Source organism: Xenopus laevis, chromosome 5S (genome assembly GCF_017654675.1).
Source record: "Xenopus laevis strain J_2021 chromosome 5S, Xenopus_laevis_v10.1, whole genome shotgun sequence".
Classification (NCBI taxonomy): domain Eukaryota; kingdom Metazoa; phylum Chordata; class Amphibia; order Anura; family Pipidae; genus Xenopus; species Xenopus laevis.
In genome coordinates, this window is record NC_054380.1 from 103,852,198 (window position 1) to 104,140,555 (window position 288,358).

Consider the following 288,358-nt stretch of genomic DNA (forward strand, 5'->3'; position numbering starts at 1 on the left):
GGCAAGCCTTGTATCATCTCAGAATCTTGTTTGTGCACCATTTGTGCACAATTAAATGGTGAATAGAACGGGGGAATGTAGGGAGAGCAGTGATTTCTAGGAAGTGCTGAATGGAAAAGTGAAAGTAATTGTCTGCTCCACCTCTATGCCCAGGGCATAGAGGAGGGGCAGACAATATTTGATTGACAGCTGAGATGTTTAAATGAGTTCACAACAGCTATGAATGCTTTAATAAAAAATAGAAATTGGATTTCAATTTAATTTGAAAATGACTTTTATTATACAGATTTTTGTGTCTGGGTGACAGGTGCACTTTAAGCATTTTAAATATATGACACTTTGTAACATTGACACTTTTGACTATATCACAATGAGAACATGGGTTCACTAAAGATGAAAATTAACCAGACACTCAACAGCAAGTGAAGCGGGGCGGACCCCTGCGTGTTTATTCCAGTCTTGTGATGTATCGTTTCGGGGGCGTGCCCCAATCCAATTACAATATGCATTTACAATTACAATATGCATTACAAACCCAACTAGGTTGAGACAGAATAGACGCCACTCTAAAGACTAAAAGAACTGATTTTGGAGAACAGTTTACTCAAACCCAGGTTTTCCCAATTCTACTCACTACTGAATAAACCTGGGGTACTATCTATCCTGACAAATGGAAAAGAGATGTTCCCCAATTAACACCCCATAAATGTGGAATGATATCCTAGAATCTCAAAACACAGCATTGATATGCTCAAAAGATAAAATGATCCAGTTTAGATTTCTCCACAGAACCTCTTAACCCACAGATTACACCTCAAAAGCCCTTCCATTCCTGATATATGTCCTAAATGCTTGTATATAGGCTGATGTTGCAGCCGAAACGTAAGTTTCTTTAAATAAATGAACATTTTTTTCAGGATGGTATGCAGCTTTGTGAAGGCGACGTGAGTGCATTTATCGTGAGTGCTGGGAGTTTGGGGAAAATATATATATATATATATATATATATATATATACACATCATGGGCGTAACTACAGAGGAAGCAGACCCTGCGGCTGCAGGAGGGACCAGGATGTATAGGGGCCCCACAATGCTGTGATTCATATACAATTTTGATAAATATTGATAAAACAAGTCAACCTCTAGACATTTTGGGAGCCTGAACAATAATTTGCTGTGGGGCCCAGTAACATCTAGTTACATCACTGATACACATGATGTGGAACTGTCCACTTATATGACAATTCTGGAAAAAAGAAGAAAACAGAGGAAATCAGCCACCTTTTAGCACTAATAATACCCTTAGATATAACCCTCCTTTTACTGAACCAAGTAGAGGAAATGGCAGAATGGCTAATAGCGCTCAAGTGGAAATCCACCAAGAAAAAGACAGTGGATTGAACTGGTTAATAATTCAGTCCCCTTATACCAATTAACGTACATGTGTTGAGACTTCCCCCAAAAGTTTTGGAAAGGTATGGACCTCATGGATAATCAAACACTGCCCTTATTTTTTCTGATATCTATTGAAGCAGAGTCTCTCAAGGCACAGTGTGACATAAAGGCCAGGGGCACAGGCAGGGGTGCTTCGCCAATGAGGCAAGTTGAGGCTGTCGCCCTACTAGGTACCAGGGGCACCAAAAATGCTGCTCCTAGTACTTTAAGGGCGTATTTCCGGGGGAGGGGGGGGCAGCAGCAACTGCTGCTGCCTCAGGCGGCGGAGGGGCCAGGATCGCCCCTAGGCACAGGAAACGCCACCTGCTTTTTGTATCAATGTGAAAATACTTTCACAGTTTCATCTTCTCCGCTTTCCTCTACCTATATATATTGTACCCTAGTTTATGCTTCTTCAAAATACAGAAAAAATACCAATGAATTCAATAAATATAACATGCTTCAAAACATTTTTGTGGCAGAAAATACAAAACATAGATATAAAGTACTCAGATTATATTATGCAATATATTGATAAATGCTATGGATGGCCTGGGCATGAGGAAGCGGTAGAACATCCCCAAATCTTATGCTTATAAACAGTATTTGCTTAATAGTTCTGTACTGTTCCTCTTGAAATATGTAGCCAAACTGACCACATACCTATTCATTAAAACATGTCATACTAAAAGATCTAGTGCGGGTTACATGGAAACATTTATTTGTGATGCTAAGGTAAAATGTTGCTGCCGTGTACAAATCTGAAAAGCACCTCAAAGTAACAGATAAGTAATGATTGTCAGCATTTAGTTCAGGTACATGATGATCCCATTCAATTATCTACATACTGCAAAAATCTGCTTGCCATTCTCTTCCCATGCTCCACAAAGAGTTCTGATTATGCTGCAGGCTGCGATGTACAGACTGTGCCTGATATTGTCGTTTCTGGAAACTCTCCAGAGAAGCAATTGTTATATTTTTTTCATTGTGTATACTTTATAGTGCAGTTAACTTGGTTGATCTTACAATTTTTGTTCTATTGATACCTCAGTGAGACTCCTTAAAATAATAATATAAAATATTTATCATTAGGATTTATGTGCCCTTAAGATGACCAAAAGTAAAGTACGAGGAAAGGGTCAGTTGTCATATTTTCTATTACTGTATTCCTTGCATTGACTTGTCCATCAGCATAGACTGCTACAGCAATAGCATCAGCTGACTAAAAGGGGAGTTTTTTGTATTTTTTGTAAGGAAAATATCCTTGCTTCAGCCAAGGCAATCACTTTGAAACACCAACATACACATAAGTGCAAATATGCAGGAAAGACATGTCCTGTTTACACAATACTCCCTTTATTTTTCTATCCTAATACAAGTATTTTCCTTTCTGTTTATTGAGGGCCAAAAAAGAGCAAATCAGAAAAATAAAGTTGTACAACAATAAAGTGGGAAAAGTAGGGAAAGGAACAGGCAAAAAAGTCCCACTGAGATACATCATTCCCTTCCAACTTGACAATTTAATTTTCAGGTCATTGAAATGTTATCAGAGTACTGGCATTTCAATCATATTTTGCTATTTTGATACATTTGTCTTCTCAATATTATTCGTTTTAATAACTTTAAAACATGTAATTCGTTACACCAAAATATCAGCATGTATTAAATAATGGTTCACTTTCCTAGAATCTGAAACAATTTTAACCATGTGTTTCACTAGACACATTCTGGAATGCAAAGTTGCATACCCAACATACCATCACTTATGTAAGACTGGGGAGTTACAGTGAAGAAAAGTATTGTAAGTACTCTGGAACCTTCAGAGTATTTTGTTCTATGGCATGTAGAATGGGTAGGGGACATAGAAATCTTAGGAGGGTTTAATTTGGATGCTAAAATCTGCAGTTGGAGAATTCTATGGACTTTTATGGACTTTTTGATTTTTCTATTGACTTTTTGATCTAATGACCTTAGTTTAATTTTCATTCAGCCCTGAACTTGCATTATTTTTATTTGTGTAACCATCAACTGAATCACAATAATAAACGCCTGCATGTCTATCCTCTACTGTAGATGCTTCAGATATGGTCCACATCAGTTAGCAGCATAGCCAGCTGTTATCATTGTGGTCTAAATATTTTTGGAACATCATTATGTTCTTTAACCGAATATTATGCTTTGGTTTTAGAAAACAATGATCATTCAATTTGATATGCTTCTAACTGATCATAAGTTTGAGTGGGCATCTGAAGCATTTAGGATATAGCGAAGCAAATGTTAATTATCTATCAGGATTTTTGGAGGAAGAAGATATAATGCTCTTCTTTTTCAATTTCTGAAAATAAATATATGCTCACATTGCATTGACTTTTGATTTTTCTACCTACTCCTACAAAAATATTATTAGTGACAACCATCCATAGCTTCTGTGGTTTCCACCTTAGCGTATAAGTTCTAAACTGTCCCATTCTCTTGTGAGCCTCAAAGCTCTGCCTTTTCTTCTCCTCCTTGGTTAATCATGCACTTTGGAACTTCAGCCTTAGAATGGGGTAGACTTTATCTACTAGTCTGTTTCTCAGAGCATTAGCAAAATCCCTTCTAGCACCTGGCCACTGCTCTTTTAAAAGCTAACTAAGCTGTTTTACCTAATCATTCAAATACATAAAGGAAAAGGTCAGCATACATGTTAACTACCATCAAAAACTATTTTTCATTACACAGAACAGTAATTTACCAACACTTTTACTGTATATCCAGAGTACATTGACTTTGTCTTTTCTTTGCCATTTACTCTACTTTCTAAACTCCATCATAGCTTGCCACAGGCATGGATTTGGGGTGAAATTCTGCATTTCACAATCTGCAATTTTTTTTTGCAAAACTGTGGCAAAAATCTGGTGTGAAGAATTTTGCCTATACAAAAAAGTAGGCAAGACCAAACTGTCACCGAAACAAAAAAGTTGCCATAAGAAAATAACGGGCATTGACTTTAAAGCATTTGGACAAAAAAAGTTGCTGAGACAAAAAAGTTACCAAGACAAAAAAGTCGACGAGACAAAAAAATTTGCAACAAGAAAAAACGCCCATTGACTTTAAAGGGGACCCGTCACCCAAAAAAATTATTCAAAATCCTATTTTATCAGATTAGTCAAGGAATATGAACTTTAACTACACTATATAAATTATTTAAATCTTGATTCCTTCAGTCTGGGATTTCAAAATTATAGCAAGCAGGCAGCAGCCATTTTGTGGACACTGTTATTAAGAAAAGCCTTGTATCATCTCAGAATCTTGTTTGTGCACCAGAATGGGGGACCCGATGTCCATCCCCATGCCCTGACCACACAATTATATGGTAAAGAGAACTGGGGGAATGTGTGGGGAGCAGTGACATCTAAGAAGTGCTGAATTGAAAGTGAAAGTAATTGTCTGCCCCGCCTCTATGCCACGGGCATAGAGGAGGGGCAGACAATATTTGATTGACAGCTGAAATTTTTAAATGAGCTTACAACAGCTATGAATGCTTAAATAAAAAATAGAAATTGGATTTCATGTTTAATTTGAAAAGGACTTTTATTATACAGATTTTTGTGTCTGGGTGACAGGTCCACTTTAATGCATTTGCAGTGAGAAAAAATTGACGTGTACAATGTGTTTCACAAATCTTTGCAGTTTCTTCGGCAAAGTGAAACAGGGCAGATTTGCTCATCACCACTTGCCACAACAACCGACCATAAACCCTCATACTCGCACTACTTCTGTCTATCACATGCCACAGTTTCAGCAGGCTGTATAGTTTAGATTTTGCATATTACCCAGCACATAGGCTTTTCCATTTTTGATACTCAATTTGATTACTTAACTTATGGCTGGTTCTGTCATAAAAACTTATAACTTATAACCAAGCAAATAAACATTACTGAACACATGCATTGTGGAAATATAATCTCTGTCTGTTCTGCTGAAGTTCATGCATCAGCCTACAAAGCCAGTCCTGAGAGAACCAAAGCTCAGGAGCTGCAGACTCTGAAGCATACAGCAAAAGTCATAGGGGCAAATTCACTAGTGCGAAGCGGCTAACGCTAGGGCACTAACTTGCGCATTTTACTGAATGTTACCTTGCGCAAGACTTGCCTTCGCCAGCTCAGACCAGGCAAAGTGCAATAGAGTAGATAGGGATATAAAAAGTCCCAAATAACGCTGGCGTCTTTTCCTTTTTTAAGGGTGATAGGCTGAAAAAGATTGTACATTTTTTTGGGGGTACCCTCCTTCCCCCCCTACATTTCCTAACATGGCATCTAAACTATACAGTGGGCACATGTATAGGGCAAAATAACAACTCTATTTTATTTTATGAAGCTCTCCCAGGTTTGTGTAGTTACAGGTTTGCTGCTACATATACGTCCATTGTACTTGGCGCTGTATGCAAATTAGGCATCACAAGCGTAACTTCGCTTTGCTTGATGAATTAATGCTAGCACAACTTCGCTACCTTTCGCCACCCTGGGAGCAACTTCGGTTTTTAGTGAATTAGTGGCGCCCTGGCGTAACTCTGCAGGTTAGTGAATTTGCCCCATACAGAGTTGCAAATGTTAGTGGGCCTCAATGGCTTAAAGGAAAAGTAAAGTCTGTTTGCACTTGGAGGTGCCAAATGTTAAGCACGCCCAAGTGATTGTATTGACTTACCTGAAACCCCAGGCCAATGCTCCTATCTGCAGAAAACTGCACTGGCCCAGGGTTATACCAGTGAGCACCACGGAGAGATCTTCTTCCTGCTTCCTCTTTCTTCGCGCAGTAGAACAAAAAGCCGAACTTTAACTAAAAAGTTGGCTATTTCATTCTACTGCGCAATCGTTTGCCCCGGGAAATTTGAAAAAATAAAAAGCAGGAAGAAGATCTCTCCGTAGTTTTCTGCCGATAGGAGCACCGGCCCGGGGTTTCAGGTAAGTCAATACAATCACTTTGGGGTGCCTAACATTTGGCACACCCAAGTGCAAACAGACTTTCCTTCTCCTTTAATGAATATAGATAAGGGGAATTTAAGGGCAAGAGAGGATGGATGCTCCTAATGCTTTTAGAAATGAGATACAGAAAAAGAGGAACAGAAAAGACCGTAACATGAACAAACTTGCAACCTGCAAACATTGAACAAGACCCAGTTGTTTATGACACACCGACTGTTCTCTATTTACACCCTCTGTTGCTTCCCCTCTCTACTCCTGCTGCTGTGCATGACCAACCCTGCAGGCACATTTTTATGGTACTGCCACATTTGCATTGTCTGTATAGATTTCAGCACATACCACCTTAGAAACATACCTCACTGAAACTGAAAACATTTTGACTCTATGTTTAGAACATGTAAAGTAGGTGTTTGCTTGGTTCAAAACAGATGATTATAAGGCAATCATTACTTTCTGAAAGAGCAAAATGCCAACTAAAAAAGAAAATAACCAGGAGAAAGAAGTGCAGCCTGGGGCAGCCAAGCTCCAATCATCAGGATATATCAAGTCACCAAGCAATTTCATGACTTAATTAAGCAATGCGCAGTAACTGTATGATATCATCTATAATATCCTCCTTCATTTTTCAATTTCAGTAGCTCTTACCTTATCTCTTATTAAACATAAATAGTAGCTAAGCTAGCAATACAGGGGCTGTGATTGGGCTGCTACTCCAAACAAAGTTGGCAGCTTATTGGTCCCTGTGTAGAACTAAAATGAATGCCTGCCCCACTGATATCAGGCTAGGAATAAGCCAAACATTGATTTGGAAGGTTTGGAGATCCAAATCTGGTCCTCTTCCTAGGGTTCTGCATAGGCCTCATGCAGTGTTGATATTTATTATCAACCTGCCCTGCCTGAAACATCTTATGCCCTGTGAAAACAACCCTATGGTCATACAGTAGTGCAAACACAATCTCATAGACCGACATGCAAAAATTCCCACAGGAAGCTACGTTGCTACTCAATGCCCCCTGATAAGAACATGCCAACATTCCAAAAAACTTCCATAAAATCTTGAGTCCAGAATCATTCATGCTGGAACATCCCTTCTGTAGACATCTAAATAAATATTACAGTAATGGGCAATAAACCTGTGATTAAAATAAAACCAGATGGATTTGTCTGATTAAAATAAATGTGGCACTTTTTATTTTTTCTAATATTACATAATTCTCTTCTCTCTACTGTTAGCTATGACCAAGATATTATTATTATTATTATTGCAATTACTAGTGTAAACATATTCCAGTGCTTTAGAAAATCAAGAAATTGACATAGCAATAAACCAGACAATATGGACTGAAATACATCAGCAGCAATGAGCCTCACTGACAGACTCATTCCTTTGCCAGATTAGGAACAGTGAACACGTGCAACACACAGTCAGGGTTACAGTGAATATTGCCTTAGGTCAGCTCTGTGCTTGCATATTGACCCAAGTAAACTAATCTCTCAGATTTAAGCTTTTGAACCTCAACAAACAACTTAAGTAGGTCGGCAGGCTAAATATATAACTTCATGCAGCCCTGCAAGAGAGAGGTTGGTTTAAAAATATTAGGGAAATATCAGATGTTATGAATACACCATTTTATTGCACCAAAACATGTTTCAACAGCTCAGTTCAACAGATCAAGCCAAAATATGTCCCATAGCTCAATTCCACCAACCATTCAGGTCAGTCACTTGCATGGATCTTGCATGAATCTTAATGCAATGAGTTTGAGTGAAAATGAAGCTAAATCCAGAAAATTATCCTTTCTGTATATTAACAAGACTCTATTCTGTTGTTTTCAGACTCTGCAGTGCTTTAGGATTGACAATTAGGCACATAAAGTCTGATTTACAAAGTGCAAATCATTAAGAAGTGCAAGGCAGGTATAACCAGAGGATGTAAGCAGGTGATAAGGACTGGGTTGTGATTTTACTCCCCTTAGTGCTCTAGCATTTGTACCTAGGGTTACTGTAAATTAACCATAAAGGGTCAGCTGACCTCAGTCACACAAAGACCCCCTTAAGTCCCATAATAAACTGAGATGCCATTTAATTGCTAACAACTGCTTCACATTATATGTCTTTTGTAATTTTTTATTGTCTTCTTCTGCCATGGGTCCTTGTGATCCTTGGGGCTCAGGGCTATTGACCTCTCCACCCTGCCTTAAAATGATCTTTGATGATGCTACATTTTGCCATAAGACAGGCAGTATTATGTTCATATCTTGTACAAATGGCCTGAAATCTATTCATATCCTATTGTCCTCCTCTCATAAAATATCTACCAACTGGCTGATATCAGATAATGAAACTGGAGCATTGCATTTACTTGCATAGATGTATTTCAAAATTCCATTGTGCTGCAGAGCTACAGGTCTGATATTCACTGAGTATGTATGTATTTTGAAATATGTAACACACTTGTCAAATACCTCATATAAATCTGTCAGATCACATATTGAATACACTAAATAATGAGTTTGCCACAGGAAAGTGGTTGTCAGTCTGCCATATGGAAATGAACAGATGCTGTGCACCCAGGTCACAACATGCTTGGCGGTGTATCATGTAAAAATGTTCCAAGTGCCCAAACAGCTGCATCTGAGCTTATATATATAGTATAGCTATATATATATATACTATACTGTATATATATATATATATATATATATATACCCACTGAAAATATGAACAACACAGTCATTCAGGTATGCGGAGGGAAGATCCCCGACATTTCACCCACAAATCAACAATAGCATCCAGGAGCTTCGGGCAAATTCCTTTGCGATTACAGCCTCAATGAAATGCTGTTCACCTGGGAGAACTCACACCGTACGTTTTGAGGCCTCTAGCAATAACATGCTGGATATTTCTTTCCTAGTAATTAATGTAACCTAAACTTGAACTCTGGAAACAGAAGAATGTCAGCAGGAACTTGCCTTGGATGAAACATATGGAGTATATTGCCATTTATAAGCTCAGTACATGCTGGGTAGTTTTCAAAAACATTTAAAACGGTTTTGGTTATGCCTTTCTTAATAAACGATGACTAAACAACTTTATCCCTGGTCTTTACCTTTCTGTCTTTGTCTGACCTAAAACTAAAAACACGATCACAATACCTAGTCAATCAGAAAGCCAAACATTTGGAACAGTTATAACCCTGATTAGATTTGATTTTCTACTTCTCAATATATGTGTGTCACAACCTTCTAACTGCAAGCTGCACTACATTTGGCTCATTGAGTTTTAAGATGTCAACCTGGTGCATTGCATACAAGCAGAATATACCTGTGTATTGGCATATAACCCACACGATGCTCCCTCAAATAGCTCATAGCTGAGTTTGCTTTATGCAATTTCTATTCTCAAATACATGTACTGTAAATAATGATGATAAAGACAGTATTTGCCAGGGTGTGTCTGACAACTATGTGGATTGAATTGATTAACAAAGATCATAATAATATTATGACAATATGTATGTAATTGAATATTGCACCAATCCATATAATAAATAGGCACAATCAATGTTCCGTTTAAAAATGTCCCCTGATATAAAATGACTCCCTGTGAGCAGTATGGTATACAGATTTAGCCACAAGTACAAAAAGTTAGGGTCTTTCCACTTTACTTATTTATGGCAAAGGTTTCAATAAGGCCTGCATTACAAGTTGGTTCCAAAGAGTTTATGAAAGTTCTCACAAATGGGCATATGGAACATGGTATAACATAATAATAACAAATACCCCAAATTTTGCACTATAGTTCAAGTATAGTTTGTTAGAGTTCCTTACTTCACAAAAGAGTACAAAAAACAAAATATAGTTTTATTAAATATTTCAACCTCCTTTGACACCTTTGTCAAGGTGACAAACATCAGTCAGATGTCTGGTGTGTAATGCTTAGGCTGCATACAGTTGAACGCAAAGGTTGCAGATTTTGTTCATTCTGTAAATGAAAAGTAGTAATTGCCCACTGCAGGAATCTCAATTACTTACATTTTATTTCGCAAAAAGGAAGCTACAGGTATGGAATAAGTTATCCAGAAACCTGTTATCCGGAAAGCTCCAAATTACAGAAAGGCCATCTCCCATAGACTCCATTTTATCCAAATAATCCAAATTTTTAAAAAGGATTTCCTTTTTTTGCTGTAGTAATAAAACAGTACCTTGTGCTTGATCCAAACTAATATACAATTAATTTGTATTGAAAGTAAAACAAGCCTATTGTGTTTATTTAATGTATACATGATTTTCTAGCAGATTTAAGGTATGAAGATCCAAATTACAGAAAGATCAATTATCAGGAAACCCCCAGGACCCCAGCATTCTGGATAACAGACTCCGTACCTGTAATAGTAATTGTGCAAAAGTTTGCACTTGTCCACTGATAAACACTGTTTTCACAAGGCCCCTGATGCTAATTGCTCCATTAGGCCTTAATAGCCACGAGCTTAATAAATCTCCAACAACCCAAACTTGGGGCTTTCATCCTCTCAACGACCATGGGCTCCTGTGATCAACTGAGTGAGGATCGGAAAATAGTGCAAATTGATGCCTACAAAGCAGAAGGCTATAAAAAGAATGCACAACACCTGTAATGTCAAAAAGGCAAGGAGAAATGCAGAGGTTAATGCAGGAAGGTTAAGACTGGAAGACCAGTGTCGGACTGGGACACCAGAGGCCCACCCAAAAGCCTTAGACCAGGGGCCACTCTCAGTACTATTTTTTTTCCTCTCCTCACTCAACCTCTATTCTCCCACTCCCTTTTCTTACATACTTTAAACTATTATACCATCTAATTAGCCTCTTTGTTCTCATACAAATAGGGAATGACCATGAGGCCCATTGACACCTAAGCCCACTGGGAGTTTTCCTGGTATCCCGGTAGGCCAGTCCGACACTGTTGAAGACCAAGAAAACTGCTCGTATTCTGGTCAGAAAGGAAAAGCCGCATATTACTGCCAAAGAGCTGTAGGATGGTTTGGCTGAGTTCACTTGCAGAAGCATGATCTGCATGGAAGAGCTTTCGATGCTGGACAGCAAAACAGCAGGAGCATCCTGGGTATAAATACAGAGAGAAAATAAATAAGCTCTGAGCATTGACAGAAGAGCCAAGATTGCACTGTGTCTGTGATGACCCCCAGATAAAACTGTCATGATGTTGCAGTTTTCATTTCCTCATAACTGACCATCAGGAAGCAATATACTTGTCTCTGAAGCAAGAAATGTTGAAATTTCCATTTTCCAATCCTGCCTGTAATCAAAAATCAGTTAAAGTAAGAATAGAGAATGGAAGTGAAGACGGACGTTAGTGGGATTGGATTTAGTGCAGAAGGACATAAGTGGGATGGGACTGGAGCCTGTACTCTGAGCGTGGAGATAATTACAAATCGCTAGCAATGTGTATCAATATTGCCTGATTCCCCTCCATCCCAAATGCTCCAGGATGAGAAATTGAGTATTTACGTTGCCAGTAGGAACTGACCAGGCTTGCCATTTCTCTGCATGACTTAGTATTCTGTGTGAGAACTTCTCCAGCCAAAGCCTCTGCTTTAATTCTGTTTGTCTCAGCTGATGTTCTGTGCCGTGTGCAAGGTCACTGATTAGCACTTTGTCACAGGCTGACACATGCACAAAAAGGTCAGCTTGCTCCCATTTACATGAATCCTGGCAACCACAGAATCTCCAGGAGAGATCATTCTCCAACCCCAAGTACAATTAGGCAAACAATAAACTTTTCTCTAATATTTAGTTCACACTGCCAATGTAAACAGTGCTGTTTAGACATAAGAAGCTTGAGATATGGACATTTGCAGTGCAGAGTGCAATTTTCAGATGCAAATTCCAATGTTTTTACCTACAATGTAGATTTTTTTTCCCTGCAATCCAATATAATTATAGGAGCATGCTAAGTTGCAAGCTTTGCAACTTTCACTCAGGGATGCAAATTTTTCACAGGTTTACAGTATTAGTAATGGTGTAAATGCCTGATTTTATTAGTGCAAGTCAATTGCAGTTAATGATGCAACTCTCTATGGGCACCCTGGAATTACCATCATCTCCAGGTTGGTGATAATTCCAGGATTTCCTTACATTAATCTGTGCACTCACACTGAATTCATCAGAAGAGGTTGGGCAGGTCAGGTCATTGGTGTGGCCCAAGCTGTTAAGACAACACATGGGTGAAAGTACCTTTTTAAATGGTGTTAATGCATGCCCCGTTTTGCACTTTGCACTATATGTATGAAATTTTAAATGTGTTTGTGCATTTCGGCACTCACCAAACATTAGCCATAAGATTCAGTGCACATCATATTGTGGCCACATCCACTGGGATACATTTGTTCATGGACAGCAGGACAACCTTGTGTTACTGTCCATAAATGAATCTATGGAGCAAATTCCCTAACCGGTGAAAATTTGCCAGCGATGGCTTTGCAGTCACTTCGACAGGCTTAAATTTGCTAGGACTACGCTAATTCACTAAAGTGCGAAGTTGTGTCCAGGGCGCCAAACGCTGGTTAATTTTCGCTAGCGTTACTTTGCAATCAAAGTGAAGATGCACTAGTGTTGCATAATTTGCATACGCCGGGAAATGATAAACTTACATGGACGTATATGTTGCAGCGAATACATTACATTACACAAGTCCAGGGAACCTTAATAATAGAGTTGTTATAATGCCCTACACATGAGCCCAGTGTATAGTTTATGTTCCATATGTTAGAAAATGGAAGGGGGAACCCGGTTACCCAAAAAAAATTTACGGACCTTTGCAGGCGAAAAGGGAAAGACGCCAGCGTTTTTTGAGACTTAGGAGCACATTTACTTAGCTCGAGTGAAGGAATAGAAGAAAAAATACTTCGAATTTCGAATGATTTTTTTGGCTACTTCGACCATCGAATTGGCTACTTCGACCTTCAACTACGACTTCGAATCGAACGATTCAAACTAAAAATCATTCGACCATTCGATAGCCGAAGTACTGTCTCTTTAAAAAAAACTTCGATGTTAGCCTATGGGGAAGGTCCCCATAGGCTTTCTAACAATTTTCTGATCGATGGAAAATCGTTCGATCGATGGATTAAAATCCTTCGAATCGTTCGATTCAAAGGATTTAAGCGTTCGATCGAGCGATTTTTCCTTCGATCGTTTGATCAAACGAATTGCGGTAAATTCTTCGACTTCGATATTCGAAGTCGAAGGATTTTACTTCGACGGTCCAATATCGAGGGTTAATTAACCCTCGATATTCGACCCTAAGTAAATGTGCCCCTTAGTAAAATTTTGCACTAAAGATTGAGGAAGTCCTATGCACTCCATTGCACTTCGCCTGGTCTGAGCTGGCGAAGGCAAGTCTGGCGAATGAGGTAACGTTCAGTAAAATCTGCATCTTAGTGAATTTGCGGAGTTAAGTCCGCTCGCTAGAGCATACATTTGCCTGGCGTTAGAGTGCGATGCAACGCTATCGTCTATCTCCTTTGCTAGCGAAGTGACGCCTGTGCCCGTTAGGAAATCGGCGAAGTCCCTGCGGGTGGTAACACTAGTAAATTGACGCTAGCGTCAGCCACCTCGCCCTTTAGGGAATATGACCCAATGTCCATGAGTGTAACCTAACATACAATAGGAATTGTATACCTGCCAGCTAGCAAAGTGCCATAGATGTTATTGTTTGTTCTATGGCAGGGCCAGCAAGTAGAATGGTTGATATGAGAGTATTGTTATGTTTTAGCAGTCATGTCAATAAGGACTAACCATTGTTTCACTCACAGATAACAGTTTTGTACTATAAGGACAGTTTAGGGAGTTTGTTTTGTGCTATCTCTACACGACTGGCCTTATATTCAAGGATAATGAATACGTTATTTATGTTATATAATGTACAATACAATTATTTATGTCCTTGATGCCAACCTAATACGTAGTTCCCAATTTATCAGGCATATAAACCATAACATTGTCTACAATATGCACGTTCTTTTTTTATTTAATTTGTTTTGCTATTGATTTTGCTCTACTCCTCAGGTCTGGACATGATTCTGTAACACTGGATGGATTAAATGTTGTTGCACAAACAGCAGAGGTGCCTTTGGGAACTGTGGGTGTATGCCTGTTGGTGTTAGGTCAAATCGACTCTTCTTTGTGTTCCAGACTGACATTTTATACCCGTGGCTTATAAAATGCTTCATGAATTTAATAGGTCACTGTCAAAACAGCTCTGAGAGCTCAAATTATGAAAGGTAAGAAGGAGTGGATGGGTATAAACCTCAATGTGCCGGAAGACAAGAAGTTCTGTTACCATTAGTTTGTAGTTTAAAGCAGTTTCTGTTCAGAAATCAAAATCAGACCAATGTGGAAATGTAGGTAACGCATCCAGTGTTACAAACAATAAGTCAAATGGCAGCCCTGTAAATGTTATTAGGCACACAATAAACAACAAATGACACAAATATGAATTCCAGTCACTTTGGGGCCCAAACAACTTTTGGGGTGACCAAGCACTCAGAATGGCTTCCTTCTGATTTGTACCTGTGTGTCTCACAACTAATGGTCAAAAACTCTTACAGAAGTGTTCTATCTGCTCTAATAAGATTATATTGTGGATGTCAGCTTTTTTAGATGCTTTTAATCGGCTAGCAATGCATATGTGAATAGAGCCATAAAAATATATAAATAATATCCCCAAGAAGAAGTGTATTGCCTGAACCTCTTCATCTGTATTTGTGTGCTGATCAATGAAAAAAGTGGTTTAGAATTTTATCTCCTTACATTCTGCTTAATTGGAGCTTTGAATGATGATTCTACGGGTCCTATTTATGAAGCCTCAAATTTCTATGGTCCTCTTTAAAGGGGGAAAAAAATCTGAATTTTTTAGAGGACAAAAACCTAAAATTTTTCAAGATTTATTATGCTCCAAAACTGCTAAAAAATCTGAAAATAATCCAGCTAAAACCAAAATCATGTAGAAGTCAATGACAGACGGTCCCTTTGACTATTGGAACATGTTTTTTACCTTCAGGTTTATCGATAGTTTTGGGCTGTTTGGGCTACAACTCGAAAAAGTTCAGTTTTCAGAGCATGAGTTAGAAAAAGTTGCACAATTCAAATTGACGCTCGATTTTGTTGCAGCATTTTTTTTTTACACCGATTTTTTAGGTCTGAGAAAGTCGAGTTTTAGTGAATAACCCCCTGCATATACACATATGGAAGGCTGAATAGGCCTACAATATTCTATCCACGGTGTAACCATTAGGGCAATTAGGACTGGAAGATTTTTTTCCCACAATAAAAATGCATGACTGTGGGCAACAAATCTCCAGAAAATGTATCTCCAACGGCAATAACTTAATTGCTGGTGGTAAAACCTCCACATCACTTCGTTCTTCCTTGCGAGGCAACATTGGGCAACTTTGCGATGTGTAGGTCATTAGTCCATTTTACTTCAATGGGCTATTCCAGGTCTGAGGTGGGATAAACTAATGGTATAATAATCGGCATTAGACTTTTCCATTTGTAATGGATCATTTCCACAATTGAAATGAATGGCATTTATTCTCATGTAAGGAGTTTTATAAACACACCATTTATTTTAGAGCAATTTCTACACCTTTATTTAAGAAGGGTTGGGGTGAATATATTTGTTATTAGTAACACATAAATGCAATTATAACATATTTTCTTTCTTACTAATTAAAAGATTGCATTTCTACTGACAGGCTATGCTAGAATTAAGGCTTCAGACTGTTTGTTGGTTTGAAAAGCTAAATGAAAAGAGAGAGAGCGAACAGAAAGGGCTTATCAGTAAGAGTGTTTGTATCTCTAGGGAAAGCTGTCCCCCCACTGAGACATTGCTCCTGGCAGTAACAACTGGCATGGGACACTGAAATATGACAGCTTATGAGAGAGAAACAACGAATGCACATGTCTAGCAGCTCAATGGCTTCAATGGAATGTTGTGTTTCTTTAACCAACAGATTCCAAAGCACAATTACTTCTCTCAGATCAGGAGTGGGTGTGTAAACCTTAAAAATCAATTGCACAAGGTCACTCCGAATGTGTTGTCTATATTCAGACAGCAACAGCATGTGATGTGAGGAGTATGTTTTAGGGCTCTTACACACGGCCGTTCCGACCTGCGCTCCCCTGCGTTCCGTTTGTTGGCGTTCAGCCGCAGGGGAGCGCAGGAATAGACGCAAGTAATAATTTGAAATGGGGCTGTACTCACTCAGGCGCGTGTAGGCGCCGAACGCAGGTTCAGACGCAACATGCTGCATTTTTCCTGCGTTCGGCGCCTACAGAAAATCCCCTTACTCCCTTAGTGTCAGTCACTATGAGGAAGACACTCTTGTGATTGGCACAGGGGAAACCAGTGCATATGGAGAACAAATGTTGATTTTGTGATGAGAGCATAATGTGTCAGATTCTGTAACAGATGGGTGACAGTATCACGAGAGACTGCGTGTTACTGTTTTTTATTAGATTTGCATGACAACACCAGTTTCATCATCTAACGATTAGCTATTTTTCTGCAGCAGGCTATTTCGTGCCAACAGTGCATTTCCTTGGCAATTCATTGCGGATAATGAGCACTTTGTGTAGAAGAAAAATGATCTGACAGTGTTTTCTAAATAAAGCGGTGAATATTAAGCCTAAGGGGCATCAAAGGATAAGCACGCAGTGTGTGAGAAGCTGTTAGAAGTTATAATTACCAATTGTACTGTATTCTGCCCAGATTGTATCTATTTGCTCATTTGCTTGGCTGAACGTATTATGAGGCGCTCATAAATTCTAGACGTTCCCTATAAACCAACTGAAACTATTGCACTACATTATCCTATAGAGCAGAACATTTGCAAGCAGAAGTGGAATTATTCAATTAAAAAATGAGGAATTGCATCATTATGCTCTAGAAGAGCCCTTGTAGTAGAAGAAGGTAAAATTAAAGACATTTCAATTACCTTTTTTATCATAAGTAAATAAAAACAAAACACAATATATCACCTTTAATGCACGTTTAATTAGTGCTCTTCGATTTTTCTCGCATGTTGTTTGTATTATGGTAGGAACAAACGGAAATTTTATTGGCCAAGCTAAATTGCCTGGCACCACTTCATAAAATCCAGCCCTGGGAACCGTTACCATGAAATCATTGACCATGCCATGAAAACTATTGCAATGGTAACCACTATTATAGTTATCATTCCAAATTGAGATCAATGTTATGACCAATGATGTCACTGTTCATTAAAGTGGTAGTTCAACTTTTATTTATTTTTATAAAAAATAAATTAACTTCTAGTATGATTCAGACATGATATTTGGAGACAGCTTGCAAATAGTCCTTATAGTCCTTGCAAATAGTGGTTTTTGTATTACTCAGTTTTATGATCAGCAGATCTACAGTTTGAAATTTCAGCACCTGGTCTGGTTACTAGGGTGAAATTTACCCTAGCAACCAGGCAGTGGTGTGAATGAGAGACTGGAAGATTAATAGGAATGAGAATGGGCTAGAACAGAAACATAAATAATAAACAGTTAGCAATAACATTTTAGCCTTACTGAGCAATAGTTATTTGGATACCGGGGTCAGTGACCCTCCCCCCCTCTTTTGAAAGCTAGAAAAAGGCAGATAATTCAAAAGCTATAATAAATGCAGATGAATTGAAAGTTGTAAAAATATATATGGATACCAATGTCGGACATTTGAGGGCCACATACCCAATTTGTAATTGGGACCTTTATTCCACCATTGCATTGCCTCATCCAGTATACCGACATACAGTATATTCTATTGGACAGTATTCCATTATATATATATTTATATATGTATTTTGCACTAGTGCATAGATCATACTTGTATTAAGGGATCCCTTTTCCATACGCAGCGCTTCTTAACATTTTAATTGGTTTTAGCTGAAGTATTTTGGCTTAGTGTTTAATAAATATTGCCTTTTATTGTACCATATGTCTCATTCTAATTGAGTGTATTTTGAACTATATGGGCAGGGAGTTAAGTCCCATTGGGTTGCGCATACAAAAATAAAACTTTCTTTAACATACTACCCTTTAAGGTGGTACCTAATATGTATTTGAAGACTTGCAAAGTGGTGTTGGTGACAGTTGCAATTGAAACCTGAAGTGGACCAAAGCAGTGGAGACCAAAACAATGGCAGCTATTGCTTTGCATACAGTTACTATGGACCATTGCCATGTACAGCATATTAACTATTAACATGTTTAGGTTAAAAATGTTTCCTTAGTTTGCTACACAACTCATTTAACAGGTTATAAATAAGTGTACAATAATGTCTGCAGCACAACAATCTAAAACTAGTTTAAAAAAAGAAATTTGAAGGGAAACATGCAATAAATCATTTTAAGGCAGAGTGTTGGAGTGTATGTTAGCAGCAGTTCAGTATTTCTAAACAGTAAGTTGTCTGTCTGATTTTATATTATTGCTACCATGTTATTAGGAAATATAGGGAACTAAAATTAGACATGTATATCTGTGGTAGGCCAGCTTATGGAAATGAATAGTGTACTGTAACACTAACATACAAATGCAGAAACACAACATATTCACTATAAGCAGCTGTTTCACTTCATTCTCTCTTCATGCAGCAGTTGGGTGTCAGATATTCATTGGCAGTTAGATCCAATACATCTTCCTTTTGCCTAGAAGATGTATTAGAGCTCACTCTATTAAAATCACCAGACATTGTGTCTCTCTATATGCAGAATTTGTGCAAAAGGCAATTATTTTGATATATTTTGTTTGTACCGGAATCAGTTATTTGAATGAGCTATAATACATCTGCTAGGAAAGGAAGCTATATATTTGTCAATGAATATCTGACACTCAACTGCTGCATGAAGAGAATATGAAGAGAAACAGATGCTGAGAGAGGGATAGTGAAGATAAATTTGATTCTTTCAGAAATAATGCAAAATATTTCACTGATTGTATTTACAAAGATTCTTATTTCAATGTGATTAATCCTCTATGAAATTTTTTATTTCCGCAATAGTTCCCATTTAAAAAGTAACAGCCAAGAGTTTAGGTGCTACTTTCAACAGAAATTGTATTTTTAATAAACACATATTGGGAAAGTTGATTAGAATTGCATTTTCTTTTATTAGGCACATTTTTATTTTAGGGGTTGACATGTCTGTTAAAGGCCTTACATATCTATTTTACTTGCATGTGTAACGACTCTCAAAGGGTATAAATGTATACATAAGTCTTTTCTGCGCATGCCAAGCACAAGGCACCATATGACATTACAATGCAGATCTATTATTTTTATGTAGCAGCGGTAAAATGTAGTGATTTGACCAAGTCAGTCCACTATTATTATTTTATTTATAAAGCTCCAACATATTCCACAGCACTATATTACAGAAAAGCACAGATTAATGAAAAGCTCTGTTTCTGAGATTATCAATTTGTTAGAGGGTTGTAACTGAAAGCAGTTGAACCAATTCTGACAAATTGGTTCATTTGCAACAGCCAAAAGTCAATAAGCGGGATAAAATTGGAAACTTTAGGGCTCTTACAGATAAGTGTTTTTACCTGCACTCCCCTGCGTTCCGCATGTAAGCGCCGAATGCAGGTTGGGACGCAGCATGTTGCATTTTACCTGCGTTCTGCAATTATATGCGTCTGTGTGAGTACAGCCACATTGAAAAGAATTCAGTGCATCTACTCCTTTGCTCCCCTGCGGCTGAACGCATGGAACCGGAACGCAGGGGATCACTCGTCTGTAAGAGCTGGAAGGAATCCCCAGTTCAGATTTCATTAAAATCTGCCTCTACTTCTCAAAGATCTAAGAATGAAGAATAAAATAAATGATGAAATAATTTTTTTATAGTGTTTTTGGCCCGTCTTGCAAATGCACGTTGACCAATTAGTTGGGCATCTGAATCAGTCTTTTACAGCATTACACAATAAACCAGAATGGAGATAGTTGCTAATAGGCCTGAGCATGAGCCCTGATTCATTTAATAATCAATGTCACTTAGATATCTACGTGCTCATTAAAATTATACTAGAAGCATACTGTTCTGATTTCTTTTTGAAACTGCCTGTAGAGCTGGGGTGAATTTCCAGACTCCCATATTCAATCCGGCTAGTTTTATTGATCTTGTATTTTAACAAACACACTGTTAAACAATTTCCAGTCTAATAAGGTTATTGCTTTCTAGATGTTTCCGAAACAAATGATACTGAAAATCCCTAAATACATATAGTAGCAGGTGCAACAAGCCAAACCACTGCACGACTAAATGGGAATCAGTGGGGGAAAAGTCCATTGAGGGTAATGTAATATGATGCACCGCATGGCGGAAAATTGCCATGTATGTAGTAACGGACGTAACTATGACTAAAATACCATCATAGAAAGTAAGGGGCAGAGCTCCTAAAAAAAGTTGGTGCTCGGTGTCTCTTTGGCTATATTGGTTCTATATCACATTTAGAAGAAAAAAGCTAGTTAATTGTACATTTCATGTTTGTAGGCATCAGACTCCTCATCCCGTAACCATGAAGTGATAGTTGTCCTTCATTCATTGGCGTTGAGGCTGTTTATGTTTATTATGGAGACCAAAGTCTATGATTTATCACTGATACCATGGTGGGGAAAGACTAAACAAATGGTTGGTAAAATATTTTCAGGGCTTAAAGACTTTTCTGTTACCAGCAGATCAGTTGGAGCTATGTAACTTTCATCATGCTTGTAAATACTAATGTTTCATAGCTCACTTAGAACTTATTTATCCATCATGTGCCAGAGGATAATGTTGCAAATGACACAGTTCTGTTGGTTACAGACTGGAAACTATGTCCAGGGAGTCAGTTACTTTCACACTATCTTGTTAACAACACAGCTGAAATAGCAATTAAAGCAGGCTTTAATGTTTATGAGGATAGGCAATCCCATGTGCTATGTGGTATGAGGTTATATAAGACTTATTCCTGCGCTTTATGCAGCACTAAAAAGCCACTGTGGTTTTACTTGCAATAAGAGTCCAATCATATTTATGCAGCTGAACTACCTCTCCCATCCTAATCTGTAGCTCACAATGATCATGTGCAGAGACATAAACTAACACTAACCCCCATATCATTAAGATGGCAATAATCCAGTCCTGCATATTTTTAACCTAATTCCTCTATACTCGGGGAGGGACATTTATCAAGGGTTGAATTTCGAATTCATGTGAGTTTTTTAAACCCTAATAAATTTGATTTTAGTCTAAATTCAATTGGGGGTCATTTATCAAAAAACATCTAATATCTTAAATTCGGACTAGTGTTACCGAGAATCAAATTCGACAAAACTTGAATCGAAAAAACTTGAATGTCAGGAAGGCTGATAGATAGTGGTATAAACAAGACCTCTTAAAAGTAGTTGGGGAAATCTATTAAACCAACCTGGGACAAACACACAAGGATAAAAAAACTTTGGTTGATTCCCATTACAGTTCTGTCCTGTTCAGGTAACAATGTTCTTTGTGAAGTCCTGCATTTACAGTGTTTATATCAGCTCTGACACACTAGTCTGTTGTATGTAAGGCTGCCTTTAAGGGACAGAATTTAACTCTTAATTAGGAAGTATGCCCACTGTATAATGTACATCTCTTTATCTCAAAGTCTTACACTGGCAGAAAGGAGGAGTTTGATTTGATATATGGAGCCCATTATCACAAATTAAACCAAAAATTATGTTTACAATAATTTAACCCAGGCAGATGTATTTTATTAGAGGCCTAGGTGTGTTTGTGAACTATGCAGCAATACGACCCCTACTGCCCTGTGTGTGCAGTACCTGACATGAATGGCATCTTCCTGTCACTCAGGGCTGGAACTAGGGGTAGGCAGAAGAGGCACGTGCCTAGGGCACAATAAAGTGTGGGTACCAAGCACGTACATATACTATCACATAGCCTTGGTCTGGACCCTTGTTACTCCACTTACACTTCTCTCCGGCACGCTTGTGCGCGCTCCTAAAATCAGTCCCATGTTCAGTGACAAGCAGGTGCCATTCATACCAGTAATTGTACACATGGGCACAGTAATAAATATGTTGATATGCATTGAAGGCATGTTTATTTGTTGTTACTGGGCAAAACAGGGTTGCCAACTGAAGACCCGCAAGTTAGATGTTGGCCTTTTAACATAAGGTATATCAGGCCACCAACATGGAAAAGGTTAGACAGACTGAAACTATTAGATGCATGGCAAATAAGGATGCTGACAGAGAAAACAAACTCTGTTTAATGCTTTTAAGTCTCACTGATTTGTTATTTCCCTTTCATGGCAGATTCCTGTGTGGAAATCGGAGACTCAGGGAGACCTGTTAGCACGGGTCTAAAATAGACTTGTCAAGATATGATGTGCAGGAATCAGAGTTATAGCTGCACTGAGAGAAACAAATGGAATATGGAAACTTAGCAGTTATTAGTGCAGAGACTTCAGTCATTTCCTCTTCTCTATGCATGCTTGGGGCAGCAATACTGCTTTTGTGCCAAAATAAAAGCACCCAACTTAGAAAAAAGGCATTGGGATTGGTAAATTAGCACTTCAATTTATACTTCAGGCTGAGTTAGGGCACCAGTGTGATGGGGATCATGTACTGTATGGGAAATAGGTTCAACACACACACATATAAATGCTACTAGTCTGATGCAAAATAACAGAAAGAGTAATGTATATCTAGGGTTTTATTGCACATCATAATTTATTCATAATTACTATAACATTTTTTCTATTCCCTTTCATGTTTTTCCCCTTTCCATTCTTTCTGACATTTTATATGATCTACACTAAAGGGCAAATCTATTAAGGGTTGAATTTCGAATTTTAAAAAGTTTGAAATTCGAATTCAAAAAGACAAACCGAAATTAAATCAAAGGTTTTTTTTGGCCGAATAGGTCAGTTTTCAATTGAATAGGTCCATCAAATTCGAATTGTACGAATCGAAGGAATATCGCTTTCGGAAACGTACAATTAGAAGTTTTTCCCCAAAAAAACCTTTGAGTCCACCAATTGACTCCAAATAGGTTCTAGGAGGTCCCCCATAGGCTAAAACAGGTTTTAGATGGCAAATGGTGAAAGACAGTACATGATAAATTTCAAAATTCGAATTTTCTGATTTTTTTCAAATTCAAATCGAATTTGGACTATTCCTTAGTTGAAGTACACAAAAATTAGCTCCAAATTAAATTTACATTTTTTTTAATTCGAACTTTCACTTTGACCTTTTATAAATCTGCCCCTAAAACTCATTCACTTTCTTTTCATTTCTATGGGATTTTTAGAATCGTATTTATCAATGGCGTTCACCATTTGATAAATATGCTTTTAAAAATCCCATAGGAATGAATAGAAAGTGAATGAGTTTTAGTGAGTTTAAGGGTAGGACTACACAGACGTTTTCGCCACGATCCGACGCGCTGCGACAAATCGCATGCGACGGAAATAAGGTAAGAGATAGAAATGTCGGATGAAGTCGCATCGTTGATCCGACGCGACATGACTGATAACGAATCCCATACCTGAATGTGTATGTGTGTACATGTTACTTACTGTACCGTGTAGATTAAGTGGGTTCTAGGGATAATATAGATACGTTAGCACAGTCCAATCATATTTCTATGTACAAAGTTAAAAAAATAGATACTCTTTCCCCTGATTAAAGACTTAGGGCAGGACTCGATGATGCGTTTTGAGAAATCGCATGTTACAACTAAATGTAGTTGTAACATGCGGTTTCGCCTTCACTTCCGTTTTCAGTAAACCATCCGACACGTCGCATGCGTTTAGTCGCATTGCGACCTCTCGGGTCAAAACGCATCATCGAGTCCTGCCCTATGAGAGTAGCATGAAACTGCAGTCCATCGATACCTTGCAATTAGCAGTTAATTGTTTGCATTTATTATTCTCCTTTATTTAGAGTATCAGTATATTCTGCAGTGTTTTACAGAGATTATACATCATTGATAGCAGTCCCTGCTCCAAGTGGATCTTACAATCTAAGGCCCCTATCATATTGGCAGAAGACACTAAAGTCAGTTTCAACAGGAGCTGGTTAAAGGGATCCTGTCATCGGAAAACATGTTTTTTTCAAAACGCATCAGTTAATAGTGCTACTCCAGCAGAATTCTGCAATGAAATCCATTTCTAAAAAGAGCAAACAGATTTTTTTATATTCAATTTTGAAATCTGACATGGGGCTAGACATTTTGTCAATTTCCCAGCTGCCCCTGGTCATGTGACTTGTGCCTGCACTTTAGGAGAGAAATGCTTTCTGGCAGGCTGCTGTTTTTCCTTCTCAATGTAACTGAAGGAGTCTCAGTGGGACATGGATTTTTACTATTAAGTGTTGTTCTTAGATCTACCAGGCAGCTGTTGTGTTAGGGAGCTGCTATCTGGTTACCTTCCCATTGTTCTGTTGTTAGGCTGCTGGGGGGGAAGGGAGGGGGTGATATCACTCCAACTTGCAGTACAGCAGTAAAGAGTGATTGAAGTTTATCAGAGCACAAGTCACATGACTTGGGGCAGCTGGGAAATTGACAATATGTCTAGCCCCATGTCAGATTTCAAAATTGAATATAAAAAAAATTGTTTGCTCTTTTGAGAAATGGATTTCAGTGCAGAATTCTGCTGGAGCAGCACTATTAACAGCACTATTAACTGATTCATTTTGAAAAAATGTTTTTTTCCCATGACAGTATCCCTTTAACCTGCTTCACGACTATGAGAGTGAAACACAGTACCATAGGAAGCTCATATAAACACAGGGAGGGCATACAAACTCTTTGAATATAGTGCGCTGGGTTGTACCTAGTACAGGTATGGGATCCATTTTCCAGAAACCCATTATCCAGAAAGTTCCGAATTATGAAAAGGCCGTTTCATAGACTCCATTTTATTAAAATAATCCAATTTTTTAAAATGTGTTTTTACTCTGTAATAATAAAACAATAAAAAAGAGGGTTGTGGGTGAACTCCTAAAGCTAAATTATAATATGCACTACAATGGAAGAGCTACTGACCCGGCCAGTCAATCCATGCACATTCCTTGATGCCCAGTCTAAGTAATTCACTAAATATGCAAGTGCATGTATTTAAAAACAGGGTTTTTTTGTTACAAAGTTATGATCATAAAATGGATAAGCCACCATACCACGTCAAGGTAAACCCCACACAGTGGTCCCTAACTTGTTTACCTCTGGTCATAGTATAAAAGGCCTTTTACCTCTCTGCTTAATAGCATTACTTGGCGTAAACGTCTCCTGTGCCTTGGTTTCGACCTGTGGGCTAAATCCTCCCCCACCACCTGCTTTTGCTGCTTTTAATAGGGAGAGACTGCCCAAACCAACGCCCATTTTTGAAAAAAATTTGATAATGTTAAGAAAATGAAGACAAAGTAAAGTTATATGTATAGGTGCAGTCTTGTGTATTTATGTGTGTGAATGTAGATGTGAGTGTAGGTGTTAGTATAGAGGTCCCAGCCAATGGCAGCAGTATGATGGAGGTTGTCCCTTGCCTGCCGACAGATACCATTTAAAATAAGCACATGCAAAGGCATGACAACTATGTATAAATGTTACCAAACACTTTTTCACATTGGATCTACATGTATTATGGTGTATTCTCCTTTCAGAAAAACAAACCCTCCAGTAAGTTTGTATACAGTAACAGAAGAAGTGCCTAGAAAAATTGTCTTCAGGACATCTCCCATTTACTTCTACATGAACTTGGCAGGTCTGAATTAGTACTTTTTTATTCTGACTTTTAACACCGTCGAGGTTTAATAAATAAAATCCCGAAAAATTTGAGGTTTTTTTCCATGAAAAAATTCTGTATTTCCGCTTTAAAAGGCCAAAGAAAAAATTGGACTCTAATAATTAACCCCCTACGTGTAGTTACTTAAACACTGTAGCACAGACTGTTTGCTTTTCCTTGCCTGCCATCTTGTGTTATGTTCTGGTATTGTGTCCATTTGTCACATTTGTCATGACTCTTTGCTTCCGCATGTACTATAGGAAGAAGTAGGCTTAGTGGGGTGTTAAATCAACAAGAAATGGCTTGTTTGCCTGCTTCAAAAAATAAGAGTAAATATAAAAGTACAAAAAAATAGTAGTAGTGTGTGGTCTTGCTACATAGCCCTCAATTCAAGGGTTGGGCCTATGAGTAAGGGGCAAATTTACTTATGGTCGAATATCGAGGGTTAATTAACCCTCGATATTCGACTGCCGAATTGAAATCCTTTGACTTCGAATATCGAAGTCGAAGGATTTACCGCAAATCGTTTGATCGAACGATCGAAAAATTGTTTGATCAAACGATTAAATCCTTCGAATCGTTCCATTCAAAGGATTTTAATCCATCGATCGAACGATTTTTCTTCGACCTAAAAATTGTTCCAAAGCCCATGGGGACCTTCCCCATAGGCTAACATTGACTTCGGTAGGTTTTAGGTGGCGAACTAGGGGGTCGAAGTTTTTATTAAAGAGACAGTACTTCGACTATGGAATGGTCGAATAGTCAAACAATTTTTAGTTCGAATCGTTCGATTCGAAGTCGTAGTCGAAGGTCGAAGTAGCCAATTCGATGGTCGAAGTAGCCAAAAAAAACCATTCGAAATTCAAAGTTTTTTTTCTTCTATTCCTTCACTCAAGCTAATTAAATGTGCCCTTAAATGTCCAGCAGACACAAAACATTGTAGGCTATACGTGTCCTAATGCACAATTTTTAATTTATATAATTACCTTTGCTACTGCATTTATTGTAAGCAGGCCTCCTTACTTTAGTGATTTTTTCCAGTTTGTGTGGTGTTTCATTGAGTTGTTCATTGATAATTCATTTTACCATATTACATTTACACTGAGCTTTTTTGTGTACTTTAGCAACTTATAACCCTGAGATTACTTTTTCTGTATTACTTGCTCTTTAATAAAGGAAATGGAGGATTTCAGTTATAACTTATAGGTTGACCATATGCATTTACTTTTTAAGCTGCAGCACATGACTTTTATCTGGAAAACGACACTATTCAGGGACAAACAAGCACCCAAGACAGACAGAATTTGAGATATAAAAATATCATGTGGTCCCGAAAAGTTTGTAAAGTTGTATGAAGCACCATGCAATAAATTAGGGATCACCCCATTTGCAGCATTCAAGGTATATGATTTTCATTTGTTTCTGTAATGTCTCCCCATGTCTGGGTGGCTTTTCTCTCAAACTCCCAAATCATACAAGCAAATTGAGTGGCTCCCCCATAAAATTGATCATACTGTGTGAAAGTGATCTAGTGACCTTAGATTGTAAGCTTCACTGGGGCAGGGACTAATATGAACAATACAATTTGTTAGTCCGACTTATAAATAAAAGATAAATAAAGTAAATAAGTGTAAGTGTAACAGTATTCCTAAACCTTCCCTTGGGTTACTACCCACTGGTTTCAGTATCCGGGCAAGGGGTCCAACTCCCAGCAACTCCCAGTAGGCACAATATAATTAGACTCTTTATCTTCAGATAGGGCACCCGCTTATGGTATGGAGGAAGGGATTACCACACTGGTATAAGCACACAGCAATCACTAAAATAAACTTTGGCGCCAGTGGTTCTTTAAAACAGCAGAACAATTTATTGAACTGATGGTACACTTCTCAATAGTCGGTCACGTATTCAAGTTGTGTGCTCAGATGGTAGACTCCATGAAGCAAGTAGTGGTAGCAGGTCATTTACACACAATTGTATTACTCACGGATACTGCCTGATCCTGTTAGTCAGCTTTGTGAATTGAGCCGTCTTTCCTGCCTCTGGTGCACAATCCCCATTAAAGGTACCTCACAGCTGGCTTTACACTCCAAGGATCTCTCTATCCCTGAGCTTAACTACTTGAGTCCCAAACCTGGCAGCCTTGTCACCGCAGTGTGCTTACCCTTCACTAACCCCTCGTTGGAGCCTTGGATGCTCACTAACTTTCCTGAATTTATCTGTCACTCCTATGGTGACCTATTACAGTTTCTGACCTGACACTCACTTTCTTCTATACTGAGGCCTACCTCCACCTCAGGCCCTAGCAGCAACACCCCACTTCCAATGGGTACACTGGACAGAGGCAGAACACATGGCAACATCCCTTTTTATAACCTCTGGGGAACTACTCTCCTATGGGAAAAAGGACCCAGCCTTGCTGGCTAACACATTCACTGGGGCATAGGAAAACCTTTACCCTTTTATATAGTGACATCTACTGGCCAGTCACTGAACTGCCAGCAGAATATGTTCACATAAGAAAAAGGAAACCAAAGAACCTAAAGGTTAGCAAAACCTTTACCCTCCTACATAAGAATAAAATAAGAAATGATAACAGGTACAAGAGTGGCAACATATAATACCAACTACTTTACCCAAAGTTCTCAGACTGAATAGGTTCAAAGGTTGAACTTGATGGACGTGTGTCTTTTTTTTCAACCTAACTAAGTTACTATGAATACTAACAAATGTTTTATACCTTCTTAAATTAATCCTATACTATGTCATGCAAAATATTCCACTAAGCAGGATTTACACTTCTGCAGTGGGCCACAGGGTGGGTGGCCCAAGGGTGGGTAGGTGGGTGGCCCAACCCCTCTGACCTTTCTCTCCTGTCCTAAACCCATTTTGTAATGGCCCACCCAACCACTTCAGTACAGAGTGGAGTGCTGCTACCAATATTTACCTGTTTGGTATCAGGTGCCTCTAGGTGTATGGCCAAAAAACTGCCAAGGGCCCAAAAAAAGTATCCAGAAGCAAAACACCAATGGCACTACTGATGCTGCTGAACCAGTGTGGGTTGTTTATTAGCTCATGGAAAAGTGGCAATGTTTCAGGCCTATGCAAGGTCCTTTGTCAAGCCTAATGGTGTATTACACACAGCACATTTAAATAGTGAAAAGGAGGCTTAGTCCCTCCTACTACCCATCCACCCAGAACCAAGTCCATAGTGTCCATTGGACTTGGTTCTGAGTGGACCAGCAGCAGGAGGGACTAAGCTTTGTAATTGTGCTGTGTGTAATACACCATTAGGCTTGACAAAGGACCTTGCATAGGCCTGAAACATTGCCACTTTTTCATGAGCAAATAAACAACCCACACTGGTTCAACAGCATCAGTAGCGCATTTGGTATTTTGCCTCAGCACCCAACCACTTCAGTGACATTGGAGAGGGCCATGGTGGGTAGGGGTATCAGTCATCACGGTGCAACTGGTCTGTCTCCAGTTGGGTAAGGTTGGCAGGGCGCTGTAACCCCCAGTCTGACGCTGAAGGGTGGTCTTTAGGTTGGCACAAGGAAACATGTATTTGCTGTTTTTCCTACAGCTCCCAGCCATCTTGGGTGCCACATGCTGGTCTGACCTATGGAACTGTGACACTCCTTTCACTGCCTCCCAAGTGAGACACAGAAACTTTTTGGACTGACTTTTTTGGGGGTTTTGATTTTCATGCACTTACCGCACAATCTCTGACAATAACACACACACAATGGACTCTTCCATTTTTTTGGGCGGGGGGGGGGGGTTGTTTAGGGTTTTTGTCCAGCATGACTAGTATGAGAGCTATTCACACCGTGCAATTACTTCTATATCTTGCATTTTTTTTGGGTGGACAATCCGATAACCCCTTTAAAAAAACTGCAGGCATTGAAAGGATTAGTGTTATTATTTTGCCTGAAACACTAGGCACAACCCTTTATAACTAGAAGTTTAGCAGCTCTATAAATGATGTGTATTTACACAATGTAGCTGAAGTGTTTTTAGCAGCAGCAGAAGAGATCATTCCGCTGCTTGTCTGAAGAACTGAACGTACGTTTCAGCGATTTTCTCAAATACGTCATAAATCGCCTGACCACGTGACAGCAAGAGAAACATGTTGACGCTCTGGAAAATGAATTTTTCACATTGTATTAATCCCTGCCATAAACGCCTTCTGTTTCCAGGGAAAACATAAAAGCAGATTTTTTTTTTCGTTTTTCCTGTAACACTTTTCAAACACATAAATGATTGTAGGCGCATATTTCTGTGCGCACGAAACATACAATAGCCCTCACAGCACCCAACTCCCAATCCCCTTCGGACACGCCCACAGCTGCGTATGCGGAAGTAAAGGCGCCCGGCTGGCAAATTTAATCCTAACCCCGCCCATTTCCCAAGCGCTTCCGCTCCCTGAGCGCTGACGAATCAGTTCGAAGATTGCTGGGACGGTGGCTGAGGAGAGTCATTCAGCGTGAGACGTGTCTCTACTGCTCATTCTTTCTCATACCGACCATGGCTCCGAAAGCTGGCAACAAGCAGCAGTCCGAGGAAGATCTGCTTATGCAAGACTTCAGCCGCAACCTGTCGGCTAAATCTTCAGCACTTTTCTATGGCAATGCTTTCATCGTGTCTGCAATCCCCATTTGTAAGTATTCAGCAGTGCAGAGGCCCGGCCTGGGGATTCTTTTCTCTCTATCCCTCGCATTGATATCTCTTCTGTCATACTGTAACTTGTTTACCAGCTCTAGGTAATAAAGCTCCTTCTGTACTGCACAGCTGATCGTTTCTCTCTTTTTCTTTTAGGGCTGTATTGGAGAATATGGCACATGGATCTTGTCCAGTCAGCTGTGTTGTACATTGTAATGACACTGCTCAGCACCTACCTTGTGGCTTTTGCATACAAGAATGTTAAATTTGTCCTCAAACACAAGTAAGTATGTTTTGTCTGGTGGTGGGGTGGTACTTTGCCTCTTTATTGAATTGGGAACCCCTGTACCTGTTTATTAAAGGGGAACTCCACACAAACTTAAGCTTTTTGAAAAGTAAACCTAATCTCAAGAAACTTTGCAATATACATCAATTAAAAAATATACAGAATTTTCATGATTTTTAATGGTTGTTTGGAACAATTCCCTAAGCTAGCTCCTGCTGATCTTTCTGACTACTTTGCTGAGCTGTCTGACTACTGTTAATTTGTATCAGCAGCAATCTGTCCTCAGCCTGTATCCTCCAAACCCCACAATTCTCTGCACACTTGATTTAAATAATGAAAGTAACATGCATTGTGGGTTATGTAGTTCCTGCATGCTGTCTGTAAGCTGTGGAGAAGTTGTTACAATTTGTAACATCAGTGTGTAGTCCCTCCTTCCCTGCCAGGAATTAAAATGATGCAGAATGAGAAGAACTGTTAAACAGCTGGATTTCAGCATAGAAAATGGCATTTATTCATATAGTTATTTTTTTTCAAATCTCTTTATTTATGATTTTTTTTCAATAAAAAAAAGCAAATAAAGCAAAAAACAAAAATAGATCAAAAGAAAAAAACAAAAAGTACAGAAATGTATAACCGTTACCTGGATAGTGGTTAGCAAATATACCTTTTTCTCATATAAGATAATAAATCACAGACATTGCAAAGTACCTCATAATATTTGACTGACTAATGCAATAATAAAGGCTCACAATAGAAATTCAGTCTATTGGGGCTTCCGTGCCAGACTTATAGGAGACCCAAGGGGCCCATATTTCTGAGTGAGTATCCAGAGTATCCTCCAAAAAAGCCGTAAGATAGTGTTATTCATACTTTTTGAAGAAACATGTAACTGTGATTAGGGGTTTCTGTGTTATGTGAGCCTCTTTATCAAATGTTGGTTTGGAACCCGGAGTTCCCCTTTAAAGGATAACGAAACTCAATCCCCCTCTAACAAAAACCCCTATCCAGACCCCTACATATTCCCCCCCACACACACACATAGGTGATAATTTAAGTGCCCCTAATCCTTTACTCGCCTATAGGTGCAGAGTAAGCACAGCGGAGCTCATTGGCGCCATCTTCTGGCTCTTCGGTATTCTTCAGATCCTCTTCCTTTCCTTCACTAATTTCCGGTACTTTTGGAGCATGCCCAGTTGCTATGAATCGGGAGACTGCTCCAACTGCGCATTCACCAATACGGCGCTCACTTTTCCAAAGAAATCCGAAGAGCTGGAAGATTGCGCCCATGAGCTCTGCTGCACTTAATCTGCACCTATAGGCGAGTAAAAGATTAGGGGCACTTATAGGTGTTACAACTATGCGGGGGGGGGGAATGTAGCGTACTGAGGAAGGGGTTTTTATTAGTGGGAAGTTGGCACCTTCTGCTTCATCACATCTACTTCTCTGTGGTTGCTGACCCAGAGCATGTGTGATTGAAGAAAAGTCCAGATCAGCTTCAGAAAGATCAAAGGGAATAGGAGCTGAACCGGCACTAAAAACCCAGCTATATTAATTTGCTCTTTAGAATCAGATACAACAAGTGGGGAAATGTTCAGCCTAGAATTTAACAAACTCCCCTTTCATTTTCCTTTAAAGGGGTTCACTATGAAGTCATTCTATATTTCTGTTCCACAAATGAGAATATATGCCCCTATGAACCCTTCATTTTATTTTAAAGGGATTCCCTATGTCATCATTCTGCATTTCTGTTCTGTGATTGAGAATATATATCCCATGTTTGATCATTGGTGGTTTCCTTTGTGTGTGTGTGTGTACATGTACAGGGTGGCACAGAAACGTGAAGATGCTGTTTCTAGAGAAGTGACCCGAAAACTTTCGGAAGCAGACAACAGGAAGATGTCGCGAAAAGAGAAAGATGAGAGGTAACAGCTGCCTGTGTATTGAGTTTGATGCAAGTTAAATATGCGCCGCAGGAGTAATGCTATCCTTAGTGAATTGTGTGTCACTTTATTCAGAGGGATCAGAGTTGCCTGTTTTATTTCTATGTGGCATTTTAAAGATATCTGAACAATGACCTTATGGTTAAAAACATGCAAACAGCTCAACCAGTGGACACTTATTGGTCTGTTTATCAGGCTTTGTAAAAAGTGGAGAGAAACCATAAACAGTGATGCAACTCATATCAACCAATCAGATCTTTGCTTTTATTTTTTAATTGTTGAAATATAATTGCTGATTGGTGGATATGGGCAACATCACAATAACTGCTTTTGTAAGTTAATTAAGAACAGGCTAGTAGAGACTGTGCAATAGCATATGGCTTCTTACCTGAAATCTTCAATTATTCAGATCAGTTCCTTCCCTGCTGAACTTAATTGGGATGTTAATGTTTAGTTACCTGCCGTAATATATACAGCCTAAGCCATTACACATTTTATTTTTAAATGTAAAGTGTTTTCAATGTAATTTTCATTTAACCTTTTTTAGGCAGGAGGTTGTCAGTGGACTCTGGCCACTAAGACATTCGAGCATAAGGCACTATCTACTTCACTTGCACTTTCCTTTCCAGTTTCATTTTGCACGTAATTTAGCCAACGGGATCAATCATGCCAGCCAATCATATGAATGCCATGCAAATGAAGCAGAATGGAGGGCCATGCACAGTATTGCTTCATGTCTAGATGCTTCCTTCATCACTATGCAGTAGGCAGGCTAGGCTCACACTGCAGTTAGAGAATCATGGCAAATCTCAGGATCAAAGAAGTGCATCTTAAATGATAGAGATCAGTTGTACAAAGCTTGACATGGCAAGGGATGTTTGTATTTGGGCAGTTGTCCAAAGGTGGAATGCCTTTTAAAGTTTAAACTTAAAAATACATACATTAGGTTTAGTTTAATCAAATCCTGTTAACCTTAAAAGTATGTATTTCTAATGTGGGATTAAACTGAAGTGACCCCATGCAAAAAGCAAACTTAAAACTGGATGATTTCTTGGACAGACATAATATCAAAGGCTATTGTGATACTAAATTCTATAGTTAGTATAGATATGGGTATATAGAATTTATGTGAAAGTAGGAAGGGGTGTGTGTATGGGTGCTGGGTTTTCATTTGGAGGGGTTGAACTTGATGGACTTCCAAAGTAACTATGTTGGGCAGAATCAGACCAAAAATCCCAGGTCAGAGTATATCAATTGTCTCATTGATTCACTATCCTGGTTCTGTGATGACCAGTAACTTAGTGATTCACAGCAATTAATATATATGGTTTGTCCTTGAAGCAATTTCTGTAGTATGAAGCAATTTTCTTTTGCAGGATCCTTTGGAAGAAGAATGAAGTTGCTGATTATGAGGCAACAACATTCTCCATTTTCTACAATAATACCTTATTCCTGGTTTTGGTGATCATTGCTTCTTTCTTTATTCTGAAGAGCTTCAACCCTACCGTGTATCCTTTCCATAAAATGCTTAAAAGGTGATATACAGGTATTCTCTTTAAATGAAATCTTAACGAAAAAAAGAAGTAGGCTAGAAATGTTGTACATAATGTTTTGGGCTTCTGTACCAGCCCAAGGCAACCACAATCCTTTAGCAGATATGTGTCTCCAAAGATGCCCCAGTAGCTCCCCATCTTCTTTTCTGCTGATTCACTGCACGTGCTCTGTGCTGCTGTCACTTACTGAGCTTAGGGACCCACTTACAATATACAGTACCTATAGAATAGAAATGTCACAATATAAGGCTGATTAGTAATTAATACAGATAATTACTACATGGCAGCATAGAAACCAGTGCAACTAGCATCTGAATTTAATAATCAGCCCTGTAGCATCCGCTTATATTAAAGGCCAACCTCATTTTCTGCTTGTAAATGTGCAACAATCCCTAAGCTTAGCTTCTCAACAGCTGCTCAGAGCCCACTGATCATGTGATTGTCAGACACTTTCCAAGATGGTGACCCCCTGTGACAAGTTTGAAGTCCTGAACCATTGCTGCTATTGACAAGCTGAAACTTTAGGCTGGTGCAATAAGTTCAGTATATAAAACATGACATTTTTAGCCAGATTTATTTTTAAGATGTAGTTCTCCTTTAAAGCGTTTAAGGTTAAACTATGCTTATGCAAAATAGTTGATTACCAGATACCCACTCTGGTGCTCCTGTTAGCAGAAAACTGCATTTCCCAGGGTGCTTCTGTAGAAGCTCATTTGGTGCAATCTTCGTTCATTATCTGACTTCCCTTCTTAGGGTGGCCATAGACTCACCAATAATAAAGTTCAAAAAAAATTTCATATGAGATTCCGTGTGTGTAATATGGAAGACAAGCCGACCGATATCAGCAGAAGACCTGGATATCGATCTGCTCGTCGACGGCACCTTTGAAGGCACCCGAATATCGCCCAATGTTAGTGCTGAATCGTCAGATACAGGTAGAAGTCTATTGTTTCTACTTGTATATCTGACAATTCAGTTCTACACGTGTGTATTGAAACAAATGATCTTTCCTGGATAGATTGTAATTGTAACGTCTATGGCCACCTTTAGAGCACAGGCAGGCCCGTGTGAAGTAAAGTGAAAAGTCTGGCTTTTCATGTCTAACTTTGTATTTCACTCTCTGGGCATGTGCCTGCCCAGACTGGAATGAAAAGTAGATGGAATAAGTCAAATGAGATGGTGACGAAGATTATGATTAATATTTTGTCTGCCTCCAGTTGTTTTACTTTACATTCTCCTTTGAGTCATCTCAGAGGCAGTATTGTAGTAGCAGGACTTTTGGTCCTTAATCGGATAATAGGTGGCACAGTGAATATTTAACTTTACTATTATTACTTTAGGAAATAGCAAGCTTGGCTTCAACTTTTAACTTATCTATGCTAAACCCCTCATGAGATGAAAGCAATTTGCACAGGTAACACAAATCTGTATTTTGCAATGTAATATTCTTAGACTCGTTTTGAAATGTAATTGCGCATTGCACTCTTTTAAGAAGTGTTTGAACTCGTCATAATCTTTTGGAGCAAATATAACTTTTTCAGTAAGAAGTCTTATTACATTTACTGCGCACTGGTGCCATCTATAAAATTTGCAATCTTTCTTCTACTGTGGGAAGTGGTCACTAAACAATTTCTCTCTAAAACTGTATTATATGTTTAGCCCGTGTGAGGTAGATTGTTAGATTACGAATGAACAATTGGCAAAGAGTATGTTAGGAAAGGGGTAGAGAAATAATCCTGCACTTGTTCTTTGCCATACTTCTCTATGGCTTAAAACTATGTATTCCTTAAAGTTTCCATTGTTAAATGGGAAAACATTTTTTACTTGATCTTGGTAACCATCCTTAACCCAGTCTTTTAGAAATTACATTTTATCTTTAAGTGCTTCCTCTGGACTCATTGCTCTGCTTTCTACAGGATCAAAGTAATCGGACACCGATTTCCAAAGCATGAATAAAAAAAAAAAAGGATTGTTTTCTGTATTTTTTTTTTTCCTTAAGCAAACAGTGTGTAAAATAAACATCTTTTGTGGTTTCTATTAGGAGTTGTATTTTCTGGGCTTGAAACAAATGTAAGAATGCAAACTCAATACAGTTTTACAATTTAAAGGGTGGGGAAAAAAATCACAAATCCTCCCCCCAACCCAGAGATACTGGAGTTACACTGGGAGTAGTGTTATGAGGAGCAGCACTTCTTGCTTCCTGTATACAGGGACGGGGGCTGTGTGATACTTTCATTGGCTAGAGTACAAGTAAATACAGTATTCCATCCTACTGAAGGATTGCATTGCACCCCAGGCCAACATGACTTATACAACTGACTCTGAGCCAAGGGACCTTATTAATTCTTGGACTGTCGGGTGCATTAAACATGTCTGGGCAGGGGTAACTTTACTGCAAAATGAACATAGTGCCTGGTCTATTCTAGTAGTAGCAACATGTTCCTATTGATTTCCATGGGAACGTGTCGGTATAAGATGCAGTCAGGTAGTTTTGTTGGCCATATATGCCCAGATGTGGCAAGTCTGAACCATACTGTTTAATCATCTGGACATATTGCAACTGATCTGTCCAAACTGAAAGCTGAATCTCCCCCATGGTGCATTGGTAGATAAAAACATAACACAAACCTCATCTCCTCTTCACTTCCTTTCAGTTCCATTTTTTTTTTTGGGTTGTTGACCCAGATGAACAGAATAATATGTTGTGGCCGTCCCTGTTTATAATATGGCCACATCAAACAATATTTGTCTAGTTGTCCCATTGAATGTTAGGTCTCTTATCTATAAAGTTAGTCAGTGTAGGGCTATCTAAAGGCCCCACCAGAAAAACAACTGATATTTTTTATATACAGCTACTTGGTGTTTATAGCCATGAGGTTTATATTTATGAATATTTTTTTGTACCAAAGGACATGTGATCAATAAGATGCTGTAAAGTGCAAGTTTTGGGAAATGCAGTATACACTAAGATGGTTATAAATGTTCAAATTACATTTTTTGTCATGATTTGATTTATATACTGTATTCCAAAACTCTAATGTTAAACTTCGGCATCTAAAATCTGGCGAGTTCATGTAGGAGTCAATGAGAGTAGTTCTAGGCGAAATTTAAGCCATTTTTAAAGTTTGAGATTTTTGAGTGTTTAAAGCTTGTAAACTCACACATTCAAGGTATTGAGTTTTTCCCATGATTGTATTCAATAGAATTTTTTATTCAGATTTTTAATAAATAAGCAAACATTTGAGTTTTTTTTTAATTTGAGTTTATTTAAAGAAATTTTAAAAAATTCTGTGAATCCTCACAAATTAGATTTTAGATAAATAAGCCCAAAACCGTTTTTATAGTTCATTTTGGAGTAGAAAGGCTTTTATCTTTTTCTGAATCAGTCTATCAAGTTATTGTTAGTGGATTTAAACATACAAGGAGTGCCCAGGGCTTTCCAAATCCATTGTCTTTCCTGCAGAAAAAATATATTCCTAATAAGTTTCTCTATAAATAGGTATTTTTGTTTAGGTATTTAGAGTTGTATTTCTTGCTACAGAAGAAGAATTATGTTTTATAAATCTGCTTGAATTTTTAAAATGACATCGTTAAATACAGGTATTGGACCAGTTATCCAGAATGCTCGGGATCTGGGGTTTTCCAGGTTTTCCGGGTTTTCTGTAAGATTAATCTTCATACCTTAATCTACTAGAAAACCGTGTAAATATTAAATAAACCCAATAGGCGGGTTCTGCTTTCAATAAGGTTTAATTATATCTTAGTTTGGATCAAGTACAAGGTACTGTTTTATTATTACAGAGAAAAAGGAAATCATTTTTTTAAAATGTGGATTATTTGGATAAAATAGAGCTACAGGACACACCACCGTTCTGCAATTCTGAGCTTTCTGGATAGCTGGTTTCCAGATAACGGATCCCATACCTGTACTGATAACTTACAGCTGATGCAACTAGGAAAATTAACTGTTTTTTTCTTTCTTGGGGCAAAAATCTGATATTGTAAAGAGCAAAACTGTAATAAATTGAATGTTTGTACAAACACACAGCCACAACAATTAGTGAGATATTTGCTTTCAAGAAGTAACCAGTAAATGCTACTTGCTGTTTGGTTACTATGGGTTATACTTTGCAACTATTAATATAAATATCCTTAAAGGGGAATTTAATCAGGCTCTAATCAGCCCTATATATCTTTATCAAGTCTCTCAGCATGTTCTTCTTGTAAAACTAGCAGTCCTAGAATGCGCTTTCCCTGAAGAGGCAGTCTGTTATATTAGATATAGTTATAGTAATGTAGTGCCACCCAGCAAAAATGTATATTGCACATTTAGCCTTTCCGAGACTAACTTATGTCACCATTAAATATTTCTGATATGGTTTAACAGTTTACTGTAATAGTGGCTGATTTATTGGGGAGCAGCATGTTGAACATACCGGCCAATTTAACTGGTGGGAAATGAAGCCTGGCCGACTGCCTAAGCAAGTGTGTGATGCAGCTGCACATTGATATTCACATACTTATTATACGGTGGCTCATGTGGCCATTTCTATCCGCCATGCAGATTTTGTTTAAGACTTCCAGCATAATACCAAGTAACTTGGTTATGATTCTTCTAGTGTCATCTTCTGGTAAATTGATGGAAGAAATGCAAAGCAGTTCCTGTGTTGACTCATTTTTTCTGCAGTCTATAAAGGCAGGTCCAGACTGAGATGAATATATGCCCTGGCATTTTGGGTACACAGACAATCAGTAAATAGTGGTTGCCTATGGGATCTTACAGCAGCCCCTCTGGAATTAGCCAGAACCTACAGATTACCATTCCGGGCCTGCTCAAAGAATTATAAATCAGTCCCCCCATGTCCGCTAAGTAGCATCCCCTGCAACTTTACACTGGATGTACCAACGCTTTGCAAATTAGAGCCAGTTTGGAAAATTCTGCATATTTCATCATTTCAGATCCTCTGATCCAATAGCGGCATTTGCTCACTCAGCACAACTCAGTTGCAGCTATGGGGGGCAGGCCCCTAAGAGATCTCGGTTATTACTGACAGTTCCAGACTGGTGTTAACTGCAAAATCCCTTTGCATCCATGTGTGCAACTTCATGTCGTTTATCAGGCTGAACAGACACATTATAAGGTCATTACCAAACAGTGATATAAATAAAGCCCACACAGACCCTGCAGCATCTGAAGGGACTTACATTGTCCACCCCACATTATGTCCAATGTTGCTTTCAGCTCCCAGAACTGGAATAGATCAAAGATGGCCATGCAACCCACTGTGGAATACACAGCCATCTTTGATTCTTTTTACTGATGTTTCAGGAAGGCGAAGGAGAGACAAGGAGTGTTGGGGATAAAGAAAAATATGTGGTATTCAGCTTGGCTGAGGTAAAGCTTTCAATCTATCCATTTATACAGTGTTCTTACTGGCATGTCTTAGGCAAATTGAATTTCTACAGTGATCAAAAAGTCCACCCACACCTCACTAATGCATATAAACAACATGTAAATCATTAAACACTTTTAAATAAAGGTTATTTTATTTCTTTATTATGTTTTAAATATAAAAATACTTAGTTGAATCATACACTTTAGCCATGGCATTTTCGGTTTTTCTAACACATTTCAGTCTATAATACAAGGTAATATTATTCTTCTTTCCAGTCACATGGTCTCCTCTACAATTTTAATTTATACTGAAGCCCGAAACAATGGCTTGTAATATGAACCTTCTTATTGTATCAGTGCCATAATACATAAGGAAATGCAAATTAGCTAAATGATTAATAAGATGGGTTCCAATTGGGTGCTTGTCTAAAGGTGGCCATACACAGGCTGATATAAGCTGCCGGCAAATCAAGTCATCAGCTTATTAGGCAGTGTATGGGGCCCTTCTATGGAAAAGATGTTGATTGACCAGGTTTAAAAAACTGATGCAGTCCTCGATCCAACCACCTGTATTTTTAGCGTTGTGGTCCGATCATTTGGCCCTAGGGCCCATAATGGGATCAGCCTGATATCTCCCACTTCAAGATGGACATATCAGGGAGAGATCTCTGTGTGTATGGCCACCTTAAAGGAGAAACAAACCCTTGATAAAAAAAATCCACTACCTTACATAGAACCCCCTCCTTCCTCCCCCCCCCATGCCTAGCTGCCCCCTGGAGTTCACGGGTGCCACCTTCTTCTCTTCAGTAATCTTTAGAATGAGACTGGCGAAGCGGCGCTGAAACTCACGAAAATTGCCGAAGCACCAGTCTCATTCCGAAGATTACCGAATCGGCTGAAGATGGTCTTGTAACTAACAGTAAGCCATTCGATTTTTATTTTTCTAATTGTACTACATCTAATATTAGAAGTACAGGAGCAGAGCACAGGGCACTAATAGGCTGCCTTTCAGAACTTCAAATTGAAACAGAACTGAAGCTGAAGAACATCACTGAGGAATAACAGATTTGAGGCTAGACTTTGAGGCATACAGTTTTCTTATGGTATAAAAGCATTCTGGGATCAATAGATAATAGAATAGATTTAGAATTGCACTTGGAGACTAATCATTATCTGTACATTTTATAGTTTCATAATTATAATTCCACTCACATGTCCCACTTCTATGCAGTGAATTATGTTCAACCGGAAAAATTCTAAAAGCTAAAGGCCATTAATGAATATTATCATATTGTAAATTATCGGCATGCGATACCAGTAGGAAATAGCGTTATGCTTCAAGCAATGTACTATAGTCTATATTGCAGCATGTATAATCCAGTATGTTCTGCACCACAATGGCTGCAGTTAATGCCTCTTTCAGTATATCCGAATATATGTTATCTGAAAACCTGTAATTCCAAAAGTTTGAATTACCGGAAGGCCATCTTCCATACACACTATTGTAATCAAATTATTCATTTTTTTTTAAAAAAAGGATTTCTTTTTTCTCTGTAATAATAAAACAGTAGCTTGTACTTGATGGTAACTAAGCTGAATGCATATATACTGGTGGCAAAACAATCCTATTGGTTTATTTAACATTTAAAAGTTTTTTTTTAGCAGAATTACGGTATAGATATCCACATTACAGAAATACAGCTTATCTGGAAAACCCCAGGGGGCAAATTTACTAAAAGGCGAAGTGGCTAACGCTAGTGAAAATTTGCCAGCGGGACATCATTTTGCCACTTCGCTGATTTACTAACGGGTGCTGGCGTAAATTCGCTAGCAAAGTGGACCTACTCTAGCGCTATACTTCACACCCTTATGCCAGGCGAAGTTGCGGTATGGCGAAGGGGCATAACTACACCAGTTCACTAACTTGCGGATTTTTGTGAACGTTACCTCTTGCGCCAGACTTTACTTCGCCACCTCAGACCAGAAGTGCAATAGAGTAGATAGGGATGGTTCAAAGAAAGTTGAAATTTTTTTAAGTCCCAAAAAAAACGCTGGCGTCTTTTACTTTTTATAGGGTGATAGACTGAAAAAGAGAGGAATTTTTTTTAGGGTACCCTCCTTCCCCCCCTACATTTGATAACATATGGCACTTACACTATACTGTGGGCACATGTGTAGGGCATTAGAACACATTTAATAAGATTCCCTGGCCTTGTGTAGTGTATTGTGTTTGCTGCTGCATATATGGCCATTGTACTTTAACTGCACGCCGTATGCAAATTTCTGATCGCTATCGTAACTTCGAACAGCTGATCGTAACATCGCTAGCACAACTTCACAATCGATCGGTAACTTGTGTGCAACTTTGGATCTTCGTGAATTTGTGCAACCCAGGAGAATCTACGCCTGGCGAAGTGCAGCGAAGGCAACACTGGTGCAACTTAGGTAAGTAAATTTGCCCCCAGGTCTTAATAACAGGTCACATACCTGTATTATAAATAATTATAATGAACTGCCACAGTAACGGAACTAGGTGGGGGCGGGCCGTGCAGCCGCCCCCCCCCCCGTTCGTGCTGGTTTTCTTTGCGGCTGCAACAGACTCCAGCCGGCTGAAGTGCACGCGATCTGCCGGGGGGGGGGCCCTGCGGGGGTGCGGGCCATGGCCCATTTGCACCCCCTGCTGCCCGGTAGTTACGCCACTGAACTGCTAGCATACCTTATATTCAATCCAATCCAATGTGACTACAGATATTATTTAAATTTAGGGATGTCCAATTAAGTTGTCTTCAATAAACCTTCTGGCAATTCTTCAAGGGAATGTATGCTCTTTTTATGGTTAAGGTTTACTGTGAACAACCAGACTTATTGTTAAACACCCCACTTCTAAGACATAGAACTCACAACCAAGAAACGCTATGCTTAATGCCTAACACTGCATGTTATAAGGCATTCTGCCACTTTCGTTTTTAAATGGTCATTTTTTCTAAACGTCATGGATTATTTTAGAACAGTCATACTCTTAAAGTAGGCATTTCAAGTGCTGCCTGAATTGCAATCATAGAGACGTTTCAGATGTTCATATAGTTCTCTGGATGAGACAAAAAGCCTTTAATACAAGATTAACCTGTTGTTGAGATTTTGTGGGGCTTATATTTATTTAAGTGGCATTTCAGTGCTAAGCACCATCATTTTTCCCCTTGGGATTCCATATATTTCCTGGTAAGCAGACAAACGTCTACAAGGGCACATGTGAATTTTGTGTAGCAAAATATTGTTACGCATGTAACAAGGGTAAGTGGTGGGGGTGTGAGGTCCTTTGAGGACAAAATTGTGGAGCAGATGGCAATAATGCCATGGGTTGTTGACAGCTATTTAGGTGTACAGTAGGCTCACAGGTCCTGGATTTTGGAAGCTGTAATATGGTAACATGGCATTTAAATTGATTCTCTTCTCCTTTATCATACCACAACATCTTCTTTTTTATTACTTGCTGGTACAGTTAAGGGATCTGTTATCCAAAAACCAGTTATCCAGAAAGATCCAAATTAAAGACTCTATTTTATCCAAATAATCCACATTTTAAAAAAGTATTTTCCTTTTCTCTGTAGTAATAAAACAGTACCTTGTACTTGATTTAAAAGGTTATAATGAATCCTTATTGGAAGCAGAACCATTTTGGTTTATTTATGATTTTCTAGCAGACTTAAGGTATGAAGATCCAAATTACGGTAAGATCCATTATCCAGAAAACCACAGGTCCCGAGCATTCTGGATAACAGGTCCCATACTTGTAGTGCCATCTTATTAAATTAGCCCCGCTGCTCCTTGAAAATGAACTCAATGAAACGGGGTGCACGGTTAAAATATGTATTTATCCACGAATATCAGAAAACCGGCAACACCCATGGAAAAAAATGTTCACCTCTTTATTTCTATCATATCATAGTCCAACGTTTCAGTCCTCGTTAGAACCTTTTTCAAGGATGAAAAAGGTCCTAATGGGGACCTTAACGTTGGCTATGATGTGTTTTGCAGCCAAACAATTTTACCCACATCAAATAAGATTTTTTAGGTTTATATTGAGTGCTATTGGTATTAGACTTTGATTCCAGAGATTTGTAATGTCCAGCAGTCACACATAGTGATGGGCGAATTTGTCCCATTTCGTTTCGAAAAATTTGTGAATTTCCTGCGAAACTGAGAAAAATTAGCGAAACTCAAATTTTAATGCATGCGTCAATTCTGAAACTCGCGTCAATTTAATATATATACAGAAAGTATAGGCAACTCAGGCTTCTTTCTATGCATTTATGTACACATACTGAGTGTGAAAAAAATGCACAGAAAAACACCTGTGCAAAAAATCCCTTAGTCTACATTTAAACATTAAATAAATCCATAGCAGCAAACCTGGTTCTGCACAAGGATCTGGTTATACGGGTATGGGATCCATTATCTGGAAACCTGTTATCGAGAAAGCTCCAAATTACTGGAAGGCCATCTCCCTTAGAGTTCATTTTAATCAAATAACTCAAAATGTAAAACATACATCCCTTTTTTATATATTACCAAAATTGTATCTTAATCCAAATTAAGATATAATTAATTCATGTTGGAGGCAAAAAAATCTATTGGGTTTATTTAATGTTTTAATGAGTTTTAGTAGATCTAAAGTATAGAGATCTAAATTATGGAAAGTCAATGGGCTCCCGAATAATGTTTGCGCACTGGTTTTGATGCAAATTTTTGGGAAGTTTTGCAGCAGTTGTGCGAATTTATTCGTCGGCGGCGACATGCAGAAATTCGCCGCAAATTTGCATCTGGTGAATTTATTCACCCATCTCTAGTCACACAGCATGGCTGACTTGTTTGCAGCAGGGAATAGGAAGCACAATAAATATCCAAGAAAAACCTTTTTGTAAAAAAAGATTTATTATACAGCCACTAGCATTTGGACACATGTTTATCGGTATGACATGCCTATGAAAACCATTTGGCAATTTCACAAAGTAAAAATGGGTGTTGCTCCACTATATTAGATGCTTTAAGATTCTTATTTTACACAAATGTGGCCTGTGCATGTGTGTAGGTGCGTATATGTGTGTGTGTGTGTATATGTGTGTGTGTATAAAACAGAATGTAGTAAAAGACAATGAAACTCTCTCTACAAGTTCCTTCTAATCTGAAAACTGCTTAATATTTTGGAACCTGCACTTCTCCCTATAATACAGACATTTAAAAAATACCATACACGGTTCTTTACATACCAAGTACTTTACATAGTTTTAACACATTCCAGTGTTAGATATTTTACAGTTAAATACATTTACAAAAGCTATATAAAATCGTATCGGTTATACTGATATATATTTGTGTTTGGGTTTGAACTAAAAAAATAATAATACCCCTTTTAACTATTTTTGGTCTTCCTAAATTTCAACTTTCAACTCCGCTAACTAAACAATTCATTGGCTATAAATTTTAATTTATGTGTTGGTGGCAATTATCTAGGATTATATTAGAGATTTACAGGTTATTATCTTGCATCAAACAGCAGGGGCAGATTAATTTTCAGACCCCCCTAGGCTATAGTCTAGGGGTCTAGTATTATTAGGGGCCCATCTAGTTTTTTTCAATTATGTCTATTTTCTTTTAATATATGTTTTTTTTAATATTTCTTTTAAAATGTATTACTACTGCTAGTTCCTTCAGGCGCATTAACTGGGAGAAGGTAGGCAGCGTGCGTGCACCCCCAGTCACGTGACTGGCATGCACCACACCTGACCCGGCATAGAGAGCTCAGGAGCTGGATCTCCACACATACAGCTCCAGCAGTTGCCTAGAAGGGGGACCTGTGGATGTAGCCTAGGGGCCTCACCTCCCATTAATCCTCTACTGTGCAGCTGTAGCTAAGAATACAATTGTCAAAGAGATATAGTGACGTGGTTACTAACAAACAGACCCAATTGTTGGTGCACTAAGGAGTATGAAATTGCTCCCCTTAGCACTTGCACCTAAGCACTGCACATTGCAAAGTGCTCTCTCTACCATATGGCAGTTGCAACATAATTGTCTCATATGGAGCAAGGCACAATGCACCGCGCAAAGTCCTATAACTGAGTAGATAAGAGGGTTTTTGATGAAGGTCCTTGTCGATGGCATGGAGGAATGGGGACTGCAAGGGGACACCCCGAAATGATGCCCTTTATACAGTTAGTTACAAAGTTGTACCTGACAGCAGTGGGAACAGAAAAAATTGTGCCATGTTCATAAATGAACCCTAACCCTAACTGCATTGAGGTACAGACATTCTGCAAGAATGAACATCAGCAGTTCCCTGTACAAATAAATACTAGAACAAAAGTCTAACATAACATTTGTCATAGGGTGTTGATTGCTACAGTAGAAATATAGTACAGGTATGGGACCTGTTATCCACAAAGCTCAGGACCTGGGGTTTTCTGGATAACGGATCTTAACTTAATTTTGATCTTCATTCCTTAAGTCTACTAGAAAAACATGTACTGTAAATATTAAATAAACCCTATAGGCTGATTTTGCTTCCAAAATGGATTAATTATATCTTAGTTTGCATCAAGTACAAGCTACTGTTTTATTATTACAGAGAAAAAGGAAATCATCCAAATGTGGTTTATTTGGATAAAATGGAGTCTATGGGGCAAATTTACTAACCGCCAAAATATCACCGGCGACGGCTTCACTCACAGACGAAAATTCGCCAGGACAACACTAATTCACTAAAATGTGAAGTTGCTTCCAGGGCACCAAATGATGGCGAAATTTTGCTAGCGTTAATTCGGCAAGCAAAGCTAAGTTGTGCTAGCGTTGGCTAATTTGCATACGGCAGGAAGTTAAATTTAAATGTACATATATGTTGCAGCAAATACATTACACTACACAAGGGAAACCTTAATAAAATATAATAAAGTTGTTATATTGCCCTACACATGAGCCCAGTGTATAGTTTATGTGCCATATGTTAGGAAATGTAGGGGGGAAGCCAGGTTCCCTTAAAAAAAAATGTACGCTCTTTTGCAGCCTATCACCCAGAAAAAACGGAAACGTCGCCAGCGTTTTTTGGACTTAGAAAAATGTTCAATTTTTTTTGAGGAAGTCCTATCTACTCTATTGTACTTCGGCTGGTCTGAGGTGGGGAAGGCAAGTCTGGCGCAAGAGGTAACGTTCCATTAAAAGCCGCATCTTAGCGAATTTGCGTAGTTAAGTCCATTCGCCAGAGTGCGAAGTAGCGCTAGAGTCTATCTCCTTCATCTGCGGATAACGGATCCCATACCTGTCCTTGCATCTGAGCTTCAGGTTTTGGTTCTGTGCTGTCAGTGCAGCAACCTCTGTCCCATTCAATTGGCAGAACCCCCTGTTAATAGCAATTCGTGTGTATTTCAGCTAGAAATGTGGTTTCAAATGCCCATGTGAATATATAGCCTGACATTAATATAAATATATATTTTATTTAAATAAATAAAATGGTAGTTCTGCTTTGTACTGGTGTAGATTTTCCCCCAACCAATCCTTATTCTATATCTTTTGCTTTCTCATGTATCATTTTTATTTGCAAATGAACTATTTTGAAGCATTTTATAATTTTACTGTACTACCAGCAGGAACAAATAATTGACATTGTTGGTGTCTCACAGATCACAGGGTAGAAAATATACTCCTCTTTTAAAACAAAACCTTTTAATCTTGTTACAGGGTGTAACAAAATATAAATGTGGTCTAATTCTAGGGCAATGGAAACATATTTACAAACTTTATTTTTTACAAATGGCGCTTTTTCTTTGCCCCAGAATTACTCCACTTGCCTCAAAATGTATGCACTACTGCATTTAAAGTTTTAAACAAAAACATCTGAATACAGCATAAGAAGCTGGTGTCAATTTAAAGGGCCAGTAATACCAAAATACAGTTGCAGGCAGATAGATAGGTAAGTAGATTTATAGCTGTGATCCCCAACCAGTTGCTCTTGGGTAAAACTTGCTCACCCTCCCCTTGGATGTTGCTCCCAGTGGCCTCAAAGCAGGTGCTTATTTTTTAAAAACAGGTCTACTGCCAAACAGAACCCCCTGTAGACTGCTGTCCACATAGGGTCTACCAAAAAAACAACCAAAGCCCTCATTTTGCACCCCCAGGAACTATTTCTGCTTGTGTTGCTCCCCAACTCTTTTAAGATTTGAATGTGGCTCAGGAGTAAATAAAAAATGAGGAACCCTGTTTTACAGTATGTTAGGGTCAAGGCTATGCTGATCTGACATAATAAATATTTTACTTATCTAATTGCCTGGTGGAAGACTGCCTTTTTAAATGCCTGCTCTACACATTTCTGGTTTGGACTGCTCCCCTTGCAGAAGACTCGGTGCGGTGCACCTGGGCCTCTTCCATAATCTGGTGGGTTACTTTAACTTGGACTGCTATCTTTGGTTATTAGGGTAACATTTCTGTTGTGTTTATTTTACAACCTTCTGGCCCTGAAGTTAAGAGCTCCAAGGAACTCCCAGTGGGAGTCTGAGATCAATTTTGATGACCATAGGTATGTGCAGTGGGTATTATGTAGTTCACTTTGAGTATATGGTGACCACAGAGGCAGTTCGCCAGCTTGGTTTGATACAACACTTTGCACTAATTTAGAAAATTAGCTTTTTCAAATCCTCCAGGCTTTTAACCTCAAATTACATCACTTCTGTGTATAGGATGTCATGCCTTTCATAGAGGAAGGTTGGTTAGTAGGTTGGGAGTAAACTTTTGCGGGTTGGGTAGCTGGTCTAATTAGGCAAAAAATATATGATGTGGTTTGGTGAATGCATGCCATGTGAGGTCCACCCAATTAGACCTAAGAAAGTGCCAATTCCCAGGCGTTGAAGGCTTTACAAATATATTATATTACAGTTTATAGTGATATGAGGCAACCTGTATAAATATTTGTCAAGGCTGCACTTTTTTTTAAAAAGAGAGCAACTTGTATTGCAGTATTACTGTCCCTATATACAGAAAGAACTTAAACTACAAAGGACAAAATAATTAGTCATTGATTGTATGTGCTTTCTATGGTAGAATCCTCTGACATGACAGATATACAGCAGATAACTGGAAAAGCCACTTGCTAGTGTTCCAGTTCTATATACAGGGCACTAATTTAATCATGCAGTCCTTTTGTTCGTGCAGTGTCTTATGATCGGTAGTCCTTTTTACTGTATGGCTTATTTCCCAAAATGTTGTCAACCTCACTGACAATATGAGAGGTCATCTTTGGAAGAACCTAGAAATTGAAATGGAATCGGTAAGTGAAATAAAACAATATCAACGGTCAGTGCCACTGACTCTATGCAGAAACAAAGTACAGGGAAATTTTTTTGTTTAGAGTGCATGCAATTTATTATAAAATGTAACATTTTGAATGATAGTAACAACCCCCAAACACAAGGCTATTGATACAGCTGTATTTTGGCATGGCGGAGTAAAACAGGCATACCTAATGTAAGTCTTGGTATTAACTCTCCTTCCTCCCTCTCTCATCTGATCAACTGGTTGGAAATCAATGTATGTACACAAAGAGCTACCTTGCTACTGTGTATGTTCTTTTTGGGCTAAGTGCATTCTTGCTGGTAAATGTATCCGTATCCTCCAGTCAGTTGCATCCAACATGGCATCTGAGCACAAGGCTCCACGGGTCAGCTTTCAATAACATACAGTACTACAGAAAAATCCTACTAGTCTATTTTAAAAATATGGTGGTTCAGCTTGGCTATTTTTTTCATGCAAGGTGTAAAATACAGGCACACAGGCTTTCCTTCTCCTTAAAGTACTGAAAATATATTTTTATCAATAGTATTCAGATTTATAATCTGCCCATATATTCTATTTTTTTTTTGTCAAAGGCTGCTTTGAGATTCAAAATCTATTTGTTTATCCTTCTTTCCTGAAGCCCTAAGCTTCAGCTTAAATGGGTTGTTCACCTTTGAGTAAATGTTTAGAATGATGCTTAGCAATTGGTTTTAATTTTTTATTGTTTTTGAGTTATTTAGCTTTTTATTCAGCAACTCTCCAGTTTCAGCAATCTGGTTGCTATGATCTAAATTACCCTAGCAACCATGCATTGATTTGAATAAGAGACTGAAATATGAATAGGAGAGGGGCTGAATAGAGAGATGAGCAATAAAATTAAGCAATAGCCTTATGGAGCATTTGTTTTAGAAAGGGTCAGTGACCCCTTCCCCATTTGAAAGCTGGAAAGAGTCAAAAGAAGAATGCACATAGTTCAAAAACAATAAAAAAAGACAAAATATTAAGACCAATTGAAAAAGTGTCTAACTTAAAGGTGAACCACTCCTTTAATAAGAGCAAGAAAAAGATGTCAGCACCTACGTCCCTCCAACCATAAGGTGAAATCCTTGATTTTGCCAGGCATATATACAGTTCTTATTACAATAAAACTACTGTAAATTTGAGGAATCCCAAATTAGGATGCAAATAAGGTCCCCAAATCTTCCCTAGGAAACTGGACATTTTAAAACATTCACATACTGAATAATAAATTAGCTCAGCACAGCTGGTTACCTAGGTATCAATGCAGTCTGCATTACCTGAACAAACTGTTATTTAGCCATGAAGAATGTCTATTTTTATAGGTTTTATAGGGATGAAATGAACAGAACTGAGCATCATTAGCCAGCATGCATTAGGCTGTTGGGTGTTTTGCAGGGTGCTCACATTGCTGCGTATTAGAGTACAGCTACACTTACTATGAAAAAAGTGTTCCAATTATGCTTTATTACCAACATTCTAATTTCTAGTTCAGCTTAGAGTTGAATCTGAGTTTTTTATAAATCGACAAATTGGGATAAAACTCTGCTGCATTTTATTTGCAATTGTATTATTGCAATCATAACAAAAAACACATCAAAGTTGTGGAAAAAACTTGATCACGATGGAAATGACTTTATGGCAAGTGGATATACAGTAGGATGGATCCCTTAGCAATTTTAAGTCTGAAGGGGAGGGGGTTAATAATAAATTGCTTTTATCAAACTCCCTTACTAGTCTCACAGTGACAAAGCAATGTAAAAATGAAAAAAAAAACATATAAAGAACAGAAAATAATGAGAGAAAGGCGGATAACAAACTCTTACTATTAAAATCCTGCTTCCCATGAATAAACTGCCATATTTTGTTGTATACTGAAACCTTAATAATTAAGGTTTTAAAAACAAAAGGTGCTATACTGTATAGAAACGTTGTTTAACAAAACACATCAGTTAATAGTGCTACTCCAGCAGAATTCTGCACTGAAAACCATTTCTCAAAAGAGCAAACAGATTTTTTTATATTCAATTTTGAAATCTGACATGGGGCTAGACATTTTGTCAATTTCCCAGCTGCCCCAAGTCATGTGACTTGTGCCTGCACTTTAGGAGAGAAATGCTTTCTGGCAGGCTGCTGTTTTTCCTTCTCAATGTAACTGAATGTGTCTCAGTGAGACATGGGTTTTTACTATTGAGTGTTGTTCTTAGATCTACCAGGTAGCTGTTATCTTGTGTTAGGGAGCTATTATCTGGTTAGTTTCCCATTGTTCTTTTGTTTGGCTGCTGGGGGGGAGGGGGTGATATCACTCCAACTTGCAGTACAGCAGTAAAGAGTAATTGAAGTTTATCAGAGCACAAGTCACGTGACTTGGGGCAGCTGGGAAATTGTCAATATGTCTAGCCCCATGTCAGATTTCAAAATTGAATATAAAAAAATCTCTTTGCTCTTTTGAGAAATGGATTCAGTGCAGAATTCTACTGGAAGAGCACTATTAACTGATTCATTTTGAAAAATTTTTTTTTCCCATGACAGTATCCCTTTTAAAATAATAGCTGTATACGACACACAGAAGTCTATAGAGACCTTCAGCAGATTGGGGCGCCCAGTCCTATTGTTTCTGGATTGTTTAAGACAACGGCATAGCACTGTTTTGTATATGCCAAATAGAAAGCAATCTTGCCATAATAGCATTACAAGTCCTCTAACTGAATGTCAGCATATATACTGAATAATTCAACTTTCAATATATCTCCAGTGAACCCACAGAGATGTTACTGGATAATATCAAAGAGGCTGACAAGCTATAAAGCATCTGAACTAGAAGAGCTATTCAAAACAACAACAATAGGCGTAAAGGTTAAATGCTCAGCAATTTACTGTAGGTCTATGTTTTGTTAAAAAGAGGCAAGCACAAGCAGTTACAATAACTGAAAACAAATAAGTGTGCCAGAGCTCACCCATTGAGGAGGTCAGAGGACAAGATTTTTAATTGCATAAAACAAACCATGAATATGTCCTATACCCTGAGACAAGTTTAGATTAAATGATATTGTCTGCTTAGTGGCACACTGGACATTCATCTTTTTACTGAGAAATAAAGTAGCCAAGTGTAGTAAAAGTGGTACTTGCCTGTATGGCTCCTAGGTTTTCTACTAGTTGTTCTGGATTAGAGGCACCTAATAGAACAGAGCTCACACCCTCATTCCGCAGACACCAGGCTTGGGAATAAGCACAAGAGAAAGTCAAATCTCAGTAGTAAATTATATATACTAGAACCTTTCCACTGCTAAGTGACTGCTTGTTGTATGCCTGCTGGAAGTATTCCAAAGGGGCATGCTTCCTCAAGAAATATTAATGCCATTGCAGCTTATTTTGTTTGCTTTTGTGGAAGCAAACTGTGTTTCTTACCTACAGCAAGCTGGGGAAGAGTACAGCCAAGCCGCTCTGCAATGGGCATCAGATCTCGGAGTTTTGTTCGCTGTTTACGGCCCTCCTCACTTAGTATTTTGTCCTTTAGCCACTGGTAGCACTGAAATGACAGCAGATGATACTCTTGAGACTGGGTATAATTCACTACCAGTGTTTGATTGTGTGAAATGTTTCACTGTGGGACAGACATACTTTTAAACCTGCCCTCCTGCTTTCATTCTGGCAGGGTAGGAAAACACACAAGTTACAGGCCCCTGGGAGACGGCAGGATTATTGCTGAAATGGGGACCTTTTAACGGCAACACTTGCCTCTCTTCACCACTCCTCCTATGAGAAGTAAAACTATTTGTTGGAACAGTGATCTGCCATAATATAACTGGGTATTTTAAATAACAGAAGTCCCATGTAAAAGTATTGACAAACTGTCATGGCAAAGCCCATTGTAAAATTAATGACAATTAATTATCAATTAAATTAAATTATTTATTTTTTGTCAGGAGTGGATCCCTTTAAGCAGATTTTAATTACCTTAAGTGATGCCCTTGTACTCTCAGGAATACCATTTTCATATTTGCCAGAGATAATTCCACAAGCAAGAGGAGACCAAGTCATTGCTCCTACCCCTAGGGAAAAAGCATTGTAGGCCAAATTAAAGGGAAAGTGTTCAGCCAATATAAAACAATCGTTTTCTTTTTATATACTGTATATTTGTATAACTGATGCATTTTAAACAGTAATGCAAGTAATGCAAAAAAAAGGAACCCGTTCTAGTAACCTATGCCTATTTTTCATAGTAAAAATGGGATTCACTGGGCGTAAAGCAAAGGGTACCCTAGCAGAAAAACCTCCCTGACACCGGTATTAATTGTAGGCCTATGACCTACACTTGTGCTCCTTATTGAACCCTTTCATTTTATTGTCTACCTTTGCAAGAAAGATTATAGCATATAAACGACATCAATATGTGACTGTATCCTCCCTCTCTAGATGAAGTGTTGTTCTCTGATAGTTGGGTGATATCAGTATACAAAGCTTCACTGAGTGATCCCTATAACTCATTCCTTTCTAGTAAATGAATCGATCAGCAAACTAGGCATACAACATAGACCCTACAATATTGTATTGATCTACCAATTAAAGGGAGTAATATTGTTGCTTTTGATCATTAAGGCTATACACAAATAGCTCAAATGAGAATTTAGTTGCATCAGTAAGCAATAATAGCATGTAATCCTATGATATCAATTCTTGCTTTTCATGGCTAAGCATCTGATATTGTGACAGCAATACATGAATGTCTAAGCTGTAGTTAGAGTGTACTGAACTGGTGGTTGGGAGCATTTACTACAGCGGAAAAAAAAATTAAGAAAATGGTTGTGTGTCAGGTAGAAGCAACGGATGTAAGGTATAGCTCACACAATCAATACTGAATGGCTTTGATTCTAATAATTTCCTGCATCCACCCAACAGCTTTAGACTTGGGAAAAGGTTTGGGGTTGTAACAACAGAGTACTGCAGGTTGGTTGTTATAAATAATGGGTCTATTTTGCCCAGGTCCTGATTCCACTAATGACAGCTCTGTAATGAGGCTTTTCTTTAAAAAGAAAGAAGTTAAATTAACAAATGTATCTCTGCAGCCCATCCCTACCTGCTTCTCTAAGTTAAAAACCAAAAGCAGCTAGACTTTACTGGTCTCCTTAACTTAATACCCCATAGTTATTGATAGGAACCATCCATAATTGGCATTCATTAGGGGGCACATTTACTAAGCTCGAGTGAAGGATTCAAATGAAAAAAACTTCGAATTTCGAAGTATTTTTTTGGGTACTTCGACAATCGAATAGGCTACTACGACCTTCGACTTCGATTCGAACGATTCAAACTAAAAATCATTCGACTATTCGATAGTCAAAGTACTGTCTCTTTAAAAAATACTTTGACTACATACTTCGGTAGTTTATACCTTCCCCAGCACTTTTCTAAGTTTTTTTTGATCAAATAAAAATAGTTTGATCGATCGATTAAAATCCTTTGAATCGTTCGATTCAAAGGATTTTATCGTACGATCGAACGATTTTATTCGATCGAACGATTTTAGTCGATCGAACGATTTTTATTCGATCGATCAAACGATTTTTATTCGATCGATCAAACGATTTTTATTCGATCGATCACAGTATTTGCGCTAAAATCCTTACTTCGATTTTACTTTGAGGGTCGAATTTGAGGGTTAATTAACCCTCGAAATTTGACCCTTGATAAATCGGCCCCTAGGTGTCCCATAACATTTACAAATACTTAGAGCAGGCCTTACCTATTTTATGGTAGAGCTCTGGCAGCTGCACCTCCACTTTCTCTCTTTGGAAAAGATGATATTCTGCCTGTTCACATACTGGGGGTATCATGTTGAACTGCCTGGCTACCGAATAGGCTTCCTGCAAATAAATGCAGTCATTCCATTTAATATGTATTCACCAGAAATATACACATCAAATTCATTTAAAAGCTGTATAAGGTCTCAAAAAAAATAAAGAACATTACAAAAAAAGGAAAACTAATTTCTTAATTTCGGATCTACTGCACATTCGACGAAAGTTTCCAAAAAAGAAATTGGAAACTTTCGGGCGCATGCACAGTAGCTCCGTACCGGCAAATGCCTCCAACTGCGCATGTGCCCGAAAGTCACAAAGTTTCTGATTTCTTTTTCGGAAACTTCGTGACTTTCGGTGCATGCGCAGTAGATCCGAACTGGCAAATGCCTCCTACTGCGCATGCGCCACCAAATGCTGATGACTACAGGAAGAGCGCTCGGGAGAAGATGGCTGCCGTGATCTCTGCTGGAGAGGACCTTGAAGGAGGGGTAAGTAACAAGTTAGGGGCATTTGCCCGGTGGGAGGAGGGAGGGGGGCCTACGCAGGGGAGGGATTTTTGCACCAAGGGGTTGAATTCTCCTTTAAGGCAGCACCATTTTTGGGGACAATGTCAAGCAGTTCTACTGTTTGTGCTGATTTTGTTATGATGTGTATGAAGCGTATACTGTACCATAATCTCCATTGCACTCCAACGGGATGTTCCCCAGTACATCGCCATGCCCTGATTGATTACATAGGACATTGCTCGGACTATTTCTAGAAAACAAAAATGTTTCAGATTTTAATGACAATAAAAATGAGTTTCCATTTCCATGATACTTTCTGATGAGCAGAGAGACCGGCACTGTATTTCTTATATTCACGCAGCTTCTGCAGAGATTCGCTCATGTATAACTGGATCATGAATTTTGATTCATAAACATTTTAGCATTGCAGTTAGGCTTTCTAATGTAACCACGGTTAGCTGGGAGGCCTCTATGTCTTGAAGCTCCTGGATACACATTTTTTGAAGGCTATTTATCATTGTTACAGAGCTTTTAACAATATATTATCAAGGTCACATAATCTGTATTGGTAGGGGAAAACCTTGTGCACAGCTTTTCATTAAATAAATAAATATATATATATATATATATATATATATATATATATATATATATATATATATATATATATATATATATATATATATATATATATATATATATATATATATAGAAAAAATACAATGGGTGCCCCAGCACTCTTAGAAATATACTTGCTGTGTTAGTCGGTGCTCGCTTCAATAGGAGACGCTGTCACATCCCCACATGAAATAGAGTATGTAAAGAAGAAGCAGCACTCGTCAATTGCAAAAAGATGTATTAAAAGATCAGAACATCACTCAAGGCAACGTTTCGGACAACACATGTGCCCTTTGTCAAGCCAGAAAAATGTATATATGGTACAACCCTGAAACACAGTAGCGATATATTTCAATGGCAAAAGTAATACAAAATCTGAATACTATACCACATTAAAGAAACTGGAACACTGAAAACTCAGAAAAGAGTTTAATTTTGTTAATATGGTTACACAGACCTGCTGTTGTACCAATGCCCATGACCAGCAGCTCCCCACTTACCTTCCAGGTACCTCTAGTTCCTCCCCCCTAAGACCATCAATAGCACAAGCATGGGGAGCAAAATAAGACAGAACTTGGTTGTGCTTTGTGCATGGATTGACGCTCGGAGAGTGGAAATGGTGTAGGTTTGCAGTGGGGTGGTAGGGTTATCTATACATACTTCACAATATTTATATCGAATAAGAAAAATCTGCTTGCTTTTGAGCTAAGAAGAAACATTTTTTGTGGCATGCGACATGGACAGAAACTGCTTGTCAAATACATGACGTCTTGGTTTTATATCGCAGGGCATAGTGTAAATTTATCTAAATGTTTAGGGATTCCAGTAACAACTGTGAAAGGAAACTGCGGCAAGATTTTATTTTAACATTTTCTGTCCACTTTCTCTGCCAATAGAGAGAATTTTTACATATGTAAAAGCAAATGTCACAACTTGCCATTTAACTAGAGCAAGGTGCTATAGACTTTATCCTTCCATTATGTTTCTCTATATTACTATAAGAAGGAGAGTGTGATAAGTAACCATGTAACTAGAGTAATCTATCATCCTGTATTATATGTCTCCTTTTATTCATTAGTTCCTTTTGAAAAATCAATTGTTCCTCTGGCCCCCTTTGTGCTGACTGGCAACCTATGCACTGTGCAATTAATTCACTTCCTGGAAAATCATTAATAGGTGATTAACAGGTCTGCCATTAGAGGGCAGCATTGCAGCAAGCATGTGTATGGCAATAACACGAAAATTATTTCTTCCTTGACTGTGTTTTATTTTCCTAGCTGTCATGTACCACAGCATATAAACAAATGGTTGTATCTTTCTCCTGGACACCTGACAGATGAAAACTAAGCCAACTAGATAAAAACACCCCTTCCTGTTTATCTGCAGTCCTATTCCAAGAGCACCAAGAAAACACTTATGCATAGTAACACATGGTAAAAAGATTATAGTATTCGATGGCCAGCGAAAAATTATTGCAGTAAGTATAAAAAATGTTTTAATTTCCTTATTATCTCTAGACAGCATTAATATATATCGGTCTACATCAAAGCAATCAGAGAGACTTGTGGGACCTACACATACAGTGCACTAGGCATTTATTATGTCAGTGCTGCCAGAAATGAATGGCCAAATTGAGATTCTAATGAGGCTTTAACATCAAGATGATATTGTATAAAAACATATTAAATAAAGCCCACACTGCTGCTCTGCAATTAACATCTTTCACTAAACTAGCATCTGATACGCATGAGGTGGCAGTTCCTCTTGTTAAATGAGCTTTCACCCTAGAAGATTGTGGTTCAATGTTTTCTGTAATCCAAAGAATGACCTTGGCAATAAGTGGACTACCCAGCTGTAATAATAAGAAACTGTTAGTTTGATAAGTTTTCCTATGTTGATATGAAGGGTCATTAAAAAAAAAAAGAAGTGCAAGAGTAGTAAGGGAAACAAGTATATACCAATATATAGATAGGTATGCACACTCAAAAGAAGGCAAGTATGGTATATTTAAAATAAAGTTTTACTTGTTTATGCAAATAATACACACAAAGCCACAATAGTAGGCCTGTATAATACAATACATAAGCTTACATGGTATATACCTAACGTTTAAACATAGCCACAATTACATAACAGTAAACAGTAAGTATTACAATTATACAGCAAGGAGCAGATACACCTACCACCAGTATGAGAATGGCCCCAACGTTTCGGCGTAAGCCTTTGTCAAGGGGATTCTGACGTTTGCCCTATCGTGTGGAGCTATAAATACCCTGTTCAATTACCACATGGTGTGTGACGTCACTTCCGCCTATGTCACTTCCGCGGATGAGTCATCCGCTTAGCAACACGGCTCTCTATATTCATTGTACTTGCCTGCACTACAGGGAAAGCATGCGCTCATGTTTACTCTGTCGCTAGGTAACCAAAACATGGGGTAACTCACGATAGTTCACATAGCAACCAAATGTCATCCAGCAACACAGGATATAAACCATACTACTAATTAATCACAGATCAAAACAAAAAACCAATTTATCATATAGATAAAACATATAAATATATGTTCTAAAGTGCTTGTGTGCAGAATTAATTGATTTATACCATTGCATATAATAAAATCGATAAAGTTGGTCATATGACCTCAAAAGTGAGTATGTGCTTATAATCATGTGTCTCAATGTATCCAATCGATGATCTGGGTCATATGACCTCTAAAGTGGGTGTGTGCTTATAATCATGTGTCTCGATGTGTCCAATGTGTATAATCGATGACCTGGGTCATATGACCTCTAAAGTTAGTATGTGCTTATAATCATGTGTCTCAATGTGTCCAATCATATGTAGGGAATTCATGTAAAAAGATTTGTTCATAAAAATACATATAGTAACCAATCATCTTTCATTAGTTCATTATAGTGACAATCAATATTATAAAACAGTCCATATTGTGCAATCTAATATTAAACAATATAAAAACAGACCCGTGGTCAGTGCAATATATTTAAAGTGACAGTGCTCATTAACATATTTCCTTGTTTTTTCGTTTTTTTTAATTTTTTCGTTTTTTAAAAAAAAACCTTTGGTGAGGTTAATAGGAGGACACAAAAATTCAATGGATAATCCATCACTCATTTCTTATATGATCTGTGAAGATAGTAGAAATAGTAACATATAAATAAGGTTAAAAACAATTATTAAAAACATCAGAAAAACATTACTATATAGTAAACTCATATAGGTACACAGGCTGAGGTCCTACGACTCACATCAAAATTCTTAATAAGAGGAAAGCCTCATTGTTTAACACAATGTCCATCAGAGGTCAATTACCAATATTGAAGGTAACATTAAAAAAACAGTGATAATTCCCTATCCTCATTTAGACCATTCGGAGATAGGGTTTGTAACCTATATATCCACTTCAATTCACGCTGTTTCAATAGAATTTCCCTATTACCACCACGGGTAGGGGTTCTTACTCGTTCTATCCCCATAAACTTCAGTTGACTGACCTGATGGTTTGCTTCCATGAAGTGCCTTGCCAGAGGGGATGTATGTTTCTTAAGTCTAACATCACTTCTGTGTTCCCCAATCCTAATACTGAGGGACCTGGTAGTTTCCCCTACATATACTTTACCACAAGGACATTTTACCATATATATGACATAGTCAGTCTGACAATTTATGTAGTCTGTCATTTCATACTCCCTACCCGTCATCGGGTGATAGAATTTATCTGTGCGCATCACAAAATTGCAATTAACGCACCTTCCACACTTAAACATTCCCTTAGCCCCACTCAGCCAAGTACCTTGCTTCTTTTGTGGTTCAATTAACGCATGGACCAGATGGTCCCTCAGGTTGCTTGATCTTTTATAGGCCATCATTGGAGGTTCCGCCACCCATGGTTTTAACCTCTGGTCCATCTGTAATAAATGCCAGTGTCGATATATTATCTTTTTTACCCTACCTGATTGTCTTGAGTATGTAGTGACAAAGGGTAATCTGTCTGATTTTTTCTTTGCTTTTTTGGATAATAGGGTCGTTCTCGATGTACCTTTTACTTTCTCCCTGGCTGTTTCCAACATATCTGTCCCATAGCCTCTACTCTCAAAGTGGGTCATCATTTCTTCTGCTCTCTCTTCAAATTTGTCATCTTCACTTACAATGCGTCTTGTTCGTAACATTTGGCTATATGGTAGCCCTTTGATTGTAGAGGGTGGGTGAAAACTGTGTGGATTTAGATAAGTGATTCTGTCAGTCGGTTTCCTATATATATCAGTGGAGAACTTCCCATCTTGTAGCCTGACTGTCACGTCTAGAAAGTGTATCTGATTTCTATCATACTCCAAAGTGAATTTTATGGTTGGAATCCTGGAATTGAGGTGATCTACAAATAGTTTTAGTGATTCCTCTGTCCCTTGCCAGACAAAGAATAGATTGTCTATATAGCGAAGCCACATCAATATTAAGGGCCAAAACTCCTGATTATTATAGACAAAATTGTCTTCAAAGTGTGCCATGTATAAATTTGCATATGCAGGAGCAACATTAGAACCCATTGATGTGCCTTGGCTTTGTTCATAGAATTTACCTTCAAAGAGGAAATAATTCCTTTTCAGGATCCATCCCAGAAGTTGTAGAAGTAAATCCACCACTCCCCCTGGTAATCCAAGATCTGCCATTGCTGCTGTGATAACCTCGATTCCCTGATCATGGGGGATAGAGGTATAGAGGGAGGAGACGTCCATTGTGCAAAGAAATACATCTTTTGTGTTCAATTCAATCTCATTTAGCTTATTAATGAAATCAGTAGTGTCCTTAACATAGGACTTAGTACATACCACTATAGGATTGAGGACAGTGTCCAACATGACTGCTATAGGTTGAAATACAGACGACATTCCTGCCACAATGGGTCTCCCTGGTGGTCTCTGCAGATTTTTGTGTATCTTTGGTAAAAGATAAGTACGCTAGTAGTCAATATCAGCGCAAGGATTTTAACGGATGCCGAGATGAGTGTTCTCTCCAAAGGTTTGGGGTATGTACCTACTAACAATGGTGACCAATTATGTCTTGATGTTGAATTGGAGAAATTTTTTCGTCTTTTAAGACTTAAGGCTCATTTTGCACAGGAAACGTCGGACAATAATATGCCACCATTGGGGAAAAATAATGATGATGATGATGACACACAGGAAACAGAGGATATGCAAACAGAATCTTGGTATGACACGACCAAATGTAGACCAAAAAGTAAGTTTTTTCCCCCAATGACTAATCACTGCGTTGAGACATTTGTAAAGGCAGTAGAAAGGGACATTGGAAAACTAGAATGGTCAAAAAGACATAGTAAAACCCTAAATCTATCTAGGGAGGAACGCGTGGCTTTGCAGACTTTGAAAGATGATACTTCCATCATCATTAAGCCAGCCGACAAAGGTGGCGCTATAGTGGTCATGGACATGGAAACATACAGGGGGGAGGCACTCTCTCAGTTACAAGACACAACGCATTACAGGATATTAGGTGGGGATCCGACAAATGATTTGAAACAGATGATAGATAATCTATTAAAGATCAGTGAAGAAGCTGGTATCATTACAAACCGTTTAAAAAATTTTTTGCAGGTTGATAACCCCATAATACCTGTCTTTTATCTTTTACCAAAGATACACAAAAATCTGCAGAGACCACCAGGGAGACCCATTGTGGCAGGAATGTCGTCTGTATTTCAACCTATAGCAGTCATGTTGGACACTGTCCTCAATCCTATAGTGGTATGTACTAAGTCCTATGTTAAGGACACTACTGATTTAATTAATAAGCTAAATGAGATTGAATTGAACACAAAAGATGTATTTCTTTGCACAATGGACGTCTCCTCCCTCTATACCTCTATCCCCCATGATCAGGGAATCGAGGTTATCACAGCAGCAATGACAGATCTTGGATTACCAGGGGGAGTGGTGGATTTACTTCTACAACTTCTGGGATGGATCCTGAAAAGGAATTATTTCCTCTTTGAAGGTAAATTCTATGAACAAAGCCAAGGCACATCAATGGGTTCTAATGTTGCTCCTGCATATGCAAATTTATACATGGCACACTTTGAAGACAATTTTGTCTATAATAATCAGGAGTTTTGGCCCTTAATATTGATGTGGCTTCGCTATATAGACAATCTATTCTTTGTCTGGCAAGGGACAGAGGAATCACTAAAACTATTTGTAGATCACCTCAATTCCAGGATTCCAACCATAAAATTCACTTTGGAGTATGATAGAAATCAGATACACTTTCTAGACGTGACAGTCAGGCTACAAGATGGGAAGTTCTCCACTGATATATATAGGAAACCGACTGACAGAATCACTTATCTAAATCCACACAGTTTTCACCCACCCTCTACAATCAAAGGGCTACCATATAGCCAAATGTTACGAACAAGACGCATTGTAAGTGAAGATGACAAATTTGAAGAGAGAGCAGAAGAAATGATGACCCACTTTGAGAGTAGAGGCTATGGGACAGATATGTTGGAAACAGCCAGGGAGAAAGTAAAAGGTACATCGAGAACGACCCTATTATCCAAAAAAGCAAAGAAAAAATCAGACAGATTACCCTTTGTCACTACATACTCAAGACAATCAGGTAGGGTAAAAAAGATAATATATCGACACTGGCATTTATTACAGATGGACCAGAGGTTAAAACCATGGGTGGCGGAACCTCCAATGATGGCCTATAAAAGATCAAGCAACCTGAGGGACCATCTGGTCCATGCGTTAATTGAACCACAAAAGAAGCAAGGTACTTGGCTGAGTGGGGCTAAGGGAATGTTTAAGTGTGGAAGGTGCGTTAATTGCAATTTTGTGATGCGCACAGATAAATTCTATCACCCGATGACGGGTAGGGAGTATGAAATGACAGACTACATAAATTGTCAGACTGACTATGTCATATATATGGTAAAATGTCCTTGTGGTAAAGTATATGTAGGGGAAACTACCAGGTCCCTCAGTATTAGGATTGGGGAACACAGAAGTGATGTTAGACTTAAGAAACATACATCCCCTCTGGCAAGGCACTTCATGGAAGCAAACCATCAGGTCAGTCAACTGAAGTTTATGGGGATAGAACGAGTAAGAACCCCTACCCGTGGTGGTAATAGGGAAATTCTATTGAAACAGCGTGAATTGAAGTGGATATATAGGTTACAAACCCTATCTCCGAATGGTCTAAATGAGGATAGGGAATTATCACTGTTTTTTTAATGTTACCTTCAATATTGGTAATTGACCTCTGATGGACATTGTGTTAAACAATGAGGCTTTCCTCTTATTAAGAATTTTGATGTGAGTCGTAGGACCTCAGCCTGTGTACCTATATGAGTTTACTATATAGTAATGTTTTTCTGATGTTTTTAATAATTGTTTTTAACCTTATTTATATGTTACTATTTCTACTATCTTCACAGATCATATAAGAAATGAGTGATGGATTATCCATTGAATTTTTGTGTCCTCCTATTAACCTCACCAAAGGTTTTTTTTTAAAAAACGAAAAAAATTAAAAAAAACGAAAAAACAAGGAAATATGTTAATGAGCACTGTCACTTTAAATATATTGCACTGACCACGGGTCTGTTTTTATATTGTTTAATATTAGATTGCACAATATGGACTGTTTTATAATATTGATTGTCACTATAATGAACTAATGAAAGATGATTGGTTACTATATGTATTTTTATGAACAAATCTTTTTACATGAATTCCCTACATATGATTGGACACATTGAGACACATGATTATAAGCACATACTAACTTTAGAGGTCATATGACCCAGGTCATCGATTATACACATTGGACACATCGAGACACATGATTATAAGCACACACCCACTTTAGAGGTCATATGACCCAGATCATCGATTGGATACATTGAGACACATGATTATAAGCACATACTCACTTTTGAGGTCATATGACCAACTTTATCGATTTTATTATATGCAATGGTATAAATCAATTAATTCTGCACACAAGCACTTTAGAACATATATTTATATGTTTTATCTATATGATAAATTGGTTTTTTGTTTTGATCTGTGATTAATTAGTAGTATGGTTTATATCCTGTGTTGCTGGATGACATTTGGTTGCTATGTGAACTATCGTGAGTTACCCCATGAGTTACCTAGCGACAGAGTAAACATGAGCGCATGCTTTCCCTGTAGTGCAGGCAAGTACAATGAATATAGAGAGCCGTGTTGCTAAGCGGATGACTCATCCGCGGAAGTGACATAGGCGGAAGTGACGTCACACACCATGTGGTAATTGAACAGGGTATTTATAGCTCCACACGATAGGGCAAACGTCAGAATCCCCTTGACAAAGGCTTACGCCGAAACGTTGGGGCCATTCTCATACTGGTGGTAGGTGTATCTGCTCCTTGCTGTATAATTGTAATACTTACTGTTTACTGTTATGTAATTGTGGCTATGTTTAAACGTTAGGTATATACCATGTAAGCTTATGTATTGTATTATACAGGCCTACTATTGTGGCTTTGTGTGTATTATTTGCATAAACAAGTAAAACTTTATTTTAAATATACCATACTTGCCTTCTTTTGAGTGTGCATACCTATCTATATATTGTTACGTTGTGGGGTACCCATTGTAGGGGTACCCTTTTGATGTTTGCACCTCTTGCACTGTTTACCTACAGCATTTGCTGAATTGGTGTGCCCTCCACCCATTACTAAACAAGTATATACCCCCTAGTGCTTCTTCCCCTGCTGTGCTCTGCACTTTGCACCATTGTGAGATGAAGACTGCAACATAAGGGCGCATGCTTACCTATATTCCCCCCCTCTCTCCCCTCGTGAATACAGTAATGCCAAATGCAGGCAGTGCTGTATTCATCAGGGCAGCATCAAGTATTTGGAAACGGAGCACAGAGATTTGCAACACTTCAAAACCAGAGGAAGGCAGTAAAAGTCCAGCTGCAGCCATTTTTTGTACTTTGCACACTGCCTTCATGTAAGTAATGACCCCTAAAGAGCTGCAGAGCTGTCAACTTACAAATGCAGGTTATTGCAACCTTTCCCGAAGCCACAGATTTGTCTCCCAGAGTAACTAGAGACTGAGAGACAGAGCTCAAAATCTGGTAACTCCCAAAAAAATAGGAGGCGTTTATAGCTCAGGAGTTGTAAGGTTTGCAATCCAACTGCATTGTAGATCAGACTGAATCAAATAGAAGTGAGGCACTGCGTTCCAAAAAAAGAAGATACTGGAGACAACATGTGGCTCCTCTGAAGCAGCCCTATTCTGCAAGCAGAAGTTAAGTCAATATATAGAACTGTTTTAAAAGGAAAACTATACCCCTCAAACAATGTAGGTCTCTATAAAAACATATTGCATAAAACAGCTAATGTGTAAAACCCTGTTTGAGTAAACAAACCATTTTCATAATAATATACTTTTCTAGTAGTATGTGCCATTGGGTAATCATAAATAGAAAATAGCCATTTTAAAAAACAAGGGCCGCCCCCTGGGATTGTACGATTCACTGTGCACACAAACAAACCAAACAAACGATATTTCTCAGGTCACGTGAGTCAATTAACAGACAGAGTTTTGTCTTTTGCTTCCTTACAGTTAGAGCTGCAGTATTTCTGGTCACGTGATCTCTGAGGCAGCACACAGACCATCACGAAATGGTGGTTCCAGGCAAGAGATGTAAAAGGGCAATATTTACTTAAATATATATACCAGTTTGGTAAGATTCTTTAATATGTCACTTAATATGATATAAACTGTTGCTAAGTATTCATTTTGAGGGTATAGTTTTCCTTTAATTTTAGAGACACTGGCTCTGACGGAACTAGAACCAAGGATAAACAAAAAACTAAGGGGTGATTGGGCTTTTCACGACAATGCTTTGGCTATTGTCCAGGCGCAGATGGTATCTCAAAATTATGGTAAACTGTCAACCCATTTGGTTTTTGTTCAATGTTCCAAAATGTCAACCATTGTCTGAGAATAGTGAAATCTGTTTAGGATTTTCTTCTCAACCTCCAGGCCAGGGCTGTCCAACTGGCGACCCGCGGCCCCCCCTCATGTGGCCCTTCACATCAAAGTCTGCCTGCTGTGTCTGTTTCACCATATGTAAATTTTAAAAGGTATCACTACAGACATTAACTGGCCCCTGCATTGTCTAAACCACAAATTCAGACTAATCCCCTGTATTGTTCACACCTGTAATCCCCCTGTATTGTTCACACTTCTGACACCTCTATTGTTCACACCCCTAAAGCCCTGTACTGTTCACACCTGAGACCCAGACTGAAACTGCCACATTGTTCACCTGTTCACACCTTATTCAAAATGCTAATGGACAGCAGCAGCCAAAAATAAATCTGATCACATCATATTGCCCCCAAGTATTTATTTATCTGTGCCAGCGCCCAGCCCAGCAGCAACAGCAAACATATGGGCCCCAAATCTGTACCTGGCTGTGCCAGCAGAAAGCTTCACACTTAACAGTAATAGAAAGAATGTGTTCAGTGCAACTGTGCAAGGCTGAGAGCAGCGAGAGCGAGCCACACCAAGCAGCCCCCCAGCTCTCTGCACATCGCGGTGCACCGCACAGAAGGAGCTATTACTTGCCGGGAAAAGGGAGAAGGTGAAGGAGATGGATTCCACCAACTGGGTGACCATGATTACTGAAACAAATTGTTAAATAAACACTTGAAAAAAGTGGGCCCCTCAATGATGGCGTCCTAGACAGCCACCTACTCTGCCTACCCTTAGTTCCGGCCCTGATTCCTGCAGTGAGCACCAACCATTTTGTTTTTTGGTGTGCTATTAATGTGGACATGGTCTTGCGGTAACATGGGTGTGGTTTAAAGTGGGTGTGGTCTAAAAACAGGGAGTGGCTAACACTGTCTTCCGTTATCGGCCCTCCACCATGTAGATTGGAAAAATTCCGGCCCTCGGTACCATAGAAGTTGGACAGCACTGTTCCAGGCCATCAAGCTAAATAACAAAGGCAGCAGTGAAGGTTATTCCCCTCAATAAGGGGCTCACTGCTGGAAAGTAATTAAAGAGGACTGGAAATTGCTAACCTCTTAAATATTGGATACCAATGTCTCCCAGGTCATCTTGGAATTATGACAATAAGTTTCTATTAGATATTTTTGGTACTGGGAAAACACATCAGCCCACTGACCATGTCAGTTTAGCACCAAGGCTTAAATAAAATGCTTTTCCTCCCCATGGAGTCTATAGGCAATATTGTAAAGCCTTTCGAGAACCCACAACCATGTCCTAAGTTTAAAACTTTTTAGCAGCTATCCCGAATGCCAAAGATCTAAGAAAATATAAGAGTATACTACCAACCAATGGCGACAAACAAATCTCTGCCTTCATGATTTCCTTCTACGACATCTGGTCCCTTATACCTGTTATGGGTGTTAATGTCTTTGCAAAGAGGGGTCAGTTTTTAAAAAAAGTAGAATTTTAAATTTGCTAGACAGTGGTTTTAATATGGTTGGACTATGTGGTGGGGGTGCAAATAGCCAACCTTGATTTCCAGAAAGAATTACTGTAAGCCCCAACAGCAAGCCGTTGTGGAGAAGGGGAAAAAACAGAAAAAGAGAAAAATATATAGTGTAATACATCAATTAATTTTGACACCCGTGACACTCGATATACTGAATCGGTACACACCAACTAATACATGAGTATAAGCATGAATAGTGAAAAATATTACATCACACGTGTTTTGTATGGTGGATGAAGAAGGGTTCAGGAAAGTTTGATACTCACACTAAAAACCAGGATCGATCCGGTAATTGATTATACTCACAAGAGCCCAAAGCATAAATGGCATAAATTAAAATGCCCCATCGGCATTTCTTATCTTCCTTTCTCCTTATGTGGGCAATACAAAGTGAAATGTGCACAAACTTGAGAAACCTTTAATAAATAGTTAAAAACACACTCACAAACGTTTGTAAAAGAAGCGCATACAATCCAATAAGCGATCTCTGTGGTGCTGCTGAAAGTTGCTCCTTAGCGTCTCTTAAGACAAACTGCACATGCCTCCATTTCCGTGTTCCAGGCTTCTGCAACTGGCGAAACGCAAGGAGGTGCAGAAGCGGGGAACATAGAAGTGGAGGCATGTGCAGTTTGTCCTAAGAGACGATAAGGAGAATTTTTTGGCTGCTGGGGTTATTTTTATAAAAAAATAATGAAAACCATCTGCAAAGTTGCTAGGAATAGGACATTCCAAACCCCTCTGCTATACTGTTGGCTGAAGTGAGTTTTTAGATATTTCAAATTAAAAAAAAAAGAAAAACTTTAGCTGTATACTTTTATTCCATTTTTTGGGTTAAAAGTTTTATTTATAACTCTTTCATCAGAACAGCCAACGTCTCGCCACTTTGAGTCACTCAGAGCCTGAACGGAAACTACTGTCATTCAATCCAGCTGCGAATCGGTAACTGTGCACATCAAAGGGTCTGCAGCAAATGCGATTACAAATTTTCAGCCTTATCTCTTTATTCAAAGAGCTTTCAAATCTAGAACAAATTCTATCTCCTAACAAAAATAGATTGTTCACTTTTCAACTAGAAAACACCATTCATTTTTCATAGTTGCTATCATAAATTCTATTTTATTTCAGCCTGGTGAGTAGAATGCTTCCGACGGCCTGAAGGTTATATAAGAACAGGTTCATACCATGTTCTTAGCTTTTTTAGGGTACATAAGAAATTAATAAGAAATGGAGTTGGCTTGGAACAAGTGAACAATTAACTATGTATTCTGTTTACAGTACAAGGAAGCACTCAGATGAGCTTGACAAGCAGCCAGGGTAAAACTTTATCTACAAAGTATGTAAAGCATTAGATTTCATTTCAAAAGGCATTATCATATATAGGTACTCCATTAATAACTGGAAAACAACCACCAATCAGGAATTTAGTTGGCTATGGATATTCACATCCAGGAACCACTGCATGGTATGATGTACTCTGATGCTTTTGCAAAATAAATAATTGAATACAACCATTCTTATAGTTGCTCCAAATCATCAAACCTATATAAAAAACAAAGGTTAGGCCTTGAAATCATGTGGGCAGAAATCAGCTCTCCTTAAAACAGACTCCAGTGCCCACAATGCCTTGTCTGCTTCTTTGTAGTTCTGGCTTCTACTACATTTTTTCAAGACTCCATAAGGGCAGAGGACAGATATTGCTTTCAGTACAAATTACATTTACATTGCTCTGTGTAGCTCCCTAACTTTCTATGCTGATTCACAGAACATGTGTTAAGCTTCAGTAAGCCGAGTTTATTGACAAACACACAATATACATACAAACTATACAAAGACAACTAGAAATGAATTAGGAATTAGTAATCAATTGGTATTCATATTCAACCAGCAGCACAGAATCCAGTGCATTCTGCATCAGAAATGATTTATAATGATGAGTCCTGTTGTACGATTTTCTAATCTTCTGATAGATGTGGCCTCACTTTTCTACTTGTTTTGATAATTTCTGATTGTTCCTAAGGGTAAGGTCCCACCTGGAGATTCAGGCAGATTTAGTCGCCCGGTGACTAAACTTTGGGCGACTTCGGAAACTGAATCTATTTGCCAGGACGGCTTCACACATGACATTAAGGAAATGCTGTGTGCAAACTTTCCATGTTTAACTACATTGTCCCATATGAACATTATATAAAAAAGGTGCAAACTTTGCTTTTGGTCTAATAACCCATAGCAACCCAAAATCAGGTGGCACTTAATTGTCAGTTCTTTGAAAACAAACAAAACAAACAAAATGCATCACTTCCTGCTTGGTAACATATAATTATCAAAAACAAAATGCTGATGATCGGATATTCTGCAATTCATTCATGTATCCTTAATATGGATTATAGAGCAGTAAAATCCAGAGGACAAAGATTTATTTAAAACTGCAAGTTGTACTCTCAGATTATTCACTGGTCTGCATGCTGCTGCTCTATATCACTGTCACTCCTGGGACTCAATATGGAGTGCGTAAAACAATAAATCAGTAATCACATAGATTTTTTAGCACTCAGTAAAGATCATACCATGAATAATCAATAGGGCCGTGTTATAGATTTCTTTGTTAGTGTCCCTTGACTACAAAGACTCATATCATAAAGAGTCAGCACCCCTGTGGGTTGTACTAAAACTGGTAAAATGCTTACTCTGCCACATTATAATAAAGCCTACTCCTCCCCTTCTGTTCTACTGCATCCCCTGTAAATATATATGTCAGCTCCCATTATTTATATGTGCCTATAATATAGGGAGAAGTATTACTCTCTGTACCCTGGACATAAATATAGAAAGACGGAGAATTCCTGCTGGAAGCCTTTGCTTCTGTTTCTTATATGGTGGTATTCAATGTAATGGAAAATGTGTATGCTAATGTTAACATGTAAAAGTCCCCCAGAGATAAAGATAATCATATTTTAGATGATAATGTTGCTGGTCCTTTTTCATATATGTCTTTATTGTGACATCAATACAAGGGAAAAATACCTCCTTTTTGACATAAGCTCATTCAGTTGTGTAGTGAAGCTTACCACCCACACCTGCTGAAACCCGCATTCCCACCCACCGGCACTAGATGTAAATGGGGGCAAGCAGGCTGGAGATGGGGTTGGGGCAGAGGTTCACATGTGCTTAACTGCTTTCTTCTGCTCTATAGCCATTGAGTTTTTCCCCTATCGTTAAACCACTAGTAATTAAGGTGCATAAACACTCTCTGAACTGCCAAGAATAAGTATATATTTAAAGAGATGGTTCACCTTTAAGTTAACTTTTAGTATGTAGCTAATTCTAAGCAACTTTTCAATTGTTCTTCATTATTTAATTTTTTTTTTATAGTTTTTTTTAAATATTTGCCTCTTTCTCCTGAATCTTTCCAACTTTCAAATGGGGGGCACTAAACAAAACAAATACCCTGTAAGGCAACAAATCTATTGTTACTGCTACTTTTTCGTATTTCAATCAATGCATGGTTAATAGGGTAATTTGGACCCCAGCAACCAGATTGCTGAAATTGCACACTGGAGAGCTGCTGAATAATAATTAGCTTTTTACAGATGTGCATAATTCCATACATCATATTGAAAAAAAAAAAAACACGGTAATCTGCCCCTGACTCGATAGGACTACTCCATTCTTCCCTATAAGGTCAATGTCTCCCTCCAAGTTAAAGTGACTCATATTAGGAGTTTTTAAGCTAATAGAGCCTCCCACCAGCGTTAGGACATTCGCTCAGGGAAGGAGCTCCAGGAGCGAGTGGCCATGTCAGTCAAAGCGCATGTGTATAATGAGCAAGTTGTGGCATTTGCTCATTATGCACATGCGTGCGTCCCAACATGGCTGCTTGAACCGGGAGCTCCCTACTGGTATGGGTGGCATTTAAAAAAAAACTGCTATCACCCCCAACTGGAGTGCAGGCTCTATTAGACCGCACCTTTGGTTGGGGATAATATATTTTGTCAACCCTTTAAGCTCCTTTGCTTTCCATGAAAGGCTGTGCACACATTCTCTGGAAAACGGAGGGAATTCAAGTGCCATGCTTCTGGCCACTCAAGTCCTTGATCCAAGCTTGCATGAAGGGCTTGCATGGTTTGAAAATGTCAGCTAAATAAAGCAATGGCCTGCAGTGCTGGGTTCTAGGTTAGATTTCAGCCAGGGAACTGTATGTATGGAGTTTATCCCTGTGCTTGTGTGAGTTTTTTTCAGGTATTGCAATTTCCTCAACACTTTCCTCAAAAGGCAGGATAATTAGCTCTAGATAAAGCTGACCATAATGTGTGCGTTATTGTTATCTTAGACTGTACGCACCACTGGGGCATGGACTGATGTGAATTGTGTATAATTTCTGTAATGTCTTGCAGAATATGTTGTTACTATAATGGGGTGTGGGACCTGTTATGCAGAATGCTCTGGGTTTTTCCAGATAAGGGGTTTTTCTGTAATTTGGATCTCCATATCATAAGTCAAAATGTTAAAGAAATTTGTGTGCAGTGCCAATAATTGTACATTTATTTATCAAATGAAAGAATCCAAAACAATTAATAAAGGGAGAAAAATACTCACAGTTCACCCCAGTCCATGGGCGCAAAAATGTCTCCATATCTTAAGTCTACTAAAATCATTTAAACATTTATTAAACCCTATAGGATTGTTCTGTCTCCAGTAATGATTAATTATAACTTAGTTTGGACCATGTGTAATATACTGTTTTATCACTATATAGAAAAAGGAAATAGTTTAAAACTAAATTTGAATTATGGGAGATTGCCTGCCATAATTCAGAGCTTTCTGGATAATGGGTTTCACTGGACAACCCCAAACTCTACTGTTTTTAAACACTCAGCTTTTCCAACAAGACTACAGGCTGTTCAAGCTCTTAGATGCCTCTTGAGTTGTAAAAGTGAAATAATACTATTTAATAATGGCACAGTTCTGATTTAGCTGGCTTCATCACACATTAGAAGGTTTATTTTCTTTGCCAGGGGACGGGATTATATTGTGGACATATTTTTGAAGACACAAAGGTGCACTAAAGGAACTGTAAAATGTTATGACAATGTAAACCAAAATAATGATGTTTAATTTTTAAATTCGCTCATGATACTTTTTATGGAAGCAATCTTATTTCTACAGATGCATGCTTAACAATGTTCAATAAACAAACAACATGTAGCCTAGCAGGGAAAATGGCATCATTCGTTGACAGCTCAAATATGTAACAATGTGGTTACAAGCGAAACAGCGCCCGTGTCATGTGCTTGGATACTCTCTGAAGCACGGACACAATAGGCATAATGTTTTGATTCCTTTCATGAGGATTTCAGTGCCTAGAGTGGGTGCCAGATATGATACAGCAGATGGCATAACAGATGCTCTAGACCTGAAATCTAAAGTAGGCAAGAAAATATCTGTATATACAGTAATCAAACACTTGAAAGAAGAAGTTACAGTAAATGGTAAATTGATATAAGGACAGAAAACATCCCTTTGCCAAACTCCCCATCAGGAATTCACCCTTTTTGAAATTGCCAAGTGTCTGTACTGGTACCAACCATGAATACAATAGCTCACCATAGGGTTAATAAACATGTAAGGGCATAAGAGCACAGATACAGTGATTTAATACAGGTCACAGAACACTGAAGTAACTTTTAATTGTATTTTATTTATGAAGTAGAGGGTGCATTATTTTTTATTATAATACAGGTACGGGACCTGCTCAGATCCTGGGTGTTCCGGATCATGGGTCTTTCTATAATTTGGATCTCTTATGTCTACTAAAAAATAATTAAAACATTAAGCCCAATAGAATTCTTTTGCCTCCAATAAGGATTAATTAAATCTTACTTGGGATCAAGTACAAAATACTGTTTTTTTATTACAGAGAAAAAGGAAACAGAAAAAATATTTGATTAAATGGGGTCTTTTTTAGATGGCCTTCCCGTAATTTCCAGAGTTTTCTGGATAACAGGTTTCCAGATAACACACGTCATGTGCAACTGGTGACATGACTGAGCACTGTATTTATTTTACAGGTTATTGCTGACTTTTGCATATAGGAGTAGGAACTTTTATGCATAATGCCTGGGACCTTGGGTTTTCCAGATAATAGATGTTTATATAATTTGGATCACCAGACCTTAAGCCTGCTAAAATCATTTCAACAAAAAATAGCCCAATATGATTGTTTTGTTTTGTTGTGGGGATCAAGTACAAGGTGCTGTTTAATTTTACAAAGAAAACGAAAATCACTTTTAAAAACTAGAATTGTTTGCCTTAATTGGTCTAAATGGGAGATGACCATCCAGTAATTTGGAACTATTTTAAAAGATATAACCAGTATCAGAATTAGCATTAAAACAGCAAAGGTGTTTGTAAATACAACAACCCTTTTGAAGTTTACCTTCTGATCAAGTTATGTCATATCAGTCTTTCTGCTGCACGGCAAATGCCTGGTATTATATACAAGATATTTTAATATAAAACAAAATAAGTACAGTACATTGTGTGTGGCATAGGACAAGCCACAAGATCAAACAGAAATTATTGTTCGATTTTCGCAAGGCAAACACGTACAAACAAATATGATATATCCTGGATTTAAGCTTCCTTTTCTGAGAAGTGATATCCGGCCTGTTTTATTAAATGTAATAAATTCAAATATATAAAAAAGCTTAGAGATAACATTCAATCAGTTTTGTATTTATGACTTTCTCCACGGTATACTTCAGATAGGAAATTAAATTTTAGTCTACAGGTGTTACAAGTCCCCAACCAGAAGCAATCATTTTTAAAGCTACTACTAACCTTCCATTGGGGTATTATTATCTGGCCGATTTGCAAATACAACATCTACATATTCCAGCTGCATCCTCTGCAGAGAGGCCTTTAATCCTACAAGCAACAGAGAAAAAATAAAGCATATGGTAAGGACAAAAGTCTACATTAAAATGTAGCTGACCTTTCAGCTATGGAGATGTTTTTCCTAAAATAACCTTAAAAGTCAACATGAAAGGGTTCTTAGTAAAAACCATTCATTATACACATTCCAGACCTGAACTGCAAAAGAATATTCAGTATGAATACCTGCACACAGTGTATTAAATGATTGCATACCTTTGTATAGGGTAGTTGAATACTTATGCAGGATATGCACTGGCGTTTGGAAATCTGTCATAAACCTATATAATAATTTACTTGACATGATATTAGAATCACATGACCCCAGGAGATGCCATGATGGTCCATTAAGTTAACTGTTAATATGTTATAGTATGGTCCATTCTAAGCAACTTTGCAATTGGTCTGCTTAAATCTTTCATAGTTTTTATTTATTATGCCTTCTTCTTCTTCTGACTTCTATCAGCTTTCAAATGGGAGTCACTGACCCAATCTAAAAAAATGCCCTGTAAGGCTACCAATTTATTGTTATTAATACTTTTTGATACTCATCTTTCTAGGCAGGCTCTCTACTATCATATTCCAGTCTTTATTCAAATCAGTGCATAGTTGCTTGGGTAATTTGGATCCTAGCAACCAGATGGAATTGCAAACTGTAGAGCTGCTGAATAAAAAGTAAAGTATCTCAAAAACACAAAAAATAAAAAATGAAAACCAGCTGCACATTGTCTAAGAATAGCACTCTTTACATCATACTAATAGTTAACTCGAAAGTGAACAACCCCTTCCATATACAATGGGGTTCTAGGTTCAATTCAAGACAGGGCACGATCTTATTTTAATAATAATGTTGTATTATCCTTGGGAAAAGCAACAGCAGAGGGTGTGATTGTTCAACCCAGCATGGTTGTGATTCATTGTAGATTTTCTCTTGGATCTATCTAATCTACGTTCGACAATCAATGATCGATCTACTGCAGAACCACTTCATCTAAAGCATTTATACTTGAAGATACGTTAGAACCTACCTTCGATAATATGTTTTCTTGACAGACCTCTTTCTGTTTCAGCTCTATAAAATATAAAAGGCCATAGGAAATGTGAATCACTTTGCAACGGCAAGGCAATAAGAAGATGGACAAAGAGCAAAGTCTCAAGCAGTGCACGGCAATCAGAATTATCAGTGGCAAACTGAGCATTGGGTTTATCTCTTAATATAGGACACAAAAGTATTTTATTATTTTTTAAGCCGAACTACTTTCTAAGTATAATTACATCTGAATTTTCTAGCATTAAGCCAGTAACGGCAGAACCTTTGTTGATCATCCACTTAAACAGGACTATAATGACTTTGGAGCTGAAGGGTGTTAGGTGATTTTAATAACCAATAATGATGGTAATTTTCATCAGGAAAATAATAATAATACATCTTCATTTTCCTCATTCATTAGCATTGGATTTATACCTGCCGACCATTTCTGTGCTCAGTATAGAAACAAACACTCTATGTTTGTTCTTGACTTGCTCTGTTGCTATTAACAACATATCTACTTTACTGTATATACACACTATATATATATATATTTCAAACTTGTGTCATGTTATTATGTGTTCCCTTATGCACTTCATCGTTATGCGGTTTGGTGGCTATATTTAGAGCCAATGAATACAGCAGAAACAGCAACATGAAGTTTGGAAAAAGGAAATGTAGGGGACAGGAAGAATCCTTCCCCTGTTTGTCTTCCAGTGACATCATCCAGCCCAGTTGCATGCTGGATAGTGACCCGATTGGCTGGGAACCCCAGTGCATCCTGGGGAGAAAGGGTGTGCCTGACTTTGGAGCCAAAAGCCCAGGGTCTCCCAGGAAGAGAGCTGAGAGAGCCAGCGTGAGTAGCTGTAAGACTGTGAGGTGCAGAGAAGAAGCTGCTGAATCTGGGGAGATTGAGCCCAGCCTGTCCCCTGCCAAGTTGCTGCAAACTCAGAAGGAGAAAGGTGCCACTAGTGAGACTGATTCTGCTGCAGAGCTGTGTGTGATCTCCTGTGTGAATTCCTCTGAGAGCACCCCGGTGAGTGAGCCACCCAAGGGAGGATACTGGCACGGATACAAGCGTGGGGCCCCATACTGAAGACAGCTGTTAACCCTTTACCTGCTACGAGAGAGCTGCTGCCAACATTCAAAAGGGAGAGGTACTTTTGGGGAATAAGGTAGCGCTACCTGGGGAGTAAGAGCTCTGGGGAAGGGACAATCATTTGAACTGTGTGATTATTAACCCCTTCAGGAGGATTGGGACTGTGATATCTACCAAGGACTGTGATATCTACCAAGGACTGTGTGAAGCAACAGTTAAGCACCTAATAGTGGTTTAGGGAGTGTCCCACGTGTCCCCAGTGTAGGAGTGCAGAGTGTATTAGTTGCCCAAGTGTTTACTTTTTGTTTATATAAAGTTTATATTGGTTCAAATTGCAAATTGTGTGTTTTATTATTCCTAGTGTAACCCCCTGAGGTGTCTTCCTCAGTGTTCACTAGGTGGAGGCACTGCGCTGTAATTCCCAGTTCCCAGTACTTTTCAATGCAAAAGGGACTCAGGGCCCCTGGATTGCCAAGGGTAAGTGGTGATTTAAAGAGAAAGTAACCAAATTAGTGTTACAGAAATAAGTGTCCTTCAAGCTGGTATATGCTGTAATATCTGCAAAATGAAATCTTTTATCCACAAAAATGAGATAGCATTGTCGGTTTAATTTCCTGCTGCAGACACATATTAGGGCCTCTTGGCTTTTCTAACGATTTGGAAAATGTACATTATGTACAAGACTGCCTGCAAATATTAGATTCTTTAGTGAAAATATATAATATAAATATAATCTTATATTTTAGATTCAGTATTTTAGCTGCTTCTGAAAGCAGCGTACACAGGCTTGCCGAGCTGCATTAGCACAAGCCATTGGGATAGATATCAGTGTAAAAAGTTGGATTAAATAAGTACATAGCTGGATCTGAATGCTTAAACTCAGAAAGGGCAATAGTAGATCCAAAATGTTGTCTGTTTTTTATCTAATAAAATACACCTTTTCACATTACAACAAGAAAGTGCTACAACGCCTCATATGATTGTTTTAGTAATAAGGATATTATTTGGAAACATAACTCTACAATTTAATGTTAATAAGACATTCAGATGCAGGGCTAGAAAGCTAATTCAATACATTAGAATCCCTTGCATTTTAAAATGTACGTGTATGTACTGCATTGTATGAACTGCCAAGGCCATGATAAAAGACCCATGGACCTGGGACCAAGAGGTCCCAACCCACCATGCTCAGTAACTGCAGCTATCAAATTGGGTTTTTGTGAGCTCAAGCTGGACATACACAGTTTGCTAATTTATGTGGGTTTCCATAAAACTGTGCCCCTACATTTCTTGCCCTGTCCATGGCCCCATCTAGAACTCTATAACTCCAACCCTATTTAAGCTTAGCAACAAAATCCAATATCCACCCTCCTTTTCCTAAAGGCATCCTACAGCTTCTGTACTATAGTTTAACTGAACTGTCTACACTGGCTAAATAGAAAATGACATGCCATACAGCTTTAAGATATTGTATCAAAGCAAAACACTTCAACTTACTTTCCTCCCCAGTATAATTTGGTAGTAATGACGAGACTTGACCTCCTATAAATATAAAACCAAGAACAGCATATTATAATGATTACAATATTTTCTTAAGCACTAGCAACCTCCCATACCATCCTTCACTCTCTGGATAGGAATCATGGTATACAGTAGTTTGTTTAGAGTTTTGTAAGGGATGGCGGATTTACATTTCTTTGGATATAAATTGCTGTATCGCTGATTTCAGTGTAAGGAAAAGGCGATCTTCAGCACTGCACTATTGAACACATGCATAGGCATTAAAAACAGAAAGCTACTTTTTTGCCCTGAAAATGTCTACTGACAGCTGTATAAGGAACATGCAAGGAGCGACAACAGTTGTGAAAAGCTGTAGCCTTCAACATATTCAAGTGTCTATAGGCACTCATGTTGCAGCAGCAGGCATTGAATACATGATAGCAGCAATGGCTTATACACTGCACACAGATATGACTGCGCACCTAAGGTTTTACATCCCCATATTTTAAATATATATATTGACGCTGTTTTATGTCAGCACCATTCAGGCAAGCTTAGTTTTTTTTCTTTCCTGGATTTAACGTTTTCCCATCATTTTTGCACTTTTGACACAGTCCCCTGGGAAATGTAAAATCAGGGTTCTACTTTATTGCTTAACAACCTTCAGTGCACATTATCATTAGCTTTAGAGTTGTTTTTAAATGTATTTGCTATTGAAAGCAGTATTTTTTTGGCACTTAAAACAGTGTAGCAGAATCCAGTTGATGAACAGGCTTTTGCAGAAGCTTGCAAGACATTGCGGAAACTGGACTGGAAGAGGGCTGGCTTCTGCAACATCGTTTCAAGATTAAGAACCAAAAAAATTAAAAATATTCAATTTGATTTCCCCTTAAGAATATTTTTTTTCCATTTTAAAAGTTTTAAAATGATCACTTCATTCTATGGTATCCACAAAGCAGAACCTTTTGTTTACAGTCTGAATTGCTGCTAAAATATGAAATGAATGCCTTCAATTAATTATTGCAATCACTTGTTTTGGATCAGTGCAATCTGCCTGTCATGCTGACTCCCCGTGCTCTCTAGGGAATAATGTGGACTACTGCTTTCAATACGGAGGTAAACACATTGCAGACTTGACTGAGAGGCTCTGTAATTAAAAACACATCATCTGTCATCCAAAATGCACTATCACTACAAAAGACACAAAATGTGCAGCAGAGGGAAAAAGTGGAAAAAAAAAGTTCAGATTACTGCAGAGTTGGATAAACAATTGTTCCAAAATCCAACTTCTTCATTGGGATTTATTTCAGTTATGGATAGGTCAGCGTGCTTAAGACTGCCATAGCAAGTAATTAACTCTGATGATTCACAGAATCATGTTCATTTTACATTAGATCTGGTTACCAATACCTTATCAACTTCTGTGCCAGATGTAGCTTCCCTTTAAGACTTTAAGGGGGGGAATGTGATAAAAGTTGCACAGAGCAAAACAATAAGAATAAATATCCGCAATATAAAATTGTTCTTTAAACTGTTATTACATTTCGAATTTTAATTGTGCATTGCGAATTTTAATTTAGGTTTGCCAAGTATTCCTATAAATAATGGGTCTAGAAGAGAAAGAGAGGGATGGAGGTATGAGTCTGTGCATCTCTGTACAAAAAGGGGAAAGAGGAGGTCAGTGCTGGCTAGATATGCCACAGCTGCCATAAGTTGGGTGCCGAGTAATGCATTCTGTTTGTCCAAAATGATAACATATTTTAAGGGACATCTAAAGTCACTTCATGGCTTGGCTAAAAGTACCCTGCCTGGGGAAATACATATACTGTATCTACATATGAGTTTTCACTGGGATTTTCATTTCTTGTGGATACTTCCATTGACTTGTCCCCTCTGCATCTCAGAGCAAAAGTGAGCAATCCTATTTCTGTACTGCTCTCATACTCTGACAGTCCTTTGGTTACAATATCCTCAATATTATTCAAACACTTGATTCTCTCTTGATATACCTCACCTCCAGTTCTTTTTTCTGATGATATGTCCCAAGATGATTTCGGCCCTGGAAAAAGAAAACAGAAACAGGAGCTTGGTCACATTGTGCAGTTGTTTGTAGCATCTGCCCATGCTGAACATTTCATTCAGTGTTATTATGTGTTTTTGCTCTTGAAAATGAAAGCCTTTTGCCTTGGTGAATCCCCAAGAACCATTAATCACGCAAACAGAGAAGAGAAGAATTTCATGGTGCGATGTGACACTGTGGTTTTGCAAAACACATTTGAATTTCGGGGTTTATCATTGGAGCATCCTGATAACAGTAGCAGGTGCACTCGAATTTAATTGCTTTTAAGCACCTGGCTGGTGTTAACAATATAAATATGTTATAGTGTCTGGTTATTCTACTAAGTATCATACATAAGTGTGACTAGAGTTTCTCTTCTCAGCGTGCTTACAGAAAGAAGGACAGAGCTGCTACAGTATATGTATGGTGCTACACTGTCCTTAAATGCACTTTATTTGTACTTCTTTGGGAACTGGATGAATTACATACAAGTCTTTATTTTTGTAATCTAATAATTGTCACTTAAGAATCAGGGGGCAATACCGGTGCTTGCTCTGCCCACAAGCAAAAGCTGCAACTTGACATAGAACTGTTATAATCCATCCACATCAACTGCAGCTCAGATTGTAAAGGACATGATGGGTGACGGAGATCCATGGGAGTGTAACTCTACAGCCCGGGGCCCTGGAATGAATTGCAGTTGTCATGCAATTTGACTTGGTTTGCTAAGTGATTGGCCCTGCCATTACACCTAGTTGCTTATGAAAAATATAAACGTATGCTAGTGTTTGCTTAATCCTAAAGTGCTACATTACAATGGTCATTAATATTAAACAGCATATGTTTAATTTGCCCAGGCTCAAACTAAGCTTTTGTCTAAATCCAGCCCTGGAAATATTATGCAACAAACAATTTGTTTTTCTCTCAGTCCTCATTAAAGGAAGCACTGCATGCAAACACTGTCCTTGTCAGATTTAATTAGAAGGTGGATGCCTTCCTCAGCATCTGCTACAGTATTGTACATACAAAATATCTGCGGTTTCCAGAAACTGCTTCTGATGTAGGAGCCGTGTTATCTCTTGGAGAGGACAGGGGCGTATTTATATTAAGGCACCCGAGGGCCTGTGCCTAAGGCAGCATGTTTTGGGGGCGGCCCTCGGGTGCCTGTAAATTTATTTTTTAAATTAAAAAAGAAAAAAAAAAAAAAGATTACCCAGCCTCTGCCACAGATTTTCATTGGAAATCCGGTGATAGAGCTGTGTGTGTGTGTGCAGGGTCGGACTGGGGGGCCCGGGGCCCACCGGGACTACTGTACTGTCCAGTTCTGTCCAGGGCCCCTTCCGCCCCCCCTACTGTGACGCACCAAGTGCGCGCACACAAAGGCGCCGCTCGGCACACCAGCGTGAAGGCGCCTGCGCAGAAGGCGCTGCGCTGATGGCGCTGCGGGAAGAAATTTTTTTTACAGAGATCTGGAGAGGTGTCTGGCCTCGTTAAGGGTCGGGGCCCACCGGGTATTTTTTCCGGTGTCCCGCCGGGCCACTGTGTGTGTGTGTGTGTGTGTGTGGGGGGGGGGGTGAGGGGTTAGGGTGCACGATTGGTGCTGGCTGTTATGTGTGGCAGGGAAGGGGTGTTACCGATGATCGGGCCCCATTGATGCGTTCCCTGTCACGGTTATGCTGGCCAATAGGACGGAGCTGTGCGGGGGCGTGTGTCTGACGTACAGGGCCGTGCCTCTTGACGTCTAAGCGCTCTGATGATTCTCTTGACGTCTCAACGGGAACTACCAATTAGAAGACTCCCTAATTCACGCGATAATTACAGAGCGACGCATTTGGATGACGTATACGGAACCTATTTTACAGCGTACCAGAAACGGATCAATCATTTCGCCTTGAGAAAGCTTGTTAGCGAAACGCGCGTTGGCGAGTCGCCTAATCCTTGTGATTTTATTATATATTTATATATTTTTTTCTTGGTACTTTTTTGGGGTTGGATCTGATTCCTTATTGCTGCGGTTCTCTTTTATCCTAACCATCTTCCTTCCTTTCTAAGGGGCCGGTGATTTGTGGTTTATTAGGGTTAACCCAGTCTCTACAAGATCAGGGAAAGTTAATATACAAAGGCCACAGTCTCGGTTACCCTGTCCTGACTTTTACTTTGTGGTGTCCCAGTCTTAGAAAACAATAGGTAGTTAGTTTTGGGACAGCTCCACCATCTTATGTTTCATTATATCTTCTTTCTTTTCTATTTGACCGCAGTATTTGGTTTTAGTTTCTAATCCTAATTTGGTCATTTTTTAATTTAACGAGATCTCGTAATTAATTTAATCTCCAGCAATTATTATATACAAATTAGTGATTAATTCAATATAATTTTTTTGGTTCTAATAATTTTACTTAATTTAATTCTTTACACAATTAATTGCACCCTAAAGGAATTTTATCATTTCTATTTTAGCCCTGTTGGTTTTAGGCTAACCTTGAATTTTTTTTTTTTTTGGGAATGATAATTGATTAAATTACTTCGAATATCATGCACTAATTGGCACTTTATAGAATTTTACTAATTAATCTAAAATTAAATAGCTGTACAATTGATTAATTTATTTGGAGGCACTAATTGCACTTTAATTTATTTATTGAATTTATTGAATTGACTTATTTAATCCTAAGAGCTTCCTGTATGCTGGTTATTGATTAAGTTGTTACCCACGGGGTATTCTTTTCTTTATATTTTTAAGTACATTTGATTTTCGGACAGTTGTCGGTCCTCGTGTGGAACATTTGAGGTCTCTTTTATTTAGGGAGTGAAGAGTTGTTTCTCTTTTATTTTCAGGGTTAGGGTGCACGGCAAAGGGGGGGGGGAATGTTTAGGCCCTTGCTGGGTCTGCTGCACCCTACTAAAGCATATTTGTTCGGTGCAGCTCTAGTCTCAATCTCTATAGACAAGTGACAATAGGCTGTGGCAATAGGCTGCAAGCTTCAAGGGATACTATGCCTTTCTAGGTCTATTTAAGCCTCTGCCTGGTTGCTAGGGAGGTAGAACATTTGAAACAAGAAAACTATTCCAATTCAAACATAAAGAGCTGCAAAACAGTAAAGTGAAAAAAACATATTCCCAACAGAATACTACTGTCTGCCTCAGTGATCCCATAACTGTATCTCTCTAGCCACTGCTAAACTACAATTCCCAGCATTCAAAGACAGAACCAGTAGCAGAGTTGTAGCTGATGGGCTAAGAGAGGAGATCTCAGCAGGACCTTCATTCATTCATTGGGCATGGGAGAGTCCAGTCAGGGACCAGTGAGTTCTGATGGTGGCCCTGGTTCTATGACTGCTTATGTTTGATGTCTATTTGTTGTAATTTCATAAATGCACGTGTGTGACTGGCTGCCAATTACTGGTATATCATGCCTTACTTGACGATGACATCACTCCCAGCTCAGCACTGATTGGCTGAAAGCTGCCATAGAAATGAAAATGAATGAGGGCGATTCCAAGTGTTCATTTAACTATTAGTTTGTGCATTGTTTGCCAGGACCCAACCTTGGTTAGCAGGGGTGTCTAGGGCCCTTGATTGCACCAATCGATTCTGTCTCTCCCAATCAGCTCCTTCATTCTATTAAAGTTGCTGCTGATTGGTGTTACTGGTTATTTCTAAGGCACAAACATATTCAGTAGCGCAGTATTGAGCTATTAAGGGAAATCAAGTATATACAGATTTATGTGGCAGAGATGGTTCAGTTCACAATCCCTTCTCTATCTTTTCTCTCCCCATAAAGTGAAATACGAGCGATTCCTAGTGATTCTCATCGATTACCATTGATTCTCAGCGATTCCCAGGAGCAGAAGAAGATAAAGAAGAAACACAAAAGTCTTTTTAAAGACTATCAACTTCCATAAGGAGCAGAAGAACAACTTTCCCAACCCATTGTGGGTTATTTGGAGGACGGTAAGGGTCCTGCAATTTTCCAATCCAGGGCCGCCATCAGGGGGGACCGGGGGCCTAAGCGGTATAAAGACCCAAAGTCACAAAAACATCCGAAATTGAAGTCCTGAAGCGGAGAAAAGACCCAAAGTCATGAAAGGAGGCAAAGTTGAAGTCCTGAAGCCATGAGTTCAATTCTACTGAACACCAATTTGTGTTAGTTTTTTTTTTTAATCCCCTGGCCACCAATGTATTATTCTAATATTCTATAGGCCCCTGCCAACAATGTTTATTTTTTAAATATTTTTTGGGCCCCAAATTTTTTTTTACTTGTAAGGGGGGGCCCTTGCACCAATGCTTTTTAAAAAAAACTTTTATGGGGGGCCCTGGCACCACTGTTTTTTTTTTTTTAAAACTTATAAGGGGGCCCTGACCATCAATAGCTTTTTTTAACTTGTGTGTGGGGGGGTTACTTTTTTAGAGCTGATGTCTCTGTGGTCTTTTAACTGTGATGTGGAGTGGGCAGGATCTGGGGTGGCGCGCCAGTGTGGGTGGGGCACCGAAAATTTTGTTGTATGAGGCCCCGTGATTTCTAATGGCGGCCCTGTTCCCATCTGTAATATGTATTACACAGTAGATGAGGCTGAAAAAGACACACGTCCATCAAGGTCTACCTTTTTGTGTAACTGCTGATCCAGAGGAAAGTAGGGCCCTGACAGGAATATTGGGCTGATTTGTGGACCAAATAAAATAGGATGGTATTGTCTTAAGATAGGGACATGGGGAGCTGGTGGGAAGGGGCATTCTATATACATAAGTAAGCATTTGTTTCTAATTGGAACCATATTAAAACCATAGTTTCTGAATGAAAAGGGTTCTTATTAAATAAGGTGTAAATATGCCGCTGTTAATACCTCTTTATTGTGTTTATTTCGGGGTCTTACATCTTTACATCTAAGATGGGCATGAGTGCAAGTAGCAGGCTTTAATACCAGTGGCGCTATGAAAAGGTAAAGGTGTTCACAGCTTATTTCCTCATTTTATTTTCTGACTCCTGAGAAAGGTTTCCAAGGGGTTAAAGGAGTGGCTAACCCAATGCTAAACATGGCATATCTTCTGTGTAAATACAATGAAACAGAAATTTGACGGGGTTTAGCATAGTGTGTGCCCTGACCTCAATGTTTTCTTGCTTCTTACATTTTTCTAGCACTCACGGTGGATCTCGTCTGATCTGGACATCTTTGAGATCAGGGATTTTGAGGATCCACTCTCGGGCCCTTATCTCGAGTGCATCAGGGACAAGATCACCTATGACATCAGGACTGCACTCTACGATCTGTGGATGGCCAAGGACTGTGTGAAGATTACAAAATGGTGGAAATTACACCTAAAGAACGAGTTCTGGCAGGACTACAGATACATCAAGGCCCACCTGAAACACCTCTACAAAGACCTAGAGAAGATCAACAAGGCCATACTGATTAAGAACAATGAGAGATATTCAGGTGCAGTATATAATCCATCCTTTTCTTTCCCACACTTGGCCAATCATTTAATTGTGCTTAATCACCTGATTTGTGCTTAATGTGCTCCTAAATATTACAGTGTGGGATCCGTTATCCGGAAACCCATAATCCAAATTACCATTTTATTCAACTAATCCAATTTTTTAAAAATGATTTCCTTTTTCTCTGTAATTATAAAACAGTTTCATGTACTTGATTCAAACTATGATATAATTATTGGAAGCAAAACCACCCTGTTGGGTTTATTAAATGTTTTACATGATTTTCTAGTAGACTTGAGGTATGAAGATCCAAATTACAGAAAGATCTGTTATCCAGAAAACCACAGGTTCCAAGTATTCTGGATAACACGTCCCAAGGATTTTACAGGGATATCACTTGCTAAGGTAATAAAATACGTAGTCTGAGTTATCTTGTTTGGTTTTACAGATGGTCCTCGGAACAACTCACAAACGGCACATGATACCAGCACCACCACCAGTTTCCTTGGTACCAAATACCGATGCACCTCAGTCTAGGCACCACATTCTCAGGAAACAGCAGTAAGTATGGGACATCTCAATTCCACCAGTGATACCTCCCTTTCATCCACTGCACTTTCACGAGTGGTGCTTTCAGCCACCGTACTTCCACCAGTGGTTCCTCCCCTTTATCGAAAATATGGTTTTATACACAGGAACTCCTTTAAGCCACTTGGTAGACTCTGCATTCCTTTTCATTCCATCCCTCAGACTGCAAATGCTGGGGTTTGCAGGCTGCCTGGGGTCCATTGGAATGGAAAGGAATGCAGCATTCATCGTGCGTCTTAAATGGGCCCATGTTTATGCTGCCATATTCCCTCCTCTTTCTCATCCTTTCACCACAGTCCCTTACCTTACCATATCCCCCCCCTCCGCTTGATTAAATGTGGTGCATTGATCGTGGGAGCAAATCCGATCGCCTTTAAGGGGTCAGGAAGGAATTTTTCCCTCTAGTTAAGGAAATTGGCCTTTTCAGAGGTTTTTTGCCTTCCTTGCGATCAAAAAGTGCAGTTTATCTAATTATTAATGAAGCTGTAGATTACACAGATTAACCACAAAGTCATTGTGTGTATCTTTATTGTGGGTATTGGGCTAGGGATTTGGCAGGGATAACATATAGAGGGGGAGGGAGAGAAGTTAGAATAAGGCTCTTATAGAGCGGGAAATAGTTGCATTGGTTATGTTTCTCCTTGTTTCCTAATAATGAAACAACATATAACTGCTGTGTCAGTCCTACTATCCTCCATAGGACTTACAGGAACCTATGTAATACTGAGAGCCAATAAACATCCTTCCCAAATCTCACCCTAACTGGCCTTTGGACAACTCCACCCTTTGGGCCTTTGGAAAAGGGCCGGCCCCACAGTTTAGAAGGGCCCTGATGGTCTGTGTTGGTTTAATGAAGCCATGGAAATTGAATATTTAGAGAGAAAACCAGTTACATGCAGATCTGCAACCAAATTCTGTTTTAGAATCATCTCATGCTCTTTTACCTTAGTTATCTAAAATTCCCTGGAATTAGGGAGGAATCTACTAATTTAGCCTCTTCAGTAGAGCTGGATTAGGTGGGATATTTATATAGACTTGACACTGCCCAGCCTTTATCACACCCATTTATTAGTGTAAGAAGATATAATTTATAGAGGTTCTATGAAACAGATGTTGAGAATCAGACTCCTGGAATGAACACAGGGTTGAACATAGCTAGTTGTACTATATGGAGGAAGGTTATACAAGCTAAAAGTGCATTACACAATTCCCTCTGGAAAAAGCTGATAAAGCAACAGGTTAATACTGAGACTGTGGGTGGTTAAATGACAGCAAGACCAGCAGTTTAGACATACAGTATGAATGAGGGTATTATATATAAAGGGATCATGCAGGCAATTGGTTGACGGAAGTGATGTCATGTGCTCAGTGTAGGGGGCGTGTTTGGGTCAGGTGCCTAGGGTGACATCGGACTTAAATACAGCCATAGGAAAGAAACAAAATATCTGAAATTAAATGTTAGTACCTTAAAATATTCAATATCATGAAATCTTTATGAGTAGTAAAGGGAACCAACAGCACTGCTTGTGGTATTTATTTCAGAACATGGAATAGTACATTAGCTCTGATCTCTGTTTGCAAGTGATATCTATTGTTAATGTGGCTACACTTTCGAACAAGTTAAGCCTATTGTGTGTATGTCAGAGCACTGGAATGAGATACCTGTACTTGGATTCTTTCTGGCACATCTAGATAAGTACACCAAAAGGGATTCTATACACTTACATATTACAGCAGAGTTCTGGTAAGCCCAGAGGAATGCCCAAGATGACCGTTTTATGGTATTTCTCTTCACCAAAATGCACCATTTCAGGGGCCCCTAACTACTCAAAAGTGCTGCACATTATACTTCATGTTTGTAACTCAACACAATACCTTTTAAAAAGAAATATACTCATTTTTGAGATACTATCTAGGCAGTTTTTATTGTGCAGCATAGTTGGATGTCTAAGCAGTTACTGAATGAAGCAACATTGCAGTGAATTGGGACAAAGTGTATCATTTACGTTATATAAATACTTGAAGTCATATTTTCACAGGCAACACAAAGACAAAGGAGATATGATCATAAAAATGTTTTTACTAGGTGTAATTACCTAGAGTCAGTGTCGACTGGCCCACTGGGATACCAAGAGAACTCCCAGTGGGCCCAGGTGTCAGTGGGCCCTCATGCTGCTAAACATTTGGCATATTTCATGGTCATTCTTTATTTATATGAGAACAAAAAGACTAAATAGATGGAATAATAGACGATAGTATTATATTATATAAAGAAAAGAGACTAGGAAGATAGCGGTTGAGCGAGGAGAGGAAGAATAATAGTACTGAGAGTGGGCCCCTGGTCTAAGGTTTTTGGGTGGGCCCCTGGTGTCCCAGTCTGACACTGCCTAGAGTAGCTGAAAATGAACGTTACCTGCTGATTGGTTGTTATGGGTAACTAGACTTGGACTATGGTTGACTAAACTTTGTGTCTGTAATTACATTACCCCAAAAAGGCTCCCAAGTGGGTCACCTAGCATAAGCACTACAGCTTAGTATTGGTGATGGGCGAATCTGACCCGTTTCGCGTCACCAAAAATTTGTGTAATGAAGTCAATGGACTTTTCTTGGGAGACAATTTTTCAACAAACCATGAAATTTTTTTTTAATCGTCAACATTTTTTTTTACTATGGCTGTTTTTTTTCTGGATGAAAAGTGGAAAAATATTTTGCTCATCTCTACTGAGTATACAGGGTCACCTGTTGGACATCAATGCTCTACACAAGCTATTATAAAATGTAGCTGATGTGTGATGTGGATTATAGTATATATACCAGTGTTCTGCTGACCGTACCCCCAGTCATGTCACGACACACCTCTTGACTTTTAATCCATATCCACCAGCAGTTTCAGTGGCATAAGCATATGCTATCCCTCCTCACAGCATCTTCTGCAGCTTAAACTTTGCTGCCTTGCTTGCTGAAAATGAGTGGGCAGCCATGTGGGTGCTAAGGAAGGACTGCCTGAGGGTGCATGGTGCCCCCCCCCTAAAGATATTTGGGGCCAAGCATTCTGGAACAAGGGCAGCTCTGCAAGACAAATACTACAGGCTCAGCAGCTAGTACCACTTTATTCATAAAACAAACAAACTGAAAAACAATAAGGGATTTGTGTTGTTATGGAGGTGTATTTTTTCCGATATCCAGGATACAGTGTAGTCCCCCTGCTAGAAACATTAAGCTATTGATTCTAGATCTTACATTGACACATTTAGTGGCATAACTAGATGTTACAGGGTCCCAGAGTAAATTCAAAAAACATTGCTTAATGGGTATACATTCAGTGATGGACTGGGATGCCAGGGGCCCACCAGAAAACCTTAGGCTGAGGGCCCACTTTCCAAACTACTATACCTCCTCTCCTCACTCAACCTCTTTATTCTCCTAGTTTCTTTTCTCTAAATACTATAATCTATTCTTCCATTATTAAGCCTCTTTGTTCTCATAAAGAAATGGGGAATGGCCATGAAATAGGCCAAATGGTTAGAAGCAAGAAGCCCTGGGCCCACCGGGAGTTTTCCTGGTATCCCGGTGGGCCAGTCCGACATGGGATACATTCTACCACAATATATTACTAGGGTCTTACTGGGCCCCCCAACTTTCTGGGCAGCCACAGGGTTGTCTTCCTCTATGGAAACATCCTGCACAAAATCACTTACTTTCCTGCTGCATAAACTTCTGCTGTATCAAACAGGTTTACTCCATGTTCATATGCAATGGTCATGAGTTGCTCGGCCACCTGTTGAAAAGGTGAACACATTAATTTTGTTACTTGAGATGTCACATTTGTCTCCTCTAGCATCCTTATTCTTTTAAATTATAATATTTTGGTTTTCTACATATGACCTTAATAAGCAACACAAGTCTACATGGAAAAATGCAGTTAAATCCAGTAATGCAGACCAGCTTGCAACATGTGATAGTACAACATCTGTGAATAACGCTTTTTAGACTGAATTCTGGCTATTTAAGCTGGCACAACACTCAGCCTAGCAACTGGATGCCATCAGTCTTATAATCCTGTGACTGTGTGTTTTCCCTTGCCTGTTCAGTCCTGTTACTAATAGTAGCCCATTCCCTGCATTTCCCTGTGATATACTGTTCAGCTGCCAGCTCTTACCTTGCCTCTTAAAGGCTTATCAAAAGTCAAATTTGTGTCATTTTAGAGGTTTTTCCTACTTTGAATAAACTCAAATTTTCACCAAACTCGAACGTTATATTTAAAAAAAAAAATCAGAATTTAAAAAAATTCATTGAATAGGATCATGAAAAAACGTAATTACCTAAAAATTCTACTTCATTCTCAGTAAACCTGCAATGAAAAAAATGCTTTTCATTTGCTGTAGACAGCTCCCAGTGACTTCTACATGAACTTGGCAGCTTTTAGATGCTGAAGTTTTACATTCAAGTAATATGTAATTCTTGTGCTTCATAAATATTGTACATAAGAGTTTTTTTTAAAGCATAACTAAATTCAGAGTTTTAGAGCATGAAAATTGTAATCAAAGCAAAAATTCTAATTCAAATGCTTATAATTCACTCCCTTTGTATTGATTATACCCCACTTTTACCAGAGATTGCATAATACCCCAGCAAGCTTCACCTTTCTATTAATACCTTTAGAAGAAACTTGATTAACTATTGTTATTCTTCACCCCACATCTAACTATGTGAATTTAAAAAAAAGAAGTGGATATTTAGCTTGAAGTGACTCATGCTCCAGTTTCATGGCATCCGGTGGTTACTGTGAATAATAGTAATGTTCCGCATATGCTGTTTGGGAGCAAACAATAATTGTTTATGAGGTTATGAGTGATAGAGGTTATGAGTGATAGATGCTGTACAACTGATTATATCCCAGGGTTTGCATTGCACTTGTCATTTGTTGCCTGTTATCCACTAGAGAAGCCATTACCTCTCTTCCCTCTACTGATTCTAAAGACATAAACAACATCTGGAATTCTGTTTCAGAACAATCATTTGAGAAGGTCGCCGCAAGCTTACACTTTCAACATACAAACACATCATCTCTGTTTCTATTAATTTTAAACAAAGTTCTTCATACAGTTGTCATTATGTGAATTGCAGGCTGCATAATACTGTATATAGTGAATAAAGTACCCCCTATTGTAAAATATATTATATTTTAGGATATTATAAAAGCACGAGACTGAAGGCCGAGTGCTTTTATACAGGACATGGTACTCCGAAGTGACTTCTATTATCCTCATACAGGGGGTACTTTATTTATTATAATACACAAGTTTAAGTGAGTCACGTGACAAAAATGACACCACTACTCACCGTTTATAAGGATACAATTTACAAGATATTCATGGTTTTTGTGTATTATAAATGTATATATGTGTAGTCTCAGAGGAATTATATAATAGAATGTAAATAAAAGTGCTGTATTCATAGGGCAAGCACAAGCCTCTGCACTCCAAAATGATATTATATTTTATTTGAAAACCACAATGGAGGTATTAATTATGATTAAACATTCTTCTATATAAATGTCTTACCTCATCAGAAATCTGCCCTCCAAATGTTACCCATGTCCCTGAAAACATAAAAATGCATATGTTTAGAAAACAAAAAGATATCGGTCTTGTAACACTGCTTTGCTAGTAATTAAATGCAGAATTATATTATTGCAACATATGTGTGGGACCTGAGGTTTTTCGAATAAGGATATTTCTGTAATGTTGATGTCCATACATACAGCCAGTGCAGTATTTAGGTCCCCTGCCATCCTAGGTAGGCAGGGACTATATAAGGAACTCAGGCTTCTTTCTATGAATTTATGTACGCATACTGAGTGTGAGAAAAATGCACAGAAAAACACCTGTGCAAAAAATCCCTTAGTCTACTGTACATTTAAAAATTAAATAAATCCATAGCAGCAAACCTGGTTCTGCACAAGGATCTGGTTATACAGGTATGGGATCCATTATCTGGAAACCTGTTATCCAGAAAGCTCCAAATTACTGGAAGGCCATCTCCCTTAGAGTTCATTTTAATCCAATAACTCAAAATGTAAAACATACATCCCTTTTTTATGTATTACTAAAATTGTATCTTGTACTTGATCCAAACTAAGATATAATTAATACACATTGGAGGCAAACAAATCTATTGGGGTTATTTAATGTTTTAATGAGTTTTAGTAGACCTAAAGTATAGAGATCTAAATTATAGACATGTAACGCTAATCTGGACAGATAGTTAATGTCCAGCTAAGGTAGGGGCATGGGTTACATTGGACTCTCTCTTCAGGATCTGGGCCTTCGCTAAATGGAAGCATTTTCCCCACAGATGTTGTGCAAATATAACTCCCAGGCTACTGTGCATAAAAAAGGATTGGGAGCGCCAGGAGGTTCTTATGGTGCAAACAAAGAAACTCTTTATTAGTCAGAGACAATGATCTCAGGTTTACTCACATCACAATGGGTTAGAGGAAAAAGGCACATCACATGCAGATTTACACGTGCTGACACTCCCTTAGGACAGACTTGGCAGGTATCCCACTTCACCTCTGCAACATATTCTGGTAGTGGTCTCTGGATCAACCTCAGGGCAATCATCTCTCCTGATTCCCTCTCCACTGGGATCCCTATACTACAGGCAATATGGCCTGGGAGAGATACCTCCAATCTATCACTCCTATGTTGGAGCTCAGAACTGCTCTTTTTAGCTCAAACCTGACTATCTTACACTCCTAGAGCGTACTAGTACTGGGAGCTCACCTGACACTTTCTATTCCTCATTCACGGGGTTTCCTGGTCCCTGACTTAGACACTAGAGGACCCGGTCCCTCTAGGCACATGGCTTCTCTGGGCCTTGCTGTACCCAGGCCCCCCTGGACAAACCCAGCTGGATCAGCATCCAGCAGCCAAAGAGGAAGCGGCCACACTTTACACACACTATAGTGCAATGTGGCAGGAAGTGGTCATTACACCTCTTGGCCAATAACACTGAGCTACACGATTTTGCCTAGTAACTGAGAAAAGGGTAGGGCCTTAAAGCCATAGGGGCATATTAACCCCTATGGACCCCTACAGAAAGATCCCCTATACAAAAAATTCCCAGATCCCAAACATTCTGGATAACAGGTCCCATACCTGTACTAATTAAATGTGTTCAACCTTCACTTATACTTGTGGGATCATTTATTTATGCCCCTGTTGCAAGTGCAGGCGCTCCAATGTGCACAAAATACAACCCCTTAGAGCTGATTCACATTGGATTGGCAGGGGCTTCGTGCAAAGTACAAGGTAAGATGCAAAGTGCTAAAGACATGGCTGTTTTGCACCTGGTCCTTCACTTTGTAAACAAGAACGTTGGTCTCTGTGTCCTTCCTTAGGATATATTTATTTAGGGGGGGGGGTATGATTTTGCATCGCCAAACTTCAGTTCCACATTTCTGCTTGATTGTTTTGCAGAAAAATATTCAGTATGATGTCTATATTTAACTTCAAAATAATTTAAGACCCCACCAGGTGTATATGTTAAATGCAGACATTATCGATTTGCACTTTAATAGAGTGTTTACACAAATCAACGAGAGACAAATTGAAGTACAGTCGATACCAACTATGTGACTCACTCCCTGCTTAAATCTGGATTTGTAGTTTTCATGTAAATGAAATTCATGTCTGCTGCAAACTCAGCAATAAGTCTGCTTTATTTATTCCCGAAATTCAATTTAGAGGGACAGAACATTGAGCGCCAAATGGATTTTCTACCCATAGTTTTTTTGCGGCAGCAAAATAAAATGCAGCATGCTTCTAAGCTCTTTCCAGGACAGTTCTTGCCCACTTTTCATTTTTATGAGCCTTCAGTTAGACAGCGACTGCTGCTATGCAAATCCTTTGTCTTCCTCTCATTATTAAGTACCATAAGTGTAATTTAGCACATGCATCTTTAATAGTACTGTGTAAGCAGCAGCTGAACAGCTTCCAATTTGTCTCTTACCTGTTGCAACATTTACCTGCTGCACTATTAATTTATGGGGGGGGAGGAATATATATATGTATACATATATATATATATGTATATATATATATATATATATATATATATATATATATATATATTCGCACACACGTATAGAAAGAGCTTATGAACCCACTGCAATGAAATATAGGGGATGTCAGTGGTACAAGTCAGAATGCTCAACTATTTTATACAGTTAACAGTGACTTCTAACACCTTTAATTTCACGGATAAATTATTTAATCTAATTCACATTTCACATTTTTTTATTTTGGAAATAAGTTTTAGAACCTTTGTTATACCTCATTAGTTACTTTTAATTATGAACGTACTTTTTATGTATATATGTATGTACATTAATCACTAGTGTAAAAGCAAGGGCAATACATGTTCACGTTTGGTTGTGGACAGTTTGTTCTAGAAAAAGCTATTTCTGGAAGAGGAAGATAAAGTGCTCTTTCCATTCTTAGATCGTTGTGATCAGGGTTAGAAGAACATCATATCAGGGAGTTAGGCCCTGACGTTTCTAATTTACACTGTTTACAAATAATTCACTCTACCATATAATACTAGAAATACTATTCCTGAACCATCAAATGTAATTTTAAGCTGTAATATTGGTATGTAGGCAGCCATCTCAGGTCATTTTGATTGGTCATGTGCTTTCAGAAAGAGCCAGCACTTCACAATGCAACTACTTTCAGATAAGCTATTGTTTCTCCTACTCAATGTAACTGGAGGAGTCACAGTCTTCTTGAGTTCTTTAAAGGGATACTGTCATAGGAAAACATGTTTTTTGCAAAACGCATCAGTTAATAGTGCTACTCCAGCAGAATTCTGCACTGAAATCCATTTCTCAAAAGAGCAAACAGATTTTTTTATATTCAATTTTGAAATCTGACATGGGGCTAGACATTTTGTCAATTTCCCAGCTGCCCCTGGTCATGTGACTTGTGCCTGCACTTTAGGAGAGAAATGCTTTCTGACAGGCTGCTGTTTTTCCTTCTCAATGTAATTGAAGGAGTCTCAGTGGGACATGGGTTTTTACTTTTGAGTGTTGTTCTTAGATCTACCAGGCAGCCGTTAGCTTGTGTTAGGGAGCTGTTATCTGGTTACCTTCCCATTGTTCTTTTATTTGGCTGCTGGGGAGGAAAAGGGAGGGGGTGATATCACTCCAACTTGCAGTACAGCAGTAAAGAGTGATTGAAGTTTTCAGAGCACAAGTCACATGACTTGGGGCAGCTGGGAAATTGACAATATGTCTAGCCCCATGTCAAATTTCAAAATTGAATATAAAAAAGTCTGTTTGCACTTTTGATTTCAGTGCAGAATTCTGCTGGAGCAGCACTATTAACTGATTCATTTTGAAAAAAACAATTTTTCCCATGACAGTATCCCTTTAATGTTAAGTGTTGTGTTCATATCTTACAACTAAGCAGGCATGGACGAATTTTACCAACGCAGAGTTGTGCACAGAGCCCAGACCTTGGACTAGTGTGAGATGAATGGGAATGGTGAATGTGAGCCAGGTCTTCTTATGTAACATCAGTGTCCAACTCAGTAGTGGTCTTGTGAATAAATTGAGCAAATTCTACCAATAATGTTTCAAAATCTAGAGCTTGGAGTATAAATAAAGTGTATTGTAAAGTATAAATATATTGCCATTAATTCAGTAAATAAGCACAGGAGCTGAACAGAATATTTTATGTGAATTTCTTCAAACTTTTTCAGCTTCAGGTAGCAGGAACCTGCAGAGCTCATGCCAAACACAAATGTGCCATAATCAGTATGAGCAAACTCGCAGTGACAGGTTTATTGTTCAGTTCTAGTCCTCTATTAACTCTTTCACCCCTTATTTGCTCACCTTAGAGGGAATAGTGACTGCAATGATCTTGTTACCAGGGAGACGGGCTCACATTGAAAGCTTCTTATGCAACCTCTGATTAATTCTTATATAACAGTACTAATTTTAAGTTTGGTATTTTAGCCACAGGGAGATTATCGGAGGTGTCCAAGGCTGCAAGGATTTGATTCAGGAGTTGATACAGGGATAAAAACTCAAGCTTTCTTAATTTAGTATACAGTGATCACAAAGCCTGTCCTGTGCTGTGGATATAAGGATTTGCCTTATGGGGCAGAAAACCATTTTGGAGATAAAAAATAAGCCTGACAATTATGCAGCAAACTTTGTGATTTCCACCTGTACTGTGTTATCAGATATATCAGTCTATTCAAGCCACTATTTTCATTCTTGCCATTTTCAATGCTGTCTTATAAAAATGTAAAAGAATCCTGTATATAAATGATTACTCATAATATAGCTCAGGGCAGTGTACTGTGAAAGTCTCATTCCAAAAATACACATGTCCAAACAGAGCTGTTTTTTAAGGTGTTGTTTACCTTTAAAGGGGAAGTAAAGTCTAAAATAGAATAATAATTCTCCAAATAGAATCCCAGTTTATCTGTTTAAATCTGGCTCCATGATCTTTGTCCCTGAGCTGGAGTTGGAAACAGTAAAGGGGATGTAAAGGCAAAAATAAAATCCAATACAAATCTCTACACAGTCGCCGACTGCTCTACAGTACAAACAAAGCTGCTTGAGTTCTGCATGGCTGGGAAGTAAGTTGGGGGCTCCCCCTGCTGTTCATAAGTATGATTGTTTCCCTGCTCAGCAGTTAGGGACTGTCTGACAATTCCTATCCACAGCAGTAAATGAAAGGAAAATTTCACTGCATACAGACAGGTTTCTTATAAAAATGGTACACATTTTTTAATTAAAGTATATTGGAGATAGGTTTCTTTTGCATTAAAGAAAGCAAAAATGGGATTTCATTTTTTCACCTTTACATGCCCCTTAAGTAAAATTTTTGTATCATGTGGAGAGTGATAGTCTGACACATGTGCAATTGGTTTTAATTTTTTATTTTTTGCGGTTTTTGAAGTATTTAGCTTTTTATTCAGCAGTTTGCAATTTCCGCAATCTAGTTGCTAGGGTCCAAGTTACCCTAGCAACTATGCATTCATTTGATTGAGACTGGAATATGAATAGAAGAGGGCCTGAATAGAAAGATGAGTAATAGAAAGTAGTAAAAAAAAAGAATGGGTTAAGTGCCCCCAGGAAAAAGTCAAAAGAAGAAGGCAAATCATTTAAAAAAAATGAAGACCAGTTGAAAATGTTAGAACTGGCCATTCTATAACATTATAATAGTTAACTTAAAGGTAAACCACCCCTTTAATGGACCATCATAGCATATTCGTTCCTTTTTTAATACACAGATTAAGGTAGAGATGTATGTAAGAAGAATTTATACAAAATACTTAAAGAGGTTGTTCACCTTCCAACATTCTGTTAAGTTCAGTTGTTTTCAGTTCACAAAAAATAAAGACTTTTTTCAGTTACTTTCTATTGTCTATTTGTGATTGTAATTTATCATCTTCTTAGGTCTAAAGTAGCGTTGTGAGGGGGGTCACAGACTCTTAACTGTTCTAAATGGATACATTTATTGATAGATTTCTTATCTTTGGCCCAGCTGAGCAGAATCCCGGAGTATCATTAAAGGCAGCAGTTAGAATTGATACAATAATTGCCAATAATTGCCAATATTCCACAGATACTACTGAGAAATATATATATATACATGTTCTATTGAACCATAGAGGAGTGGTAGGGCTTAAAGGTCCCCATAAACGCAAAGATTTCTCTCTTGCCGAATGATTTTAGCGAAGTCCGACCAATCCTTCAAAATAATCATGCAGTTAGTGGGATTCGAACGATCGAACATCTGTCAGGAAATTGATCGGCCAGGTTAAAATATCTTTGTCGGTCCCACCGTCCCAGTGCAATCTATCTATGTTTGCAGGGCCAAGCAGGCAGCTCCCCTTTGTTTTCCAGGCAAATTGGTCTTTTTAGTTGATGGACAATTCGTACGATCATACGAAAGTTCCGAGATAATCGTGGTCTCATGATGATGATCGGATCTTTTAAAAATCTCAACATCTATGGCCAGCTTTAGGCAATGGATAGCAGATGCCAGAGCTGACAGCAAACAGACTGTAATAAACATCAAGACTTTGTTTCAACGGGTTCAGGATAGAAATAAATTTCATGTCGATGCAGTTAGTGAGTTTGGTAATTTTGTGTTGCTGGTCATTTAAAGTTTGTCCTTCACGCCTCTGCGCTGTCAGCATTGTTATTCAAAAAGAACCTCCATTCTTCTGGCTAGTCAAGACTATTTATCAGTTCTGAATACACTGTGTAGGTGTTCCAGGTGCTTCTAAAATAGTCAGTATCCGTTTCAGCCTGCAGCCGCACAGAACCAGTAGTTGTGCAAAAGCAGACTCATAGGCTTGACCATTCCATAATGTATGTAGAGAATTGTTTATTATCACCTTTTGAACCTGACCATGAGTGTCTCCATACTTAAATAAGCCACCCACAGATTCAGTAACCATAGCTACTACTCTGTAAAATCATGAAGACTGTTTAAAAACAGATTTTCTTTATCCTTTCCTAGAGGCTTCCTTTGATGTATTTACAGTAACATTAAAAGCTGCTTCTGGCTTCAGCATTTGAATCTCATACGTTGCCGAAATGAAATACTGTCCCAAATGCATCCATTAAGAGTAACAACCCCTTCTTGTTTTTTTGTCCACAAAATAATTTACAGAAATGTTAAATATTACAAAGTAAGAATCAATTCAAATGATCTGGAAATGAGAGAACTTTTTTCATTTAACTCAAGCATTTTCTTCCATGAGCAGTAGCTTTATGTTGTTGTGATTAAGCAGTGACATAGTAGGATATTGTGCTTCTATATAAGACATTGAAACCAGGCAGCTGCTAATCTCTTATCACAAAATGCCTACATCCATACCCAGAACATTTGCCATCACTGTATCCAAATGCCGTGACTGCAATTTAGTTGACTTTAAACCAGTTCAAATGCAAGTCCCAAACTGCCAGGAATTCTATATATACAGTATATTTGGTTCCTGGTTATTAAACACCATGCATATCTCTAGTTCGATTAGTACAGAGTACCAGGGCAGGCAATCATTTGAAATAGTCAGAAACAGGGCAAGAATCAGTAGAAATTCAAAGGATGGAGATCTACAGTAAAGACTGGTATGAAGGTCCGGTGGCACAGCTGGCTTATACTTCAAATTTGCCACTGTGACATGACATAGTGCCAAACACCTGCCATATGTAACCTCTATTTTCCAACCCAGAACTTTATTTCTCACGCAGATAGTGTAAAACACAGGTTACGTTTAGAGTTTAGACTCTCTGCCTCAGCTGAGCCCTCACTATGGTGTGTGGAGGAATGCATTTGAGTACTAGAACTATATTGTACATTTCTGATGCACAGGTGAAACAGATTGGACACTAGAGGTTCTTGAACAGGAACAGAAGGTTTATTTTCAAAATGCCACAGAGTTAATACTCAAAGCATCAGTAGATAAACTGCAACAATTGGTACATATTCAGACATACTCAGAGCAGAACACTTGCATTACTGGAAAGACAGGTTTCAAGATACACAGGTGGCCCAATCCCCTATAGTAAATATGCTCAGGGAGTAAATGCTAGCCTGGATATTCACCCTGTAATTCCTTCACTGTAAGGCCAATATTGCCTAGGGGCTTACTAGCTATTCTGCCTACTCACACTCAGGCCCGGACTGGCAATCTGTGGGTTCTGGCAAGTGCCAGAGGGGCTGCTATTAGATGCAATAGAAAGTCAGTATTTAGTGGGCTGGTGGCGGCTAATTGGGCCTCTATGTGGGCTGATTGGGAATCTTTGTAGCTGAAATGCCAGAGCCTATTTTAATTCTCAGTCAAGACCTGCTCACACTCCTAGAGTGCCTATGACAGAGCTAATCCTCTTGGTTGATCACAGGGTCCCTGTGAACATTATTCCATAGTCAGTGTCGGATTGAGCCGGCGGGACACCGGGAAAAAACCCGGTGGGCCCCGGCCTTCATGGGCCCTCACTGGCCCAGACCTGTTCCCCTGATAGGATGCTTATAAAAAAAAAACACTTGTGCCAATGCGCCTCAACACAGACACGCAGCGCGACAGCATTCATGCAGGTGGGCAGCGCACTGGCCCTCATGCAGGCACATAGCTCATCAGCGTTCACACAGGCACACAGCACAATGGTGTGCACAGAGGTAAGCCAGGAAGGGGCCCCCAGTAAATGCCTGGAGGGCCCTTCATGTGGCAGTCCTGGTGGGCCCCCATTGCTCCAGGCCGACCCTGTCCATAGTTTATAGCAATGCAATAAGATTAGGGATGCACCGAATCCACTATTTTGGATTCAGCTGAACCCCCAAATCCTTCGCAAAAGATTTGGCCAAATACCAAACCAAATCCTAATTTGCATATGCAAATTAGAGGTGGGAAGGGGAGAAAAAATTTTAAGTCCTTGTTTTGTGACAAAAAGTCATGAGCTTTCCCTAACACCCCTAATTTGCATATGCAAATTAGGATTCGGTTCGGCCAGGCAGAAGGATCTGGCCGAATTCGAATCCAGCTGAAAGAGGCAGAATCCTGCCCGAATCCCGAACCGAATCCTGGATGATGAGTGTCTCAAACATATATTGGTTCTACGAGTTCTTTGGCAGGTGCATAAAAATGAAACCTTTAAAACCCCATAATAACACTTTTATGGTTCTCCACGTAAACCCTAGAAGAAGATGTGACACCTGTGCCCAGGCATCAAGCTTCCTAAAACAAGTACTGATAAGTATAGGCTAGGGCCAGATGGGGCCAAAATCAGCCTACTGAAATCTGCAGGCCAATTTCAACACCCAACTGAATCCTCTTCTCTGTTGGAAGTTGAGATGAGAAAGCCAGGTGGAAAGAAAATAATGAGAGTGAGGTGAGAACTGCTCTACTAGCCCAGTGGTTAAGACAAAGTGGCCATAAACAGTTCCAGTCCAAAGCCTGCCAAAGTGTAAGGCTAGGGGCAGACAGGGCTGAAATCAGCCTGCTGAAATCAGCCGGCCTATTTCAGTCCCTGACCATTAGCTAAATCCTCTTCTCTGTTCATGTCCTGAAGCCTTTTGTTGGCTCCAGTGCAAACATACTTAGCAGATTTCGGAGAAGAAGTGCGAGACTTTGCATTTCGGCAGACTGAAGAAAGAAACTAAGTTTCTAGTACATTACAGGCTAAACGTGTATAATTTGGCAAAGTGAAAAAAAAAAAAACTTCAACCATGTTGTATAAGACTAACCCTCTGCTATCTTCTTCATAACGATGGTCCTTGGACCTCACTGGAGATATTTTATGCTGAAATAGCTTCTGATTGCAAGCTTTTACCCTTGAGAGCTTTTATGCTTCAGATATGTTGAGCCCTGGGGAGCTGTTATGCCTCTATGCTTGAGAGGCTTTACGTCTGAGAGCTTTCATGCCTGAGAGGTTTTATGCTTGTAAGGTTTTACTTATCATAATTTTTTTTACATTTGATACTATATATGATTGAGCTTTTAATCAAGATATTTTACAAAAATATGTAATTCTTATTCCTAGGGGGTCCTGGTGTTTCTTCTTCAGAACAGCAAAATGTAATCTCTCTCTCTCCCTCTCTCAGAAATGCAATTATTATTAGCTTTATTATTTCAGTTACATAAATCCAGTGTCTTGGCATTGTCTTGGTGAAAACTAAGATGTGCCTGTATAGCTTTCCCGGGGAGATGGCCATAGGAAGGAGCTGAAATGCAGGTAAGTTGGTAAGGACAAAAGTTGTCTGAACTTGGGATGTTGCTTTGTGTTATATAGTGGTGGCCCTTTTTTCACCACCAAGACACCTGCTGATGCGAATATGGCCTGGCCCAGGTCCAACATGTTAACGGGAATTAGCAACATCCTTTCAAATAATAAATGGGGAAATGATAATAAAATAAAAAACTTTAGGAATCAGAAGAGAACAACCCTAACAGGCAGAAGACACACTGTATCATACAGTTCCATTAGCCAACATTTACTGCAATTTTGGAGCAGTGAACATGTAACAAGGCGTTTTCAATGTGATCGAGTAATATTACAGTTCAACCAGCAGGTGGGAATTACCCTACATGAGTTTTTATAAGGAAGTGCAAGAGCTGTGTTCCTCTTTGGCCTCAAAACACTATGGGGCAAATACACTAAAGGCGAATTTTTGCCAGTGGCTACCCACACTCCGTGCCACTTCGCCAGGCGAAATTCGTTACCACTACGCCAATTCACTAAAATGCGAAGTTGCGTCACAGCAGCCGGAGCGCTGGCAAATTTTTGCTAGCATTACATGGGCAGTGCAAGCATTTCACAGATAATTTTCGGCAGCATTAATTTCTGTCTAGCTAAACTTCACTAATACACTTACACTTAGTTTCATTTGAATAGGGCGGTTATTTATTAGTCGTATGGACATGGCCAGTTTTTTAAACACATGTCCAATGAGTGATAAGAAAGATAGAAGAGATCTGCTAATGCCCTAGACCTGAGCTCACCCTTAAACAAATGTGGCATGCCCATCAAATTAGTTTAAAAAAAACATAAATCTTTATTTTTTTACAACTTTAATGAATTTCCGGCATACAGGATATGATGTCACAGACATAAGATTGAGGAAGATGTAGCTTGGTTTTATCAGTTTGCCTGGTCTGAGGTGGCAAAGTAAACTCTGGTGAAAGAGGTAATGTTCAGTAAAATTCTCATCTTAGTGAATTGACGGAGTAACGATCGTTTGCCAGAGCAAAAAAGTCGCCTAGCAATAGGGTGTGAATGAACGCTAGCGACGGTCTCGTTCACTAGTGAGATTGTTCTCTATGCCTGTTAGCGAATTGCCAATGAATTTTCACTAGCGTCAGCCACTTCGCCCTTCAGTGAATTTGCCCCGTTGATCGTGAATAAGACTGGTGTGGCCAGACCATTTGGGAGACTAACTCCTTCAGGGCTAGCTAGTGGACAGTAGTGGAGTGTGAGTTCAAGCTAGGATTGAAAGGTAGGTAGGCCAGTGAGAAAGGTCTGTTGTCACAGGAGTGAGTAGTTTGGGAATGAGCCCCTGAGGCAACTGCGCACCTAGTAGAGAATTTGAGCGTTCAGGTGTAGGTTAGAGAAAAACATATGGGTAAAGCTTGGGGACTGTATGTGAGGTCACCACAGAGAAAATGGGGGAGGGGTGAGGGTTTTAATGAGAGGAGGCCCCTGAGCAGCTAACAAGTGGCCAAAATTAGAACTTAAAGTAAAAGTCTTTCCATTTTTCTGGTTCTGTTAAACCAGTTAAACCAAAAATAATTTTTCTGCAGCGTTTGTAATAAGAAGCAGCTAATCTTATAGAGGGCTTATTTTTAGGCTGATAACTTGAATATTAGTTTTGTTGTTTTGTTGTGAAACCCTTTTTTTCCCCCAGCAGACCTGGTATTATCTCTCTGCATCCCTGTTCCTTCCCAAGGTGCTAATGGCAAAAAGCTGTGTAAAATAAATGACGATCGTGTGTGTAATTTTAAGCCATGCAAACTCCAGATTTGACGCAGTTATTTTATATTGCTTCCAGCGGAAGTCACATGAGAAGAAACACATAAAAATGTTACATTGTTTTTTTATGCCATTTTTAACACATTGAAGCCTGGCGATGTGTGGTGTATTATCCCACCATTTTTTACACTGCATAATAAATATGCCCCATAATGTCCAGTACATGTATTAAACCTTGATAAGTTCATAAGAACATTAAGAAACGCTTTCTAATATAATTTCTGACCTAACATTATTCCCAAATATCAAAGATTGGTAACTCTGCCTTTTATTCGAGATTTAAACAATCGCTAAACATTCCTTATATAACAGGTCTGCTTATGAGACATGATTAAAACGGGAGTTCCTTGGTACAAAGCAGAAGACTTTAAGTTGAGGCAAACGTTTGTAGAAGGCAGCAGAACTGTGCTTTGTATTTGTGCAACATTACATGCATGTTTCCAAAGATATAATTTCCTGTTACCATGACAACATACTCCTTTTATCTTTCTTTCATTACATCACCCATGGAAATGATTCTATTTTCTCCTCTTGTATAACAATTTTCATTTAAAATTACTGTTATAGATATGCTTCTCTCTCATTAAAAATGATGCACTTTTTTTGCAAAGCACAATGTCGTTCGGATACTGTTGTATTTTGTGCAAACGGAATTTCCATTAGTTGGAAATGACACAAAATAAAATAATTAGTTTGGTAGAATCCATTGTAGATTATTCCCTATAATATTCCCCATCTACTCAACTATGCCCCTTGTGTATAATTACTTTTTGCTTCTGTGTTGTGTTGTTTCTGTTCATAGAATTCTATTAGTTGCATGTAAGGACGGAAGATGTGATGTCATTTTAGATTAGAAATGCCATTGTTATCTCACAAAGCAAATGACATCATCCAAAGGTCAGCCAGATGGCAACCTTACATCTCATTTAGTTTTATAGTGGTCAGTGGGTTGTTGGTCAAGTTGTGAATTAATCAGGTAGGAGCAAAAATGCTGGTTGTTGCTTTAGATGTGGGTCATAAGTCTCCATGGAGCAGATTCACTAATGGGGAATTTTCCCCAGCATCAGCTTTGCACCCCTTGCACCACTTTGCCAGGCGCGAATGCAATACGAATACACTAATTCACTAAAATCGGAAGTCGTCTAGCGACTTTTCGCTAGAGTTACTTCGGCTGTGCAAGCAATTCATAGCGAAGATGCGTTATCGTTCATTTGTGCCCACCGAAAATTTGCTTGCGTTTAGGTCAATTTGCATACGGCGGGAAATTTAAAGTTGTATGGAGGTCTTTATTATAAATGTTGGTGCAAATGCTTGAAGTTACCACTTTTTATTACACATGTCCTGGGAACCTTAAAGGGATACTCTCATGGGGAAAACATTTTTTTTCAAAATGAATAACTTAATAGTGTTGCTCCAGCAGAATTCTGCACTGAAATCCATTTCTCAAAAGAGCAAACAGATTTTTTTATATTCAATTTTGAAATCTGACATGGGGCTAGACATATTGTCAATTTCCCAGCTGCACCAAGTCATGTGACTTGTGCTCTGATAAAACTTCAATCATTTTTTACTGCTGTACTGCAAATTAGAGTTATATCACCCCCTCCCTTCCCCCCCCCCCAGCAGCCAAACAAAAGAACAATGGGAAGGTAACCAGATAACAGCTCCCTAACACAAGATAACAGCTGCCTGGTAGATCTAAGAACAACACTCAATAGTAAAAACCCATGTCCCACTGAGACACATTCAGTTACATTGAGAAGGAAAAACAGCAGCCTGCCAGAAAGCATTTCTCTCCTAAAGTGCAGGCACAAGTCACATGACCTGGGGCAGCTGGGAAATCGACAAAATGTCTAGCCCCATGTCAGATTTCAAAATTGAATATAAAAAAATCTGTTTGCTCTTTTGAGAAATGGATTTCAGTGCAGAATTCTGCTGGAGTAGCACTATTAACTGATGCGTTTTGAAAAAAACATGGTTTTCCGATGACAGGATCCCTTTAATAAAGAAAAGAGAGTTAATATAATGCCCTACACATGAGCCCTCTGTAAAATTAATGTTCCATATGTTATGAAATGTCTGGAGAAAACCGGTTACCCAAAAAAAGTCTAAGTTAGGGCCTTGGCAGCCAATCCTGCTTAAAAAAAGGAAAAGTTGCCAACGTTTTTAGAACTTTAATGCAGTTTCGGCAGCAAGTTATGTTGTAAGTGACAGAAGATTGAGGAAGATCTAGCTTCTTTTTAGCACTTTGCCTGGTCTGAGGAAGTCAACTCCGGCGAAAGAGGTAACGTTCAGTAAAATCCGCACTTCAGTGAATTTGTGGAGTAACGATCGTTTGCCAGAGCGAAAAGTCGCCTGGCGATAAAGTGCGATTGAATTGGCGTCTTTGCCTGTTAGTGAATTTCCAATGTCCCTGCAGGTGGCAACGCTGGCGAAAAGTCGTTAGCCACTTTGCCCTTTAGAGAATCTGCCCCCATGTCGGGTGCTGGTCTACCTAATTAGACTCAAACGGGTCTCTAGACCCAGGGTCAGTTTGTAAGTCACTGGATCAGCTTGTAAAATTGCTAAATATTTTTGTGAAAAAGGAGTAAAAAAACTTTTATTTTGACCAAACCCCACACCCATTAAAACACCTGCAAATCATACCTACAATATAGCCATATTTTTGCAGGTAACTTGGCCTGCTGCAGGGATCTAGTGGGGATTGATTTATTTACCCTTTGGAGTCAAGATATGATTGTTTCCTACTGTGGGGCAAACTGGGGATGTTAACCTGCAGTTAGGCAGGTTTCATCTTACTATGACTAAGTAACTATAAATATGCATTGATTTACAATAAGAATTGGGTTTGTACGAATCAATAATGGCTTCTACCATATTGAAGACAAGTATTTAATATGGAATATAAATACATGGAACACTTTGATTATAATGTACTTTTCTGATATTAAATGCCAAACTATGAAGGTCATTACCACTTGAGTAGAGAAACATAGTTTTGAGGTCAGGGCGATAAGGAAGTATTCTCTTGTTGCTGGGGAAACGGTTAAGTTCCATGTATAAACTGATGGGTAGGAGCATTACACATGTACCTACACAAGTAACAGAAGGACTCAATTTGTTGTGCATCTAACAGCTGTGAGCTGTGGAGCAACAGTATCTACAGTGTAACCCTAGGAGCCAATGAGGACCTAGAAATCAGTCATTTTATTATTGCCTCTCTTATCCGTACTCCAGAAGGGCAGGAATGTTGGTCAAATTGCCTGTTTAAGTGATTCTTGGATTAGAGGTTTGGAACTCACCAATATTTTTTGCAGGGAGTGTCTGGCAAGGACAATTTATGCTGCTTCACCTGTGTATAGGGTAATGTTGTGTGAATTAAAGGAGAAATAAACCCTAAAAATGAATGCCTCTAAAAATGAACTGATTGCACCAGCCTAAAGTCTCAGCTTGTCAATAGCAGCAATGATCCAGGACTTCAAACTTGTCACAGGGGGTCACCATCTTGAAAAGTGTCTGTGACACTCACATGCTCCTTGGGCTCTGAGCAGCTACCGAGAAGCTACGTTTAGGGGTAGTCGCAAACTTACAAACAGAAAATGAGGTTTGTCTGTAATAAAAAACTGATGCTACAGGGCTGATTATTACATCCTGATGCTAATTGCACTGATTTCTGTGCTGCCATATAGTAATTATCTGCATTAATTACTAATCAGTCTTATATTGTGACATTTATATTCTATGTGTACTGTATATTGTGAATTGGTCCCTAAGCTCAGTAAGTGACAGCAGCACAGAGCATATGCAGTGAATCAGCAGAAAAGAAGATGGGGAGCTACTGGGTGGGTCTGGACTGAGAATTAAAATAGGCCCTGGTATTTCAGGTACACAGAGGCCCATCAGCCCACACAGAGGCCCAAACAGCCCCCACCAGCCCACTAAATATTGACTTTCTATGGGACCTTATAGCAGCCCCTCTGGCATTTGCAAGAACCCACAGATTACAAGTCCGGGCCTGCTCCTGGGGCACCTTTGGAGGCACAGATCTTCCCTGTTAAAGGCCTGTGGTTGCCTTGGGCTAGTACAGAAGCCTTGGGCTAGTACAGAAGCCCAAAACATAATGTACAACATTTCTAGCTACTTCTGTATATAAGCTTTAGTTCTCATTTAATCTAAGCAAAGAAAGGTTACATTAGGCAATGGCACAATCAGGGAGGAGAATGTACTGAAGACTAAGGAAGGAGGACATTAAAAGGAAAGAAATTATTAGGCATGATTTCAATAATTAAGTGTATAAAGAATAAAAAACAATGCTGCTTTATGTTTGCATGTACATAGGTATCTGATAGTGGGTAGGTGTCTCAGCTTTATATTCCATTTAATTAGCATAAACCCTTGCTGTTAGGCTTTAATACAAATGCAGAAACAATCCCCAAGGCTTTGCTTTGAGCTGCAATAGGACTCCCATTAATGTAGAACAATTTTTCTTTCATAATAATGCTTTCTAACAACGCCATAGGTCAGTGACTCATTGATCTGCAAATTGATTTCCTTAGTATGAACAATGTCTCAACGCAGAATTGGGAACTCTGAGTAAAGAAATGAGGGCAATGCACACAGTGCACCTATGTATTAAGAATAAAGATTTCATTTGCAGCCAAAAAAAAAATCCTGCCACCTCTTACAAAACAGTGTCCATAAACAGCATATAAGATCTATCAGACAGAATGGGTTTATATAATGATATGTGTGGGCTGACATTTCTCCTAGTCTAAAACACCCTGGTGTATCATTTACCAACATATTGTTGGTGCTAAATTGCACCAGTGGGGTATCCCATGGCAACCAGTCAGCAATTAGCTTGGAGCAATCTACTGAAAGATAGGAAAATAAGGCAAATGTCTTAATAGTTGCCATGGGTTACTCTGATCGTGTAGGTCAGTGATTACTATAGTAGATGACAACAAAAATCGAATTTGTACTTTATAACAGCAAAATTTCACAAAGCCACAATCCACAATGAAAAGAATTCCCTCTGTGCAAAGTACCTACAGTTAAAAGTGAGATACAAGTTATATTATGTGATTGTTCACACTGAGCTGCGGAGATCTACATGTTTGGTACATCAAAGTAAATAATAAATGTCTTTTTTTAGCAAAGTTTTATACAATGCAGCTTTTGGAGAAATATTAAATGAACTGTTAAGCAATTAAAGAGTAACTAATGCATAGAATTAGCGTATGTAAAGTATCAGCTTGCAAAGCAGTTCTGTGAAATTAAAGCATCATCTCTGCAATGCGTTTATTGTAAGGCAGGTAACATAACCCCATGTTCTTTTTAATTCAGCATTCAGAAACTGGCAAACTATGGAGCTAATACATAATCATAAATTGAGAAACATGAAAACTATATGAACCTGTCAAAAATAAATTCTGAATATAAAGTTGCATTAAATGTAAAATGGTATCGAATATTTAAACCTTACAGTGCTTTCTGTACAAGTTAAGTATATACTTACCAAGTCCCAAGCACGATACTCTGAGGCCTGATTTTCCAAGATTCCTAGCAAATAAAAAGAGAAAAAGTATTACTTTTTTTAAGACTATGCTTCATTTAGAATCCAATTTATAGAAAGAAAAGGCTGCAATTATAGACATGATATAATAGTTACATATATTCCCTGTTGACAAAGAAATGCCCTTCTTCGTGTGGAAGGGTTAACCATAGTTTGAAGGTAAAGGTTGTAGAACTATAAAACACAAGCAACAAATAAAATGGAACCTGGGGGGTACCCAATGTGTTCTTCAATACAGTATATGAACATAACGTTTTGAATTCAACTGTACATTGCTGTGTGCACAAATAGAACTATAGGAATATACATTCAGGTTAACGTAATGATAGAAACATGGAACAAACAGGTAAGCCAAGTGTCTTTTGGTATCAACTGACTGGTGTATATTTAATCTCTATGAACATGCAGACAGCCAAAAGAAAATACCCAAAGTCAAACACATTCACAGTGAGCCTCTATTATAATAACCCTCACCTGGCAGTAAGACCATCCATTAAAGACCAAACCTACCAACAAATAAAAGTGATTTGTAAAATGTTATTAAGGCAACCAGAACTTTGTATACTGGGCACTGATGGCTGCAATATACTTAACCCTTGTGCTCAGCATTCATAAATGGGCCCTATAATCTTTACATTTATATAATTATTTTCATGTTTAGGTGATACTAGCCCTTTAAAGTCTTATGCAAACATAGCACACTACAAAGACAGTAAATAACCACAGTAGGGCATATTTATATCTTGACATTACGGGGCCGATTCACTAAGGGTCCAATATCGAGGGTTAATTAACCCTCGATATTCGACTAGGAATTAAAATCCTTCGACTTCGAATATGGAAGTCGAAGGATTTAGCGCAGATAGTTCGATCGAACGATCGAAGGATAATTCCCTCGAACGATTCGAAGGATTTAAATCCAACGATCGAAGGAATATCCTTCGATCAAAAAAAGTTAGCCAAGCCTATGGGGACCTTCCCCATAGGCTAACATTGACTTCGGTAGCTTTTAGATGGCGAACTAGGGGGTCGAAGTTTTTTTTAAAGAGACAGTACTTCGACTATCGAATGGTCGAATAGTCGAACGATTTTTAGTTTGAATCCTTCGATTCGAAGTCGTAGTCGAAGTAGCCCATTCGATGGTCGAAGTAGCCCAAAAAAAACTTCGAAATTCAAAGTTTTTTACCTTCGAATCCTTCACTCGAAGTTAGTGAATCGGCCCCTACATGTAATAGTCTTATACTTTTAGGGGGAAAGCCACTCCCACTAAATGTCTGTCCTCCTGGTTTAAGATATTCCTTCTATTTTAAGTAAAATAGCAGAGAAGGGAAAATACTGGAAGCACGCAAGTGGTCCATTCATTGTTCTTCTTCTATTAAAGCTCAATTCATTCTCACTCGTCCTGACAGAATTGCGCAAGAGATGTTGTAAGGCAATGTCATCTTCAAACGTCTCCTGGAATGATTTCTAAGCATTTTCATTCAGTTTATATGATGGCAGCATGTTGAGCTTAAATAAAGTATACAGTGCCCCGTGGGGTCTGCAAGCTTTTCATTTTTAGGGTTTAGAAATTTTTGAAGGTGATCAGCTTGGTTAATTTAGGTCACTTGCCTTACGTGACATCATGGAGTAACCACTACAAGAGCAGTTTACATTTTGACACTTAATGACTTAATGAGATTTTAGATCAAATAAAAAAAAGTATAAAATAATTGCAAGCCATGTACTGTATGATTCATACTGAACAGATAATAACATGTATTTGTCTCTGAACTGTTTACTCTTTAATAACATTTAGAGGGATAATAGGGCTCTCCGGCACAAGACCCAGAGCAGAGGATTGCCATTCTCCAGGGAGCCCTGTAGCTAACAATTAGCAGGCACAACAAGTACAATTTTCCTCATTGCATTGAACACTCCCAGCTATGCCAAATAGCACTTTATGAATGTAGAAATATGCATCTACTCTAAAGTTCATGTAATCTTATGGTTAAAGTTACCAATGACCAAGGTCACAGAATAAAGTATCTCCATTTTTTCAAATGCAGTTACAGACTATATGCAAGCAAAGTAAATAGACAGTCACGTATATCACTGACACATGTAACAGTGTAATATTTACACTGCAAATATGTAACAAACAGCTATTCTGATTTTTTGGCCATTTAAGTCAAAATATTTGTTTAAAGGAAAACCATAACCCCAAACAATGTAGGTCTCTATAAAAAATGTATTGCATAAAACAGCTCATATGTAAAACCCTGCTTCATGTAGATAAACAATTTTCATAACAATATACTTTTTAGTAGTATGTGAAATTAAAATAGAAAATTGCCATTTTAAAAAAGAAGGGCCACCCCCTGGGATCCTAGGATTTGTGGTGCACACAAACATACCATACATGTTAGGTCACATGAGCCAATTAAAAGACAGAATTCTGTCTTTTGATTCCCCAATTCTGGTCAGGTGATCTCTGAGGCAACACACAGACCATACACTCCTGTGTATACTGTGTATTATGAATCCATAGAAACTGCAGCACTCCCAAATGAGTTTGTCAGCTTGCTAAAGGACCAGCAAGGTACAAAAAATTGCTATGCCATATGTGAAATAAAGGTAATATTAATATGACCATTTTGGAATGCTGCAATTTCTATGGATTCAGGATGGAAAGAATGTGAAGGTAAACACATTATGCTGCATGCACCCTGTTTAAAAAAAGGTATTGCCTATTACTAAGGCATACCCCCCCAACTGTCCCGTTTTTCGCGGGACAGTCCCGCCTTCAGCTGCCTGTCCCGCTGTCCCAGGTTGTGGGCTCAATATCCCGCTTCCCAGTTGCTCTTTAGCTCTTCCTGTTAGGGGCCCATTCTCCATACGCCTTGGGTGCTGGATAATTATTTGTTTATGCAGTGTATTTTCTATTTTACCCTGGGGGAATTATACTGACCATTACTGCTATATGCCCTGAGTGTATGCCTATTCACTGATGTTCCATGTTCCTGCTTATCTTCAATTGAACTCCTATATGGGGAAAAACCCATACCCCAAGCATTCATTATAATAGATCCCTTACTGAAACATTCAGTGATCTCAGCATCACAGCACTCACACATCCATTTGCCTCACCTCTCGAGAGAGTGGAGAGTGTAGGAGGTAAGGAGAAGAAAGGACAGAGAAGTTTGGTACAGTAGAGTTGGTCAATTCCATCACTGAGATCAGAAGGGCCCTTGATAAGCCTCTGTTGCAGAATGTTTTCTCTGGTAGCTCTCCTTGACATATCCCAATAGAGCTAATTAATATTTATACAGTAAATAATATAGAGATTTATTAATAATATAAAAAATATACTGTACTCTGTTTAGATGAATGTCAACCAAGCCATTTGTTAAATATTTAATGAAAATAACCACAAAAAATAGTTTATCATCATTATGTAAATGGAATGCAGAAGATGAACACAGCTATATTGATAACATTTATAGCAACATATCATCATCATCAATTTATTTATATGGCGCGGACAAGATACGCAGTGCTTTACCTTGGTTATAACAAACAGGGAATAAATGGTGGATAACAAACAAGGGTTTACAGAGTATAATAGGATTAGAGGGCCCTACAAATTAGATTTTTTTATACTAAAGGTTATGGTACAATTGAGACATTAGGATTTTAGAAACAATTTTGTGATTTACAATACAGCAATGATTGATTGATTAATTAAGGTACATTGAATAAGCTTCTTTAAACAGGTGGGTCTTTAAGGAGCATTTGAATGTTTGGAAAGAAGGAGAAAGTCTGACAGCTCGAGGCAGAAAGTTCCAGAGAAAAGCATAAGCCTGAGAGAAGTCTTGTAGACGATAATGGACAGAAGTGATGAGAAGAGAAGTGAGGCGAAGGTCAGAAGCAGAGTGAAAGTTGCGTGAAGCAGTGTATTTGGAGATCAGAGATCAAATATAGGGAGGGGCTTCACTGTGTAGGGTCTTAAATAGGGATGTAGCGAACTGCCGATTTGGTGTTCGCGAACGCCGTTCGCGAACACCGGCAAAAAATGCGAACGTTCGCGAACAGTTCGCGAACTTCGAACACCCGCTAAAATCGTTCGATTCGAACGTTCGAAGGATTTTTCATTCGAATCGAACGTTCGAAGGATTTTAATCGTTCGATCGAAGGATTTTCATTCGAATCGAACGTTCGAAGGATTTTAATCGTTCGAACGAATGGAAATCGTTTGAACGAATGGAAATCGTTCGAACGAATGGAAATCGATTTTAGCGGTCGAATGGTCGAACGATTTGTATTCGTATCGAATGCGAACTCAAAATGCGAACGTTCCCAAACGTTCGCGAACATTAGGCGGACGCGAACGGTCGAAGTTCGCGCGAACAAGTTCGCCGGCGAACAGTTCGCTACATCCCTAGTCTTAAATATAAGTGTGAGTAATTGAATTTGATTTTAGAGGAGATTGGGAGCTAGTGAAGGTACATGCATAGGGAGCAGCTGATGTTGAACGGTGAGATATATGAATGAGTCTAGCAGCAGCATTTAGAATTGGAGTTGTGAAAGGCGACTTGTTGGAATACCTGCGATGAGTAGGTTGCAGTAATCAAGGTGGTAGATGATATGAGACCGAATAAGTATTTTGGCTGATTCTGAGATATGATTGTATTTGGGCAATGTTGCGCAGTTGAGTACAGCAAGATTTTGCAAGTGTTTGGATGTGTGGTGAAAAAGACAGATGTGAGTCTAGGATAAAGGTGGCCATACACGGGCCGATAAAAGCTGCCGACAGACAGAGTCGGCAGCTTATTGGCCCGTGTATTGGGCCCCCCGACTGGCTTCCCCGATCGAGATCTGGCAGAAAGTCGGCCAGATCACGATCGGATGGGACTAAAAATCCCGTTGGATCGCGGCCGCATCTGTTCGTTGATGCGGTCCCGCGATCCGACCGCCCGTATAGCCACCATTAGGATCCGATCGTTGGCCCTAGGGCATATCGGGGAGAGATACGCTTGTTTGGTGACATCGCCAAACGAGCGGATCTCTCCATGTATGGCCACCTTAACTCCTAGGCAGCGTGCCTGTGTGGTGTACTGAAAGGTGGTGTTGTTTACGGTGAGTGATATCTGAGGAACAGGGGAAGATCTTGGAGGAAATATAATGAGTTCTGTTTTTGAAAGGTTCAGTTTCAGGTGGTGCTGTGACATCCAGGAGGAGACAGCAGAGAGACCGTCTGTAACTTGGGAAATGACAGAATTAGAAAGATTAGGAGTAGACAAGTAGAGTTGGGTGTCAGCATAAAGTTGATAACTGAAGTCCAAACGACTTATTAAGTTTTCCTAATGAAGTAGTATAGAGCAAGCAGAGAACAGCAGGGGGCCTACAACAGAGCCTTGAGGAACTCAGACAGAGAGAGGGAACATAGTAGAAGAGTTAGAGAAGGCAACTTTAAAGGAACAGTGAGCCATGCTCACCCCTGCCATGCTTCCCTCAAGTGAATATATGAGCATTACATTTTTAACCAATAATTAAAAGGTGCTTTCTACCCTTTGAAGGCCCATTACACCTTTGTTTTATTCCCTGTAGACACTGAACTAGCAGAAATTAATATGGATGTGTTAGTGTCATGTTTCCCTAGCTTCTGTAAAGTAAAGGGAGCAGCCTTGTGAGCAAGCCTTGTGAACATCCTATCACTATGGTTTGCTCAACCAATTACTGTAGAAAGTGCCCCTGCCTGTTAACAGAAGGAGTACCTACTAAAGTTTGTTTTTATCATAAAAAGAGTTGAACTATACAGCTACGTTAATGAAGATATGAGATCTATTACTTGTCTTTCAGAAGCTCCAACTATACAACATTGCTTTTTCCCATATAAAGAAATATTTTCCCAAATTTCTTGGTAATAACAAGGGCGATACCTTGTACCTTAACTAAGCTAGCAAATAGTAAATCATGGTATTGCACAAAAGGGGAAGGCCCCTAATTTAAGAAACTCCAAAATGCTGGATAATTGACCTAGTACCCATTAATCATTCTCTATTTCTCTCTGAAGTTCTGCAAGCAAGCCTCATATAAAGGAGGACCTTTCATGACATTAACAAATGTTTACTAAATGCAGATTACAACCATTGCCGCTATCTAAAAATGTCTGTCTACAATGTAAATCTAATACATCATTCTCCTTCAAATCTATTTAAATTTTGTATGTACAGTATATATTATACAAAACCTTCTAATACATTTTTGAAAGAAGAGTAACTAGTTATTATGTGATCATTTTCATTCAGTTGTCATAAAAGCTCATAGCTTGACTTGAAGGGCCTTGTTTATCAATTTTCAATTAAAAAACTAGAATCCATCATAGGAACGGGGACAAATTCAATAAAATAGAGTTTAAACAAAAAACTTTTTTTCTGAGTTTTTCCAGGCTTTTTCCCGAAAACCCAAAATGTTTCAGATTTTTTCCTGAAAAGTCCGAAATAGTCTTTTGGCCTAATTTCAGCGCAAACCACATGTAGCACACCCTTGAGTGTACTTTTGCTGTGGATTAGGGCTATGTGTGACCAGGCTAACACTGCTATTAGTGTGCCCCCCGACCCCCAGTGTACCCGGGCAACTCCCTGCAACTCCCGGTACCTGGTGTGGATTAATGCAGCAGTAGATTCAGCCAGACAAGTCCTTTGCAGTAAATTATAACTGGTTTATTAACAGAGCACCGGCAAGATCATAAGTTACAGCACTTTGATGTTCACGGCAGTTATAGCGTAGCCTCCAACAACAATATTCCCTCCAGGAGGTAGAAGATGCAACAGACGGAGTAGAATACAATATCAATCAGCAACAATAGACTTGGGGAATAGTTACCACTCTCACTGGGCACTATCCCTCTGGTGAAGCACTAAGGCATGGGTTTCTCAGCCTGAGGTCTTGTATCTTGGCACCGGACTTGATCCTCACCTCACCCACTGTATTCAGCCTGGGATCTTGGGTCTTGGTATCCTATCTGGTCCTCAACTCACCCACTGTAGTCCCTGCACTAGTGGTTCAAATACCACGGGGTCCTAACCCCACTATTTCTCCTCGTTGGAGCCACATCTGCTCACTAGCTACCCTGTGCTGACTTTCACTCCTAGAGCGACTATTACTGTATTACTATCACTATCTTACACTTAACTAACTTTCCCGGCAGGCCTGGACCTGTAGTACCTCTCAGTGAGGCAAAGTCCCAGGACAGACCCAGACCGCATGGTGCTAAACACTTTTATATTGACAAACAGTGCCATCTAGTGGACAATCTCCATGAACTAATTTGGACCCAGCAAGGGACATAGCTGCCTGAGTTAACTAAAGGACCCTTAGGTGTCCAAATACTAAAGAGGAATGCCTGAGATAAATACACCCAAATCTCAGGGTTTCTACACACAGAAACTTCCAAATAGGATAGGGACCTCTCCCATTGACTTATATACAACCTCAGCAAGTCTGAAATGCCGGATTTTTGGATTTTGACTTTTTCCATTCTTGGGGAATAATAAATCTCGAAAATTCAAGTTTTTTTCCATTAAATATTCAGATTTTATAGTAAAGAAAAAAAAACCCCCAAATATTTCAAGTTTTTAGGATTTGGAAACAAAACCCCCGAAGTGTTTTGACAAGCAAAACCCGAAAACGATTCATTTGTTTTTTCAGAAGTTTTAACAGAGCATTGCACATTAACTTAAAGAACAATGGAATAGAGGGAAAGTTTTCCTGAATATCGATATGTGTGGGCTCAGCAAGAAATATAATGATGTTTTATGGACCCTTCAAGAATATTTTCATGCATGTAGCACTTGAACAGAGGCTTTATATTAGCCAACAGGGAAGAAAAGAAAAGGCTCTACTCAAAGTAAAGCACTTCTCATTTTTATATAATTAGTATCAGAAAGCTTTACACGATTCCAAAGTCCAACTAGTATAGCATAGTTACTGCCATTGTTATGATCACAGCAAGGTAGATTACAACGTGCTAAAATACATTTTTAAAAAGTGTTACTTTATGTATCATGGTGTGAAATCTTCTGTTATATATAAAAATAACACATGATAATACTAATTTTAAGTAGCTTTATTGTAGTACAATTCCAATGGTATTTGGCTGATTTTTTTTTTAGTGCACTTTAGGCAAGAGCTTTTATATACCAAAATATACATGCGTGGGAAACTTTGGCTCTGTTCAGTGATGGTGGTACACACTTTTTCAACTGCTTTTTTTCAACTCAGTTGACCAAGAGTATTCGCTCAAATGGCAGCACTTAGTGAATCAGACCACCCACTTTTTTATATGGTAATATGCACCAAGTTTGCCCAGGTATGGTAACTCTTTGCGACCAATAAGATGTTTACTTTAAAACAGGTAACCAGCTAATGATATCCCCTGATTGGTTGCCATGGGTTACTGACCAGTGTTTAAAATGGTGGTTTACCTTTAAGTTAAATTTCAGTAGTCTTGCAGAATGGTCAATTCTCTAAGCAACCATCATTTGGCCTTCATTTTATCTTTTTTTATAGATTTTGAATGCCTTCTTCTTACTCTTTCCAGCTTTCAAATGGGGTCACTGGCACCACCGAAAAATCCAATTCTCAGCAAGGCTACAAATTTATTGTTATTGCTACTTTTTATTACTCAATATACTGTATGGTTGCTAGGTTAATTTGGATAGTAGCCAAGATGCTGCCAAAATTCTTATTCACTCTCTCATCATATCGCGTCTAGACTACTGTAACTCTCTTTTAATTGGCCTTCCCCTCCAGAGACTGTCACCTCTCCAGTCCATAATGAACACTGCTGCGAGGCTCATACACCTCAGCAACCGCTCCTCCTCTGCCTCGCCATTCTGTCAATCCCTGCACTGGCTTCCGTTACCTTTCAGAATCAAATTCAAATCAATGGCACTGACTTTCAAAGCACTTCATAACTCTGCCCCACCCTACATCTCTGAAGTCATCTTTATATACTCACCCAACCGCTTACTACGCTCCTCCTGACCTGCTACTTAACTCTTCTTTCATTATATCCTCACATGCTCACATTCAAGACTTTGCAAGGGCTGCACCCCTCCTCTAGAACTCTCTCCCACGGTCTGTCCGACTTTCTCCCAACCTTTCTGCTTTCAAGAAATCTCTTAAAATGCACTTTTTCGAGAAGCCTACCCTCACTCTGCTTAACTTCCAAACACAACACCACCTACAGTACCACATTTCTCACCCACTTAATTTGATCTTACCCACTCCCACTCCTTGTGTATTACTCCCTTCCCTTTAGAGTGTATGCCTATGCATAGGGCCTCCCTCACCTTTTGTACCGGTATTGATTGTGATGTATGTAACTCCATATGTTCTATGTATAGAATTCATGTGATTTAGTTGTATAATCACATTTACTTACAGTGCTACGCAATATGTTGGTGCTATATAAATACATGTTAATAATAATAGCAACCAATTGCTGAAACGGCAAACCGGAGAGCTGCTGAGTAAAATGCTAAAAAAAAAAAAACTCAAAAACCACAAATAAAAAAAATTGCAAATTTTCTTAGAATATCACTTTCTGTATCATACTAAGGGGTACATACTAAATAGTGAATTGTGTTTTCTTGACAAATTTTCGCTAAATTCGCAGAGACATCGCCTATTTACTAAAAGGGGAATAAGAGAAGAAAAGTTCTCTACTAGAGAACTTTTGCACCATTTTGCCAGGCAAATTTTCACTCAAACACTTATTGATCCACTTATTAAAATGTAAAAAATGTAAAAATGTAAAAGTTTCTCTTTGTTACCCTTTTTAGCCAAAGTATATTTCGCCAGGTTACGACTGGCAAATAAATAAGCCGAAGCTTCATCTTCAACATTATTATGTCAGTGACGCCATATCCGGTACTCAAAAAAAGTAATAAAAAAAGACAAAGAAGCAGATTCGCGTAGTCATCACGGAATAACATCTGACGTAGTTTTGTAAACTATTGGATTATTTCATTATACTGTAATAGAGTATATGGGAGACTAAGGGGCTGATTCACTAAGCTCGAGTGAAGGATTCGAATGAAAAAAATTCGAATTTCTAAGTTTTTTTTGGTACTTCGACCATCGAATTGGTTAAATTCGTTCGAATACGAACGAAATCGAATGAATCGAACGAAAAATCGTTCGACTATTCGACCATTCGATAGTCGAAGTACTTTCCCTTTAAAAAAAACTTCGACCCCCTACTTCGGCAGGTAAAACCTACCGAAGTCAATGTTAGCCTATGGGGAAGGTCCCCATAGGTTTGCTAACCTTTTTTTGATCGAAGGATTTTCCTTCGATCGTTGGATTAAAATCCTTCGATTCGAAGGATTTAATCGTTCGATCGAACGAAAAATCGTTCGATCGATCGAACGAACGTTTAGCGCTAAATCCTTCGACTTCGATATTCGAAGTCGAAGGATTTCAATTCGAGGGTCGAATTTCGAAGTATTTTTTACTTCGAAATTCGACCCTTAGTGAATCTGCCCCTTTAACATTCCATAATGGATTTTTGCGGATAACGGATCCCATACATGTACATCATTCCCATCAGTGAAGCGTACAGTCTAAGTTCTGAATGTATGTTTTTGGATTGAGGGAAAAAAGGAAACCTTTATCTTGGGCACAAACACAATTAGTACATGTGACTACTGATTCTTTCTTTTGCTACATCTAGTCATAACCAGCAGCCATTGGGGACAGAGATGGTGAAGAAACACATAACATGCTATTAGTAGCCTGCAGCTACTAGAAGAGCCATGGGGATTAATGACAGACTTGATGTACTTTGTAAGCTTTGCATCTCTCCGCAGTCAGCTAGTAAAACAATAATGAATGTGCTGTGTATAGCAATCCTTCTGCAATGCAACAATGATGCTCAAAACCCGCCCTTGACATCTCTACACTGGGGAGCTAGATATGAACACACCCATAAGGAAACACAGCTGGGAAATTAACCAGGACCAAAAAAAAGGGGAATCTATGCCTTTATTCTGTGTGAGCCAAATAAATAGGTATTTTCTAAGAAAAAAATATTCACTTACAGTATATATTGGTATTTTTATCATAAACTATTAATGTATCACTAGTGTTTTTTTACTCTTAATACCTACCCTCTGACCTCCTTAGAATAAGAGAGATAGTTTAATAGTTTAGGTTTATATGTATTACTCAGTGGGGTTATCTGGGAAGGATAATTCTATTAACTACCTTCTCTTCCCGAAAATGATCTGAATAACGAAGGAAACAAGATCAAACAATTTAACTGCTTAACAATTTCATCTATACTGTATACAGTCAGGTACTATAATTGTATTTATGCCTCTCTTATGATATATCCAACTTCCATATACTCTAGGTCAGTGATCCCAAACCAGTAGCTCGTGAGCAACATGTTGCTCCCCAACCCCTTGGATGTTGCTCCCAGTGGCCTCCGAGCAGGTGATTATTTTTGAAATCCAGGCTTGGAGGCAAGTTTTGGTTACATAAAAACCAGGATTATGGCCAAACAAAGCCTCCTATAGGCTGCCAGTCCAAGTAGGGGCTACCAATAGTCAACTACAACCCTTATTTGGCACCACCCAGGAACATTTTTGATGCTTGTGTTGCTCCTTGACTATTTTTACTTCTGAATGTTGCTCACGGGTGAAAAAGGTTGGGGACCCCTGCTCTAGGTCAACACAGATTTCTACAGGTCAAGATGGGTGCTAGGCTAAAGGTACAAGTGCTTTTATAGTGATTATATAGTCTCATATTTTAAAGAATGTTACATTATTTTCTATAATACACAAGTTTCAATTGGTCATGGTCACTGTGTATACCTGATGAATAGCCTGCAAGGTGCTCAGTAATGTCAAGGTCTTCTGTATTATACTCGACCATATAGTATATAGTTCTAGTAAGCATAGAAGGATCCAGAAAAAGGTTGTAAAAATATCTGTGCGTTATTTTTTTAAAACTTGTTTTTATTAAAGGATCTTCACATAATAGTTACAAAGTCAAAATCAAGGGAAAAAAAATTCACGTTAAGTTTGTAACATTATGTATATGCATTAGACATAATATATCAAGAACAGTAATAACAAATTAAACTAATAGCTCAGACAAAGGACTAAGAAAGACAAGAAAAATCCCTATATAGGGTTCGATGAGTAGGAACTTAATAACCTGTTGGTGAGATGAGCTCCTGGGGGCGATTGACTTGAGTGTCGATGATCTAGTCGCTGGTCTCTGAGATACTGGGACGATTCCAGAACCATCGGATGTTCCATAAGTATCGCTGTATCGTAACATGTTGTATAACGGAATGTGTGTATCGTAAGGTGTCTAAGTAATAGTGGTAAAGATTCAATATATGTCGACCATCTCGCAAAAAAATTATCAGTATTCTGTTCTTTTTTTTATCGTGGTTTCCAACCAATCCATGTGAAAGATGAAGTGTAATTTTTGTTTTACTACTGCCATGGTGGGTGAATCAGTATTGAGCCATTGTTGCAGAATTGTTTTCCGGGCCGCAGCTGCTAGTTTCCCCATAAAATTTTTGTCAGACTTAGATAGACGTGTCAAAACAGTCACATCACTAAACATTGCCCATTCCAATTGTGCTTGAATGGGTTTACCAGTCATCTGAGCACCGTAATTAGCAACCTCCATCCAGAAGGTCTCTAGGAAGGGGCAAGACCACAGACTATGTAATAAATCTGCCTTGGGGGACTGGCACCTAAGGCAATTGTCAGAGGGCAGACATCCCATTTTGTATCTTCTGATTGGTGTTAAATAAACATTATGCAATATTTGTAAAAACATTTCCTGATACCTACTGACTGGAAGTAGCTTCATTATTTTCGTATGTTGTTGGAAAATTGCGGAAGTCGTAGAATTCGGGATGTCCAAGGTCCAAGCAAAACCCGGCCTTTGAGTGTTATCTAAGTCTATCAGCGTCTGTGCGTTATTTTTACTTAACATAGTCTTCAGTTTCACATCCATTACTTTTATTTAACAAGTTTTGCAATGATTGTAGTTGCATTGAAGCATGCTATAATATTGGGGTTCCTTTTACTCATTACTCCATTAGAAACGTATCTCAGTGCTCATCAATGCTACATAGCAACCGGTTCTCGGCATACCCACCATGCTGCATGGGTTATGAGTGGTGTTCTGTGCTCATTCATAAATCTGTGCAGGATGGGACTTGCCAGATGGGCACGGAGCTTTCAGGCAGGGGGAGAGGACTGGACTAACAGAGGAAAAACAGGTGCATGAGCTGGTTGGCTGTTAGTGATGTCACAGATGTGACACAAACTGGCAACATTTAGGTTTCCACCATGGCAAAGTACCTCCCACCCACCCCTTTAAGATTGTGGTATGTTCGTTACTCCAGTTGAAAGAATTCTGTTGTAATGTCACAGCTAGATGGGAATACTTAGTCCTGGGTATATTTAAGGCAATGCTTTTGGTGGGCAAATCCCACAATAAGAGGACGACTGGTATCCTCTTTATATCGCTTGTCCACCTAACCCTAGCAGCAAGCAAAAAGGGGAACTAAAGTCTAAAATACAATAATGTTTGAAATGCTGTATTTTGTATACTAAACATAAACATGAACTTACTGCACCAGAAGCCTAATAAAACAAATGGTATATGCTTTCAAAGTTGGCTGCAGGGGGTCACCTTGTAATTATGTTAAACATCTTTGCAAGACCAAGACTACGCACATGCTCAGTGTGGTTTGGGCTTCAGTTGGGAGGTTAAGCTTAGGGATCATCATAAAATTATCAAAAGAGCAAGTCAAATAATATCTGCCATAGAAGCCGATACAGCAAGAACGATTAATAATCAGAATATGTAGACTGCATTGGGTCTGCAGATATGAATCTCTACACAGTCGCTGGGCTGCTCTACAGGAAACAAAGAAAGCTGCTTGAGTTCTGGGAAGTAAGGTGGATGGGGGTTCCCCCCTATCACTGGAAAGTATGATTGTTTAACTGCCGGAACCGTCTGAAGTTTGTTATCAGCAGCAGTCAGATCAAGTAAAATGAAGGGGGTATTTCACTGCATACAGTCAGGTTTCTTATAAAAACTATATACATTTTTTAATTAAAGTATATTGGAGATAAATTTCTTTTTCATTAAAGAAAGTAAAAATGGGATTTTATTTTTTTGCCTTTGCATCCCCTTTAAATGGTGGGGTTAGCTAAGTTGCAATGTATATACTTTGAGTGTTACAACTTGTTAAAGTGTTAATTGTACAATAATTTTATTAAAGCTGTGGCCTTCCAATTCTAAAAAAAAAACCTGGTTTGGTGTCTCGTTTTGTAAAAGGTTAAAGAGGAACTCCACAAAAACATAACTTAAGCTTTTTGAAAAGTAAACACAATTTCAAGCAACTTTGCAATATACATCAATTAAAAAATATGCAGACTTTTCATGATTAGGGATGGGTGAATTTTTTCGCCTTGTTTCTCGGCAAAAATGACACTAATAAACTTGTATGGCATTGAGTGTCAAAAAAAAATTTTTTTTTGACGCCCATAGACTTTAATGGGCGTCGGAGACATTTCACCAGCGGCAAATTTTTGGCGAAATGAAACGGGTAAAATTTGCCCATCCCTATTCATGATATTTAATGGTTTGGAACAGTTCCATTAGCCTAACCCCCTGCTTTCCTTCTGATCTCTCGGACTACTTTGCTGTGCTGGCTGACTACTTTGTATCAGCAGCCATCTGTGCTCAGCCTGTATCCTCCAAACCCCACGATTTTAATAAGGAATGGAGCATCAAGAACTGTTAAAAAGCTGGATTTCAGCATATAAAATGGCATTTATTCATACTTGTAACTTGTGACATGTAATATTACTTTTTAAAAAGATTTTTCGCTTTTAGGTTTAAAAATTATCAGAATTATGATGAGCATTATCTTTTGGCTATCTTTTCTTCTACTAACCACAATGAAGAGATTATGATCAGTGGCGAGATCATGGCCAACCCTTAAAGAGATACTGACACCTGAAATTAAACTTTTTTTTACATCTATTATAATATTGGCTTTGCAAGCTACTTCTAACTTTACCATAAAGTATTTACATGATGCTTTTACATTACCTGTCTGATCCCCCATGTTCCTCTATGAGGGGGCTGCCATATTTGTGCAGCAGGAGTCCGTTAGCATTAGAAACTGTAACTAACAGGCTGAGATGGGACAGTCAGGTTGGCAAAGTCAGAGTGTCAGGCTTAGGAACTTCAACTAAAAATTATATACAAAAACAAACCTCTCAGCAAAAAATGATCAACATGACCTATAGGTAACATTTAATGTACATTCATATGCTAAAATTTGTTTTTTAGTGTCAGTATCACTTTAAGATGGCCATACACAGAAAGATCCACTCGTTTGGCGATGTTGCCAAATGAGCGGATCTTTCCTCTATATGTCCACCTTCAGATGGGCCATATCGGAATGATCGAATCAGTCCTAGGGCCCAATGATCGAATCATAATGCAGGAACGGTAGGTCGGATCGTGGGACTGCATTAATGAACAGATGCGGCCTGCGATCCGACGGGATTTTTTTGCCCTGCCCGATCGACATCTGGTCGACTTTCGGCCTGATATCAATCGGGAAAGTCCATTGGAGGGCTCCATACACGGGCCAATTAGCTGCTGACACGTTCTGTTGGCAGCTTTTATCGGCCCATGTATGACCACCTTAACCTGTAGAGGGCAAAGTAACCTTCTGCGTCTACAGAATTTGATCCCAGCCAGCACTGAACCAAGATTCCATCTTACACAACCTGTGAATCAGATATCTTTACTCTATAAAGTAACAACGCTATTCAGGAAACAAGATTATACGATTAAATGGACATAATGCTATTTACGGTTCAACACTAATCCTTTGGGTTAAGCTCTGTTCATTTGTTGAATACAATTGTGAGTAAATTTCACCTTCCAAAAGTGTAAGTCTCATATCTGGGACTCAATAACAATGTGTCCAGAATGTTTTAAGGGATATTTACACTGAAAAAATAACCCTTTATGCATTTTCTCCCACCCTCTCCATAAACACTGGAGAGAAAAGTCTGATAATATCACATATTCTTGCATGTTGTCCTATTATTCCCAATAGACTGCACATCATATGGTTTCATTATATTCCTTTTTTGGCTGCTGTTTTAAGAAAGCATACAGTTTTATGGACAACAACAGGGATACCCGAAGTATTGCCCTCAGGCTGCTGCTGACGTCCAGCTGTTCACTCTTCGTCAAGTTGAGCTTGGCACCAGCTTGAGGGCTGCAAGTTGAATTTAGAATGTGCATATGTCTGTCTTTTAACCACTTCATCTTACACTATTCTGATTATATTGAAAGGAAAATGTACTTACAAATATGACAGATGTCAAAGATTTTGAAGACTTCTGAACATTTCTGCTGTTCAGTTTCTTAAAGAAAAAAACTGTTATAGCCAAGAATTGAGGTTGTATGTTTGCATGACAAAATAAGTAGGAACATAGATCAAGGCAATGCAGCCATGCAGAAATCAGAGCGTTTGCAAACTCAGCTCTTCTGCTAAAGTCACTGCTGTATAGAGCTTCAACACTTTGTACATGTACCCCTTTTTTCAGTGATCTGAGTTTTCTCTATTTTTATTTTACTAAAGTAAAGTATCTATTTTTGCAATTGATACACTAGCATTCAAGAGTTTGGAATAATCCAGAAATCTTTATGTTATTGAAAAGTTGTATTCACTAAGGCAGCATTAAATTCACAAATTATGATCAACACACTTTCAATATCATAACATTCTTTTTATTCAATATACTGCTCTAATCATCAAACTTTACATCCATCAACGAATTTTCAATTTGAAGCAATTTTAGCTTTGCAGATCTTTGGCATTCTAGCTGTCAGTTTTGGCAGATATTCAGGTGACATCTCAACCCAAGCCTTCTGTAGCTCATCCCCTCTAACTTGTATGGCATTTTACTTTGACCTTACTGAAAAGCTCTTCCCGCAAGATATCAATAGGGTTGACGGCTGTTGTGTGTGACCATCAAAGACACTATTGAAGGTTCCTGTTTCTTCCCTAGGTTTTGCATAGCTTAGAAGCATGCTTCAGATCATTGGCCTGCTGCATGATGATACTTACAGGGATGGCATAACGTTGTAGAAAACAAATAAATTCTAAGTAATTCCACACTTTTGTACTCTAGAATACAAACATACATAAATTGCATTTTAGCATGTAGGGAACAGGGCCCAATTCATAATGAGATTGGTGTTTGAATTTGTATTGTTTGTGTGTGCTTATTTAATTTCTTACAGTTCAATTCTATAAAAAATTCTAAATGACAGAATTCAAGACTCAGAAGGTAGTTGGCAGATATTGATTTCTGCTGGGAGGTGTGGGGTAGGGTAGGAGCTTGTGCACGTTTGGTGTTTGAAACCAAAGTTAGTGTTAAAATTTAGGGAGCAGCCCCCTGGTTCTATGTTTTAGTATAATTTAGAGCAGGAGTTCCCAAATTGTGGGCTCCCCCATGTGGGTCAAGCAATGGGGAAATGCCATTCATAATGCAATTTAGGACAACATTTGGAATGAATGGCTATTTGATGCCATAGATATGCTTGAATCTAAAGCAGGTTAATTGCTACAAGCATGTTTCTGTATATCCGTAACTTATTATTAAGATTTAAATTAAGATTTGGTGTTACCAAACCTTCAAAGCCCACTCACTGGATATTAATGCAAGAGATTAAAATGAACTGCATACAGAAAAAAAAACAATTAATTACGGTCTTCAAAAAACCTTGACAAATTCTAATAAGAAAATGTGCTCCATCAAGCAGATGTGATACTAGACAGATGTGGACAACTGTGTGATATAAACCAGCAGATTTCACCAAGGACATATAATATAGTTAATACCAAGGCCAAACTATGACTGGCAAAATGAAAATTAGGGTGACAGGTGATTGCATTTCAGTTATATAGTAATTTCAGTTATATAGTAGCACCTCAACATATCTGAACCGTCTCATGGGTGAGTCTGACCTGACAGGTGTAATAATGCCGCATTAGGCTATTCCTTGCTGCATGAGAAAAGGATTTTTAAGTACACATTGGCAATAGATTATACAGCTGTAAAATGATTTGCCTACAATGAATATAATATATATATATTTTTTAAATGTAGATACTGGAGGCTTGAAATACGGTGAAACCTGATTACTTTGCAGTCATTAGAAATAAATTATTTTACCCTGTATTGTCTATGCGCCAATCTTTTATTGACTTTCTCAAAATCAATACTAATAAGATCTAATAAATGCCTGTCTTCTTTAATCTCATTACTATGTGTAGAGCCTTATAGCATTTGTTTGGGATGCAAGCTTCAGTGAACTTGACATATTTAGGAATCTTTGTTGCTGGTGAGACCTGAGTACTTGGAGCTTCTCAGCTATTGGTTTCATTAAGAGCTGTACTGTAGCATGTTATTGTGGAATGCTACTATCTACTTGGCAAATACCTATTGATTTTCTGTTGAGTAATAATGCCCGAAAGTATGATCATGGCATACAGTCATGACATAAAAATTCAGTTTACTTTTTTAACACAATTTAATAGTAATGGGTTATCCCAGGCAGAAGTGGAATAAAAGTCTTTCAGATATAAGTTAATTGCTACTGCTATGTCACTGAGTAAAGTGGTTTGATCTGGGGCACGTTTATCACAACAAAAATGGTGATTGCGATTATTTTTAAATTTGAGTTTTTAAAATTCAAATTTTCATCATTTATCGAACGAAAAAAAGCTGGCGGGCTTCTGCAGAATACAGTGAGAGAAGTATTTTTTATAAAATTCAAGTAATTTTAAAACTTGAGTTTTCAAGAAAATTAGAGTTTTCAGAATGTGATTATGGTAATTTGGAGATTCAAGTCTTTTTAAAGTTTGTATTAAAGTTTTCTTTAGCCCTTTCAAATTTGGGGAAAAATACTATAATTTACTCAAGTTTTAAGGGTTCATACTCAATGTTCAAACTCAATTCGGATGAATAATGAGGATTCAACCAAATCCAAATCTTGCTAAAAAGTGCAAGGGTTTGAATTAATAGACTTGCTGTTATTTTGTTAAACATTCAAAATGATTGCATCTTGTATAGGATACACTGTTAAGCTGGCCATATACGCACAGATCCTACAGTACGAAACGAGGATTCGTACGATTTTCGGATTGTATGTGGAGAGTGCCAACATATTTCGTCCGATGGAGATCGGTCGTTTGATCCCGCCGGACCCATTGCGCATCATAATCGGATCGTTCGGCCATACAGCCGAATGTTCAGATTACCCCCGATATAGCCATGCTCGTTAATGGCATATCGGGGAAAGATCCTCTCGTTTGGAGATGTCGCCAAACGAGCGGATCTTTACGTCTATGGCCACCTTTAGAATCCTCCATCTACTTAAAATGCAACACAAATAGAACTCCAAAACCAAAATGAGGTCTCTCCTACACTATAGAATTACTGGCGCCCAGGTACACCAAGTGAAAAGAAAAAAAACATGTACTGTATCTATGGCACCTATTTGTTGACAAAAATCATTGCTTTTGTAGAAGAAGATAGGTTGGAAAGAGTCCAGGACAGTTGAAACATTAGCTTTTATTTAAATGTTTTAAGCGACAGCAAACACAAATTCACAATTAATCATCAGCCTTAGTGTGCTACAACTCTTTAATTTAACTTTTGTATCCATGTATCACACTATCCATATAAACCAAAGTGTTCAATTTTTTTTTTTGCATAAGCACTCCTTCAGTACCCCTTATTTAATTAGGACCCTCTAGTCCAATGATCCCCAACCAGTGGCTAGTAAGCAACATGTTACTCACCAACCCCTTGGATGTTGCTCTCAGTAGCCTCAAAGCAGGTGCTTATTTTTGAATTTCTGGCTTTGAGGCAATTTTTTGGTTTCATAAAAATAAGATGTACTGCCAAATAGAGCCTCCTGTAGGCTGCCAGTCCACATAGAGGCTATAAAATAGCCAATCACGGTGCTTATTTGGCACCCCAGGAACAGTTTCCATGTTTGTGTTGCTCCCCAACTTTTTTTTATATATTTTCATGGGTAAAAAAGATTGGGGCCCCTGCTCTATTACTATGGTCCATCCACCATGTGTTAATCAGTTGAGGTAGAGTAGCATCACCATTTGAAATCATCTGTAGCTAAGCTTCATATTGATCCCCTCTACAATCACAATGTGCTCACCGCGATGCAAACGAATATTAGGCTCAGCTGTTGTCTTTATAAGGAGAAATTAACAGTAAACTGAAGGCAGGTGAAGGATGATTGCTTTACCTGTGCCAAAAGCTGTCAACCAGTGTTTGTAATATTATTCTTCATATGGCGCAGGTACAGCAATTAATCTGAGTTTGGCATCATCTCATGTCCTTGTCTTATTAAGAGGGTTCCTACGAAGAATAATTTCCACTTACAGTGAAGTGATTGCTTTTTAAACACACTGATAACCAAACTGGCTTCAAAACACCTGTAACTACTTGGCTTTAGGTGTGATAAATCCAGCATTGAACTTTACATATAAACTTTGTTTCTGCATAGAGAGGCTGGGAATAGTTGAAAAACAGACGATAGGACACTGTCCGTGTTACAAACATAATAAAGCACCCTGTATGTATTTTTAAACACAAAACATTTCTTTATTTTTATGTGCAAGCTTTTGCCCAGATCAAAAATAGGCTGCTTCTCTGTGTGAAAAACATAAGGCTGCAATAAGATCAGCAAATAGCACTATGTCTCAGGCTTCAGTATATAGAAAGTTTAACTGGGGTGGGTAATTTCATTAACTAACTTAAACCTAACAATGTTCTGAAGAACAATGGAGGTTGGATCAATTGTAAACAAAAGAGTTTTTGGTTTCACAGTTTTGCATAATAAATGCAATGAATTATAAGAATGTTAGGAGTGTAAAAGACTCTACGTGTAGAAAGGAATAGGTATTGGCAATCATTATTTTGAAAAGTCTCCTAAAGGGTTTATCTAGTACAGGGATGGGCCTGTTCAGAGGTAAAGGGGAGAGCTGTTTCCCTTTCCATCTTAAAATCTCCTTATAGCTCATGGCTGTTAGGTGTTATTGGTGTTTTAAAGGGGAGTAACTATGTGGTTCTGCTCCTTTGGACCCCACATGTTGGAGGGGATGGATGGGATGTCGGGTCGAGCTCTATTGCCTGCTCTCCTATAGTTGTGCGCCTGCACACCCCATCCCTTTTGTGATGTCATAGGCATTGATCATGGGTGTTAGGTGTTCTTGGTCTTTTAAAGGGGCGTAACTGTGTGGTTCTGCTCCTTTGGACCTCATGTGGGAGGGGATGGTGCTAGAATGTAGTGAAGTGTGGACCGGCCTGATAACCGTGTGTTCGGGCCGACCATGCTGCCCCATAAACAGGTCGTGGGCGGGTTCAGGTCGAGCTCTTCTGCCTGCTCTCCCCGGCAGCGACCTTGCACTGCTGGCTTCTGACTATAGGCTTACAGTTTTATATGTGTGCTCCTGCCTGCCCAACCCCCTTTTGTTGACATCATAGGCAGGTAGTGGCGGGTCTATAAAAGGAAGCCGGAAATCGGTGCGGACAGGCGCAGATTTAGGGTGAGCGGAGCTGGGCCGGGCACAGGTCGAGTACATCACTACTAGAAAGCTAGAGGCCTCAGTTGGAGTAGCTAGTGCAAGGCTAGATCCTGTTATACAGTAGCTCACTGTAGGAGTGAGAATCAGGCACACTGTAGTGTGCACAATGGTTTTAATGAGTAGAAAAGGAGCGTAAATGGCCTGGTTGTGACCCATCAGCATAGGGACAGCACTCCTAAGTGAGTGAGAAATCCTGGAAGATTCCTAGAGAAGCATAACTGTGAGTAAAATTACGGTTTCGTTTTCCTGTGGTTTTCCTTCAGGTCTGTGGTACAACAAGATAAACTGAAACTTTGTAATACTTTCACAGATTTATATCGAGAATTTTCCATAAAATACATGTGCGGTGTTTCTTCCTAAAACCTAGTTTATTTAAAGTAATGCCTTTACATACTTATTCTGAAGCTTGAAATGATAATCACTCCTTCTGTCAATTTACTCATAATAGGTGACAGACAGGAACTGCACAGCATAGACAGCAGGGAACAGATGCACATTAACATTGCACGTGTGTCTTACTAGGGGAGATAATGCTAGAAATGATTTATCATTCCAGTGATCTATAGGCTCATATAGTTTCGCAATGATAATTTCAATTTGGTACCTAAAGATACAACTCGCTGTACTCCCAGAAAGTATAGCAGAGCACAAAGCAGCCCTACCTGTATGTACCTCTGCCTGTATTTGGCAGGGCAGCTTGTAGGAGGGGCATGAAGACAGTGGCACATGGGCATCTTTTGCACTGTTAAAGGAGAAGGAAAGGTTAAAACTAAGTAAGTCTTATCAGAAAGGTCCATCTAAATATACCAGTAAACCTTCAAAGTAGTGTTGCTCTGAGTCCTTTGTGAAAAGAAACACTGCATTTATTTCCTTCTTTTGTGTATACATGGGCTTCTGTATCAGACTTCCTGCCTTCAGCTTAAACCTCCTTGCTCCAGGCAGGAGCATGCTCAGTTTGCTCCTCTTCCCCCTCCCTTCTCTGCTGTAATCTGAGCCTAGAGCATGGAGAGACTCAGGCAGGAAGTGATGTCACACCAAGATAATATGGCAGCTACTATCCTAAACAAACAGAGAGCTTCTAGAACTTTTTACTTAGGTATGGTAAAACATTCTACAGAATAAATATAGCATTCTAGCTTACACTATTGCAGCTAATCTATTAGCAATAAAATGCCTCAGTAGCTTTCCTTCTCCTTTAAATGATCCACCTCCTAAAAATGTTTAGGTACAGTTAGGCAACAGGTTCCACAGCTGCATGTACTAAAATTCATTAAATTCATTGGCTAAATTCATCACTATATAAAATGCCAAAAAACGCCTATCCATATCCAAAACAATAATAAAAGACGTTTGTCATTGAACAAATAGAAATATGTTTGCATAAAACAGCTAAAGATAATATTAGGCATCAAATTAAATATAAAACTGCAATGATTCCATTAAAAACAGCAACTCTCGTTCCCTTGATATAATTTATTAAAGTGTACTGGCTAGCTTCGTATAGAGTAAATAGTATGACCAAGTAATCATTTGTGCCTTTAACATATCACATAGCTTATGCTACAAAAGGGACACCAAGTGAATGGACACTTGGTGATGTTAGTCTTTGCTTTGGTGCTTTCATATATCATGCAATAAGTGGACACACTCATGGGTTTTTTTTAAACAAAAATGCAGAAAGGGTTAATGTTATGATCTCACTTAGGGGGCTCTAGACCTACAAACAGACTACCCATTTTACATGTAGTTAAATACCCTAGTGAAGACAATAAAAGATCAGTGATGTCATAGGTAACACAATTTAGCATAATCAGAGGTGCATCGTTATGGAATTGCACAATACCTACCCCAGTGTCAAATACAAAATATATATAATTCACAGCAACCAACGAGATGTTTGCTTTGATAAATGTATCTGCACTAGACTAGAAAGTAACTGTTCATTGGTTGTTATTGGTTATATTATTTGGACAAAATGTAGCCATGTTTTTGCACAACACAGTATTTTATTTTTGCAGCTCTATTCCGATCACCTTAAAATTGTTGAATTGCTATAGATGCTCCCTAATTGTTTGTAGGCAATTCCTTGTAAGGAATCTTGTTTTTTGTATTCCCCAGCCAACCAAATACAGATGGCACACTGCCCTATCCACCAAGAGTGATGTGAAATGAATGTGCACTGGCCGATCGCTAACAATGTTATGCAGATGATCTGACAGCTGGGTGCTGAAAACGAGCCATGCAGCTTTTTAATAGTGTACTTCAGATTTACCAATTTAGAAAAAAGTTGTTGGTAAAATAAAGTGTATAATGTTAGTGGCACAACATATGTCTAGAATGTGTATTCCCCTGTATGAGAAAATAGTAAAATATCTGAGGTTTGATTTCATTTAAATAAAGCAAACAAGAACACTCAAAAATCACCCAGGTTGTCTCAGTTAAGTCAAAATATAAAAGTGCTCAAAGTGAAGAAATTGGTCTTATTTAACTCCCCTGATGTGAATTATCTTGGCAATATCCTAGCTAGCAAGTCAAGACATTTTTGCAGCTCATCAAAATGAATTAGCAAAGCACAGCATGGACTATCCATGGGCGATCCCCTGAAAGCTTTTTACTAACAGGCTTGATAAATGCCACAGTATGAAAGCTTATAATTACATATCAATAAATGTATTTTCCATACATTTCCTCCCTAGCTGTTGAAGTGGAACTACTTACACAAGTACCTTGGGTAAAGAAAAATACAGTTTACAATGCACAAGTTGTTTCCATGGGAATTTGACAGACTGATAAAGAATGAGAGAGAATATGTTAAGTGTATTTGAAGCAGCTCAACTTAAACAAAAGCAAACTGCAGAGGACCAAATCTTAGTGACCAAGGTGGTGGTGGAAGAATTTTGCCGATATTCAGTGCTCAGATCAAATTGGATCATATCAGTTCTAATAGACCCTAGTATAGCGAAAGGGCTTTTAAATATTTGGGGCAGTACTTCTCCTGCCATGAGGCAAGGTGAGAACTCAAGCAGCAGTGCCCAGGCGGTTACCATGGGCAAAAAGCAGGTTTTGATAACCGGAAATTCAGCTCTCAATGGATACTGTCTGCGTCAGTTAAAAGTTCTGCTCCAGCAGAATTCTGCACTGAAATCCGTTTCTTAAAAGAGCAAACAGATTTTTTTATATTTAATTTTGAATTCTGACATGGGGCTAGACATACTGTCAGTTTCCCAGCTGCCAGGTCATGTGACTTTGGCTCTGATAAACTTCTTTACTGCTGAACTGCAAGTTGGAGTAATATCACCCCCCCTCCCCCAGCAGCCTAACAACAGAACAATGGGAAGGTAACCAGATAGCAGCTCTCTAACATAAGATAACAGATGCCTGGTAGATCTAAGAACAGCAATCAATAGTAAAATCCAGGTCCCACTGCAACACAGTTACATTGAGTAGGAGAAACAACACCCTGCCAGAAAGAAGTTCCATCCTAAAGTGCTGACTCTTTCTGAAAGACCAGGCAAAATGACCTGATATGGCTGCCTACACACCAATGTTGCAACTATAAAAAAAAAATACACTTGCTGGTTCAGGAATTACATTTTATATTGTACAGTGAATTATTTGCAGTGTGAACACTGTAATTTAGAAATAAAAACTACATCATAAAAATCATGACAGAATCCCTTTAAAGTTACCTGGAGCAGCTTTTTACCGCCCCTAGTAACTGGTGGGATGCGGCCGCCTGTGGGAAATTCCTCAACTCACCTCATTGGCGCAGTACCCCTCCACAGGGTCAGAATCGCCCGTGGGCAAGGCAAGAAGTTTGACTCAGGTGGCATCAGTACCAGTAGTGCAGGTCTGCCACCTCAGCCAGAACTAGGGTTGCCACCTTTTAATAAAATTTCCACCGGACGGTGGGGGGGGGGCAGGAACAAACATGACGTCAAAGGGGGCAGGTCGTGATGCTAAAGGGTGTGGGGCCACTGTGTGCAATTGGCCAGAAGCTGGCAAAAAGGTGAGTTTTGACCAGACTGGGGGCAGGCCATGGGCTTTTGTTAGGTGTATTACAAATTTACCGGCAGCTACATTGCCGGTAAATTTGTAATATCGGCCCCCGTCTTGGCAGGTGTTTAACCGGCTAGGCCGGTAAAATACCGGCCGGGTGGCAACCCTAGCCAGAACTGGATCCAGAAATGCCCCTGAACATTATAACAGATAAGACAAAGGACTATGTATATACAAATATAGAAAAGTTTTTGAGGCCAATCACACATACATTTGAGGACTACAATTTATTGTCTTCCTACATTCAACAAAATTTGGTTCTGAAAAAATTGAAGTTTTTATGCAAATGAAAGGGGGCCTATCGGCTCCCAGAAGGAGTAGTCAGGACCAAGGAGGAGCTTGGGGGTTAAGGACCAGGTTTGTGGTATCAGATGGTATTAGAAGTAATCGTCGTCAAATTCCAGGCAAGGTTCAGCAGGCAGGCAGAATACAGCAAAATCCAAGTTCAGGCAGGGTCAAGAAGTTCAGGAATCAGTCAGCACGAATTCTAGATGCACCCAGGAACCAAACAGAAAATCCTACAATCGGGCATCGAAACCGTGACCTAGAAGTCCGAAGAGGAGCGGAGCACCATTGGGCGCTCGGACACAAAACAACTACAAAATCTATTTTACATTGTTGTTTTGTGGCCCCACCTATATATTATGCAAAATACATTTGGTAATTTTACATTTTCCAGGATTTTACACCATTTTTTTCTGGTCCCCTGAAAAAGGAAAAATGGGGGTTATATATTAAGGAATGAATTCAAGAGTTTATTTAACAAGCTTTAAGTTTGTCCATTATCTTTATTATTGTCCTTTACAACTGGTTCAATCAGTCTAGAAAAAAAGCAATGCCTTAGCCTTCTAAAAGTACCTAGAGAGAAATCAGAATGCACAAAATTTGGCTGCATACTGACCCCTACACATACAATTTTCCTGATTACTGAACTGAATCTGAACTCTAATTTGCATGTTCAGAGTTGAGCTAATTAAAAAAATGCATCATCTGTGAACAACAATGTATCCTTTTATTCTTTAGAGCTTTTCATTTAATAAACTTAGGGGGCATATTTTATTTGGCTAAACATTAAAGATTTGGCTGAATTTGAATACTGGCCTATCATTACAATATAGAACCTCTGTTTAAAGTGATATACTATAGTATTCGAAACACTATAGACCACATTATTATCCTGTGCTTCCCACAATCCTGCAATAAATGTAATTTTTGTTTTCACATCCCAAGACCTTAAATGGTACGCTATTAGAGACTGCACTTTAGCTGGGTGAAACAATATTATTTTTGGTAACAAATGCCCCCACCAGTGCTTTGCCACCTGCACGAGGAAGGAGTTCATGATGCTCTATTATCCTGCACCTCCAGCTACTAATACAGTAGCCAGAACACTATTTCCTGCTTTTCAGCTCTCTGTAAGTGACTTTAAGGGGGCCACATGGTACATTTTTGTTCAGTGAGTTTGCAATTGATCCTCAGCATTCAGCTCAGATTCAAAAGCAACAGATATGACCAATGTGCCCCCCCCCTCAAGTCACTGATTGGTTCCTGCTTGGTAACCAGGGTAACCAGTCAGTGGAAGCCAAGACAGATGAAAAGCAGGAAGTAGTGTTGTAGCTGTTATATTACACATCCATTCACTCGAGCCTTTATAAAAAAAACGGAATTTGCCGGCGGCAAACGAGGAAATACGTCCACAATTTATTTGCCCATCACTAATCTTACAGTCTAAGTCCCTATCACATCAATTTTATCAAAATTCAGTTAAAGGAGTGATCACCTTTAAGTTAACTTTTAGTATGTTATAGACTGACCAATGCTAAGCAACTTTTCATTTGGTCTATTTTATTAATTATAGTTTTTTTTTAATTATTTGCCTTCTTCTTCTGACGCTTTCCAGCTTTGAAATAGGGGTCACTGACACCATCTACAAAAACAAATGCTCTGTAAGGCTACACATTTGTTATTGCTGCTTTTTACTCATCTTTCTATTCAGGCCCTCTCCTATTCCAGTCTCTTATTCAAATCAGTGCATGGTTGCTAGGGTAACTTGGACCCAAGCTACCAGGTTGCTGAAACTGCAAACTGGAGAGCTGCTGAATAAAAAGTTAAATGAGTGAAAAACCCCAAATAATTAAAACCAATTGCAAATTGTCTCAGAATATCACTCTCTACGTCATACTAAAAAAGTTTACTTAAAAGTGAACAATTTAAGCAGTCTGTATGTTGTTGGAGTATGGCAGGAAGCCAGAGTACCCGGAAGAAACCAATACAATCACAGCAATATACAAATGCCTTCCAGATAGTGCCCTGGCTGGAACTGAACCTACAACTACAGTGCAGCAACACTAACCATTGCACCACAATGCTATGCTCTAGCTCTGAGTACAGCATGAACCTGCTGTATTTAATTGCTGGAAATAGAATTGATTTGAAACTAGTTGTTAGTGTCTGACTTTGAGTGTATGTAAATGTAAAACTGCCAGAGTAATGGGGACTATTGCATTTGTGGTGCCAAAAACAGGAGATTATCTGCTAATGCTTGGGAGTAAGCCAGAAAACGTTGGTTGCTGCCCTGTGCGGCAGTATGGAGTAAAACATTAATTCACCTTCTGGAAAGAAGATCGATTTGGCACTGCTCAGTGAGAAGTCCATCACATTTGGCAAGCAAATGTGTCCTGGGACAATGTCCTGCTCTATGGCTATTGTCCCATTAGGCCTGTAAAAACAAGACCCCAGTGTAGCTATTGTGCAATCAGTGTAATGTTGTAAAAGACTCACAACACACTTGTGCCATCTTGCCTATTACCAGCTTTCATTCCCACGGAGTTATATCTGTTCCAGGTGCAGTATAGTCTGTCATATAAACTCTTCCATTGAACCAAGCCATGTTACAAAGCGCTGTGGGATAATTATGCTCATCGTAAGCCAAAGAAGTGTCACAAACTGCTACACGTGACTACTGTACTATACAGGTATGGGATCTGTTATCCAGAATGCTCAGGACCTGGGGTTTTTCAGATTTTTAAAAATTTGGATTATTTGGTTAAAATGGAGTCTATGGGGCAAATTCACTCACCTCCGAAAATTCGCCAGTGACGGCTTTGCTCACATCGCAACACGCCAGGCATAGATTCGCTAATTCACTAAAATCCAAAGTTGCGTCCAGGCCGCCAAACGCTGGCGAAGTTGCGCTAACGTTACTGCGGCAAGCAAAGTGAAGTTGCGCTAGTGTTGGCTAATTTGCATATGGCGGGAAGTTAAACTTGAATGGCCGTATATGTTGCAGCCAATACATTACAGTCCAGGTAACCTTAATAAAATAAAATAGAGTTGTTATATTGCCCTACACATGATCCCAGTGTATAGTTTATGTGCCATATGTTAGGAAATGTAGGGGGGAAGCCAGGTACCCTAAAAAAATCTACAATCTTTTGCAGCCCATCACAATGAAAAATGAAACGTCCCCAATGTTTTTTGGGACTTAGAAAAATTTTCAACTATTTTTTGAGGAAGTCCTATTTACTCTATCTATTGCACTTCGCCTGGTCTGAGGTGGCGAAGGCAAGTCTGGAGCAAGAGGTAACGTTCAGTAAAATCCGTATGTTAGTGAATTTGCAAAGTGACGCTCTTTCGCCAGAGCAAAACTTCGTCTGGCGTAAGAATGCGAAGTATCGTTAGAAGTTACGCCAGCAAACGTTAGTAAATCGGTGAAGTACCAAAATGACGTCACGCTGGCGAATTTTCGCCAGCGTTAGTCACTTCGCCTTTTAGTAAATTTGCCCCTATAAGAGACAGCCTTTACGAAATTCGGAGCTTTCTGGACAACATGTTTCCAGATAACGGATCCCATGCCTGTACTCATCTTTTAAGTATATTTAGCTGAACTAATATGATTGGGACTGTTTTACCACTAAATGTACTATGACAGCGCTCTGCATAACAGAATACTTACATCAATGATATTTTGGCAGCATGCATTTCTGGAGAAGAAAAACAATCCTTATCCAATCAAGATGTAATGATGGTGTTATGAAACCTGTGAATTGTTACCATGTTAAAGCTTTTTATGCTTTTGTAATACAAAGGGATACCCTGCTGGACCCCTGTGGGCTGGATGATGCTGTTCTATTGACTTTTTCTTGTATTATCATTATCATTTTAATAGGTTCCCGTCAATGGACATGTGTAGATGAAAAAGAGGCCTATTAAACGGCAGAAGCTGAGCAGCTCTAAATACTGTACATTAAAGAAATTGATTAAACTCTGTGCTCGAGTGTTGATTCTTAGTATTATTCCCATGGTTCATTATTTTATCTATATAAAAAAATTATGGCTACTATTTACATCACTTGTCCATGTTGTCCGCTGATTAATAGGGGTTATTCCCCAGATCTGAAGACTACTTTACCAGAAACAGCAAATATGAACATACGAAGATAACCTCAATGGGTGCCAGTATACTATTTGTATTTCTTGATTGTAGGCGTACAGATAACTGAAACGCTAATGTAATCTAAATGAAACGTTAGAATGTACATGTAGCACTATAGTAAATTGAGGATCATACAGAACAGTGGATAGGCATATACTCACAGCACCTTTGGTCAGTATTAGTCCCCACAGGGAAGAGAACATACACAGCAGCAATGAAGGTACACCCAGCTTTCAGCCTTTTCCCTAAGTGGAACCCAGGGGAATTATTACATCCCTAAGTCTATGCACTTAGTCCCTACTTCTGGGCAATAAGTTCCCGGGATCTTAATCACTCTGACTTTCATCGTCTGAGCTTTAAATTGCTCAGCTAAATATCCTGTATCTTTCACTCCTAGAGTGACCTCTTAAGGTGAGTAGCCTATCCTTACTAGACCTGACCTGTCTAGGTTCCACTCGAGCTCTGCCTGCCTGCTCAGGCTAGAGCCAGCCTGCCCTGAGCGCATGGCTACAAAGGGTTTTATACTTTAGCACAGTGCCATCTACTGGTCACTAATGTGAACACCAAAAGGCATAGCTTAAAGCAGAATAATGAACTAGGTCCCCTGTTAGGACCCATTTAGTTGTGTATACCACTGAGGATCTGCCTGCAAATATTATTTGGGGTGGCCAATTATCCAGACCCCTACAAACATATATAGTATTATACACCTATTTACGTTTCTTGCTACGTGTACAAAAAGCTAAACAAGTTGCATCAAAAAAGAGATTGTTAGAGTAGATGAAATAAAAGTGCAACTGATTCCTATTACTGAAAATTCACAATTGTGAATTAACTGAATTGTAAAACCATAGGCAGGGATGAGATGGACATCAATAATAGTTAAACAAACAAACAAACAAACAAAAAAATATGTAAATATTATAGCCATCACTAATGATGTGGTAATCCTCTGCATCAAACATCTTAATAGTACCTGTGCCACGCTCAGCGCAGCAACATTTTTTGGGCTGAGCTGAGTTGTCAGAAAACGGGATAGTTGGGAGGAATGAACAAACAAATGCAGAAAGTATCCTCACTTTTCTAAATAATGTACTTATAGAATATGAATAGATACAAAAGTACTAATGAAATGCCCATACAAAGCATTAATTGTCAAAGTAACTACACTACTGCAAAAACCAGGACCAAATTGGCTCCCAATGCATATGCTCACCGAATATTACAACACCAGGCATTGTAGCTGCCAATTCCACTACCCTACTTTGCTATGATAGAGCAGCACTGGGTGGGTTTCCTTTAGGGATGCACCAACTAAATTATTTTGGGATATGTCTTATACCCCCCAAAAGAGGGTAGAGCAAGTGGTGTTTGTAACAGGGCATGTTTTTTTCCCTAGGAAGAATCATTTATCATTCTATAAACTTGCATGCATGCTTTATTTTTGTAAGGGATTCTTATGAAATAATTAGGGATGCACCGAATCCAGGATTCGGTTCGTGATCCGGCCTTTGTCAGCAGGATTCTGATTCGGCCGAATCCTTCTGCCCAGCTGAATTTAAATATGCAAATTAGGGGGGGGAAGGAAATCGCATGACTTTTTGTAACAAAACAAGGAAGTAAAAAATGTTGCATATGCAAATTCAGGATTCAGATTCAGTTCGGTATTCGGTCGAATCTTTCGCGAAGGATTCGGGGGTTCGGCCGATTTCCAAAAAAGTGGATTCGGTGCATCCCTAGAATTAATAGACTCAAACCTCTACCCGCTACAAGTATATTTAAAGTGGTCATATTACTCAGAAATATTTGCCATTGCCAGGTAACTATTCTGTTGGATGCACCCAATGGATCATTTACTGTAGTTTTTTTTGCAATGCAATTCTTTTTCCTTAATATAATCTATAAATAATGTCTGGCCAATAAAAATTTTGGTTGATCATAATGTTATTAATAGGGTAAAAAGGTAAATCTAAAGGAAAGCCGGTATTTTTTTCCAGAAAAGGTGGCAACCCTAACTGCGCAACATTGCCCAAATACGACCATATCTCAGTTCAGAATCAACCAAAATACTTATTCAGTCTCTTATGATCTCCCGCCTTGATTACTGCAACCTACTCCTCACAGGTATTCCAACAAGTCACCGTTCACAACTCCAATCTGTTCTAAATGTGGCTGCTAGACTCATTCATCTATCTCAACAGATCAGCTGCTACCAAAAGCATGTCCCTTCACTGGCTCCAAATCTCCTCTAGAATCAAATCCAAATTACTAACACTCACATTCAAGGCCCTTAACAATGAAGCTCCTCCCTATATTTCATCTCTGATCTCTAAATATTCTCCTTCACGCAACCTTCGCTTTGCTTCTGACCTTCGCCTCGCTTCTCCTCTCATCACTTCTGCCTATTCTGGTCTACAAGACTTCTCTCGGGCTTCTGCTTTTCTCTGGAACTCTCTGCCCCGAGCTGTCAGACTTTCTCCTTCTTTCCAAACGCTCCTTAAAGACCCACCTGTTTAAAGAAGCTCATTCATTTGTACCTTAATTAATCAATCATTGCTGTATCAAAACTCACAAAATTGTTTCTTTAATATCCTAATGTCTCAATTGTACCCTAAACTTTAGTTTGTAAACTCTAATTTCTAGGGTCCTCTAATCCTATTGTACTCTGTAAACCCTTGTTTGTTATCCACCATTTATTCCCTGTTTGTTATAACTAAGGTAAAGCACTGCGTATCTTCTCAGCGCTATATAAATAAATGGTGATAATGATGATGCACGGCTATAATGGGATACATGCATGTTGTACACTGCAGAACCACAAGAGAAAGGGCTATGGATTTAAATACTGCAGCAGATTTTTATGAAACGTACCATCTGTATTTACAAGAAAGAGACTGCATCCTTATTCAGATTCTCTTCATACCAGATGGAAGTGTTTTCAATGAATTTGAGGCTTTTTCTTTAACACACATTTCTTGGTGCAGTTATGTTCCATGATGGATTTGCCTTTGTCTTAATTGAAAAGCTTAAAGTCACCCAGTGGGCTGCAGGAGAAACCTCCACTCTTTAGCTTAGCAGATCAATACTGATTATATACTTGCAGTGATTTTTATGCGATTCAAATACATTACATTAGAAGGAAAGTGCAACCTGCAGTCCATCAAGCGCTGAACAGCTCAGCAAGAAATATCCGCACTTGGAGTGTCAAGCCGCTGATGGATTTCAATGTTTCATTGCATTATTGTCTTTTCATGAGCCCTGAAAAGGTTAAATAAGCCGTGTCTGGAGCAAGAGTTGTGATGTAAAGAGCATGTCATAGAGTTAGACCATATGAAGTGCAGATATATTCTATAACTAGAAGAGAATCAATGTTGTAATATTTCACATTTCAACAATGCATATACTGTATAAAGGCCAAATAGCATAGAAATATGCATAGAAAAACCCAGCGGTAATAAAAACCACAACAATATAGTGTGTGCACATAGCCATTTGTCATAGGTATTTTACTGGTTAGTGTCTTAAAAGATATCTAATAGATATTCCGTATAGTTTATTATTGAATAATAATAACTATCTATGTGCATGAGCCCCTGTTTTGACCATTTTTCTGGCATAGCAACCTCCCTCTACATGCTGGTAACTCCTACATGACTTTAGCTTGTAAGATCTTGTGATCAGGGCCCTGGGGTCCCATTTTTACTTTGTAGTCTTTGTTTGTTAAATTATTGTATGTTTGTATGCAGTGATGGGTGAATTTGTCCCGTTTTGCGAAACACAAATTTTGACGCCTGCATCAATTTTGCCACCTGCGTCAATTTACATAAATTTTGACGCCGGCGTTAATGGGCATCTGAATAATGTTGACGTGCGATGGTTTTGACGTGAGCTACTATTCCAACGCGGGTCCACATGCCACCGGTGGTGAAACGCAGAAATTCACAGCGAATTCACGCCTGACGAATTTATTTGTCCATCACTATTTGTATGCATAAAATTCTGGCAATAAATGTTGATTATGGCTGTACAACAATCTATATAGTCTTTAACGTGCATTTAAATTAAAGAATCACTAGTTCTAGCAAAAAAATTTTTAAATACAAAGTGTGGACCATTCGGAGGACACTTGATATTTTAGGATTTCGGAATGGTTGAGGGTGCAGGTGAATAGGCACTAGGTATGCACCGAATCTCAGATTCAGTTCAGGATTTGACTGAATCTGAACAATTTTTGGCAGGATTTGTATTCAGACAAATTTTGGGAATTTTTACAAGTGCATGATTTTCATTGGGCGCAAGGGTTCAGATTCAGTATTCAGCCAAATCTGTACCCTCGGATTCATGGTTTCACCCTGAGAAGCAGCGTTTGGTGTATCCCTCTTTGGCACCTTTCTATGTAACTTGTTGGAGCAATATAAATAAATGATGCTGATGCAACATGCCTATGTATAATCAAACAATATTTCAGCTGCCACTGACAGGTAGTGTGCAGCCACGGGACCTTCTATTAACATCATATATTTTCACTTTAACCAGTGGTGTGAATCACTGAGCTTCATTCAGCAAATGTATGTAATTGTACTCTTGACCCTTGTGACATTCTGACTACCAAATTATTGTTTATTGAGTCAGAGAATGCGGTACTGTAACTTTTGCTCTTCAATAACCTCTCCAGTCTCAAACTGAGCATATACCTTAGAACAGGTTCCCCAATTATTCTTCTCATACACCTATGGATGGATTCTTGGCACACTGAACTACACCTATCTCAGTACATGTTCCCCTGCCTTTCCAACTCTATAAATAACTCTTTCAGAGCCCAGGAATGCTCTTGTCTGGTGAATTCAGCACAATGACAGCATTATTGACGGCGCAGTTAATCCTTTTGCTACTCTCCATCAAAGTGAGTATTTCTCTGTGCTCAGAGTCTCGGTTGGAGATAATTGTTACACTTGCCAGAGAACAAATGGCACAGCTTAAAGGGTAAAATGCAAGAAATCAGGGCATGTATTTAAAGAAAGACAACTGTTACATGTCCCAATTTATTAATTCAAATCTGGTTTCATTAAAATCGACACTTTCATTGAATGTCAACGGCATGCTCCGTACACAGAGACCGACTGGATGATAATCATAGTGGCTGACGCACATATTGGAAGTATAGAGCTGATTTATAACCTACACCTAGCAGTTTCCAGCCTCTGCTTCATAACAAATTGGCTTCTTACTTCTACCTGCTGCTTCACTTACTCTCAGTCATTCAGGCTGCACATTGTATATACAATATATTCACAAAAAATCGGCACTCACCACTCACAATAGTAATGGCCGGGTGCTAAACAAATATAATGTAGTCCAATGGTAGAAAGCACTCACGGCACATGATTTTCATAAAAACGTGAACGTTTATTCAATCTCCATATCGATGCATTTTGGTCCACACTGTGGACGGAAATGTGCGATATGGAGATTGAATAAATATATATATATATATATATATATATATACACCATTTCCTAGAAACACTCACGAATGAGATCTTGGCTTCAACCTGAGGCCCATCATGGGAAAAAGCTCCTGTGGGGGAGGGGGTCCAGGACTAAGGGGGCACAACCAGCCTCTGAGATTATTCATGGGTAAGTGCTGTGTCCTGAATGACAGTGTTAAAGGGACACTGCTATCTAGGAATGCATCAATGCATTATTTCACTTGGCACCCAATTTGGATTTGGCCAAATTCTGCATGTGGTGAATCCATACTGCCATCAACATTTTCTTTTTTTTTTTACTGCAAACAATGATCAGTATTCTATAGAATAGTGTAATATAGAGATGTTTTTGCTCATTTTACTTTTTCCAAAAAAAAAACAAACACTCAAGTTGTTGTAAAACGTATGGACAGATTGATCTGGATTATCCACGCTGCTCCAAATGGATAAATGTGTGAGGCTTCAGTGACTCTGAGGCTTCATTTATAACTTCATGCCCTTATGATTTGGGGTGATTAGGGTTTACACGATTCAAATGTTTTACCATCTGCGATTAGGACACTAACTTGTTTTTTTTTGCAACAAACGTACTGGGGCTCATTTATAAACACTGGGCAAATTTTCCCCTGGGCAGTATACCATAGCAACCAATCAGTGATTAGCTTTTTTTCAGCCAGCTGCAGGTTGAACACTGAAAGCAATCATCTGATTTTCCATGGGTTACTGCCAAGGTTCAAATCTGCCCATTATTTATAAATAACCCCCACTGTGTCTATGGCCTGCGTGTTCAGTTCTATCAATATTCAGTACTGCAGTGTGTGGGCACCGTCCCCTTGGGCTCTTACACACGGGCATTTGTTTGTGCGCTCCCCTCCGTTCCGGTTTCATGCGTTCAGCCGCAGAGGAGTAGATGCACTGAATTACTGTCAATGGGGCTGTACTCACACAGATGCATGTAAGCTCCAAATGCAGGTTGGGACACAGCATGTTGCATTTTACCTGCGTTCGCCGCATACGTGTCTGTGTGAGTACAGCCCCATTGACAATAATTCAGTGCGTCTATTCCTGTGCTCCCCTGCAGTTGAACGGAGCATGCAGGGGAGTGCACAAACACCCGTCTGTAAGAGCCCTAAAAGAAGACATAATATGCTTAGTTCACTCCTGCATACCTGCGCAGTCGAACAAACAAAAAAAGCGAGTGATTAGGAACGCACAAGTGTAAGGTCCCTTAGAGTTCAGGCACACCAAACAAATAAAGTAACTATAACAAGGCATAAACACTTAGGCACATCCACGAGTAACCATATCCCCCCTAAATTGGAATCTCTGACATCACATGAAACAACACTATGGCATCATAACACTTAAGGCTGATTTAAGGTACCAACCCTGGGCCTTTGCCTCCAACATAAGAAATTTCTGTTAATACTATCATCATGCAGGTGAGAACTGCAATCCATTAAAGCAGGCAATAATGAAAATAAGCAAAATATACTACTAAACTTTTTTTATGAAAATTTTTTTTTTAAGGTGCCGACCGAGTCGGCAGCTTATTGGCCCGTGTATGGGGCCCTCCAACGGGCTTCCCTGATCGATATCTGGCCAAAAGTCGGCCAGATGCCGTTCGGACGGGACTAAAAATCCTGTCGGATCACAGCCGCATCTGTTTGTTGATGAGGTCCCGCAATGCGACCGCTCTTTACCCATAGCTAGGATCCGATCATTGGGCCCTAGGGCCCACGATCGGATCAGCCCGATATCGCCCACCTCAAGGTGGGCATATCGGGGAGAGATCCGCTCGTTTGGCGACATCGCCACCTTTAGGTACATATGTTCCAAATGAAAGTTTAAAATTAAAATACTTATTTGTTCATTTCTTGGGGATACACAGTAGATGATGTCAACGTGTGCGCTCTCATTTCACCCCCATTCTTGACGGTCCTGGGAAAATGGTCTGTTTGCCTATTTATTAAAATGACTGTTGCATCAATAACACACTGGCAGTAATCTTTAGTGCACGGCAGTGTGAGGCACGAGCCAGATGTAGAAAAAGGCAAAATGATGCATGTATATCTGCATGTAATATATGTAGCAGTTTCCATGGAGCTCTCATGGTCCTTATATACCCTTTTACTTGCACTGCAGAACAACAAGACCCTGAACCGCTCATTCATTTGCCTATGAACTTACTTCCTCACTGACAACTGAACTCTCTATAACTTGGACGTACTGGAAGTTATGGTCCTGCCAAAAGCTTGAGGTCAGTAAGGTGCACTGAGTTATCCAAATCCCTATCAAGACAGTGGGCTGACAGTTAGGTGCCCTTATTAACAGCGGGCTATTAAGACCAATCCAGTAACCTATAGCAACCAATCAGCTTTGATCAGACTGCTGCAGGCAGAAACATTAAAGCTAATCTCTAATTAGTTGCTATGAGATACTCCCCTGGCACAAAATTGGCCAGTGTTGGTAAAACTAAGCCAGGACTATTTGTATTGCACAGCGAAATTGCTAGTCATGCTTCAATTCACTTTTTCTATCCCAACAATTGGACTAAAAGCAAATCAGATGATACCCGATCCCACCAGTGCAACATCTGTCCATCGGCATAATAACATTTTGTCACTTAGGAGCTGATTTATAAAGGAGTGAAATGAGAGCTCACCTCACCACCAACACAGTAACATTCCACCACTCTCTATGGGATTTTTAGAGGCATATCAATCCAATGGAAAGTGCTGCTCTCGCTTTTTCATAAATCTGCCCCTTAATGAGCAGAAGAATATACAGTAGAACCCCTATTTTACATCCCCTGGTTTTAAGTTTCCCCTCATTTTACATTGTTGTTTTGTGGTCCCACCTATATTTTATGCAGAATACATTTCCCTGATTTTACATCATTTTTTTCCTGGTCCCCTGAAAAACATAAAATGGGGTTTCTACTGTATCAGGTTTAAGGAGTTTCCTTATTATTACTGTATTTACTGGCACTGACCACCAGCTCTCTAAATCAGAGAAGCCTTTCTGTAACCAAAGGAAAGATCCCATAGTTACCAGATGAACGCCACAGTGAAATGTTCAACTACAACTCCCAAAGCCAACCTCGAATGTGAGTTTCAGAAGCAGCTCCAGGACCACAGACATCATCCAGTATCATGAGATCAATGTTATCCATGAATGGAATCAATATTGGATATAAAGGAAGGTTATAAGTGTGGATGGGGAGATTGGGGGGAAAGTTGCAATGAAATCATACCTATATTTCATGCCAGTCTGTTTAGCGGTAGATTCCTTTAAAGAGATGTGGTGCTGAGGGATAAAGGTGCCCAGACTTCGGGCAATAATAGCGACTGTGCGGAACCGGGCTCTGGCCGAATTCACCACGTTGGGGCCGCTGGAGTTCTGCTTGTTGTGCCTGTCATCCCCATTCCGGCTCTTCAGATTGTGCTCTGTGCAAGCGATAGACACTTGCATGGCTCCTAGTACCGGGCTTCAGCGCTACTGCCTCTAATGCTGCCGCTAATACTGCTCTGCCGCTAATACTGCTGCACTCCAAGGAATCACGGTGCCGCTGTGCGAGGCGCACGAGTCTGTGAGAGAGAAGTCAGGGCAGGTGCGTAACCGTGCGTCCCACTGAGAAGTCAGGGCAGGAGACGGCGGCTGCAGGTGATCAGATGTTTCATTCCTTACACAAAGTTCCTTGTGTCAAAGCAAAATGTTCATGTTCAGCCCCGGACTGGGCACCGCGCGCCACTAAACGGAGGCGCCTCTGCTCCATCAAATGCTGAACAGGCAAAGCTTTGCGCTGGGTGGAACATCAACACGGACAATCCCCCAGGTTGGTAAATGTCCGTCCAGTTGAGGTCGGATTGTTGTGGCGTCTCGTGTGTATCTCTCTGCACTGACTGAGCCCCGGCGTGTGGGGCTCTTTAATAGTCGCAATATCTCCTCTATTTACGCACGGGATATGGAATTATGATGGCACGGCCAGAATATCCTGCTGTACCCCAACCCACCCACTGACAGGGTTAACAATTAAAGCCCTCTGTAATGTGCCCCACCTTTACAAGAACAGGTATGGGACCTATTATCCAGAATGTTCGGGACCTGGGGGTTTCTGGATAGTTTGCCTCTTCATACCTTAAAGGAGAAGTCAACCCTTTAAGAAAAACACCTGTACCCCCTCCCCCCAGGCTAACTGACCCTGGGGAAATGCCCCATACTTTATACTTACCCCGCCCTAGGCACAGATTCAGGCATCGGAGTTCCACGCAGCCATCTTCCATCTTCGTGTCTTCTTCCAGCGCTTGGGCAATTTTTGTGTGTTTTGGCACATGCGCAGTTGACGCAAACCGGCAAATTGCTCCAACTGCGCATGCGCCAACATGCCGATCTCCCACTTAACTTGCCGAAGACCCGGAAGATGGCTGCGTGGAACTCCGATGCCAGAATCTGCGTTGAGGGGTAAGTATAAAGTATGGGGTATTTCCCCAGGGGTGCAGTTAGCTTGGGGGGAGGAGGGAGGGGGTCTCCGTGGGGTGGGGGGTAGGGATTTTTTCTTAAAGGGTTGAATTCTTTAAGTCTACTAGAAAATAATATTAATTAAACCCAAAAAAAAACATTAAATAAACCCAAAAAGCTGGTTTTGCTTCCAATAAGGAATAATATAATAATTATATCTTAGTTTGGCTCAAGTACAAACTACTGTTTTATTATTACAGAGCATAAGATAGTACATTTTAAAAAAAATGGATTATTTCAGTATAATGGCGTCTATGGGAGACGACCATTCTGTAGTTCGGCTATTTCTGCATAATGGGTTTCTGGATATGGATCCTTTACATGTACTACACTTTGGCTTTCCAAATACTCTCCAGCCATAGTCCTAATACGAGTTGCGCCCACTGACCATTTACTGAAGCAAACTTTAGTGACTCCGCGCTGCCCCTTCTGCCAGTGAAAGGGTTAAATGCTGTGCACAGTAGGGAAACAATACTCAGTGCATCACTGCCTTTGACTCCTGCAGGGACTGAGTGGGTGCAGTGTATTCCCCAGAGAAAGAAGAGGCAATTTATTGGCACCTCAGCAGCAGCACATGGAGGGGCTGCAGGACTTGCACCCTACTTGCTCCTCACATTCTGGACTCTGCACAATAGCAGGAAAACCAATTACTTTACACAGTGCCAAAGAGGGAAATATCTGCACCAAAAGCTCAGTGGCAGAGACTTTCCTGCACTTGGAACTGTGGGTAATGATTCATGCATTAAAAACAACCTCATTATTTAAAGTCTCAGTAAATTGTAAGCCAATGTGTTTTGCTTGTACTCCAGTGTGGGAGAGTGAGGCAGGCTACAGACTTGTGCTGCACTGCAGTAAGGAGCTCACACAATCTCTAGTGGAATTCTGGCATCTGAAATCCAAAGCTCCCGAACTACTGTTTTTCATAAAATAATAATACTTGGTATTGATACAGAAATTTCCTTTACAGAACTTTAGTGCATTTTCATGTGCACATCTAGCCTACTACAACTTGTAGCTGGTAACAAATAGGTTTTGTAGGAAACGGAAAAAATATTTTTAACGAGCAACAATCAGCAGAATATACCCATGTGGCATATGCCTGAGAAGTGAGGGTCCTTCCATATAAACACACGATATATACTTATATACTTAGAATTTGTCATTTTATAACATACTAAAAGTTAACTTAATTGGGTTGCTGGGCCAACTCATGGGTGAAGAAAAGAAGGCCATTGTATGGTTTCTTATTAGGCATTAGGCCTGTGGGTTATTGTATGGAATAGTGTATGGCCTCCTATATACAATTTGAATTACTTTCCTTATTAGTATAAAAAATAAGAAGAATAATATCTAAACATTTGTGGAGTATAAGCTTATGATTAAGGGAGTTGTTCCCAAAGCGCGTCAGGTGATACCGGTCAGTGACCTATTGTAATAAACCACCTTTTTCTTTTTAATCTGCGTGCCACCTTTCCATTTTTTTTGCATTTGTGGAGCAATCTCAGATATTTGGTCACCATATCATTTGCTAAAAAAAACACAACGTCCCAGTGTCCCAAGTTATCCTTATTGCTCTCTATGAGGCTCGTCTCATACCTGTGACGGTGTTTTGAAGTGATCCTCATAGTTGCCAATCGGACTGGGCCGGGCTCTTGTGTGTGGGCCCCGCCGGCCTAGATCTGCTTCTCAATGCCGCAACCTGTGTGCAAACCCGGCACGCCAGGGGGGCAGGAGGGGGGCCCTTGGGCAGTAGCCCCGGTGGGCCCAAGCCCCCCAGTCCGACCCTGCCAGTGAAAATTATTTTGAGGACTTGGACACTATTTTAAGCAGGAAAAACTTTCAGAGGTCGCCCACTTGGGCCATTATTCTAATATAAGGAATAAAGAAGGGAAGACTTTTATTACATATAGCCAATTGCCTTTTATGATTCAGGGACTTTCAGACTCCAATAGAGTTACATGAATCCCTTAATCTGTAATGGTTGCTGCTACCCTGAGATGTGTATCAGCAGAGTTCTGAAGCTATACATTACTTTAGCGTGCTTAAATCTATGGGCATTAAATATGGGTGACTGCACAAACAAATGTACATACTTCTTCCACGTTCAGCTTTTATTGTATGCAGGTAACATTTGCACTGTAAGGTAACATTTGCACTGTATGCAGGTAACATTTGCACTGTATGCAGGTAACATTTGCACTGTATGCAGGTAACATTTGCACTGTATGCAGTTAAAATTTGCACTGCACTATACAGCTATTCTTTCTTTTTCACACAATCAAATGGAGCCCCACTGTGCTAGCATTTCAGCTTGCTAGCCTGTACAACACTGTAAATGCAGGTAAATTTATTTACCCACGTTATATTCCCTGACCCTCTCAATTGTGCCATCAATATGCCCAGTTACAACTCGATCCAATCCCCATCCCTTCACAGCCAGCATCCCCCTAACTTGCTCGGCCATGCCCCAAATACCCACCCACTTTTTTTGAGACCAGAGTTAATTTTTACAGAAAAAGCAAGGCCCTAATTTAGCTTCATGTTTACTGAACTGGAGAATTTCCTGGCAGTTTGATATTTAAAAGAACAGTAAAACCAAAAATGAATGTGTTTTAAAGGTATGACTATATAATACATACCTCCCAACATTTATGGGCAATTTTAACACATTTTTTGGGGTTTTATGTGTTATTAAAGTTTTGCTAATGAAGGTGAATTGCCCTTTAAGCTGCAAGTCACAGTTTCTCCAAGAGACCTGCTTATCTTAAACAGTTATACTTGTTTCTTTCTGATCTTAAATTGTAACAAATGTATCTAAGTGCACCTGCCACATATTCTGGACTCTCTGCCAAAAGCCAATTAGGTTTTAGAAACTTTGTATCTTTTTCTGGCTGTTGAGTGCAGGAGATCAAAGAGAAAGTCGGGACATTTCAGTAATAATCCGGAACTGTGGGTTGAGCTGTCAAAATCGGGACTGTTCTGTGAAAAATGGGACAGTTAGGAGGTATGTACAATATAATTTTACCCTCCACTGGTACAACTGGTGTGTTTTCTTCAGAAACTCTACTATAGTTTATATAAGCTGCTGTGTAGACTTGGGTGTTGGGTCAGCCATTGAAGCATAGGATACACAGTAGAAAACATACTTTCTGAAGAATCCACTTGCATACATTATATTATCATTACTTTAAAATACTTTTTGGTGTTACTGTTCCTTTAACCTAAGGTACTGACACTTTTCCCACTCATTTATTACACATTTATGTGTTCATTATTTTACCAGTGGAACACCATTCTGTGAGTTGGTACAAACTAACTCAATACTATCCAGACAAATAGTCATTGTTTGTAAATGCCATTGCTCACAAAAAGTAATAATATTCTCATTTTGCGCTGTGTTTTGCCAAACAGAGGTCAGAGGTCATCACTTTCCCTTGGCTTGGAGAAAGCCATGACAGCTCTAGAATTCCCGAAGCTCCTGATCCTATAAGAAATCGTTTTCTTGTGTCCTTCACCTTTCTCATTACTCAGAAAGATGGTACCAGGCAGTGCAAATTGTCTCCATAGAAGTGGCCACTTATTGGTTATTCTCAGTATTTACTAAAATAATTACCTGATAGTAATAGTCTGAGCACAGTAACCAGGCACGTAACTAGGTACTATCACTGGAAATAATTAACAAGAGTATTCAACTGTATCGATCCATTTGCACTGCTGCTGTCTTAATAGCTGCACTGGAAATTCTATGCAGGCATTCCAGTTTTACCCTACAGATAATTCTTCCTTTCTCTTCAACATATCTTTATTTCATGTACTTACTATATCATCCAGGCCAGCAGTAAATAACATGTTTCTGATTTATGAACACTATACACATTGTCAATGTATAATCATGTAAGGGCCTTTCTCATTATAAGCTCCCATGTTCTCGCCCACCAGCAATTATCATACTTTGACTTATCACAGGCCCCATACCTCACTGAATCTGACCCCTTTATTATCTGATTGAACCCTTAAGCAGTTCATTCTTCTGACATAAAGGATTGTGTTAGGGAAGTCATTGTGGGTGGCTGCTGATGTTTCTGGTAGCTATAACCTAAAAATGATGTCAAAGGAAAAACCTTTGTACAACCTCCTTCTATTCATATGGGATCTAGGAGAGTAAACGAATGACATATGCTCAAAGACACCCCTTACGTGTCTCCCCAGAAACACCAATGGAGATTCGGGGAGATTCAGTCACCTGTCGATAAATCGCCTCTTGTTAGGGAGACTAATCTCCCCAAACTCCCTACCCACCGGCTAGAATGTAAATCGCCGTTGGGATGGCACTCGGAACACTTAGTTTTCCGAAGTCGCCCGAAGTTGCCTCACAAGGAAACTTCGGGCGACTTCAGAAAACGAAGCGCTCTGAGTGCCATCCTGCCAGCAATTTAGATTCTAGCCGGCGGGAAGGCATTGCGGGGAGATTAGTCGCCCAAAGGAAAGGCGATTTGTCGCTGGGCGACTAATCTCCCCTAAATAGCATTGTGTGCCTCTACCCTGGCTGTATAAGGATCAACAGAAGTGAATATGTTTTTTGAAACAAATTCATTGAAATAAGTGAATGATGAGTTTGTTAAGCGATCAATATGATGAAAATAGTAATCCGTATGCTAGTGAAACGAATGAATAAAATGGACTTTGGGGATGAATTGATAAAATGAATTACAGAAAAGTGAATTCATGGATTGAAGGAATGAATTAAAATAGTTAAATATAAGAACACAAGGAAAATCAAATGAAGGCATAAGAGACTCTAGAGGAAAATCTCTCAAATAACCCATATACAGTAGTTCCCTTCTGGATACCATAAATGGAGATAACTGGTAACATACAACATGCAGTTGGGTACACTTTAAGGCTCCTCTTATTCCTGAATTTTGAACATTAATTTGTTGTCTTTAAAATAATGATACTTTATTAAAGGGGTTGTGCACCTTTGTGTTAATTTTTAGTATGCTATAGCGAGTGATATTCTGAAACAATTTGCAATTTGTTTCCATTTTTTATTATTTGCAGTTTTTGAGTTGTTTAGCCCTTTATTCAGGTGTTCTACAGCTGGTTGGTAGGGTTCAGATTACCCTAGCAACCATGTATTCATTTGAATAAGAGACTTTACTATTAATTAAACTAAGAGATAGCCTAAATAGAAAGATGAGTAATAATAAGTAGAAACAATAATAACTTTGTAGCCTTACAAAGTATTTGTTTTATAGATGGGGTCAGTGACCCACATGTTCAAGCTGGAAAGAGTCAGATGGCAAATAATTAAAAGACTATAAAAAGTAAGTAATGACCAATTGAAAAGTTGCTTAGAACTGGCCGTTCTGTAACATACTTAAAGTGAACTTTAAGGGCAGAGACATACGCTCACATTCGGGGAGATAAATCGCCTCTTCTTCAGGGCGACTAATCTCCCCAAACTGCCTCCCGCTCGCTAGACTCTAAACCGCTGGCGGGATGGTACTCAGTATGCTTCATTTACCGAAAGTCGCCCTAAGTTTCCTCGTGAGTCAACTTTGGGCAAATTCGTAAAACGAATCGCACCGATAGATATCCCGTCGGCGATTTACATTCTAGCCAGCGGGAGATTAGTTGCCCCGATGAGGAGGAGATTTGTCGCTGGGCGACTAATTTCCCAGAAACTCTGGCGTAAAGATGAACCAATCCTTTAAAACCATAGGCTTTATATGTGACTAGCATTGCTCCTATCAATGACTGATTTAGCCAATGTCCATATGGATGGAAGAAAAGTAGATGTGTGCTATGTGATGTCACTACATGGCCGCAGTCAGGGACACGTAAAAAGCACCTTGGTGTTAAATTCAGTGCATACATTCACCCAGAGTCCTTTAGTAATTTTATGGGTAGTATAAATAGTATATAACAATAACTAAGAACTGTAAAAGCTCTGGGCAACCCATTATTACACAGTCAACATTTATCCAGGAAACAATTTCTCTCAGTTCCTTGTCTACCCCCCCCCTCAAGCCCACACACTCTGTGTATATTCATGTGTCTCTCAAAGGAATCCCCTCCATGTGCCAGTTTTCTTATTTATATTGATTTAATAGGAATTACTCGCACAAGAACCCTTGATTTCATCTCTCTGTAGAGAGCCTTGGCTTAATTGAGCAGCATATTTACTGTAGGATGGCTTCTATGGCAAACAGCCTTAAAAAGGCACAGTACATCCCTAAAGCATCAAATCCGTTATTTTATTCATACAGATAAAGTTAATCTGAACAGGAATTTCATTTATGTTCAGCAATCTTTCTGTAAGGACACCTGGGAATGGAGAAACACTTCACAGATAATTATCTGGAGTATCCTGAGCTATCAGATGAAATAACTCTGGCTACGTATGTCATTGCTAGTTACACTGTCTAAGTTGTTTGTTTGCAACAATCTTTCTGTAACTGTTTCTAGGCATTACTGAATAAACCAATAGCCCCGTTGGCTGGTACATTAGTAGATCAGTGTCTCACACTTTTTAGCCTTTTAGATATTTTAGGTTGTTTTATAATGAATTCTGGAAGTTGCACAGCTCTATCTGTCTGCAGAGGATTGGTGGTAGTATTATGGAGGTTCTAGTTTGATCTTGATACATGTGCAAAACATAATGTACACATTTAATGTACAGGCGCTGTGGAATATATTAGCGCTTTAATAATAAATAATAATCCTCCCCATGCAGATAAGGCTAAAAAGATTTGCATCTGTTGGCTCTGTAACTATTGTTGAAGCACTTGAATCTAGTGTAATACAAGTTGCAAAAAAGAAAATGGAATAAATTGATCGATGAATACAGTTGTTAGCTTAGTACAGGAAATCTTGGGAGTAAATCAAAGCCTTTGAAGAATTTATACTTAAATCCAGAAAAAGACCAGAGGGCAGATCAGCCCATTGCAGTGCTGTGCAACTCACTCTAGCAGTGAAAATGTTAATTTACTTTTATTCCATGGTAAATGGAACACAAACTCACCAGGGATCTGAAATAATCTGTAAGAATCTTTTAGCCTTGATCATTTTATGCTAACAGGCCCTGTTCCAATTAAAAATCAGAATTAGGCTCTTAAAGCAACAGTTCATGTTCACTAACTAAATGTTTCAAACAGTGTACCAGAAGTAATGACTTTTTTTCCAGTTGCTTGATATCTTTGTATTCTTTAAAATTTTGTTTTGACCCCCTTTTGTTTGTATTAGCCCCTAATTAAAGCTGGTCATATGCAGTGAGATAGTAAGCTCTGCTCATTTGACATGGTTGCCTGGGGGTGAACCATCGGTTTATACAGTGGGCTTACAGAGACCCTTTGGACAATGACTACATCAACACACCAATGGAGTGCTCATCTGATGGGATTTTTGAACCTGCCTGATAGATATCTGATCAATTTTTGAACAAATACTGTATGAGTGGGAAGGTCCTCCCAAGGGCTCCATACAGGGGCCAATAAACTGCTGATCTTTTGGGGGGCAATCTTTTATTGACCTATGTATGGCCATCTTAAACATCATGTATAACTCTAAATTGTTATAGAGTTGGGGAAGATGGTACAGTCGTGGCTAAAGTGGTAGCTGCTGAGACATATTAAAATATATGTGTTAGAATTTCTATTAATTAATCAAAAATAAGAATAATTTTGTTATCTAAGTTTAATATATACAGGTATGAAACCTGTTATCCAGGATGCTTGGGATCTGGGGTTTTCCAGATAAGGAATATTTCCATAAATGGGCTCTTCATACAATTAGTCTACTTAAAATTAATTTAAACATTAAATAAACCCAATAGGATTGGTTTGCCTCTAATAAGGATTAATTATATCTTAGTTTAGATCAAGTGCACGTTAATGTTATATTATTACAGAGAAACAGGGAATCATTTGATTAAATTTGATTCTATGGGAGATGGCATTCGTTTAATTGGGAGCTTTCTGGATAACAGGTTTCCAGATAATGGATCCCATCCCATATGCAAATGTGTTTGTGGCACTGGGATTGTATTGCACTGTGGTGGAACAGTTTGATGCCAGATGGCCCGATAGTTCTCCAGCTGCTTTTGAGAGATGTTTCTGCAACGAAGAGCATTTACTGTCAGAACAATGTAGTAGGTGTTGATGCCATGAAACTCTTGTTAGTTAAAATTATTTGCTGTTGTGGAGGGTGATCAGCCACAGAGTGTTTTCATTCAGGAACTAAAATACTCATTCAAGCTGGTATCTACAATGTGTACTGAACCAATTTTTGATACCCGGACCTGACGGACCCCGCAGCCCACGACACGAACCACAACAGGCTTATTTAACCTGCTTTGATCTGCTACCTGACCCGTCCCTCAACGGCCTTATTCGCAACCCAATCCACAACCCAGCGACCACCATAAAACAGGAAGTGCTGTTGCTGTGAACCAGAAGTGACATCATCAGAAGTAGGAGGAGACAGAAAAATGTTTTGTAAAATTTTAAAAGGAGTAAAATGTAGACAATATAAAATAAGAAATATATAACCGCAAATCAACCCGCAGACCTGCAAACCTCATCTATACCTGCACCAGAAAGTCCTACCCTCATCCTGCAAAGTACCTGTTTTTTTTGTAATCGGGTAACCCGCGGGTAGCCGACCCACTGCAGGACTCTAATGTACAATGTTTTATGCTAATTAAACACTGATTCATTTAGTAGGTTTTTCCATCTGTCACTAGGGGTAATATAGTTAACCTGATCTTCTGTAACATATAATGGTGCTGTTAGTGCAAGAGTTATTTGCATCTGACCCTCATTTGGTGAGAGGTATTAGCAGTTTTATGTAAGGGAAACAATGTTAGTGTTTCTATTTATTGACACAGATCTTTAGCCTAACTTTAACCTTGGATACTTTAGGGACATGTGGAAAGCAAGCTTATCCAGAGTTGACCTAAATGAGATTTAAGAGATTTCTTGAAAGCAGAAAGGTTGGGAGAAAGTCGGACAGACCGTGGGAAAGAGTTCCAGAGGAGGGGTGCAGCCCTTGCAAAGTCTTGAATGCGAGCATGTGAGGAGGTAATGAGAGAAGAGTTGAGTAGCAGGTCAGTAGAGGAGCGTAGTAAGCGGTTGGGTGAGTATATAGAGATGAGTTCAGAGATGTAAGGTGGGGCAGAGTTATGAAGTGCTTTGAATGTCAGGGTCATTCATTTGATTCTGAAAGGTAGCGGAAGCCAGTGCAGGGATTGACAGAATGGAGAGGCAGAGGAGGAGCGGTTTCTGAGGTGTATGAGCCTTGCAGCAGTGTTCATTATGGACTGGAGAGGTGACAGTCTCTGGAGAGGAAGGCCAATTAAAAGAGAGTTACAGTAGTCTAGACTTGATATGACGAGAGAGTGAAATTTTGACTTCTTCAGTTATTCCGATATTGCTTTCCTGTGTCCCTCTGCCCCCCTGTCACTTTAATCTGCCGAGATCTGAGAAGAATCACACATTTCTCAAAGGTTTATATTAACTTTTATGGGAAATACAAGGTTGGTTCATTTTAATAGTGGTTAATAGTGATTGGATTTGTTCACCAAGTGAATGATTTGCCCAGTTAAATCAAGTAGAGCAATATCTAAAGCATTGTGTATTGCTGTCAGTTTGCTGTTGGTTATATATTTATATGGAAGACTCTTGCCATGTGCAGCTGTGTTAATGATCACTATGGCTGGGTCCATTGCATGAATGAATTAGATGTTCTAAACTATCAGAAATCATGCTAATGATTGAAGCAGTTCTCTTCACTAAAATCAGGGCAACAAAATTAAAATTGGTGTCTTGTCATAAACTATTTCACGGTCCTCTTCTCTGTGGGGATGCTGATAGGATTATGACTTGCTTGTACAACCCCCTCCAGTAAATGTTTGTTTGTTTGATATGAAATAACGCAATCTCAGACTGAACTGACCTATATTTGAACCAAGATCGTATTAGCAGTTTATCTTTATTTATGCTTTATGTTCATCTTCTTTACCTTAGGAGATCTGGTCAAAAGATTAAGGGATGTGAGTCTAGTACTGTGAAATTCAGTAATGTTTTTTTATTATTACACATATTTCTCAGCACCGAGCAGATTGATCATTTTGAGCTGTAAATGCAGATATTTATATTAGATTTATATTATATTTTATGTAGAATGCAGATATTTATATTATACTTCTTACTATTATTATTAAACTACTATTAAACCCCATCATTTAGTTACAGATATTATATAATGAATAAAGTACTCCCTTATGTAAAATATAAGGATATTATAAGTTACCGAGGAGTTTCAGGACCATATAAAAACACGAGGCCGAAGGCCGAGTGTTTTTATACATGTCATGCAACTCCGAGGTAATTTCTAATATCCTCATATTTTACAACTGTGGGTACATTATTTATTATAATACACAAATTTCAATGAGTCTAGTGACTGAAATGACATCCGAACTCACCGTTTATAACTGATGACATCAGAACTCGTCATTTATAAGGATATAATTTACAAGATATTCATGGCTTTTGTGTATTACAAAAATATATCAACAGCTTTATATGATTTATTATTTGTAGATTAAATCATTTTCTTTAAAAAACGATATAAATATTATCACTTCAAAGAATCAGGCCCGTATTCGTGGGAAGGCCATAATGGCCCGGCCTAGGGCAACAAGTTTTTAATTGTGGCATGCCGCCCACCCACATTCTAATTGTTTTGGAAACTGGGGATGCGTAGCTCTTTCAATCTCCTTCCCTCCTAATCCCAAGTGTTCTAGCTGAAATCGTAGAAGGAAGTATGAAGCGAAATGTAGTGGCAATACCCTCTGGTCTAGCCGAATAAGAAATCATGGCCTGTAGAGAATTATAGAATTATATAGGGGTATATTTATAAGAGTGAAGTTAGAGATCGCCACAGTCCTCTATCAATGAGTGAAAGTAAAAATTCATCCTTTGATAAATACGCCTTTCAAAATCCCATAGAAATGAATGGAGAGTGGTGGATTTTTCACTCTAGAGGACTGTGGCGATCTCTAACGTCACTCTTTGATAAATATACCTCATAGTGTGAATCTGAACATTCTTGTGTCTTGGGTAACTTATTGGGGCAGATTCACTAAAGGGCAAAATGTCACCAGTGAAAGATTCGCACCACTTCGCCAGGCGCAAATTCGCTACTAGTATGCTAATTCACTAATATGCGAAGTTGAGTCTTGGGCGCCGAACACTGACGACTTTTTGCTACCGTTACTTCGGCAGTGTGAGCATTTCATAGTGTAGATGCGCTAGCGTTCGAACGAAAAGGCAATAGTGATCTTACTCTTAGGTCAATTTGAATAGGGCAGGTACAATTAAGTTGTATGGACATCTTTATTAGAGATGTTGGTGCGAATGCTTGAAGTGGCAACTTTTTATTACACATGTCCAAGGAACCTTAATAAAGACAAGAGTTAATATAATGCCCTACACATGAGCCCACTTTAAAATGAATGTTCCATATGTTCTGAAATGTCTGGGGAAAAATGTTAAGACAAAAAAAGTTTTGCAGCCAATCCCGCTTAAAAAAAGGAAAAGTCTCAAGTGTTTTTTATACTTTTATGCATTTTCGGCAGACAGGATATGATGTTACTGACATAAGATTGAGGAAGATGTTGCTTCTTTTTAGCAGTTCACCTGGTCTGAGGTGGCGAAGTCAACTGTGGCGAAATAGGTAATGTTCAGTAAAATCCACACTTTACTGAATTTGCGTAGTAACAACCTTTCACCAGAGCAAAAAGTCGCCTGACGTTAGAGTGCGAACTAACGCTAGCGACAGTCTGTTTCGCTAGCGAATTGTCATCTGCGCCTGTTAGTGAATTGGCAATGTCCGTGCGGATTGGATTTCTAGCAAATTTTTGATAGCGACGCCCACTTCGCCCTTTAGTGAATCTGCCCCATTGTATGAGGAATCTTTCTCTACTAGCAATTACATTATATTCGCTACAAACAAAAAAAAAAGAGTCAATTCTGCACACGGTTAGTGCTTGTAATGTCTGCTTTCAATGAACATACGCACTTAGTCTATAGGTATTTCCATGGCAGGCAATTCTATCTGCTTATTGAGAACATACTGAAGCAGAAGGAGATGCGTCAGGCTAATGCCCTATAGCGGAAAACTTTCATCTGAGGTTTGGAATTTTCTGTTTTAAAGAAATTCTTTGGTTCACAATTTGTACTGAATTAGAAGAACTAAAACATGCACAGAAGAAGCCGAGAGGTGAAAAAAGCATTCATGTATTCACTGATATGATGGGAATAGAACCTTTTCAACACTGCACAAACCCTAAGGGCAGGACTACATTGCCGATTCAGCCGTGATCCGACGCGCTGCGCAAAATCGCAGGTGTCACGTTGGATGCGACAGAAACAAGGTAAGTAATTCAATTGTCGCATTGTGTAGCAGCATTGATGTGATGCAACGCGACTGTCGGATGCAGACACTGCATGCTGCGTCTGCATCCAACAGTCGTGTCGCGTGGCATCAACAATGCAACACGATCCGACACTGCCATTACTTACCTTGTTTCCGTCGCATCCGACGTGACGCCTGCGATTTTCCGCAGCGTGTCGGATCGCGGCTGAATCGACCATGTAGTCCTGCCCTCAAGGGACAATGAATCTCCCAATTTAAACAAATCTGCACAAAAGCGGTAAATGCAACTATGTTTTGCAAAACAGTAGGCTAAAAGTATTTTTAACCCTAGCCCTGTTCATTGAACTCAAGTTGAAAAAGAGTTGTCCTGCCCCTTTAAATATATGTTAGGGCTTTAAGTCTATCCAGCTCTGTTATAATGCATTGCAACAGCTCTAACATGTGCTTCTATGCTGAAGCATATCATTGATATACTGTATGTTAACAAAGACACCTAACTACCTAGGATTTGCAACAAAACCCCAGTGAGAAGGCGTCGTTATGAGATATGATGATAATCTTCTTCAAATGTAATCAAGCTTTTGAGTTTAAACCCTATAACGTTTTTCTTATATTCCATTGTTCTATTCACAGGAGCATTCCAGAAATTATTGTAATAGGTGCCTGTTTATAAATAAACACATTAAAAAAGCTAACAAATACGCGGTATGCATAATTTATGTCACAACACAGTATGTAACCATTTTCATTGTCATATTAAACAATATTCGCTACATCTGCTAACTCTGTACAACACTGTAATCTTAGCATAGAGCATATACATTGCACTTATAATAAAACAGTTGTGGCATCAACATGTCCTCGAATTATTTTTGCTGTGTCCGCAGAAATGATCTTCCATGTCCATTTTTTAAAAACAGATGGTGGTTCACCTGTGAAGAACCACCATCTGGTTCTCTACACTGGCCTCATCATTTGAGTGCATGGCAGGGAGGACCGTTTATCAATGTTTTGATTATAGTGGTTTAAGAGGTTTTAAAAACCACGAAAAAACTAATTTTCTCTAAAACCAAGAATGCTGAGTAATTTATTAAAACAGCCTAATATAAAAAGCACAAATGAATAATGATGGGCGAATAAATTCATATTCAAAAGAACAAACAGTTTTTTATATTTAATTTGAAAATCTGACATGGGACTAGACATGTTTCTACTTTCCCAGGTGCCATCAGCCATGTGATTTGTGCTCTTCAGTCTCTCTTTACTGCTGCACTGCAGGTTGGAGTGATTTCACCCCTCGCCGTTTCCTCCAGCAGGTCATAAGAAGAACAATGGGAAGGTAACCAGACAACTACTCCCTGACACAAGATAACAGCTCCCTGACACCTGCATTGCAACAGCACTCAATAGTACAAATCCAATTTGGGCTAACCCAAGCAGCGCTACATTGAGAAGGAGAAACTAAAAGCAGCTCCATTGTGAAGTGCAGGCTGAAAACACATGACCAGGCACAATGACCTGAGATGGCTGTCTGCACATCAATATTACGACTACAAAAATACATTTATTAATTCAAGAATAAAATTTTAAATGGTAGAATGAATTGCTTGCAATGTACAGAGTGTAATTTAGTAAAAAAAAACAATACCATGGTAGACTCCCTTTAACTAGAAAAGATTTCAGCTTTTAATTTTTGTACTCTTCTCATATTTAAGATGGCCATACTTGGGAAGATAAAATCCGCCAGCAGCAAATTGGCGCATATACAAGACTCTCAAAGGGCCAGCCAGACTGATATCTCACTGAGAATGGTGTAGATAACAATCAGGCAGGTTTATAAATTCCATCAGCTCAGGGAACGCATGTGGCCCTTGCCCCGACGGCCTGCATTCAGTGCAATGATCTGATTATTTGGGACAATTGCTATTTTTTCTGGTCCCCTGGAAATACCACGCTTGAAATGTTTTTATAGAGTTAAGATAAGTATTTATTAACAAAACAAAAAAGAAGAATAAAACTTTATGGCAAAATGTAAGTATGATATTTTATAGCAATAATATTTTATATGTTTAACGGTGCAATTAATGATGGCATGCCGATCCTGACAACAATCCATATACTATATCCGCAGCTCCCTTTCACTCCTTGCTTTACTATTGTTCTTGCACAACTGAAAAGAACAATAAAAAGGCTGTATACTGTGCGGCCCCTTATATGGTCTCCACCCTGTTGGCCCATGGGCCAGTTGGTTAATGAATGCATGTTGGCCCATGTATGGTTACCTTTAGAACAAGGGGCAGATTTATTAAGGGTCGAATTGTAAATTTGAATTTTCGAGTTGGATTTTTGGTCAAAACTCACAAATTCGAGTTGGGAATAATCCAAACTTGAATTCGAGATTTATCATGCCTGGACCCTGGGAACAACTTGAATTTGACTATTTGCCACCTAAAACCTGGCGAGTTCATGTACAAGTAAATGGCAGAGATCCAGTGACCCATTTGAAGTTGTTAATAGCCTTCCTGACATTCAAGTTTTTTTGGAGAAAAAACTCAATTTGAGTTTAGTCAAATTCAATTCAAGTTTTCGGGTCGGTAATGTTCGTTCGAGTTTTAGACGTTTGAGTTTTTTCTTAAATAACCTCACATTCGAGTTGTGAGTATATTCAAATTTATTTGAGTAACAAAAAAAACTTGATATTCGACCTTTGACAAATCTGCTCCCTAATGTATTGATTGCTATAGGTGTATAATGTTTAAACGTAATACTTGTAGAGTATGGTGAGGACATATGCACAGGGCAGCCATCAGGGGGGGACGGGGGGGGGGAGAGTTGTAGGGGGCCCGAGGGTAAGGGGGGCCCTGCCACGCTGTACTTTCTTGATTATCCAGGCACCCCTGCTTTCTGAGAACTGCTGACTTCGGGAAGGCAGGGCGGGAGCACAAGGGGAGGTATCGTCTGTCTATTACTTCCCCTTATTGGTCACTGAGTTTAAGTCCCGGTTGAGCTGCTTAGGGATTGGATAGCTGAGGTTTGAACGTCTCCTCCAGCTCATCCAATCACCATGCAGCTTTACCAGGACTTGAAATTCTGTGACCAATAAGGGAAGAAAATGCTGTCATTGGAAGAAGATGCAGCCACCTGTGCTCCCCTCCTCCCTTCTATAGTTGGTAACTCACTGAAACAGCAGGTGGGCCACACTAATGAAGTAAGTGTAACATGGCAGGGCCCCCCTAAAGGTAACCCTTTGTGGTCCCTGTTGTGTGGTGGGGCCCTGGGCAACAAATTTTTTTTAAACTTCTGGGGGGGCAAGTTTTTTTACATGGACATTTAAGGGGGCCCTGGCCACCAATTTTCTTATAACATGGGGGGGGGCTGGCAACCAATTTTTTTCCCCATGTGGGGTCCTAGCCACCAATATTTTTTAATAGGGGGCCCTGACCACAAATGTTTTTTTTTAATGGGGGGGCCCTGACCAAAATGTTTTTTTCAATGGGGGCCTGACCATCAATTTTTTTTATTAACATGTGGAACCATAGCCACTAATGTTTTTTTTTTGGTGTGTGGTGGGGGTGGACCTGTGGGGTGGGGAGGGTGGACCTGTAGGTGGGGCTTGTGGTGGGCACATGCCCAGAGGGCCCAGGAAATTTTTCGTATTTGGCCCTGCGATTTCTGATGGTGACCCTGCATATGCATGTATAAACTGAGGCGAAAAAGGGAAATTTGTGCTCATCACTAGACAATTTTGGGTAGCTTTACGCACAAAACATCTTAGAGGCCGATTTATCTAAAATTAGAACTCACCACAGTAAAATTCCACTACCCTCTATTAATTCCTACTGGTTTATACAGGAGTATTAATCAAATGGTGACGTCATACATCTCTAGAATCCCATTGGAATGAATAGAGAGTGTAGAGTGTAGAGAGATCTGTTATTACACTTAATAAAGTCCGGATCGAGGAAGTGATCATCCTTATAGGTGGCTGTATTTGCCCACTGCTGATGAACATTGGAGGTGATTAGATGAAGAAGTCAAGATGGCCAGGGCTCGGAGGCCATCAATATGAAAATTGAAATCACCCAAGATATTGGTAGGACTGTCAGATTACAGGAAATTAAGAGAGTCAGAATTCTAGATCAGGGAAAAAAACATCATGGTTGCACTAAACTAGCACTAAATGGACCCACACATGGCATTATTCATATGCAATAAGCACAGAGACATACTTTAAGTATGGTACACATAAAATCAGAAGTTGGTATCCCAATGGAATGAAGTAGAAGAGTAAACAAGAGAAGCAGATAATATAAGCAAGCATCCAATTTTCTAACAATTTCTTTTGGTCACATTAGGATTGGTAAATTGGTTTAGTGACTCCAACATCGGCATACAGACATAGGAGAAATGAAAGCAATTGCTGTATTATTTAAGGAAGTAATGAGTTTAAAGAGACAACGGCAGGTGAACTAAGCAGGAGATCATATCCTGTGAGGTCAAACTCATGGAATTGAATTGTTTGTGATTTCAGGTCCAACCACTGATTAAAGAATGAGAATGAGAGCCATACATGCCTTGTATAGATCAAAAGGTTGTGCAAGATAAAGTAGGAACATATGGGTATCGGTTCTTGAGCAGATGGAAGAATTATAGAATAAAGGAAATGAAGCAAAGAAAAAAGTAACATGACACACTAACTTCCACAACTGACCTTTTGTATATTACACAAATTCCTACACTAGTCAAATCCAGCAGTTAATCAGTAGTAGCATGGAAATGCTAACAGGAGCAAGGCACACGTTTACCCATTAAGAAATCTGCAAGGACTGACTTTTTTTTATTCCAGGAAACCATTTCTACCAGGAAAATGTGTTTATGACGTGCTTTCAACAAATAGGCAGCCACTGTAGACAGCGAGTGACTGATACACATTGCACACTGTCTAATGACAAAGAGAATCTGCATCTCCTGGGCTTACAGAGTTTTGCCAATGGTTGTTAATGTCCCCAGTGAATTCATTGGGAAGCCGAACATTGACAAGTGAGCCTTTCCATCATTATTTGTGGGTATCCTTCTGCCTAGGACTGTTGAATCTGTGGAAAGCTGCATTATCCAATTTAGCTCTCATTAGCACTCCCGTTTCTTTTTTCATTCATCAATTTCAATATGTGGAGAAAACTGCTTACCCAAAAAAGTAAGTTAGGACTTTTGCAGCCAATCCTGCTTGAAAAAACGAAAAGTCGCCAGCGTTTTTTGAACTTTGATGCATTTTCGGCACAAAGGATATGATGTAAGTGACAGAAGATTGAGGAAGATCTAGCTTCTTTTTAGCATTTCGCCTGGTCTGAGGTGGCGACATCAACTCTGGCGAAAGAGGTAACGTTCAGTAAAATCCACACTTTAGTGAATTTGCAGAGTAACGATCATTCACCAGAGCGAAAAGTACGAATGAACGCAAGCAACAGTCCCGTGAATTGGCAATGTCCCTGCAGGGGTCAACGATGACGAAAAGTTCCTAGCAGTAGTAAATCTGCCCCATAGTGAGATGTAGAAATGGCTGCTATGTTTTTATCATGTTAGTACGCTAGCCTGGTGAAATTTCTCTTGGTGAAAATTTATTCTTGTGCTCTTGATAAATTACAGAAGATAAAGATAATATTCGGCAATTCAAATTAATTCACCGAAACTTGTCATACTCACCCTATTTGGCGAAATTTTCATTTTTGGTGAAGATGCTCTAAATTTCAACTTTTGCCCTTTAGTAAATATGCCCATGTCTAAAATAAATCATGTATCGGAAGCCACATACACAGCGCCGGATTTCATTGATGGCCGCCCTTAGGCCGCGCGGTCCGACCAGACGGCCGCACGGTCCTAGCGCCCACCTCACCTCCCCTTCCCAGCTGCTGTAATTGAATGGGGACGTGTGCATGCCGCCTCTATTTTTTTGCCGCCCTAGGCCCGGGCCTATGCGGCCTTGTCGCAAATCCGGGCCTGCACATACATTCAGGTAATTGGATATTCTGGAATCTTAGTTTTGGGCTGCACTAATGTATCAGTGATTCCCCAAGACAGTAATGATGTATTTGTCAGTCAGTCAGTAATCAAAGGCTAATCTGTTGGAATTGCACAGACACTTATTGATCTATTTCTGTCACATTTGGGTTTCCTAGTAAAATGCCCTGTGGGTTTGTAAGTACGATGAAGAACATGCAGCTGTTGTCAAGTTAAGGAAAGATAGTACACAAATACGAGATGGAAAGGAAACAATCAGAATATGCTGTATACCCCACAGATTGTAATTGCCTGCAATGATTTAAAAAAAAAAAATCTATTTTTTCACAGTTGATATGTTTATTCATATTAATGTACCTTTTAAATAATGGCTGTTATCTTGAGATTTAAAAAGAGATTATCAGCACAATTTATGTTTGTTCCCTGCTTGCACATTCTCTTGTATGATGGCTTAAATATATGTTTGTTATGGAATTTATACAAACTGTTAAATAATTTTCTTTACCTCCCCAGTAGGTGTCCCTGTAGTCTCTGAGATACCATATAATTATATGTACATGTACCAAGTGACGTTGTTCTATGTGGACACACAGCATCTGCAACGGTACAGACCCTGTTTATTGCCACTGGATTGTAATAATGTTTTTGACATAAATATGCAGAGACCTTTATATATGTTACTTATAGCAGATTATATAATATGAATCATCTTGGTTTATAAGGGGGTATAATATATTTAATTTTATAATGTAAATAATTCTGGCAACATGCAGAGCTACCATCAGAGGGCACCAGGTTGGACTATAGGGGAATTCTCATTATGGAGCCTTTATAAGGAAGTGTAGGAGTTGTGGACTTCCCCTTTGGCCTAACATCATCCTTAGGAGAGACAGACAATACTGAGCCAGACCAGGTTTGTACCTGATCCTTGCTAGGAATAGATAGGTAGGAATAGATAGGTAGCTCACTCTAGGAGTGAGAGTTAGTCTAGCTAGCGAGCTGCATCTCAAAAAGGAGTTTATATTTGGGGTGGGCGATTGTGTACTAGACAGGGAAGAGAGTGTGTAGGAACTAAGGGGTCTGTTTACTAAATCACTGTGAATTTGACTATATGTTTCCGCATGTTATTGCTGCGAATATTTTTCCGCCAAAAGATTTGCAGCGACTAAGTTTACTAAACAGCGATGCGCTCAGAAGTCATTGCGGTCACTTGCGGTAACTGCGTTGACTAACTGAATTTTCTGGCAACAAATTAAGTTTGCGAATATTTATGCCACAAGATAGTCTTGTTTTATGGCGGTTATTATGGCAATTTTTACTGTGATATTTATGGCCAGAAATGCATCTTCAAAACTCATAAACTTTATTGACTGATGATTATACCATCCAACAACATCACAAGAGTAACACCAATCAAACATGCCTGCATCATATACAGTAAACCGATACTTCATCCATCCAGTCTTTCGCACATTTTGTCTTTCACACATTTGTGTGTAGCGTTATTTTCAGCGAATACAATAACTGGCGAACACATATTCTTGCACAAGAAAATTCGCAAATTTATACTGGCGAAAACATATTCAGCGATAAATTTGTCTATATTTTGTGCTCATATTTTTACCGCGATTTAGTAAACAGTCCCCTAAATTAGTGGCAGCCGGTGGTCCAGAGCAAGCTTGGGCACTGTATATAGACACCTCAAAGAGGAAGAGGGAACGTTATTGGGAGAGACCCCCTTTAACAGCTAAGGGCACTCTGCCAGAGCACTTCTACATTACATTGATCCTGGAAGCTTCAGGGGAACATACTGTGTAAGTGTGTGTAACAGAGAGATTGTGAGAGGATCTCCTTGGAAGTGTATTTGAGTAACCCATTAGCTAATTAGTTCCTGGTCATCTGTGGTTCCAGTCTGCCCAAGTGAACCTGTGAAAAGCTGCCAATAAAAGTTTGCCTTAGTTCATCAGCATCAAGTGTGTCATGCCTACATCTCACAGTAAAGGCTTAGAGAGTGTTCTGGTGGGAACCATTAAAGGTTCTCTGCCTGAATGCAAAACACTGTTGTGGCACCAGCAAATGTGAAGGTTTGCTTTTGCGAACTGCAAGCAATACACCTACTGAATTGACGTAGGAAACCCCTGGAGCTTCGAAGTGGCAGTAGCTACAGGGGTGCAACAATAGCTTTTTTCAATTGATGAAGCGAACTTGCGTCTAAAAAGCTTGGTGCAGATGTGATTTTAAACACTGTAGATTTTGAGCACAAATGTGTCCAATACACACCGGAGTACATTCACTGTTGCACTAGTTTAATGCATCAGGCATGCCACCTCACAGCTGCAATTATACTGGAATTATGGGTAAAAACACGGAAATGTGCATAAAAACACACCTAGGGGCAGATTTATCAAGGGTCGAGGGAATTTTCGAAGTAAAAAAATTCGAAATTCAAAGTAATTTTTTGGATACTTCGACCATCGAATCGGATACTGCGACTTCGACTTCTAATTTGATTCGAAGTAAAATAGTTCGAATATTCGACCATTCGATAATCGAAGTACTGTCTCTTTAAAAAAACAAATTAAACCTGCTATGTTAGTCTATGGGGATCTTCTAGAGCATTTTTCTTTGAAGTTGAAGAAAAAACGTTCGATCGATGGATGAACGATTTTACTTTGACCGCAAATGGCCAAATTCGATGTAAAAAACTTAGACTTCGATATTCGAACTATTCGAACTATTCGAACTATTCCAATTCGATGGTCGAATTTCGAAGCTTTTTCTACTTTGAAATTCGACCCTTGATAAATCTGTCCCATAGTGACTTGCACACAAAATTGAACTTTGCACACTGTGGTTGTGATTGTAAATGACCCCTAAAGACTAACGCAAAGAGTGCATTTCCTATCACAAATAATATGAGGAAATATACTTTCCTGTATCACATTAAATATTGTGCTTCATACATGGCACGTGGCTGAAACAGTAAAGGGGATGTAAAGGCAAAAATAGAATCCAATATCGCAGACTGCTCTACAGGGAAACAAACAAAGCTGACTGAGTTCTACATGGCTGGGAAGTAAGGCAGGGGCTCCCCCTGCTGTTCATAAGTTTCCCTGCAAAGCATTTAGGGACTGCCTGATAATTCCTATCCACAGTAGTAAATGAAAGGAGAATCTCACGCATACAGTCAGGTTTCTTATAAAAACGGTACACATTTTTTATTAATGTAAATTGGAGTAAAAACGGGATTTTATTTTTTTGCCTTTACATGCCCTTTAAGGGCCCTTATCAGAAAGCCATGTGGAAAATTCAAAAACGAGGAAGGACTGGTGGGAAATTGTCACTGTTTCCATGGATACAGAATACAAGCTTTATTTTACCAAAATAATTGTTTTGTAAATGTGCTGCATGGATTGTTTTCATGGAAGGATTTATAAAGTAGTAAAATACTATAGCTGAGCATAATTACAGGCCATCTTGTCATCTGCCGAGTACTTGGTATCTTTTAATGCAGAATGCCACTTCCAAGCTGTTCCAGAGAAGAGATAATTAGAGGTATTTGTAATGCCACCCATCGGAGGCTGAACACTGCATGGTTAATTTGCAAACTGACTTTCAAGCATGCCCGCCCTTGAAACATATATTTTATTAAAAATACGTGTTGGTGTCTTGTTCACCGTGGAAACGAATGAGCAGAATGGAACATATCCTCTGAAGGGTAATCATGTGACAGATTATTATGCAGTTGTGAATGTGCTGACTAATAATTGTATCATTAGTAATAGTATAATTTTTACACCACTTTCAACTGGTACATAATATTATCTACCGGCTGAATCCAAAAATGTTCGACAGTAATATGTTCGTTAAGGCTGAAAAAAGATTTTCACTTCAGAACTTGATTCAGGGGAAGGCAAATAAAACCAACAAAGACAACCGCCAATTCAGCCCGTGGAAAAAAATCTTCCTTCTGTCAATTACTACTGATTAATAAAATCCTTATTATATATGTGCTTTTCTATTAGAGAGGATCTCTGCCAATAAATTACTCATTACTTACATTATTGGTAGGGAATCCTACAACCCTACTACCTGGCTGAAAAATAAATATGTTATTGCTCATTCTTTGTCATCTTGGCACACGCCTTGTCCTACAGAAGACGAGTTTACAAGAATCCATTTTTAACATTGACCTTGTTCGTAGTTGTAAAGGTTTATCTTCTCTAAAAAAATAACACCAATTTGCCAAAATGGGTGGGGATAGAAGTATACTAAAAGAAAGTTTAAAAATGACGTGTGCATGTCCATAAATCTTGGGAGAAAGTTCCTTTTTCATCAGGACAATGACCCCAAATGTACAATAAAAATAAAAACACTGGAGTGGCTTAAGAACAAAAGATGCTTTCCATTCATAATAATAAATAAATAACTTATGATGAATAAGGACAATTTGCATCAGGGATTAACAACATTTCTGTCAAGTAAGTGCTTTAAAGAACACAAAAAAATCAAAAGAAAAAACCCAGTTGCAAATTGCCTCAGAATATTAAGGTGGCCGTAGACGTTGAGTTTTTAAAGATTGTTTGTAATCGTAGGACCAAGCTTATCCTAAAACAATGATTTAAATGTACAATTGGTCCGTCAACAAAAAAGACCATTTCCAGCGATATCTGTCACGGTCGGCACCCAACACCAGAACAAATGCCAAGCACCCTGGTCTTGGATCGTGCTTCACCTGTAGTGTGACCGCCGTTGGCCTCGGGAGGAGCCCTCAGCTACTTGGATGCAACCAGGACTTAAACGAGAGGTACAAGGCTAGATGTTCCGGATAGGCAGAGGGGGTACGACTGTTAGCTAGAGTCTTTGGGCAATAGAGTTAGTCAGATCAGGCCGGGTTGGGGCAGGCAGAGAATAAATGTAGTCAGGCAGGCAAGGGTCAAACCAGGAAGTCAATCAGAGGGGTTAAGCAAAAGAGGTAGTCGGTATTCAGGCAGGGGTCAGGATCCAGAAGTCAGAATAGTCAAAAGCCAGGCAGGGGTCACAACAGGAATCAAAACAGGTTCAGAAACAGAATAGCAAACGATCAGAAGCACCAGGAACAAACTCCTATCACAGGCACTGACTTACACACTGAAGTCCCTTTAAATATTATTTGAATTTCGCATCACTGCACGCTGACGTCATCACGTGAGTGCGCATGCACTACAAACCAGGAAGAGATGCGCGTGCCCTAAGAGAACGGCGCCTGTGGTGGAATGGTTCGGCGTGGCGGGCGTCCCCGCAGTCCCCCCACTAGACTACCAGGGTGAGTGGACACTATTACAATATAGTCTAGTTAAAGATGTGAAAACTGCGGGTAGCTGTCTGCTTGGCCCTGCAAACAATTGGATAATGAATACATTTCACTGTGAACAAAATGCGAATTTTCTAATCTGACAATTGATTTTCTGACTGCAGTCGGACGATGCAAAATCAGTTGCTGTCCACTAACCTCACAATAATTTGACGGATATGTTGGCACTAAAATTGGTTGTTAGGGAAAGAAAATTCTATGGCCACTTGTACTCTCTACATCATACTAAAATTTAATTCAGAGGTGATCAATGTATCCTTTCTTCTAAATCTGAACTCCATTTTAATACAGGTAGGTTGTTAGAACTCAGTGCAACCCAGCAGCAACGCTGAAGTCTAACGCCCATTCATTTCATGAATCCCCAAGGTAAATTGAGCACATAGAGCTGATGGCTTTCAATCAAAGGCTCCACAGGAAATAAGTTCAGCAATTGCTGCAGAATCTTCCAGAACTTCATTACACAAATCACAAATTGTATTTATAAAGGGATTTCGGCCCAGACAGGAAATTGTTGCCCAGATTTATCAAAGGTCAAATTTCAAAGTTATGTGAATTTTTTTTTAACTCTAATAAATTTCGAATGTACTCAACTGGAATGGGAGGTTGTTTATGAAAAAACTCAAATGTCTAATATTTGATTGAATACAAACAATCCGAAAATTTGAATAAAATTCAAATCGTATTCTAAACGAGTTTTTCTCTGAAAAAAAGACGAATGTCAGGAAAGCAATTAACATCTTCAAATGGTTCAACGGACCTCTGCCATTGACTTGTACATGAACTTGGCAAATATTCGAATTAGAACTGTTTCCAAGGTCGGGGTGTGATAAATCTCAGATTCAAATTTGAGTAGGTAATTTTAAATTCAAATTTGTGAGTTTTGACCTAAAAAAATTGAAAATCCTAATTTACCATTTGAACCTTAATAAATCTGCTCCTTAGTATATACTAAGAAATTGTACAGAAATGGCATTAAACCAGCATACAGGTGTCTAGGATATTGAAGTGGCTACTAGCAGCTTGCACTGTTCAACAGTCAATAACACAACAATAGGTCATATCCGAATTACCGAACTGCGTTTCTTTGCAGGGGTATCTTAGACAAGGAAATTATGAAATAAATGGAAAGTGAATAGGAAAAAATCAGGGCAACACACAATGGGAAATTAAGATACTTATAACTCAAAACTGACTAATGAATGTATGTTGTACAGAGGTATAGGCATTTTTTAGTAGTCTAGCTCTTGCACCGCTGCAACACCCAGCATCGGACCTTCAGATGCTGACAGTTATGTGACAGCTGGTTTATAAATATTGCCTAGTTATGCACTAAAAGCTGCTTCTCTTACTTGGAATTGTAGAAGTAATGCATCATATGCAATAATTGCTTGATGATTATGATGACAAACATCATAATCATCAAGCAAGCAAGTCTGACACATGGTGGAATTCTAGTTGCTCTAGACAGTTCACATAAGCAATATTGTGTTATTGTGAAGGTATTAGTGTTTCAACCAGGGGCCATTATTCTATTCTTCCATAGAACTAGGAAAACATACAACGGGGATGTGTAAAATCTGTGCTTTGTTGTAAAAACTGTATAACTACAAAAAAAACTTAAAATGTGGGAACATGTAAAAGGGAGGTTTTTAAAATTGGGGTACATTCATTATTATAAAATATAAGTTAACAGTAAATCCTGTGACAAATGACATTACTAATATATTAACTTTGCATGTTCTATTAAAACGCAGGGAGTAGGTGGTGATGCCTAGAGCTGGTTCTCAGTGCTGTTCTGCAGAGGATGAAGAACAGGGTTTAATTCTTTATCCCTTGCAGATTCTTAAAGGGGATGTAAAGACAAAAAAATAAAATCCCATTTTCACTTTCTTTAATGAAAAAGATATCTATCTCCAATATACTTTAGTTAAAAAATGTGTACTGTTTTTATAATAAACCTGACTGTATCCAGTGAAATTCCCCTTTTGTTTTACTTGCTATGACTGCTGCAGATAGGAAACTTCAGACGGTCCCTAACTGCTTTGTAGGGAAACAATCATACTTTTAAACGGCTGGGGGAGCCCTCCCCACCTAACCTAGAACTCGAGCAGCTTTGTTTGTTTCCCTGTAAAGCAGCCAGTAGAGATTTGTATTCATAGACCCAGTGCAGTCTGCATATTCTGATTATTAATCAGTCTTGCTGTATCAGCTTCTATGGTAATTTATGACGACCCCTAAGCTTAACCTCCCAACTGAAGCCCAGACCACACTAAGCATGTGCATAGTCTTGGTCTTGCAAAGATGTTTAACATAGTTACAAGATGACAGCCCCTTGTGGCCAACTTTGAAAGCATAAATCATTTGTTTGATTAGGCTTCTGGTGCAGTAAGTTCATGTTTATGTTTAGTATACAAAATACAGCATTTCTAGCATTATTCTATTTCAGACTTTAGTTCCCCTTTAAAGCCAATACAAATCTGCTTTTCTGTAAAAGTGAGTCTATTTCCAACCTGCTTTAATACAATGTGATTCAGAAGAGAATTTTTCTGTTTATGGCTTTTTTTGGAATACATTATATTTAAAACTAGTGACCATATGCCTTCATAGAAAACATCAATAGTACTGTTAAACAACAATAGCAATGTAATTATTAATTACCCAGCTTTCTTCTCCCCAAAGGCTGACATGCTGAAACAAATGGCTGTGGGAGTGCATGGTCTCGGGAGTGAATAAAGATCCAACATATCAGTAGCAGTTTCTTCTCAGGGATAAGCTATTAAAGCAGGGAGGCGAGTGTTAATTCTGGGTAAGACGTTCTTAATTATGTTCCACTTAGGATCCTGAGCCTGAACCGAATTGTTGATTCTGATGAAATGTACTTCATATCTAAGTGAAAAGTGCAAAAATACATAAAATATACATTTAGGAACAGCAGGTGAAAAAAACCCAACAGTAGACAATTTCCAGGCAGCCTGCCAAATGTTCTGCTCAGATGTTCTTCTCGTAGCACATACTGTTTGTTCTGTGTTAAGAAGACAATCCTGAATGATTAGAACTACAGGACTAGAACTGTATGTATGAGATGCATGCACATTGATAAGTACAGCAGATATTACAGCAATACCAGACTCTACCAGCAATGTGGTTTTAGCAGTCAGAGGGAAAATTCCATTCCATTTCTTTGTGTCCATTGCTTTTACTTTCTGTTGAAGCAAAATTGATACAGTGTCCTATAGGTGAATTTTAATGAAGACTTTTGAAAAGCTCATAAACCTTAGACTACTAAGTAACAAACCATTTAGTTTGTGATCTAAAGTTACCCTGTCTTAGTGTATCTGCAGTTTCCTATAAATAACAGCAGTCTCCATTATACAAAGCCAAATAGGAGACTGTGTGCACTTTTTGCTGACAGTGGGAATTCCCAGCTCCAATCCAATTCAATTACGTATTGATGGTCCAGATAGGGGCAGCATCTATTTTGTTTTACTCCTATATTACTTTAATTAACCATCCATCTATGTATTGTTTATTATGCAGGTATGAGACTTGTTACCCAGACTACTCGGGACCGGCTTTTTCTGAATAAGAGGTCTTTCCATAATTTGGATCTCCATTTCTTAAGTCTACTAAAAAATCTTTTTAAACAGTAAATAAACCTAATAGGGTTGAAGAAAAGAGAAACCGGAACAAATGATTAAATTGATAGTTATATGCAGAGGTCTGACGGTTGTCAGAAACCTAATAGGGTTGTTTTGTCTCCAATAAAAATTTATTACAGTATATGTTAGTTGGCATCAAGTAAAAGCTATTGTTTTATTACTACAGAGAAAAGGTGTAACGATAGTGGCTTACCCTGGTGGGCGGCGGGGATGCCCGACATGCCTCTGGCGGGGACGCCCGGCGCATGGTTCCTGCTTGCTCCTTTGGCGATGGTGCTCCTATGGTGTGCACGGCCGTGCCCTTCCGGCGCGAAATTCAAACAGTATTTAAGGGGATTTCAGTGTTGAACTCATTGCCCATTGTTAGGTTCTATTTGTTAGTTCCTGGGTGCTATTTCTACGTGAATCCTGCTGATCTTCTGGTTATTGACCCTTGCCTTGCCTGACTATTCAGAACTCTGTATCCTGACCCTGGCTGTTTATTCTGACCTCTCCAATCGGACCCTTACCTGCCTGACTATTCTACGCTCTCCAATTCTGATCCTAGCCTAGAACTCTGCCTGCACCGACCTGGCCTGTCTGACTATTCTTAACTCTGCTTGTGCTGGCCCTGCCTGCCTGTTCCACACTGTGTTCTGGCCTGTCTTCCATTCCAGTCTCCTTGGTAAACAATCGTGCCCCTTTGCTCGTCTAGAACCTTTGGCTTTGCTCCTCTCTTAATAAGAGCTGGCGGCATCCAATTAGCGGGGGCTAATCCCGAGGTGAAAGGCGGCTGTTAAAAGCAGAAGCAAGAGCCGAGACCATGCACCTAGCACTGGTTCTGGATTTAGGGTGCTGAACGTGACAAAAGGGAAATATTTTTTAAAATGTTTAATAATTTGTTTAAAATGGGAGATTATCTTCCTGTAATTTGGAGCATTCTGGATAACAGGTTTCCAGGCAACAGATCACATATCTGAGTATTTTAAAGAACTAATATGCATCTCGGTCCAAGTGGAGTATCTACCCAGTGAAGAGTTATCTCACTAGTATGATGGTGGCATTTTATCAGTGAAGTAAACTAGAAGCAATTAAGATGTCTGCTGTCAAAGCCCAATGAGCTAAACTCACAATAGACACAACTTGTTCTTTACTAACCATAAAAAAAAAAAAGTTTGGGGGGGGCTATCAATAAATTTAGGGGTTTATATATCAAAATCTGAAAAGTTCTCTATTTTCTGAAAACTACTCTGATCAAATCCACACAGACTTTTCCCCACTATTTATCAATACATTTTTCCAAAAATTTCTTGTGCAGGAAAAAACTCTATAAAATCATGAAAAAATCTGAATCCTATGAATTTTTCTGATTTGTCGCTGAAGCTGCAACTTTTACTGATTTGACGCCCGGAAACCACAAAATCTTCAGATAATTGACCAAAAACCAGCCAGGATATCAATGGGACATCTGCCATTGCCTTCTACATGAACTTGGCAGGTCTGAGTTGGAATACCTTTTTTATTTGGACTTTTGACACCATCGGACTTTAATAAATCCCGAGAAATTCAAGTTTTTTTTCTATGAAAAAATGGTTTTTCCCCTTTAAAAGTTCAACCAGAAAAAATAAGAATTTGCTAAATAACCCCCTTACTGTTGTGCTTCCCTTTCCTTTTATAGAACTAATGGTAGCTTAAGCAGACACTCTAATGTTATAAGCCAGGGGTGTCCAACCTTTTGACTTCCCTGGGCCACTTTGAAAGGAGAAATATTTTCTGGGGCCACACTCGAAATACACACAAACACTAACGCTAGCTTTTGATTTATTTTATTGTAAAAGAAAAGAGGGTATCATAAACCTAGTGGGATTTTTGACATTGTGTTTGAGAAACTAATGTATCAATATTTGGTTCAATGGAAGTAGTTACAATTCTTAGTGAATTCTCAAGGTGCTCATCAGATAATTTGGTTCTAATTTTACTCTTAGGGGGTTATTTATAAAAGTCAGAATTTATCTTAATATTTTCTACTACAAACTTCAAATCTGCTCAGGTTTTTTGCTCTTATTTATTACTATATTTTCCCGAAATTTTGCTTTGTGGGAAAAAAATTAGATTTACACAATTTTTTCAGATTTTTTATCCAATCTTCAAGTTTTTTTTGGATTTTTCATCCGAAAACTCTTTTTTTGCCTGAAAACTCTGAAAACTTTGGGGTATTACATGAAACACAGCGCACATCAAAAAAATCATTGGGACTTCTCCCATTGACTTATATGCAACCTCGACAGGTTTGAGATGATGGATTTTCTGATTCTGACTTTTCAATCCTCGGGGGTTTAATAAATTCCCAAAAAAACGTGATTTTTTAAAAGTCAGATTTCATACAAAAATAACCCCCCAAAAGTTGCTCACAAATGTAGGTGCTGCTTCTATCCCTAGCATAGCGGTGATGCCATAGAAGAATGCTTACCTGCCTTTGTAAGTAACCGAACGCTCACTTGTTAACCGCTTTTCCTGCTCTAGAAGGCCACACATCGCACACCCCATGTAAAATTTAAACCACACATGCACACAATTAGCAGCCGTGTACATACGCGTTCTGTGCGTGACATTGCAACATGACGTTTCCTGGATTGGCGGAAGTACAAGCTGGGCCGCATTCATAGCCATCCTGGGCAGCATACAGCCCTCGGGCCGCAGGTTGGACACCCCTGTTATATGCCATCAGGAGACACAAAGCAATTATCCATGTAAATCACAAACATCTTAGTAGAATGTGCTATTCTTCAGCACAGCCGAAACGCATTTTAGTTTGTTCATCAGTTATTTTACTTGTCTTTCATCTTTTTATGCTCGTGTTTCCTTTGCACAATATTACAGCTCCATCTGCCCCAGAGGCACATTCACTTTCATTCAACATGTTTATCTAGGTATTAATCATTTACGACATGCATTTTCGCTGCACACACAATATGCAATTGAATAGCAAATTACCCCAAGCTAAAGAGGGCTCAAGTAATTGTTTTTCTTATAGCTAATAAGGCACAGGCACACCACATTATTATAGTACTCTGTTAGATGTATAGGTGTTTAATATTAGAGCTAAGAGATTCAATAAATCACATGAGCAGCTCCACTATCAGTATGTATAATATCTAATATTTTATTGTAACCAAGGTAGAAGAATAAACAGACTTAACACAGGCATCTGTGGAGTAATGCATTTTATTATACTGATTCTGGAGAAGAGTATCCATGGGAACTCATAGTCACTTTATCAGAAACAGAACTTCCTCTCCCAGTTTCTTAGGAAACCAATTATATAAGTAATTGTGTGACAAAATAAACTAGGATTTGCTGTTGCGCTGTATGCATCTCAGCTCCTTCCTACAGGCATGCACCACTTCCTACAGGCATGCCAGTTTGCATTTATTTCTGCAATTTCAGTATCATATTTTGGTTTGAAAGTGTATGTCCTCATTAGTTGTGCATTCAACTAAGGTTTGATCACTAAAGGGACCCATAGTCTAAGGAGGGAGTAAGGCTCCTCTTCCTGGGTCATAGCATGACCCCTAGCTTTCCCAAGTTTAGCCATTAGGTGGCAGTGCGTATTGATATATAAGCTGAGCACACATGTCCTCAGCATCCATTTTGTCTGATCCATTGCTTGGGAAGACAGGAAGGGTTTCCAGTGAAATCTTAACAACAGGGGCGTAACTACAGAGGAAGCAGACCCTGCAGCTGCAGGGGGGGCCAGGAGGTATAGGGGCCCCATGAGGCCCTAAATAATGAGCAGTTTCAACATATATTGGTAAAAAAAGGATAACCTTTGGTTATTTTGGGGGCCCTAAAATGAATTTGCTATGGGGCCCAGTAACATCTAGTTAAGCCACTGCTTAACAAGGTCAGTTCTAGCTAGTGATAGGCTATTCACTTTAATAGGTCACTCTAGGATTGACGGTCAGGGCTATTTAGCAGAGCAGCACAGGCTCCACTGAGAAGTGGTACTAGGATCTCTGGTACTTATTGCTCGAAGTAGGGACTTAAGTGTTGAGCCAAGGTTTAGGGAGACACCATTGAAGTTCCACTTAAGGGAAAGGCTGAAAGCTGGGAGTACCTCTGTCTGCGCTATATATTACTTCTTGCCTTGCAGGGATTTATTTTGACCGTTGGTGCTGTGAGTATATGCCTACCTAAGGGCCCCTGTCTGACTTAAAGGCACAGTAAACGGAACAACTTAAACAAAAACGTTTTATTAGAAGTTTAGCACAGTAGTACTCACTCTCCTTTTGAATAAAGTTTAGTCCAATCGGTCCTTCTTGCAGGCTTTTAGTTTACCCAGTACAACTCCAACACATCACTGGACTTACCCAGCCAAGGAATTTCTTTTCACCACCTACTGGTCAAGTAGTCTGACGTACATCCTACATCCCTCCACTTAGCCCAAGATAGGAATTTTCTATTGTGCCACCTCCCACCTTCAGCCATCTGGACACCACACCAGTGCCTCTCTCTGGCCTTTCTGGGTAGGAATTTTTCTTCAACTCTGACCTGGGTTGTCCACACTGTCCTCTCTCACACTTCACCCCATCTGTGGTAGAACCATGGCTTCTAAGCCACTGCCTCCTTGTTGAAGTACCAGCTACCCATACTATCTAGCCCTGTCTGGCTAAGGCACCTAGTGCCTGTACTCAAGAGACCTAACTACCTGTACCTCCAGGAACCAAAGACTACACCCTAGGCAGAACCCCTCCTTTTATACCCTCAGTCACCTGTCCATCTAGTTCCCTGTAGTGGTGAAGGGTAATATTACACTTAAACTATTTCCCTTTGCTGCTACCTAGTGGTGGTTTTACCAAATTCCATTTAATACATTACAATTCCATTTACACAACCAAGTATCATACAAACATTTCAATCACACACACACATCACGGTCCACTCTCTTACATATTCACTGATGTTCTATGTTCCTGCTTGATCTCTCATTGAACCCCTATGTGGATTGTGTTCTTCAAAAATAAGTACCCTGGTTAAGTTACAAGAACCACTGCACCCAATTATTCTCTACCGCGTACAATTAAAGTTGCACTACACCCTGCCTCCACAGCATTGTGAGGGCTCACACCTTGAGTCTCATCCAGAGTATTCTGGTAAAGCATATAGCTCAGGAGGAAAGGTGCCACTCCATTTAATCTAGCCTTACAAAAGTAAATGGTAAAATATAGAGAAAACATTTCACTATATTACTGCTTCAAATGCCCTAATCCAAGATTAGGTTGTACCAGTTATGGTAAATTACTTTCCTCTTTTGGGAAAACACATTGCAAAACACCATGTGAAAGATGCAGATTCTTATAGCTCATTTCTATTATCAATATCAAGATTTCTTGCTTTTCTGGCCAAATGTCAATTAAGTTGAAGCCACAGAATGATATACAGTATCTTGTGATGGTAGGGTATTGAGAAAGGGTTGAGGAACTAGACAGTAAAGCAGCACAACAGGATTTGGTTTTAAAACAAAAAAGGTTCAAGGCAAACAACATAGCAGAAATCAAGAATACAGGTTTAGGCTAGTTGCTTTAAAATTTTATGGATGGCATTCATTCACTTGGAAAGTTACAGTGAGTCAGAATTTGGTTTCGGATGATAAAATTAATTTGAAACATGTTGATGTCTTCAACCAGTAGTTCAATGTTTTTCAAGGCTAATGCAAATGCTTAGTTATTTTTGGAAACTAACTAGAGATAAGGAGGCTTAGACACAAAAACTGTAAAATAAGTTCTGCCCCCTGGATAAAGTATATGTAACCTGACTGTATTCTTTGTTGGTTTGTCACATCTGAATGAATTGACCTGTTTGTTGAAGAAACAGCAGGAACTGTAAGAAACCAGTAATTGCTGTGGATACGCCTTCTGTTTCCATCAATTCATGGGGAGCACCTCAGATATTAATTATAGGAACTGAAGAGACTGTCAGATGGAATAAAAAGACTATCAAATGTTCTTTCAGTACGTTTCACATACAAAATCACTGACAAGTTGTGTGGAACTTTTACTTCTCAAATGTAATTAAAACTTCTCAGTTTAGATTTTCCACCTACACACAATAAAGCACAATGAGGAAATAACTGCTTCCTGTGTAAAACAGAACAGTTGTTGGCTTTTTATTTCAAAAGGTTAAAATATGGTTTGCAGCCCCTGCGTTGTTACTGGGTGATCTGGAAGATCATATATTAAATATGGATAGCCGAATTCGAAGGAATAGCGCATTCGATCGAATTCTATTTGAAGTTTTTCCCAAAAAGTCCACCAATTGACTCCAAAATTTTTAAAGAGACAGTACATGATAAATTTCAATATTTGAATTTTCGAATTTTTTTTTTTGGACTATTCCCTAGTCGAAGTACACAAAAAAAGCTCGAAATTCAAAAATGCACCTCGACCTTTGATAAATCTGCCCCCATGTGTCCCTGGATTTTACATTCACAATTCCATAAACCTAGTACGGACTACCTTGTTTGTAATGGCTATGATGCAATTTCTTTAGTTTCAACATGAAATGAATACATGCTCAGTTCGGTGGCCATATAGGGACATTTTTAGATTCTCGTGTGATTCTTTGAGAGCTACAAGCAAAGGATGCACACACGATGATAGAACAAACCTTGTAAGATACACTTGTAGTCAAATCTCTATTTTAGTGTTATCATTTCAGTTGGAGTCAGCAGTTTCACAAATATGAAAAATGTGCTCGAAGGGTTTTTTTTTTCTATTTGCAGAGCTGAAAACCTAACACAAGCTCTATGGACATTATCAAATAAGCAAGCATTGCAAAACGTCTACATTTTGTGTCAGACTATATTTACTGACTTCCATTGTGTGCAGAGACATGCTACAGCTTCAATAGAAATTCTGCTGAGAGTTTACTAATGATAAAACCCCAGTAGTGCAAAGCAATGCAATTGTATCCTCATAAAACCGGCCACATGTTTTTTCTCATAAAGTCACCCGTATTCTCCATAGCCATGTTAAATGATGTTTCTTGTTAAACAATGATTGCTAATTTATCTGATGCCGTCTTTTCAAGTTTATGAGCTTCTAAGGAATATTCTGACAGGACTCGGCATGTGATAATTGAACTATAATTTAAAACAGCAGTTCATAAATGCTCAGTTCTTGAAAGGAAGCTTATGAAACATTTATTTATATAATCATGGAGAGAGAGCAATTTATCTGTTGTGTCAAAAAAGTGCCTCATTTTTAAAGTACTTTTTAGCAATGCTACTACTTTAACATTAATCACAATAAGACAAGTATTTTTCTTGCACCTCGCTCTATATAAGCAACATTACAGAATTCATGCTTTTCACACAACCTACCCACTTGGCCTTTTTTCCATAAAGCCCCTTGCCATTAACTGACCTTATTGACTCAAATGCTTGAAAATTTGGTAAAGAGTTTCTTTTACATCTAATATATTTCATTCTGCTTCTGTGCAGGCAGACTCCTTTAACTTTCTTTCACTGCACATTAAAGGAGAAGTACAGGTTAAAACTAAGTAAGCTATATCAGAATGGTCTATATAAATGCACTAGTAAACCCTCAAAGTAATGTTGCTCTGAATCCTCTCTCAAAAGAAACACAGCATTTCCTTCCTTGTATTGTGTACACGCGGGATTCTGTATCAGACTTCCTGTTTTCAGCATAAACCTCAAGGGCTAGGGCTTGAACATGCTCAGTTTGCTCCTCTCTCCCTCTTCCCTCCTCCCTTCTCCCTCCTCCCTCTTTCCTCTGTAATCTCAGCCCAAAGTTTGAATGAGCAAGGAAAGACTCAGACAGGAAGTTATGTCACATCAAGCTAACAAGGCAGCTGCTATCCCAAACAAACAGAGGGAGTTTTAGAGCTGTTTACTCAGATATGGTAAAGCATTCTATGGACTAAATATACAGTTAAGTCCATAAATATTTGGACAGACAACTTTTTTCAAATTTTGGTTCTGTACATTACTGCAAGAAATTTAAAATGAAACAACTCAGATGCAGTTGAACTGCAGACTTTCAGCTTTAATTCAGTGGGTTGAACATAAAGATTGCATAAAAATGTTTGCATAAAAATGATTGTTTTAACACAATCACTTCATTGCAGGGGTTTAAAAGTAATTGGACAAATAAAAAAACTGAAAATAAAATGTTCATTTCTAATACTTGGTTAAAACCCCTTTGCTGGCAATGACAGCCTGAAGTCTTGAACTCATGGACATCACTAGATTTTGAGTTTCCTCCTTTTTAATGCTCTGCCAGGCCTTTACTGCAGCGGCTTTCAGTTGCTGTTTGTTTGTGGGCCTTTCTGTCTGAAGTTTAGTCTTCAACAAGTAAAATGCAGCTCAGTTGGGTTCAGATCAGGTGACTGGCTTGGCCATTTAATAATATTCCACTTCTTTGCTTTAATAAACTCCTGCGTTGCTTTGGCTGTATGTTTTGGATCATTGTCCATCTGTATTATGAAACGCCTCCCATTCAATTTGACTGTATTTAGCTGGATCTGAGCAGAAATTATGTCTCTGAACACCACAGAATTCATTTGGCTGCTTCTGTCCTGTGTCACATCATGGATAAACACTAGTGTCCCAGTGCCACTGGCAGCCATGCACACCCAAGCCATCACACTGCCTCCACCATGTTTTATAGATGATGTGGTATGCTTTGGATTATTAACTGTTCCACGCCTTCTCCATACTTTTTTCTTGTCCAAAGAATGTTTTTCCAGAACTGTGCTGGCTTTTTTAGATATTTTTTTAGCAAAGTCCAATCTAGCCTTTCTATTCCTGATGCTTATGAGTGGCTTGCACCTTGCAGTGCACCCTCTGTATTTACTTTCATTCAGTCTTCTCTTTATGGTAGACTTAGATATCGATACGCCTACCTCCTGGAGAGTGTTGTTCACTTGTTTGGCTGTTATGAAGGGATATCTCTTCACCCTGGAAATGATTCTGCGATTATCCACCACTGTTGGCTTCCGTGGACGTCCAGGTCTTTTTGTGTTGCTGAGTTTCACCTGCATGGAGAGCTCCTTTGACCACATATTCATAAAATCTTCCACATACAAGCACCCCCTCAAATCAACTCCAGGGCTTTTATCTGCTTCATTGATAATGACATAACAAAGCAATTGCCCACACCTTTGAGTCAATTTGAGTCAATTGTCCAATTGCTTTTGAGCCCCTGAAATGAAGTGATTGTGTTAAAAAAAAAAAAGGATTTCGTTCCTCACATTTTTATGCAATCTTTTTGTTCAACCCACTGAACTAAACCTGAAAGTGCATCTGAGTTGTTTCATTTAAAATTCATTGTGGTAATGTACAGAACCAAAGTTAGAAAAACTTGTCTCTGTCCAAATATTTATGGACCTAACTGTAGTGTTCTAGCTTGCATTATTGTGGCTAATCTATTGACAATAAACTGCCTTGGTAGTTTTCCTTCTCCTTTAATTCCCCATAAACTACCATTTGTTCCAGTATGTACAATAAAAGGGAAGAATATGACAGAGAATTGCTAAAACAAGGGTATATAATTCTATATAATGCTATCATTCTGCTACCGGCTAATGCTCAATCTGCTGTATCTTTTTATGGTCATGTGTCATACAAAAACAATGAAACAGATTCAATTTGAGGGAAAAATGCCACTAAAAGTCTATGGGAAAAACTGGAAATAAATTAGGAGATATGCTTTTCTTATTAATAAAATTTGGGCCAATATTTCTCAAATATTTTGCAAATACTCATCATTCGTCAACTAAGTTTCTCTATATCCATGGATACAATTAGGCATCACAGTTTGGCAAATATTTTTGCAGAGTGGATTCAGTACTTTCAAATACTTAATACTTATGGATATAATTTAAGTGGTAATTCTCTCTTTTGGGTCTCAATGGACTTTAACATAAAGTCACTTATACTAGACACACACATACACACACATACACACACAAAATAACCCAAGGCACAAATTTGAACTGGATTTATTAGATTTATTATTGTAACAGGACTATTAATTAAAGTTATTCTGACATATAAACTAAAGTAGAATTGATTACTCCAAAATACTCCAATATACAGTTCCATACATACCGTACTAGGTGCAGCCTAGGGTGCAGATCATTTTGCCACATATCCCATATTCCAAGATAATAATGACTTAAAGAGGTGAAAAATAACTTTTATTTTTCATAATGTAAATAGTTGAGCAATGTGGTAGTTCAGTAAGCAGGTGGCGCCAACCCCCAGTTGGTCTGGAGGGGAATTCCCTTTTCAGGAGCCTTGCTGAGAGAGAGAGAGAGAGCGCTAAACCAGCTAATGGCACTCTACTAGTGCATTTTTGCATTACAGTGACACTGGAGGCTTAAGGAAAGGAATGCTGAGTGGGAGAGTGAGAGTGAGCATTGTTTATCCTTTTACATACCAAGTTTCCAAATATACTGTAATTAGCTCTTCCAATGAATTTGGTCTTCTCACAATGGGCCAAATTCATTTCAATGAGAACAAAAATTCCTATTTCAAAAGTTTCACTGTGGTATTTTATGTTTTCGGGCCAGATTTGTATCAATGACAAACCATGAGTTAAGTTTTTCTTATTGAACTCATTCTGGTCCAATGAGATAAACAAACATTGAATAGAATCAGGCCCAACATATTCCAAGTAATACAGCGTCAATATGTTAATTTATGCAATAATAAGCTTGACTGCGACTTCATTTCCCAGCCTTAAAATTCATAAAGACAATATTATAGCCTGGACTATTCTGGCGTGGACTATAGATTGGACATTTAGGGGTAGATTTATCAAGGGTCGAAGTGAGTTTGAGGGAATTAAAAAAATTTAAAATTCAAAGTAATTTTTTGGATACTTCGACCACCGAATATGATACTACGACTTCAAATTTACTTCGAATTCGATTAAAGTAAAAAATGAGTAAAATCTTTTGAGTATTCGAATATTCTATCAAAGTACTGTCTCTTTAAAAAAACGTAGACTTCAATAGTTCGCCAAATTAAACCTGCCGAAATGCTATGTTAGCCTATGGGGGCCTTCAAGACCATAAGTCTTTACACATTGAAGTAAAATCGTTCAATCGTACGCTAAAATCGTTCGAATGGTTTGAACGATTTTACTTCAATCATTCGATGGCCAAATTAGTTGAAAAATCCTTCGACTTCGATTTTCTAAGTCAAAGTATTTTAATTCGATGGTCGAATTTCGAAGTATTTTTTACTCCGAAATTTGACCCTTGATAAATCTGCCACTTAATAATATATATATTATTAGCTGGTTGTGTTAATTTGTCCACGCCCTGTATTTCTTAATTTTGCTATCAATGTACAAGCCTGTGATGAAATGTTTTATGATCTTATAGTTTTTTTAATAAACAATTCAGTGAAAATTCTGGTTTATATTGTTGCTGTATTTATATGAACAATGATTTCTATGGTAATAATGTGTTGATCAGGAAATAAGGTCATTGTTAAAAAGTCTTACTTAGTACAAAATAACTACAGCTTTGTTTAAAGAGGTACGAACTTTTTATTATGGGCAATAATAATCACTGCTGATAATATCATTTTGAGCAAGAAGAAACGGCAGTGTAATTATGCAAATACTCCCTTGAGAACAGGGATATTAATCATGTTCATAAAGAAATTGCAGCTTAATGCAATTCCAATATCTATATCCCTCTCCAGCGTGACCAGCCCCTAGGGAATAATTAATCCCAATTTTAGTTGAGTTGATTTTAGTTGCAGAAAACTGAGAACCAATCTCCTAAATGCACATTTAATGGGCCAAAAATGCTTTCATTTTATATGAACTTTCTGTTTCTAATCATAAATATTTATGGTCAATTCTATTAGAACTAGAATATTTTTCCACATCTTTTTTGGAGCATCTTCATACAGTTTCTTGCATGTTTTCATTCTGGGGTAGTTATCATTGCCACTTCCATTTTCTACAGCATGAAAATGTCTCAGAATATTAAATGTGAAAATGAATTTTAAAAATGTGATCTGCAGAAAAAATTATTTGTTTTCACTAGCATAAAGTAAACGTTAAGCTTGACTTTTCATTGAGCGGCTTACTATTACAGTATTCTGATAATAATATGGATATATTCTGTGTTCTGTAATAGGAATAAATATAAATTCCTTACTGCGAGTGAATATACTGGGTGCTCTTAAATAATACAGCTTTAAAAGGAATTATAGAAGGAGTCACACACTTAAAAGGTCCGTCATTCAAATATGCATGTGTGCACAATGTGCAAGTTAGGGGAAGGGTTCTCCCCCTCTTGCCTCCCATCAATACTGTACCGACTAATGCAATCAAAGTTGTATTTGTGGAAGCAGCAACCAGACTCTGTGCTCCAAAATAGAGAAAAGAGACTTGCAGCAATGCAAAAAGAAAATAATGCATTGTGCAAAGTGCAAGAAAATAAGTATTTTTACTTTGCACACAGTCCTGTTCCATAAATGACCCATACTAAGTTTGCCCAGATGTGGTAACATCAGCATTTATAGCATATATCAGGGGTCCCCAACCTTTTTCACCAGTGAGCAACATTGAGACTTAAAAAGAGTTGGGGAGCAACACAAGAACAAAAAATGTTCCTGGGTGGTGCCAAATAAGGGTTGTGATTGGCTAATGGTAGCCCCTCTTTCGGACTGGCAGCCTACAGGTGGGTCTGTTTGGCAGTACATCTGGTTTTTAAGCAACCAAAACTTGCCTCCAAGCCTGGAATTCAAAAATAAGCACCTTCTTTAAGGCCACTGGGAGCAACATCCAAGGGATTGGCGAGCAACATGTTGCTCACGAGCTACTGGTTGGGGATCACTGGCATATATTATAGTATTTAATACTGGTTACCTGTTTAAAAGCAAACCTCCTTTTGGTTGCTATGAATTTCTCCACCTCAGTATACTTTGGGGGTAATGTAATAAATGGTCTTGAGTTTTCTAACAACCAGTTAGCAGGTAGCATTTACTGGTCAGCTGTTTTAAAACAAACATCTGATTGGTTGCAATGGGTTACAAGAGTGTTTGTATTACAGTATCCTGTGTCATTGGGGGACAGTCACTGATAACTGCATTGTGAGGCTCCCACACCTTAGGGGGGACACAGCAGTAATTGGTTGAGACCTGTATAGAGATCATTTGGGCACAAAGGGGCAAATTTACTAAAGGGTGAATCGTCTAACGCTAGCGCAAATTCGCCAGCGCAACGTCATTTCGCTACTTCGCCGATTTACTAACGGGTGCTGGCATAAATTCACTAGCGAAATGGACCTACTCTAGAGCTATTTCGCACCCTTACGCCAGACAAAGTTGCAATATGGCGAAGGGACGTAACTACGCTTATTCACTAACTTGCGCATTTTACTGAACGTTACCTCTTGTGCCAGACTTTACTTCGTCAGGTCAGACCAGGCGAAGTTCAATACAATAGATAGGAGTTTGTCCTAAAATAGTTGAAATTTTTTCCAAGTCCCAAAAAACACTGGCGTCTATTACTTTTTTAAGGGTGATAGTATGAAAAATAGCGTACTTTTTTTGGGGGTACCCTCCTTCCCCCCTACATTTCCTAACATATGGCAACTCAGCAATACAGTGAGCACATGTGAAGGGCAATAGAACACCTTTATTTTATTTTTTAAAGGTTTCCTGGGCTTGTGTAGTGTAATGTAGTTGCTGCAGCATATACGTCCATTATATTTTAACTTTGCGTCGTATGCAAATAAGACATTGCTAGCGTACTGACGGAATTAACGGTAGCGCAACTTCGCTACCGTTCGCCTCCCTGAGCGCAACTTCGCATTTTAGTGAATTTGCGTAGCGCTGGCGAAACTACGCCTGGCGAAGTGCATTGAAGCTGTCGCAACTTCGGATCTTAGTGAATTTACCCCAATGTGTTTTCATTTTATTATACACCCCTGAATGCCTAGTTTGAAGAGCAGTTAGATTTGAGGGGAAGACTTATCTGCTGTCCTGGAACTTTAGCAGAATTACAGGCTTAGCAAATATCTGTAATCTTCTCATGCAGCGCCGGATTTAACTTTTGCGCGCCCCTAGGCCGCGCGGTCCGACCAGGCGGCCGCGCGGTCCTAGCGCCCGCCTTCCCAGCGCGCCGGCGCAGCTGGTGCAGTTGAATGGCGGCTGGGCGGCATGTCGCCCCTATTTCTTTGCCGCCCTAGGCCCGGGCCTATGCGGCCTTGCCGCAAATCCGGGCCTGTTCTCATGTGCAAAGGGAGAAGTGGTCTGCCAGGTGCCAGTATGCCTTTACAGAGGACCTGTTAAACTAAAACATCATTCTAAATATGCTATAGACATATACTTATCCCAGTCACAGCAAGCAGCCATGCAGGTACCATATTGTGGACACTGTTATTAAGGCAAGCTTTGCATAATCCCCAAATCTTGGGTATGTGCTAGAATAGAGGACCGGATGCCAAGGTTTATGCATAGGCAACACAATTAAAGAAAGAGAAAGTGATAACTGTGCCTGAGGCATAGAGACAGGACAGGCAATATATGATTAACAGCTGAGGTTTTTAAATCTGGTTATAACAGGTATGAACGTTTCATTAAAAAAAGGAATTTTGGTATCATGTTTAAATTGAAAATAAATTTTATTATACAGCTTTTTATGTCTGGGTGACAGGTCCCCTTTAAGGACATTATGCTTTGTGAGACTGTGAGATTCAAGTACTTGTAACAGCCCTGAGATTCATTGTCAAGTTTAGAATTCCCATGAATGCATGTTAAAATAATTCAGTTTTAATTAGCATAATTAATGCTGTATAGTTTGCAGGGAAGTTTAGGGTCTTCAGCAATGCACAGGTACAGCATCAATCCCACAGGCCACAGGATAGAGAAAGTTTTAACAGGAGAATAAATTATTGATAATTTGTAGCATTTCTGTACCAGTGACAGACAAACAATTGTACAGGGAATGATAGGTGCACGGTGCAGTGCCAAAATTGTGAAAGTCAGAGTTGAAAGTGTTTGTACTGTACAGGCAGCTATGAATCCATTACATTAATAAGATCCAGTTACCTTCAGTTCTGTAAGTAAACTGCTGTTCCAGTGTGCTGCATTGCACAGATCTTAAATGTTATGTGGCCCACTTAAAATAAATATGAAAAATGTGTAAACATTTACATTCTAGTTCAGCAGCTCTGTAGCCGTGTCACACTACAAGTAAACATTAATATGCAACTTTTATTTAAAGCAGTACCGTCCAATTTTTGTTTCCATTCAAGCTGATTTTCCACTACATTATCTGCTGCAGGCTTATAATTTTTGGTGTGCATTTGCCACTATACCAGTGACCCCCATATGAAAGCTGGAAAGAGTCAGAAGAATATGGCAAAGAATACAAAAATTATTTAAAAAAATGAAGACCACTTGAAAAGTTGTTTAGAATTGGCCATTCTATAACATATTAAAAGCTAACTTAAATGTGAACCACCCTTTTAAACATATACGGGGGAATGCAATTAAAATCGCAAAGAGCAAAACAATTTGCGCCAATAAGAATAAACATCTTGCAATGTAATATTGTTCCTTAAACTGTTATTGCATTGCGAATTTTAATTGCGCATTGTGAATTTCGATTGCACACCCTTAAGAAGTGCTTGGAGCAAATATAACGACTTTTTCAGTAAGAAGTTTTATTACATTGACTTGCGCATTGGCACAAACTTTCGCAAACGGTCTTCCACTTTCGGAATAGGTCGCTAAACAGATTGCGGGTTCGCAAAAGCTATATTAAATTCATGCAAAGCAAAATTTGTTCGCACAAAGGCATAACTTTTCGCATTGCGAATAGTATTTCCGTTACTGACTTTTATTTCATTTTCCCTTTTTCTGTGATTGAAAATGTTGTTCAGGCTCCTTGTTCTTAACTATTCTTATTTATTTAATGTTTGGGTCGTATGTAACTACAATAGGTACATTGTATAACAAAGTTGTACTCATTCACTAGAGAAACTCCGCTCCCTTGTCACCTATAGGTTGAACCTCTCTGAGGTCAGTTATTTGTGCTTTTGGATAATATCGGTTTCAGATGAAGACTTACCACCATTTCATTAGTTTGGCCAGGGAGAAAAGTTAAATGGCCTATTCCCCGTAAATGGTCTTCTCGTCAGACTGAATAGTTTTAAAGACGTGCATTTTTCTCAAAGAAAATATATTCCTATACAAATGAATCACAGGGGGAAAAAATTGAGCACAGGATGTGCAATGTCATGGTTCAACGCTTTTCTACTGCACAGGCATATATTATATATATTCATAACGGTAATAATATCTGACTGCCTTCAATTTCATAGGTAAACTGCTGTCCCTGGAAATGTGCTGAAGTACAAGGCATAACTATTTTCAGTTCCTGAAAGCCAGTGTGAAATATGCGTAAGACAATTTAGCACTCATTCATCCTAGTACCTTTCTAGCAAATAACAGTCTCTGCATGTGTTAATAAAGATATACTGCAGCTGCAGTTTCCTGGCTCCTAGCACTGTGGCTGCAGTTATGCGCAAGAAATCAGGATGACTGTGAAGATGTTGAGTATACCGCTCTTACATAGGAAAGTTGCATTTGAAACTATGGGGCAAATTCACTAAAGCGCGAAGCGCCGAACGCTAGCGTTAATTCACTAGCGTTGGCCATTTTCGCTACTGCGCAAATTCACTAACGAACGCTGGCGTAGTTTCGCTAGTGTTACTTCGCAACCTTACGCCAGGCGAATCTTTGCTAGCGACGAAACTATGCAAATTCACTAACTTGCGCAATGTAGCGAACGCTACCTTTTACGCTAGACTTCCTTCGCCACCTCAGACCTGGCGAAGCGCAATAGAGTAGATAGGGATTGTTTCAAAAAAAGTCAAAAATTTTTCTAAGTCCCAAAAAACGCTGTCGTGTTTTCTACATGGTGGGTGATAGGCTGAGAAAGATCGAAATTTTTTTGGGGCTCCCCTTCCTCCCCCCTACATTTCCTGACTCATGGAAACTTACCTAGACAGTGGGCACATGTGTAGGGCAAAATAAAAGTTTTATTGGCTGATTTGAAGGTTTTCTAGGCATTTGTAGTGCAGATACGTGTTCCTCCATTGAAATTTGAATTTCGCGCCGTATGCAAATTAGCCTTCGCTAGCGCAACTTCGCTTTATATAGCGAAACAACGCTAGCGCAACTCTGCAACCTTTCGCTACCCCTGTGCGCAACTTCGCATTTTAGTGAATTTGCGTAGCGCTGGCGAAAATTCGCCTGGCGAAGTGCGGCGAAGAGCGGCGAAGTTGCGCCTGGCTCAACTTCGATTCTTAGTGAATTTGCCCCTATGTGTATAGAAAGCAGTGTCGATTTTATATTCAATATATTTTTTTCTTGCACTTGCTTTAATGAGGGTCTTGTCTGTATGTGACTATGCCTTGTTTTTTCTGTTCATAAAAGGCTTTAGAGTTTTAAGGGGTCAATTGCGACCTCTGAGGCAGTGTGGAAAGTACAAGAAAAGTGCTCAATGCACATTGCCTTTTCCACTTGCTATATATTTATGAGGGCGGAAGGGGGGCGGCACTTAGACATAACCACTTTTGCCACCCACCCCTCATCTAATTTTGCTGCATACAGATGTGCAACTTGGGATATTTCAGAAGGCCTCAAGAGCCTGAACCACCTGACACTGTGGTCTGCTCCACAGATTGAAATATCGGCATGATAAGAAAAGTGCAGAATTCCCTGGGTTGGCCAAGGGAAAAGTAAAGACTCCCTTTCCCAGTCACAATTGCTACACTAAGGCTTCCTATAATGGTCTTTAATAGAATTAGGCCAGTTACTGAGCATTCAGGGGCCTCGCACATAGCATTTAAATACTGAAAAAGGACAACACCATTTCTTGTTGGTGATTAAAAACATACCACAACTTGTTTGATTGATTGATTTTGATACCGTTGAGTTTAGAATGAATGCCTGCTGGAGAATGTGCCACATCTTGGACATGACTGAATCAGAAAGCTGCAATGGAAAAAACCCGTAGGGTCTTGCGATACCCTTAATGTGGCAGCCCCGGAAGACCCTGGACACCTCAGTCCGACAATTGACAGTTGACAAAAAAAGTTAAGAGGGGTTGGCAGAGAAATAATGTCTCATACAATGACGTTACTAGTCACTGGTGGGCCTGTGTGCAGGATGTGAACCCAATTCCCCCCACTGGTGGCCACCCCTATGAATTGCCCTGGTATTATGCAAAGATCAGGGCCATCTCTGGTAAGAAAAGAGGCTCCTTCAATTCCTGTGATGGAGGGGTCCGAAGGGGGGGACTTATCACTACTGTGGAGGGCACAATTGCACTATCTCTCACTAGAAGTGCAGTATTTGTGGTTTAAAACCTGAAAATTCAGCTCTTAATGGTACAAGGAGCAACTTTTTGCAACCCCTGGTAACATGAGGGTCTCTGCCACCTGAGGCAAGTTTTTCCTCTCTGACACCTTGGTAAGTAACCAAGGAAAGAGGCATCTTTCCTTGGTTAAAATACAATAGCCTCTGAGATATCAAGCATCTTGGCCTTTCCCCCCTATGTTCCCTTTTACTGCACTATGAGGTTATTTCTAGTGAAAATGTATACAGTACACATTGGTCAAAATGTCGCTTTTGTCATTACCGATATATATATATATATATATATATATATATATATATATATATATATTTTTTTTTTTTTAATTCTAAATGTTTTTAATTTTTAACTTGCCAAATGAAGGGTTTCATAGCAGTATTGACACAATATATGTAATTTGTTGTTTTGTAATGTTTTTGTGACGGTTATACGTTTAGTTCAACTATCTGATGACGATGTTGATAGGTCAGCCAATTAACTTCTCCCGCCGCCATGTGTATTAAACTTTGAGAAAGGCCTCGGACCTTCTCTGTGTGAGATAGATATATATATATATATATTGTAAGCTGCGGGATCCACAACAGACACTTTTCTCCTTTTTAAGGCAGTTTATTTTACACACAGGGGTGACAAATTTCAGGATACAAAACTAATCATAAAAATAACTCCTGCCCACTGAGCTCTAACTTCACACATGAAGAGTTCCCTTACTAAACTGGGTCCCTTGTGGACTACCAGGAAGAAAACACATAAGTTAGGGGTCACCCCTGTACTCACGAATCTCCTGGGGGATTGCTCAGCTTCCTGGCTTTCCTCAGTCAGACAGACCCTCTGTCACTTGGTCTCCTCTCTCTGTACCTTGCAGTAGCAAATGGCACCCCCAGCCCCTCTGGAGTTCCTCACACAGGCAGGTGTCCTTCCTGCTCTGTGTCCTGCTCTGAGAGAGCTTCCTAACAGGCCCACTAGAACTAAATACCTTTCCACAGGACAGCCTTCCTGTGGAAGGTGAGTGCTAATTCATGAGCTGGACTACTGGATTGGAGTACCTGGCTTGCCTGTTCTTTCCAGAATACTCCAGCTTCCAGAACCTGGCCACCAAAGCCTTTAAACAGAGAACCTCCTAAGGAGAACTTAAAGGGAAAACACACCTTTTCCCACATTGTTTTGGTCACTCTACCACAATATATATATAGCAATTAGACAGGGACCCGCACTCCAATGTTCAGTGAAGAAAATTAAGGTTCATTCATACTTGTGCATCCAACGTTTCGGCCCATGCCGAACATACGTAAAGGCCCAGGCGTGGACCGAAAAGTTGGATGCACAAGTATGAATGAACATTAATTTTCTTCACTGAACATTGGAGTGCGGGTCCCTGTCTAATTGCTATATGCTTGAATTTTGACCCAGCACCCACAGTAACTTAAGACTGGATTAGAGTGCGAGCATTTACCGGCATATATATATATATACATATGTGTGTGAAGAATGGCGGCACTCACAGGATTTTCAGGTGAAATAAAGAAAAACTTTTTATTTAACTCGACGTTTCAATCCCTCACAGGGATCTTTCTCAAGAGAGAATGGTGCCCATGTGGGACCGAAACGTCAGATAAGATATGTGAATAAATCAACACTTGTTTTCACCTAAACATTACAGAGTGTGCTGATCTTCTATTTATTATTACTACAAGCTTGATTGTGCACCTCTGGCTTTGTCATTGACTGAGTGCGGGCACTGTCGGATATTATATATATATAATACACAAAAGCCATGAATATCTTGTAAATTACATCGTTATAAACAGTGAGTTCTGATGTCATCAGTTATAAACGGTGAGTTCTGATGTCATTTCTGTCATATGACTCACTGAAACTTGTGTATTATAATAAATAAAGTACCCCCTCTTGTAAATTATAAGGATATCAGAAGTTACCTCGGAGTTCCATGACCTGTATAAAAACACTCGGCCTTCGGCCTCGTGTTTTTATATCGTCATGAAACTCCTCGATAACTTATAATATCCCTATAATTTACAAGAGGGGGTATTTTATTCACTATATATATATATATATATATATATATATATATATATATATATATATATATATATATATATATATATATATATATATATATATATATATATATATATTAGATTTAAAACCACTATTACTGGGCAATGTTTGCTATACTATATGTGTGCTTTGAAGTATTAATGCTATATTTCACCCATATGCTTTTAGCATGACATGTCTCTGTTCCTTTACCTACTCCTGCACATTGTTGTGATCTAATGGCATGGGACAAAGGATGAAGAAGAGCAAATTGCATTGCTTGAAAGAATGTATGTTCTAATTTTGTAACTTATTAAATAAATTACACATTATGTTTTCTTTATTAATATTGTTTATCAAAGTAATACTTTTTTAATAATCTCCAGTGCTCCAGCATGGTGCATAAAACTGGAGCATAGTGTGTGTGAATATGATAGGGCCGAGATTGTAATCGTCGTTGGCCAGAATCTGATATGAATCATATATTTTCACTGTAAAAATGCTGCTGAAGAGGTTGTGGCTATAGGTTGTGTAAGTACGCCACTGTCTTGCATAACTGTGTTTGGCTCATCCTCCTTGGATAATGGTCCTGATTGGAAGTGGTTCAGAGTGAACAGTGATGGGCGAATTTGTCCCCAAACGCAAATTTTGACGCCCCCATAAATTTGCCTCAATTTTTACGCCCGCTTCAAATTTAATGGCCATTCGAAAAATCTTGACGTGTGACAGTTTTGACAGGAGTGAGTATTCCGATGCAAATTTTTGCCGCCTCAGTTTTCACTAATTCACTCCAGCGAATTTATTCGCCCATCACTAAGGGGGTTATTTACTAAACTCCGAATACCCGAAATTCCCCCGAAATCCGAAAGATTTGTGATTTTTTTAAATAAAATCGGACTTTGAAAAAAAATCACAAATTTTTCGGAATTTATTAACCCCGAGGGCTAAAAAGCCAGAATATAAAACCACGGCATCTCAAACCTGTCGAGGTTGCATAAAAATCAATGGGAACAGTCCCATTTATTTTTGGTTGTGTCGGGGGTTTCGGGCAATTTCACTATGTTTTCGGAGCTTTCGGGTGAAAACTTCGAAAAATTTGGAGATTTTGGGGAAATTCAATCATGAAAATCTGACCTTTTCCCGCAAAGCAAACTTTCGGGAAAATGTAATAATAAATAAGCGTTAAAAACCCAAGCGGGTTAGATCGGAGTTTGTAGCAGCCGATATTAAGATAAATTCGGACCTTGATAAATAACCCCCTAAGAGTACGGACTACTTATGCCTTCACTTGACAACCTTAGCGCAGTTCAGCTGGGTGGTTGGCATGGCAGATGGCCTGTTCACTCCAGTGAATTTTTTATTCAATATTATTTTATTAAACAGTTTGTAATTTGTCAGTTTGATTACTGTGATAATAAAACTGTGGCATTTCACATCCATGGAGTGTCCTGTATACCTTCTTAGGTGCACAGGGAAATGGTAAGTGGCAGCTGTTCAGTAGGGGGGTTTGGATGACCACGTCCCTTGATGATACCTTAGTGATTTGTTTAAGTAGTGTCAGTATATGGGTCATCAGTTATGAATCAGAGATGGATGTTATCTTCTTCTAATCCCTTTGTCTGGATGCAGCAGCTAAAACTGCTGGGTTTATGTGGCTTCTAAAGATTCTAGTATTTATTTTTATTGGTTACCCTAATGAGCTTTAGCCACACAAGTAGCAGACAAATGAATAAAGGCTGCAGCATTCCTCATTTTACACACATACTATAAGTTTAAGCTCTGTGACTAACAACTGCAGCTATTTAAATAAATATTTAGGTCATAGATTCTAAAAGGCTCAGTGGTTGTCTCTGTATATATACCTGTATATACAGTATATATCATATTGCACATATTCATACGACACTAGGTGGCACATTTACCTAGGGTCAAATATCGAGGGTTAATTAACCCTCGATATTCGACCATCGAAGTAAAATCCTTCGAATATTGAAGACGAAGGTTTACCGCTATTCCTACGATCGAAGGAATAATCCTTAGAATCGAACGATTCGAAGGATTTTAATCCATCGATCGAAGGATATTCCTTTGATCAGAAAATTGTTAGGAAGCCTATGGGGACCTTCCCCACAGGCTAACATTGGCCTCGGTAGGTTTTAGGTGGCGAACTATGGGGTCGAATAATTTTTTAAAGAGACAGTACTTTGACTATGGAATGGTCGAATAGTCGAACGATTTTTAGTTCAAATCGTTAGTTTCGAAGTCGAAGTTTGTTGTCGAAGGTTGAAGTAGCCCATTCAATGGTCGAAGTAGCCATATTCGACCATTCGAAATTCTAACTATTTTTCCTCTATTCCTTCACTTGAGCTAAGTAAATGGGCCCCTGATAGTTAGATGCAGATATTGTTAGTGTTCAAGCCCAACTCACCACTGTTTAGTATGTTACCGTTTAAATAACCCTGCTATTGTTTATTCATATGGTAGAATTCAATTTAGCTTTTCCTGGTAATCATGGTAAGCATGCTATAGCTCCCTTGGGCTGTTCATTTCAACTTGGGTTGAAGAGCGACATTGTGTAGGCGTTTAAGCCACTGTCACTGGAACTTTAAGTGTTTGCCAATTTGAACCAAACCAAAGCACTCTCACAGTGTCAGATGACGTTCATCTATTTCTGTGGGTTCAGTGAAGCAAAAGCAAATAGTAGAAATGTGTTTATGTGCAGGATATACACATGGGTATATTTCAGGGACCAGAGTTTGGTTCAGGCACCTAAACAGTGAATAGAAATCCATCTTACTCTACTTAAAGCTTTAAATTGCAGAGCAAATCATTCTGCAAGCTTGCTTCTGTATTCTTTCCATAATTTGGTTCCGGCTTTCCTGTACCGACTCATTAATACTGTTGGTATGGAACTTTTTGATAATGCCCAGACATTTTCTAGCAGAAGAAAGGAAACAACAGCTGTTTTGGTCCTAGATAAGTAACCATCCTTGTGCAGGGATTGACCTGGTCGACTTGGCAGGCTCACTCGGCAGAAGTATTAGAATAAAATTAATCAGAATTTCCAGACACACTTCTATTTTTAATCAGTGTCTCCCTATAGTCATTATGTTATAGACATCAATCTCACTCTTTGTTGTATCATATTTTAGAATAAACTGGTGCCATGTTAATACTGATACTGTCTCCAGGCTAAAACTCTCTGAGCCGAGGGATCATGTCTCATTTTTAGTCTAAATTAATGAGCAATGCATTTAATATGACACAATTATACTCAGGAATGTCGCAGACCATCTGGTTCTGTAAACTATAACTCTTAATAATCCCTATGGTTGATATAACAAAAGCTAATCTTTATTTTAAGCATGTTTATTATAGCCATCTATGTCAGATATCTTTTTATATTTATGAATAGGGTTAAACAATATATTTATGCCAAATGTGCCCCTATATAATTTCTGTATATAGTAGAACAACTTTTTCAGGGCCCACCACCCAAGAGCACACGGATCAAATTGTGTAGGTTTAGGCAGGAAGAAGCATGGAATGCATGTCATTACTAGGAACCCCATGGTGGCATGATCTGCTCATAGATGGCTGCTGCTTGTATGGGATTGGTTTAAGATGTAAATGTATAAGAAGATCAACTTGTATGTCAGAGCTTCCAAATGAGTCACATGTTGTCCAACAGATCCAGACTTGTGATCTGTAGGTTCTGGCAAATGGCAGAGGGGCTGATGTAAGATGCCAGAGAAAGTCACTATTTATTGGAGCCACTATTTATTGGGGTCAACACTGATATCAATCATGAAAAATTCCTGATAGAAGATCTGCAGTGGATCAAGAAATTGCAGTTCAAAGGAACACTTTGACAGATGATGGCGGTTATTGACAACTTGTAGTGGCTATGGAATATGTTGTCTGCCTCTGCATTCTGATGGAAAAAAGTTTTGGTACTGAGGTCCAGCTATCACCACTTTATAGGTGTTAAGAACTACATTTTTCATTCATTCCTATCAGAAGCAGTGACAGGGGAACACATTTATTTTAACACTTATACAGATATGGGATCTGTTATCTGGAAACCTGTTATTCTGAAAGCTGTTAAGCCCCTGATCCATAGAGTCCATTTTAAGCAAATATTTTTTAATGATTTCATTTTAAAAAGGTAATGGTAACTAAAGGTGGCCATACACGAGTAGATATTTCCCTGACATGCCCACCAGCGGCAGGGCGATATCAGGTTAATCCGAACGTTCGGCCCTAGGTCCAAACGATCGGATTACAACTGAGAGGATGGGCACCCTTTAGACAAAGACTAAATCAACTAGCTGATGTGGTCCTCGATTGCCAGAAAAATCAAACCTCCCCGATCAATATCTTGGCTAGATATAGATTGGGGAGAACCCGTCGTAAGCCTCCATACACTCATCAGTTTTAATCTGCCCGTGTTTGGCCATCTTAAGATGTATAAATCCATACTGGTGGCAAAACACTCTTATTGGGCTTATTTGTTATTTTTAAATGTTTTAGTAGACGTAAGGAATGGTCTTCAAATTTATGTAAATTATGTAAAAACTTCTTATCCAGAAAACCCTATATGTTCTGGATACTTGATCTGATACCTGAATATTATGAAAGATAAGATAAGAGTCACAAGACTATCAAAAGTCCCCTTGGTGTTCTATAGTTCCCTTATAATAATAATAGTAAATATTAGAGTAAAGGGGTACATTATCCTCTATTTATAAGCCATAAAACATGGGTGTATGTTTGTCTGGTATACACATCACACAAACAAATGACAAAACAATACAAGGGTTAAAGGGGTGGTTCAAATTAAAGTTAACTTTTAGTATGTTATAAATTGGCTAATTCTATGGAACTTTTCAATTGGTCTTCATATTTTATTTTTTGTAATGTATGCCTTTTTTCTCTTTCCAGCTTTCAAATGGGCGGGCACTGACCCCATCTAAAAAAATTCAAACGTTCTCTAAGGTTACAATTTATTGTTACTGCTATTTTTTTTTTATTCATCTTGCTGTTCGGGCCCTCTCCTATCAGGGGCGCTCCACCAATGAGGCGAGTTGAGACACTCGCCTCAGGCGGCAGCGCCCCCCTGGTTGCCAGGGGCGGCAAAAATGCCGCTCCTGGTAACTAAGAGCCGAATTTCCGGTTTTCAAATCGGAAATTCGGCTCTTCTAGCGCAGAGAGCGCTATTGCGCTCTCTGCACAAATCGTCGCGGACCGCCCCTGCCCTCTCCGGCGCTATAAAGGTTAGTGCCGGGAGGAGGGAAGGGGGCGGCGAAAGAAGGCCGCCTCAGGCAGCATTATAGCAAGAATCGCCCCTGTCTCCTATTCATATTCCTGTCTCTTATTCAAATCAATGCATGGGATAATTTGGACCTTAGCAACAGGATTGCTGACATTGCAAACTGGAGAGCTGCTGAATAAAAAGCTACAGTAATTAACTAAAAAAACACAAACAAACACAATTCATGAAAAACATACAAATTGTCTCAAAAGTTTCATTCAAAGCTCTCATTAGAGCTTACAATGTATACTATTATAATATATTATATATAAAAGCCATGAATATCTTGTAAATTATATCCTTATAAATGGTGAGTTCTGATGTCATCAGTTATAAATGATGAGTTCTGATGTCATTTCTGTCACATGACTCATTGAAATTTGTGTATTATAATAAATAAAGTACCCCCAGTTGTAAAATATGAGGATATTAGAAGTTACCTCGGAGTTCCATGACCTGTATAAAAACACTCGGCCTTCAGCCTCGGGTTTTTATATGGTCATGAAACTCCTCGGTAACTTATAATATCCTTATATTTTACAACTGGGGGTACTTTATTCACTATATATTTATTAAAAGGCTAGTCAATCAAAGGCATACAGGCTGAGGATTTTTATGGCCCCTGCCATTCCCAAGGACTCCATAAACTTTTCCTTATGGCGTTATAATGCTATAAAACCTATCCCTCTAATACGTGGCAGATTAATAAGATATAGAATATGTCAAATAGAGCTAATCATTGTTTCAGCCATTGGTTTTTATGTTATTGTGGAGTAGATATATTAGTACCCAGCCTGGTGAGAAAAAAAAATTCCTCTTATCTTTAAATGTGCTTTTTTAGAACTGGGAGCATAAAAAGCCCAAAGGACGTCCTGTCTGCTCTTGTTGTGCTTTAGGGACTTACCCAAAGTCGATATTCTTACCCTTTAGTTATATGAATGTATGGTCTGGGGCCAATTATACCAACATAAATCAATGTATCATTAAAGCAACATACTATCTAGTATGAAGTATAGTTTTGTTATTTTAATCATGAACTGTGTCAGTGGTTGTTCCATCCTTTATTACACTGAGTGATCCAGCCAGACCTCGTAACAATTATTCTGTAAAAGGCTGATTTTCTTTTTTGCTAAAAACGGGATTAATGAGAGTTTGGTGCTGTGTTGCTTATCCACAAACCTGTAACAGATGTATAAATATAGAGCACCCCCTGCTGGATGTTAAAAAAGAAATATAACTGCTTTAAATAAAAAAGAACAGAAGGAAAATCCTATTTTCCAAGCTCAGTTTAATCAAGGGTATGTTTTTGTAGTGCAGTGTAGTGATAGATTTGCTATACATTATGTATAGCATACATTTGTTCTCATTCATAACTTTATAAGGCTATCATTCATAAATATCAGGGCCGGAACTAGGGGTAGGCAGAGTAGGCACGTGCCTAGGGCGCAAAGCTTAGGGGGCGCCCAGTGCGTACCTTTAACTGCTGCCTACACCCGTCTGGTCTTCATTACTGCTCTGTGTGCGCATGCTCCTATGTGACAGGAGCGTGGCGTGCGATGTGTGCGCGCATGCGCGCACTTAACTGATTGAGAGTGGTGTGCGCTGTGACGCTTTTGTCAGCGTGCCTGTGCGGGCTCAGTGTAGGGGGCTACGTGGCAGGTCGGGTTGCCTGGGGCGCCTGCCCAGGCTGGCCCGGCCCTGATAAATATACAAAAAGTGTGATAACTTCAAGACCAAAAGAACGTTGCCTTTCGACACTTGGGGGCAAATTTACAAACCTCCAAAAATTCGCCAGCGTCAGCTTCGCTCACAGCGCAACACTTTGCCAGACGTATATTCACCAGGACAACGCTAATTCACTAAAATACGAAGTTGTATCCAGCGCACCAAACGCTGGCGAAGTTGCACTAGCGTTACTGCTCAGAGCGAGCCAAGTTACGCTAGCATTGCCTAATTTGCATACGACGGGAAGTTAAAGTTGAATGGACGTATATGTTGAAGCAAATACATTACACTACACAAGCCCAGGGAACCTTAATAAAATAAAATAAAGTTGTTATATTGCCCTACACATGAGCCCAGTGTATAGTTTATGTGCCATATGTTAGGAAATGTAGGGGGGAAGCCGGTTACCCCAAAAAACAGTTAGGCTCTTTTGCAGCCTATCACCCAGAAAAAAGGAAAAGTCGTCAGCGTTTTTTTTTGGGACCTTGAGAAATTTTCAACTATTTTTTTAGGAACTCCTATCTACTCTATTGCACTTCGCCTGGTTTGAGGTGGCGAAGGCAAGTCTGGCGCAAGAGGTAACGTTCAGTAAAATCCGCATCTTAGTGAATTTGCATAGTTACGTCCATTCGCCAGAGCCCAAATTTAGTAAATTTGCCCCATAGAGAGCGTTTAACTGGTATGTTGGGTTCCTTTCGAAGGATTTAATCGTTTGATCGAGTAGTGATAAATCCTTCGACTTCGATATTCGAAGTCAAAGGATTTAACTTTGATAGTCGAATATCGAGGGTTAATTAACCCTCGATATTCGACCATTAGTTAATGTGCCCCTATGTGTAAGGTAATACATACAGTATGGGGGTTATATATCAAAGTCCGATTTTATCTCAACATGTGTTGCAAATCCCGATCAAATCCGCTCTGGTTTTTTATACTAATTTATACTTACATTTTCCTGAAACTTTACTTTGCAGGAAAATTCTGATTTTCATGATTTTTTTTGATTTTCAACCTGAAAATTCAGAATTCTTATGTTTTTTGCCTGAAAACTCTGAAAACTTCAGGGTTTTGCACCAAACCCAGCTCACATCAAAAAATCATTGGGACTTCGCCCATTGACTTATATGCAACCTTGACAAGTCTTAGAAGCTGGGTTTTCTGATTCTGACTTTTCCATCCTGGGTTTAATAAATTCCGAAAAAATTTAGATTTTTCAAAAGTCCGATTTTATTTAAAAAAAAATCACAAATTTTTTGTGATTTTTGCATTTGGAGATTAGTAAATCACCCTCATAGTGTGCAGTTTGGGCAAAGGTAATATCAATTTGTTGTCATGCAGATGTAACTTTGTAATTAAAGTTCCATAGTGATTCACAATTGAACGATTAGATTTGCCGCATGGATCGCAGCGAAAATATTTTGACCATGTCCATTTTTTTGGCCACCTAATTACTATGTTCATTTTACATAGTGCACCTGCCATGTATTCTGCCAGCCAATTAAGTTTTAGAAACTTTGTATCTATTTCTGGCTGTTCCATGCAGGAGATCAAAGAGAAAGTCGAATGAAAGACAAACTTGAATGCACCTCCTAATATTTCCCCAAATGATCAGATATTTTCCCAGTTTGGCCCTCCATATGCTGGGTCAGACTGGGGATCCAACTGTTTGGGCCCTTTCTTGGATCAAAATGTGGACCTATACAGACCTACACCTTCCAACATTTTGGAAATAGAAAGAGGGACAAAAAGATTTGCCATGTGGATTGCTGCGTTTTTTTACCACACCCATTTGTGTGGCCACACCCCCTAATTACCATGCACATTTTACAAAATTTGACAAGTTATGAGTTTGAACATATTTCTATGGTTACTATATCTGGATAAATAACTTAAAATACGCGCCACTACGCTTCAGTAGTAGTGATGGGCGAATTTGCGCCGTTTCGCTTCGCCGAAAAATTCGCGAATTTCGCGCGAAATTTGCGAAACGGCGAAAAATTCGCGAAACGGCGCCGGCGTCTCGTTTTTGACGCCGGCGCCCGTTTTTCGACGCCGGCGCCCGTTTTTGACGCTGGCGTCCGTTTTTCGAAAAAAAAATTTTTGACGCCGGCGAATTTTTTCGGCGAATTTTCGCGGGCGTTTCGCGAATTTATTCGCTGGACGCGAATCGCGCAAATTCGCCGCGAATTCGCGCCTGGCGAATAAATTCGCCCATCACTATTCAGTAGATGTTTAATTTCAAATTTAAAGTTTCTTAACCACAGTCATATATAAGAGTTACATCGCTCAGAGAGTTGCATTGATGTGCTGACCCACTCTAATGATTCTTCATGGGAACACACAAAGGATGCAACAGGTGCTAAAGCTTTATGAAACCATGGCATTCACTCATCAGCTGGTTTGGAAAAAAAGCTTGTCATTGATTGCTGGGCTAATAGTGGGACTTTTTCACTGTCCCCTTATTCCTTGTGTGTATCATTTTATAATATGATACCATTAACCTAGACATTCAAACAGTGGGTAAATTTGAACCCTGCAGCTCAAATGGACGAAAATATATTTTTATACCTAGTACCCGTAAGGGTCATTTACATTTACCCGGTGTCAAGTGTTAGTGCGCTAAGGGAAGCAAGAACATTGGCAACCCATGGAAAGCTTCACTCTGCCCCAGTGGTGTAACTAGGAGACCACAGACCTGGGTGCAAAACCTGCACCCACCCACCCCCTATCTGCCCCTGCTGCAGTGTTGAAAATGCAAAAAACGGACAATTGCAACTTTTCAATGACCCCTTTAAATGTAAATAACGCCTTGCAACACTTATGGAACATTTCAGTGGGTACATAGGGTTGCGTATCATTTACATCGACAGCTGGAATGGAAAGAAAGATCACTTGTGTGAAACGCTAATGAAGCAGCTCAATTAGTTTCAAATATCCTATGTCCTGTAAAGGCAAAAAAATGTTTACATGCATACCAAAATACTCTATCACTCAGCAACAACTTGTCTTTACATACAAGAAGGACTTCAAGAGCAATAAAAAAAACTGTTAAATCTAACTGGTGCATGGTGATGTCATCAACTATTATCTGTCCTTAGTGATGTCACATTCTTGACTCATTGAAACATGGGAGTATGTTGTAAAATACAAGGACCAGAATTCCATGACTTGTATAAAAGCACGTGTGCATGTTGTGTCAGGCCTTTATATGGCCACGGAACTCTTTGGTGGAGTGTTGCTGTGAGATAAGGTGGGAACCGGTGACAGCAAAAATCCTCCTTTGTTAAAGGGCACCTGTCACCTTAAGAAATCATTCCAAATGTATTTCTATTGTGCTTGTCAAGAAATTTAAAATTTAATTATACTACTTAAAATATTTAAATTGTGTTTTCTTCAGTCTTAGAATTATACAGTTACAGCAAGCAGGCAGCTGCCATTTTGTGAACACTATTATTAAAGCAAGCTTTGCATTATGCCAAAATCTTGTTTATGTGCCAAAATAGGGGACTTGATGAACATTCCCATGCACTGGCTACACAGTTAGATGGTGAGGTGGGAGGGTGAATGAGAGGAGGACAGTGATATGTAGGAAGTGCAGAATGGAAAGTTGTTGCCTGCCCTGCCTCTATGCCTAAGGCAAAGAGGAAGGGTAGGCAATATACGATTGACAGCTGAGATTTTAATTGCCTTTTATAACAGGTATGAATGTTGAATGAACAAAATCGGGAAATCTAGAATTTTTGTAATCCTGCCTTTAGCTGGTGGGCCCCAGGCATTCTAGGGGGCTACATTTTCTCCATCTCAACCCAGTGTGCATTACATTCATATGAAATTAATTCTGCATTATAGCACTGCTGTATGTGATGGTGCCTTAAATAAGAATATCAAAGACTGAGTGTTATATGTAATTTTGGGCATTTGTGCTTTATGGTGTAAGTTTAACCCCAAAGTTACAAATTCAAACAGTGCTGCAATAATGTGCATATGCTCTAACAATGTATGTATTTATATCAAATGCCCCATGAGGTTAAATATGTAACTCTCTAAGCACTTGCATTAGGTGTAATGTAAACAGTAAAACACCACCGTGTTTGTGCATTCTGATTAGCTCATTGTACATGGCTGCAGAGTTTCCAGTTGCCCAATAGTAGAGGAGCACAGCATTACATATCAATTTGTTAGATTGGAGAGTGTAACTTTACTGCATTAAAATGTCAGAATTTGATAACTATAGTCCCCGAGTCCATTCATACAGGACACGGTCCAGATAATAACTGAGGCTAATCTTTATAGGTCATTTAGGGCAAGACAGATTGGGGTGTGGGTACTGTACTCTTCTGAACATGTCTGCCCATGTACCCATTTGTCCCCATGTGATCGAATCATTAGCACATGGTCAAAGTGACCGAATCAAGCTCTATGGTCCGTTCACTGTGTGCCCACATTGGGTAAAGATCTGCTCCAAACAAGCTGTATTTGTCTGTACAGCCATGATCTCCCTGATGAAATGAAGTTATATTATTTAATATAATGGGGCTTAGAAGAAAGAAAAGTCACAAACAGGTCGTCAAGTGCCATAAGGCAACTGATATACAAAGCTGTAAGAAAAATACAGAAATATATCCTAGCGAAATCACTGCTACACACAACAAGAATAACACACCAACGGGGGAATGTAATAAAAGTCAGTAATGGAAAAACGATTAGCGACCACTTCCGACAGTGGAAGGCTGTTTGTGAATTTTATGGTTTGCGCAGTAAATGTAATAAAACTTCTTACTGAAAAAGTTGTTATGTTTGCTCCAAAAGATTACGACACCTTCAAGCGCTTCTTAAGAGTGCGCAATTAACATTCGCAATTACAATTCACAATGAAATAACCATTTAAGGAGCAATATTACATTGCGAGATGTGGATTTTTATTCTTATTGGTGCGAATTATTTTGCTATTTGCGACTTTTATTATACTCCCCTGCAAAAGCCGTAGCCGCATTGCTTTATTATACTGTGTGGTACAGAGCATTTCCCTTATGTATTCACTGTAATCCAACCTTATAAATAAACCAAAGACTGCCTAGTTACGTTTCACTTTGTTCCCTTCTAATTAGTAGCAAAGTGCTGAACTGGTGTTACAAGACATTCTGTTAAGTACAATGAGGAATTAATCATTGGCACTTGAAGATCATAATTATTCACTACCTAAAGCTTCCATGTAAGCTCTTAATAATGGCTACATAGATAAATCTAAACAAATCACTTGACTGAAAACCACTGGGCATGATAAGCTACAGAACTATTTCTCACCATAATTCATATAAAGATACATTCGTATAAAGATTTCAAAAGATAAACCTGAAAACAGACGTTTTAGAGAAACTACAAGATTTGTTTTTGGTCTGCTGCACTCTGTATAGTCTATACACAGTTATCAATATTTAGACCCATATACCTAAATCTTAGCATTATGCACATTATTTATAATTCCAGGCATTGCCCTAGTAAACGGCATGGCAAACATCTGAGCACATTTACCTGTATATCATCCCAGTCTCGGCTCTCACCGTGTCCTTAAGAGACAGTCCATGGACACTTGCAAATCTCTCCAAGTACTTCTGCTCCATCGCAGTATTGAATCTCATTGCCCAACACTGATGTGGGAGGCAGACTTTGGGGGCTGCAGTTTTCGCTTTTAGCCTTGCAGAAGTTTCATTGGGTTTCTGCCCCCCAATCTTAGGGTTCGGAATATCAGTGTACGTAGGCTTGTAAAGATACATTTTGTGCAGTTCAGTAAGTGAACTCCCTTAGACCTTTCTCTTTGTTTTCAGACGACTGCTCTCGCTATTCCACTATTCTTGGAAGACAAGCCTGTTGCTTTTTTGATTTCCCTTACCAGATGTAAGAGTAGGGATGCAAACTTCTCTAATGGATATCATGGGAATATCAGACAACCCTTCTCTCTCTCTCAGTGGGATTAGTTGCCACTGTAACATTTTTATTAAAGAGATCATGTTATGGCCCCCTGCCAGATAAAACTTATTTTCTGTGTTCACTTGATCCCTGGTCTGGTTTTGACAATGTGGATAAGGTTTTCCCCCTTGGGACATATTGCTTTTCCCATGCCCTTATATTTAGGAAAGCAAAAACATTTTGACAGGATACAGTCCAAATACTTGTTCTCATCTATTTACAGCACTTACTCAAACAAGCAACTAAAGGGCAGACAACTACTGCAAGGACAATGCGTGTGGCCAACAGACAAAAGAAATGAGATGTCTGCCATAGAAACGACACTTTTGACATTTTCATAACATAAAAAGGAAAACTGAGCAGATGAAGGAAAACTAATTTACTGGCCAAAGCCCATGGAAGGCATTGCTGCACAGTTGGGAATTCCAATCAATGATATCCTGATACCAACTAGAGCAGATTGAGGACGCTACTTGTGACTGCTTATAATCCAGTGTCAGTGTTGGTGGATCAGCATCTCAGAACTAAAACTCACAGCACCCTCCTGGGACTTACTGCTCAGAGACACTGAAGGTCTATAAGTTTGACGTCTTCGATCTAAATAATCACAAGGAGGCAGCAGTTGTTGACACATGAAAACACATAATTAATAATACATATTGTATATTCAGAAAAATACTTATATACCTACAGTATATTATACTATATACTTATACTTAGACAACCATACTGGTCCCTAGCATAAGGAATGTTGTAGAGACATGCTTATATTTGAAGCAAGAAAATGAAGCTCACTTTGCACTCTATTAGATTCTCAGAGCCTCTGTGCTTTTCAATGTTCACTTAAACCCTCACAAACATCTCCACCTTTCGTTAACACCATTATTCTTATCCTTTCACCCCTGTCCTCTCAGTTATTCACCCTTTTGCTCATTTGGGCTCCCAGGAATTTTATTTGCATGCCTCATGTAAGACGATTCAGCACCAGGATCATCATGGAAAAACTGGAAAAGGATGGGACATTAACCAAAAAATAACAAGACTGATTAGTAAATCAAATACTATTATGTTTTTAATTTTTTAATCATAGTCATGTATACATGTATACACATTAGGAAACTGAACTAGTAGGTGTTTGGAGAGCAGTAAAAATACAGAATGCAAAATCCTGCTAGAACAAGCCTGTTATCCAGTAGGTAGTCATCTGGTGAACACCAGTTCAATGGCAAACCAATAAATACTGTATATCATGCAAATGTTTGCTTTTAGTAACAATGTGTTTCTTCTGGGGTCTAGTACTGTTGCTATATTTTGGACCCCCTGTAGCAACCAAAACTCACTTTCTTTGGAAGAATTGGGAAAAATCTCCCCCTGCTCTGATGCCTATTGTTATGTTTTGGTAGCCGAGGATTAGTAACGTATAACAGTGCTTTATTAGCAGTCTCATGCAGCCATTACACAACAGTAACTTCCAACTCTTAAGCAGTATTGATAGTATTATGTATACACAATATAACTCATGTGCACAGTGACACCTGCAGGCCATTTGTATAAACGCCACACCCATGATAAGACTTATCGTAGCTGCATAGGGCCCAGAGTAATCCAGGTCCTGGTGTGATCACACCGTGGTAGTTATGCCACTGCTGATATTTTTCACAGATTCTTGGAGGGTGGGCAGCACCTGTAGGTGAGTAGGCCACCATTCAAGTTTATGGAGGGCTGCCCAGTTCAGAACTGCCTGCCCTGTTTTCCAAATTAAGAAAACCGGGCAAGACTCTCCTAGATTGATGTGACGATTGGCCAATCACCGATCTCCATATCATAGTCCTTCCCAATGATATCACTGGCCCGCCCAATGACATCACAACTCTGCTCCATTATGTCATTGCCTGCACCCTACCCGGCTTTCAGGACAGGGAAAAGGTGACAACCCAACTAGTACCTAGAACCCGTAATTGTCCTCTGTGTTATAAGCAACATTTGCGTAATGACCAACTTCAGATAAATAGAGTTTCAAGTTCTTTGCCTGATTTACTGCTGAAACCCTAATTTAACATACATCCATCTGTAATAATTCCACCACAAGATCTTAGCCTAGTGTCAAATAAGGCTTTTTCTCCACTGCACATTGGCTGCTGTCCAGCCTAATTTTAATGTGCATAGGCAGGTATGTTTTTCAGTGCACACAGTGAGCAGATTTTAGTATAATATTGCATATATTCTGCTCTGTGCATGTGCCACTAGAGTGTTTGTGGGTGATCTGGAAGAGAATTAACAGTTAGCAAGCATGGCTGAATTGTTATGCTTCTTACAACAAGCAGAGAAATAAGACATAACATCCCATCCTGACTCTTCCCAGAATGCAACGATTAAAAGAAAACTCTATAGGCCTACAATAACACGAATGCTGGTGGAACTAAACAACAGTGTAACACATCACATCACAAGTTGTATAAGTGAAAAGGTTGTTGTTGCTGACAGTGTACACTCAGTATATTTGCCTTTTGAAAAAGCCAAAGCGAAATGTGCGTCAAGGCAGCAGACAGACTCTTTTGATTTTAATAATTCACTGGATGGTGTGGTGGGATTAAAGCTACAAATTTTTTTTTTTTTAAAAAAATATCTTCTCAGACTTTTTCTTACCTATTTTCTATTCTAAGGGCTGTGAGGTTTGCAGTGTTGTAGGTTATAGTAGCCTCTTCAAAGGAATTTAGAAAGGTAAAATTTGAGACCGCAGCCTCGCAGTACCTGTCCTTTTCCATCTTTGTGGTGCTCCGAGGGACCCAGAAAAAATAAGAGCTAGATCTTGGGAGCAACTCCACCCTCTATACAATTTTTTCACCTTTCTTTAACTACATAGAAGGATGAAATGAAATCCTGGGTTATTTGTCTAGAATTATAACGGATCGATTAATTCTTTTTTTAAAAAATAATACTAGAATCAACCAATTTGTACAAATCCTCATATATCGTGTACCTTCATTAATTAAGTCATCAAATTGATTAACTGCATAAGTCACTTTATAATTTAAAATTCAGTAAATTAAGAATTTTATTAGAATAACCAATTGCACAAGTCACTTTATACACTGTGCACTAGATGCGTTATTACATTTAAATTTAGAGATTATTTGCACAAGTCACTTTATAATCTATGAATTGATCCAAACAATCAAATCATCATTTTTAGCTAGCAATTAATTGAAGTCATTACATAGTATCAGTACTTAGAATGAATTAATTCAATCAGAGTGGTATTAAGAATTAACGGGGATTAAATATAAGTGTTATTAACTGTTAAAGTGTTGCCAATCAAATTGTTTTAGAAATAAAGATAATTAAACAAATAAGAAGGTTTAGAACAAATTATTTGTAAACCCATATGGTGATTATTACACGTGGCACTTTATATTGATTACACACTTGGTTCTAGTTTATTTAACTAAATTTTCACTTCGAGCAACATTGTATATAATATTTATGTAACCTAGTTTTATCAGTTCATCATTGAGGTTCACAACAAAGTATCAATTGGGGACCTGAAGTGGAAAAGGTTACTTTATTTTGCTAAACAAGTGGAAACGAAGTAACAATTATAACTGAGACAAATTTATACCTGGGAAAGTGTGTATTACCTATAAGAGGGGTTTGGAGAAGTCTATATAGTCACAAACAAGGTTTCTTTTATTTTCCAAATTTTGATATTATTCCTTGAGTGTCTAGAGAGTATTATATATATATTAAGATTCAACCCCTTCTTCCAATAAAAAAAAAAGTGTACACACAGTAGTCCAACAGTATGATGTGCCTGTCAGTGCTCCCTAAAGTCAAGACAGATGCTGGAGGAGGAAACAACTGCCTGCTGACGCAGTCCAAGCTTCTCACATAGGCTCTCCTTTAACCTATTCCTGAACACTCCCTTCCCAATTCTGATGTACAATCACCTCAGGGCTGTAGTTCACACTATTGTTGGGACAACAGGCTGTCCGTGCTCACTAGCCCTCTCTATCTTTCACTACTAAGTGAACTCACTGTTCTCTAATATCCACTAGTTAACACTCACAGCACCAACTTTTCCAAGGGTCTTGCCACTTGGTCTGCCCCTGCTTCTTGATGTTACAGGCCAAAAAGAGGAAATACCTAAGCAAGGTACTGTCTTATATAGGCTTACAGATGGGTGCCATCTACTGGCTGCGTTGCAGCATTACAACTATTTACATTATAAAATAAATTATTTTATTTCACTTCAGTTCACACTTCACCCTCCTGAAAACCAGACATGTCCATGTGTCTGTTAATTAAATTTTATTCTATCTCCTTACAAGCTTTTCTCAGCAAGTTTTGTTTTACACAACATAATGAATATGCCCCTAAAAGTGTGTATTTTGAAATCTATCTTCCTGCATGTCTGTTTCTGACAATTACACCCAGGGTTTGTGTGGCAGTGCGTCATTGGTGCATTCAGGTCAGGTCTGGACTGAGAATTAAAATAGGCCCTGGCATTTCAGGTACACAGAGGACCAATCATCCCATGCAGAGGCCCTAAAAGCCCCACCAGCCCATGTAATGCTGACTTTCTATGGCACCTTATAGCAGCCCCTCTTGCATTTGCCAGAGCCCTCAGATTGCCAGTCCGGGCCTGATTCAGGTTATAGAGTATAATCCATACAAGGCTGAAATCAATCTGTGAAAGTGATTTGTGAACATCCTGCATGTCCCACTTACTGTCTGAAATTGCTGCTGTCTCAGACCATGCTAAAAGCAAAATGCTGGGCTTTACTAAATCCCCAGGAAGCAGATGATTAACATACAGCACAGATTAGCTTGGCCAAACAAGCCTCAGCCTTGTGTTTTATTGCATCCAATTCAAGGGAGTGATGACAACAACATTTTACACTTAGCTTTTAGCCTGTTTTTAGCACAGTCACAAAACAATGGACTCAAAGACATTCATCTGTCCTAATGACATAACTATGATACTGTTATAAGTAACTTTCTCCTGCAACATGGGGGAATAGATTTTGGAAAAAAATCAGTTGTTAGTACACAAAACTGCAGGTTCATATGCAAAATACATAAAATTACTTAAGGAAAGGGAAGCAAGGTCAAAGCTCACCAGCAACCCTAGGTGGGCAGAAAACCCCAGAGACAAATCTGCACCCCTGTGGCACTTTTTCAGCAAACTGCCAGGGTTAAGCTTGAATGAAACACAATTTTTGCCTGCTGGCTCAACAATAATCTTTGTACCAGACATAATCCATAATCAACAGATATGATCTCAAACATATGTATATTGCATCATTGCTGTAACAGATTGCCCTAGAAAAGATTAGTCACATGGTCATGCTCTGAATTATTCAACATGTTCTGTATGATGACAAACATTTGTACACATATTTCATACCATTGCAACCATAATCTTTGTTAACTAGCACATCTCCACAATAGAGAATGGGTACGTTCTGACTGCAACTTGGTGCTCAGCTTCCAGTTCAGTTAGAGGTATAGGACCTGTTATCCAGAATGATTGCATCTTGGATAAGGGGTCTTTCCATAATTTGGAAATTCATACAGTAAGTCATCTACTGTACACATTAGCTAAACCCAATATGATTGTTTTCCCACAAATCCTATATACTAACCGAAGGCCTATCTATGTCCCGAGTGGAGGGGAGGCAGATACGCACGCAACTTCGGTTAGGATCTATGAGATGCGCGCGCAACTTCAGCCGAAAGACATAGATGCGGCCTTCGATTAGCAGATGTGCTGGAAGGTTAGGATCAGAACAGGTTAGGATCGGGGAGGCAGATGCGCTGGAAGGTTAGGATCTAGGGAGGCAGATGCGCTCACCGTCTCCTTCTGCCTCCCGCCGCCTCTTCTTTCCTGCTCACTCAGGCGGCGACCGCTGGAAGGTTAGGATCTAGGGAGGCAGATGCGCTCACCGTCACACTAGGGGAACCGGTTGCGTACCTGCACGAAAGTCTGTATAAGCGTCGGCCATCTTGCTACTCCTCTGCGACTTTGTCATCCGCCCACTGCCAAATCCGCCCACTAAAGTCTGTATAAGCGTCGGCCATCTTGCTACTCCTCTGCGAGTTTGTCATCCGCCCACTAAAGTCTGTATAAGCATCGGCCATCTTGCTACTCCTTTGCAAGTTTGTCTAATGGCGGCGCTAGCGTCACTCTAGGAGGGGAACCGGTTGCGTACCTGCACGAAAGTCTGTATAAGCGTCGGCCATCTTGCTACTCCTCTGCGACTTTGTCATCCGCCCACTGCCAAATCCGCCCACTAAAGTCTGTATAAGCGTCGGCCATCTTGCTACTCCTCTGCGAGTTTGTCATCCGCCCACTAAAGTCTGTATAAGCGTCGGCCATCTTGCTACTCCTTTGCAAGTTTGTCTAATGGCGGCGCTAGCGTCACTCTAGGAGGGGAACCGGTTGCGTACCTGCGTGGGTGGCCATTTTTAGCAAAACGGGCTATATTATCTCCAAAAAATATTGATGTTGACATGATAAACAACCAAGTGATTGCATTACTTCCTGGACAAAGCTGTGTCTTTCTGAGTACTGACTGTATTGATTCTGAAGACGAAAGTGAGAAACTTAACTTCCCATTAGAATATTTAAACACTATCAACAATGCTGGATTACCACAACACAATCTTATACTCAAAGTAGGAACAATAGTCATGCTGTTAAGAAACCTTAAGGGTAGGGGCACACGGCGCGATTTCGCCGCGATTCTGCGCTAAGCGAGTTGTCGCTGCGTTTTTTAAGCCGAAATAGCTTTGCTAACTTTGGCGCTGGCGTCAATGCAAATCGCGGCGAAATCGCTGCGCTAATTCACACGCGGCGATTCGTTTTCTATTGTCGTCCGAAGTTGCCTCGCTGAGCGTTTCCGGGCGACAGTAGAAAAAGAATCGCCGCGTGTGAATTAGCGCAGCGATTTCGCCGCGATTTGCATTGACGCCAGCGCCAAAGTTAGCAAAGCTATTTCGGCTTAAAAAACGCAGCGACAACTCGCCCAGCGCAGAATCGCGGCGAAATCGCGCCGTGTGCCCCTACCCTAACACTAAGCAAGGTTTATGTAACGGTACACGGTTGGTTGTGAAGAGCATGAGACAAAATGTTATCAAGGCAGAAGTGCTTACAGGATCCCATAGCGGTGATACTGTTTTGATTCCCAGAATTGACCTTACCAGTTCTGACCAGGAATTACCTTTTAAACTTAAACGACGACAATTCCCCATTAAGGCTGCATTTGCCATGACAATCAACAAATCACAAGGACAAACATTGGATAAAGTCGGCATTTACCTATCTGAGCCTGTGTTTGGTCATGGTCAACTTTATGTTGCATTTTCAAGAGTGCAGCGTTCATCTGATGTTAAAGTCAAGATTTTAAGTACAGCTCACCAGGGAGAACTCATTCAAGGACAGGAGAACATTTTCACAAAAAATGTTGTTTATAAAGAAATTTTTCAGTAACACTTTACTACCAATAAACTCAAAATTTAAGAATTCTAATAGCAGATAGGTAATAACAAGCAATAGGCACAGATTCACTCTACATCCCCACAAATTAGCGTCGCCAGTTGCTGCCTGGGGATGCCGAGTGAATCAGCACCCATCGCATTTTGCTGCCTCACTGTTGTTACCATTCTTTCATTAACGATTCTTTAGAGAATCGGGGGTTTACTGGTTAGGACTAATTATATCTTAGTTAGAATCAAGTATAATGTAGTGTTTTATTATTACAGTACAAAGAACATTTTTTAAATATTTAATTAAAATAGAGTCTATGGGAAACGGATAACAGTGGGTTTCTGGATAACGGATCCTATACTTTCTGTACTGGAAAGCAATGGCAAATGTTTAAGGTACTATCATCAAGCAACTGTTTTCTTTGCTTCTTTGACATGTTCTGTGGATAGGTGCAAGAGTAAACATGAGAGACTTATGCCGACCCTCTGAGAAGGAGAAACAGTTATTGATGTTACTTTAATGTAAAACATATCAAATCAGAATTAAAAAAAAAAAATATTCATTATTGAAAGAATACTTATTCAAAAGATGCAAAATAAGAACATTATGCACAGGCAGGAATTGCCTTAATGACAACTACTAGCACCCCCTGGAAATATCTGGAGGCTGCAGGCTGAATACCTTTGGCCTATTCAAAGGAACAGTAACATCAAAAGCTGAAATTGTTTTAAAGTAATACAAATATAATACAATGTTGTCCTGCACTGGTAAAACGGCTGTGTTTGCTACAGAAACACTACAATTGTTTATATAAATAAGCTGCTGTGTAGCCATGGGGGCAGCTATTCAAAGAAGAAAAGGCTCACGTTTAGGGATGTAGCGAACGTCGGAAAAAAAGTTCGCGAACATATTCGCGAACTTGCGTCAAAAATGCGAACGGTTCGCGAACGTCGCGAACCCCATAGACTTCAATGGGAAGGCGAATTTTAAAAGCTAGAAAAGACATTTCTGGCCAGAAAAATGATTTTAAAGTTGTTTAAAGGGTGCAACGACCTGGACAGTGCCATGCCAGAGGGGGATCAAGGGCAAAAATGTTTCTAAAAAATCCATTGTTGACACAGCGCTGCGTTTTGTGCTGTAAAGGGCAGAAATCACACTACATTTCTAAACCTGTGTAATAAAATGCTTTAAAACGTCCGGCGTCTACATGCCAATCAAGTCGTGTAAAGGTTACAGCCTGTTCACACGCAAAGACGAAACGCGGTGCTTACTGCAACGCAAAAAGACGCAAAGAGCTTTAATGAATGATACCGTTAAGTGAGCAAATAATAGTTTTTAATTACTAGTTGCTTGTCACCTCCAGGATGTTCGTCCTGTTGGTGGCAATATTTCTGTAGTGGTGTGTTTAGCAGTCACCGTGCTTGTGCGCACGTGCACTGTCAGGCAGAAGTAATTCAATGTACAGTGAAGTGAACCAAAAAACACTGATTCTGCAGTGTGGGCCCAGTTTTGGTCTACTTTATTGATCACCTGCGGTGACCATAAAAGATGCGATTTTGCCACTGTTGCAGAACCCTGAAAAATTAGGCATGTGTACTTTCCTGAAAAATTATGTTTTTTTTGTCGCAGCCACTGAACCAGAAGTCCAGAAACAATATGCCATATAAATGCTGAAAATATTCATTTTTTTGTCACAGCCACTGAAGCACAGAGGCCAGAAAAAATATGCCATATAAATGCTGAAAATATTCATTTTTTTGTCACAGCCACTGAAGCACAGAGGCCAGAAAAAATATGCCATATAAATGCAGAAAATATTCTGTTTTTTTTGGTCGCAGCCACTGAAGCACAGAGGCCAGAAAAAATATGCCATATAAATGCTGAAAATATTCATTTTTTTGTCACAGCCACTGAAGCACAGAGGCCAGAAAAAATATGCCATATAAATGCTGAAAATATTCTGTTTTTTTTGGTCGCAGCCACTGAAGCACAGAGGCCATAAAAAATATGCCATATAAATGCTGAAAATATTCTGTTTTTTTTGGTCGCAGCCACTGAAGCACAGAGGCCAGAAAAAATATGCCATATAAATGCTGAAAATATTCATTTTTTTGTCACAGCCACTGAAGCACAGAGGCCATAAAAAATATGCCATATAAATGCTGAAAATATTCAATTTTTTTGTCACAGCCACTGAAGCACAGAGGCCAGAAAAACTCAGGATTTACCTGGATTCAAATTAAACCAGTAGGGTTTGCACCCTAGTTTGTAACGGTGGTGGAGGGAGGAGGACGCTAAAGGACAGCTGTATGTGGAGTCATGAGGCGTGCAGAGAAGGACAGCTGCATGGGGAGTCAGAATCAGAAACTCAGCACAAGTCTTCCGGCGTGCAGTAACCCTCCGAGATCCACCCCTCATTCATTTTAATAAAGGTCAGGTAATCCACACTTTTGTGACCTAGGCGAGTTCTCTTCTCAGTTACAATCCCTCCTGCTGCACTGAAGGTCCTTTCTGAGAGGACACTTGAGGCGGGGCAAGACAAGAGGTTCATGGCAAATTGTGACAGCTCTGGCCACAGATCAAGCCTGCGCACCCAGTAGTCCAGGGGTTCATCGCTCCTCAGAGTGTCGATATCTGCAGTTAATGCCAGGTAGTCCGCTACCTGCCGGTCGAGGCGTTCTTTGAGGGTGGATCCCGAACGGTTCTGCCGCTGCCTTGGACTGAAAAACATTTGCATGTCTGACGTTACAGAGTGGCCAAAGTGCTTTGTCCTTGCAGGTGCGCTCGTGGCAGGATTACTGGCACCTCTGCCCCTGGAATGTTGATGAGTTCCTGAAGTGACATCACCCTTAAAAGCATTGTACAACATGTTTTGCAGGCTGGTTTCTAAATGCAGCATCCTTTCAGACTTGTGGTATGTTGGTAACATTTCTGCCACTTTATGCTTGTACCGAGGGTCTAGTAGAGTCGCGACCCAGTACAGGTCCTTCTCCTTAAGCCTCTTGATACGGGGGTCCTTCAACAGGCATGACAGCATGAAAGACCCCATTCTCACAAGGTTGGATGCAGAGGTATCCATCTCCGCTTCCTCGTTATCAAGGACTGCATCATCCACGGTCTCCTCCCCCCAGCCACGTACAAGACCAGGGGTCCCCAAAAGGTCACCACTAGCCCCCTGGGAAGCCTGCTCCTGTTGGTCCTCCTCCTCCACAAAGCCACCTTCCTCCTCTGACTCCACTTCTGACACCTCTCCCTGCGTTGCAGCAGGTGCCTGGGTTCGTTCTGGTGATTCCGACCAGAAATCGTGCGCTTCCTGCTCCTCGTCACGCTGGTCTACAGCCTCATCTGTCACTCGTCGCACGGCACGCTCCAGGAAGAAAGCGAAGGGTATTAGGTCGCTGATGGTGCCTTCGGTGCGACTGACCATATTTCTAACCTCTTCAAAAGGGCGCATGAGCCTGCAGGCATCGCGCATAAGCACCCAGTAACGGGGTAAAAAAATCCCCAACTCTGCAGATCCAGTCCTACCACCCAGTTCAAACAGGTATTCGTTGACGGCTCTTTGTTGTTGCAGCAGACGTTCCAACATGAGGAGCGTTGAATTCCAGCGAGTCTGGCTGTCGCAAATCAAACGCCTGACTGGCATTTTGTACCGCTGCTGAATGTCAGCAAGGCGTGCCATGGCTGTGTAGGACCGTCTGAAATGGGCCGACACCTTCCTGGACTGCCTGAGAACGTCCTGGAATCCTGGGTACTTTGAGACAAAACGTTGTACTATTAAATTCAGAACATGTGCCATGCAGGGCACATGTGTTAAATTGCCCAGTCTCAGTGCTGCCAACAGATTGCTTCCATTGTCACACACCACTTTTCCGATCTTCAGTTGGTGTGGGGTCAGCCACCGATCGGCCTGTGACTGCAGAGATGACAGGAGTACAGATCCGGTATGGTTTTTGCTTTCCAGGCACGTCATCCCCAAGACAGCATGACAACGGCGTACCTGGCACGTCGAATAGCCTAGGGGGAGCTGGGGGTGCACAGGTGTGGAGGAGGAGGACCCAGCAGCAGAGGACGAAGAAGAGGAAGAAGACGAGGTAGAGAGCGAAGGAGGAGTAGAGGTGGTGGCAGAACCGCGTGCAATCCGTGGCGGTGACACCAACTCCACTGTCGTTGTTGAGCTACACATTCCCTGCTTCCCAGCCATTACCAAGTTCACCCAGTGGGCAGTGTAGGTGACATACCTGCCCTGACCATGCTTGGAGGACCATGCGTCAGTAGTCATATGGACCTTTGGCCCAACACTAAGTGACAGAGATGCGGTGACTTGGCTCTGCACATGGTGGTACAGGTGTGGTATTCCCTTTTTTGAAAAAAAATTGCGGCTGGGTACCTTCCACTGCGGTGTCCCAATTGCTACAAATTTGCGGAAGGCCTCAGAGTCCACCAGCTGGTATGGTAAAAGCTGGCGGGCTAAGAGTGCGGACAAGCCAGCTGTCAGACGCCGGGCAAGGGGGTGACTAGCAGACATTGGCTTCTTACGCTCAAACATGGCCCTCACAGAAACTTGGCTGGGGGCAGATGACTGGGAATGGGAACTGGTGGTCAAGGTGGAAGGCGGAGTGGAGGGTGGTTCAGACGGGTGAAGGACAGCAGAGGTAGAGCAGTAAGATGCTGGACCAGAAGGAGGGTGGCTTTTAGTTTGCCTGTTGCCTTTGAGGTGTTGCTCCCAAAGTGCTTTGTGCTTGCCGTTCATGTGCCTTCGCATAGAAGTTGTACCTATGTGGCTGTTGGGCTTCCCAAGACTCAGTTTCTGACTGCACTCATTGCAAATCACAACGCTTTTGTCAGAGGCACACACATTAAAAAATCCCACACTGCTGACCTTTTTGAGGCTGGCAATCTGGCGGTAACAGTAGAAGTCGGCGGCGTTGGCGGCAATGGCGGGTGCGTTGGCCGGCTGACCACAGGTGCCGATACATGTTGTTGCCCTACTGTTCCCTGTGAGCTGTCCTCCCTGCTTCTTCTAAGTCTTATTCTCCTCCTGCCTCTCTGACTCTCCGTCTCTCCATCTGAACTATCCTCCTCTTCCTCTCTTCTACTGGGCACCCATAAAACATCAATCTCCTCATCCTCATTCTCCTCAGATGCATCAATTTCTTCTAACAGCTCACAGAAGGAAGCAGCAGCGGGGACCTCCTCGTCATCACTCATTATGTCCATCTCTGTTGTGTTCTCTGCCAGAATTAAATCTGGTGTAACGTCCTCATCTCCTTCATCTTCTTCTGCCAATAATGGTTGCGCATCACTCAGTTCAAGAAACTCATGTGAAAATAACTCCTCTGACTCCAGTGAAGAAGGGGCGCCGGTGGTGGAGGAAGTGTTACGTGGGGTGCCCATAGCAGTGGAGGATGAGGATGTTGTGGTAAAGTTAGAAACGGTAGAGGATGGGGTGTGCTGTGTAAGCCAGTCAACTACCTCTTCAGCATTTTGGGAGTTCAGGGTCATTGCCTTTTTAAAACTGGGCAATTTCCTAGGGCCACAGGATAGCATAGCAGCACGGCCCCTTGTGCCTCTGCGTGGCGGCCTGCCTTTGCCTGGCATTATTTTTAAAACAACAACAACAACAACTCAGGTGGTGTTTCTAGAGACGGTATTATTATTGATATTTAGACAGAATGTGAACAAGCTCACACAGCTAGATGGGAGTTGTTTGAAAATGAAGAAGAAGAACACACTGGGCAAACAAGGCCTACAAGGTCAACGTATACACTACTACAGCAGTGGATACGGAATATATTATTGCTGCCTGAAAAACGTCACTCGGGTGGTGTTTCTAGAGACGGTATTATTATTGATATTTAGACAGAATGTGAACAAGCTCACACAGCTAGATGGTTGTTGTTTGAAAATGAAGAACACACTGAGCAAATAATGCCTACAAGGTTAACGTATACACTACTACAGCAGTGGATACGATATATATGATTGCTGCCTGAAAAACGTCACTCGGGTGGTGTTTCTAGAGACGGTATTATTATTGATATTTAGACAGAATGTGAACAAGCTCACACAGCTAGATGGTTGTTGTTTGAAAATGAAGAACACACTGAGCAAATAATGCCTACAAGGTTAACGTATACACTACTACAGCAGTGGATACGATATATATGATTGCTGCCTGAAAAACGTCACTCGGGTGGTGTTTCTAGAGACGGTATTATTATTGATATTTAGACAGAATGTGAACAAGCTCACACAGCTAGATGGTTGTTGTTTGAAAATGAAGAACACACTGAGCAAATAATGCCTACAAGGTAAACGTATACACTACTACAGCAGTGGATACGGAATATATTATTGCTGCCTGAAAAACGTCACTCGGGTGGTGTTTCTAGAGACGGTATTATTATTGATATTTAGACAGAATGTGAACAAGCTCACACAGCTAGATGGTTGTTGTTTGAAAATGAAGAACACACTGAGCAAATAATGCCTACAAGGTTAACGTATACACTACTACAGCAGTGGATACGATATATATGATTGCTGCCTGAAAAACGTCACTCGGGTGGTGTTTCTAGAGACGGTATTATTATTAATATTTAGACAGAATGTGAACAAGCTCACACAGCTAGATGGTTGTTGTTTGAAAATGAAGAACACACTGAGCAAATAATGCCTACAAGGTTAACGTATACACTACTACAGCAGTGGATACGGAATATATTATTGCTGCCTGAAAAACGTCACTCGGGTGGTGTTTCTAGAGACGGTATTATTATTGATATTTAGACAGAATGTGAACAAGCTCACACAGCTAGATGGTTGTTGTTTGAAAATGAAGAACACACTGAGCAAATAATGCCTGCAAGTGCACTACTATTGGTGCACTACTATGAAGAACAGCAACAGCACTGTACACGTTAAAGAACAGTAAGATAAGTAAAAGAAAAAAAAAATATATGTATATTAAAAAAAATATTTTTCTCGGGTTGGTGCTGCTGAACTACTAGGAGCAGCACAGTAGCACACCAGTCCCACTCCCCAACACTGCTAGACTAATAGCACTGGGCTTATAGTAGCAACTAGCAAAGTAAAAAAACAAAAAAGAAAATAAAAGCAGTCCTTACAAGGACTATTGGGTTATTACAGCAGTCAGCAGATGAGATCAGAAGAGATCAGTGCCCACAGCAGGCAGCTACATACAGAGCACTGCAGTAGAAGGTAGATTACTAGCCAGCAAAGCTACCCTAAAATGTCCCTCAAATCCCTGCAGACTTCTATCCCTCCAATACAGAGCAGTATCAAGTAGATTACTAGCCAGCAAACTTACTATCAACTGTCCCTCAAAGAAATCAGTGAAATCAGTAACAGCTCTCTCCCTACACTAGCTCTTGCAAGCACACACAGGCAGAATGAAAAAACGCTGCAGGGCTTCAGTTTATATATGGAAGGGGAGTGGTCCAGGGGGTGTGGGGGTGGTCCAGGAGGGAGAGCTTCCTGATTGGCTGCCATGTATCTGCTGGTCTGGGGTGAGAGGTCAAAAAAAAGCGCCAGGTAAGGCGAACCCAAAATGGCGAACGTCGCGCGACGTTCGCGAACATTCGGCGAGCGCGAACAGCCGATGTTCGCGCGAACAAGTTCGCCGGCGAACAGTCCGCGACATCCCTACTCACGTTACACAGCAGATAAGCTCTGTAGAACATAATGGTGTTATCTGCTATCCACTATTTATCTTGAACCATTTAGCCTTTTTTTCAATTTCCACAATTACTACACAGCCGCTTGTTTACTATATAAACTATACAGTGTTTCTGAAGCAAACAGATCAGTTTAACCAGTGCAGGGCAACAGTACATGATATTTTCATTACTTTAAAACACCTTCTTTTTTTGTGTAGTTGTTCCTTTATCACAGCAAGACTGGAAAATCTCTTCATGATAAAACCTACTGAAAACAATAGTAGTTCCACTTCTCATATAAAGGAAATGATGAATCGTACCCCAGCATCAACCATCAATTGTTAGAGACTATACCCAAACATGTCTGGCTTTATTATAGAAATGACGGCGGTGCTTACAAGAATTTATTCAGCAGTTGATGTTTTATTGTTTTCTAACAAGTTAGGTGTCAGGAATACTAATTAGTTGAAATACAAAGGAATTGTGACTTTGCTGTGTAAGCCGATAAGGATAATTCCTGTAATAGTTCAAAATCTGCTTGCTAGACAGTGCCTGGGACCAGTGGTCCTTTAATGAATGACTTGACAGTAACATGAGGGTGATGCTTCTCTGTAATGGGTGCTTAGGGTTAGGTTCTGGGTGAGAAGCAGACACAGCTGTGTGATATTTGCAGAGCTTAGTTTGTTTGTTTTTAGCCTTGGTCACTCAGCTACAATCCTGAGAGATGTTTATCTAGAACTATTATTTTTGCATCATTTAAAACTATTTCATTTATATCAGTTTTGAAGAAGAAATACAAATAGACATTGTGCTATATTTCAGAGGCCATAGCTAGAAGAGCATATGGTAGGGAGTTATTTACTATAATCCAAAAATGTCTCACTATTTTCGTAAAATCACTTCAACCAAACAGCTGGTCACATTTCTACCTTATTTCTCAATAAATTTACTAGAAACAATCTGGTGCAGGAAAAGACTCAATAAAACCGTAAACAAAATCGGAATTGTATGATTTTTTCAGAATTGTATGAAACCCAGCACAGATCAGGATATATTCCAATTGTAAACCGGATATCCGCCATTGACTTCTACATGACCTCGGCAGGTATGAGATGGAGTACTTTTTTTTTCCGACTCATCAGCATTGCTGTTTAATAAAAAAAATTTAAATCATTTTTATTAACACTACACATTTTTTAGAACATTTAATGCCCATGTGTACTAAGCCCCTTATCCAAAAACCTACAAATTATTGAAAGGCCCTATCCCACAGACTCAATTTTAATCAAATAATTTATATTTTTTAAAAATGATTTCCCTTTTCACTTTAATAATTAAACAATCACGTGTACTTATAATAAATTCATAATTATAGGAAAAACAAACCCTATTTAATTAATATTTAAATTATTTTTTAGCAGACTTAAAGTATGGTAATCCAAATTATGGAAAGATCCTAGTTCCAGTGCATTCTGGATAACAGGTCCCATACATGCAGCATCAAACTCACTAACAATACACTTATTTTTATCATCCTTCCCCAATAAAATTCATTAATAGATATGGGTCATGTTAAAAACGTCAAGCCTTATTCATAAATGTAAGTACGTTGTACTATTTAAGGTGCAAGTTGGCATGATTTTACCCAAAATGCAGAATTTCCCCTGTAATTCTATCATCGTTGAGTTTACCATTGTTTGCTCTTCTAATCGAATTGAACGCAATTGCAGTGAAAACCTTCCGTGTTGGGATGTCATCATTCTCAGTAGGGATGCATTGAATCCAGGATTCTGCCTTTTTCAGCAGGATTCGGATTTGGCCGGGGAGGGAAATCACGTGACTTTTTGGCACAAAACAAAGAAGTAAAAAAAAAATTCCGCTTCCCACCCCTAATTTGCATATGCACATTAGGATTCGTATTCGGTTCGGTATTCGGCCAAATCTTTCACGGAGGATTCAGGGGTTCAAATAGTGGATTCGGTGCATCCCTAATTCTCAGTGCCTGTTGTCAAATTGATTCTTTAGGTAAGTACACATTTATTAATTCAGGCCACTCTGGTAACCCTAGAGCTACTGCCACCTTCCAGCTGGCGGTAGCTCCAGGCTTTCCCTGCATATGCATAGTATGCGAGATTTATTCAAACATATGCATGTGTACTGAGCAGCTTTAGATACAAGTACCTTTAATGGATGGCACCAATTTGCACATTGACTATGGCCATATTGTGCTTCATTAATGAGATCTTACATCACCTTTCACCCACCAGACAGGTTTTTGGTGTTATTTCAACATTCTCCAGGGGTTCTTGTGAAAAAAACATAATGCAATGCATAATGTGGCTTGGCAATAACATTGCTGGACAAGAAATTCCATCATCGATACCTGGCAATATAATCAGAGTTGCATGGAAGATTGCCACTCTTAACATAAAACGTAATGCAGATATGCTCAGTTGGACCAGAGTGCCATATTGGTAAGTCTGGCTGCCTGGTAGCGTGAAATGAGACAGCAATACAGTAATGAAGCTGTTAATATTATCAGGTCTATTTATAGGGAGCTGAAGCCATCACTCGAAATCACATATAAGCGCAAGGGCTTCAGGGTATAAGATGACTGACAACTCACATGCTCGGCTCTGACTCATTCGCTGATACAATGACCTTATGCACCATGACAGTAACTTCAGTATGTGGCACTAGAAATCCATCTCCTTAACAGGTTAAAGGTGAACTATGCCTATTTCCTTGTCAACAGCCAATTAATCATGTTTTGATAAACTCATGCACAGGGATAGAGCTAATGATACATTATGTTGGCAGTGCTATTCTAAGCATATTATTGTGCAGTTGTAAGAATTAAAACTTTCAATTCATGAATCCTGTACTACAATTCTACATAACATCATTTCAACACACGCCATTGCGTGTTATTAAATCTATTCAGTTTATATTCTGCTCTTATATCAGAGGATTTCCTTCCCCTGCAGATGAACATTTGCTGAGGCCCCCATAAAATCCTGGATTATCCAAAATAGCAGAACAACATTTATTCCAAATGTTATTTTAATTGCAGTTTAGACCACACCATTCTTCTATAGGCGCCACTGTTTCTTGACATTTGTCTTAGATTTGTAAACCCTTGTGGGATGTCTCTGCCTTCTGTTATTGGCATGTCAGAATGGCAACTCATTGGCTATACCTACATTATGTTGTTGAACTACAACTGGTAGTTTCCTCTGAAGTTATGAGTAACAAATAGCAGTTATGGATAAATATGCCAGCTAAAACTGGCTCTACCCAGCCATTCATTTAAACTATTGGATTTGGAGCATAAAAGCATCACACTGCTGGGAAGGAGATCCATGGAGTGTGAAAATATTTTCTCATTATAAAAGAATACCTAGCATATTTATAGCAGACTGGTGATAGATTAAAAAAATGACTCAAGCATAAAATAATTGCTGTGTGTCTGAGGCAGACTGCTGAGCATTCAGGTCAACTTCCATCACAGATATAGAAAAAATACACCATGGAAATATGTGTCTTGCATTGCAACAATTATTCATTTAAAACAAATAAATACAATATATTTCATGTATCAGCACTGCAGAAGATGGAACTTTCTAGTGTGATTAATGGGGAAATAATTAGAGACATGACAATTCGCAAAGGCAAATGTGAACAACTGTACCATTGATCTGAGGCCCATCAAATATTTCAATAGACCATTTTCATTTCAGCAGAAGATTATGTACACTTTTAAGGAGATCTATTGATCCAGGAATCAAATGAGTAGCATGAATTTACTCATATCAGTAAAGGTTTATATACATTCATAAACATGACATTATATTGAACAAACAACATGAGTAGCCTGTACTTATACAGTTATTGATGAAGATAAAGTGCATGGCATATAGAGCATAGGGATAATGTTTCATGGTACTGCTGGTCCACCTGAAAGTATAGAAAGTAGCTATGAAAAATGGTCTTTACCTGTAGGGCATGCCAGTTCTGCAGGCAACAGTGTGCTCGTAAGACAATTCACAGGCTCTTAGGTACCAGTTGGTTTCCAGTTCATACAGAAGAGCGGTCCTCCTGGTCCTAGGCTGAACTTGCCCTGCTGCGCTGTGCCGCTTGCCTTTCCCATTTTCCGCCACACTTTTACTTCCTTTGTTTCCCAGGGAGACCACAGAGTATTTCCTCAGTTTGGCACCATCATCTGCAATTTTTCCACCAGCTGCCCCTGTACGTGCTGCCAACATTGTGTCCTGTTGCCTACCTGACACAGTCACTGTCATGAGATATAATGTACTTGGTTTTTCCCACTGCTTCTTCCTCCCTTACAGACTTACACTGGTCATGGAAAGGTAACTAGATCCCTCTTGGCTCAGTTTAACCCTTGCAGCTAAGAAAGGGCCAGCAGAACATTGTGTTGCAATGCCAATATTTAACAAGGATGGGATGAGTTTACTATACCTTCCTTTATAACCAGCTTGTAACATCAGCCTCCTTGGCACAGGCAGATTGGGAGAGATTGTAATAAAACACCATCCAGCCTAATCTTAATACAGTCCCTTCTGTTCTTCCTCTCCAACAAGCCCAACTTCCTCCTCCACCAACAGAATGTTAGAAAACAGCATCAAAATGTCATATACCCAACAGTCATGCCTTTGCTTTTGGCAATACGATAGTGGAAAAGCTGCCTTTAGTTTGTAATCATGTGTGTGCAGGAGTGGGATTAAATGTACTTAAATCAACAGTGATAAAAAAAGGGAAGGCTGATCCTTTTCATACATCCTCTTTGTATTTATGCCTGTCAGTAGAATCAGTTTTATTTCAACTGAAACAGCCTATACAGTAGTTGTATCTAGTATAAATATCTAGTTTGGATCTAGTATAGTAGTAGAGAGAACAATTTAGGTGGATCTTAGTGGGAGTGCTGATCCTATTATATTGTTCTTCTATAACAGGGGTCCCCAACCAAAGCGCCGGCTTCGCTTACATCGCAACACTTTGCCAGACGTAGATTCGCCAGGACAACACTAATTCACTAAAATCCAAAGTTGCGTCCAGGGCGTTGAACGCTGGCGAAGTAGCGCTAGCGTTACTGCGCCAAGCATAGCAAAATTACGCTAGCGTTGGCTAATTTGCAAACGCCCGGAAGTCAAAGTTCAATGGACATATATGTTGTAGCAAATATATTACACCAAGGAACCTTAATAAAATAAAATAAAGTTGTTATACTGCCCTACACATGTGCCCAGTGTATAGTTTATGTGCCATATGTTAGGAAATGTAGATGGGAAGCCTGGTACCCAAAAAAAAAAAAATGTACAATCTTTTGCAGCCTATCACCTTGAAAAACGGAAATGTCTGCAGCGTTTTTTGGAACTTAGAAAAATTTTCAACTATTTTTTGAGGAACTCCTATCTACTCTATTGCACTTCGCCAAGTCTGGCGCAAGAGGTAACGTTCAGTAAAATCCGCATCTTAGTGAATTTGCGTAGTTACGTCCATTCGCCAGAGCAAAAATTCGCCTGGCATTAGAATGTGAAGTAGCCCTACAGTCTATCTCCTTCGCTAGCGATTTTTAGCTAACGTTAGTCACTTCGCCCTTTAGTGAATATATATATATATAATACACAAAAGCCATGAATATCTTGTAAATTATATCCTTATATATGGTGAGTTCTGATGTCATCAGTTATAAACTGTGAGTTCTGATGTCATTTCTGTCACATGACTCACTGAATCTTGTGTATTATAATAAATAAAGTACCCCCAGTTTCAAAATATGAGCATATTAGAAATTATCTCGGAGTTCCATGACCTGTATAAAAAATGTTTGCTTTATTATCTAAAGCAAACATTTTTCACTTTTGCACGAATACTAGCACCATAAGTACACTAAAAAGTCGGGAGTCAGACACCTACACAAATTTAATTAATAGTATTTATTGCAACATCCTTTTTAAAACAAATGACACTTTAAAATGACACCGATTATTTTATTTTATTTGATTGGATGATTTTATATGGCACATGTCACTTTAATTCGTTTAAAAGCAGTAACCATAGATGTTGCTGATGTCACTATTCAGTGATTGGTTCACTTAGGGTATATGTATGTGATTGGATTTTCAGCACTTTGCCTTGAGAAAGTCCCAGATGGAACCGAAAACGTCACCTTGGCTGTATGTGCACTTTTTAATACACTGGAACTTGTTATAAGAAATCCCGGTGTTGCTGGTCTTGGTGAATGGTGAATGCTTTAATTAGATGGTATATACTAGTAATATAGTACACTACAGTAACCCCTAGAAATATTGCAAGGCTGTTCCTCACAGACCCCTATTTAAACAAACAGGTCCATAAGAAAAGCTCCAAGTTCGCATAAGTCATGACAAAATATTTTTCTTATTGCCTAAATGCTTTGTCGAAACCATGCTTCCATATCACGGAAAGACCCCTTATCTGGAAAACTGCCAGTGCCACAAAGCAGATAACAGATTTTACAGGTGTAGTGGAGAGGTACAGTTGCTTAGTGTTTGATTTCAATGTATTATCGACTGTTGGCTTCATTCCAGCACCCAGCTGAAATAAGCCATACAACATGCAGACATTTGTCTTATTTATTATTCATTGTTTTAATGTGTTAGCTCTCCACACCCTGCGCTTTGACATTTGTTTCAAGCTAATTAACCTTATGTGGTTTCCTTACACTTCCTTAAACACAAGAAGTTTTTATGTGCAAGCAAATGCTGAACTGTGCTTTTTATATACAGACTCAGCAATACATTCTATTGATGTTATATCCCCCCTCATCTTAAATTCCAGTGTTTATTGGGGAATGGGCAGTCTGTGTATATACAATTTTACTTGTCTAGTTTTTTAACAAGATACAATTGATTACAGTTGAAATTTATCAGCAGTCTTACACAGAACCTTGGAATTGAACTAGCCCTACCCCACAAATGCTATATTTTAGGGCTACAAATTCACAACTCCCTAAATCACTCCTTGGACAGTGAGGCAAATGTTTTCAGGTTTCCGCAGTCCAATAAATATAAAAATGTAATTTTAAAATTTTACCTTTTTTTGTGATTACAGTAAGCCTTGTTGACAAGGTCCTTACCGCGTACCATTTTGGAATACTTGTATATCACACGTTGATTGCTACCTAAGGCACAGTGCTGCAGCTCTGGAACCCTTAGTTTGGTTTCCACCTCTGCTCTCTAACTTTGTATCATGGACCTTGTGCTTTCTGAAAATCCTCAGCTAAAACAATTGTTAAATGTATTAATACCTGCTTTTAGTTTTAACATTTTTATACTACAAAGAGGGTTTTGTAGTATTTGATTTGCATTTTAATTACAAAGTTATGATCATAAAATTGACAAGCCACCATACCACATCAAGGTAAACCCCATATGGTGATCCTAACTATTCAACTATTTCCTCTGTTCATTTTTTTGTATGGTGGCACCTCACTGCATGGTAGCATTTCTCATGAAAGTGTTCCCTGACCAATGGACTGGTCATACGGTGGCTTAACCCTTCCTCACTATTAGCTTTTAAATGAAAGAGACTAAAAAGACAAAAACACTGGTTTCACAGCCTTAAGGTGGCTATTCACATCCAATAAAACCGCAGAAAGACCAAGCCAGCAGCTTATTGGCCAGTGTGTGGGGCCTCTGATACCTGGCTGAAAATCAACCAGATGCTGTCCTCGAAGTCGAAGGATTTATCACAAATACTGCGATCGTACGATCAAAGGATTATTCCTTCGATCGAACGATTAAATCCTTCGAATCAAACGATTTGAAGGATTTTAATCCAACGATCAAAGGAATATCCTTCGATCAAAAAAACTTAGGAAAGCCTATTGGGACCTTCCCCATAGGCTAACATTGACTTCAGTAGCTTTTAGCTGCCGAAGTAGGGGGTCGAAGTTTTTTTTAAAGAGACAGTACATAGACTATCGAATGGATGATTTTTAGTTCGAATCCTTCGATTCGAAGTCGTAGTCGAAGGTCGAAGTAGCCCATTCGATGGTCGAAGTAGCCCAAAAATACTTCAAAATTCGAAGTTTTTTTACTTCGAATCCTTCACTCGAATTTAGTGAATCGGCCCCCTACAGTATTTTCTCATAAGAATAATTATAAGCCGATCCTCAGAATTACTCCACACTACAAGAGAAAGACGACTTCAAACCCATAATAAATAGAGAGATCCAACTGCACATAGCTTCTCAGAATATAAACGTCTAAATCATACTAATAGTTTATTTTCAAATGAACTTCCTTCTAAGACCCTTCTTGACTATTTTATCGATATCCAGTATGAAATTCAGTCCATGGAATGGGTTACATGGCTGCAAGGGTCCAATTGCCTGTGTTGCTATAAACTGTTATTTGGTCAAGAACCCAGTACTTTTGGGCCTTTTCATTATTTACTTGCCACCTGCCTCCACTTCCCATTCTAAACTATGAAAAATGCACTGCTGGAAGAACACAGAGATGAGCCTCTGCTCATAAGACCTGAGTGGAAATCTGAGTGGAGATCTGCCTGTCACCATTATTTAAGGTTGGTTCAGTGCTTTTCCTATATATTAGTATAAGGAAGTGTTGACAGATCGAAATTGGCATTTTTGACTGCTGCATTTCTTCACCTGCATTTGTAACCCAGTTACAGTCCAACATTGCATGGCAGCGACATTCTAACATTCTTTTTTTAAGGGCAAGCACGTAGCGATTTTGTGCATTTATTTTTTATAACTTCATGGGTAAGTGACAAAATATTCAGAATCAGTCCACACTAATGTGAGTGACAAATTTGTGAAATCGTTGGAGGTGATTGTGACTTGAATCAGAAACACGTCCGCAATCATATTAACACATGTTATTGCATTGTTGTTCCATAATGAATGGATGGATGAATATGCATGAATTCTGCATGTGTAGGTGTAGGGGATAATGTACATAGTTTTCCAGACCCTGTCACTTTGCATACAGCTAGTGCACTCAGAGCCCAGTCGATTCATGATACCTTCTGATGGATTTTATGTGGAATCATATAAACTCTGCTGTAGATCAACAAGTAAATCTCGGAAATGTATGATTTCTCTGAACAAGTGGGCAATATCCATTATAGCTGCAGCTAGGGCTGCCACCTGGTCAGTATTTTACCTGTAAAACAGCTACTTGATGCCACTGTGATTAATAGGATAGAATTTGTATCAGAAAAGGTGGCAACCCTAGTTGCAGCAGTATGATCGGGCAAATAAAATAGTTAATAGGGTTGCACCGAATCCAGGATTCGGTTTGGGATCCCGCCAGGATTCGGCCTTTTTCAGCAGGATTTGGATTTGGCCACAAAGTAAAACATGTTTTTCCCTTCCCACCCCTAATTTGCATATAGGATTCGGATTCGGTTAGTTATTTGGCTGAATATTTCGCAAAGGATTCAGGGGTTCAGCCGAATCCGAAATAGTGGATTTGGTGCATCCCTAATAATTACAGACTGAGCCTGTGTCTCCTTGTAGCTCCATGGGAAAATGTAACTAAATTTTGTGATCAGGTGTATAAAACAAAACAAAACTTCACTGTGGGGTGATGTAATAAAAGTAACATTGTTTGCAACCCATTGCTGCCAATTATATTTTAGTTTTTATGCAGGAGCCCACCAGATGCTACTTGCTTGGAGTTACTAAACCCTGTACAAACTTTGTTACTTTTAATACATTTTTAGTGGATTGTGGTTTCTACTTCAAAGCGTGCCATCAGTAACATCTCTAGGTGCAATGTGCGGCAAGCATGGAAATAAAGAATAAAGGCATTTTTGTTATCATCCTAATAAAGTAACATCAGCCAACCTTTGAAAAATGTACAAGCTGGACAGAAGCGATAACTTTCACCCCAGAAACCAAGATCTGTTTAAATATTTATGGTAAATGTCTCCATACCCTTATGTTTTAACTCAAAGATGCTTACCGATTCTGAAGAAAGACACGTTCTGGTACATTTGTAACATTATATGATGCCCTGTGAGGCGAAACACAGTATCCAGATGCTTAATCGTGAACTATGCAGTCCCTTGTATTGTTCTGTATTATGTAGGGATTTAGGAGGGGTTTGGGGGCTGGTAGCAATCTCACTGATTCACAACAAAATACCAAAATAACCCTGATTTGAACGATTAACTGATGATTTGGAGGGAATGTAGGAAATACATATTCACACCAGTAAAAGTGGCAGCTGCTTAATAGAGAAAGCCACCAGTCCTCCAAAAAAAAAGAAGGATGCAACTACAGATCAGCATGAGCTACGGAAAAGTGTTCAGTTATCTGGCAAGATAAAAGCAAGTTGCAGGGGTTGTTGGTAGGGTTGCCACCTGGCCGGTATTTTACCGGCGTGGCCGGTAAAGATGAAGGTTGATCCCAATGTTATTAATAGGGAAAAAAGATAAATATATAGGAATATAAAGTGGAGGGGGTCTGAGTATCTTTTAATGGCATGTTGCTTAGTTAAAAGGGTTCCCTGAGCAAGAGACGTGGAGCTCATTTCTGATTGGACAATGCATTAAACAGGAAACATACAACTCTGGAACTGTACATTTTACTTTTCCAGTTACCATTCCTACAACTATCTACCCTGAAAAGGGTTGTCAGTGGCCACGTGGAGGTAGAACCGCCAGATTTCCCGCCATACTCACAAGCCTCTACCTCAGCGTCTGTGAATTTCTCTTTTTAACAGAACAGTTTACAGATTTTGACATCTGGACAACATTTCAAGCAACATTTTACAGACATTTTTTCTGAATTTGTCTTTGGCTCTTCCTAAACCATCAGTCTGCTATTTGCCTCATACTAATGATTGTGCCCTTGAGAGAAGAGATTCCCTGTCACTTTAAAGAGCTAATATGGCAGAATGCTCGCTTTATCACATGTCCATTCCCATTATTTATCTCACCCAGGAACATGTGCAGTAACACAAGACCCCAGTTTAGTTTCAGTGCCAAATGGATGCTGGGACAAAGTGGGACCAACACTGTTGGTCAGCTCTGTAGTTCTAGGGATGATGGGGGGAGGACTCTGTACTGGTACAAAAACTAATATTTAGAAATGGAGAGGGGTTGCACACTCAATGAGACTTAGTAGACAAAGGTGGTATTAAAAAATATTTATTTTATAGTAAATGGCAATTTTTTTTTTTTTACATCAGACAGGCTGGTATATCAAATACAACAGTATAAGCAGAAATATATACATACCACAAAGTAACAAGATCAAGGCAATTCTGATCAGAATTCCCCTTGACAAAAGCTTTAGTGCTGAAATGTTGGGGTGTTCTAATTTTTGGCAAGTGTATCTGCTCCCTGTGGTTTGTCTCTTTTTGCCTTGATCTTGTTACTTGGTGGTATGTATATATTTCTGCTAATACTGTTGTATTTGATATACCAGCCTGTCTGATGTAAAAAACATTTTTTTTGCCATTTACTATAAAATAAAAATTTTTTAATACCACCTTTGTCTACTTAGTCTCATTGAGCAACCCCTCTCCATTTCTATATACTGTTTTGGGTAACTGACTGTTGGATTACTTGGGGTTATTTGCACCTCATATACCTTAAAAAAAGTATTTTTTCTATTGTAAATATTGGGAGTGCCCTCCACCAACTTATTTACAAAAACTAATATTTGCCTTTACTTCCCCTTTAAATAAAGATCCATACAATACAGTATATTCACTTAAAATGCTTACATTGCCTTATTCATTTAGCAAAAAAATAGCAAAATAATGCAGATAAAAATGTTTTGTCATGTTATATTGGCAATAAACTACTTTTATATATATAATATCAAATATACTGTTTTTTCTTGTATATAAACCTATTGTTATTCATTTCTGGTTGTACAGCAAACAGGGCTGCTGATCCACATAAATATGCTCATGAACCTCCCATACTGCATCTAAAACTGGGGTAAATGGAGACGGAAGGAACCACTGCAGAGTCAATTTTAAAAATGTTGGGCTAAAATGTCAAATGTTGTTTTCTTCTCCATTTTTGTCATTTAAGTGACATATTAATAAAATGTCTGTTCTTTTTTTCACCGAAAAATAAAAAGTTGTGATTGTGTCGGTATTTTGGTGGATTTCTGTTTGTGAATATAAAGAGATTGTGTTTATACCAGTTTTAACACAACTTTTACACCTAAATATGCTTCCTCCACTTTTGTGAATTCCCCCCTAAGGCTTCACTGACTGTGGAACTTTTTTTTAAGATAAAGTCATCATGGATGTGGAGCACTGACAGTCTCTCATGTTACAGCAATTTACCTACTTGCTTATTCCAATATTCAAACAATATGTATCCGACCTCCCTTTTTCTGTGTCAGTGTGGAGCGGGTATTGCAAAAAGTAGAATGTGAATGACCAATATATGCAAACAGGTGAGTACACACAAGTAAAATGATTTCATTTGCTCCAGACTCACACAGCTGTCAACCCACCCAATGTCTGATGTTGTTTGCACTGTTGCACATGGATAGGAAACTGGCTACAGGATTGGGTACAGAGGGTGGTTGTTAATGGTACATTCTCTGCTCGGAGTAATGACTTAGGGGAGGGTAATGTAATGTATTGTAAAGTAATGTATCAGTGTTTACAAATGATACAAAACTATCCATCCCAATTAATTCCATCCAGGATGTGGCATCCTTGCAACAGGATCTTGACAAACTGGCAATCTGGGCAGCTAAGTGGCAAATGAGATTCAATGTTGATAAATGTAAAGTCATGCACCTGGGATGTAAAAATATCCAAGCCACTTATACCCTTAATGGGACTGCACTAGGCAAATCCATTATGGAAAAGGACCTTGGAGTCCTTGTAGATGATAAACTTGGCTGTAGCAAGCAATGCCACAACATTGAGATTAGTTGCGGGGAGATTAGTCGCCTGAATAAGAGGCGATTTGTCGCTGGGCGACTAATCTCCCTGAATCTCCACGTGTGTCTCTGCCCTGAAGGAAACTATGTATGTAGGCATTATTGTAGATATATTGCAAAAATATGTACCGGTAACATCTGTTTCTGCAACAGCACTTTCATGCATAATGGTGCATCGGGTAAAGTTCATATGAAGAGTACTACTGAACCTAAAAATGTTGACCAATACCTGCTTACTACTAATAGATAATGAATTATATCAGTAAACAAAATATACACGGTTGTAAGAACAATGCAATTGTTCATCCCTTTTTCATTCAGGTTATATTGTAAAGTATGCAGAATCAAAGGCAGAGGAGCGAGCAGCAGAATGACAAGTACGCAGGCAGTAAAGCAGGAATTAAATAACAGATGGTGCATGTATAATGAGAGTTCAGGACTAAATGTTGTGTTCTAAAACAGATTGGTAAATTGAAATTAAAAAAGAAAAAACTAAAAGGGATAAAAAGAATGATGTTGGTGGCATATTGAATGGTTCACAGGCAGAGAATTAATATTTTTTTTAGTCCTTTCCTTATTTCTTCTGTTTGCTAGAGTTTAGAAATAGCTATAGCAGGTAAAAAGGTTCATTTATAAATGCAAGTGCAAACTGCTAAATGTACAAAGGGGTGCAACTGATCATCCATTAACACTATTCAGAAAGGTACTTGTGTCCATACATACTCCATTACAACTTTCAGTGAGCTCTAGTGTGTCCTTTCAACCTGCCCTGATGAATTCTGTGCAAATAAAGTTGTCTGTGAAAGTTTTTGTTTACCTTTAAATGACTAAATCGGTCTTAAAGGAAAACTATATCCCCCAGGTCTCTATAAAAAGATAATGCATAAAACAGCTCATATGTAAAACCCTGCTTCATGTAAATATTCCATTATCAGAATAATATACTTTTCTGGTAGTATGTGTTATTGGGTAATCATAATTAGAAAATTGCCTTTTAAAAAAATAACGGCTGCCCCCTGGCATTGTACGATTCACTGTGCACAAAAACATACCAAACAAACCATACATGTTAGGTCACATGAGCCAATTAACAGACAGATTTCTGTCTTTTGCTTCAACACTTCTTCCTGTTACAGTTAGAGCTGCAGTATTTCTGGTCAGCTGATCTCCGAGACAGCACACATACCATCATGAAATGGTGGTTCAAGGCAAGCGATGTAAAAGGGCAACATTTACTTAAATATATATTCCAGTTTGGTAAGATTCCTTAATATGCCACTTAATATGATGTAAACTATCTATTGCTTAAGTGTTCATTTTGGGGGAATAGTTTTCCTTTAATTTTTGTATTTTTTTTTAATTATTTTTTTTGTTCAGCAACTCTAGGTTGAAATTTCAGAAGTTATCTGGTTGCTAGGGTCCAGGCAGTCGATCGAATGAGAGACTGGATTATGAATAGGGGAGTGACTGAATAGAAAGATTAGGAATAAAAAGTAACAATAAAATTGTAGCCTCACAGAGCAAACGTTTTTTGGCTTCCTGAGTCAGTTACCCCCTCCATCTATTATAAATTATTTAATATAATATAAACTATTATATCATCAGTTTGTACAAGCTATGTGAAAACTCATGTTGTTGTTTAATAGTTGTAGATCAGCAGGTGGTGCTAAAACATAAGATGCTTCAGTTACCAGATATGTGTATTCTTTCTGCAGTTTTCCTTTGTCTAGTGCTCAGTACATTACGTTACATTAGCATTCCTAAATGCATATTTTCTGTGCAGAATATGTTAGAGATGGACTCAGACCTAGAGTAAAAAATAAAAATATCTACTTATTACCCAAATGTATTATTTTTCTCGTATCATGTCTGATGGTCAATGGATCCCTCTAATGCTAAAAGCAAACCTAAACTTTCCTTAAGGCAGTGGATTCCAAATTGTTGCGCTGTCCTTAAAGTTAGTGAACAGACAAAAGTCATCTCCATTTCCTTTTCCCACTAAATTAATTTGCAGCTGACTGCAGCCGATGCACAGAAGGCAGTGCTATTGTTTCAAATTTAGTTATCCTAATAACTAGAAAAAAGTAAATTGTAAAACTCATCGCTCTGAAATCTCTTACATTTACTTTAAAGTTAGAGTGAAATCCTAGATGCAACTTGAAGTTGAAGATTATTTTAAGTAATATTTAGGGGTGAACACTTATAGATATGTCTAAATGGCAGTATTTATTATATATCTGTCACCTCATGAAGTTGGATCTCCAATGGCCACCGCATTAAGGCAATATAACCATCCCAAGATAGTTTAACATGTGTACAATGAATTGGGCTTGCAGTTTCCATACTTTTTGCCTTTTTTTAAAAAAAATCACACTATGGATTTAGTTTTTTCTTGAGTTAAAAAAAAAGGTAAACAGGGAACCTAAAGCTAATCTACTGTATGTTCAGATCTTGTAAGGCAGACAATTATATTTGCTGTCAACCCCTTTGTTATGACCTTATTCCCATTTGTTGGCTTGCAGATGGGCAGAAGCCATAATATGTGTGTTTCAAGTATTATTGAAAAAGCAGATTATAGTCAAAGGCTCATAAATTTGGATCTCATTTAAAGTGTACGTAGACAGATCACAGTAACGATCCAATATAATTGTACATGCCTAGGCAATCAAATAAAATAACATGTAAGTAGGATAACAAATAGAAATTCTGAGATATATAAATAATAGAGTAAATTCATGCAGGAATTATCTGTGCACTGGTAATCAAATTATCTGCCTTGCAAGGACCAAACATGGAGTAGTTTCAATTTACATGTTTAGTGCAAGAAATAGCAAAATACTTATTTTTCATATTAAATACTATAGGCAAAAAGCAGGGCCTGTGCCTAAGGCAGCAGCTTTTGGGGGGCATCTCTCGAGTGCCTATATATTTGAATCTTTTTTTTTCCAAAAATAAATTTTTAACCCCCCCCCAGCAGCCTTGACTTTACACTGAAATCCGGAGGGGGATGAGGTACAGGTTCAGTTCAGGGCACCGAAGGTAACATATCGCCAGACGTGACATCACAAGCTCCATGTGTGTGACATCATTTTGCATGCCCGGGGGGCGGCACTCTACAGTCGGGTGCCTAGAGTGGCACCGACCTGAATACATCCTTGGCAGAAAGTATGTTCAGCACAAACCATATTCATATTGAGGGTATATTGTCCCGCTAAACGGGTGATGAAGGAGATAATATGAGCAGCTGTAACAATTATGATCCAGCAGAAAGAAATTATGCATATTAACAGCAGTTTATTGAAAGCTGATTGGGGAATCTCCTTTTTTTGCACAAATTAATTAAAACGTTGTAGCTGTAAATGGCTGCTGTACATGCAGAAAGTTTGCTGTATAATCAGTTATTATGCAGTAAAATAATATTATTACAACCACTTGAAATAGCAAAATGAAAGGCATCCCGGGGAACTTGGGAGAAAGAATTTCACAAGTATTTTTAGGTTCGTTAGGAACTGCCTAGGGAGCTTAGCACTTCTCATTGGTTCCATAGCTCAGCTATCTTGGCTGCTTGCCCCAGTTGTTTTTCAAATGTTTTGCGCTCCTTAAAGCCGACTTCTGTTGATCAGGTTCAGCAGTAGAGTTACCAACAAGCAACTTTAATAAGGCATGCCTAATTATGCTGTGCGCATAGCTGCAGAGAAATCCATGCAGCTGCTGCCTAGTCTTAATTACATATATCTTTTATTGAAGCTGTTATTCAAGTAGGCAACCAATCCTGATTGAAGGGGACAGTGACAAAAAGTTCAATGGACCTACGCTCTTTTTTTACACAAGTTAAGTCAATGGGCATATTTTGGAGCCAGTAGCAGAACTGCTTTCTAAGACAAAAGCCTGATAACTGGCATACAAAAAGACATACTTTATGAATAGGGGGGATAGGGTGATGATACCAATGCCTCTAGCAGTGTTAGATTTGCTTTATAAACAAAGAACATAGTGCCTTATGACTGTATATCCTTCTAGCACAGTATGTGTGCCCACTGCTTGTTACATTTTATTTAATAAGCATTATTATAGTCCAAACATTCCAACGATATACAGTAGCTCTAATTAGGACTAAAGCTTTGTACACTGTCATATAGGCCTATAGCATATATTCAGTAGAAGGACCAATTGCTGTCGACTAGACGCCCACTCCATTCACCCCACCAAGGGGTATTTTTTCTGGTATGGTTCTTTTTGCCCAAAATACTTGTGATTAGGGATGCAACAAATCCAGGATTTGGTTCAGGATTCTGCCTTTTTCAGCAGGATTTGGCCGAATCGAATCAGAATCTTAATTTGCATATGCAAATTAGGGGAGGGGAAGGAAATCGTGCCACAAAACAAGGATGGAAAAAAAAAACTCCTTCCCACCCCTAATTTGCATATGCAAATTAGGATTTGGATTCAGTTCCGTATTCAGCTGTATTCACGAAGGATTCAGGGGTTCGGCCGAATCCAAAATAGTGGATTCGGTGCAACCCTACTTGTGATGCAATATTATGATGAAAACTGCTCTGGAGGTGGGAATGAAATGCTTGAAATGAGCCTCTTTCACTTCTATGTATTACCTACAAGCCCCGGAGCATAAAATATGCTTGTCTGCCTGACAATTGCACTGGCAGGCAACTGCTATAGAAATGAATGGCAATGGCTGTGGTGGTGGTGGTGGTGGTGGTGGTGGGGGGGGGGGTGATGATGAATGTTTGAATCCTACTTCTGAGTTAATAAAGGGGAACTATCACGAAAATTAACATTTAATATAAGCTTCAGCTTACTGAAATAAGAAACCTTCTTAATACAATCAATTAAATAGCCTGCATCATTCTAGGCAAAAGGACCCCCCTATAAGATATATTGAATCTAACGATCAATGAATATCTGACACCCAACTCCTGCATGAAGAAAGAATGAAGAGAAACAGATGCTGAGAGAGGGACAGTGAATTTAAACTTGATTATTTCAGAAACAATGCATAATATTTAATTGATTATATTTAGAAGGTTTCTTATTTCAATATGCTGAAGCTTGTATTATATTTTCATTTTTGCGATAGTTCCCCTTTAATCACTGTCACAGTGAAATCTCCCTGTGTGCCCTAGAGTGGAATGTTCACAAAGATCCTCCCCTACTGATGGAAAAATATTAGTTCTTTCTGGAAGATTAATCTGCTTGACCTATTTACAAACCAGTCAATGAAATCTGGGAGGGCATCATTGCTGAATGACGGGTCAGAAAGGGTCCATCTGTTTATACCCCATAAGGCATTAGCTAACAAAGTCTATTTTGTCATTACCTTGTGAAATAAAAGATCTGCTTTTACTGTTTATTTAAAAAATAAATACTTTTTTTAAAAAAATATTTTATAGATGTACATTGTTTTTTTTTTTATTGTTCCAGTCATGCAAGGATTACAGATAAGTCATTTAAAGTATAAAATGGATTGAATAAAGGATTAGAATAACCACATACTGCATTGCCGTTAGGGTTACCACCTTTTCTAGAAAAAATACCGGCCTTCCTATGTTTTTATGGTTTTTCCCTATACTTAACATTGCCATCATGAAACATTTTTACTGGCCAGGCCGATAAAATACCGGCCAGGTGGCAACCCTAATTGCAGTTAGTATATAATATATATACTGGTTTATGCGCAACAAATGAATAGATGACCAGTAATAAAAGACTTGATATGTGTCTAGTTAAAGGGTAAGAGGTAACAGCATTGTTTTTTTTTTTTTATTGTTCCAGTCATGCAAGGATTACAGATAAATCATTTAAAGTATATACTGGATTGAATAAAGGATTACACAATGGTAAAAATAGAAAATATCCCAAAGCAGCAATTGATTATGTAAGGCAAAGTAAGTGACAGAAGCATAAAGGTACTGCACATTCTTTAAATGATAGGATCCAATAAATAATAGCAGTGAAATCCCTACAAAAAGATCCACTGCTTCCATCCACCTTGAATATGACTGCCTGCTTGTGTCTGTGCCTTTATGGTATGGCTGCAGAGACAGAAAAGCTATTTCGGAAGAAGATGAATCAAAAAATCTCCATTTGGTGCCATAATTGTCATGTAGCAATGGTTGTACATACCCTGGTATGTCCAGGAGTAAAGTGAAGAGCATTCCTAATTGCCCAGCGCATCAGGCAAACTAGACTTAAATTACTCCTTGGATCAATAATTTTTCCTGCTATGACCAACATTCTGTAGTGCCAGCATTTAACCAATCTTCTTAAAAGGGGTTATTCAGCTTTGAATAAACTTTTAGTGTGATGTAGAGAGTTATTATCTGATACAATTTGAAATAGGTTTTCATTTTTCAATATTTATGTTTTTTGAGTTATTTTATGTTATTTATGTACTGCAGTGTAAGGCCTGTCCCCGTTTGGGCGCCCCATTTAAAAACTTGTGCCGGCTCAGGCGCACCGGCTTTCGCGCAGGAGCACACCGAACCAGCATTCATGCAGGCACGTGCCACACCGGCATTCAAGCAGGTGCCAGCTGAGGTTAGCCGGGAGGGGGCCCCCGGTGACTGCCTGGAGGGCCCTTCATGTGGCAGTCCCGGTGGGCCCCTATTGCTCCAGATCAACCCTGATGTACTGTAGCAGTTCTAGTTTGCGATTTCCTTTATCTGGTGGCTAAGGTTCAAATTACCCTAGCAACCATGCATTGATTTGAATAAGAGACTGGAATATGAGTAGGAGAGTGACTGAACAGAAAGATGAGTCATAAAAAGTATCAATAACAATACATTTGTAGACTTACAGAGCATTTGTTTTTAAAAGGGGTCAGTGACCAATATTGGAAAGCTGGAAATAAGAAAGAAATTAAAAAGAAATTGTAAAAAAGAAAAAATTAAGGCCTATTAAAAAGATGTTTGAAATTAACAGTTCTGCCACGTACTAAAAGTTAACTTAAAGCTGAACCTTCCCTTTAACCACTATCCTTCAACATGTGTGTGTGTTTTCATTTATTATTGTATAACCTAGAGGGAGGAACTCCACGGGCGATTTCAGTGTCATCCGACACGCAGAGCAGAAACGCAGGAGGCAAGTCGGATGTGACGAAAATAAGCAACAGGAACGTTGGATGGTGTTGCAGCGTTCGTCCGATGCGACGCAACTGTTGGATACAGGAGCTGCGTCTGCAGCCGACAGTTGTGTCGTGTCAGATAAATGCTGTGACTTCATCTGACATTTCCATCTCTTACCTTATTTACGTCACATCTGGCTTGTCACCTGCGTTTTTGCGCAGTGCGTCTGATCACAGCGAAATCGTCCGTAGAGTTCCTGCCTTAAAGTAAAGAGAATCATACACCCATTCACTAGAATGTTTTTGATCCTTTATATGTATATACATATATCCTTGAAACACAACTTGCTATCATTTCCAGGGGATAGAGTTTTAATAATTTTGTAAAAGTGTTTTAATTTTCTAACATGGGTGCTTAATTGCACTAGTGCAGTTACTTGCTTGCAGATATTTGCTTTTATTTTCTGATTTGTACCAGACTGATCAAATCTTATTTCTTATTAGTTGTTATTGGTAACTGCACTGGTGCAATTTAGTACTTATGTTAGTAAAGTATCCCCTTTTTACTTAGTTTTTATAAGGAATGGATAGTTTATGCCTACTTATACCTCCACAAAGCTCTGCACATGGAATTTTGCATAATCACCCCTAATTACAAGTGATTGCCCATTACATATTTAAAGGCAAGTTGAATGAGCTAATCTTAACCTTCTTGTTAAAGATCTGTTTATTCCTTTTTAGACACTGTCAGTTCAGAGAAGAGGTGTCATGTGTATCTCTAGAGAGAGATCGGGTTGTTGGCTGACAGCTCTATTAGAAAGCTAACACTCTGGGATATTTGACAATCTCTATTCACTTTATAAATAAAAGGAGCTTGTTATTACTTGAAGGGAGGTGACATTTTGCCAGCTACCTCAAAATACATTAAAATTGTTATTTTCCTTCAACTCCATAGGCCTAGTCTGTAACTTGTGATGCAAATATGAGTGCAATTGGGTAAAATGCAACTGCTGTTTATTTCTGAGAAGAAACCCTTGTAGTTATTTATTTCAGTTAAAGTGAAGGCACACCTTACAATATCCTTTTAGTATCTCATAGAAAGCAGAATTGCAAGATGAATTGTAGTTGGTCTTCATTTGTTTGTGGGTTATGACCTGTTTACATATATTGTTCTGCAGATCTTGCATTCTGACATTAAACTGCAATCTGGTTGCTAGGGGTTAAGTACCCTAGCAACAAGGGAGCATTTTTTTCAAATCAGAAGAACAGGTTGTCAGTAACCCTGACAACCAAGCAGCATATTTAGCTGCAGGAAAAAGACAGGAATGGTCATAATTCATGGGAAAAAAATACAAAATAAATAATTGTTAAGATTAAACCAGCAGCTAGCCTGAGGGTTGTTGTCTTTCCCTATATCAACAAAAACAAAGTGGCATAATGTAAAATGCAACGTTTTCCAGGTTGAGTAACCCATAGGAACCAATACAAAATATGATGCAGACCAATAATCCAGATTTAGGAGTAATTGAGAAATATGTACAATTTACTACAGAGCAGTAAGCCTCAGATGTGCCTTCCTACAATAGACCAATCATAGAATATATCTATATATATATATATATATCAGAATGTTTAAACAGCATGTGAAATAAGTAACAACAGGAGCAAAAAACTGACTTTAATAGCAAAGCGTAAGAATTCGGTTTCACCTGGGGCATTAACCAAGCTTTTTCTGCCTCCTACTTATTTACAGACACATAAAATAACCACATACTGCATTGCAGCTAATATAATATATATACTGGTTTATACTCACCAAATAGGTGACCAGTGATAAAAGACTTGATATGTGTCTAGTTAAAGGGTAAGAGGTAACAGCACTGTTAGTATTAATGACTGAGGTGGTTGGAAAGCTTCTCATAAGGATTTTAGGGCAGATTTCTCAAAATGTGAGATCTTGCCACAGAAAAACTCACCCACATTCTATTCATTCCTATGGGATTTGTAGAAGTGCATTTATCAAATGGTAAACTCCATAGGAATGAATAGAAAGTGGGTGAGTTTTTCTGTGGTAAACTCTAATCTCACATTTTGAGAAATCTGTCCCTAAAGGTGGCCATACACGGAGAGATCGCCAAACGAGCGGATCTCTCCCCGATATGCCCACCTTGAGGTGGGCAATATCGGGCTGATACGATCGTGGGCCCTAGGGCCCAACGATCGGATCCTAACGAATAGTAATGGGTGGTTGGATCGCGGGACGGCATCAACAAAAAGATGCGGCTGCGATCCGACGGGATTTTTCGTCCCATCCGATCGAGATCTGGCCGACTTTTGGTCTGTCGGCAGCTTTTATCGGCCCGTGTATGGCCACCTCAAGTGTTAGGGATCCAAGACTTTTCTGCCATTATTTGACTGGTCAGATGGCGGTGCTTTCTTTGCCCCAGGATCTTTCATCTAATGCTCCTATTTGGCCTTATGTCTCTGCAACTTTTGGTTCTAAATGGCCTTTGGACTTTGGGGTACATTTATCAAAGAGGGAAGTTAAAGATCACCACAGTCCTCTAGAATAAAATTCTGCCACTTTCTGCTATAATATATATTACATATTATATTCAGGGTCAGACTGGTGGATGCAGGGCCCTCCAGGGCTGCTGCCCCTGGGACCCCCTCACCCCTCCAAGTGGCCCTTGCTGCACCCCCACACCCCCTACAGGGTCCACCCTTCCCCAAAGGGCAACGGCGGAGATCAGGTCCGGGCAGTGCCGGGCCAGGCCCCCCAGGCAACCTGGCTGAAAACTTTGACCCCACCACAGTGCAACGGAGGACGCACATGTGCAACAGCATGCAGCTGAGGGCTCACGTGCGTGGTCGTGCGCAAAGCACTTGACTTCAGAGAGCTCACCCATTTTTCACTGAGGTAACACTTGCCGGACTAGGGGTAGGCTGCATATGAGGTACGTGCCTGGGCCCCCAAGCACTGCACCCTAGGCATGTGCCTCTTCTGCCTACCCCTAGTTAGGCCCAGTTTTCTCCCTGTGTCCCGCCAGCCCAGTCCGACTCTGATTATATTATATTAACTGACTGCGTATACTTATATTATGAATATGACCAAGCTGATCAGATTACTCCTATACCATATTGTTGTACTAGGGATATTATCAAAAAGTAAGCATTGACTGAAAGTTTCTAGAAGTGTCTAAATGCATTCAAATGCAAATGTTTTTATGTCTGCTGTCTGGAATATATACAGAAAGATTAGAAATCCAGCAATGCTATTCTGCATAACTGATCCCCATACCAGTACAATCGCAACAAAGAAGAACACTGCACAGAGGGGTTAATCCTGAATTAATTTCACCTCCCCTGCTTCCATGTTTATTCACCTTGTGTTATTCAATGGAAAAACCATATCCGCACACTTTAGAAATCTGATATACTTTGTTCTCTCTGGAGTGTGCGCACCCGTGGGCTGTTTTTATCAATGAACACCTGCAGGCACCACGAATTCCCATCGGACCCTGCCCCAGCTTGTAAACAGGATCATATTTTAACCTTCTCAGCTGCACGCTGCCCATAATTCAATAACCTTATAGTATCAGATGAAGATATAGGTGGAGCACATAGGGAGTTATTTATTAAAATCTGAATTGTTCTCACTTTTTTCTGAAAACCACTCCACACTGACTTTCCACCACTTTTTATCAATACATTTTTCCAAAAATTTCTGGTGTTGGAAAGTCTGAATTGTATGTTTTTTTGGATTTCATGCCTGAAGCCTGCGCCTTTTTCGGATTTGATACCCGAAACCAGGAAATCGAATTATTGAAGGAAACCCAAAGCAGATCAGGATATCAACGGGACATCTGCCATTGGCTTCTACTCGGCAGGTACTTTTGGAATACTTTTTTATTCAGACTTTTAACACCATCAAGGTTTAATTAATCTCAAAATATTTGAGGGTTTTTTTCAATGAAAAAAAATTGTGGTTTTCTCTTTAAAAGTCCAACCAGAAAAAAAATCTGAATTAAATAAATAACCCCCATAGTGTATGATTAATGTTATGGCCAGTCTAAAAATGATTGGCTTGTTAAAGCAAACACAGTTAGCTTTTATATTCCAACACAGGAGTGCCCATGCTAGAGCCATACACGGAACCAATTTGTTAAACCCGACCCGTGACAGGCAACCCAGACCCGCATACTTACCCGCTACCTGAGTACCTTATCCGCAAAACTAATGACCATCACGAAACAGGAAGTGCTCTCATTGTAAACCGAAAGTGACATCATTATAAGTAGGCGTGATCAGAAAAAAGGAGTAAAACTTGGTATTGAGAAGACCTGCAAACCGACCCGCAAACCCGGAGAACGGCCAACCCGCGTCTATAGCCACATCCTCCTGATTGCATTGGTAATAAGCTGCCATGTGTCATACAAAGAAACTAAATATAATAAATATATAATAAATAAGGAGCATTACTGTAAATGTAGGAAGTTGATTTCCAGAGTGAAGTAGATTTGCAAGCTCATTTCTGGTGGTGAGGTGGGTAATTTCGAGATAAGTACTTGTTGTGGCTTTTCTTGGTTTTTGCTTGCTACAAGTTGCCTATGTGGCATAGCAAGTTTTTAATATTCTCTAATAAAAATCTGAGACTAAATGGAAATTCTGTTAGGTAATCCTATTTAAGCAGAAAGGTATATTCTCCACCCATTTCCATTAAGGCTTATAGAAGACAATTTAATATTAGTGATGGGCGAATTTATTCACCAAGCGCGAATTCACAGTGAATCCCCGCGAATAAATTCGCGAAACTGCAGAGAAAATTTCCCCGCCAAAAATTCGCCGGCATCAAAAAAAAATTGGTTTTGCGTATTTTTCGCCGTTTTGCGAATTTCGCGGGAAATTCGCTAATTTTTCTGCGAAACAGCCCAAATTCGCCCATCACTATTTAATATCACTGCAGTGCCCAGATTTCACACTAGCAATGCAACATGCAGCATTTAGACCCAATTATTTTATTGAATAACAAATCTATACTAAAAATTTGTTCTCTGTGATAGTTTTATTTCAAAGCACTAGCACTCACCTTTAAATTAACTTGATTACTACTATGATGTAGTGAATGATGTTCTGACACGATCTGCAATTGGTTTACATTTCTTTTTTGGTGGTTTTTGAGTTATTTAGCTTTCTATTCAGCAGCTCTCCTGTTTCAGTTTTAGCAATCTGGTTGTTAGGGTCCATATTACCCTAGCAACCATGCATTGATTTGACGAAGAGGCTGGAATATGAACAGGAGAGGGCTTGAATAGAAAATGAGTAATACAAAGTAACAATTCATCTTTAGCTTTACAGAGCGTTTGTTTTTTTTGGATGGAGTCAGTGGCCCATTTGAAAGCAAGAAAATGGCAAATAATTCAATATATAATAAAAAAAAATTAAGGCCAGTTGAAAAGTTAATCACCCCCTTACAGTATACCTGCTTGTTCAACACCAGTTGAATGTATAGCCCTTGGTCAGGACATACCTTTTGTAGCCACTACATGTTGGTCCTTGTGTGGTAAATAATTACTTTGTTGTGACTGTTTTGTCCTATAGATAAGCAGTAGTCCATTATGCAGAGGTGTTATCTATACACTAGGGCAGTATTACATGCGGTTTGCTTTATAGGAACCAGTTATGTGGTACATGAACTGCTTTATTTTCCTCATTCACCAACACAAGCAACAACCACACTGGCCTCAGTCAAGTACTGTATAATTGTCAGCTTTTTGGTTGCAGATTGTAGGGAGAGATTCAAATTCTAGTCAAACTTAAGCAAATGAGGTAACTGTGGAACTACTTGATTTGATTGAATTGGGTTCAAGTTTACCCTGCAGCACTGAAGGAGCTTTGTTATATGTGGACAGATTTACTTAAGGGGCGAAGTGACAAACACTGGCAAAGATTCACCAGTGTTACCCTTTTCAGGGACTTTGCCGATTTACTAACGGGTGCAGGCGTCACTTCACTAGCAAAGGAGATAGACACTAGCGGTAATTGGCACTATAATGCCAGGCGAATTTTCGCTCCGGTGAATGGACGTTACTCCACAAATTTACTAAGATGCGGATTTTAGTGAATGTTACCTCTTTCGCCAGACTTGCCTTTACCAGCTCAGACCAGGCGAAGTGCATTGGAGTGCATAGATCTTCCTCAATCTTCTGTTACTTACATCATATTCTGAGTGGAAAACGTTTCTTAGTCCAAAAAACACTGGCATCTTTTCCTTTTTTCAGAGTGATAGCCTGCTAAAGTCCTTAAACAACTGGGTTCCCCCTACATTTTCTAACATATGGAACATAAACTATACAGTGGGCTCATGTGTAGGGGATTATAACAATTCTATTGTCTTTGTTAAGGTTCCCTGGACTTGTGTAATGTAATGTATTTGCTGCAACATATACGTCCATTCACCTTTAAATTTCCAGCCGTATGCAAATTAGCCTGAGCGAAGATCTCTAACGAAGTTTCGCTAGGCAGAATTGAACGCTAGCACATCTTCACTTTGATTTGCTCGCATTGCCGAAGTAACGCTAGCGAAAATTCTACATCGTTCTGCGGCCTGAATGCAACTTTGCATTTTATTAAATAAGCATTGTCTGAGTGAATTTTTGCCTGGCGAAGTGCCAATGTTTTTTTCGCCGCTTAGTAAATTTCCCAACATATTTTCTTCATGTACTGATGCATTTCTTTGCTATTAAGGGTTCACATTCTCTCCATTAAAAGTAAAATACAGGCAAAACACATTTTGACTGCATTGATTTCTAAACAACCCAGCTGAATTTCACAGGTCCAATGTGGGCCTATTAGCCTCTCCTATGTAAAAAAGTATTGTTGAATTTAATTTTTGTACCAAAAATTTGAAGCAAAGTCAAAACTGTATATTATACGCAAACTGATAGCAGTGTGATTTAAACTATATTTGAGTAGCTTTTGCCTTATTACCCCCTCCCTTCTACAGATGTCAGACTAACTGGCCAAGAATAAGAACATGATGTCTTTTTGAATATTGACATAGTAGTTCATCAATATCTAGTCACCATCTTCTCTACCGATGGCAACTAATGTCCCCGAAATGCTTCCCGCTGCCAAGAATTTGAATTACCGGAGGGATGGTACACAAATTGCTTCGGGTTTCCAAAGTCGCCCGAAGTTTCCTCGTGAGGATTTGTATGCCATCCCGCTGGCCATTCGCATTCTTGCCGGCGGGCATTGTCGGATTGGCCCACCGGGATACCAGGAAAACTCCCGGTGGGCCCAGGTGTCAGTGGGCCCTCTTGCTTCTAACCATTTGGCCTATTTCATGGTCATTCTTTATTTCTGTATGAATAGAGACTTGGAGAATAAAGAGGTTGAGCGAGTAGAGGAAAAGGAGAAATAGTTTGGAGAGTGGGCCCACAGTCTAAGGTTTTCTGGTGGGCCCTGGGCATCCAAGTCTAACACTGCCGGCAGGAAGGCATTTCGGGAAGATTAGTTGCATTAGTCGCGCAGTAGAGAAGATTTGTCGCTGGGCGACTAATCTCCCAGTCTGCCACCACCCTAAAACTCATTGTGATGGCTCATGCCTCAAACATGCGTAAGCGCCATTGAGCAGTCATGTAATGAAGTGTTTAAAGTCGATCATGATGAACTGTGTGACATGTTCAGAAGGGCATCTCATGAAACTGACAAATAGGAACATGACAAACAAGATTAGGAAATGGCTATTATGTGCACAGAGGTTGCTTGCAACATATTTCCCAAAAGGCCTACTGTCATTAAATATGTTAATTTGACAAGATAGCTTTGTGTGCTCCTGGGTAAACAACCTCTTGTTGTGATCGCTAACATGAACTCCACAAAGCTAATTGGTAAAGCAGATTGCAACATGATGTAACTTTGTATAAATCAAGCAACAGGACATATGGTTGGGGAAAAATCAATTGTCTGTCCTCAAAACTAAGACTATAAACGTTAATTCTGGAATAACAAAAATAGGTAATCACACAAACCATCACACTTCTACACCTGAAATGTGTTCAGTTGTGTGTGTGTGTTAATACCTTTTTTTGTGTTCCACTTGAACATGGAATTACTGTATATTTAGTGTATTTGAGTAAATGACATGGAAGTGAGAGTATCATTGATGTGAAATCATTGATGTGAAACTGGGTGCAACATGTAAAGGCTCATTGTGGCTGCATTCCCTTTTTCATTTAAGGGGGGTGAGATGTATTAAAACATGCAAAATATCAACTTGTATAATACACTTAGCCCCCAGTGATAAATCGTGCCCCCTAGTGATCATTCAAGAAGGAATTTCTCCCAGCTGCTGCAATACTGTTGGGCGATAGGTATGGAGTTGAGCCAGTTTGCAATATTGCTGGTACAAATGTTTTTTTAACAGTGCAGCTTTTTATCCAGCTTAAATTAACAATTCAGTGTAAAAATAAAAACTGGGTAAATAGATAGGCTGTGCAAAATAAAACATGTTCCTAATATAGTTAGTTAAGCAAAAATGTCATCTATAAAGGCTGAAGTGACTGGATGTCTAACATAATAGCCAGAACACTACTTCTTCCTTTGCAGTTCTCTAACCTCTTAGTTAGTTGGCAACTTGAAGAGGGGCCACGTGGGACATCACTGTTCATTTAGTTAGCCTTTGATCCTTAGCATTCAGCTCAGATGCAAAAGCAAACTAACTAAACAGTTATGTCCCATTAGGTCCCTCTTCAAGTCACTGACTGGCTAACAGGTTAGAGAGAAGCAAATGAGGAAGTAGTATTCTGCCTATTATATTAGACATCCAACCATCCTTTAATGTGGTCATAATGGGGTGATGTTCCTAACACAAATGCAGTGCATGTGCTCTGGGTGATTGATGCAGGTCTCTATGGCCAAAGATTCAGGGATCCATTGCATCAATAGACATGCTTCACTTTAAGTAGCCAAGTGAGCAGATCTAGGTCCAGTTTGGCCACTCATGCACAGAGCCAAATTGGACTGATCATTGATTCTATGGCCCATTCTATAGCTGCCATTTAAAATCCAGTTTGCCCCAGTATTCCTTTCCATAATTTGACTCATGGTAAAATTATAATAAGTGAATAACAGCCATTGAACATGATGACAGTATGTGTCTTTATTTTTGGTGAATTGTCCACATATATTTAAACAACTTATAGATGCTCTTAAACCTAAGAGAAAACAAAATCCCAATATAACAGAAACACTGACAAACCGTATGATTCAATTTATGGGCAAATTTATAGCTTTCTGGTGTAGTGTAGTAAGTACACATGTAGGGGCAGATGTATGAAGGGTCGAATATCGAGGGTTAATTAACCGAAGTCGAACGATTTAGCGCAAATCCTGCGATCGAACGATCGAAGGATTATTCGTTCGATCGAACGATTAAATCCTTCGAATCGAACGATTCGAAGGATTTTAATACAACGATCGAAGAAATATCCTTCGATCAAAAAATCTCAGGCAAGCCTATGGGGACCTTCCCCATAGGCTAACATTGACTTCGGTAGCTTTTAGCTGCCGAAGTAGGGGGTCGAAGTTTTTCTTAAAGAGACAGTACTTCGACTATCGAATGGTCGAATAATCGAACGATTTTTAGTTCGAATCGTTCGATTCGAAGTCGAAGTAGTAGTCGAAGGTCGAAGTAGCCCATTCGATGGTCGAAGTAGCCCAAAAAACACTTCGAAATTCGAAGTTTTTTTAATTCGAATCCTTCACTCGAGCTTTGTAAATGTGTCCCGTAGTGTACAACACTTTCATAGAAATTGTTGTTATTGGTAAAATTGCTGATGGTTTATCAACCATGTTGGTTTCTGTGTACGTTTTTATACTTACGCGGCTTTGTTCTTATTTCTCCGAGGTGCAAACCTTTGTCATAAATTGTGGTGTGACATTAAAAATAGATGCACCAGCACTTTTACATACAGATTTTATGATATATATTCATTTGCAATTTTGTGTTTAATAAGTGATTAATTAAGTGATTGGTTTTCTACCTCTGTGTGCTTATGGAAATTGTCCAATTATCACTACCCTGTTACTTGCTGTCACTGGTACATGAATAGTCTCTGTATGAGTGCAAAATCTATTATTTGGAAATCTTGGGACCTCTGGTTTACCAGATAATGGATCTTTTCATAATTTAGATCACCATATCTTACATCTACTGAAAAATCATTTAAGCATTCAATAAGCCCAGTAGGACTGTTTTGCCCCCCATAATGGGTTCTTGCAGCTTTGTTACAATCAAGTACAATGTACTGCTTTATTACAGAGAAAATGGACATTATTTGCTGAAAATGAAAATGTCCTTCCTGAAACTTGGAGCTTTCTAGATAACAGGTTTCTGGATAAGAGATTCCAAACTGTATATAGAGTTTATAAAGTACATGCATTGGGTAACTAGGCAATGTTACAAGTTCTAGCTGTATAACTGAATATACAGGTATTGGACCTGTTATCCAGAATGCTCGGGACCTGGGGGTATATTTATCAAAGAGTGAAGTTAGAGATCGCCACAGTCCTCTAGAGGGAAATTCCGACACTCTCCATTCATTTCTATGGGATTTTTAAGAGAGTATTTATCAATGGGTGAAAGTGAAAGTTCATCCTTTGATAAATACGCCTTTCACAATCCCATAGAAATGAATGGAGAGTGGCGAATTTCAATCTAGCAGACTGTGGCCATCTCTAACTTCACTCTTCGATAAATATACCCCGTAGGGTTTTTCCAGATAATGGATCTTTCTGTAATTTGGATCTTCATACCTTAAGTCAGGGATCCCCAAGCTTTTCAACCCGTGAGCAACATTCAGAAATAAAAGGATATGGGGAGCAACACATGCATGAAAAATGTTATTGGGGTGCAAAATAAGTGCTGTGATTGGCCATTTAGTAACCCCTATGTGGATTGTCAACCTACATTGAGGATCTGTTTAGCAGTGCACCTAGTTTTTATACAACCAAAACTTGCCTCCAAGCCTGGAATTCAAAAATAAGCAGCGGCTTTGAGGCCATTGGGAGCAACATCCAAGGGGTTGGAGAGCAACATGCTGCTCACGAGCTACTGGTTGGGGATCACTGCCTTAAGTCTACCAGAAAATCATGTGAACATTAAATAAACCCAATAGGCTGGTTCTGCTTCAATAAGGATTAATTTAATTATATCTTAGTTTAGATCAAGTATAAGGTACTGATTTAATACTACAGAGAAAAATGAAATTTGGGCTATTTGCATATAATGGAGTCTATGGGAGATTGCCTTTCCGTAATTCAGAGTTTTCTGGATAACGGGTTTCTGGATAATGGATCCCATACCTTTACTATCTTATCTATTTAAAGAGTGGCAATTAAGATGTATCAGGCTATATACATATAGAAATCATGGATGCCTAGATTGCAGAAATAATCATTTTATAATCCTTTTGCCTTTTCCTGTTTCTATCCTTTAGTTTTATATGGAAATTATAGCAGATGGTGTAGAGATTTCTCTTTCATCTATAACATGACTGTATATTAATGAAAAAGTTTGCTGAGTTTATAAAGGTATTGCGTGTGTTATGTTAGTAAAAATCAGCTTGGGGGGGTTTATTTATCAAAATCTGAATTTTTCTGATTATTTAAATATAAAAAGTCGACCAAACTAAAGTCTACATTTGACCTTATTTATTATTTAAAAAAAAACTTGATTTAAACTTAATAAAATCAAATGAAAACCCAAATCATACAGGGGTATATTTATCAAAGAGTGAAGTTAATAGTGAAGTTCGGCCACTAGAGTGAAATTCCGCCACTCTCCATTCATTTCTATGGGATTTTTATAGGTGTATTTATCAAAGGGTGAACTTTCACTTTCACCCATTGATAAATACGCCTTTCAAAATCCCATAGAAATTAATTGAGAGCTGCGGAATTTCACTCTAGTGGCGGAACTTCACTCTTTTATAAATTTACCCCTATAGTGTTTTCTGAGTTTTTTCCCTAAAAGCTAAAATTTTTTGGATTTTTGCGCGAAAAGTCAGAAATAGTTGGATTTTTGGGCCATTTCCAGCGCAGACCACAGATAGGGACCTCTCCCATTGATTTATACACAACTTGGGCAGGTCTGAGACGCCGGATTTTCGGATGACTCTTTGCAGCCTTGAGGTTTAATAAATCCTGAAAAATTCTATTTTTTTTTCACTTCATTCGGACTTTGATAAATAACCCCTTAACTGTGCCATGGCTTTTATCTGCGGAAGGTTTAACTTGACAACATTCAGGCTAACTGTACAGAAAACACACTCAGTCACAACTTACACACTACATGTTTCGTCTCAGAACTTAAAATGTTGTGTAAGTTGTAAACACTTTGGTTTGCAAAAGATATAAAATTCTATAGAGACAGTAAAAGATTCCTGTGCTATGCTGTATAAAATTAGATTCTTTCTAGCGAGTTATTTTTCCCATTTGTGGCTGCCATATTATGGAACTTAAAAATATTTATTTTCCACAAAATATGATGCAATTGATTCTTTCTCGTGTAAAGGACCAAATGGATGTATGAGAATGAATTAATCATCAAGTACAACTGTAGAGACTGTTGTATTGTTAATCTCACTAGTGATTGAGGCAGAAGTAGCAGGGGCACTCTTGTCATTAGTGGCAGCCCTACCACCGACAATTTCTTCCGTGTTTCTTTCTGGTTTTAGAAGAATGATGTACCCTTTGGGGACAAAAAAGCAACCAAGTAAACCGAAACTTGATGCCAATATAGCAAAAATTTCAACAGCCACTTTGAATTTTCCTCTGGTGCTTAAGTAAGCGGGAACGAACGAGATCCAGACAATGAAGAAGACCAACATCCCAAAGGTAATAAATTTGGCTTCATTGAAGTTATCTGGCAGTTTTCTGGCTATGAAGGCAGTTATAAAGGATAATATTGCTAGGAAAACATCAAACCCAAACATAGCACATAGGAATTCAATTGAACCTTCGTTACACTCAAGAATTATCTTTACATTTTGGGATTCCATGTTCTTGTAAACCCAAGGGGGGAAAAGAATTAGATAAGCCGTACAAATGCCAGCTTGAATAGTCAAGCCAATGACTGCGACAATGATTTGGTATACAGGTTTCATCGCTTCGTGCCCTCTTTCAGCGAGTTTTGACTTAGCTGACTTTTTTCGTAACATTAAAACAATTGTCTTTCCTAGTATACAGGAAAGACAGAGAGAAAACCCCAAAGCTAGAGTAATTTGACGAGCCATACAGGACCATTCCTCTGGTTTTCCAACAAAAAGAACTGAAGTCATAAAAGTACAAACTAAAGAAAACTGAATGAGATAGCTCAGGCTGCGACTGTTTGCCTTGACTAATGCTGTTTCTCTGTACATAATATAAACAATATTAAAGGCAATAACAAGTGAAGCACCAAAGACAGACAAGAATATCAACGTGATCCCCAAAGCTTCATCGGTCGCAAGAAATTCCACTTCCTTCAGTACGCATTCATTCCTGTGCGAATTGGACCAGAAATCGGAGGGACATGAAATGCATTCTCTTGCATCTGGAAAGAAAAAGAGAAACTGATAGTGAGCAGTGCTATTTAGGATTAATAGACAGTGGTTTAGGATTTAAAAGTACAGGTAGGGGATCCGCTATCTGGAAACCCATTATCCAGAAAGCTCCGAACTACTGAATGGGCATCTCCCATAGACCCTATTATAATCAAATAATCTAAAGTTTTAAAACAACAAAAAAAAAACAGTACCTTGTACTTGATCCAATCTAAGATATAATTAATCCTTATTGGCATCAAAAATAGCCTGTTGGGTTTATTTAATGTTTACATGATTTTCTAGTTGATTTAAGATATGAAGATCCAAATAACAAAAAGATCCATTATCCGGAAAACCCCTGATCCCGAGCATTCTGGATAACAGGTCCCATACCTGTTTATTATTTGTAGCTCTCTACATGTTGTAAACTTACATTTTCCAATGTGGTATGGCTGTACCTACTAGTGAATTTGCGAATTTGCGCCGTTTCGCTTCGCAGAAAAATTCGCGAAACGGCGCCGGCGTCTCGTTTTTGACACTTGAGTCTGTTTTTGACGATGGCGTCCGTTTTTGATGAAAAAGGGCGTCGGCGTCCATTTTTTTTACGCCGGCAAATTTTCGCGCCCGGTTTGCGAATTTATTAGTTGGCATGAATCACGCAAATTCGCTGCGAGTTCATGCCTGGCGAATAAATTCGCCCATCACTAGTACCTACCTTTAGATATTAGACTATACTATACTAGAAAGGCTTTCATTCATTCAAGACTCGATATACAGTAGTCTTAAGGCCAACTGGCTTGCTGGCTAATAATAACTTGTTCAGTTATTGATTATCAATTATTGATGTGCACTTTGCTTCCTTCAGTTTTGCCACTTGCAATTATTTTTTATGCGTATGCATCAAAAATTAGATGAGAAAGGAACACCCTACGTTGCATAATAACACAGACGAGGATAATGGCATATTACAATTATTAATGATTTACCTGTTTCATTAGTTATTTCTCCTTCTGCACATTGAATGCAGTCAAAGCAGCAGACCGGTTCCCCTTGTCTAATGCCTTTCCTTGTCCCGGGAATGCAGCTCTCACTACATACTGAGCGAGGAGGCTACAGATGAATAGTAGAATACATTTTATTTACAATTATTCGTAAAGATCTATAATAATTAAATTGCATTTCACTCATATTTAATAGTTGAAATAAAATGGATATAATGTCAGTATGAACTCACCTGCACATCTTTTACTTCAAATAGTTTTTAGATGTTATTTACATAGTCATGAAAACATTTAGGGGCCGATTCACTAAGGGTCGAATTTCGAAGTTAAAAATACTTCGAAATTCGACCCTCGGATTGAAATCCTTCGACTTCGAATATCGAAGTCGAAGGATTTAGCGCTGATCCTGCGATCGATCGATCGAAGGATTTTCCGTTCAATCGAACGATTAAATCCTGCGAATCGAACGATTCGAAGGATTTTAATCCAACGATCGAAGGAAAATCCTTCGATCAAAAAATCACAGGCAAGCCTATGGGGACCTTCCCCATAGGCTAACATTGACTTCGGTAGCTTTTAGCTGCCGAAGTAGGGGGTCGAAGTTTTTTTTAAAGGGGAAGTACTTCGACTATTAATGGTCGAATAGTCGAACGATTTTTAGTTCGATTCGTTCGATTTCGTTCGATTTCGTTCGAATTCGAACGAATTTAACCAATTCGATGGTCGAAGTACCCAAAAAATACTTCGAAATTCAAAGTATTTTTCATTCGAATCCTTCACTCGAGCTTAGTGAATCAGCCCCTTATTGTATATGCAAAGTGCAACTATCACCCTGATATCTTTAGCGCTGTCACTTCAACTGCACCTCTCAACTACTGCCATGTGAATACAAACAAACACGTATACAGTTCTGATTTCTGCTTTGACTTAGGCAGGTTAAGACTCGGCTGCTGCTCTGAACGACCTTTAAAAATAATTGCTACAATAATGTAAATTTTTAATTAAACAGGACAGAAGCATAGCAGTTACCTGGAACTGAAAAACTTTAGCGTACGTACAGTTCAGCAAAATAATTCTAGTTGAAGAGCAATTATTAGGCCACTCAAGTTACACTAAAATATATACTCAGTCAGCTGTTGATGAACCCATTTATTAAAGAAGTGGTATGGGTAAAAGAATACAATATTTCAAGGTGTAAAGCAAGCCATACACAGAAACATCTGACAGAAGAGTGGATGTTTACTAGATTTGGCCAATGAGCCAAGAACCACATCACAATAGGCTATGCAAATCCATGGGAAAATGTGGACTTCATGCAGTCCTCACCTAAAAATAATTTCCAATAGCTACCTGGACAACCAGATAATAGTTGGTTAGTTTTTTCTGAACATATAAATGGAAGCTGCCAACTGAATTTGATGTGGGGGTAGCCATGTAACCATGCCAGACTGAGTACAGCCAGCTTTAAGCTCTCTCCTTCATATTACATGTGCCTAAGTTACTTGCAATTATGATTTTTGTATTGGTCTTATAAACTGGATTAACTCTCAGCCAACTTGTTTAGGCAACCTAAGTTTATTAATTAGAAGTTTGAAGACAGATTTACCTTGACTGCAAAGAAGTATAAGAAAATATTTAAAAAAAAAATACAAAAAAAACCACACAAAATTACCATTGAGGTCGGTGTATTCCAGAATATGGAACTGTTGGCAATCTTAAATTCAAAACCGGTTCCACCCATATCTTTGTAATGTCCAGTCTTTACGAAGGACATGGTTTGATTGTCTTTCCACTGCCAGTTTAAGATATCATAGTGACCCTTTATATCTCCTGAGTCATCAAATGACATGCTTTCATTAGTGAACATGGTAAATTTAGCCATCTTCAAGTAATACATCAGCTGTAGAACACATCAATGCACATATTGGTAAGCAACATGATAATAATAATAACATGCATATATGCGTAAAATGGAGCAGTGGTGTGGAGAATGTTTGCTTTACTCAAATGTAGCACAGAAACATTTTTTTTTTGTTAATATTTCTTTTTTCTGCCCTTGCTTTACTTATGTGTAAATACTTATACTATTACTATATTATATTAATATATTATTTACATCAGAGTGCAAACGATATTGTGGTCATTTTGCTGCACAGGCCACACACAATTGCATTGGAAGCTTCTCCCCTCGTGGCTGTAATTGCACTGGAATTGAAGAGAAAATTCTGCATTGTGGGTAAAAATAATATATCCTGATTTGTTTCCAAAATTTCCGTAAATTACGCTTTGCTCGTGGTTGTAAAAGGCCCTTAAAGTGTAAGAGTCAGAGCTAAATTGGTTTAGAAAATCTATCCTTCACTAATATCCTTGAATATTGCATATTGTTTCAATCCTGATCAAGCAGGCATGGCTAACAAACTTCCTAACTGATTTACCAGCAGCTTCAGAACCTTGATAACTACATTTTAATATACTGTATGTATATGTATATGTGTATACATATTTGCAGAGAAAAACCAGCAACCACAGGGTATTGTTAAATCAAAAAACGTGTATTTGGTAAAGCATGTATAGCCAACGTGACATTTCAGTCCCTCAAGGCCTTGAGAAAGGTCCCAGTTGGCCATACATGCTTTACCAAATAAACGTTTTTTGATTTAACAATACCCTGTGGTTGCTGGTTCTTCTCTGCAAATGTACAATCCTTAACTGTGCAACTGGGAGTAACTTGGAAGTGGTGTGCCATCTATTGTACAAATATATACATAACATAGACCAAAACTTACTATGGCCCCAACTTTAACTGTAAGTGGGCACCGTGACTCTCATATTTTATTGTTTCCCAGGGGGTCTCCACTGCCTTAAATTTGTATGCTCCCCTCACCAGCAAATGACTAAATTGCATTGATTTCTCATGTTACAAACTTAATAATTAAGACTTAATAATTAAGACAGATCTGTTTTGCTTTTTCTCTTGCTATGTTTGTTTCTTGAAGTGTTCATGTTCTGTGTGACTAATTATGTTTTGGTAAGAAAGTATATTATCTGGAGGAGGAAGGGGAGGTCCTCTGGCTATTTTGGCAGTGCGCAGATAGAGATGGCAGTTTGCTTGTTCAGGCAGGGCCGGATTTGCTTTGCGGGCGCCCCTAGGCCCACTGCCGTTCGTCGCCCCCTCCCCTTTATTCGTGCAAATTGTCATGGAAATTGTTTCTCCAGCGCATCACCAGTGTTTTTGAACCAATGTGGGTGTGGTTGGGCAGCATGCTGCCCCCCTAAAATCCTGCCACCCTAGGCCCGGGCCTAGGTGGCCTTTCCACAAATCCGGGCCTGTGTTCAGGGAGAGCTTAGGCCAATAGTCAATGCTGTAAGGGACAAGGCTGCACTGCATACTCAGACTGTGACCCACTGATTGAACTGATCTTTTGTATTGTCTACAAATACAGAGTCTTACAAATGTGTGCATGTTACACTAAACAGGTAAAAGTAAATAAGATCTGAGACCAGTCTCTAGAAATAGCAAATCGGCATGAAAAGTAAATGAGTAGGCTGGATTGACTGATGGCTGGATAAAAAAACAAAAATTGAAGAGAGGCTGACTTGGTTGTGTTTTCATAGTGGCAATGTCTACAATCAGATTATCCCTACCCATGTGAGTTGCATGCTATGGATGCAGACACTTTAAACAATAGATTTATTTATTTATATATTTAACCAAACCTGCAACTTACTTTAATACAGTTTAAACTGTCTTAAAGTGTATTACTAGATTCTACTGCTAAATCAAGCATGCAGTAAAGGATAAAAGCAGAGAAATCTTTCTGCTAAACTACTTATCCGTATCACTCCCCTGTGTATAAACTACATCACCTTGGAGAAAAGTGGCTTTATAGTCTGATTTGGAAGTAGAGGTGCACATGGTTGGTGAATGCAGAGATACCTAACTGCTGCTTGAGCAATAATCATGAGTGGGTTAGAAATTTCTCAACCTGAACTCAACCACAACCTGTTATTATCCACCCATATATGGGTTGAATCAGCCACCAAAAGGTAGGGACACAGCATAAAGTTAAAGCACTGCGTATCTTGACAGCGCTATATAAATAAATGATGATGATGATGATGATGATGATAAAGTTGTTACACCATCTGCCCAAATACAAAACCAAAGACTCACATTCCTGGCCTGAACCCACCCAACTAGCAGATCAACCTGTTAAGCAGTATTGTTAAAGTGCTCTAGTGCATGTTTTGGCAAGAGGAAACCCAGAAAGGACCATGGTGGACACGGTAACATTTACAGGGTTCTAGTAATGTGTTGCATCAATAATCACCGCTAAGCAATCCCTACTTAGCAAATGCTAGGTGCAACTGGCAACTTTTTTTTCCTTCTAGTTAAAAAGTCAAAGTTTGGAAATGCACATTATGGGAAAAAAGTCATTCATCATTGACTAATTCAAATGTGATTGTATTAGCAATCGCTGAATTATGTCAACACCTGATGATAAACTACTAATGATGTAAGCTTGTTAATGAATTTTAAAAGATGAATTTTTTTCACAAAATAGAGGCAATATTGTTAAAACTCTGGAGAATCTGAATTAACAAAAAAAAAGAACAATCTAGCTTTTACAATCCTGAATTACCTTTTAATCAGGAGAAACCTGTTTAAATAATATATAGAAATCAGGTTATTAACAAAAAGGAATATGTACATGTATGCAGTGCATTATAAAAAAAAGAGAAGGTTTTTGCGTTATATTTTAAAAAATCTAGTTATATTCAAAGAAAATCTTAAAAATTATATCTGAAAATAGGCATATTATAAATACTGTATGTGCCAAATATTGATGACATTTGCTGTTGATTGTTGTTAAATAAGTGCAGTGGTTATAAATTATAGCTATGGCATGGGCCCTTAGTTTTTCCTGCGGGTTGTACAATGCCCCCATTGTGACCCGGTATCAAAATGCTTATCTGCTAAAACTTTACAAAAGGGGATCTTCCCTTAGAATATATAAAATATGTTTGGTTAGTCCAATTATAATTAAGGATGCACTAAATCCAGGATTCAGCCTTTTTCAGCAGGATTCAGATTCAGCCGAATCCAAGTGCTTGGCTGAACCGGATCCAAATCCTGAAAATCATGTGACTTTTCGTTACACAAAAAAATATAAGTAAACAGTATATTAACTGCTCACACAGAGCATAGTTCTCAGTAAACCCCTCCTAGACCTAATTTGCATATGCAAATTAGGGTTCAGTTTTTTTCTGTATTCGCCTGAATATTTCACAAAGGATTCAGGATTCGTGGCAAATCCCAAAATAGTGAATTTATTGTCCCTAATAATAATACAACCTTGTGTGCCCTTATGGATTCATAGACATGAGGAGAGCAGCCTAGTCTGTTGGTTGAGTCATATGCTGGTCACAGGACAGCTAAAGTATTTTGGAATTATCCTTCGACCGTTCGATCGAACTATCTGCGCTAAATCCTTCGACTTCGATATTCAAAATCGAAGGATTTTAATTCCTAGTCGAATATCGAGGGTTAATTAACCCTCGATATTCGACCCTTAGTGAATCAGCCCCTAGATGTCGGTAACAATCAAAGTAATCCACACATACAAAGAACTCAAAACAAAGAAGTCCATAAACTTATGTTACTGTATGTGTAGTAAAGTAGAATGACACAGGGAATTGTATTGAACATGCTTACAGAAATGTATTTAATACTTAATATAAAAGCCTTTGTTGGTAAATGACAGCTTCAAGACGCCTCCTGTATGGAGAAACTAGTTACATGCATTGCTCAGGTGTGATTTTGGCCCATTCTTCCACTCAAACTGTCTTCAAATCTTGAATGTTCCGCGGGCCTCTTCTATGAACTGTGATCTTTAGTTCTTTCCATAAATTTTTAATTGGATTCAAGTTGAGTGATTGCTATTTTAGCAGCTTTATTTTCTTTCTCTGAATCCAACTGAGAGTTTCCTTGGCTGTGTGTTTGGGATCATGGTCTTGCTGAAATGTCCACCCTTGTTTCATCTTCAGAATCCTGCCAGATGATAGCAGTTTCTTATCAAGAATGTCCAGGTACATCTCTCCATTCATCCTTCCTGCAAGTTATATGAAGTCTGCCAGTACCATATGCTGAAAAACATCCCCACACCATGATGTTCCCACCTCCAAGTTTCACTGTTGGTATGGTGTTTTTGGGGTGATGTGCAGTGCTATTTCTCCTCCAAACATGGTGTGTGCAGTGATATTCAAAGAGTTCAATTTTGGTCTCATCACACCAGACTATATTCTCCCAGAATTTCATTTGCTTGTCCAAATCTTGCATGGTGATCTTGCATAGAGGCCATATCAGTTGAGTGCATTACTTATTGTTTTATTTAAAACATCTGTACCTGCTAATTCAATTGGTAGTGGCTCTTGGACAACTCTTCATATTATTATTTTGACTCCTCTGTCAGAAATCTTGCAACCTGGTGATGACCGGTTTAGGGTGAAATGATTTTCTTTCCACTTATGGATTATGGCCCCAACGGTGCTCACTGGAACATTCAGAAGCTTAGAAATACATCTGTAACCAATGCCATCGGTATGTTTTAGCAACAATAAGGTTACAAAGGTCTTGAGAGAGTTCTTTGCTTTTAACCATCATGAGATGCTTCTTGTGTGATACCTTAGTAACGAGGCTATCAATCAGGACTAAACCGGCTGATATTAATTTTTGATCTGATAGGGGTGATGATTGCTTTCTAAATACTGACATATTTCAGCAGGTTTCTTGTGTTTCCATGCCTTTTTGCACCTCCTTTTCTTCATGTGTTCAATACTTATTGTCTGTGACATTCTACTTTATTACACATAAATTAAAGGGATGCTGTCATGGGAAATGAATCAGTTAATAGTGCTGCTCCAGCAGAATTCTGCACTGAAATCCATTTCTCAAAAGAGCAAACAGATTTTTTTATATTGAATTTTGAAATCTGACATGGGGCTAGACATATTGTCAATTTCCCAGCTGCCCCAAGTCATGTGACTTGTGCTCTGATAAACTTGAATCACTCTTTACTGCTGTAATGCAAGTTGGAGTGATATCATCCCCCTCCCCCCCAGCAGCCAAACAAAAGAACAATGGGAAGGTAACCAGATAGCAGCTGTCTGGTAGATCTAAGAACAACACTCAATAGTAAAAACCCATGTCTCACTGAGACACATCAGTTACATTGAGAAGAAAAAACAGCAGCCTGCCAGAAAGCATTTCTCTCCTAAAGTGCAGGCACAAGTCACATGACCAGGGGCAGCTGGGAAATTGACAAAATGTCTAGCCCAATGTCAGATTTCAAAATTGAATATAAAAAAAAATCTGTTTGCTCTTTTGAGAAATGGATTTCAGTGCAGAATTCTGCTGAAGTAGCACTATTAAGTGATGCGTTTTGAAAAAAACATGTTTTCCGATGACAGGATCCCTTTAATTTATAGACTTATTTGTTTTGAGTTCTTTGTATGTGTGGATTACTTGGGCTGTTACCAACATCTGGTGTAAATTTGATATCAATTAGAAATTTCATGTCCATTAGAAATATATTTACTGAGAAAAACATTGATGTGGCCAATGCTTGTCTTCCCTGCTGTATGCTTTCTTTTTCTTCATAATAGAAATAAGCAGAAACTTCTACATACCCCATATTGGAAAGCACCCATGCATCTGTCCTATCTAGACCAGGGTCCTGGCAAAGTTAATGTGGCACTGATATATATGTATATGCTTATACTCACTTGCCATGGCTCAAAATCAAGTACACCTGCACATGCCTTACTGGGAAAAGGACCAGAACCTTTAACACAGATGTGTAGGTCATGAAGAGCATGTGCTATTGTGTAGACAGCTTTATAAACATTGTACGTTATCCGAAGCTCAGATACATCTGTGTATGTATTATGACTAGCATTGAGATTTTCTCTTCCAGTACAAGGTGTAGGTGAAACATTTCTTTTCCGTCCAGCCAGTGCCGCTTCCGAGCTAATATTTGTATAAAATGATGCTCGATTTGTGGACCAAGTACAGTTAAAAGCCTCCTCCCAGAACTCATACACTAAATCATCATTTCCATGCTCTGGGTGTATATCATGTAGAAATTCTTCAAAACCTGGTATATGTGCTTTACGAACAGCAAAGCCAATTGTGCCACCAAGAAAATGAAAATATTTAGGATTAGCTATTAGTGCTGACGTTGTCCAAGCCTCACTGGATATATATGTTTTTCCTGTAATATTAGTTTCTGCTAAGGCTTCCATTAATGAACTTAAATCAATATCTGATGAAAAGATGACAATGATATTGGCTGTGGACTTTCTTATTGTGTCAACTATTTTTTCTATTGAATCTTTGTTATATATCCTTGGTAGAGTTTCAGAAAAGGAAATACAAACGCCATGTTTCTCCACCTCTTCTTTGAAAAGTTTGATACCATATTTTCCATAATCATCATCTGCAGCTATTGTTCCAACCCAGGTCCACCCAAAATAAGTAACAAGTTCCGCAATGCCCCTAGATTGAACTGTGTCACTGGCTATTGTACGAAGAAACGATGGGAACTGGAATTTGTCGCTGAGTACGGAACAGGATGACGCATAACCCACCTGAAACACAGCAAAGATACCATTATTCATATGGAAGGTAGAACATGTTATACGCAATGTATTCTGTACAGTACTGTTTATTTGTTATTGTGATTAGCTTTTGAATGTGCCTATATAGTGTTTTTATCAATGAAATTAGACTAAAGCTGGTCATAGACGCAAAGATCCAATCGTATGAATATTCGATTCGTACAATTTTTGGACTGTGTGTGGAGAGTCCTGACATTTTTCGTCCCACGGAGATCGGTCGTTTGGTCGATCGAACAGGTTAAAAGATTTCTGTCGGCTGCCGATAATATCTCTGCGTGTATTGCCGATCGTACGATTTTCAGTTGGAGACTGTCACTAGCTTTGTCAGACATAACTTTCGTACGATTGCTGTCAGGGGCAGAATATCGGCTGATCTGTTCTTTTACTACTTTATTTGATCTGAATGGTTAGTGGCAGGTCGGGAGATGGGGAAGTCCGATCGTTCGAGGATTCGAACAATCGGAAATTTGCATCTATGGCCAGCTTTATGAATTCTAGTATTTAAATTGGTCAGACCTGGTACATAAGCCACTGCTACGTTATATTTACTGTGTTTGGCCGTCTATTTGGACTTCTCCGAACTGGACCATTCCTCCCTAAATAGTTCAGGGGTTTTAGGATTTATAATGTTCCTGTTTATGCTATAGGGCAGTTACCTCTAACCAGTAGCTCATGAGCATCATGTTGCCTCAAAGCAGGAGCCAAGTTTTGGAGGCATAAAGACCATGTGTTCTGTGAAACAGATCCTCCTGTAGCCTGCCATTCCACATGTGGCTACCAAATAACCAATCCTAACCCCTATTGGCCACCCCTAGAAATGTTTTCAAGCTCGTGTTTGCTCCCCAACGTTTTTTATATTAAATGCAGCTCACGTGTAAAAAAATTAGGTGTTACCAGAAAAGCTGTGCATATTATTAGCTGTGCTGATTTCTGTGATTTGGAACTATATGACTAAGCTCACCCTAAAATATCTTCATCCTATTATCCCTAAAGTGCAAAGTATCATAGGTAGCCCTGCAACATGCATTTATTAGCCATGTCCCTGAATTGTCAAGTCATCTGGTAATCAGCTCTCATTTGTGGGTCAACATTTTATTTTAACAGATCCTGAATATGTTGCTCTTTAATAATTCATTTGTACACTTATCTAGAAAACATGTCTATATAGTGCTTCAAATTTTAATCTGAGATCACTAAAACTGAAGGTACCTGCGGGAAGTAATACAGCCCTAAGATTCTGGCAGTGGCAATCGATAAGGCTGATCCACCAGCTCCAATAACGGCAGCCAAGGGTGCTCCAGCACTGCACCGGAAATTGGGGTGGGTCTCATTTTGCCCTGTTAAAAATGATAGGGTTCCTTCCACTGCTTTGGAGATAGTAAAGCATGTATCAAAGATTTGATAACCTAGTGTGATATTCGGAAGAATGTCAATGCGTTCGTTTATTTCATTGATTGCAAAGATCATGGCTCGGGCCCAGCGTAGACTGCGGAAGTTAAACCTGTTGAATGGAAAGAGAAAATTAGCTTTTCAAATAGTTGTTTTTTTACATGTAAACTGAAACTGAATACCAAACATGTATTCCTCAATATACTGTATTGCTAGAGTTTTAGAGGAGTAAAAAATTGACAATGCAGGAAGGCATGGACCTCAACTTGGGGACAGTGGTGTTTCATAAATCAAATATCCAAGCCATAGGACTCCAGCTGTTGTTGACATGCAATTACCAGGGCACAATGCCCTTGCTACCCTGTGTATGTACACCAGCCCTATAAATATGTCCAATAACCAGTGTTTTGAGTTGTTTTCAGATTATTCACTAGAACATTTTTTCATTTGGTTTCCATTTTTGATTTTTTATCTGTTCCTGTCTGTAGTGTTTCAACCTGACAGCTCAGTGATTCGGGTGCAGATTTGGAACTGTTACAATTTGCTACTTTTAGTTGATACATTTCTCAGCAGTATCTTTGGAATATTAGCAACTATTGTATCAATTCTAACAGCTGCCTTTAAAGGGGTGGGTCACCTTCCAAACACTTTTTTCAATTCAGTTGTTTTTAGATTGTTCCCCAGAAATAAAGACTTTTTTTCAATTACTTTCCATTATTTATTTTTTACTGTTTTTCCCAAATCTAAGTTTAAAGTTGAATGTTCTTGTCTCTGGTGTTTCAGTCTGACAGCTCAGTAGGGATGGGCGAATTTGACCTGTTTATTTTTGGCAAAAATTTGCCGCCGGCAGAATGTCGCCGATGCCCATTAAAGTCTATGGGCGTAAAAAAAATTTTGACGTGCGTCTTTTTTTTGCCACACGACGCCATACAAGTCTATGGGCGTCATTTTCTCTGCAAAACAAGGCGAAAAAATTCACCTATCCCTACTCAGTAATTCAGGTGCAGACTGTAAATATTACAATTTTGCAACATTTAGTTGATACATTTCTCAGCAGCATCTCTGGAGTATTAGCAACTATTGTATCAATTCTAACAGCTGCCTGTAATGAAACCCACAGATTCTGCTCAGCAGGGACAAAGATAAGAAATGTATCAACTAAATGTATCAATTTAGAACAGTTAACAGGGTCTGTGACCTCCCCCTTCCAGGGCTGCTTCAGAAGGTGAAAAAGGACACTTTACACTTCAATATTAGAAAAACGGTATCACATAGAAAATAGAAAGTCATGGGAAAAAGTCGTTATTTCTGGTGATCTATAAAAACAACTGGTTCTTTGAAGGTGAACCACCGCTTAAATGGCACTCAGGTTTTCTGTACAAAATTCCTCAGCACATTTGATATTCAAGGGTGCATACATTTCCTGGCTGCTTCAGAAACCAAATAGTATCCAGTGACTTTGTATGGAAGGAGCACACCTATGGCCAATGCCTTTTCAAATCCATTTATTGCAGCAGAAAGATTCTGCATTAGAAACAGGACTGCCAGGTTAAATCTCAGCAGAATACAACCTGTATTTAGTAAATCAGCAAAACACTGGGTGCTCCTTTGAGCTCAAACTAAATAATCAGTGTTTCAGACCTAACAAGGATCTTCCAGCAGAGCTGGACTGTATATTGGAGTCTGTCCTCTCTTCTCCACTCACCTACACCCAGCCCTGTTTCCTAGTTTTCCACAAGTTAATTTAACAAGAAACCCTACCCCTTCCCCAGCCGCTCTCTTACCTGCGGCGGGGAATCCTAGACAGGGGCAGAGAGTGGGTAGGAGATGTAGGAGGAGTCAGGCTGGGAAGTGGTTGAAGGCAGGAAGTGGGCAGGAGGATGGGGATTGGAGTGCGCTGGCTCCTCTGAAGATTTTTTTGTACGGTGCAAAATAGTTACACCACTGAATGTTAGCATATTTTTCTCTGGCCTTTATACAATGGCTGGAACTACAACTCCCAGCAGCCCAGTGGCTTACTGGGCTACACAGCAAAATCAATAGATCGCTACTCCTGTGCTGCCTGGGGATCTTGTGCAACTACAGCACCCCGTGATGTGCCAGCGCAGTTGCAGCACTGGTCTCCATGGCCACGACAGTAGGGCTCCAGGCAGGTTCATGTGACTTTGAGGGCCGCCGGGTCTATTGAGCAACAGTGTCAGTGAATCAGGGATGCAGGGAGGGAGCAATGAGAGGCACGTAAGGGCGCTTGACGGGGAAGTAGTATAGCCTGATATCAAGACGCTCCCTCCAACTCCGCTCTGGCTGCGGTTGCTCACATATTGAAAAAACTTGATGGTGTCGGAAGCATCCCCAAAAAACAATAAATCTTTATTGATCTGTATTAAAACACAACATGATTGAGCGGGCAGCGGAACTAGCTTTACACGTTTCGTGTCCGAATGTCACTTCATCAGAAGCAACGAGAGGCGCCGTTGCTGTTACTTACACTGGGGCTTCTCTAAATTTACTCACTGCCACCCACACTGCCGCAGCGCATCAATACTGCCAGACTATAAATGAATCAATCCTTGTCAATTTTGTTAAAGCTATTTGTAAATGCAATTGCTAATACAACCAGTTTACATTCTCTGCACTGCAGATTTTTTTCTAGTGTCCTAAAGAAACCCCCTCTATAATATTAATGATAATTCATGGTGGCATCTGAAGCCCACACTGCTTATCTGCCACATGATAATATATAAAGGCCCATTTATGAACATTCTAATTTCAATGGTTTTAGGTTTTTGAAATCACAAATTATGAATACAACGGAGATTAATTTATTACCTAATTAAGGGGGTGATTCGCCTTTAAGTTAACTTTTAGTATGTTATAGAATGGCCAGGTTTTAGCAACTTTTCATTTGGTTTTCATTATTTACTTTTTTTAAATTATTTGCCTTGTTCTTTTGCTTCTTTCCAGCTTTCAAATGAGGGTCTGTGACCCCATCTAAAAAAACAAATGCTCTGTAAGGCTAAAAATCTATTGTTATTGCTACTTTTTATTACTCATATTTCTATTCAGGCCTTTCCTATTTATATTTCAATCTCTTTTTCAAATCAATGCATGGTTGCTAGAGTAATCTGGACCCTAGAAACTAGATTGCTCAAATCAGAAACTTGAGACCCGATAAAAAAAGATAAATAACTCAAAACTTCACAAATTGCATTGGAATATTGCTCTCTACATCATATGAACATTCATGTAAAGTTGAACAATGCCTTTAATACTGTATAATGACCAATTAAAAAAAATATATATATTTGAGAAAAAGTCTTGTAGCTCGCAAATCGTTTAGGGCAATGTCACTTGGTTTCAGGCAATTAAGTGCAACTGATTGTAGTAGCAGGCAGTTCAGGGCAATTTCATACAATGTTGCATTGTCCTGAGCACAAATCTGAGAACCAAAATGCAACTGCCATGTGTACTACTGCCCTTATGGTGGGAAGTCCAGGCTGGTCTGTTTACCTGCAATATCTGCAGGTATGTCTCTATCTGCAATAAAGCAATTTTATCAGTACAATTGCATTAATCTTCATAAATAGTTGTACAGGTATGGGATCTTTTAACTGAAAATAGTGTGGTTTGTGCTACTGCCACAAAAAAGTTATCTATGGTACCACTCAACATTAAATAATTAAAGATAATATAATAGAAAAAATGAAAAGGAGGAAAACACTCACAGTTCACCTCAGTCCCAAGTTGCAAAAACCATAAACATTGTATCCAAAAGATGTGAGGGTCTCCAAAAATAAAGAAACAAATGTAAAAAGTAAAAAATTTATTAGGACATGAAGACCTAACGCGTTTCGTGCCTATAGGGGCACTTACTCATAGGCTATGGGATCTTTTATCCAGAATGCTTGGGACCTGGGGTGTTCTGGATAATGGATCTTTCTGTAATTTGGATCTTCATAGATCATAGTCTAATAGAAAAATCATGTAAAAAATAAGTAAACCCAATAGGCTGGTTTTGCTTCCAATAAGGATTAATTATATCTTGGTTTGAAGTACAAGCTACTGTTTTATGAAAAATTTGGATTATGTGATTATAATTAAGGCTATGGGGCACATTTGTTTGTGTATTAGATCTAATTTCTGCAATATATTCAGTGCCTCTGATACACTGTTTTATTGGTTTAATGCTAATTCAAGAATATAAAATACATTTATTGTATCTATGGCATTGGAGTAGGGCTTTTTAGAATAAAAAAAAATGAATACAAATAGTTTACTTATTAAATAAATGCCATTGTTATTTCAGTTTCCATCAGTCCAAGTCCAACAATACCTTAAACTAAAATCAAAATAGAATATGCAATCTTTCTGTCCAAGGAAACCAGCTGTTTGAATGGATAAGCCCAAATGTTCTGTGTCATACTAAACACATGTCCAGGCAATTTCAGCCCCCCAGTGCATCCTGTTAACACACATAGAGGAACTTTATGAACCTGAAGCTTAACCCATTATCTTATAAATAGGGAATAATTTGTTGTGGCACTCCGGGGACTAAGATTTGTAATTAACACTCATTGACAGCGCTTTGGTCTGACTCTTGAAGAGAAAGAGAGAGCAAGGGAGAGGGAGGGAGGGTGAAAGCACCATAGTCTCAGATTCTGTTAAAGGCAAATGGTTAGTTCAACCTAATAAACACATTCTTCATTTGCTTTCAGATAGTACAGCAGAGATCACTGTCATCTGTCAACAGAGGGAAAATTATCACCTGGGCTGTAACTCATGGCAACCAATCGAAATATTGCTTTCCCTGTGGTACCTGCAGCTGTCTAGAAAAAGGCTTGGTTGCTATGGGTTACTGCCCAAGTGAAAATATTTTCCAGTGTAAATAAATGAGTTCAAAAGCAGTCCACATGCTAGAATGCTGACTTTATAAACTGTTATAGTATATTATATCTGGAACCGATGTATTGTTGTAATAAATGACTTTAGCAAATAGGAGTATGCTCTGTAGGGGCTGAAGCTGATTCTGATAAGAAATGCATCATCTCTTGTGTCAGATTTTAACAGCTAAGGGCAGAGACACACGTGGAGATTCGAGGAGATTTAGTCGGCCGACGACAAATCGCCTCTTCTTCAGGCGACTAATCTCCCCACAATGCCCTCCCGTCTGCTGCAATCTAAATTACAGACTGAATGGCACTCGGAGCGCTTCATTTGCCAAAGTCGCCTGAAGTGAAACTTTGGACGACTTCGGAAAACGAAGCCCTCTTAGTGCCATCCGGTCTGCGATTTAGATTGTAGCAGACGGGAGGGCATTGTGGGGAGATTAGTCGCCCGAAGAAGAGGCGATTTGTCGCTGCCCGACTAAATCTCCCTGAATCTCCACGTGTCTCTGCCATTATACAACTTATATCAGTCTCTACCCCAGTGGAGTTTACAGTCTAAGTTCCTTTTAACATTCACACACAATAGAGGCAATTTTAGCAGGAGATAATTAACCTGCCTGTATGTTTTTACACATTTTACACACAACACAAGGGGAGAGCATGCAAAGCCCTTGAAGGTAGTGCCTTGGCTGTAACAATCCTAAAGCCCACATAATGTTCACTCCTAAAGATCTGTTACAAATGCATTTTTGTGAAACACAATCCCAGTTCATGTTATCCATTCATTTTGGATGTTTTTGTTGCTGGTTATTATTAAACATGGTAAAACACGATCCGATTATTATGTGTTTGCCCTACGTGTTCATTGCATTAAGGTTTTGCCATATTTTATTCTCTGTTCATATTGGTCGCATTCATGTGATAATAATCAGACTCACCCTTCACATTTTGGTGATTTGGGTTCCTCCATAGCTGAATCATTTTGCAATATGGTCCGGAAATGGAAGGGAAACATTCCTCCAATTATTAACTCATGGTCTTTTGACTCCAGAAATCCATGCAGATCAAATTTTCCTATAAGTCGGCATTCTTGCCCCCTAACATGAATCTTGTCTTGAAGACAAATATATATTATACAAAATAAATAAAAAATCTTGCTTGCCATCTTGATAAGGGGCACCGAACAGATATCATCAAGAAGAAAATCTGCCCAAGCTGTGCTAAGTCCTTGCTAGAGATACTGCTTTCTGCTATTGGTCTATGCAACAATACGGAGACCCAAGGGACAGAAAGTGATGTTTCTTCCTACACTGCATAGTGTGATTGTCAGCCATGTACTTTGTGCTCTGTTTCCAACCACTGAGGGGATACAGGCTTGTGATATTAATAAAAACACCTGTGTGAATTCAACAGGGAATACTGGGATTTCCTGATTGGAGATGTTCTTTACTTCTCATGAATGAAAGACTTCATTATTTCTGAAGCCCCAGCAAAGAAGAATATTAGAAACTCTATAAAAGAATTCCAGACTTATGCGCCACTGGAATAATAATACAATTCCAAAGTTATGGCATCTTGGAAATCTTTGGGAGTATCCCATTATGAGTGTATTTATAACTTGGGAATATTATTGTATTTTTAATAACAAATTAAAATACAAATTCCAGTGATATATATGTGGTAGGACATCTACAATATCCTGTATAATTTCTTTCAAATAACCAATGCATTTCATTTTCTCAAAGGCTTAACTTTTCTAATCGGGTCCAATAAAATGTTTCTACACAATGACCCTCCTAAAATGAATGACATTGCTCTAAAGAAAGTTTCATTTGAGATTATATGTGTGTAAAGAGAGTGTCTGACGAACACTCTAAGATCAATACTTAAACCCATCAGGAAAGTTCTGTTTTTATATAATTAACCAGAAAAAGAAAAAGTATGACCCATAGTGTTGCACCTTCCCACTCTTTTAATCTGAGCTCCCAATGATAGGAAAATAAATAAAACCTAACTTTTATTATTAACCATCTAAAATTGATACAAAACGAAAGATATATATATTACATTATTAAAAACAAGGTTAGGTGCGGTGCGGAAGCTGAATGGACACGAAGTCAGCAGCTAATAAACGGTTTTCGAAAATTGAGATAGTTATATGGGTTTCAATTCACAGTAATAACTGTTTCCCCACGTCTATCTCAACAGCAGCAAGGTGCTGGTGATCAACTGTATGCTGGCGGACAGAGTGGTATCACAAGTCACTCACTAACCTGGTATGTAGGGATGTCGCGGACTGTTCGCCCGCGAACTAATTCGCGCGAACATCGACTGTTCGCGTCCGCCGAATGTTCGCGAACGTCGCGCAACGTTCGCTAATTTGGGTTCGCCTTAGGTGGCGCTTATTTTTGACTTCTCACCCCAGACCAGCAGATACATGGCAGCAAATCAGGAAGCTCTCCCTCCTGGACCACCCCCACACCCCCTGGACTACTCCCCTTCCACATATAAACTGAAGCCCTGCAGCGTTTTTTCATTTTGCTGCCTGTGTGTGCTTGGAAGAGCTAGTGTAGGGAGAGAGCTGTTAGTGATTTGAGGGACAGTTGATAGTAACTTTGCTGGCTAGTAATCTACTTGATACTGCTCTGTATTGTAGGGACAGAACTCTGCAGCGATTTGAGGGACATTTTAGGTTAGGTAGCTTTGCTGACTAGTAATCTACCTTCTACTGCAGTGCTCTGTATGTAGCTGCTGTGGGCACTGCTGCTGATCTCTCATCTGCTGACTGCTGCCTGTAACCCAATAGTCCTTGTAAGGACTGCTTTTATTTTCTTTTTTTTACTTTGCTACTGTAAGAGCCCAGTGCTATTAGTCTAGCTGTGTTGGGGAGTGGGACTGGTGTGCTGCTCCTCCTAGTAGTTCACCACTACCAGCACCAACCAGAGTCAAAATTGTTACAAAGTATCTTATTTGCACCTGTTAGCGGTTCTGAGCTCTCTGCCAAAAGCTAATTAAGTTAGAAACTGTTTTTTTTCTGGCTGTTCAGTGCAGAGAAAAGAGGGACTTTCCAGTACAAAAGAGGGACAGGGGGTTGAGTGGTCAAAAGAGGGACAGTTGGGAGGTATGCAAGTGCCACCTAGCTGTGTGAGCTTTTTCACATTCTGTCTAAATAACAATAATAATTCAGTGTCCGTAAACATCACCTGAGTGATGTTTTTACAGCAGCAATAATATATTCCGTATCCACTACTGTATACGTTGCCCTTGCAGGCATTGTTTGCCCAGTCTTTAACCAAGTGCCACCTAGCTGTGTGAGCTTTTTCACATTCCGTGTCCAGAAACATCACCTGAGTGACGTAGTGTGATTTCTGCCCTTTACAGCACAAAACGCAGCACTGTGTCAACAATGTATTTTTCAGATACATTTTTGCCCTTGATCCCCCTCTGGCATGCCACTGTCCAGGTCGTTGCACCCTTTAAACAACTTTAAAATCATTTTTCTGCCCAGAAATGTCTTTTCTAGCTTTTAAAATTCGCCTTCCCATTGAAGTCTATGGGGTTCGCGACGTTCGCGAACCGTTCGCATTTTTGGCCGCAAGTTCGCGAATACGTTCGCAAACATTTTTTCCGCCGTTCGCTACATCCCTACTGGTATGGAGTTAAGCCAGAGTGTGGCAACACACAGTTTTGGCAAAATAAATGTACTCGTGTACATATGTGGGAAGGTAAAGTTGACCTAAACGTCAGCTTAAGTAAGGTTGCATGGAGGAAGGATTATTAGGTCCAATCTTCTACACCCTCCCAGACCTTCCTCCGCAACACCTTCCTATATCGTAGCTGTAGGAGAGTGGCGGCGTGATCAATGAAGGAACAGACCTTCCGGTGTCATGTGCAGTTACCTCCCACACCACCCTTTCTTTACAGTTGGCCCGAAGAACTGAGCACTGTTATCCGACTAGCGGAATAGATCGAGCCCATAGCAATGTGCCGTAGCACACCAAGCCACCCTTCCGACCTTCCACCCTTCCGCCTATTCGCCCACCAGTCTCTACAGATAAACCGTCCCTGCCTAAGAGTTTAAAAATTATAATTAAGAGAAGCGCCTGACAACCTGCGGGCTTTGTCAACGGCTATGGTTCTTTGGGCCAACTGTAACGGAAGGGTGGTGTGGGAGGTAACTGCACATGACACCAGAAGGTCTGTTCCTTCATTGATCACGCCGCCGCTCTCCTACAGCTACGATATAGGAAGGTGACTTAAGCTGACGTTTAGGTCAACTTTACATTCACACATATGTACACGAGTACAGTTATTTTGCAAAAACTGTGTGTTGTCACACTCTGGCTTAACTCCATACCAGGTTACTGAGTGACCTGTGATACCACTCGGCCCATTCTGTCCGCCAGCATACCGTTGATCACCAGCACCTTGCTGCTGTTGAGATAGACGTGGGGAAACAGTTATTACTGTGAATTGAAACCCATATAACTATCACAATTTTCGAAAACCGTTTATTAGCTGCTGACTTCGTGTCCATTCAGCTTCCGCACCTAACCTTGTTTTTAATAATGTAATATATATATCTTTCGTTTTGTATCAATTTTAGATGGTTAATAATAAAAGTTAGGTTTTATTTATTTTCCTATCATTGGGAGCTCAGATTAAAAGAGTGGGAAGGTGCAACACTATGGGTCATACTTTTTTCTTTTTCTGGTTAATTATATATGCTATTTGACCTTGCACACCACCATTTGGGAATAAATCTCTTTCAATGGAAGGTGCTACCTATCTCTTCATTTTTGTATACTAGTCTGTTTTTATACACTGCATGTTGTGTTAGTCTTATACGTGTCACTACTTGTCTCTTTGCCTTCCAGGACTATGAACATCTGAACCCCACAGCAGCGAAACCTTCTTGTTTGTCAGGGGACTAAGATAATAATAGCTAAATTACAGGTTTTTGTGATTGAAGAAGTATGCAGTTATAAACAGTTTCCATGGTAATGTGTTGTCCCATTCATTGAGATGTATAGAGAGCATTTAACACTCTATTCCCATCCCATGGCCTCATCTTATAGAAAGTCTTGGAAAGACAGCATTACCTTAAAAAGCCCCACATGTCACCCTCTCATGAACCATCATGTAAAATACCTGTGAGATTTATCACCTGAAATAAGATAGGGGAATGCTGACACCCACTGTTCACTATTCGTTGTTTTCTGAGTGTGAAATATGTACGGTAGATAATAAAGGAAAGATAGGTGGGTGGATGGGTATGTATTATGTTATTTATATGGTAATTTACATTTAATAATCACGATCTTCACGTCATTATACATGAAAACTTCTACCTGTATATAGAGTTACCACCTGTTTGGATTTTAGCCGGACAGCCCGGTATTTGGAAGGGCTGTCCTGGGAAAACCTTCCAAATTAGGAAATCCGGACAGGACATTGAAAATAATGACATGGCGATCAGCCAATCGCTGGTCTCCACGTCAATAGTCCGGCCTCCAACATCACCAGTCCATTTTACAGCCCCAGCTAAGGTGGCAACCCTACCTGTATATTATTCTGTCTATCTGTTACCTATTTGAAAACAAATATCAGATTAATCATTATAGGAGACTGTAGTAAAGCAGTTTAGCACTGTCACTAGTAAAGAGACAACAGGGCAGATGTATCAGTGTAAGATTAGAGCTCACCACAGAAAACTTCACCAACTTTCTGTTCATTCCTATGGGATTTCTAGAATCATTTTATTAATATGTGACAGTTAGGGGCAGTTTTATCAAGGGTCGAAGTGAAAATTAGAATTTTGAATTTTCAAGTTTTTTCAAGTGAAATTCAACTAGGGAATAATTAAAATTCGATTCGAGTTTTTAAAAAAATTTGAATTCCACTTTCGAAATGTATCATGTCCTTTAAGAATTCTATTTCAACTATTCGCCACCTTAAACCTGCCGAATTGTTGTTTTAGCCTATGGGGGATGTCCTGGGATCAATTTGGAGCTGTTTGCAGCCTTCCTGAAAATCAAGTTTTTTTTTTCGGAGAAAAAGCTTGAATCTAATTAGATTTGAATTGCCGGTCAATCCCATTCACCCGAAAAATTTATTTTTTTCATTAACTGCAGTTGGTCGAATTTTGAGTTCATGGGAGTTTATGAGAGTTAAAAAAAACTCCCATGAACTCTTAGGGGCAAATTTATCAAAGGTCGAGGTGAATTTTCGAATGAAAAAATGGAATTTTGAGCTATTTTTTGTGTACTTCAACTAGGGAATATTCCAAATTAAAAAATTTGAATATTGAAATTTATCATGTACTGTCTCTTTTAAAATTCTACTTCAACCATTCCCCATCTAAAACCTGTCGAATTGCTGTTTTAGCCTATGGGGGACTTCCTAGAACCTATTTGGAGCCAAAGTTTTTTTGGGAAAAACTATTCAATTCGATTGAATGTGCTATTCCTTCGATTCGAATTCAGGCGAATACGGACCTGTTTGAAAGAAAACTGACCTATTCGAATAAAAAAACTTCAACTTCATTTCGGTTGGTCTTTTTGAATTCGAATTTCAATAAATATGCCCCTTAATTTGACCCTTCGATAAACACGCCTCTGATGAATATAAAGTGGGTACGTTTTTCTGTGCTGTGATCTAACACATTCGATAAACACGCCTCTGATGAATATAAAGTGGGTACGTTTTTCTGTGCTGTGATCTAACACTTTGATAAACCTGCCCCTAAGTAAATATTATCAAATTGCCACCTCAGTGCATGAAAATAATAGGGCGGCCCCTGTGCCAACTAAGCATAGAAATATAATGTAAACAATTGGAGTTGAACCCCGTTTCTGAAGAAAAAAAACACAGCATCTCCAATCTTGGGGTCATTGTTAGCACCCCAACTGTACCCTGTTTCCATAAAAAATACAAGACATTGCCTTTGAGTGGCTTGAATAATAATGTATAAAAGAAGACAACAGATTAATTTGTCTATAATATTACTACCTAGAAAAATAATCCATGTAAGCCTATTCTGCTACTGTGGGAAAATCTGCACTGATTTTTCTTCCTTGTGGTGCTACAGGAGTCCTGTGTAGTGATGGGCGAATTTATTTGCCAGGCGCGAATTCGCAGCGAATTTCCGCGTTTTGCCACCGTCAAATATATTTGTGAATTTACCATGACAATTAAAGGTGCCCATTGATTTTAATGCGTGTCGGCTGGCAGTGAAATGAAGACATTTTTCGACATTTTGTGAATTTCGTTGAAAATTTAAATTTTTTTGGGTGAAGCGAAAATTCGCCCATAAGGATGGGCGATTTTTTTCGCCTAAAAAATGACACCATAGACTTGTCAAAAAAAATTTCGCCGCGCAACAAAATTGTTTTGACACCCATAGACTTTGATCGGCGTCTGTGACATTTCGACGGCGGCGAATTTTTGGTGAAAGAAAATGGGTCAAATTCGCCCATCCCTACCGCCATTACTAGTCCTGTGTCTCCGCTATAGGCGAGAGCAGGTACACTATGATTTGGTGTGCCTCTACCCAGGGTCTGGACAGTCTGGGCTGTAATACCCTTCCCTGGGAACTTCCCTGATCTGCAATCACATACACAGACGAAAGGTTGATGGGTTTATTTTGCAGAACACTGTACCTTTAAATAACCATGATACATAAGGCCTGCCAACCAGGAACAACTTACATAATGTTCCCCCCTTTCCCTTTGCACCCTAATTAGAGCGTGCTTTTCTGCCACTGGTAGGGTTGCCACTAGCGATGGGCAAATAAATTCGCCTAGCGCAAATTTGTGATTGAAACTCGCAGGCACCAAGAAATTTTGGGTGCACATACGAAAAGTCACTTGCGTCAAACTCTACGCTCGTCAACACTATTCGGACGCTCATTGACTTTAATGGCTGCGCCGAAATTCCTGCGACTTTTCGGATGCACGTCCAAAATTGATGCGAGTATCACAAATTTTTCACAAATTTATAGCCGTTTTGCAAATTTCGTGGGAAATTTATGAATTTTTCGGCGAATCGAATCGTGAGAAATTCAACCATCACTGGTTGCCACCTTTGTGCGGCTCACGGTCTGGGCAGGGGGAGTGTCCATAACATCACCGGGCAGGTCAGTGACATTATGGGTGGGGCGTGCTACATCATGTGGGTGGTGTTATGACATGGCGATCAGCGATTGGCTAATTGTCCTGCCTGTTTTTTCCTTTTTTTTCATTCTGAGGTGGCAACTCTAGCCACTGGGGTTCCCTACTTACTTTCTACACACAGTTCTCTCTGGGACCTTGCAGCACCTTGTTTTCACTCTGCTGCTTCTCTCTCTCCCAGTAGCAGTAGTCATAACAAGATGATTTTTGGAGCCCTGTAGCTTCTTGTTGCTGGTTCATTTTCTTTTTTTGTTCCTTCATCTTTTAATAACCAAAGCATTACTTTTTTTAAACAAGTCCTTAGTTCTATGTCATGCACAACATGCACATTAGATAGCAAAGGTGGGCTCAAGGTGCTAGGGTGCCCAATATTAAGGCTTGCTTATGGCAGATTATAAAAGCGCAGAACTCACATGCACCTGCTGCACTCTGCTCTTTGCAAAAGATTGTCCATTGTTTAAATGATCATTGACAAGCACTATGAACATACATACTGTATTCAGAACTATTTAACAACTGGTTTATGAAGACAGAAAAATAAATTAGGGGAGTTTGGCAGCTATGGGGATTCAGGCAGTATTACTTACAGATTAGCTTCCAACCAGGGCAGCCAGAGTTTTGAACTTCCCAGAGGAGCCTCTGGTAATATAAGTGAGCTTTATCAAGAGGAAGGTTTTATTGATTAATTCTTTCCATAGAGTTACTGAGGGGGGGTGAGGGTTCATCCATCTCATTATCACCATTTTTCCCATACAACAGTACAGCTCTCATTCAATTCGGACAATTTCATCCACAAACCCTTACATATACCTTTACCCCTGGGATATCCATATTTTTATGCCACTCCATATAATGCAGCTCCATTGCCATGGATTTTTACTTCAGTACAAGGAGCAGAGTGTAGATTGCATCTGGAAATAGTACAGGTCCTAAGTTAACTTGTTCCATTGATACATGAGCCTTAGAATACTAAAGCTAATCTCACACCAAGCTGTTTCTTAAGTTGGCCATAGACGCAAAGAGTACGATTTTTGGACCGTGTGTGGAGAGTCCCGACATTTTTCGTCCCCCGGAGATCGGTCGTTTTGTTGATCGGACAGGGAGATGGGGAAGCCCGATCATTCAACGTGTCACGGCCAGCACCCAATACCAGAACAAGTGCCAAGTACCCTGGTCTCGGCTTCACCAGTAGTGTGACCACCGTTGGGCTTCCGGAGGAGCCCTCAGCTTACTTGGGTGCCACCTGGACTTAACGAGGAGTACTAGGCGAGATGTTCTGGCTGGCAAAGGGGCACGGCTGTTAGCAGAGTCTTTTAGGCCGAAGGTCACGGTACAAAAGGACTAGGCAAGGCTGGGTCGAGGCAGGTGGATATCAGAATCGTCAGGCAGGCAAGGGTCAAAACCGGATATCAATCAGACAGATGGGATCAGGCAATAGAGTGGTCAAAGTTCAGGCTGGGTCAAGATTCAGAGTTCAGAATAGTCAGGATACAGGCAGGGTCAAACACGGAAAATCAAACAGGATACAGGTTCAGGAAGCACAAATCTCAAGGAAGCACCAGGATATCAATCCTATCACGGGCAATGATTATAATAAAACTGTCCCTTTAAATACATTTAAGTTTCACGCCATTGCGCGCTGACGTAATCACGCCAGTGCGCATGCGCCTATAAATTACGGAAGTGTGTGCCGCGCGCACACTAGGAAGCTGGCACACAGAGAGAAGAGGAGCGGCGTGGCGTCCCTGCCGCACCACTTTTAGGTACTTTTATTACACAAGGATTCGTACGATTGGATCTTTGCGTCTATTGCCAGCTTAAGCCTGCAATCCATGCAGATAAAAAATACCTTCACAATTTGAGGATATTTATACCAACACCACCCCAAGCAGATCCTCTTACCTGCTTCTTGGCGTAAATGCACTGACAGCCACTGCGTTGGTTTGTGTGCTTACACTCTGAGGTGATATTGGCACAAAAAGATTTACGTTTGCATTTGCACACAAAAATTTACTCTGTGTGTCTGTGTGTGTAGACTGGCCAACGCTGTGTCTATTAGTGGACTTTCAGCAAGAACGGACGGAAGCCGATTGTCTTGGTGTGTCCCTTTATATCCCCTCATTGTGAAGATATTTTTAATCATATTATCAAGCAGGTTACATATACTAGCGAGGATAATTGTCATGGATTCTTCACTTTATCAAAAAATTTTAATATTTTTGTTACATTTAAACTATTTCCTGGTAAAAAAAAAACAGACCATTTTACAGTATATGAGCACTTTTCTACTATACAAACAGGAGTCTGTCCTTATGGTTACACAGCAGATTTTTTATATACACTATAGTAGTTTTTCTAAAGCAAACATGCCATTTGTATCAGTTCTGGGTAACATTACATTACATATAAAACATATTTTTGCTGGTTATTGGTTCTTTAATGTGTCAACAATTCCCGCTGCTACAAATCAGTGTAGGCTGGATATTCCAGAGTGCAATATGGAAAATAAACATTTCTTTATATATGGTTTATTACCATCCATTAATATCATTATTATTATTATTTCTTTATATAATGCCATAATATATCATGTCATATAATAACATATTACACAGCACTTTACAGTTCAATATTCGCATCACTTCCTGTCATCACTGTGGTTTATATTCGATGTCTATCCCTATTATGCACACATTATGGGCAATTTTAGCCATAGCCAATGAACCTGCCTGATTTTGGGTGTGGGAGAAAATGGTAATACCCAGATTTGAGGTTGTGGATCGTTTACCATTGTGCACCAGACATCTCTGGGTAAAGGAGGCAAGGGTGTAGAGAGACAGTTGTGTTCCAATACCCAAAGCGAACCCACATAGGGAACATATAAAACTCCCCAGTGATTAAAAGTGGGGTTCACCGAGGCCTTTTATCATTGGATAACCTTTTTCTGAACTGAGGAAGATGTAATTGAAAACGCATAAAATATATATTTGGTCCAGTGCAAGGGACATTCATCTTGTTTTAGGTCAGATTGTTATTTGTGTCTTTTGTCAATTAGGACCATCTTATATTTGTTTTTGAAATGCAATTTTAATCTTTTAGAAAGTAGTTAAAAATGACAACCTTTTCTACTTGGTTGGAGCATTCAGGTATCATTAGGCAAATCAATATATACCACAAAACTAGACATAATATAAAAGAGGTTTTCTAGAAAATAATTCTACATTTCTTCGAGTATAGCTTCCCAGACAGAAGGATATAAACATAAAAAAACATACAGGATGGAAAGAGAGTCCTGATCACAGTGTTGGACTAGGGTGTGTGGGGCCGACTGGGACCCTCATACTCAAAGTCAACCTGCCCTCCTCCTGTGCACATTTACCTTCTCCATGCTGCAATCAGGAGTGGGGGGCACCCACAGTATCTGGCAGGGAGTGAGTCTGGGTCAGTGGGACCCACTGGATCCGACCCTGCCTGATCATTAGAGTTTACAATCCAAGGAGATATACTTAATCTGAATAAGGGTATTAAACCCAACTGTATAGTGCAAATTTGTGTTTATAAGAAAAAGTAAAATTAGAAGGTGAGGCAGTTATAACTCTATTGACAATTTATTGTCAGATTTCAGATTTTTTAATGAATTCATAAATGACTGGAGGTATGGGGTTTCCCATGCTTGGACTGTGTTGACTGATTATTCTTGTTATAGCTTGTCACTTATCCAAAGATTTCTCACTATTGTCTTAAAACCACTTTAATTCCAGAGCACTTTCTTACCATATTTATCAATAAATTTACTTGAAAAAATCTGGTGCTGGAAAAGACTCGATAAATTGTACGATTTTTCTGCACTTGACGGCGGAAATTTTTTTGGATTATTGTACGAAGCACAGCACAGATCATGATATCTTCCAGTTGTAAAAGGGACTTCTGCCATTGACTTCTACATGACCTCGGCAGGTTTGAGATTATTTGGACTTTTAATGGCATCAGGGTTTAATAAATCACGAAAAAATTTTGTTTTTTCTTTCTATGAAAAAATTGTGTTTTATCTGACTAGGGGGAATAAATGTTTTTTTTTTTTTGTGTTTTTTTTTTTTGTAATAAATGAACCTAAATGTTAAGCTTAAGAATAAGTGTAGTATTTAGCACTGTCTGGAAATAGGTATGCATATTTTGGACATGATATATCAAGCTGTTAATATTCTATTTGTTTTGTTTTTAAAAATAAAAAAGTGAAATATTAAAATAAATATCTGACCAGAAAAAAACGGAGTTTAGTAAATAACCCCTTAATGTTGTAAGCAAAGAGTTAATCTGTATGCCCAACTTGCTGGAAAAGGACAATATAGTATGTGGTTACTGCAAGTTACAGGTATCAAAATGCCTCCTGTTTGGCCTGTGAATTTCTAATGGCTAGCATTATTGCCCCTTCCAAGAATTACAAATAAATGGACATACTGTAGATCTATAGGCTGGTCAAGTTGACCAACTGCCATGGGCCAAGTTTTTAGACAGTTCTGTTAAGGAAGAAGTGCACTTTGTTCAGACATCTGGCTTCTAGT

The 288,358-nt window shown here is 39.1% G+C and overlaps 5 protein-coding genes across 13 annotated transcripts; 2 read left to right on the plus strand and 3 right to left on the minus strand.

The window, feature by feature from the left end:
* The first annotated feature begins 30,708 nt into the window (after window positions 1-30,708).
* ssr3.S (signal sequence receptor, gamma (translocon-associated protein gamma) S homeolog) lies at window positions 30,709-36,701 on the plus strand. Its single transcript, NM_001086259.1, is given in 5 exon segments — window positions 30,709-30,889; window positions 31,048-31,174; window positions 33,001-33,099; window positions 34,494-34,625; window positions 36,531-36,701. Coding segments are annotated over 5 exon segments (558 nt in total). The 5' UTR covers window positions 30,709-30,756; the 3' UTR covers window positions 36,598-36,701.
* Window positions 36,702-47,196: 10,495 nt separating this feature from the next.
* Window positions 47,197-210,866, minus strand: kcnab1.S (potassium channel, voltage gated subfamily A regulatory beta subunit 1 S homeolog). Of its 2 annotated transcripts, none has more exons than XM_041564918.1 (14): window positions 210,440-210,866; window positions 109,619-109,662; window positions 92,108-92,145; window positions 90,242-90,321; window positions 80,477-80,521; window positions 78,460-78,504; window positions 75,862-75,905; window positions 74,741-74,827; window positions 55,873-55,958; window positions 55,145-55,265; window positions 53,359-53,453; window positions 52,810-52,930; window positions 52,531-52,619; window positions 47,197-49,357 (listed from the first exon to the last, which is right to left on the minus strand). In XM_041564918.1, exons 1-14 carry the CDS (start codon window positions 210,679-210,681, stop codon window positions 49,268-49,270), a joined length of 1,227 nt encoding a protein of 408 aa, XP_041420852.1. In that variant the 5' UTR covers window positions 210,682-210,866; the 3' UTR covers window positions 47,197-49,267. The 2 variants fall into 2 exon arrangements, with proteins under 2 accessions (XP_041420852.1, XP_018121230.1); XM_018265741.2 differs by lacking the exon at window positions 210,440-210,866 and adding an exon at window positions 148,656-149,310 and having other exon boundaries at window positions 48,208-49,357.
* On the minus strand, window positions 59,379-61,291 carry LOC121394310. Of its 6 annotated transcripts, XR_005961642.1 has the most exons (5): window positions 61,174-61,286; window positions 60,924-61,038; window positions 60,387-60,559; window positions 60,141-60,255; window positions 59,380-59,473 (listed from the first exon to the last, which is right to left on the minus strand). XR_005961642.1 is itself a non-coding variant. In XM_041564916.1 (2 exons), exons 1-2 carry the CDS (start codon window positions 61,231-61,233, stop codon window positions 59,454-59,456), a joined length of 1,113 nt encoding a protein of 370 aa, XP_041420850.1. In that variant the 5' UTR covers window positions 61,234-61,291; the 3' UTR covers window positions 59,379-59,453. The 6 variants fall into 6 exon arrangements, 3 of the variants coding, with proteins under 3 accessions (XP_041420850.1, XP_041420849.1, XP_041420851.1); XR_005961641.1 differs by having other exon boundaries at window positions 60,924-61,285; XR_005961640.1 differs by having other exon boundaries at window positions 59,379-59,473; window positions 60,387-61,291.
* LOC121394309 lies at window positions 61,382-63,886 on the plus strand. Of its 3 annotated transcripts, XR_005961639.1 has the most exons (3): window positions 61,382-62,896; window positions 63,028-63,142; window positions 63,810-63,886. XR_005961639.1 is itself a non-coding variant. In XM_041564913.1 (2 exons), exons 1-2 carry the CDS (start codon window positions 61,483-61,485, stop codon window positions 63,827-63,829), a joined length of 1,680 nt encoding a protein of 559 aa, XP_041420847.1. In that variant the 5' UTR covers window positions 61,382-61,482; the 3' UTR covers window positions 63,830-63,886. The 3 variants fall into 3 exon arrangements, 2 of the variants coding, with proteins under 2 accessions (XP_041420847.1, XP_041420848.1); XM_041564913.1 differs by having other exon boundaries at window positions 61,382-63,142; XM_041564914.1 differs by lacking the exon at window positions 63,810-63,886 and having other exon boundaries at window positions 63,028-63,165.
* Window positions 210,867-258,388: 47,522 nt separating the features above from the next.
* On the minus strand, window positions 258,389-276,879 carry LOC108717582 (vomeronasal type-2 receptor 1). Its single transcript, XM_018264799.2, has 6 exons — window positions 276,564-276,879; window positions 270,560-270,851; window positions 268,457-269,320; window positions 262,344-262,571; window positions 260,657-260,780; window positions 258,389-259,678 (listed from the first exon to the last, which is right to left on the minus strand). The coding sequence occupies exons 1-6, from the start codon at window positions 276,788-276,790 to the stop codon at window positions 258,684-258,686; spliced, it is 2,730 nt and encodes a 909-aa protein (XP_018120288.1). The 5' UTR covers window positions 276,791-276,879; the 3' UTR covers window positions 258,389-258,683.
* Window positions 276,880-288,358: the final 11,479 nt, after the last annotated feature.

Coding starts and splice junctions, on each gene's coding strand:
- LOC121394310 (XM_041564915.1), bottom strand. CDS start 61,233: ATGTCGTCTGTATTTCAACCTATAGCAGTCATGTTGGACACTGTCCTC. Junction 61,039..61,173: donor CTGTCCTCAATCCTATAGTG/GTATGTACTAAG, acceptor CCCCATGATCAG/GGAATCGAGGTTATCACAGC.
- LOC121394309 (XM_041564913.1), top strand. CDS start 61,483: ATGCCACCATTGGGGAAAAATAATGATGATGATGATGACACACAGGAA. Junction 63,143..63,809: donor TGAACCACAAAAGAAGCAAG/GTACTTGGCTGA, acceptor CTATCTTCACAG/ATCATATAAGAAATGAGTGA.
- kcnab1.S (XM_041564918.1), bottom strand. CDS start 210,681: ATGTATCTTTACAAGCCTACGTACACTGATATTCCGAACCCTAAGATT. Junction 92,146..109,618: donor AGTATCGTGCTTGGGACTTG/GTAAGTATATAC, acceptor TTATGTTTTCAG/GGACATGGGTAACATTTGGA. Junction 52,931..53,358: donor GTACAAGGGCATCACTTAAG/GTAATTAAAATC, acceptor CTGTCATTTCAG/TGCTACCAGTGGCTAAAGGA.
- LOC108717582 (XM_018264799.2), bottom strand. CDS start 276,790: ATGGCAAGCAAGATTTTTTATTTATTTTGTATAATATATATTTGTCTT. Junction 270,852..276,563: donor AAATCACCAAAATGTGAAGG/GTGAGTCTGATT, acceptor TCCATTCAACAG/GTTTAACTTCCGCAGTCTAC. Junction 260,781..262,343: donor GGAATACACCGACCTCAATG/GTAATTTTGTGT, acceptor ATTCATCTGTAG/CCTCCTCGCTCAGTATGTAG.